Raw genomic sequence first — 277,207 nt, 5'->3', positions numbered from 1 at the left:
GTTCGAGGCCAGCCTGAGACTACATAGTGAATTCCAGGTCAGCCTGGGTTAGATCAAGACCCTAACTCGAAAAAAAACAAAACAAATTACACACACACACACACACACACACACACACACACACACACAATTCATTTATTTGACAGAAAGAAGTAGACTTGGCGGGGAGAAAGAGTGAATATGGACATGCCAGGGCCTCCTGCCACTGCAAACAAACACCATATATATGTGCCACTTTGTGCATCTGACTTGATGTGGGTACTGGGGAATCACACCTGGATTTTGAGGCTTTGCAAGCAAGTTTCCATGATAGCAGGGGAAAGCCAGTATGAGCAGAGGCTGGACATGACATCTGCCACAGCAGGTGGTAAACAGCAGCTGGAGAGTGAGCCAATCTCTAGAAAGGAAGAACTGGTGATAATACCCCAAAGCCCACCCCCAACAACATACCTCCTTCAGTAAGTCTGCACCTCCCAAATTGCCACCAGATAGCCTTCAGAACACATGAGATTATGGAAGACATCTGCTTAAACTCCCCACTGTTACATACTTTTTTTTAATTTTAATCTTTATTATCATTTTCCATGATTACAAAATATATCCCATGGTAATTCCCTCCCTCCCCACCCCCACACTTACATTCTTTTAAAAAATTATTTAAAAGAGGGGTTATTAGAGTAGATTACAGGCCACCCTGAGACTCCATAGTGAATTCCAGGTCAGCCTGGGCTAGAGTGAGACCCTACCTTGAAAAACCAAAAAAGAAAAAAAAAAACCAAAAAAATTTAAATAAAAAAAAATTTAAAAAAAATGAATGAAGGGCTGGAAATGTAGTTAAGTGATAGAGTGCTTTCCTTGTATGCATAAAGCCTCTTAAGTTTCATCCCCAGCACTACACACCAGAAAAGGTATGAGATACTGACACCTGCTATACAACCTTGATGTCCCTAAAACATGATAAAAAGGACTGGAGAGCTGGTTTAGTGGTTAAGGAGCTTACCTGTGAAGCCCAAAGACCCAGGTTTGACTCCCCAGAACCCACGCTATCCAGATGCACATGGTGGCACATGCATCTGGAGTTCCTTTGCATTGGCTAGAGGCCCTGGCAAACATGCTACAAAGAAGTAAGACAAAAAAGACTTCTTGGGCTAGAGCGATTTCTCAGTGGTTAAGGTGCTTGCCTGCAAAACCTAAGGACCTTGGTTTGATTTCCAATTACCCATATAAAGCCAGGTGCACAAGGTGGCACATGCAGCTGGAGTTTGTTTGCAATGGCTAGAGGCCCTGGCGCACCCATTCTATCTTTCTCTCTCTCTCTTAAATAAATAAATAATAAAGACTTCTCATTCTGTTTATATGAGATGTCTACATGACACAGAAAATAGCATAGCAGCTGTGAAGGTAGGCATGGAGTAGAAGGAAAGGGTGATTGCTAATGTGTTTGGGTTTCCTCCTACTTTTTTTGCTTTTTTTTTTTTTTTTTTAATCTAGCTGGCCTGGGGTAGTCTCATACTTGTGGCGGTCCTCATACTTCAGCCTCCTGAGTGTTGAGATTACACATGACTCTGAGCGTGGGTTTCTTTTGGGTGGTTGAAGATGTTTAGAGTTAGATGGTGGTGATGGTTCACAAACTTGTGAATGTACTAAAAACCACTGAAGAAACATCACATGTTCTCTTTCATATGTGGATCCTACTACAAATGATTGGACTTCTATGTGAGTAGGAATAAAACTCAGTAGCAGAGGCCAGTAAGCTAGAAAGAGGATATAAAGGGAATAGAAAGGGAGGGGAGACTTAATAGGATAGTATTGTATATATTTAAGTAGGATAACAGATTAATGGGGTGAAGAGGCCTAAGTGCGGTCAAGGGAAGAAATTGAGTAAAGGAAAGGTAGAGGGAGGGCTAATCAAAATCTAAGAGCATATAAATAAGTCATATGGAAACCTACTTTTTTTTGGTTTCTCACCAGGAATAGATGGTAAGACCTTATTGCTGAAGACTCTACATACTTGGGCTGGAAGGTCACTGAGAAATCCTGCTGGAACTGAGCTGAAAACCTCCTCCATGTAGACCAACTGACAGAAAGTTGGAAAAAGCCATGCTGCATGCAGTTCAATGGGAGAGAAATCACCAGTGAAGATACTCAACAGAGGACACTGCAGGCCTTATATCTGGCCAGCCAGGCCAAGTGAGCCAATGGGTGCAATGGTGGCATGTCTGTTATGGGGGAAACCAGCTGCCCTCTAATTTGACTGGAGGCCCACTCCATGGGAGGGAATACATCCCTGATACTGAAAACCTACATCAGGGGTAGACATGAGCCCTAGGGGTATAACGTCTATGGGTGTCTGGCTAAATGTATATATTGTGTTCACCAAACTGCCCAGTAAGCACTTCTCTTAATGTTCATAGCAATATGGTAATGCTCCTCTCAGTTTTTGTTAACAAACCTTCTCTTTCTCGATGGAAGTGTCCTTGGGATGACTCAGAACGCACCATGGTGCTTCCAAGGGTCAGGGTCCATTGCAGAACAGGTGGCTAACAGAATGTAAGAGCCAAAGGAAGGGTACAACTCCTTACAGTGTGCTCCTCCTCCAGACACAAAATGGCCTGGATATCCATGACCTCACAGCGCCTGACACTATCTACAATACATATAATACCTATAAATATTTTTATTTATTTTGAGAGAGAAACAGAATGAGTATGGGCATATCAGGGCCTCCTCCTGCCAGTGCAAATGAATTCCAGACACAAGCACCACTTTGTGCATCTGGAGTTACATGGGTGCTAGGGAATTTTACCCAGGCCAGCAGACTTTGTAAACAAGCACCTTTAACTGCGGAGCTATCTCTACAGCCCTTCAATTAGTTTTTTAAAAAATATTTAATTTTTATTTATTTGACAGAGAGAGAGAGAGAGAGAGAATGAGTACTCCAGGGCCTCCAGCCACTGCAAATGAACTCCAGATGCATGTGCTCCCTTGTGCAGCTGGCTAACATGGGTCCTGGGGAATTGAACCTGGGTCCTTTGGCTTTGCAGGCAAAGGCCTTAACTGCTAAGTCATCCTTCCAGCCCATCCAATTAGTTTTATTTATTTATTTCAAGGTAGGGTCTTGGTCTAGCCAGGCTGACCTGGAATTCACTGTTTTTCCAGGCTTGCCTTGAACTGACAGTGTTCCTCCTACCTTAGCCTTCTTAGTGCTAGAATTGAAGGTGCCTGGCAGGGAGAGAGAGAATGGGCACTCCAGGGACTCAAGCCACTGCAAACAAACTCCAGATGCATGCGCCACTTTGTACATCTGGCTTTACCTAGGTACTGGGCAATCAAACTCGGTCATTAAGTGCCTTAACTATTAGCCATCTCTCCAGCCCCTATTAGTCTTTAAAACCCTAAGAGACTAAAGAGAAACTGAGGCTTATTGAAATTAAGTGACCATGCTCACTCAACTAGTAAGTGGCAAGGGAACCCATCCAACTGCACTGGATGCCTTCAGCTACTGAACTGTCTCTCCAGCTTTGAGATTGGGTTTTGATATATAGATTAGGCTGGCCTTAAATATGTGGAGATCCTTCTGAGTGCTTGGATTATAGGTGTGTATTACCACACTCAGCTTGGCTCATGCTTCTAAGTGTCATGTTTTGTTTTGTTGTTGTTTTCCCAAGGTTGGATCTCACCTTAGCTCAGGCTAACCTGGAATTCTCTATGTAGTCTCAGGGTAGCCTTGAACTCACAGTGATCCTCCTACCTCTGCCTCCCAAGTGCTGGGATTAAAGGCGTGCACCACCATGCCCAGTTTTTTTTTTTTTTTTGCTTTTGTTTTTTGAGGTAGAGTTTCATGCTAGCTCAGGTTGACCTGAAATTCACTATGTAGTTTCAGGGTGGCCTCAAATTCAAGGCGATCCACCTACTTCTGCCTCCCAAGTGCTGGGAATAAAGGTGTGCACCACCACGCCCAGCTTCTAAGTATTATGTTTTACTGCCTCTAACACTTCGCTCATGGGGGATAGTGGAAAACCTAATGCTAATCCAGATGCTCCTAAGAGCCCATCACTGAAGTAGATTTAAAACACACCCAACATGGCTCAGGCAATTTTGTGGAAGCCACAAGTTGGGACATTATGTCCAGAGGCAGTGCCTCTCCTGACAACTGCTGCTCCTACAATGCATAACCCACAATTCCCATGGGGATACCCTGCATTCCCAACAAGGAGGACCCCTTCAGAAAAGCCGCCCCTGCAGGGGTGAGGAAAAGGGTGGTACCAACATATGTTGTTTACATACTCACTATGTTCATAACTACTAAAAATAAATTTAAAAAAAGAAAAAAAATATTTTATTTGGGCTGGAAAGATGGCTTAGCAGCTAAGGCATTTGCCTTTAAAGCCTAAGGACCCATGTTTGACTCTTCAGGTCCCACGTAAGCCAGACAGATGAACAAGGTGACACAAGAGCAGAAGGTCACACATGCGCACAAGGTGGCACATGCATCTGGAGTTTGATTGCAGCAGCTAGAGGCTCTGGTGTGCCCATTCTCTCTCTCATAAAAAAATGCCAGCCTGTTGGGCTTGCCTCAAAAATATTTTATTATTCATTTGAGAGAGAGAGAATGGTCATGCTAGGGCCTCTAGTCATGGAAACGAACTCTAGGTGCATGTGCCCCCTTGTATATCTGGCTTTATGTGGGTACTGGGCAATCAAACTCAGGTCCTTAGGCTTTGCAGGCAAGTCCCTTATCTACTGAGCCATCTCAAAGCACCCACCATTTGTTTGAGGTAGAGTCTTGCTCTAGCTCAGGTTGACTTGGAATTGGTCTCAGGCTGGCCTCAAACTCACAGCAATCCTCCTACCTCAGCCTCCCAAGTGCTGGGATTAAAGTCATGTGCCACCATGCCTGGCTCCAACCCTATTTTTTAAAATATCTTTTTAAAATTTTATGTATTTGAAAGAGGAAAGAGAGAGAGAGAGAGGGAGTATGGGTGCATCAGGTCTTTCTGTTACTGCAAACAAACTCAAGATGCATGCCCCGCTTAGTGCATCTGGATTTATGTGGGTACTTGGGCTTTGCAGGCAAAAACCTTAACCACTGAGACATCACTTCATCTCACTAATATTTATTTAAGAGAGAGAGAAAATGAATGTTCCATGGCCTTCTGATGCTGCAACCCATCTCCAAATGCATGTACCATTTTGTGATATGGCTTTATGTGAATACTGGGGAGTAAAACCCAGACCATCAGGCTTTGCAAGCAGGTGCCTTTAACTGTCAAGCTGTCTCTCCAGCCCCATTTTCTTCCTTTCTTTCTATTTGGTGTTTTAAAGGTAGTGTCTCACTGTAGCCCAGGCTGACCCAAAATTCACTATGTAGTCTCAGTCTGGCCTCAAACTCATGGTGATCCTCCTACTTCAGCCTCTTTAGTGCTGGGATTAAAGGTGCATCACCACACCTGCATCTTGTTTTTTTTTTTTTTTAATTTGTTTTTGGCTTTAACAAAGGAATTTATAGACACAGTCTTTAGCATTCTCTTTTTAAATTTTTGTTTTGTTTTGTTCATTCTTATTTATTTGAGAGTGACACAGAGAGAGAGAGAGAGAGAGAGAGAGAGAGAGAGAGAATGGGCACGCCAGGGCTTCCAGCCACTGCAAACAAACTCCAGATGGGTGCGCCCCCTTGTACATCTGGCTAATATGGGTCCTGGGAAATCGAGCCTTGAACCGGGGTCTTTAGGCTTCACAGGCAAGCGCTTAACCGCTAAGTCATCTCTCCAGCCTGCATCTTGATTTTTGAAGTAGGGTCTCACTCTAGCCCAGGCTGACCTGGACCTCACTTTGTAGCCCAGGCTGGCCTTGAATTTACAGCAATCCCCCTACCTTAGTTTCCTGAATGCTGGAATTATAGGTAGGAGGTGATATGTGATTCTATTTATTTATTTATTTTAGAGAGAGAATGGGCATACCAGGGCCTCCAGCCACTGCAAATAAACTCTAGTTGCATACACCATATTGTGCATCTGGCTTACATGGGTATTGAAAAATCAAACCTGGGTCCTTCCGGCTTTGCAAGCAAATGTCTTAACTGCAAAGCCATCTCCCCAGCCCCACCTTTTGTTTTTTCAAGGTAGTTTCTCCTTCTAACCGGGCTGACCTGGAATTCACTATATAGTCTCAGGCTGGCCCTGAACTCACAGCAATCCTTTTACCTCTATGTCCTGAGTTCCTGAGTGCTGGGATTAAATGCATGCACCAGTACACGCATCATCTATTTCTTCCAATTTTAGTATATGTGCTGCTGAAGCAAGCACTCTTTGTGTGTGTGGGATGTGTGCATGTGTGTATTCATATGTGTATTTGGAGGAATGTGGAGGCCAGAGGTTGACATCAAATCTTTTCCTCTTTTTTTTTTTTTTTTTTTTTTTTTGGTTTTTTGAGGTAGGGTCTCACTCTGGTACAGGCTGACCTGGAATTAACTACGTAGTCTCAGGGTAGCCTCAAACTCTCGGCGATCCTCCTACCTCTGCCTCCCAAGTGCTGGGATTAAAGGCATGCGCCACCACGCCCAGCCCTCTCTCTTTTTTTTTTTAATCTTACTTACTGAGCCAGAATTTCTGGCTGAATCTAGAACTCACTTGTTTGGCTAGTATAGCTAGGCAGCATGCCCTGGAGATCTTCTGGACTCTACCTCCCCAGTGCTGGGATTACAGGCCTGGGCTGTCAAACCCAACTTTTATGTGGGTGTGGGGAATCTGAATTTAGGTCCTAATGCTTGTGCAACATTGTTTTACTGACTGAGCCATTTTACCCCAGCTTTATGGTTCTTATTTTTTCAATCCCACCCACCAATTATGCAAATTATACAAAGCCTTTTGATGAAATCCAGCTGGTAAACTTTCACCTTTTCTGATGTCAATCACTTGTTCTTGCAAACCAATCAATCAGTAGTTATCACACTTTTGTGGTTCAGATATGTTCAAAACTCAAAAAAAGTTCTACATTTGCAAGACTTTAAAGTAAGTTAGGAGTTTTCATTCCCAAGTTTTTAGTGTACAGACAGATATAGGAGGTTTTCTAGGCATACCATTTATATATCACTTTTCACCACAAAATTGCATAGCAGTGAAAACGCAAGCATTTCCTTTCCAGACTTGCTTTCCACATACTGAGTTTTCTTCCAAGGCAATTACTCCCTTACTCATTGTTAAGATGTCATGTTTTCCTTGGAAAACTGTACTAGGTGTGCTTATTATAATTTTTAAAATGCACTGACTACTGCAGGACATTACTGAAAAGGTCAGTGAGTTTTGTTGTTCCTTTGTGGTGCTGAGGATGTTGAACATGCCAGACAAGTGCTCTACCACTGAGCTAAAACTCCTCAGCCCTGTAGGTTAACTTAAATGAATATCTATGTGTGGAAGATAAGTACAATATTTAGTTTGAAAATTCCCTTAAGCGTTTACTAAATCAAATACTTTAAAGATTATACTCTAGAGACAGGCCTCACAAATGCTCTCCTATAATCCCAGGTATTCAAGAGGACAATACAGGATGATTGCATGTTCAAAGCTAGCATGGTAGTTGTATTTAGGTGTCCCCCATAAACTTAGGTGTTCTGAATGCTAGGTTCCCAGCTGATGGAGATTTGGGAATTAATGCTTCCTGGAGACAGTGTATTGTTGGGGGAAGGTTTATGTGGATATTATAGCCAGTGTCCCCTTGCCAGTGTTTGGCACACTCTCCTGTTGCTTTTGTCCACCTGATGTTGGCCAGGGGGTGATGTCCATCCTCAGCTCATGCCATCATTTTCCCTGCTATCATGGAGTTTCCCCCTAAAGCCTGTAAGCCAAAATAAACCTCTTTCTTCCACAAGTTGCTCTTGGTTGGATGATTTCTACCAGAAATTCAAACCTGATTGCAACAGTAAGTGGTACCAGGAATGGGGTTGCTGATAGACACCTGACTGTGTGGCTTTGGCCTTTTGGAGCTGATTTTCAAGAGGAATGTGGAAGAATTTGAAACCTTGGCCTGAGAGACACCTTGCAGTGCTATAAGTACAGCTTGATGGACTGTTCTGGTCAGAGTTGAAAGACCTGAATGCAGTAAGAGTTATGGATTGTGAGGTTTGGCTTATGAGGGTGAGAAAGAGCTTTGCTTGGACTGGGCTAGAAGCCTTTTGAGAGGCTTGCTGTTGTGGCCATGTCCTGAGAAGTTGTTCAGGGTTGCATTGCATAGAAATGGACTGATGTGTTATATATGTAAGTAGAAGAATAGATTAATGGGGGTGAAAAGGCCCAAATTGAGGTCAAGGGAAGAGATTGACTGAAGGAAAGGTGGAGGGAGGGCTAATCAAAATCTAAGAGGATGCAAATAAATCATATGGAATCCTCCGGTTTTGGACAATGGAACACTCAGGAGCCATAGATCATTGTTAGAAAATTTTCAGTGCCAGGGATGGGATACCTCCAGTGAGTTGTTGGCCAGGGAGGTCCCTGATGCCCCCAAAATATTATAGGCCATTGCTGAGGCCCTTGGTTTCCCACCAGGAACAGATGGTAAGACCCTATTGCTGAAGACTCCACACACGTGGGCTGCAAGGCCACTGAGAAATCCTGCAGAAACTGAGCTGATAACCTCCTCCATGCAGACCAGCTGACAGAAAGCTGGAAGAAGCCATTCTACATGTAGTTCAATGGGAGAAAGAGAAATCACCAGTGAAGACACTCAACAGTGGACACTGCCAGCCTTATAATTGGCCAGGCAGCCCAAATGAGCCAACAGGTGCAATAGTGGCACATCTATCATGATGGAAACCAACTGGCCTCCAATTGGACTGGAGGCCCACTCCTTGGGGGGGAAATACATCCCTGATACTGAAAACTTAAAACAGGGGTAGTCATGAGCCCTAGGGGTGTAACATCTGCTGATATCTGGATAAGTGTATATACTATGCTTATCAAACTGCCCAGTAAGCACTTCTCTTAATATTTATACCCTTATATTAATGCTACTCTCACTTTGGGTAGAGAATCTTCACTTTCAAATGGCAGTGACTTTGGGATGACTCAGAAGGCATCATAGTGCTGGAAAGAAGTGACTGGAGTATTGAGTAACATCTCGATCACACCTGCCAAGGCTCAGGGTCTAATGTGGAAGAGGTGGCAGAAAGAATGTAAGAGCCAAAGGAAAGGTAGGACTCCTTACAACATGCTCCCTCCAGACATAAAATGGCCTGGATATCCGTGACCTCACAGTGCCTGACACTACCTACACAAGACCAGCATAAGAGGAGGAAAAGATCATGACATCAAAATACAAGAGAGACTGATTGAGATGGGGAGGTAATATGATGGAGAATGGAATTTCAAAGGGGAAAGTGGGGGTGAGGAGGGTATTACCATGGGATTTTTTTTATAATCATGGAAAATGTTAATAAAAAATTGAGAAAAGAAAAAAAATGGGATAGGAGAGATAGCAAAACATTTAAGGCATTGGACTGCAAGCCCATTATCCAGGATTGATTATCAACAAACGACGCAAGCCAGAGGAGTAGGGGACGCATTCGCCTAGAGTTCATTTGCAGTGGCTACAGACCCTGGCAAGCCCATTTTCACTCTCGCTCTCTATTTAACTCTCTCTCCTCCCCCTCTCTCCATATTCCTCTGCCTCTTTCCCTCTCTAACCTAAATAAAACCGATATTCATAATAAAAAAATGGGCCGGGTGTGGTGGCACACGCCTTTAATCCCAGCACTCGGGAGGCAGAGGTAGGAGGATCACCATGAGTTCAAGGCCACCCTGAGACTACATAGTGAATTCCAGGTCAGCCTGAGCCAGAGTGAGACCCTACCTCGAAAAACCAAAAAAAAAAAAAAAAAAAAAGGACTGGTGTGAACAGAGGGATATGGCACAGAAAAAAAGAAATCTTTGGGCCTAAACTTCTGCCCCTTCACCTGCAAATTGTTTCAGAGATGAAAACTATTGAGATTGGGCTAGCTGACCTGCACTGGGGCAACAGGAAGAATGTAGACTTTTGAAGGGGCCTGAGTGCTCAAGAAATGTCCTATTCTTCAACATCTGCATTATTCCCCCCTGGATTAACAAGTTGGTACTCCACATGGTATTATGGAGTACAAAAATGCAGGAAAGAAAGGGTCACTGAGTTTGCAATGTGATCTTGTGTTTTGAAAACAGCCATGGGCAGTGTGAAGCAGGTTTGCTGGATGTCTGCATGGAAGCCCAAAGGAGCCATGAAGATGAATCATGGCTTTCAGTGGAGACCCAGAGGGGATGCTGGGACACAAGATGGCTGCTAAGGAGAGCTGCCGGCCCCAAATGAAGTTTTCCAGGACTGTGTGTAGCCTAGCTGGAGGGGCAGAATTGGAACTCCAGAGACTTGTTGCTGGTTCGAATTATTGGACTTGGAGACTTGTCACTGGCTAGAGTTCTTGGACTTGGAGCTAGAGAGTTTTAACGTTTGTCCTGTTTAAATCTTGTATTAGTCAAATATTTCTGTGCTATGCCCAATGCCATCTTTTGCAGTGTGAGTTTTTATTCTGTGCTATTATGGGCTTTTTGGTACTATGGCTAAGTTAAAAGACCTTGGATTACTAGGATGTTTGAGCATCATTAGGATTGATAAAAAATATGGGGACTTGTTGGGCATGGTTCAGGGCCCCAGGCCACTGGAGGTTTCAGCAGGCCTGAGCTATCAGGCATGACTAAAGGCCCCAGGCCCTGGAGGTTGCAGCAGGCCTAGACCCCAATAATCTCACCTTCAGACTGCAGACTCCCTTCCCCTGGAGATTGTAGCAAGCCTAGATCTCTCCTCGAGACCAGCAGGAGTGAGGTCGCTGCCTCCCCCGACCCGAGGCACCTGGTCATCCTGATAAGACTTAAGGTTTCACTTTCCCCAGAGCCTTGTGACCTTTTGCTGCTTGCCTGGAATGTCCCTATATGCTAATGAGGTATCAGCCAGAAGCCTTCTCACAGCCAGTCCCTGTATGACTTGTACCCTGGACCTTTTCCCACCTCTACTTAGACCATGTGACCCTTTCCCGCTCACCCAGAAAGCCCCTACATGTTGATTAGGCATCAGCAGGGCCTTGTATTAACCAATCCCTTTATGACCCGTACTTCTTCCCACTCTTTCCTAAGTGCTTATGAACCCATTCCCCTGACAAATAAATGAGCTGTTTTCTGAAGCTGTCTCCTAGCTGTTTCTTCCTGTTGCACTCACATCCACTCAAGACCCTGCTCCACAGTTGCCTGGATGCTCCTGGGAAACTGATGCACAACAGCCCCAGGGCAGCCTGCAACCACAGGGACTTAAAGTTGGATGAATACATTGCCTTTTACATCATGTATGGATATCAGTTTATGGGAGCCAGGGGCTGAATGTGCTGGTTTGACTCAGGTGTCCCCCATAAACTTAGGTGTTCTGAATGCCAGGTTCCCAGCTGATGGGGATTTGGAAATGAACACCTCTTGGAGGCAGTGTATTGTTGGGGGCGGACTTATGGATATTATAGCCAGTGTCCCCTTGCCAGTGTTTGGCACACTCTCCTGTTGTTCTTGTCCACCTGATGTTGGCCAGGGACTGATGTCCACCCTCTGCTCATGCCATCGTTTTCCCTGCCATCATGGAGCCTCCCTCTAGCCTGTAAACCACAATAAACCTCTTTTTTCCTACAAGCTGCTCTTGGTTGGGTGATTTCTACCAGCAATTCGAACCTGACTGCAACAGCTAGCCTGAGCAACTTAGCTAGACCATGTCTCAAAATAAAATTGAAAAGAAGGGATGGGAGCTAAAGACGTAGCTCAATGGCAGAGCAGTTGCCTATTATGTACAAAGTCTTGGGTTTGATTTCTCAGTTCCACATTTAAAAGGTAGCGAGATGGGGAGAGTGGCTGGGTATGAAGGTCAGTGGTAGAGTGAATACCTAGCACACTTGAGGCCTTGAGTTCCAATCCTAGTACTAAAAAAAGGATAAAGATTTTATTTACATTGAAAGTTTTGCCCTTTTTCTAAATATTTTATTTATTTGAGAGGGAAAGAGAGAATATGGACACAGCAGGGACTTTTGCTGCTGCAAACAAACTTCAGACACATGTGCCACATTGTGCATCTGGCTTTACATGTCTGGGGAATTAAACCTGGGCTGGCAAGTTTTGCAAGCAAGCAACATTAACTTCCGAGCCATCTCCTCAACTCATAATTTGCCCCCTTTAATTTTTTTTTTTAAAATTTTTAGTTCTACAGACTGGACCAGGGTCTTGTGCATGCATAGACAGCCAGTCTACTATTGAGCTATACCACCAGATTTGTTTTTTGTTTTGAGATAGGGTCTTGCTATGTAGGCCACACTGGTCTGGAACTTCCTATGTATCTTAGACTGACCTCAAACTTGTCACCCTCCCACCTTAGACTCCTGAGGGCTGAGATTACAGACATGGACTACTATACTCTGTAGAACTCTCGTTTTTATACCACTAACCATTCTAACAAATCCTATAGCACTTTGCACATTTCAGTTTTCAATATTGTTGCTGGGCTAGAGAGATGGGACCAGGGTTGAATCCCCAATACTCACATAAAAGGCAAGTGTGGGCCAGGCATAATCCCAGCACTCAGGAGGACAAGGTAGGAGGATCACTGGGTTTGAGGCCAACCTGACACTACATAGTGAATTCCAGGTCAGCTGGGGCTAGAGTGAGACTCTTATCTCAAGAAGCCAAAAAAGGGGTTGGGAGAGATGACTTAGTGGTTAAGGCACTTACCTGTGAAGCCTAAGGACCAATGTTTGACTCTCCAGATCCCACATAAGCCAGACACACAAAGGTGAGGCAAGCACAAGGTTGCACATGCCCACTTGGCAGAAGCATCTGGCGTTCCATTACAGCAACTGAAGTCCTGCTGTGCCAATTCTCCCTCTCTCTCAAATGAAAGAAGAAAGAAAGAAAAAGAAAAGGCAGGTGTGGCAGGTCCTGCTTGTAATTCCCTTGCTGGGGAAGCAGAGACAAAAGGATCTCAGGGGTTTGCTAACTAGCTAAACTAGCTGAATCAGTGAGTTGCAGGTTCAGTGAGAGAATCTGAATTAAAATTAAAAAAAAAGAGATGGGAGTCTAGAGTGACAGAAGACTCTGGCATACCCATGTGCCCTTACTCCTCCCCCCTCTCTCTTCCTCCTCTAAATATATAAATAAGTATTTAGAAAAATAAAAAATGGAGCTAGGTGTGATGGCACACACCTTTAATACCAGCACTCAGGAGGCCAAGGTATGATCACTGTGAGTTCAAGTCCAGCCTGAAACTACATAGTGAATTCCAGGTCACCCTGGGCTAGAGTGAGACTACCTCAAGAAAAAAAAGAAAGAAAGAAAGAAAGAAAGAAAGAAAGAAAGAAAGAAAGAAAGAAAGAAAGAAAGAAGAAAAGATTGAGGACTGGGGAAATGGCTCAGGTGTTAAAGATAATTTCCTGCAAAGCCTGCAGGCCCAGGTAAGAAATATCCCCCAGGACTCAAGTAAGACCAGATGCAAAAAGTGGTTGCATGCATTTGGTGTTTGATTGCAGTGAAAAGAGACCCTTAAAAAGATGGAGAGCAGCCAGGCACGCCTTTAATCCTAGACCCAGGAGGCAGAGGTAGGAGGATCACCATGAGTTCGAGGCCACCCTGAGACTACATAGTGAATTCCAGGTCAGCCTGGACTAGAGTGAGACCACCTCAAGGAAAAAAAAAAAAAAAAAAAAAAAGATGGAAAGCGATTGAGGAAGATACCCAACATTCTTTTTGCCTACACACACACCTGCACGGAAATACATATACACACACCATCGGCTTGGGCTACCTAAAAACAACCACCCCATACACACGTCCAAACAAACATATAAAAACCCATGCAAGGGCTGGAGAGATGGCTTAGCGGTTAAGCGCTTGCCTGTGAAGCCTAAGGACCCCGGTTCGAGGCTCAGTTCCCCAGGTCCCACGTTAGCCAGATGCACAAGGGGGCTCACGCATCTGGAGTTCGTTTGCAGAGGCTGGAAGCCCTGGCGCGCCCATTCTCTCTCTCTCCCTCTATCTGTCTTTCTTTCTGTGTCTGTCTCTCTCAAATAAATTAAAAAAAAAAACCATTCAAATGCCATCTTTTTTTTCTCCAACAGCTTCCCAACTCTCTCAGGAGACTACCTTCAAAGCCATACCCTTAAAAAAAATTCCTATAAGGCAATACTTCATTAGTATAAAAATATTCTGTATTTCCAGTTTTCTTTCTTCTCTTCTCCTCCTTCTTCTTTGCCTTCTTCTTTCTTGTTCTGTACTGTCTGTTGAACATAGTACTACATCCCCAGCCCAGGTTTTTTTTTTTTTTTTTTTTTGAGGTAGAGTCTTATTCTAGCCCAGGATGACCTGGAATTCAGTATGTAGTCTCAGACTGGCCTCAAACTTGCAGTGATCCTCCTACCTCTGCTTCCCAAATGCTGGGATTAAAGGTGTGCACCACCACGCCTGGTTCCCAGCCCAGTTTTTTTAAATTATTTATTTATTTATTTTTGCAGTTTGCTGGGCATGATGGCCCAGTTTTTTTTTTAATTTTTATTAGCATTTTCCATGATTATAAAAAAATATCCCATGGTAATTCCCTCCCTCCCCACCCCCACACTTTCCCCTTTGAAGTTCCATTCTCCATCATATTACCTCCCCATCACAATCATTGTACTTACATATATACAATATCAACCTATTAAGTACCCTCCTCCCTTCCTTTCTCTTCCCTTTATGTCTCCTTTTTAACTTACTCGCCTCTGCTACTAACTATTCTCATTCTCACGCAGAAGCCCAATCATCTGTAGCTAGGATCCACATATGAGGGAGAACATGTGGTGCTTGGTTTTCTGGGCCTGGGTTACCTTACTTAGTATAATACTTTCCAGATCCATCCATTTTTCTGTAAATTTCATAACTTCATTTTTCTTTACCGCTGAGTAGAACTCCATTGTATAAATGTGCCACATCTTCATTATCCACTCATCTGTTGAGGGACATCTAGGCTGGTTCCATTTCCCAGCTATGATAAATTGAGTAGCAATAAACATGGTTGAGCACATACTTCTAAGGAAATGAGATGAGTCCTTCGGATATATGCCTAGGAGTGCTATAGCTGGGTCATATGGTAGATCAATCTTTAGCTGTTTTAGGAACCTCCACACTGATATCCACAATGGCTGGACCAGATTGCATTCCCACCAGCAGTGTAGAAAGGTTCCTCTTTTTCCACATCCCCGCCAACATTTATGATCATTTGTTTTCATGATGGTGGCCAATCTGACAGGAGTGATATGGAATCTCAATGTAGTTTTAATCTGCATTTCCCTGATGACTAGTGATGTAGAACATTTTTTTAGATGCTTATATGCCATTCATATTTCTTCCTTTGAGAATGCTCTATTTAGCTCCATAGCCCATTTTTTGATTGGCTTGTTTGATTCCTTATTATTTAACTTTTTGAGTTCTTTGTATATCCTAGATATTAATCCTCTATCAGATATATAGCTGGCGAAGATTTTTTTCCCATTCTGTAGGTTGCCTCTTTGCTTTTTTCACTGTGTCCTTTGCAGTGCAAAATCTTTGTAATTTCCAGTTTTTTAAAAATACACCAATCACTTAGTGATAGTAATATTTCTTTTTTTTTCTAAATTTTTTATTTATTTGAGAGCGACAGACACAGAGAGAAAGACAGACAGAGGGAGAGAGAGAATGGGTGCGCCAGGGCTTCCAGCCTCTGCAAACAAACTCCAGACGTGTGCGCCCCCTTGTGCATCTGGGTAACGTGGGACCTGGAGAACCGAGCCTCGAACCAGAGTCCTTAGGCGTCATAGGCAAGTGCTTAACCGCTACGCCATCTCTCCAGCCCGTAATATTTCTTCATCTTTCATTCTTTTAGTAGCCCACATAAAGGAGTTCTTTAAGGATTTCATCACTTTAATAGACTCTGGCAAGTACAAAACTGATCTGTGGAAAAACATTTTATCTTAACTGCAGATAAAACTTCCTGTTTGATATCATTTACTATAATACTGATTATTCAAATATATCAGTGTTTTTCAGATGCCTATCAACAGTATTTTCTGACAATGGCATGCATTTTAGTTTGTTTCATATTGAGTGTTTTGACTATTTTAACAATAATTTTAAAAAAAGTGGGGACTGGAGGGTTGCTTAGTGGTTAAGGTACTTGCCTGTGAAGCCTGAGCACCCAGGTTCAATTCCTCAGTACCCCCATAAGTCAGATACACAAGTTGGCACATGTGTCTGGAGTTTGTTTGCAGTGGCTGGAGGCCCTAGGGTGTCCATTCTCCCCAACTCTTTTTCTCTCTCATAAGGTAGGGTCTTGCTCTAGCCAAGGCTGACATGGAATTCACTATGTAGTCTCAGGGTGGCCTCAAACTCACAGTGATCCTCCTACCTCTGCCTCCCATGTGCTGGGATTAAAGGTGTGCACCACCACACCCACCTCGCTTGCTTGCTGCCTCTTTCTTTCTTTCTTTCTTTCTTTCTTTCTTTCTTTCTTTCTTTCTTTCTTTCTTTCTTTCCTTTCTTTTTTTCTTTCTTTCTTTCTTTTTATTTCTGTCTCTCTCTCTCTCTCTTTCTTCTTCCTTTCTTTTGACAGGGTGTCCTGTAACTCAGGGTGGCCTAGAACTCAATATGTAGCCAATGCTGGCCTTGAACTGCTGATCCTTTAGTCTTTACCTCCCAAGCACTGGATTACAGGCATATGCCATGCTTGGCTGATTTATTTCTTTTTAAAAATATTTTATTTTTATTTAGATATTTGAAAGAGAGAGAGAGAGAGAGAGAATGAATAGGTGTGCCAGGGCCTCCAGCCCTTGGAAACAAATTCCAAACACCTGTCCCACATGGCAGATCTGGCTTACGTGGGTCCTGGAGGATTAAACCTGGGTCCTTTGGTTTGCAGGCAAGTATCTTAATCACTAAGCAAACCCTCCAGCCCAGATTTATTTATTTATTTTTGTTGTTCATTTTTTCTTTCTCTTTTTTTGTTTTTATTTTCTTTTTTCAGATTTATTTATTCCTTCCTTCCTTCCTTCCTTCCTTCCTTCCTTCCTTCCTTCCTTCCTTTCTTTTTTTGAGGTAGGGTCTCGCTCTAGTCAAAGCTGACCTGGAATTCACTATGTAGTCTCAGGGTGGCCTTGAACTCACCGCGATCCACCTACCTCTGCCTCCCGAGTGCTAGGATTAAAGGCGTGCGCCACAGATTTATTTCTTTACTAAGAGATTAAACCCAGGTTTTCTAGGCAAGCACTTCTATCACTGAGTCACACTCTCAGCCCTCACATGGTGACAGGGGAAATCATGGCACCAGCAGAGGCTGCACATCACCTTTGCCACAGAAAGTGGAAAAGAACAGCAAGACAGTAAGCCAAGTTCTGGCAAGAGCGAACTGGCTACTAACACCCCCAAGCCCAACCCTGAAGCACACCTCCTCCAGTAAGGCTCCACCACCCACATTGACACCTGCTGTGGACCAAACATTCTAAACACATGAGTTTATAGGGGTCATCTGATTCAAATGACCATATGGACTTTGCCAACCTTTGTGGTCCCTTCCTTATCATCATCATCCCTGGAGTTCCTATCACAGTGAAATGAATCTTTACTAAACTTTTTGTTGTTTTGAGACCTAACTTCAAGGGAAAGAGACATAGACTCCACCTCTCAAGAAGAGTGTCAAGAACGTGTAGGCATATTTCACAAATGCAATAAAAGTAGCCATGTTGCTATCTACCATTGGTAAATTATTAAGCATCCATTTACGGGTGCTTAGATTTTAAATATTTTACTTATCCTAATGGTATTGTTTTGTTATTGGCTAATATCTCCTAGTAAAATGCACCCATAAAGTGAGTTTATTAACAGTGGTGAATGTGAATGATATCTCTTTAATATTTTATTTTTTATTTATTTGACAGAAAGAGGGAGAAAGAGAGAAAATGGGCATTCCAGGGTCTCTACCCTCTGAAAACGAACTCCTGACAATGTGTCATCTTGTGCATCTGGCTTACATGGGTCCTGGGGAATCAAACCTAGATCCGTTATCAAACCTAGATCCATTGGTTTTGTAGGCAAGCCAATTAACCACTAAGCCATCCCTCCAGCCTTGAATTATATATTTTTGTTTTGTTTTGATTTTCAAGGTAGGGTCTCCCTCTAGCCCAGGCTGACCTGGAATTCACTCTGTAGTCTCAGGATGGCCTTGAACTCATAGCAGTCTTCCTACCTATGCCTCTCAAGTGCTAGGATTAAAGGCATGCACCACAACGCCTGGCCCTGAATTTTGTGTGTGTGTGTATATATATATATATAATTTTTTATTAATTAGTTTTGTATTCAGCAAATACAGTCAGTTTGGTACCATTATTAGGCTCATCTGTGACCTTCCCGCTCCTCTTGGCCCCTCCTTGTTGAGGTATATGGGTCATGCATTGTGGAGTTAGCCCACAGTTATGGGTAGGATAAATGTCTGCATATCATGACCCAACATGTGGTCCTGACATTCTTTCTGCCCCCTCTTTGGCAAAATATCCCTGAGCCATGTTGGGTTCATTTTTGGTCTGCTTCAGTGATGAGGTGTTGGGGGCCTCTGAGTCTCTGGCTCTCTGATTTGGTAGGAGTTGATTTTTCTGTGTTGATCTCCTTCCCCCTTGTGCTGGTATCCGGTTCACCAGGAAAACAGCACCCTTGCTTGTTTTGCCAGTTTTTCTTAGTCCTGAATTATATTTTTAACAGCTTTCTTGCATCTGTTCATCCATCCTTCCTTCCTTCCTTCCAGGACCTGGCTCTGTGGCTCAGACTGGCCTTGAATTTGTGGTGATCCTCCTGCCTCAACCTCTCAAATGCTGTGATTAGAGACTCAAGTCACCATACCCAACTGGATTTCTTTACCCACATAAAAGCAGATGCACAAAGTGGCACATGCATCTGGAGTTTGTTTGCAGCAGTTGGAGGCCCTGGCACACCTATTCTCTCTGTCTAGCTCTCTTCTCTCTATTTCTCTCTACTTGCAAATGAAAGCATTTAAAAAATAATTACTTGCCTGGAGAGATGGCTTAGCGGTTAAATGTTTGCCTATGAAGCCTAAGGACCCTGGAGGAATTGAGGCTTGATTCCCCAGGACCCATGTAAGCCAGATGCACAAGGTGGTGCGTGCATCTGGAGTTCGTTTGCAGTGGCTGGAGGCTCTGGCACATCCATTCTCTCTCTGTTGCTCTCAAATAAATACAAAAAATTAAAATATTAAAAAATATATTTAAAAATAATAAGAATTTATTTATTTGGAGGGAGTGTTTGTGTGTGTGTTCATGTGTATTAGTACAGGTAGTCCTCACTTCCACTTCATTTGAGGCAGGGTCTGTTGTTGTTCCTTGCTGTGTTTGTGAGCTTCTGAGAAACTCTGTCTCTGCCTCCCTTCTCACCTAAGCACTGGGTTGCAGAAGCCCGCCATAGCTTCCAGAATTTTGCATGGGGTCTGGGGATCTGAACTCCAGTACTCAGAGCTGCACAGCATGTGATTTATCATTGAGCCATCTCTCAAGCCCATGGATTTCTTATTACAACCAGTTATTCCATTGTCTTTCTTTTGTAATGAGGCTGCTGAAGCACTCAGAGGAGAAATGGTAGATGTATCTTTTCTGCCATTTTCCTATTGCCCACTTTTACATGCATTCTTCATATTATCTTCATTTAGGCTGTGGTTTCCTTGTAGGAATCCTTTAAAGCCACTTTTCCATGCGGGGAGGTTTGGTTTAGTTAAAACCAGATGATGTAATTTGTAAAATCACAACCCAGTAAAGAAATTGCTAAACTTTGGAACAGACTAAATATATACATGTATGTTTATGGAGAGATAGAGAGAGACCACCAGGTGGCGCTTCTGCTCCTTTTTCAGTGCCCATCAATGACCCTCTTACAACTGGACTGAATGAGGGTGCCATTGTCAATCCATATATCGGGTATATTGCAATTGAATTATATACATATACATATACATATACATATACATATACATATACATATACATACATACATACACACACACACACACACATATGTATATATATATATATATATATATATAATATTTATTTATTTATTGAAAGAAAGAGGCAGAGACACAGACAGAATGGGCATACTAGGGCCTCTAGCCAGAACTCCAGATGCATATGTCACCTTGTGCATCTGGCTTACGTGGGTACTGGGTAGTTGATCTTGGGTCCTTTGCAGGCAAGCACCTTAACCACTAAGCAATCTCTCCAGCCCTCTTTTATTTATATTTTTGCCAAATTCATTTAAATAGACATTCTAAAATTTTCTCCCTTTGCTTCAATAAATTATTTTTCCCATACCATTTTTAAACATTTCATTTTAATTTATTTATTTATTTGACAGAGAGAAAGAGGGATAAAGAGAGGGAGAGAGAAAGAGAATGGGCACGCCAAGGCTTCAGCCACTGCAAACGAACTCCAGACGTGTGTGCCCCCTTGTGCATCTGGCTTATGTGGGTCCTGGGGAATCAAACCTGTGTCCTTTGGCTTTGCAGACAAACACCTTAACTGCTAAGCCATTCCTCCAGTCCTTTCCCATACCATTTTAAAAATATATATATATTTTTATTTTTCCTTTATTTATTTATTTTTTTTTTTTTGATTTTTCGAGGTAGGGTCTCACTCTAGCCCAGGCTGACCTGGAATTCACTATGGAGTCTCAGGGTGGCCTTGAACTCAGTGATCCTCCTACCTCCACCTCCCAAGTGCTGGGATTAAAGGCGTGCGCCACCACGCCCGGCCTATTTTTTTTTTATTTCTGAGAGAAAGTATGGCTGTGCCATGGCTTCCTGCTGCTGCAAATTAACTCTATTTATTTATTTTTACTTGAGACAGAAAGGAACAGAGAGAGAATGGGAATGCCAGGGCCTCTAGCCACTGCAAATGAACTCCAGACACATGTGCCACCTTGTGCATCTGACTTATGTGGGTTCTTAACTGTTAAGCCATCTCTCCAGCCCCTGCAAATCAACTCTAGACACATCAGTCACTTTGTGCATCTGGATTTTAGTTAGTACTGGAGAATTGAACTTAGGCTGTAAGGCTTTACAAGCCAGCACCTTTAACAGCTAAGCCATCTCTCCAGCTCCTGATACCGTTTTTTGAGGCAGGGTCTCACTCTAGCCCTGGCTGAGCTTGGACTCACTCTGCAGCCCAGGTTGGTCTTGAATTTATAGTAATCCTCCTAACTCAGCCTATTGAGTGCTGGGATTAAAGACGTGAATCACCGTGCCTAGTTTCACATACCATTTATTAAGATAACTGGCTTCATACATTGGTTCCATTTTATAAATAATCTGGACATGGTAGCCCATGCTTATAATCCCAGAAATTGAAATATTTTTAAAAATATTTTTTATTTATTTGCAAGCACACAGAAAGAAAGAAAGGAAGGAAGGAAGGAAGGAAGGAAGGAAGGAAGGAAGGAAGGAAGGAAGGAAGGAAGGAAGAAAGAAAGTAAGTGAATGGGTGCGCCAGGCCCTCCAGCCACTACAAACAAATTCTAGATGCATGCATCTGGCTTATATGGGTACTGGGGAATATGAACCTGGGTCCTTAAGCTTTGAAGGCAAGCACCTTAACCACTAAGCTATCTCTCCAGCCCAGAAATTGAAATCTTGAGTTCAAGGTTAGCCTGGGTCTCATAGTGAATTCCAGGCCAGCCTGAGATGCGGAGCCACAGCCTGTCTCAAACAACAAAACAAGAACGCACGCTATAACTGGGTACTGAGGTAAGGAACCAGCCAGGCAAGTGTACTATCATGTAACAGAGCGGGTATTCAAACAGGTCTGTTTGACCTCAGTGCTTCTGCTCTTCCTATGACACTAGAAGATTCATGTCTGATTCAGTAACATGTTTCTGATTTTCAACACCAGAATAGAGGAAAATTGCTTAATCATATTGTCAAATTTGGGGGCTACCTTTCTTTCCCTCTAGGTGGTGTATGGCAGAGTAGAAGTTAGGGTTGTAGTAAAGAAATGGGCACAGTCGGACTCTAAGTACTGGCCACAGAGCCTTTAGTGTATGTGTGACACAGTGCTAAGCATTGGATCTCCTCATGGCCCTATAACATTGGTAGTAGTGCAGCCACTGGGAAGTAGCTTATCCAAAATTACCCAGGTAGTAGGTGGCCTCATTGGCATTGCAACCCAAAAATGGAATGACTCCTAAACTGGGGCCCTTAGCCAATACATCTGCCCTGGAGGGAGTATTGCTATAGGAAGAATTAGCCATGGGCCAGTCACTACGCTGACTTCCTTGTTAGTGTCTCACTGAATTCTCACAACAGCTTCTAGAAGGATACTATCAGTCAGATATCATCCTCATTTTGTAGGCGCAGAAATGGAGATTCAGAGAGATTAGCTTAACTGGTCCAAGGCCTCATGACTGCTATCAAGAGACAGGTCTTCTATGGGTTTGGGAGCCTTCTACCACTGCGTTGAATACAGAAATTGATGGAATAGCGTCTTTGAATTTACAATGTTAAAAAAAGTGTTTTTTCCGGCTCCAGCTCCTAACAGACAAAGAGTGTGTTTGTGATGCAGGATTTTGGAGTTCTGGAGGGGTGTCCCAGACTTGTGAACCCCATTTTTTGGGGTTGTTATACTATGTGATAGCTAAGGTGTTGTCAACTTGATCTGTTTGGTAATTCACAGAAATCTCTTTTGGGTGGATCTCCAAGGTTGCTTCCAGGAAGGATTCACTGAAGGAGGAAGTCCTTCCCCCAGAGTGAGCCCTTCCCCCACAGCGGGTGGCCCCTCTCAGAGGGGGACTTTATATAAGGAAGCTGTGGGTGAAGAGACCCCTTCCTTCCTTCCACCTGGCTGCCGGGGCTGCTTGCTGCCTTCCAGCGTGGATTGAAGACCAGCGCGGACTGAACACCAGTGTCAACTGAAGACCCACGTGGGTAGAAACCCAGTGGCTCCTCGGGAAGCCTCCAGGCCTTCAGTCCTGGATTGGGACTGCTGAGACATCTGGCCATGTGAACTGAGCAGCTACCAGGTTCGTTGATTCTCAAGCCTGCAATTGCTATTGGACTGCTGTAAAATAATCCAATAAATTCCCTTTATAATATAATCCATTCTAGCGGTTCTGTTTCTCTAGAGAACCCTGACTAATACATACTTTTTTGTTTTTTCGAGCTAAGGTATCACTTTGGCTCAGGCTGACCTGGAATTCATTATGTAGTGTCAAGGTGGCCTGGAACTCACAAGGATCCTCCTACCGGTGCCTCCCAAGTGCTGGGATTAAAGACGTGCACCACCATGGCCAGCGCACTATTATACTATTTTTAATAAAGAACTGATATAGTTGGACTCAAGAAAGATAAATTAAGAATTAATGTGTTTAGGCTGGAGAGATGGCTTAGCAGTTAAGCACTTGCCTGTGAAGCCTAAGGACCCCGGTTCGAGGCTCAATTCTCCAGGTCCCACGTTAGCCAGATGCACAAGGGGGCGCACGCATCTGGAGTTCATTTGCAGTGGCTGGAAGCCCTGGCGTGCCCGTTCTCTCTATCTGCCTCTTTCTCTGTTACTCTCAAATAAATAAAAATGAACAAAAAAATTAAAAAAAAGAATTAATGTGTTTATGGAGAAATCATAATTGGTGAGGTTTATTTAGGGGGAATTGGTATCTAGGAAAGGTTTGGAACATTTCTACATGCACATGGAAGACAGGATCTAGAGTCCCATGCAAAAAGATTTAGAAGGAGCATGCACTTGTGTGGGAGGCAAAGCATGAAAACACCCACCCTGAACCTCCACATGGAAGAAGGTTAAAAAATTAAGATGGCTGAAGGAAGAGTAGCAGAGGGAAAGTATAAAGCAGAGTATGGGAAATTCAAATGCAAAATGAATAGTAAAGAGAGTCAAGCGAGTTATTAAATACACACATGGTAGATTCAGAGGTCAGAGAAGAATCATACATATAATCAAAGTGAGAAGATACCCTAAAGCATGACGCTAATAGAAGGCAGGCAGAATATATACCCAGTCCAAGAGAGGTGCTCTCCTACCTGGCAGGGAGAAGCCAAACTTACTTGTATATTCAGGGAGGGAAGATCAGAGGGCAGAGATCAGCATGGACAAGCCTTTATAGTCAATACAAAATGGATTTTATGGGCTGGAGAGATGTCTTAGTGGTTAAGTCACTTGGCTGTGAAGCCAAAGGTCCCATGTTCAACTCTCCAAATCCCATGTAAGCAGACACACAAAGTTGAGGCCAGCACAAGGTCTCACATGCCCACTAGGTGGCACAAATGTCTCAAGTTCAATTTCAGTGGCTGAGGCCCTGGCGTGCCAATTCTCTCCGTCTCTCTTCCCTCATTCCCTCTTTCTCTCTCTCTCTAAAATAAAATAAACAAATTGATTTTGCCAGGTGTGATGGCATCCCATTTAATCCCAGCACTTGAGAGGCAGAGGTAGAACTGTTGTGAGTTCCAGGCCAGCCTGGGACTACAGAGTGAGCTCCAGGTCAGCCTGGGCTAGAGAGAGATCCTGCCTCATAAAAAAAAAAAAGACATAATGGGCTGGAGAGATGGCTTAGTGGTTAAGCGCTTGCCTGTGAAGGTGAAGGACCCTGGTTCGAGGCTCGGTTCCCCAGGTCCCACGTTAGCCAGATGCACAAGGCGGCGCACGCGTCTGGAGTTCGTTTGCAGAGGCTGGAAGCCCTGGCGCGCCCATTCTCTCTCTCCCTCTATCTGTCTTTCTCTCTGTGTCTGTCGCTCTCAAATAAATAAATAAAAAATTTAAAAAAAAAATTTTAAAAAAAAGGAATAGAGTGGTTTGTTGTTGTTGTTGTTGTTTTAAGATTTTGTCATCAGGCTCAGGTATGTAAGGGGAAGTCCTTACTGGTTTGAGTATTGAAGCCTAGCCTACTTAGGTAGTGTGCCTACAGCCATGTGGATGAAACTGTATCAGTCATGAGTGGGGTGACATCTTCTGGTTCTCTCTATGGGCTCCTGTTCCTAACTGAAACTGCCTAAAAGAAGCTAGCTTCCTCATGAGTCCCCTTCACATGGAGTGGAGATAGTCCACACACAGAATTCCTGGCCCTGGCACCAGGAGAAAAGCTTAACTCCAAATTCCTAACTGGAGTACACAGCTACATCTACATGGACATAGTTCCTGGTTTTGTTTGATCCTTTCCTTCTATAAATTGTGACACTCCTTTTTTTATTGTTTTAAGTTTATTTTATTTTTTTAAAATATTTATTTATTTATTATTTATTTATTTGAGAGCTACAGACACAGAAAGACAGATAGAGGAAGAGAGAGAGTGGGCGCGCCAGGGCTTCCAGCCTCTGCAAACGAACTCCAGACGCGTGCGCCCCCTTGTGCATCTGGCTAACGTTGGACCTGGGGAACCGAGCCTCGAACCGAGGTCCTTTGGCTTCACAGGCAAGCGCTTAACCGCTAAGCCATCTCTCCAGACCTTAAATTTATTTTATTTATTTTTTTTTTATTTTGAATGAGAGAGAGAAAAGAATGGGCACACTAGGGTCCAACATAAATCAACTTTCAGCCACCTTGAATCAACTCCAGATGTGTGCGTCCCCTTGTGGCGCACGTGCAACATTGCATGCTTGCATCACTGCTGCATGGGACCTGGAGATTCGAACATGCACTCTTAGGCTTCACAAGCAAGTGCCTTAAGCACTAAAACATCTCTCCAGTGGACACTCCTTTTTTTTTTTTTTTTTTGGTTTTTCGAGGTAGGGTCTCATTCTGGCTCAGGCTGACCTGGAATTAAATTAACTATGTAGTCTCCGGGGGGCCTCGAACTCACAGCAATCCTCCTACCTCTGCCTCCTGAGTGCTGGGATTAAAGGCGTGCGCCACCACGCCCGGCAACACTCCTTTTTAAAATCTTTTGTTTATTTATTTATTTGGGAGAGACTGAGAATGGACACAACAGGGCCTCTAGCCACTGCAAATGAACTCCAGATGCATGTGCTACCTTGTGCATCGGGCTTACATGGGGTTCTGAGGAATGGAATCTGGGTGAGACTACCCACGCAAGCACCTTAACCACTAAGCTCCTAACTGCATTTTTCTCACAGTACCTGGTACTCTGAACACCCAGCCTCACACTTTATCTTTTACTACTCTAAATGGTCTCAAAGCATTTATGTTTCAATTCTTCATCCAGGTTAAAGATCCTCACAGGGGGAAAGCAAATGTTTAGCAATGGAAACTGAGGCATGACTGGGCGGATAGGGGGCTGAGCCTCAGTGGTAAAGAGACTGCCCAGCCATTAGAACTAGGGCCTTAGGTCGTGAACAGCTAGCAGTATGAGTGTTGTGAGGCAGAGAGGCAGAGTGCTAGAATGGAGCTGCTGCAAGCCTTCTGGCTTAGAGCCTGAGACCATGTAGATGGAGGAGGAACAGTCTGCCTAGGAAACACACAATACTTTCTATGTGTGTGTGTGTGTGTGTACACAGTATGTGTGTAGTGTGCAATACATGTATGTGTATGTGCTAATGTGGCCACCACAGGAAAATGTTATCAGGTCTCCCCCTCCATCACACACCTGTTTTTTAAAAAAAATATTTTTAGGTCTGGAGAGATGGCTTAGCGGTTAAGCACTTGCCTGTGAAGCCTAAGGACCCCGGTTCGAGGCTCGGTTCCCCAGGACCCACGTTAGCCAGATGCACAAGGCGGCGCACGCGTCTGGAGTTCGTTTGCAGAGGCTGGAAGCCCTGGCGCGCCCATTCTCTCTCTCCCTCTATCTGTCTTTCTCTCTGTGTCTGTCGCTCTCAAATTAAAAAAAAAAATTTAAAAATAAATAAATATATATATTTAATATTTATTTATTTGACAAAGAAAGAGGGATGGAGGGATTGAGGGAGGGAGAGAGAGAGAGAGGGAATGAGCATGCCAAGGCCTCCAGCCACTGCCAATGAACCCCAAATGTGTGCGCCCCCTTGTGCATCTGGCTAACGTGGGTCCTGGGGAATCGAACCTGGGTCCTTTGGCTTTGCAGGCAAATGCCTTAACGCCTAAGCCATCCCTCCAGCCCTCACCTGTTTTATTTTAACATTTTATTGACAACTTCTATAAATACAGCTAATATACCATGATCATGATCCCCTCCCACCACTCCCCTTTCTCCCTCTCACATCTCCCCTCCACCAAACCCCTTCCTTCTAACCGGTCTCTCTTCTATTTTGATGTCATTGTTTTCTTCCTATTATGCAGGTCTTGTGTAGGCAGTGTCAGCCACTATGACATCATGAATATCAAGGCCACTCTCCCCTTCCTTTGGCTCTTACTGCCTGTTATGTTTTGTTTTGTTTTGTTTTCCCTTGCAACAGAGTCTCTTAGTGATTCTGGGGATTGCAGTTTGCAAGTCCCAGCGGTTCTCTGCTCTTGGTTCCTACCCTAGGACTGATAGTACAGATGTGAGTGGCCATGCCCAGCTGTTTACTGGGATTCTAGAGAGTCACATCTGAGTGGTCACAGGCCCTCTCAGGATTTCATGCTTGCTCATCCCTCTAGCCCCGCCTTCCGAATGTGTGTGAGTGTGAATACAGGCCAAAGGACAACCTCAAGTATCATCCCAGGTATACCAACCCACCTCATTTTTTTGGGGGTGGGAGGGTTCGAGGTAGGGTCTCACTCTAGCCCAGGCTGACCTGGAATTCACTATGTAGTCTCAGGGTGGCCTCAAACTCACAGCAATCCTCCTACCTCTGCCTCCCAGAGTGCTGGGATTAAAGGCGTGTGCCACCACGCCCAGCGCCAATCCACCTCTTTTTGAGACAGGGTCTCTCATTGGCCTGGAGCTCACCAATAGCTCCGGACTAGCTGGCCAGTGACCTTCAGAGATCTGCCCATCTCTGCCTCCCCAGCAGTTGGATTTCAGGCACATACCACCACATCCAGCATATTACATGGGTACTAGGGATAGAACTCAGGTACTCATGCTTGCAAGGTAAACAATTTGCCAACTGAGCTATCTCCCCAACCCATGAAATACCTTTCTTAACCTAATCATTCAAAGCCCCATCATACTGATAAGTGCTAACAGCTGCGGGGCTGAGAGACAGCTTGGCAGTTAAAATGTTTGCTTGCAAAGTCCGATGGTCCAGGTTTGATTTCCAGTAGACACATAAAGCAAAATGCACAAAGTGACGCATACGTTTGCAGTTCTCCCCCCTTCACTTGCAAATAAATAAAAATAAAAACATTCAGAAGCTGGACAACTGATGATGTGCCAGTCACTGCTCCAAGTTTATTTGTGTCCATGCATTAAATCCATAAAATAACCTTACCAGTAGGTTTCATTAGTACCCCCATTTTCCATTGTACTGTTGTGAAGATCCGGTGAGAGGCAGCCTGTAAAAGACTGCTTGAAGTGTGTAAAACACTTGCCAATTGATGTTACTAGGAGTCTCAGAATACAGAGCCTAGTCCAGGGAATGAACTTAACAGGGATGCATATTTGGGTCAGCACTGTTAAGAAGATCGACCTACAGATTGGCCACCATCATGAAAACAAATGATCATAAATGTTGGTGGGGATGTAGAAAAAGAGGAACCCTTCTACACTGCTGGTGGGAATGCAATCTGGTCCAGCCATTGTGGAAAACAGTGTGGAGGTTCCTAAAACAGCTAAAGATTGATCTTCCATATGACCCAGCTATAGTACTCCTAGGCATATATCCTAAGGACTCATCTCATTTCCTTAGAAGTACGTGCTCAACCATGTTTATTGCTGCTCAATTTATAATAGCCGGGAAATGGAACAGCCTAGATGTCCCTCAACAGATGAGTGGATAATGAAGATGTGGCACATTTATACAATGGAGTTCTACTCAGCAGTAAAGAAAAATGAAGTTATGAAATTTGCAGAAAAATGGATGGACCTGGAAAGTATTATACTAAGTCAGGTAACCCAGGCCCAGAAAGCCAAGCGCCACATGTTCTCTCTCATATGTGGATCCTAGCTACAGATGACTGGGCTTCTGCGTGAGAATGAAAATACTTAGTAGCAGAGGCCAGTAAGTTGAAAAGGAGACATAAAGGGTGGAGAAAGGAAGGGAGGAGGATACTTAATAGGTTGATATTGTATATATGTAATTACAATGATTGTAATGGGGAGGTAATATGATTGAGAATGGAATTTCAAACGGGAAAGTGTGGGGGTGGGGAGGGAGGGAATTACCATGGGATATATTTTATAATCATGGAAAATGTTAATAAAAATTAAAAAAAAAAAAAAAAAAAAAAAAAAGAAAAATGAAGTTATGAAATTTGCAGAAAAATGGATGGACCTGGAAAGTATTATACTAAGTCAGGTAACCCAGGCCCAGAAAGCCAAGCGCCACATGTTCTCTCTCATATGTGGATCCTAGCTACAGATGACTGGGCTTCTGCGTGAGAATGAAAATACTTAGTAGCAGAGGCCAGTAAGTTGAAAAGGAGACATAAAGGGTGGAGAAAGGAAGGGAGGAGGATACTTAATAGGTTGATATTGTATATATGTAATTACAATGATTGTAATGGGGAGGTAATATGATGGAGAATGGAATTTCAAATGGGAAAGTGTGGGGGTGGGGAGGGAGGGAATTACCATGGGATATATTTTATAATCATGGAAAATGTTAATAAAAATTAAAAAAAAAAAGAAGATCGACCTAGGGGGCTGGGGAGATAGCCTAGATGGCCTAAAGGTGCTTGACTGCAAAGCCTGCATAAAGCATACACACACAAAAAGCTATCTAACCCTGACAATAAAGGAGAATAGGAGAAAGCTAGGTTTTTAAGGCAATTTTAGAGATTAAGGCCCAAATAGAGAACCAGGAGACACCATCCACATGCCATCTCACTCTGACACAAGAATGAACTTTTAAAAAAAATTGTTTAAATTTTATTTATTTGAGAGAGAAAGAATGGGCATGCCAGGGCCTTCAGCCACTGCAAACAAACTCCAGATGCATATGCTACCGTGTGCATCTGGCTTACATGGGTCCTGGGGAATCAAACCTGGGTCCTTTGGCTTTGCAGGCAATCACCTGAACCACTAAGCCATCTCTCCAGCCCAAGAATGAATTCGTGGCAGCAATGGAACTCATGTCTGATAGAGATCGATCTACACTGACTCCTGCCGCCCACAATCTAGCAGGCTACCTAGACAGAAGGCCCAGGTGGGCTCGATCTGGGACCTGTCCTCCAAACCTACCTACCAATCAGGTCTTCCCCTTGCCTATAAATGCTCCTGTCTTTTTTCCTGTCACTGACTCTACTCCACTGCACCTAGCTCCAGACAGCTCAGCTTTGCTTTTGTGGCTCTGATCAGCATGCCAGTCTCTCTTCTCTTATCCACTGGATGACTCTAGCTTCCCTCTTACCCAGCCTGGGTGGGTGAGGAGCAGAGAGTACAAAACTGTCTATTGGTCTGGAACAACTCTTCTGCTTGCCTCTGCTTTATAGTATGAGATAACTTCTCACTTTGATTACATGCATGAGTTTCCTGTGGTCTCCTAATCTACCACGTGTGTATTTTCCTGACACTCCAGACCTACCGCATGGGTGCTTCCACTAACTCTACGTCTGCTATCTGTGTAATTTCCTTAAACTCGGGGCAACTACAAGTGTAACTTTCTTCATTATTCATTTCTCCTCTGAGTCTCCTGGTCTCTGCTTTGATATTTTCTCTTGAGGCTAACCCTTTGCCCTCTTAACTTCTCTAAGAATGCATGACAGATGCTCCTAGATTCTACTTTCCATGGACCAGCAACTTCAGTCTCCCTCTAAAGGCCTCAATTTCCCTTAAATGTACCTTATAAACTATGCAGTTTCCACATGACAGCGTGTTTCCTACTTCCCACATGTTTATGACTGTTGTAGCTATGTCTCCCTTAAATAAACCCCACAATTTGTGATTTCTCCCTAAATAAACTATATATATACATACATACATACATACATATATATATATATATATATATATATCCATAATTCATATTCTGTCCTTCTTGTGTCCATCATTATCGATTTTTTTTTTTTTTTGGTTTTTCAAGGTAGGATCTCACTCTAGCTCAGGTTGACCTGGAATTAACTGTGTTTTCAGGGTGGCCTCGAACTCACTGCAATCCTCCTACCTCTGCCTCCCAAGTGCTGGGATTAAAGGCGTGTGCCACCACACCTGGCTTCAATTACTTTATTTTTGGTTTATTTTTATTTACTTATTTGAGAGCAATAGACAGACACAGAGAGAAAGAGGCAGACAGAGAGAGAGAGAGAAAGAATGGATGCATCAGTGCCTCCAGCCACTGAAAATGAACTCCAGATGCATGTACCACTTGTGCATCTGGCTTACATGGGCACTGAGGAATCAAGCCTTGAACCGGGGTCCTTAGGCTTCACAGGCAAGTGCTTAACCACTAGGCCATCTCTCCAGCCCCTTCAATTATTTTTTTTAATTAATTAATTTATTTTTATTTATTTATTTGAGAGTGACACACAGACAGAGAGAGAAAGAGGCAGAGAGAGAGAGAGAGAGAGAGAATGGATGCGCCAGGGCCTCCAGCCACTGCAAACGAACTCCAGACGCGTGCATCACCTTATGCATCTGGCTTACGTGGGTCCTGGGGAATCGAGCCTCGAACCAGGGTCCTTAGGCTTCACAGGCAAGCACTTAACCGCTAAGCCACCTCTCCAGCCCCCCTTCAATTATTTTTTAAGGTAGGACAGAATCCAAACTTGGAGGTCCCCTACTGAACCCCCAAATCCTGTATCAATAGGGGTTATGTTAGGGTTTTTTTTTTTTTTTTTTGCCTTTGTAATAAACTAACTGACAGACAACTTAAAGGAGAATCCATTCACTTGATCATAGTTTCAGAGATTTCAGTGGATGATCCTTTAGCCCCATTGCCTTGGGACTTATATATCATGGTGGCAAGAAGTCATGATGGAGCAAAGCTCCTACCTTCTTGGTAGCCAGAAATCAGAGAAAGTCACACAAGAAGAGGTCAAAACCAAGATATACCCTTCAAAGAAAAGTCCCTAGTGACCTTTTTTTTTTTTTTTCTCCAATCAGGCCTCACCTTCTAATAGCCTATTCAGCTATGAACTCATGAATATATTAATTTATTGATGTCATTAGCATTCTCATGATCTATTCACCTCTCAATGGCACCACGAACTGGGGACCAACCCTTTAACATATGTTCAGTGGTGCCAGTTTGTATCCAAACTGTAGCAGAAGTCTTCTGAAGCAAGTGGCTGCTTTGGAAAGGTGAGTTCAAGTTACTGGAGATTTTCAAGCAGAGGATGGACCAGCATTTTCTAGAAGGGTGCATGGGAGAACTGCCCACAGAAGATGGGAGCATATCACTTTTTTTTAAAACATTTTTTTTAAATTTTTTATTTATTTATTTGAGAGCGACAGACACAGAGAGAAAGACAGATAGAGGGAGAGAGAGAGAATGGGCGCGCCAGGGCTTCCAGCCTCTGCAAACGAACTCCAGACGCGTGCGCCCCCTTGTGCATCTGGATAACGTGGGACCTGGGGAACCGAGCCTCGAACCGGGGTCCTTAGACATCACAGGCAAGCGCTTAACCGCTACGCCATCTCTCCAGCCCAAGGGAGCATATCACTTTTAAGGGCCTTTCCAATCTTTAAGGTTGAATATTCTATAATGGGTTTCTGTAAAATGCTGTAACTATTAGTGATACATTCTCCATTTCTGCTTTTGATTCTACCGATCTCCACCTACACAAAGAAGATCACTGATATTTTATTTTTAGTCTGTCCACTTTTGGTTTCCCTTCCTTCCTTCCTTCCTTCCTTCCTTTCTTTCTTTCTTTCTTTCTTTCTTTCTTTCTTTCTTTCTTTCTTTCTTTCTTTCTTTCTTTCTTTTTTTTGTGTGTTTTTGAGGTAGGGTCTCACTCTAGTCCAGACTGACCTGGAACTCACTCTGTAATCCCAGAGTGGCCTTGAACTCACAATGATCCTCCTACCTCTGACTCCCCAGTGCTAGGCTAAAAGGTGTTGCCACCATGCCTGGCCACATTTTTATTGATAACTTTAACACATATAGTAATTTAATCATGTTCCTACCCCTTTATCCTTCTTTGGTCCCCTCTCCCACATTCTCATCTCCTGAGAACTCTCCTCTTTCATGGCATTCCCTTCTCAGGCCTGTTGTCTTGTGGTTTTTTTCCTCCTCCATCCTCCATGTCAAAATGTTGATGAGCTCAGAATCTTGCTGATCTTGTGGGGGTGTCAGTAACCACTGTGGAATCCTGAGTGCATCAACCAGTTCCTGTCTAGAGGACAGCTCCTCAAAGGATGGTCATATACCCTGTGGCTCTTTTATTCTTTCCAACCTCACTTCCCCAATACTCCTTGAGCCTTAGAGGACATGGTAGAAATCTCCTTTACTGGATTTTTTTTTTTTTGAGGCAGGGTCTCACTGTAGCTGAGTCTGAACTAGATGGAACTAACTCTGTAGTCTAGGCTGGCCGATAACTCATGACCATCATCTACTTCAGCCTCCTGAGTGCTAGGATTATGGACATGAGCCGCCATGCCCAGCTTGTTTGTTAGTTTGTTTATTTATTTATGAGAATGAATGAAAGAGAGGGAGAATGAATGGGCATGCCAGGACCTCCGGCCACTGCAAACCAACTCCAGAAGCATGTGCCACCATGTGCATCTGGCTTAAGTGGGTACTGGGGAATCGAATCTGGGTCCTTAGGCTTCACAGGCAAGCACCTTAACTGCAAAGCCATTTCTCTGTCCTTTGTTTTTATTTTATTAAAAAAATTATAATAGTGTCTCACTCTGTAGCCCAGATTGGCCTCAACCCCACACTTGGCTCCTCCTGCCTCAGCCTTCTCAATGCTAGGATTGTAGACATGAACCGTCATGCCCAGATTGCTCTAGCAGTGATCCTCTGACATGCTTTGACTATTTCCCCCTTCAGACTCATGTGGTGAAAATTACAAGTGTAATAATATTAAGAAGTGGGCCCTTTAGAAGGTGATTAAATCATGAAGGAAGAGTCTTTATGAATGGGGTTAAAGACCTTATAAAAGAGATTGAAGGAAACACTCCAGCCCCTCTGATTCTCTCGCATGTGATGACACTTAAAAGGTGTCATTCATGAGGAACAGACCCTCACCAGACACAGAATCTGCCAGTGCCTTGATACTGGATTTCCCTACCTGCAGGTGTGAGAAATCACTTTCTGTTATTTGTAAATTATCCGCTCTGTGCTGTTTTCCAGGGGGAGAGAAGGAGTTGAGACAGGGTCTTACCATGTAGCTCAGTCTGGCTCAAACTGTAGATCCTCCTGCCTCAGCCTCTTGAGTGATATCCACAGACATTCACCACTAGGCCTGGCTGGCTGCAGTACTTTCTAGCAGCTTGAACAAACCAAGACATCCCCTCTATCCTCCATCATCATTTTTTTCCTGTTAGCACATGAATATGCTATTTCTTCCCTAACTGAAGAAAAGGAAAAATGGTTTTCTCCAGTTACTGCCCCATCTCTCTCATTCCCTTTTCCTAAACTGTTCAAAAAGTTCGCTGTACTTGCTGGCTCTTGCCTTTCCCTTCTAGCCTCCACCTCTTTGGTTTGGTTTTGGTTTTGGTTTATTGAGACAGGGTCTAATGTAGCAGAGGATGATCTTGATATATATATATATATATATATATATATATATATATATATATATATTTATTTATTTATATATATCTATATCTATGTATGGGCTTTTCAAGATTGGGTCTCGCTCTAACCCAGGATGGCCTGGAATTCACTATGTAGTCTCAGAATGGCCTTGAACTCACAGTGATCCTCCTACCTCTGCCTCCCAAGCTCTGGGAAAAAGGTGTGCGCCAGCACACCTGGCTGATCATGAATTTCTGATCCTCCTCCTCCCAAGTGCCAGGCTGTCAGATATGCATAACCATATTCAGCTTATTTTTAAATGTTTTATATTTTATTTTTATTTATTTATTTGACAGAGAAAGAGGGAGGGAGAGAGAAAAAATGGGCATGCCAGGACTTACAGCCACTGCAAACAAACTCCAGACGCGGGCTGGAGAGATAGCTTAGTGGTTAAGCACTTGCATGTGAAGCCTAAGGATACTGGTTCGAGGCTGGATTCCCCAGAACCCACGTTAGCCAGATGCACAAGGGGCGCACACATTTGGAGTTCATTTGCAGAGGCGGGAGGCCCTGGCGCACCCATTGTCTCTCTCTATCTGCCTATTTCTCTCTGTGTCTATAGCTGTCAAATAAATAAATAAATGAACAAAAACATTAAAAAAAAACTCCAAACATGTGTGCCCCCTTGTACATCTGGCTAACATGGGTCCTGGGGAATTGAACCTGGGTCCTTTGCTTTGCAGGCAAACGCCTTAACCGCTAAGCCATCTCTCCAGCCCTCAGCTTATTTTTGAATAAAGTTTTACTATGTAGTTTGGGCTAACTCCAAACTCATGTGAATTTTCCTTTCTTTCCTTCCTTCCTTCCTTCCTTCCTTCCTTCCTTCCTTCCTTCCTTCCTTCCTTCCTTCCTTCCTTCCTTCCTTCTTTCTTTCTTTCTTTCTTTCTTTCTTTCTTTCTTTCTTTCTTTCTTTCCTTTCTTCCCTGTGACTGCTAGGTTAATGGGCTTCCAACTATCTCTTTTACACATTCCAGGCAGGCTTTTGTCCCCCACACCACTGAAGTTGTTTTGCTAAAAAGCATTTCTCTGCCTGACTCACTGTCCCAAAGTGTAGGTTCATGCACCAATTCCTCTCCATCCTGGCTCGCAAGTCCTGCCGCTCAGCCCAGTTTGTCTCTTCTCAATCTGCCACCCCGTTGCAGCCTCAAGTACAGATAGCTGCTGCCCCTGGCCCACCCTCACCTTCCCCTTCTATCCCCCTTGCCCAGATGCCAGGGGCAGTCCTGGCCCGTGGCTTCTTTTTCTCTCAACACAACTGTCCTCAGGGCAGAAGCATGCAGCCTGACCTCGTTGACTCATGTCCTTGCAGAGTCCTTCAAAAAATTTGTGGCTCTGACTGGAGCCTATCTATGATGGTACATGGCTGTCAGCTGGCGAATTCCACTTCTGACCCTAGGGAAGGAGTCCTGCCAAGGACTGGCCTAGTCCGCTGGTGCCGAAGCATATCCTTGCTCCCTGGGGGAGATAACCATTTCCACACTCCTGAGTGGATGTGCCTCAGGACTTTGCAGCTCCTTGCTTTGGATGTTAAAAGTGGGCTAGAATGGGAAGCTAGGGAGGGGGATCTTTTGGTTGGAGTCTAGGTCTGCAGATCACTGGCTGTGGAGCTTTGGGCAATCACTCCATCTCTCTGAGCCTCCAATTTCCCATCTAAAAACTGAACATGATGGGACTGGAGAGATGGCTTAGCAGTTAAGGTTTCTTGCCTGTGAAGCCTAAGGACCCAGGTGTAATTTCCCAGGACCCACGTAAGCCAGATGCACAGGGTGGCACATGCATCTGGAGTTTATTTGCAGTGGCTGGAGGCCCTGGCGTGCCCTTCTCCCTCTCTCTCTGTGTGTCTCTCTGTCTCTCTCTCTCCCTCTCTCTTTCTAATAAAAAGTAAATAAAATATTTTTTAAAACTAGACATGAAAAGGATGCCTGTCTTGCTTCTTATGAGGATCAAGTGAGATATTGGTGAACAGTCTTGGTGAGCATATTAGTGACAAGGATACATAGGGATGAAGTATTTCCACTAAGACTCAAGGCACTGATTTATTTTTATGGAAGATTGTATATTTGTTAGTGATTCTCCTCTAATGTACTCATGGAGTTCCTCCTGTCCTGCATCTTCTATCCCACCTTTCCTCCTTCCCACAGAATTCCCCCCCACACCTGTCTGCTGGGAATAATCAAATCCAGGACTTCCCACATATAAGGTAAGAACAGGACTGCTGAACTCTATCTGGCCCTGTTTCCACTCATTAAGAACAATGCCCATGCTGGGTGTGGAGTGCATGTTACAATTTCAGCACTTGGAGGTCAAGGCATTTAAAACCAGTATTGACTATATAGTAAGCTTGAGACCAATTTGGGCTAGAGACCTTGTCTCAAAAACAAAACAAGAGCTGGGCTTGGTGGCGCATACCTTTAATTCCAGCACTCAAGAGGCAGAGGTAGGAGGATCACCAAGAGTTCGAGGCCACCCTGAGACTACAGAGTGAATTCCAGGTCAGCCTGGACCAGAGTGAGACCCTACCTCAAAACCGCCCCCCCCAAAAAAAAATCAAAAACAAAACAGAAAACCCAAACAACCAAAAAAAACCCCAAATCAACAACAAAAAAAACCCAAATGACTGTGACAGTACACACTTGTTTTGTTTGTTTTAAAACTTTATTTTTATTTATTTATTTGAGAGGGAGAGAGAGAGAAAGAAGCAGAGAGGGAGAGAGAGAATGGGCGCATCAGGGCCTCCAGGCATTGCAAATGAACTGCAGATGCATGCGCCCCATTGTGCATCTGGCTTATATGGGCCCTAGGGAATTGAACCGAGGTCCTTTGGCTTTGCAGGCAAACGCCTTAACCGCTAAGCCATCTGTCCAGCTCACCATACACACTTGTAATCACAGCCCTCAGGAGAGTCAGTTTGAAGGCAGCCTGGGCTCATAGAAAGTCTGTTTCCAAAAAAAAAAAAAAAAAAAAAAAAAAAAAAAAAAAAAAAACAACAAGCAACAAAATCCAAATGTTCCTTGAACTGGAGTTGAAGCTTGTTAGTAAAGGGCTTGCCTACCTCGTACTAGGCCATGCATTCCCCAGCGCTGGGGGAAAAAAAAAAAAAAAAAAAAAAAAACTCCAAGTACAGCCAAAAAATCAAATGATGACAAAATGAAACCCAAACCAAAAATTTATGATGCCTATAATTCCCCCTAGACTCCACATCAAACCCACCGACTCCTCAATCTGTGTTCTCCTTTGTTGCAAGACTTCCTGGAGGTCAAGCTGTCTGGCAGCCTCCACTTCGACACCCCCAGTTGTCTCTTGAACACATTCCAATCAAGGGCACACCCCGCTATGCCTCACATCCACACTGGGCACGGCAGGGCCAACTGCATAATTTGCAGAGCCCATGGGAAGCAAAAATGTAAGGGGCCTGTACAAAAGAAATCATTCCCTAAAGTTCTTGTTACAAATCACCAACAACTATGGACCTTAAATCCACAGAAATTTATTCTTTTACAGTTCTAGATTTCAGAAAGCCAAAATTCAGGCTGGAGAGATGGCTTAGTGGTTTAGGTGTTTGCCCCCAAAGCCAAAGTACCCAGACTCCATTCCCCAGTGCCATAAAGCCAGATGCACAAAGTGGTGCATGTGTCTGGAGTTCATTTGCAGGGGCTAAAGGCCCTGGCATGCTCATTCTCTCTGTCTCTGTCTTTCTCTTCCAAATAAATAAAATATTTATTTTTAAAAAAGAAATCCAGCCGGGCGTGGTGGCGCGTGCCTTTAATTCCAGTACTCGGGAGGCAGAGGTAGGAGGATCGCCATGAGTTCGAGGCCACCCTGAAGCTCCATAGTGAATTCCAGGTCAGCCTGGGCTAGAGTGAGACCCTACCTTGAAAAAACAAAAACAAACAAACAAAAAAAAAGAAAAGAAAAGAAAAGAAATCCAAAAATCAAGTTATCAGGAAGGTAGGCTCCTTCTTATACCCACCTCTCTCCAGCTTCTTACTGCTGCAGACAATGCTCAGGGGCCCTTGAGTTGTAGACTAATAACTTCAACCTCTGCCTTCATCTCTCATGTCACCTTCTCTGTATGTCAGTTCTGTCTCCTCCTCTCCCCTGATTAGGACATCGGTCATTGAATTTAGGCCTACCCTAATCCAATTTGATATAATCTCAAGATCTCTCCCTTTTTATTTTTTTTTGCTTGTGTGTATGGTGTGTGTGTGTGTGTGTGTGTGTGTGTGTGTGTGTATTTATGTTTTTGTGTGTGCACATATATGCTTATGTATGTGGAGATCAGAGATTGACTGTGGGTGCCTAGGATTCAAACCTAGGTCCTCCTGCTTGTATAGCAAACACTTGGCCAAATGAGCCATCTCCCCAACCCCAAATTCAATGAGGGTAACTGAGGCCTCATCTCTCCAGATGGCCACTCCAGCACTGGCCACTGTAGGCCTGAACTCTACCAACTCTGCTACATCTCTACTTTGTAATGCTATTTATTTATTATTTATTTTTTGTCTTTTTGAGGTAGGATCTCATTCCAGTCTCAGGGTGGCCTCAAACTCACATAGATCCTCCTACCTATGCCTCCAGAGTGCTGGGATTAAAGGTGTGCGCCACCGCACCCAGCTTATTTTTACCTTTATTATTTTATTATATATTTTTCAAGGTTGAGTTCCAGTGTAGACCAGGCCGACCTGAAACTCACCCTGTAGACCCCTGAGAGCCCTGAATTCACACTCATCCTTCTACCTCTGTCTCCAGGTTTCTGGGATTAAAGGCATGCACCACCACATCCTGCTCTTTACTTTTATTGTCGTTTTAAAATATTTTTGTTATTTATTTGCAAGGAGAGGGAGAGAGAATGGGCACTAGGTGCATCAGGGCCTTCTGCCACTGCAAACGAACTCCAGACACATGTGCCACTTTGTATATCTGATTTTACATGGATACTGGGAAATTGAACCCAGACGGGTAGACTTTGCAAGCAAGTACCTTTAACCACTGAGCAATCTTCCCAGCCCTATTTTTACTTTAATTTATTATTCGTGTTTGTGATATGTGTCTATTTTTTCTTATTTTTTATTATTATTATTTTTTTATTAACAACTTCCATGATTGTAAACAATATCCCATGGTAATGCCCTCACCCCCACTGTCCCCTTTGAAACTCCACTCTCCCCTCCCCCTCTCAATCAGTCTCTTTTTTTATGTCATGATCTTTTCCTCCTCTTATGATGGTCTTGTGTAGGTAGCATCAGGCACTGTGAGGTCATGGATCTCCAGGCCATTTTGTGTCTGGAGGAGCACGTTGTAAGGAGTCCTACCCTTCCTTTGGCTCTTACATTCTTTCCACCACCTCTTCCACAATGGACCCTGAGCCTTGGAAGGTGTGATAGAGATATTGCAGTGCTGAGCACTCCTGTCACTTCTTTCCAGCACCATGATGCCTTCTGAGTCATCCCAAGGTCATTGCCATCTGAAAAGAGAAGATTCTCTACCAAAAGTGAGAGTAGAATATAGAATATAGGTATGAGCATTAAGAGAAGTGCTTACTGGGCAGTTTGATGAGCATAGTATATATATTTAGCCAGACAGCAGCAGATGTTACACCCCTAGGGCTCATGACTACCCCTCTTTTAAGTTTTCAGTCTCAGGGATGTATTCCCTCCCATGGAATGGGCCTCCAGTCCAATTAGAGGGTAGTGGGTTTCCACCACGACAGACATGCCACTATTGCACCCATTGGCTCATTTGGCCTGGCTAGCCAAATATAAGGCTTACAGTGTCCACTGTTGAGTGTCTTCACTGGTGATTTCTCTCTCTCCCATTGAATTGCATGCAGAATGGCTTCTTCAAGCTTTCTGTCAGCTGGTCTACATGGAGGAGGTTTTCAGCTCAGTTCCAGCAGGATTTCTCAGTGGCCTCGCAGCCCAAGTATGTGTCTATTTCTTGGCATGCACATGTCACTTGTTGACTTGTTGTCAGAGGACAACACTGGGATATTGGTCCTCTCTTTGTGCCTTGTTTGAGACCGAGTCTCTCTAGTTGTTTTGCTACTGTGAAGGCCAGACTAGATGGCTCATGAGCTTTGGGATTCTCTTGGCTCTACCTCCCATTGCCTTAAAATTGGGATTACATTCAAGGGACACTTTGCATTTGGCTTTATGTGGGTGTTGGGGATCAACTCTAGTTGACAGGCTTGCAGAACAAGTGCTTTTAAGTGCAGAGCCATCTCTCCAGCCGCAACTTTCCTTTCCTTTTTTTTTTTTTTTTTTTGGAGACATGATTTCATACTTTAGCCTAGTCTGGCCTCAAACTCATGGCAATTCTCCTACCTCAGCCTCCAGAGTGCTGAGACACACACACACACGCACGCACGCACGCACGCACGCACGCATACACACAGAGGTGGGGGGGAATATGGGCACACCAGGACCTCCTGCCAGTGCAAATGAACTCCAGATGTGTGCACCTCTTTCTGCATCTGAATTTACATGGGTTCTGGGGAATCAAACATGAGACATTTTATATGCAAGTGTATTTAACCACTGTGCAATCTGTTTTATCTTTTTGGGGCAGAACCTCAACTCTAAGGTGGAACATACTATGTATCCCAGGCTGGCCTTGAACTTAAGGTAATCCTCTTCCCTCAGGTCCCCAAGCACTTGTGTGTGCCACCATGCTTGGCTTGAGCTTTATTTGTAATTTTTTTTTTTCATTTGTTGAGGTAGGATCTCGCTATAGCCCCAAGCTGACCTGGAATCTGCTAAGTAGTCTCAGGGTGACTTTGAATTCATGACGTTCATCCTACCTTTGCCTCCTGAGTGCTGGGATTAAAGGCATGTGCCACCATACCCAACTTGTTTTTGGTTTTTCGAGACAAGGTTTCACCCTAGCCCAGGCTAATCTGGAACTCACTCTGTAGTCCCAGGCTAGCTCCCGACTCAGTGATCTTCCTGCCTGTGTTTCCTGAGTGCTGGGATCAAAGGTGTGCACCACACTGGCTGGTGCACACCTTTCTTTTCTAAAAAAATATTTTATTTTTAATTATTTATGAGAGAGAAAAAGAAAGAAAGAATGGGCACACCAGGGTCTCTAGCTACTGCAAATGAACTCTAGATGCATGTGCCATCACGTGCATCTGGCTTACATGGGTCCTGGGAAATCAAACCTGGGTTCTTAGGCTTCGCAGGCAAGTGCCTTAACCACTAAGCCACCTCTCCATCCCTCAAACTTTATATTATTTTGGTTACAAATTTTACAAATACAAATTTAATACATGTACATAATAAATTTGATCATCATCTCCTCCTCTTTTACTCTCCCTCTTCATCCCCCTTCCACTGTATTAGGGACTTTTTTTTTCTGCTGATGTCATTCCCTCCACTTAGCACAGCACAGGACATATCAGCGTTGAATGTAAGAATGAAGTGACCTAGTCTTGAGGCTCTCCTACCTTCAAATCATTGTGCAACAGGAAGACTTCAAGTTTCAGGCCAGCCTGAATCACACTGTCTCACATCTCACAGTGAGAGCTGGGAAGAGGGCTATATAATTACAGGCACTTGATTACAAAGCCTGCTGGTCTGGGTTCAATTTCCAAGCCACCCACATAAGCTGAGCACACCAAGTATCTGGTGTCCATTTGTAGTGGCAAGAAATCTTGGCATGTCCATCTCTCCATTCACAAATACACATGTGCAAATAAAAATAAATATAAAAATTGGGGCTTGGAGGTTGCTAGGCGGTTAAAGGCACTTGCTTGCTAACCCAGGTTGGGTGGGGGAGTCAGAGTAGGCAGTTAGATTAATGAGGCAGGATCAGGACAGCCCTTAAAGGGAGGGACCTTAGGATGTCACCCTCACACCCTGCCGATCCCAGCTGGCCATGCCTATCTCCGCTTTTCCCACCTGTGCCAGTCTAGAGATTTTAGTGTTTGTCTATCTCAGCCAATTAGGTCTCTCTCAAGTCCCTGCCAGGTATGCATGGATTTCACCTCTGAGCCCAGGTCTATTGTCTGGGGCACCCGGTGTAGGTGGATAACACCAGGTGTGTGTATGTGTGCAATATCCAGGTGGGATGTTGCAAATTCTATATCCCCCTGGGTCCACTGGGAGAGTGGGCCATTTTGTCCTCTCTTTCCAGAGCTGTCAGCAATGAGTTTTGGGTCCTCAGATGGGTAAGAGCTCACTGCTGGGGTGGGAGACACTTTTTTTTTCCTTTTATTACTGTCTTCACTTTTGATCTTCCTTGGAAGCACACATTTTTTTAAAATTTTGTTTATTTTTATTTGAGAGTGACAGAGAGAGAGAGAGAGAGAGAGAGAGAGAGAGAGAGAGAGACAGAATGGGCGCGCCAGGGCCTCCAGCCACTGCAAACGAACTCCAGATGTGTGCACCCCCTTGTGCATCTCTGGCTAACGTGGGTCCTGGGGAATGAAGCCTCGAACCGGGGTCCTTAGGCTTCACAGGCAAGTGCTTAACCGCTAAGCCATCTCTCCAGCCCGGAAGCCCACATTTTTTAAAATCCCCACTTGGGCTAGAGAGATGGCTTAGCAGTTAAAGCACTTTCTTTTTTTTTTTTTTTTTTTTTTGGAAGCAGGATTTGTTTTATTTATTTTGTTATTTTACTTTGGTCATTTTTACCCTGTTTTGTCCTTACTATGTCCATCACTTAAAACACTGCTACACATTGAAAGAATTCTGTGGCAGGGAGTGAAGGAAGTCCCTGGAGGCAGTAAAAGTTTACAAGGTTTGAATGAAAAAGTACTTGTAGTACTCCATTGAATAAATAATACAGTCCATTATTTTTTTTTAACCTATCAGAGTATATTTGGAAGACAATTCCAATTTGGCATTTTTATAAATGAAGTTAATATGAGCATTTCTGTATAGGTATTTGTACAGACATCTGCTCTTAGTAGGTGAATGATCAATAGAGAGTATTTGTGTTTGTTTTTTGGGAGGGCATTGTTTTTTGAGGTAGGGTCTTACTCTGGTCCAGGCTGACCTGGAACTAACTATGTAGTCTCAGATTAGCCTCGAACTCACCACGATCCTCTTACCTCTGCCTCCTGAGTGCTGGGATTAAAGGCATGCACCACCACGCCCGGTAAAGCACTTTCTTGTGAAGCCTAAGGACTCATGTTCAAATCTCCAGATCCCACGCAAGCCAGATGCACAATGGTGAGGCAAGGTCACAGAGTCCACTAGGTGGTGGAAGCATCTAGAGTTGATTTTCAGTGGCTGAAGCCCTGGCATGCCCATTCTCTCTCTTTCTCTCTCTGTCTCTCTCAAATAAAAAAAAAATAATTAAAGACATTAAAATCCCTTCTCATGTTTTTTTTCTTTTTTAAATTTTTTTGTTTATTTTTATTTATTTATTTGGGAGTGACAGGAATAGAGAGAAAGCAGCAGATAGAGAGAGAGAGAGAGAGAGAGAGAATGGGCGCGCCAGGGCCTCCAGCCTCTGCAAACAAACTCCAGACACATGCGCCCCCTTGTGCATCTGGCTAACATGGGACCTGGGGAACCGAGCCTCAAACCGGGGTCCTTAGGCTTCACAGGCAAGCGCTTAACCGCTAAGCCATCTCTCCAGCCCATCATGTTTTTTTCTTAAGATCCATGTTCGGCTACTTGGCCTCCTGGCTACACGTGGCCTACATGGGCTTTTGGGCTCCATGTGGTATACTTCTCTTCTCCCCATTTTATCTCCCCTATCTCCCAGTTTTCTCCCTTCCCACTCCTTTGTAAGATCTGAATAAAATGTGGCAATTTAAAAATCATTCTCTTGAATTTGGAATTATTTGGTTAGATTGCAGATATGAACTCAGGGCTTGGGGTTCCAGAACCCCAATTCCACCATTACAAGGATGGCCTAGGTACCACCCACATAACTCAGAAAAAGACCTGGTCCCCCCCCCCCTCTCTCTCTCTCATACACACACACACACAATTTTTTTTTTGTTTTTTTGCAGTAGGGTTTCACTGTAGCCCAGGCTAACCTAAAATTCACTCTGTAATCTCAGGGTGGTCTCGAACTCATGGCAATCCTCCTACCTCTGCCTCCTGAGTGCTAGGATTAAAGGTGTGTGCCACCACACCTGGCAATTTTTTTTTGAATTAAAAACATCATCATACCATCATATCTTTCTGCCTCTAACTCTGATATTCCCATGGCCTGGAATGTTCTTCTTCTACCTTCTTTGCCTACAGAGCTCTCCCTATCCCTCAGGATCCACTACTATCAGCTTCATCAAGCCCCAAGTTGGGGCTGGAGAGATGGTTTAGCCATTAAGCACTTGCCTGTGAAGCCTAAGGACCCAGATTCAATTTCCCACTACCCACATAAGGCAGATTCACAAGGTGGCATATGTGTCTGGAGTTTGATTGCAGTGGCTAGAGGCCCTGGCACACCCATTCCCTCTCTTAATATGCCTCTCTCTCTGTCACAAATAAATACAGCAGTATGGTGGTACATACCTTTAATCCCAGCACTCTGGAGGCAGAGGTAGGAGGATCACCATGAGTTCAAGGCCACCCTGAGACTACATAGTTAATTCCAGGTCAGCATGGACCAGAGTGAGACCCTGCCTCGAAAAACCAAAAAAAAAAAAAAAAAAAAAAAGTGGGCTGGAGAGATGGCTTAGAGGTTAAGTGCTTGCCTGTGAAGCCTAAGGACCTCGGTTTGAGGCTCGGTTCCCCAGGTCCCACGTTGGCCAGATGCACAAGGGGGTGCACGCGTCTGGAGTTCATTTGCAGAGGATGGAAGCCCTGGCGCGCCCATTCTCTCTCTCTCCCCCTATCTGTCTTTCTCTCTGTTCTGTGTCTGTCACTCTCAAATAAATAAATAAAAATTTTAAAAAAGTGATTTATTTATATTGGGTGTGGGCCACATGCCTGGCTTAAAAAAACTTTTAAAATGGTTTTTTTGAGGTAGGGTCTCACTCTAGCCCAGACTGACCTGGAGCTCACTATGTTGTCTCGAGGTGGCCTCAAACTCACGGCGATCCTCCTACCTCTGCCTCTCAAGTGCTCAGGATTAAAGTAGTGCACCACCATGCCCAGCTTTTTTTTTTTTTTTGAAGTGAATGGGAATCTGAAGTAGGAACGTGAATGGACCACAAAGGGGCAGCAAAGCACTTCTATTCAGAAGAAGGCTAGGAGGGTTCTTTTGTTTTGTTTTGTTTTTAATATTTTTTTTCTCAATTTTTATTAACATATTCCATGATTATAAAAAATATCCCATGGTGGCCGGGCGTGGTGGCGAATGCCTTTAATCCCAGCACTCGGGAGGCAGAGGTAGGAGGATCGCTGTGCGTTTGAGGCCACCCTGAGACTACATAGTGAATTCCAGGTCAGCCTGGACCAGAGTGAGACCCTACCTCAAAAAACCAAACAAAAACAAAACAAAACCAAAACAAAACAAAACAAAAATCCCATGGTAATACCCTCCCGCCCCCCCCCCTTTCCCCTTTGAAATTCCATCCTCCATCATATCCCCTCCCCATCTCAATCATTCTACTTACATATATACAATACCAACCTGTTAAGTACCTTCCTCCCTTCCTTTCTCTTCCCTTTATATCTCCTTTTTAACTTACTGGCCTCTGCTACTGAGTTTTTTCCTTCTCACGCAGAAGCCCAATCATCTGTAGCTAGGATCCACATATGAGGGAGAACATGTGGCGCTTGGTTTTCTGGGCCTGGGTTACCTGACTTAGTATAATCCTTTCCAGGTCCATCCATTTTTCTGCAAATTTCATAACTTCATTTTTCTTTACCACTGAGTAGAACTCCATTGTATAAATGTGCCACATCTTCATTATCCACTCATCAGTTGAGGGGCATCTAGGCTGGTTCCATTTCCCAGCTATTATAAATTGAGCAGCAATAAACATGGTTGAGCATGTACTTCTAAGGAAACGAGATGAGTCCTTAGGATATATGCCTAGGAGTGCTATAGCTGGGTCATATGGTAGATCAATCTCTAGCTTTCTGTTTTTGTTGTTGTTGCTGCTGGTTTGAGACAAGGCTTCTCTGTGCTGCCCAGGCTGACCTGGATCTCTTCATCCTCCAGCCTCAGCTGTGAGTGCTGGGATTTCAGGCATGCATCAGGACATCTTGCTTTCCTTGGAATTTAATGGATACACTGGTCTCATATAGTAGAGAAAGAGTCTGAGAGAGAAAGAGACAGAGAATATGAGTGTGCCAGGCCTTCCTGCCACTATAAATGAACTTCAGACAAATGGGCTTTATGTGGTTACTGGGGAACTGAACCCAGGCCACCAGGCTTTGCAAGCAAGCACCTTTAACCACTGAGCAATTTCTCTAGCCTTCTTTTTGTTTGTCTTTTGAGACAAAAACCTTATTATGTAGCACAGGTTGGCCTCACACAACATAGTCCAGTCTGGCCTTGGATTCAAAATCTTCCTCTTTAGCCTCCTGAGTAGCTAGGATTATGACCACATCCCCTAAACACAATTTTAGGAATGATTCAAGCCTAGGTCATCAGAGGTAGGGGCCTCTGAAGGATGAACTTTCAAAGGTGAAGGCACAATTTGAGCAAAGGTACACAAACAGGAAACCACGCAAGTATGGAGCTGCTGCAAGGGGTTCTCCTTTGCTGGGCAAAGTTGGCCTTGCCGGAAGACAAAGCTGGAGGGTTAAGTCACGGGCCCGTCATCCACTGGCTTGGGCGATGAGAAGTACTTACTGCAGGGCTTTTTCCCAGGCAAGTGACACGTTTGTAACTTGGAAAGGTCCTTCAAATGCTGTTATTGAGTAAAGGTTGGGGCTAGACCCATATGGGGCGGAATGCAATTCAGTCAGGCACTGGGAGTAAGCACAGTTCAGAAGGAAGCAATTTGGGAAGCGGTCGCATATCTGGGAGATGTTTGCCCTGGCGACAAACTACTATCACCTACTCAGCCAACAAGACCTACACTGATTTAGCAGATCAACAGTGGACTTCTCAAAACCGCCACAGTATGTGCAGCTGTTTCTCAGTTATAGTGATGAAGACTCAGGCCTCACCTGTTCAAGGAGTATTCATACCCATCTGTCACAGAGATGCCCACGGGAGGGAAGTTACCAGAAGGTAATTACTCGGTTAAAATTATGACTTTCATTTATCATTTTTAGTTTACAGAGAAGCTGTAAGGTTTCTAAGGAGATGCTCTGTTTACCAATTCTAGCCCTAACTGAGCATGTCAGATGCCTTTATCTTTGAGCCCTCATGGATCCTGAGCAGTCAAGGTAACACACTAAGTCAAGTAGGTAGGAGCCAGTCCCAGGTGATCTGGAAGGCAACAACACAAAGATATTGGACTTGACCAGGGCAGGAGGTGCTGCCCAGGGCTGAGGGTGCCAGAAATTCACTGCATGCCTCAGCAAGAGAGGCAGTGTCTTACCTGATCCACTCAAGCTGTCTGTTTTTGCTGTTGTTGTTGCTGGTTTGAGACAAGGCCTCTCTGTGCTGCCCAGGCTGACCTGGATCTCTTCATCCTCCAGCCTCAGCTGTGAGTGCTGAGATTACAGGCATGCATCTTGCTTTCCTTGGAATTTAATGGATACACTGGTCTCAGCAGGAAATCAAGCCAGAGTCTCCTCTCAGATGGAGGTGGGGTATAGGGAGGTGTTCTGTGTCCTCTAGAGGACTCAGCATCTGTCAGATAAAATAGGGGGTGGAGAGATGGCTCAGTGGTTAAAGGCCCTTGCTTGCAAAGTCTGACCGCCCAGGTTCAATTCCCCAGTGCCCACATAGAGCCAGATGCAAAAAGTGGCATATGCATTTGGAGTTTATTTGCAGAGGTTAGAGGCTCTGACGTGCCCTTCCTCACTCTCTTTCTGTCTGCCTTTTTCTCTGTCTGTCAAATAAATATTAAAAAGAAATAAAAGGACTCCCTGCAGAAAAGAGATTTTTTTCCCTCTGGGACAGAGAAAAGAGAGCAACAGTTTTCAGACCCTGTGGTAGTTCTGCAAATTTGAAGTGGGGACATGCCGAGGAAGGAACCCAGGACCTAGTGCATTTGAGACAAACCCTGGACTACTGAGCCACATCTCTAGCCTCTAGAAATATTTCTGAAGGTGAACCATACTGAGAAATTTCGTTCTTCATTACGACTACTGAGTGACTTCCAGGTCATCCTGGGCTAGAGTAAGACCCTACCTCAAAGACCCAAAAATATATACACATATTTATTAGGGAGGGTGGAGAGATGGCTTAGTGGTTAAGGCACTTGTCTGCAAAGCCTAAGGACCCATGTTTGATTCTTCAGATTCCACATAAGCCAGACACTAAGGTGAGGCAAGCACAAGGTCGCACATGTCCACTAGGTGGCGGAAGCGTCTGGTGTTCAATTGCAATGGCTGAGGCCCTGGCATGCCAATTCTCTCTCCCCCTTTCTCTCTAAAATAAAATTAAATTAAAAATATGTTAGGGGGGCTGGAGAGATGGCTTAGCAGTTAAGCGCTTGCCTGTGAAGCCTAAGGACCCCGGTTCGAGGCTCGGTTCCCCAGGTCCCACGTTAGCCAGATGCACAAGGGGGCGCACGCATCTGGAGTTCGTTTGCAGAGGCTGGAAGCCCTGGCGCGCCCATTCTCTCTCTCTCCCTCTATCTGTCTTTCTCTCTGTGTCTGTCGCTCTCAAATAAATAAATAAAATTAAAAAAAATATGCTAGGGGCTGGATAGATGACTCAGTGATTAAAGGTGCTTGCTTGCAAAGCCTAATGGACCAGGTTTGATTCCCTAGTATCCACATAAAGCCAGTACCACAAAGTGGTGCATGCATCTGAAGTTTATTTGCAGTGGCCAGAGGCTCGGACACACCTATTCCCTCACTCATTTTCTCTTTCATCCTCTCTTTCTCTCTGCTTGCAAATAATTAAATAAAATTATTTAAAAATAAAAATACATTAGAAGCACACCTTTAATTCTAGCACTTAGGAGGCTGAAGCAGGTGGATCACCATGCATTTAAGCCATCCTGGGAATACATAGAGAATTCTAGGTCAGCCAGGTCTAGAGAGCGAGACCCTACCTCACCCCCCCCCACCACAAATATTAAAAATACATTAGGAACAAAATATTTTCCAGGCTCAAAGCAGAAATAAGAAATTGATTGCAGCTTAGCTGGTGGCACAGGTCTGTAATTCCAGCTATTTGGCAGGGTGAGGCAGGAGGATCATAAGTTCAAAACTTTCCTGGGCTAGATTAAGTTTAAAGCCAGCCTGGAAAATGTAGTGAGATACTGTCTCAAACTAAAAAGTAAGAAGAAGTCTGGAGATATAGCTTAGTGTCAAGGCCATTCCATAGCATGTGAGGTCCTAAAGCCAATCCCCAATACCCAACACAAAGACAAACTTGCAAGCTATGAGCTAGAGAAAGAATGCATCCGTCTGAAGAATGGCAATCATTATGAGAAACAGAGAAGCAGGAAATCAAGAGAAAAAGAATTATAAGGGTCCAAGGGCTTCAGTTGCCTTATTGAAATGTCTGAAATTACTCTTTCAGGTGTATATTTGAATTCCCACCCAGGAATGGGACAAGGAAAGTAGATATTGGGGTTCCATAGCTAGAGATTAGCAAGATGAGTCAAGAATTGAGTCTAAGCCAGATTTTGTCAGGAAGAGGTTGTATGTTAAGCCTCAGGGGGACCAAGGGCAAATGCTGAAACAGACGCCAGAGCACACATGGTTTTGGAGCAGAGGGTTTATTATTAGCCAGAGATATGGTTAGATGCAGACAGCTTATACAACTGAGGCCACAGGGTTGTTCAGGGCAATAACATCAAACAAGATTAGGGTGGATTCCTGGAGGCATTAGATGTTTTGAGCTGTTTGAAAGGCTGTATTTAGGCTGGCGATGTAGCTCATCATGTAGAATACTTGTCTACTTGAAGCCCGGGATTCCATCTACAAGACAATCATAACAACAGTAATGATAGTAATGAATAAAATTAAATAAAACAAAGGCTACATTTTATTACTGTAGTGGAGAGGATGTATCAGGTTCTCATTGCTTGCTGTCTTCAGATATTAGAGACATCCAGCCAAGCTCCGTGCTCTGCTTTGTGGTCACCAAGCAACCTCTTTTTTTTTTTATTATTATTGTTAGTTTTCTATTCAGCAAACACAGGCAGTTTGGTACCACTATTAGGCTCATCCATGACCTACCTCCTCCCCATTGGCCCCTCCTTGTTGAGGTATATGGGTCGTGCATTGTGGAGTTAGCCCACAGTTATTGGTACGATAAATGCCTCTGCATATCCTGACCCAACATGTGACTCTGACATTCTTTCCGCCCCCTCTTCCGCAAAATTTCCCTGAGCCATGTTGGGTTCATTTTTGGTCTGCTTCAGGGATGAGGTGTTGGGGGCCTCTGGGGCTCTGGCTCTCTGATTTGGTAGGAGTTGATTTTTCTCTGCGTTGGTCTCCTTCCCCCTTGTGCTGGTATCTGGTTCATCAGGAAAACAGCACCTTTGCTTGTTTTGCCAATTTTCCTTAGTTTCAGTTGGGGCCTTTTTGAGGTATGATGGGGTGGCTCTCTCTTTAGGATCTGCATCTATCTGAAAAAGAGAAGCAGATTCTCCAACGTAGAGTAAATTAGCACCAGGACAAATGAGATAACCCTTATTTTTTTTTAATTTTGTTAATTTTTATTTATTTATTTGAGAGTGACAGAGAGAGAGAGAGAGAGAGAGAGAGAGAGAGAGAGAGAGAGAGAGAGAGAGAGGCAGATAGACAGAGAGAATGGGCACGCCAGGGCTTCCAGCCACTGCAAACAAATTCCAGATGCATGCACCCCCTTGTGCATCTGGCTAACGTGGGTCCTGGGGAATCGAGCCTCGAACCGGGGTCCTTCAGCTTCACAAGCAAGCGCTTAACCACCAAGCCATCTCTCCAGGCCGACCCTTATTTTTTTATAGAGAGTTTAATAGGTGTAGGCCCTCTTGTACCCCATGATTGATGGTAGCTTGATATTGGAGAGTGGGCTTATGTTTGGATATGGTTCGGACTTGTTTCCCAGCTCCAGCTATGGGTCCCGCACCACTGAGGGGATCAGTTAGCCAAATCAAGAGCAGTTGGTTCCCCACCATGGCTGTGCGCCACTATTGCACTTGTGTGGGCATCACAACAGGTTATTTGCTGCTAAGTAGGTTAGATCATGAGTTGACCAAGCAACCTCTTGACTAGCTGTGCGCCCCTCATGGGTCTTCCTGCCAGGACATAATGCGCTGGCTACGTAGCATGAGTAGTTATTCTCTCTTGACCTTTATTTTTCACTATAATGCTTTATCAAAGTGAACTATATTTGAGAGTTCTCTTATTACAAAATTAATATATGCTACTTATGGGGCTGTAAAGATAGGTTAGCAGTTAAGGCATTCGCCTCTGAAGTCTAATTACCCAGGTTCAATTCCCCAGTGCCCAAGTATACCAGATGCATATGATGGCACATGTATCTGGAGTTCATTTGCAGTGGCTAGAGGCCCTCACCTCCCATGTTTGTTTTTTTTTCTCTCTCTCTCTGCTTCTTTCTATCTCTCTCAAATAACTAATTTTTTTTTTCAAGGTAAGGTTTCATTCTAGCCCAGGCTGACCTGGAATTCCTTAGATAGTCTCAGGGTGGCCTTGAACTCATGGTGATCCTCCTACCTCTGCCTCCCAAGTGCTGGGATTAATGGCATGTGCTGCTGTACCCTGGCTCAAATAAAAATATTTTTAAAAACATATGCTAATTATAGAAAAGTAGACAAACAAACAGAAAATAAAGATCACCTATAATCCTACAACCAGAACGATTACTGCTGAGATTTTCATATGATTTCAGATCTTTATGAGGATATGTTTCTACAGCTTTTGCATGGGCATATGCATGTTTATCTTTGATAGTCAACCCTTGTTTTTCTACATGTTTAGAATGTCTTCAATTACAGAAGTGAGGCATAAATACATTTCCTTCTCTTTTGTGCAAGTGCTGGGGAGTGAACCTTGCATTAGTTACTTTTTTCATTGCTGTGATCCAATACCTGACAAGGAGCAACCTAAGGGAGGAAGTGTTTAGTTTGGCTCACAGTTCAAGAGGATACAGTCCATCACATTGGGGAAGACATGGTGGCAAGATCAGGAGTGGCTGGTCACATTACATCCATAGTCAAGAAACAGGGAGCAATACATGCTGGGACTCAGCTCACTTTCTCCTTTTTATTCACTCCAGGACCCTAGCCCATGGATTGATGCTCCCCACAGATAGGGTGGATATTCCCACTTCAATTAACCTAATCTATAGTATCCCTTACAGACAGGCCCAGAGATTTGTCTCATAGGTTATTCTAGATCCCATCAAGTTGACATTTAAGATTAACCAACACAAACTTCTTTTTTTCTTTTCTTTTTAAGATAAGAGTCTTGCTGTGTAGCTCAGGTTGGCCTCAAATTCACTAGTAGCCCAGGCTGACCTGGAATTCATGGTGGTACTCCTGACTTGTCTCCTGAGTGGTAAGAGTACAGTGTTCACCACCCTACCTGGCTTCATAAGGTATTTTAACACAATATTGAATTATATAGAGTAAAATGTGACAGACCCAAGAAATAACTCATAGAAAGTAGCTTCCTATTTATCCTTGAATTGTTTCCTTTTTGAGGTAGGGTCTCACGCTAATGCTAACCCAGACTGACCTTGAATTCACTATGTAGTCTCAGAATGGCCTTGAACTCACAGTGATCCTCCATTTTAGCATCCTGAGTGCTATGATTAAAGGCGTGTGCCACCATGCCATGCCTGGCTTGTGTTTGTTTGTTTGTTTGTTTTTGTTGTTGTTCTTTTTTTTTTTTTTCTAAGTAGGGTCTCACTGTAGCCCAGGCTGACCTGCAATTCACTATGTAGTCTCAGGGTGGCCTTGAACTCACGGTGATCCTCCCACCTCCCAAGTGCTGGGATTAAAGGCATGTGCCACCATGCCCGGCTATGTTTTTGAGACAATTCCAAGGAGTCCAGGCTAGTGTCAGAACTCAGTATGAAACCTAGGCTGGTTGTGAACTTCTTGCCTCTTATCTCTTGAGTACTGTGATTACAGTTACATGTCATCATGTCTGGCTTTGCATTTCTTGTACTAAGCATGCAGAAAGTAGTATATTCCATACTATTAAAACAGAAAACCTAGGATCCTTACTGCATCTGGTAGTACCTTTCTGTGTGGTGTTTGTCTGTGGTGTATGCACATGTATGTGCAGATGTGCCACCCCATGCATGGGCCTGTGGAGACCAAAAAAGCATATTAGGTGCCTTCCTCCATTGTCTGCCTTTCCTTGGAATGGAGTCTCTTTGTTATCGCAGAGTTTGCCATTCTTCTGTGGTCTCTTTTCCACAAGGACTGAGGATACACACAAGCATGCCCACACCCAGCTGTTTACATGGTTTTGGGGGAGCTGGCAGTCTCGGGTCCCCTCAGGCCCTCATGCTTATGCTGAGCTATCTCTCCAATCCACTTTTTTTTTTTTCTTTTGGGTTTTTGAAGTAGGGTCTCACTCTAGCCCAGGCTGACCTGGAATTCACTATGGAGTCTCAGGGTGGCCTCGAACTCATGGCAATCCTCCTACCTCTGCCTTCCGAGTGCTGGGATTAAAGGCGTGCGCCACTATGCCCGGCCCAATATACTTTTAGTACATATTTTTACTCAAAATTCTATCATGAATAACATTGATATCAATGAACACAATTTACATTACCATTTATTTCTTATTGTTTTGACGTGTGTGTGCATGTTTATGTATGTGAACATAAATGTACACATCATGGTTCGCATGTGAATGGAAAAGAACATGTGTCAGCTGTTGGTCTTTGCCTTCCACTTCTCATTGTAAACTGATGCATTTTCCAGGCCAGCTTGCTGGAAATTTTCCTATCTCTGCTTCTCATCTTGCTGTCAGCATGCTGGGATTACAGAAGACTTCTATGGCTTCTTTTTTCTTGAACTTTATTTTTACTTATTTATCGAGAGTGAGACAAATAAAAAGAATGAATAGGCACACCAGGACCTCTAGCCACTGCAAACGAACTCCAGATGCATGAGTCACCATGTGCATCTGGCTTACGTGGGTTCTGGGGAGTTGAACCTGGGTCCTTAGTCTTTGCAGGCAAGTGCCTTAACTGCTAAGCCATCTCTCTAGCCCCAGTTTTGTTTTTTTGTTTTTCCCGAGGTAGGGTCTCACTCTAGTCCAGGCTGACCTGGAATGCACAATGTCATCTCAGGGTAGCCTTAGACTCACAGTGATCCTTCTACTTCTGCCTCCCAAGAGCTGGGATTAAAGGCATGTGCCACCACACCTGGCTTCCAGCCCTAGTTAAATATATATATATATATATATATATATATATTTACTTATTTGCAAGCAGAGACAGAACAAGAGAGAGAATGAGAATGTACTGTCAGGTCCTCTAGCCACTGCAAACAAACTTTAGGTTCATGTGCCACTGTGCACCTGGCTTTACATGGGTACTGGGGAATCAAATCTGGGCCATCATGCATTGCAAGCAAGTGCCCTAGCTACTGAGCTATCTCTCCAACTCCCACTTTGTCTTATTTAAGTAATATCTTATTGTTGGACATTTAGGTTGTTTTAAATCTTCTATTACAAATAATGCTTCAGTCAGAATCCTCCTGGGTATACCATTAGGCATGTGAATGATCATTCTTTTAGAATAAATTCTCGGGGGTATAATTGTGGGGTTAAACAGTGTGAGCATTTGAAGGTCCAATCGGCCTCCACAAAAGAGGCATCAATCTGCACACCCACCTACTGGAATACAAGAGTGCTCGTTTTCGTCAATCCTTGTCCTTGCTGGGTATTTTCAATCTTTTTAATCTTTGCCAATCTGTGGGCACAATGATAGGTTATTTTTGCTTTAATTAGCCTTTAAAGTTGTTCATGAGGTTTGCTCATTTATTTAACAAATATAATTTAGAACCTATGGTGTGCCAAACCCTGTATTAGACATTGGAGATACGCTGAGGAACACAAATGGTCACAGATGTTGATCTTAGAGGTTTACAATCTAATGAAAGAGACAGACAATAATGAAACATTGCCATCAAAGAAGATAAAACTGAGCCCATGATAAAGGCCATGAAGGGCAAGTACAAAGAGCTCTGACAGCTGGGCGTGGTGGCGCACGCCTTTAATCCCAGCACTCCGGAAGCAGAGGTAGGAGGATCACCATGAGTTCAAGGCCACCCTGAGACTACATAGTGAATTCCAGGTCAGCCTGGGCTAGAGGGAGACCCTAGCTCGGAAAAAAAAAAAAAAAGCTCTGTCAGCATAAAATAGGACACCCACGCTATCAGGGAAGACTTCCCTGGGGCAGTGATGAGGAAATTGGTAAGCGAAGAAAACAGAGTGAGCATGAACAGGAGACTTAGGGAAGGAAACGGTCTAGAGGGGGAGCAGCATATGCAAAGACCCTGTGGCAGGAGGGAGAGTGGTGAAGCACTTGAAAGCAAACCAGCACTGTACTTAACACAGTGATTGGAAGATAATTCAGGGACAACAGGCAGGAGCCAGAACTTTAAGGGCAAGTGAAGTGGTTAAGGACTTTGGTCCATGTCTAAATATCAAATGAAATAATGTAAGAGTTTAAAGCAGGTAATATCAGGATCAGACTTGCATTATGAAATAATCACTGTGTATCCAGCGTAGAAAACAGATGAGGAGGAACATAAGCAGATACAGGAAGAACACCCAAGTGGGCAGTAGGTAAGGCGGGAGGTGATGGGGCTTGCACTACTGGGTGGTCTTGCAAATGGAGATCAATGCATGGATGCAGACTCTGGCAGTATCAGGATGGATACCGTGGAAGTAGGATTCACATACAAAAACTAACTGTATGGGCTGGAGACATGGCTCAGTGTTGAAGGTGCTTGCTTGCAAAGCCTGCCGGCCTAGGTTCAATTCCCCAGTACCCACGTAAAGCCATATGCTCAAAGTGATGCATCCATCTGTAGTTTGTTTGCAATGGCAGGTGGCCCTGGTATGTCCATCCCCCTTTCTCTTTGTCTTGCAAATAACTAAAAAAAATTAATCTTAAAAAAAAACAACTGGGCTGGAGAGATGGCTTAGCGGTTAAGCGCTTGCCTGTGAAGCCTAAGGACCCCGGTTCGAGGCTCGGTTCCCCAGGTCCCACGTTGGCCAGATGCACAAGGGGGCGCACGCGTCTGGAGTTCGTTTGCAGAGGCTGGAGGCCCTGGCGCGCCCATTCTCTCTCTCCCTCTGTCTGTCTTTCTCTCTGTGTCTGTCGCTCTCAAATAAATAAATAAAAATTAAAAAAAAAAACAACAAAAAAAACCAACTAATTGTCAGTCTTGTTTTGTTACACACTGGTAATCCTCAGTACTTGGGAAGCTGAGGCAGGAGAATCTTAAGTTTTATATCAATCTGGACTACATAGTGAAGTACTGTTTCACCCACTCCCAAATCCCTGAATGGTCAGCAAGGCTTTACCTCACCTATCTCCATTCTGAATCTCTCTTGAATCTAGCCCATGGATCTCATTCCAGAGCAGGCTCTCTCTTCACTTGGGGTCATGAAGGCCTCGATTAGTCTCTGTGGGGGAGGGAGGACCATACCTTAGAGTATCCTGCTCACTCTGTGGCTCTTACTATCTTTCTGCCCCCTCTTCCTCAAGGTTCTCTGAGCCATGGCAAGCCTGTTAGCAGCATGATTTAGAATCGAGTTCTCTGTAACCTCTGGATATCTGCTTTGATGGGCTTTGATTGACCATAGTGTCTGTCACCATCACCCTGCAGCTGCTTGTCTCAGCCTATTTTTCAGAATACTAAAAATTATTTTATTGATTGAAAAGAAGGTGCATTGCAGTTACCTTTTTGTTGCTGGGACAAACACCCATCCAGAAGCAGTTTATCGGAAGAAAGGGTTTATTTAAAGCTTACAGATTCCAGAAGAAGGTAGAGGAAGCTGGCTCCCTTCTTCATACATCCATATCAGAGAGACGGAATGAGCAGCTCAGAACAAACATCAGGGCTGGACTCAAGATACCTCAGTGACACTCTCCTTCCAGCAGGGCTCTACCTGCTAGAGACTTAAGTAGGAAGCTTAATTTAATCAAAGTACCTGAAGTTATGGGGAGCATTTACAATCAAACCACCACAAGGTGGGGATGTAGCTCATATGTTAGAGTGATTTCCTAGCATGCATGAAACCCTAGGTTCCATCCCCAGCACTACATAAACTGGGTATGGTGGTACACACATGTAATCCCAGCACTCATGCTATGGAGATAGGAAGATCAGAAGTTGAAGGTCATCCTTGGCAACCTAGTGAGTTCCAGACCATCTTAGACAATGTGAAACTTTGTCTCAGAAAATAAGACCTGTCATAGTCAATCCACATTGCTGGGATGACCATCCAAACCAGACACAAGTTAGGTAAAGAAGGAATTTATTTCAGCTTAGAAATCCGGGAGAAGTTCCATCAATGGCAGAATAAATTGGCTTCATTGCATAGATCCAAGCAGAGAGAAAAACTGCAGCAAGCAAACAAAACATCAACACCACCACACACAAACCTGACAGAGCACAAACCTACATTTTGTTGTTGTTGTTTTTTAAGGTAGGGTCTCACTTTAGCTCAGGCTGACCTGGAATTCACTAGATAGTCTCAGGTTAGCCTTGAACTCACAGTTATCCTCTAACCTCTGCTTTCCGAGTGCTGAAATTAAAGGTGTACACTGCCATGCCCAGCTCTTTTTTTTTTTCTTTTTTTTTTCTTTAGAGAGAGTGACAGAGAGAGAGAGAGAAATACAGGGAGAGAGAATTGGCACACCAGGGCCTCAGCCACTGAAATTGAACTCCAGACACTTGTGCCACCTAGGGGGCATGTGTGACCTTGTACTTGCCTCACCTTTGTGTGTCTGGCTTATGTAGGATCTGGAGAGAGAGCAAACATGGGTCCTTAGGCCTCATAGGCAAGCACCCTAATCACTAAACCCTCTCTCCAGCCCTACAAACCTACTCTTTTTTTTTAATTTTTTTGTTTATTTTATTTATTTATTTGAGAGCTACAGGCAGAGAAAGAGAGAGAGAGAGGAAGAATGCGCGCACCAGGGCTTCCAGCCACTGCAAATGAACTCCAGACGCTTGCGCTCACTTATGCATCTGGCTAACGTGGGTCCTGGGGAATCGAGCCTCAAACCAGGGTCCTTAGGCTTCACAGGCAAGCGCTTAACCACTAAGCCATCTCTCCAGCCCACAAACCTACTTTTTACACACCTTTGGACTGGAATCAGATATGCCCCCCAAACATGCCCTTGGGTTGGACCCCAAGATTCACCACCAGTGAAATCTCTAGCCAGGCAGCTGGAGAACCACTTTACAAACTTAATAAAACACCTAAGTCAGCTGGCCATGGTGGCAAACGTCTTTAATCCCAGCACTCTGGAGGCAGAGGTAGGAGTATCTCTGTGAGTTGGAGGCCAACCTAGAACTTCAGAGTGAGTTCCAGCCAAGCTGGGCTACAGTGAGACCCTACATTAAAAAAAAAAAGAACAATGCCGGGCGTGGTGGCGCACACCTTTAATCCCAGCACTCGGGAGGCAGAGGTAGGAGGATTGCCATGAGTTCAAGGCCACCCTGAGACTCCATAGTGAATTCCAGGTCAGCCTGGGCTAGAGTGAGACCCTACCTCGAAAAACCAAAAAAAAAAAAAAAAAAAAAAAAAGAACCTGAGTCAGCCAGGCATGATGGTGCACGCCTTTAATCCCAGCACTAGGGAGGCAGAGGTAGGAGGATCACTATTAGTTCAAGGCCACCCTGAGACTACGCAGTGAATTCCAGGTCAGCCTGGACTAGAATGAGACCCTACCTTGAAACCAAAAAAAAAAAACAAAAAAAAAAAACACCCTGAGTCTATGGGGGCCATGCATTCACATTCAGACCACCACAGGACCCTAGAGCCTCCACCAAGCCAAAGGAAGAATGTCAAGAATGTCACAGGTAACATCGGAGGCTTACAGCAGAGACTTCCCCACCTACCTAATGTTTTCCCACCAATATATTTTTAAATACCTTGATTTATAAGTCTCCTTGTTCTGTTACTATAAAAAAATAAATAAATCAGTTACTATATTAAAACATGATATTTTGGGTTATGGGTAGTCTGAATCTTGTTTCTAGCCCATGGTCACTTATATTTGGGTCCAGAATAAACTTTTTGTTGGGGGGGGGGAATTCCAGGTAAGGTCTCACTCTAGTCCAAGCTGACCTGGAATTTCCTATGTAATCTCAGGGTGGCCTTGAACTCATGGTGATCCTCCTACCTCTGCCTTCTGAGTGCTGGAATTAAAGGTATGTGTCACCACACCCAGTACAGAGTAAACGTTTTTTTAAAAGTATCTCATTTTTATTTGTGTACTTGAGAGAAGGAAAGATAGAAAGAGAGAAATAATGAATGGGTATGTCAGAGTCTCTAGCCACTGTAAACAAATGCCAGATTCATGTGTCACCATGTGCATCTGGCTTACCTGGGTCCTTAGGCTTCACAGGCAAGTGACTTAACCACTAAGCCATCTCTCCAGCCCCAGAATAAACTTTTTATTCCCCGTAAAAGAGTGAAGCTGGGCATGGTGGTGCATGCCTTTGATCCCAGCACTCAGGAGACAGAGGTGGGAGGATTGCCATGAGTTCTGGGCCACTCAGAGACTACATAGTGAATTCTAGGTCAGCCTGGGTTAGAGTGAGACTTAAAAAAATTTTTTTTAATTAAAAGAAGGTAGGGAAAATATACACACATAGAACAGCTATAACATGTAGAAAATAAATAGCTTTGAGTCAAGCATTGTCATATTCACAGTAAATGGAACTAAAAGACAAACCTTGTCAGAGTGAATAAAAAGACATGCCCCGGGCTGGAGAGATGGCGTAGCGGTTAAGCACTTGCCTGTGAAGCCTAAGGACCCCGGTTCGAGGCTCAGTTCCCCAGGTCCCACGTTAGCCAGATGCACAAGGGGGTGCACGCGTCTGGAGTTCGTTTGCAGAGGCTGGAAGCCCTGGCGCGCCCATTCTCTCTCTCTCCCTCTATCTGTCTTTCTCCCTGTGTCTGTCGCTCTCAAATAAATAAATAAAAAATTTAAAAAGAAAGACATGCCCCAAGAGACCTATAACATGTAACTTGTATTAATACATTATAGAGACACGAGTTTAAAGTAAAAGGATAGGTTGACCATGGTGGCGCACACCCTTCTTAGTCCTAGAACGCAGTAGGCTGAGGCAGAAGGATCTCTGTGAGTTTAAGGCCAGCCTGAGACTACACAGTGAATTCCAGGTTAGCCTGGGCTATAGCAAGACCCTACCTCAAAAAAAAAAAAAACAGTAAAAAGATGGGGAGAAATGCTGATTACAAGAAAGCTATTATGGCTATGTGATAAATGTCAAAACAAAGAGTAATAATAGAGCCAAAGGAGAATATTGAACAATAAGGAAAAAGATAATTCATTGAAAACTGAAAATTTAAATACATGTATATATGATACATTGAAGTACATGAAGCAAACCTGAAAGGAGGGGCTGGGGAATCGTGCTCCGTGGTTAAAGGTGCTTGCTCGCAAAGCCTGCTGACCAGATTTGGATTCCCCAACACCCACACAAAGCTGAATGCAAAGTATTGCATGTAGCTGCAATCCCCATGCGCCACAATGGGAGGCAGAGCCAGGAGTTCATTTTTATTTATTTATTTGAGAGCGACAGACCAAGAGAGAAAGAAGGAGAGAGAGGGAGAGAATGGGCTTGCCAGGGTCTCCAGCCACTGCAAACGAACTCAGATGCGTGTGCCCCCTTGTGCATCTGGCTAACGTGGGTCCTGGGGAATTGAGCCTCAAACCTCAGTCGTTAGGCTGCACAGGCAAGCGCTTAACCGCTAAGCCATCTCTCCATCCCTAAACCGACATTTAAAAAGAAATATTTTATTTTTATTTATTTATTGGAGAGAGAGAAGGAGGGAGAGGAAGAGAGAGAGAGAGAAAGAATGGGCAAGCCAGCAAATGAACTCCAGATGCATGTGCCACCTTGTGCATCTGGCTTACTTGGGTACTGAGAAATCGAACCTGGGTCCTTTGGCTTTGCAGGCAAGCACCTTAACCGCTAAGCCATATCTCCAGCCCAAAACTGCCATTTATTTGCAGGGACACAGAGAGAGAAAGAGAGACAGCGCATACCAGGTCCTCCAGCACCTACCTGGATGCACTGCTCTGTGCATCTGGCTTATGTGGGCACTGGGAAATTGAACTCAGTTGTTAGGTTTAGCAGGCAAGCCTCTTAACTGCTGATCCCTCTCTCCAGCCCTAAACTGGCATTTATTTGCAACAGCAAGATACCCTGTCTCCAAGAAGGTATAAGATACAGATGCCTTGAGGTTGCCCTCTGACCTTCATGCAAGCATGTTCCCATGCACGTACACACACTGTAGCACATGCACACCCCACCATGCAAACAAATAAATAAACTGATAGGAGTTAAAGGAAAAAATACACAAATCTAAGTCTGATTTTTTTTTTTTGTTGTTCAAGGTAGGGTCTCACTGTAGCTCAGGCTGACCTGGAAATCACTATGGAGTCTCAGGATGGCCTCGAACTCACGGTGATCCTCCTACCTCTGCCTCCCGAGTGCTGGGATTAAAAGCATGTGCAGCCGGGCGTGGTGGCGCACGCCTTTAATCCCAGCACTCGGGAGGCAGAGGTAGGAGGATCACCGTGAATTCGAGGCCACCCTGAAACTACATAGTGAACTCCAGGTCAGACTAACCTAGAGTGAGACACTACCTCGAAAAACCAAAAAAAAAAAAGCATGTGCCACCATGCCCAGCTAAGTCTGATTTTTGAGTGTTAAATAAACCTTACATTCCTGGGAAAAGTCTCACATAGCAATATATTATTTTTGCTATATAGTTTAATGTACTACTGTGTTGTTGAAAAACATTTTTAAGGAAGCGGGTAGCCAACGTCCTGCAGAGCAACATGCCCAAGGTTTACTGTGACTACTGCGACACATACCTCACCCAGGACTCTCCATCTGTGAGAAAGACACACTGCATGGCAGGAAACACAAAGAGAATGTCAAAGACTACTACCAGAAGTGGAAGGGAGAGCAGGTGCAGAGCCTGATTGACAAGACAACGGCTGCATTTCAGCAAGGAAACATCCCTCCAGCTCCATTCTCTGCCCCGCCTGCTGCAGGGGCCACGATCCCACCTCCTCCCAGTCTCCCGGGTCCTCCTCCACCTGGAATGATGCCAGCACCCCACATGGGAGACCCTCCTATGATGCCAATGATGGGTCCTCCTCCTGGAATGATGCCCGTGGGTCCTGCTCCTGGAATGAGACCTCCAATGGGAGGCCACATGCCAATGATGCCCAGGCCACCAATGATGAGACCTCCTGCTCGCCCCATGATGGTGCCCACTGGGCCTGGAATGACTCGACCAGACAGATAAGGATGGAAGGAGGCTTATGTCTCAGCTCTGTGTTATTTTCTTTTCTGTGTAGATCGTGATGCTTGACTGTTTTCCAGCAGCATGGTGAGCAAGGCCTGCACCCCTTCATAGCAGAGAATAGTTTTGGAGGGAGAAATGGGACAAAAAAGTACAGTTATTATTTGTATTGTGAAAAGTGAAAATAAAATTGTCAGCTCTCTTAGTTATTTTTTAAAATATTTATTTATTTAAAAGTAGAGAGAGAGAGAGAGAGAGAGAGTGTGTGTGTGTGTGTGTGTGTGTGTGTGTGTGTGTGTGTGTGTGAATGAGAATGGGCAGCATGTCAAGCCCTCTTGCCACGGCAAACAAACCCAAGACACATGTGCCACTTTGTGCATCTGGCTTGCATGGTGTTGCAGTCCGGTTCGCATTGCTGGTAGAAATCACCCAACCAAGAGCAGCTTCTGGGAAAAAGAGATTTATTTTGGCTTACAGGCTCGAGGGGAAGCTCCAAGATGGCAGGGGAAAACGATGGCATGAGCAGAGAGGGTGGACATCACCCCCTGGCCAACATAAGGTGGACCACAGCAACAGGAGGGTGTGCCAAACACTGGCAAGGGGAAACTGGCTATAACACCCATAAGCCGGCCCCCAACAATACACTCCCTCCAGGAGGCGTTAATTCCCAAATCTCCATCAGCTGGGAACCTAGCATTCAGAACACCTAAGCTTATGGGGGACACCTGAATCAAACCACCACACATGGGTACTGGGGAATCAAGCCAAAGCCATCAGGCTATGTAAGCAAGCATCTTGAACTGCTGAGTCATCTCTTCATTTCCCCCCCCCCAACATATTTTTCCTGCTTGTTTTTGGTGTCATATCTTAGAAACCATTGGCTAATACATGGTTATGAAAATTTACTTTTATTTCCTAAGAGCTTTGTGATTTTGTTTTTTGGTGTGTGTAATGTTTGTGTGTGTGTGTGTGTAGTATATTCATGTATGCCCACATATCCACGGGTCAGAGAAGGATGTCTGTTTTCCTCCTGTATCACTTTCTCACCTTGTTTCCCTGATATGGGGGTCTTTCCATACCTGGAGCTTTTGCTGGGTGAGTTGTTTTGTTTTCTTCTGTTTTTCAGTTAGACTGGATGACCAGCAAGCCCCAGCAATCCTGCTGTCTCTACTCACACTTTTCACTGGATTTACAAGCATATGCTGCTGTCCCCCCTTTTTTTAATTTTTAAATTTTTATTAACATTTTCCATGATTATAAAAAAAGTCCCATGGTAATTCCCTCCCACCCCACCCCCACACGTTCCCCTTTGAAATTCCATTCTCCATCATATTACCTCCCCATCACAATCATTGTACTTACATATATACAATATCAACCTATTAAGTACCCTCCTCCCTTCCTTTCTCTTCCCTTTATTTCTCCTTTTTAACTTACTGGCCTCTGCTACTAAGTATTTTCATTCTCACGCAGAAGCCCAATCATCTGTAGCTAGGATCCACATATGAGAGAGAGCATGTGGCGCTTGGCTTTCTGTGTCCCCCTTTTTTTAAACAAGTGCTGGAGAATTGAACTCAGGTCCTCATGTTTGTGCAACAAGCACTCTTACTCCCGGAGCTATCTCCCCAGTCTCAGTTTTATAATTTTAATACTTACTTTCACCCAGGTGGCTTTGAACTCACATCAATATTCGGCCTCAGCCTTGTGAATTCTGGGACCTCATACCTGGCTTAATTGTTTTAAATATGGTATACAATGACCCCCAATTCCCATGGGGTTGACCTGCATTCCCAACGAGGAAGGCATCTTCAGAAAAGGGGCAGGGAGGAGGAAAAGGACTGTACCAACATGTGATGTTTACATACAAAATACGTCCATATCTAATAATAAACAGTAAAATTAAATAAATATGAAAGTAGTAAAAATGTTTGAAGAAACAAGGACAGTTATTATTAAATGTTCAAGAAATCCATGTATTTGTAAGATCCGTAATTTTTTTTCTTTGTTTGTTTGTTTTTGAGGTAGGGTATCACTCTAGCTCAGGCTGACCTGGGATTCACTATGTAGCCTCAGGGTGGCCTCGAACTCACAGTGATCCTCCTACCTCTGCCTCCTGAGTGCTTGGATTAAAGGCATGCGCCACCACACCCGGCTAAGGTCCATACTTTTAATCGGATTCCTATCTTCTATATATTTCAAACTTTTCAAAATTTCTTTGTTAATTTCTTGTTATTTTAGTCTGTACACACACAAATATACATAGATGACTAATCCATCCACATTTACTGTGACGATGTATATTTTGGTATTAACTTTCATCTCATTTTATGTTGCAGGTTACCCTCTTTCATGCCATTTATTGACTTGTGATTAAAGTGATTTACTTTAGCTCAAAAAGAAAGTGTGCAATAGGATTCCAACTATCCTTTTGTATATGGATACCCAATCATTCTAGCATCATTTAGCTGAAAGATTTTTTAAGCATTGAATTCTATACTTGCCAATGTCTGAATGCATGTGTCTCCACCTTAAATATATATGCTAAAATTCTAACCACAAGATGATGATATTAGGAAGTGAGGCCTTTGGCAATTTGGTCCCTTTATAAAGGAAGTCTGAGAAAGCTAGAGCCCCTTTCATTGTGTGAGGACATAGTGACAAGGTGCTATCTATGAGCCACAAAGTGAGTCATTATGAGAAAATGAATCTGCCAGCACCTTGTTTGTGGATTTCCCAGCCTCTTGAATGGTAATATATATTTCTGTTGTTTATAAGCTACTCGGTGTATGATAGTTTGTCAATAGCAACCTGAATAGACAAGACAATACTCTTGTTGAAAATCAATGGACTATAAAGCAGAGGATTTATTTTTGTACTCAAATCTATTCAGTTGATCTATATGTCTATTCTTAGGCTTGGACCTCACTGTCTTGATTATTGCAGATTTGGGATGAGATTTTTGGTGTATGTTTGTTTTGTGACAGGGTCTCCACATAGCCTAGGCTGGCCTCAAACACACATTCTTCTTGCCTTAGCTATGAAAAGCTTCTCCATGCCCCCCCACCAAAGATAGGGTCTTAATTTAATCCAGACTGTCTTGGACCTGACTATGTAGCCTCAGATTGGCAAGAACCTTGACTGTTAAACCATCTATTGAGCCCATTACTGCCTTAAAAATTATTTATTTATTTATTTATTTATTTATTTATTTATTTATTTATTTATTTGAGACAGAGAGATGGGGGGAGAGAGAGAGTGAGAATGGGTGCGCCAGGGCCATTAGCACTGCAAATTAACTCCAGACGCTTGCACCACCATGTGCATCTGGCTTATGTGGGACGGGGAGAATCAAACCTGGGTCCTTAGGCTTCACAGGCAAGCACCTTAACCGCTAAGCCATTTCTCCAGCCCATTACTGCCTTTTTTGAGATAGGGTCTTACTCTAGCCCAGGCTGATCTGCAACTCTCTCTGTAGTTTCAGGCTGTCCTTGAACTCCCAGGGATCTTCCTACCTCAGCATATAAGTGCTGGGATTAAAGGCATGCACCACCACGCCTGGCATCATCATATTTTTTTTTTTAAGTTTATCTTGCCATTTCTTGTTTGGCCCATTGTTGTGAGTGACTATATTGAAAACCTGCTTCCAGTTTGCAGACTTCATGCTTCTTTTCACTATATATATGATAGGTTATGGCTTTGTATTCTCTCACCCCCTGGTGCCCATTTCCCTGAGGGCCCACCTCAGTAGGTTCCTTGGTGTTCACTGTGGGGTAATTATGGCCTGTGTTAGTTTTGGGGCAGGGGCTATACCTAAGGATATTTCTACCCACCCTGTGGCTCTTAAAATCTTCCCCCACCTCTTCCACAGCAATCCCTGAACCTTGGGTGTGTTAGCAGATTGTTTTTGGTGTTGAGTTCTCTGATGTGTTTCAATTTATCTCTGTGTTTGTTGCTATTTCCCCAGAGGAGGTCATCAGGCTGGATTGGGAGCAATACTTATGTTGCTAATTCCTGTGCAGTTTCTTCTGGTCTGAGTAAATGTGGTTCAGGTGGCACATCTCCTGGTGAGCAGTCAGCTGTCTTTTTTATGTTGTGGAATTAGTGGATCTTGGATCTCCCCAGTATTTTCTGCCATCTCCTTTCTCCCCTGAAGTTCTAATGTAATTATGAGTCTGCCATCTTGACTAGAAGCCTCTGGTCTGTTCTTATAAGTACACTAGTCCTCTTCATAAAGGCTCTACCTAGTTACTTCCCAGATGTCCCACCTCCAAATATCACATTGAGGATTAGATTTCAGCATATTAATTTGGGGGTGATACAAACATTCCGTGCTTAGCAATAACTCATTAATTTACTTAATAATTAGCATAGCTAGGGTTGGGGATATGGCTCAGTTGGTAGGTGAATGCCTAGCATGCATGAAGCTCTGGGTTTGATCTCTAGCCCCACATAAAGCAGGCGTGGTGGCATATTCCTGTAATTTCAGCACTTGGGAGGTGGAGGCAGGAGGATCAGAAGTTTAAGGTTATCCTCAATTACAAAGTGAGTTCAAGATCTTTTCCAGATCAGCCTAGGCTACATAAGACCCTGTCCTCCCCCCCAAAAAAATGAATAATTAGTACAGCTCCTATTATGTGCCAGGATTATTTTAAATATTTACATATTTCACCATATTTAATTTTCCTGACAGCAATATAGCATAGGAACTTTTCTTATCCTTAGCTAATTGTATGGGGAAAGAAATTGAGGAACAAAGAGGTGAAGTATTTTGCCAAAGATCATATTAGCTAGCAAGAGGCACAATGAGGTTAAATCTAATGCCAAACCACATGAATTATTAAGTTCCCACCAGCTCAAAAAATAAAAGGATTTTTAAAAGTTCTAAACATGGAAATGTTCACTTGTTATGTGTGGGGCTTTGTATTTTAAAAGGCCAGCAAGAGTTTTTTTTTTTAATTTTTCTATTTAGTTATTTATTTACTTAAGAGAATGAGAGAGAGAGAGAGAGAGAGAGAGAGAGAGAATGGGCACCGCAGGGCCTCCAGCCACTGCAAACAAACTCCAGACGCATGCGCCCTCTTGTGCATCTGGCATACATGGGTCCTGGAGAATCGAACCAAGGTCCTTTGGCTTTGCTGCCAAATGCCTTAACAGCTAAGCCATCTCTCCAGCCCAAGATTTTTTTTTTTTGAGACTGGGTCTCATGTAGCCCAGGCTGGCTTCAAATTTGCTATGTAACCAGAGCTGGCCTAGAACTCTCCAGAGCCTCTTGCCTCAGCCTTGTAAGTGATAGAAATACATATGTGAGCCATCATACCAAGCCCAAACAAGATTTAAACAATGTAATTAAGCCAAGTGAAATTTGGTGAGCCCAGCTGCCACCGCTTTATGCCATGAACTTTGCCAAGCCTATTTACCCTGTGACACAATGGAGAAAGCAAAAATGAACATGAGCCTTAACCATGGCCTTCAAGGGCTGTTCAGAAGAGATTGAACCTGGGTATGGAGATATACTGAGCTACTGCTTCTAGTGAAGGACTTTTCATATTGTTTTGTTCTTTTCTTAATTTATTTTATTTTTTTGATTTTTTGAGGTAGGGTTTCACTCTATCCCAGGCTGACCTGGAATTCACTCTGTAGTCTCAGGGTGGCCTTGAACTCACAGTGATCCTCCTACCTCTGCCACCCGAGTGCTGGGATTAAAGGCGTGCGCCACCACGCCCGGCTATTTGTTTATTTTTTGAGGTAGGGTCTCACTCTAGCCCAGGCTGACTTGGAATTCACTATGTAGTCTATGGGTGGCCTTGAACTCATGGCGATCCTCCTACCTCTGCCTCCTGAGTGCTGGGATTAAAGGCGTGCGCCACCACGCCACCATGCCCGGCTTGAGAATTTTTAATCTAAAAAATCTCTGACTACTGGGGCGTGGTGACGCACGCCTTTAATCCCAGCACTCAGGAGTCCAAGGTAGGAGGATCACCATGATTTTGAGGCCACCCTGAGAATACAAATTTAATCCCAGGTCAGCCTGGGCGATAACAAGACCCTACCATGAACCTCACCACCCCCCCCAAAAAAAACACAAGATTCCTCAAGTCCAAATTTTTAGACCCCTAGCGATTCACAAGATTGTATTTTCTTTGGAAGTGACATCTGAACACATTGAACTTGAAACTGGCAGGGGACAAACAAAAACTCTGTTGATTTGTTCAAGGAAATGCACACTCCATCTGGACATGTGGATTAGGCAGATGGTGACTAGAAGCCTCTCCTTTCCCTTTGCCGAGCTGACTTGTGTCCAATGCATTCACGGATTTGGAAGAATGCCGCACTATATTTGGTGGAAAATAAGTCACGATTTCATGAGGATTCCCTTCTCCACATGCACTGGGGGACGGTTGTAGAGGAGAGCTTAGACCTCAGGACCAGAGGAAGAAAGTTATTGACCTTAGTAAGCTAGATGGCAGAGCCAGAAACCCACAAGCCATTAAGACCATAGTAACAGGGGCGACAGAACCAACCCCAGCGTGGTCCATGCTTGACAGAGGCGTGGCACATTGATTGTCATGCTTTCATGTAGCAACCGTGGTAGGGTACAGAAGGGTACAGAGACACAAATAAGTATAAGTCACAGTGGTGAGATAGTCAGAAGAGGTTAACCGATTTTTTTCTTCTTTTTCCTTTTTTTCAAATATTTTCAAGGGGAGAGAGAGAAAGAATGCCAGGGCCTCTGGCCACTGCAGACAAACTCCAGATATGTGTGCCACTTTGTGCACTTGGCTTTATGTGGGTACTGGGGAATCAAACCCAGGCTGCATCTTTAACTTCTGAGACATCTCTCCAGTCCTTTTTCTTTTTTGTCTTTTTTTTTTTTTTTTTTTTTTTTGGTTTTTTTGAGGTAGGGTCTCGCTCTGGCCCAGGCTGACCTGGAATTCACTATGCAATCTCAGGCTGGCCTCGAACTCATGGCAATCCTCCTACCTCTGCCTCCCAAGTGCTGAGATTAAAGGCGTGCACCACCACGCCCCTTTTTTGTCTTTTAATAGAACCTCATTTATTGAGATGTAATTCACATATAACATGAGTTACCTTGACCATAGATTTTTGTTTGTTCTGAGGTACTGAGGATCAAATAGGTCTGAGTGCATGCAAGGCAAGGCTACACCACTGAGCTACATCCACAACCTCTAGTCTTCTGAGCCAGAGATGCTCCATGTAGACCAGGTTGGTCTCAAACTTGCAACAATCTTTCTGTCTCTGTTTCTGCCTCCTGAGTGCTGGAATTACGGGTATCTACCACCATGCTTGGCTTTCTTCATGGGTTTTGCTGCATGTAAACAATTCTTTTTTTTTTTGAGGTAGGGTCTCACTCTGGTCCAGGCTGACCTGGAATTAACTCTGTAGTCTCAGGGTGGCCTTGAACTCATGGCGATCCTCCTACCTCTGCCTCCCGAGTGCTGGGATTAAAGGCGTGCGCCACCATGCCCGGCTGTTTTTTTTTTTTTTTGAAAGTGTGTGTTTACGGGCACACCAGGGGCTCCTGCCACTGCAAACAAATTCAAGATACATGTGCCATTTTGTGCTCCTGGCTTTACGGGGGTAATGGAGAATAGAACCCAGGCCATCAGGCTTTGCCAGCAAGTGCCTTTAACCACTGAACCATCTTTCTAGCCCCATAAAAACAATTCTTTGACAAAATGGATTTTAAAATTTTATTTATTTATTTGAGAGAGAGAGGCAGAGACAGAAGGAGAGAATAGGTGCATCAGGGCTTCTAGCAACTGCAAACAAACTCCAGATCCATGCAGCACCTTGTGCATCTGGCTTACATGGGTACTGGAGAATCGAACCTAGGTCCTTCATCTTCACATGCAAGTGCCTTAACCATTAAGCAATCTCTCCAGCCCCACAAAATGGAGGGTTTTTTTAAATTTTTATTAACATTTTCCATGATTACAAAATATATCCCATGGTAATTCCCTCCCTCCCCACCCCCACACTTTCCCATTTGAAATTCCATTCTCCATCATATTGCCTCCCCATTACAATCATTGTAATTACATATATACAATATCAACCTATTAAGTATCCTCCTCCCTTCCTTTCTCTTGAGGGTTTTTTTTTTTTTTTAATGCTGTGTGTGTGTGTGTTCATGTGTGTGTGTGCAGGTCTCTGTGTGTGCCACAGGGCATGTGTAGAAAGCAGAAGACAATTTCAAATATAGGTCCTTACCTTTCATTTTGTTTGAGGTAGGGTTACTTTTTTCTTTTTTCTTTTTTTTTCGAGCTAGGGTCTCACTCTAGCCCAGGCTGACCTGGAATTCACTATGTAGTCTCAGGGTGGCCTCAAACTCACGGCGATCCTCCTACCCCTGCCTCCCAAGTGCTGGGATTAAAGGCGTGCACCACCACGCCCAGCAAGGGTTACTTTTTTCATTTGTTGAGACAGGGTCTTGCTATGTATCCTTGGCTAGCCTGGAATTCATTATGTAGACAAAACTGGTCTTGGACTTGTGATAATTCTCCTTCCTTTGCCTCCTGAGTGGTGGTGGTGCAGATATGCACCATTATACCTGGCCTTTATGTGAAAAGTTAGTAGTGGGGGTATGTGTATTATATTATAATAACATAATCCAGGAATTATATCCAGGATTTTGTGCATATGAAGCAAGCACACATAACTATATGTCCAATGCTCTGTTTCTTGAAATTATCAAAACTGGCACAAGCTTCAAGAACTACTATTTTCTTTCTTTTGCTTGCTGAAGGCTAATGCATTCCTTTTGGAAACCAGGACAGGAGGTGGTTTATAGGTGTTCGGTTATGAGTCTTGAAAACCTTGACCTCTAGCATCATCTGAATGAAGCATCACGGGGCTTTTCATGGAGGTTAGCTGTGAAACCACTTGTAGCAAAGCCTAGATCTTCTTCAGGGTGCAGCATTGGCTGTTTGCCAAAGCATGAGGGCACCTAGCCTCCAAATTCGATACTCTGGAGCATAGCATCATTGGGTCACTTATGTGGTTGTAGGCAAATATCCATGTTCTGCAGCAGCACAAGGCCACCTGAGGACCCCTTTCAAGGGCATGGAGTAGTGCCTATTGTATGGAAGCAAACTTAGACAAGGGGTGTTTACCTTAACTGACAAGATCCCATCTAGGGCTGGAGAGATGGCTTAGTGGTTAAGCGCTTGCCTGTGAAGCCTAAGGACCCTGGTTCAAGGCTTGATTCCCCAGGACCCACGTTGGCCAGATGCACAAGGGGGCGCACACGTCTGGAGTTTGTTTGCAGTGGCTGGAGGCCCTGGCACACCCATCTCTCTCTCTCTGTCTCTGTCTCTGTCTCTCTCTGCCTCTTTCTCTGTCTGTCACTTTCAAATAAACAAATAAAAATAGACAAAAAATTAAAAAAAAAAAAAGATCCCATCTGTACTTGAGACAAGGTGGTTTTGCTCTGCATACTTTAAGGAACTTTTCAAAGTGATCTCCCTTCCCCATATCTCTGCAACATTCTTATTTTATAAACCTACCCACATATAAACTCACGCTCACCCTTGATGTTGGACTCCAGTTCAAGATAATGGACTCATACCACTGGAATCCTGTGGCTTAAAAAAAAAAAAATTGTCACTTCTTAGCCAATGTCCGGTTGCTAGTGTTTATTCGTAGACCTCATCCCTATAACTCAATAGTTTCCTTTGCCTGTTTTTTAAAGTTATTTATTTATTTGACAGAGAGAAAGAAAAAAGAAAGAAACATATAGAGAGAATAGAAGCACCTGCAAATGAACTCCAGACACATGTGCTACCTTGCGTATCTGGCTTATGTGGGTACTGGGGAGTTGAACCTGGGTCATTAGGCTTCACAGGCAAGCACCTTAACCACTAAGCCATCTCTCCAGCCCCCTTTTTACCTAACCACCATCTCCTGCCCTCCAAGTCTCAACTTAGCTATTATCACATTGGAAAATCTTTATTCCAATTGTCTGAGTCTGAATTAGGTACATAGTCCCAAAGTCCCCAGGAAATATTTTCTTCATTGCTCTATACTATAACAGCCCATGAGTCTTTCTATCCCCCTTCTACCCAGATTGTAAGTTCCATAGCAACACTTGTTCATGGTTGAGACCCCAATGTCAAGTACAGTGCTCAGCATATAGGAGGTGCTCTGTAAACCTTTATCAGTTAAATCATAAGTGAATTAATTCCACTGGCTATCCATCCCTTTGGATCCTGACTGTATATGTGACTTGTTCCCTCAGCTGGAAATCAACACTACAGACTGGCTGATTTTAAGTGGCATGACTTTCCCATGAGTCGGCTTGGTTGAATTAGCTGCAAGTCAATATGCCCCCCAGGTGATGGAACCTACTTTATAAAGTTATTTAATATTGACCAATTGAGTTACAGAAAATACATGCCTAAGTCAACGGTTACAATTTTATCTTAATTACTTCTAATAGGAGCAAAATACCACAGCTGATTATCTTTTGAGGCCCTTCCTGATAAGGTAATGTTTAAACCATGCCATAGCTTACTCAAGGTACCTAAATTGTATTTGCCATTGCAGAGGTAATTATCTGACCAGGTAATGGAAACATACATTCAAATCACTGGAGTCCAAGTTTGAAAATAAGGGGGAAACTGTGTAGAAATGTTTTCTGCCTACTGTGATGTCTGAAATAATTAATTGAGGGACTGGAGGTGTATCTTGTTTGGTAGAGTGCTTGCTTAGCATGAACAAAGCCCTACGTTCAATCCCCAGCAGTTTATAAAACCAGTTATGATAGCACAGGCATGTAATGCCAGCACTTAGGAGTAAAGGTAAGAGAATTGGAAGTTCGAGGTCATCCTCTGCTTTACAGGGAGTTTGAGGTCAGCATAGAATACATAAAAGCATGTCTCAAAAAATAAGATGGCTGAGGGATGGGGAGACGGCTTAACAGTTAAGCGCTTGCCTGTGAAGCCTAAGGACCCCGGTTCGAGGCTCGGTTCCCCAGGACCCACGTTAGCCAGATGCACAAGGGGGAGCACACGTCTGGAGTTCGTTTGCAGTGGCTGGAGGCCCTGGCGCGCCCACTCTCTCTCTCTGCCTGTTTCTCTCTGTCTTTTGCTCTCAATAAATAAATAAAAAGAAAATTAAAAAAAAAAAAGAGGACTGGGCTGGAGAGATTGCTAAGTGGTTAAAGTGCTTGCGTGCTAAGCCAAAGGACCTAGGTTTGATTCCCCAGAACCCATGTAAGCCAGATGTACTAGGTAATGTGTGCATGTGGAGTTCATTTGCAGTGGCTGGAGGCCCTGGCATGCCCATTCTCTCTCTATCTGTCCCCCTCTCAAATAAATAAAATAAAATAACTTTTAAAAAGCAGGTGGCTTAGGAGGTAAGAGCACTTGCTGTAAGCATAAAGGCCTGAGAGGGCCTAAGACCTAGAATTCAATTCCCCAGGGCCCACATAAACAACTGAGTTCTAGCTACCTTCCAGTTGCTGAAACAAAATACTCCACCAAAAGCAGCTGATGGGCAGAAAGGGTTTATTTTGGCTGACGGTCTTGAGGGAAAGCTTCAGAATGGCAGGGAAAAAACAACAACAACAACAAAAAAGATAGGGCAGAGTCTGGACGTTGCTTTGGTGAAAGAAAGTAGGAAGAGAGTGAGCTGAGCTCTGGAAAGGGGGAGCTGGCTATAACACCCCTAAGGTGGCCCTCAGGAACACACATTCTCCAGCACAGCTCCACCTCCGAAATTATTCCAGCTAGGAACCAAGCATTCAAAGCACGAGGTTGTGGGGGACATTGGATTCAAACTACCACATGTGTATGGCCATGCATGTCCGTAACCCCTATTCTGTGGAATGTAGAAATTCTATTTATTTATTTATTTATTTATTTCTAGCATTTATTTATTTATTTATTCGCTTATTTATTTATTTATTTCTAGCGTTTGCAAAAACTGCAGCTCCCAATTTATAATAGCTGGGAAATGGAACCAGCCTAGATGTCCCTCAACTGATGAGTGGACAATGAAGATGTGGTACATTTATACAATGGAGTTCTACTCAGCAGTAAAGAAAAATGAAGTTATGAAATTTGCAGAAAAATGGATGGACCTGGAAAGGATTATACTAAGTGAGGTAACCCAGGCCCAGAAAGCCAAACGCCACATGTTCTCTCTCATATGTGGATCCTAGCTACAGATGACTGGGCTTATGTGTGAGAATGAAAATACTTGGTAGCAGAGGCCAGTAAGTTAAAAAGGAGATATAAAGGGAAGAGAAAGGAAGGGAGGAGGGTACTTAATAGGTTGATATTGTATATATGTAAGTACCGTGATTGTGATGGGGAAGGTAATATGATGGAGAATGGAATTTCAAAGGGGAAAGTGTGGGGGGGAGGGAGGGAATTAACACGGGATTTTTTTATAATCATGGAAAATGCTAATAAAAATTTAAAAAAAAAAGATGTGGGAAGAGCAGCAGAAAGGGGGTGGGCGGGACACTGCCAGGTCCAGCAGGTGCACAGAAGTTTTACTGAAAAAGAGGGGCATAGCAGGAAGTTGGCCAGAAAACAGACTAAAGGGAAAAAGTGCATGGGGAGTCACAGATTAAAAAAACAATCTCTTGGCTGGAGAGATCCTTAGCAGTTAAAGCACTTGCCTGCAAAAAGCCAAAGGACCCAGGTTCAATTCCCCAGGACCCATGTAAGCCAGCTGCACAAGGTAGCACGTGCATCTAAAGTTCGTTTGCAGTGGCTGGAGGCCATGGCGCACCTATTCTCTATCTGCGTCTTTCTGTCTCTCTCTCTCAAATAAGTAAATAAAATATTTTTTTAAATCTCTAAAAAAAAAAAAAAAAAACTACAGCTCCACCTTCCAAGAGAGACTTCATCTCCAGGAAACGTGAATGAGTGATCGAGGGAGGATGCACAACGTTCTGCTCCGGCCTCTGTACTCCAGTGCATCTTCATACACCCATGCAGACGCCACATGCACACAACCACAACACATACTATTATACATGCAGAAATACTGAAACAAAAAGAAAACCTGAAATAATTAGTTGAAAACATGAGGTTAGAGATATTAGCTGATCAACAGACCTCATGAGGGGGCTGGAGAGACGGCTTAGCAGTTAAGGCCCTTGCCAGCAAAGGCTTATGTCCTGAGTTCTATATCCCAATACCCACATAAAAGCAGATGTGGAAAGTGGTGCATACCTCTGGAGTTTGTTTGCAACGGCTGAATGCCCTGGCACACTCATTCTGTGTGTGTGTGTGTGTGTGTGTGTGTGTGTGTGTGTGTGTGTGAGTCTGCCTATCTGTCTTCTATCTCTGTCTGCTTGCAAATAAATAAATAAAAATTAAAAAGAGAAAAAAAATAAAAAAAATAAAAAAAAAATTAAAAAGAGACCTCAGGAGATGTTACCATCTTGATGCGCTTACTAAGAGCAACAGTCAATTCTTCACCTTTGAAACTTAAAACACTTCAAGCAGAATGCCAGTTTGGTTATTTACAATAAAATGCAGAACACCAAGGGCAAGCATCATTAAGGGAAATATTGGTAGACTTGAGCACATAAATATTTGAAATCTCCACACTTGATATAAGCTAAAAGGATGAAAAGTGATAAATATTTTAAATCTCTTTACACAAAATTTACAATAAATAAAATTAATGACAAAGGCTCACTATCCATATGGAAAGATCTCAGATGAAGTAAGAAGAGAAAGATAAGTGTTTCAATCTAGAAGTGGGCAAAGGACATTACAGGAAACTCAAGAAAGGAAAAATACAGTCGGCCAATAACTGAACATTTCAAACTGTTCTGCTATAGTGGTGGGCTACAGCCTGCTTGCCAGGCTCAAGATGTCATATTGATAACGTGAAATCAGTCATGGTGAGAGTATTTACACCATGGAAATCAGCAAGTGATGCTGGCAAGCTTGTTGTTTGTTTCTTGAAGTCCTGGTTGTTAAACATTAACAGGCACACTGCTGTGTGGATTCAGTCACTGCCTCTCACTTGGACCTTTTCCAAGTACATTGAAACATACTCAAGTTTTCTTGGTGTCTTTAAAAGAAACTCTGACCCCTACATACTTCTTTTTTCCTTCGACGTCAAACTCCCTCAAATAACTGGCTGTATATACAGAATCTATTTATTCATTTTCCAGTCATTCTTCATCATATTTAAGTCATTTTTGGCCACCATCACTTTCATGAAACAGATTTTGTTGAGTTAAATTAACTCCAAAAAGCCAAAACTGTATTGTTTACCTTTTTTGTTGTTGTTTTTTTCAAAGTAGGGTTTTGCCTTGCTGTTGTTCAGGCTGACCTGGAATTTACTATGTAGTTTCAGGCTGGCCTCGAACTCATGGCGATCCTCCTACCACTGCCTCTTGACTGCTAGGATTAAGGGCATGCACCACCATGCCCAGCTTCTTTTGATTTAGGGTCTTACTTAGCCAAGGCTGATCTGGAACTCATTCTGTAGCTCAAGTTTGGCCTTGAACTCACAGCAATCCTCCAACCTCTGCCTTCTGAATGCTGGGATTAAAGACATGCATCACCATCTGACCATTTTTATCTCTTTTTTTTAAAAAAAATTATTTATTTATTTATTTATTTGAGAGCGACAGACACAGAGAGAAAGACAGATAGAGAGAGAGAGAGAGAATGGGCGCGCCAGGGCTTCCAGCCTCTGCAAACGAACTCCAGACGCGTGCGCCCCCTTGTGCATCTGGCTAACGTGGGACCTGGGGAACCGAGCCTCGAACCGGGGTCCTTAGACATCACAGGCAAGCGCTTAACCGCTAAGCCATCTCTCCAGCCCTTATCTTTCTTTTTTAAAAAAATTTTTTTGGTTCATTTTTTTATTTAGTTGAGAGCAACAGACAGAGCAAGAAAGGCAGAGAGAAACAGAGATAGAGAGAGAGAGAATGGGTGCACCAGGGCCTCCAGCCACTGCAAATGAACTTCAGACGCGTGCGCCCCCTTGTGCCTCTGGCTAACGTGGGTCCTGAGGAATTGAGCCTCGAACCAGTGTCCTTAGGCTTCACAGGCAAATGCTTAACTGCTAAGCCATCTCTCCAGCCCCCCTCCTTTCAATCTTTCTTAACTTCTCTTTGTGTGTATTTCTGAGAATGGAACCCCAGGCCCCACGTGTGCTAGGCTAAGCCCACCGCAGCCCTCCCTCCCCCTCTTCCCAGTGTGCAGCTTTGTTGACCCTTCTTTTTGAAATTCCCTTGTTCCTTGAACTTCAGTGGCACATTGTCTTGGTTGTCTTTCAACCTCTTATCTTTTCCTTTACACATTCTTCCTCCCATTTCCTCTTCTATTTCCCTTATTTATTTTGTGGTGCTGGGGATCAAACCCAGAGCTCATGCATGCAAGCCAAGTACTCTATCAACTGAGCTGTAAACTCAGTCCCCACTTCTCAATGTTGATATTTTCCAGGGATTAGACATGACTATTCATCTTATCTCTACTCTCTCTCTGTAGGTAATTTAATCTATCCTATAGATTTAAGTATCACACAGGCCCCACTGATTTCTATGTCTATATCCCTCCTGTGAGCTGTCTGACATTGTCTCCTCCAATGTTGCAAAAGCATCTCAAATGCAATCCTCAGTGTTGCAGTCAGCTTCATGTTGCTAGGACAAACACCCAACCAGAAACACTTTATGGTATGAAAGGGGTTTATTTCACGCTTACAAATTCCAGGGGAATACCATCAATGGTGGAAGAAGCTGGCTCACTTGCATAGGTCCAAGAAGAGTACCACAAACCTCTCTCCACACACCTTAGGGCTGGACTTCAACATCTGACTGCCAGTGACACGCCCCCTAGAGCAGGGATCTGCCTGATCTGAGCTCAATTTTAATAAAGCACCTGAGTCTGTGGGGCCATACGTTCAAACTATCACATTCAAACTACCATACTCAGTATATTCCAACTGGAAGTTGGAATTCCAAATTCCAAAACTTTCTCCCTCCCCCAAATCCGAGGCTGTCCAGTGTTTTCTGTCTCCATCAAATCATATCCCAGCCAGAATCCCAGGACTCATGCTGGTACCTCTGTCTACTTCCCCCTCCACATCACCAAGTCTGGATTGATTTCACCTTCTAAATTTCTCCTACCCCTCCATCTCTACTTCCAGCATGCTAGTTCCGGTTTTCACCGCTGCTCAGCTGGACTGTTGCCTATACATGTCTTCCCTTTATTCTACTCCACACTACAGCCAGAGGTTTGCAAAACATGACTCTCAACACATCACACTCCTATTTCAACCCCCTCAGTAAGTTTCCTTTTGCTTTTCAGAGGCCTCTGTTTGTTTGTTTGTTTGTTTGTTTTTTTCTTTAGTACTGAGGATTGAGCCCAGGGCCTCATGTATGCTTAATAAGCACTCTATGACAGAGCTATATATCCCCAGCCCCTGTTGTTTTCAAGGCTTGGGTATTGCATGATCTTGCTCTGTGCCCACTTCCATTCCCGATGCATGCCACACCAGCATTCTGTCAGCACTACACCAGTAAATCCCAGTTCTAGCCCTTTCTGTTTTGTGAAACAAGACCTCCCTTTGCCTGGAATGTTCTTGTTTCCTTACACTGAACTTTTCAGACTCCTGCTTCATCTTCAGATCTCAACTCAAACTTCATTTCCTCCATAGAGCCTCCCAAACCACCACAATGAATTGCTAGGTGAAGTCAAATCTGTCTGCACCCTTTCCATTGTCATTAGAAACTTTCAGGGCATCATTAATACCTCTTTTTGTTAGTCTAGGGTTTTGCTTTTGGTTTCTGGGGGTAGGGGGATTGAGGTAAATTCTCACTATAGCCCAGGCTGACCTAGAACAGACTATGTAGTCTCAAGCTAGCCTCAAACTCACATCAGTTCTCCCACCTCTACCTCCCAGGTGCTGGGATTAAAGGTGTACACCACTATGCTTAGCTGTCATTGTTTTGAGACAGGATCTCATATAACCCAAGTTGGTCTTGAACTCCTAATCATCCTGCTTCCACCTCCCTAGTGCTAAGTTTATAGGCATGCGCTACCACACGCAGTTTAAACATCTACTTAATTGCCGGGTGTGGTGGCACACACCTTTAATCCCAGCACTTGGAAGGCAAAGGTAGGAGGATAACCATGAGTTTGAGGCCACCCTGAGACTACATAATGAATTTCAGGTCAGACTGGGCTAGACTGAGTGAGACCCTACCTTGAAAAAAAGAAAGAAAGAAAGTGAAAAAAATCTATTTCATGATCATATTGTAATTTCATTTTTGAAATTATTTCTGTGGTTATTTGACTGCTGTCTGTCTTTTCTACTAGACTATGAGCTCCCATGAGTCAGGGACTCAGTCTGATTTTGCTCATTAACTATGTCCAGTACCAAGACTTGAGATACTGTAGGTACTCAATAAATACCTGTGGGGCTAATGGACTTCATAGTAACCTTTGTGCATAGGAAATATATAAAACTATGTCAAGTAGTATTTCTCCTTTTACTGTGGCTTTCAGAAAGGTAAGAACCATATTTAAAGTTGATTTCCTGAAAAAATTTTTTATTTATTTATTTTCAAGGGGGGAGGGAGAGGGGAGAGAGAATGCCAGGGCCTCCTGCTACTGCAAATGAACTTCGGATACATGTGCCACTCTGTGCAGCTGGCTTTACTCGGGCACTAGGGAATCAAACCTGGGGCCTTTAGGCTTTGCAACTAAATGCCTAAACCACTGAGCTATCTCTCAAGCTCTTAAGTTGATTTTTTTAAAAAGTTTTTGAGATATGGTCTTGCTCTAGCCCAGGATGACCTGGAATTCACTCTGTAGTCTCAAGGTGGCCTCAAGCTCTTGGCGATCCTCCTGTCTCTGCCTCCCGAGTGCTGGGATTAAAGGCGTGCAATACCACGCCCAAGTTTAAGCTGATTTTTATATTTATTTATTTACATATTTGAGACAGAGAGAGGAGGACAGAGAGAGGAAGAGGCAGATATATAGAGAGAATGGGTGTCCTAAGACCTATAGCCATTGCAAACAAACTCCAGATGCATGAGCCACCTTGTGTATCTGGCTTATGTGGGTACTGGGGAATCAAACCTGGGTCCTTAGGCCTTGGAGGCAAGTGCCTTAACCTCTAAGCCATCCCTTCAGCCCTCCAAAGTTGATTTTTGAAATATTTATTTAGCTATACTGAAGATGAAACCCAGACAGCCCTCACACATGCTAGGCAATTTTTCTACCACTGTGAGCTGTACTCCCAGTCCAAGATTGTTAATTTTAGGTTTTGTGTGTTGTTTTTATAGATAGGGTCTCATAGTATAGCGTTGGCTGTCTAGAACTCACTATGTAGCCCAGGTTTGCCTTTAACTCAAAGCAATCTTCCTGCCTCTGCCTCCTATGTGCTAGAATTGCAGGCATATGCTACCACACCTAGCTACAAGAAGGTCAATGTTAGGTGTCACTTTGACTGAGCCAATGAATGGCCAGAAAAAGAGTATGTCTGTGTGGATGCTTCTGAGATTAGTATTTGGATTAGTAGATTGAGTAAAATAGATGGCCCTCATTAGTGAGAGCACCATCCTGGTTGAGAGCTTAAGCAGAACAGAAGGGAATCAGCTCTCTCCCTGGCTGCTGAGTGGAGATGTGGGTCTTCTACTCTTGAATTGGGACTTACATCACTAGCTTTCTTAGGCTTTTGAACTTAGACTAGAATTTTACACTAGTGTGAGTTTGAGGCCTCCCTGAGAATAAAGAGTGAATTCCAGGTCAGCCTGGGCTAGAGCAAAACCCTACCTCAATAAAACAAACAGGCCGGGTGTGGTGGCGCACCCCTTCAATCCCAGCACTTGGGAGGCAGAGGTAGGAGGATTACCGTGAGTGCCAGGCCACCCTGAGTCTCCATAGGGAATTCCAGGTCAGCCTGGGCCAGAGTGAGACCCTATCTTGTAAAACCAAAAAAATAAAAAATAAAAATAAATAAATAAAATAAAAAATTTGGGCTGGAGAGATGGCGTAGTGGTTAAGCGCTTGCCTGTGAAGCCTAAGGACCCCGGTTCGAGGCTCGGTTCCCCAGGTCCCACGTTAGCCAGATGCACAAGGGGGCACACGTGTCTGGAGTTCGTTTGCAGAGGCTGGAAGCCCTGGCGCGCCCATTCTCTCTCTCTCCCTCTATCTGTCTTTCTCCCTATGTCTGTCGCTCTCAAATAAATAAATAAAAAAATGAACAACAAAAAAAAATAAAAAATAAAATAAAAAAATAAAATAAAAACTAAAAAATTTACATTAGTGAATTTCCTGGGACTCCAGTTTTCAGATGGTAGATCATGAGATTTCTGAGCCTCCATTATTCTACAAGCCAATTCCTTATAATAAATCTCATTTATTATGATCTCACATTTACATATAAAATCATTCATCAATAAATGATTGAGATGGCCAAGCATGGTGGTGCATGCCTTTAATCCCAGCACTCAGGAGGCAGAGGTAGGAGGATAGGATTGCTGTGAGTTCGAGGCCACCCTAAGACTACATAGTGAATTTCAGGTCATCCTAGGCTAGAGCAAGACCCTACCTTGAAAATAAACAAATAGGGCTGGAGAGATGGCTTAGTGGTTAAGCGCTTGCCTGTGAAGCCTAAGGACCCCGGTTTGAGGCTCGGTTCCCCAGGTCCCACGTTAGCCAGATGCACAAGGGGGCGCACGCGTCTGGAGTTCGTTTGCAGAGGCTGGAAGCCCTGGCGTGCCCATTCTCTCTCTCTCCCTCTATCTGTCTTTCTCTCTGTGTCTGTCGCTCTCAAATAAATAAATAAAAAATTTAAAAAAAAAAGAATTGGAATAAGCTGGTAACCTTGTTAAAAAAAAAGAAAATAAACAAACAAACAAACAAAATGACAGGGATGCATTCTCAGAAATTCATTCTTAGGTGATTTTGTCATTATACAATTATAGAATATACTTACTCAAACCTAGATAGTATAGCTTCTTACACACCTAGAGTATATGATGCATATCATATGTATGTGCACACACACACACACACACACACACACACACATATGAGCAAAGCAACATAAGATTATATCAAGCACAAGAGAACACAAAACAATCAAGAAATGTGGTCTGGGGAAATGGCTCCCAGTTAAAGGTGCTTGCTTGCAAGGCCTGATGGCCTAGGTTCAATTCTCCAGTACCTATGTAAATACAGATGCGCATCTGGAGTATTTTTGCAGGGCCAGGAGTGACTGGTGTGCCCATACAGACACATTCACTCTCTCCCTCCCTCCCAAATAAATCAATAAATGAAAACAAGGATTTTGGAGCTTTACTCCCTCCTGCCTTCTTATATGCATTAGCTCTTCATACTAACTCCACTTTCCTTTCCTTTTCTTTTAAAAAATTTGTTTATTTTTATTTATTTGAGAGCAAGAGAGAGAGCGAGGCACACCAAGGCCTCCAGCCACTGTAAACAAATTCCATATGCATGCATCATTTTGTGCATCTGGCTTACATGGGTACTGGGGAATTGAACCAGGGTCCTTAGGCTTCACAAGCAAGCACTTAACTGCTAAGCCATCTCTCCAGCCCCCACTTTCCTTTTCTTAAACTAATAAACTCTAAATTTAAAGAGAGAGAGAGAGAGAGAGAGAGAGAGGAGAGATGGCTTAGCAGTTAAGGTGTTTGCCCGCAAAGCCAAAGGATCCCGGTTCGATTCTCCAGGACCCTTGTAAGCCAGATGCACAAGGGGGCGCATGCATCAGGAGATCATTTGCAGTGGCTAGAGGCCCTAGCATGCCTTCTCTCTCTCCCTCTTTCTTTCTCTCAAATAAATAAAAAATATTTTGAGAGAGAGAGATGTAGTAGTTTGCCTTGGTAGCATGCATCGTTAATCTGAAGACTGAAGCAGAAAGATCACTAGTTCTAGGACAGCCTGGGCTACATAACAAGACCCTCTCTCAAAAACAAAAGAAAATAAAGAAGAAACCAGGTATGGTCGTGTATAACTGTAACCCCAGCCCTTAAAGGACAGAGGCAAGAGGATCATATGTTCAAGGACATCCTTGGCTACATAGCAAGTTTGAGACCAGCTTGGCTAGATGAGATACTGTTTTTTTTAAAAAAAGAGGGAAAACAAAGAGAGATTATAAACATGAGACATAGAAGCCTGTGGCTTACAATATGGAAGACTGAATTGCAGTAAACTGTTCTTTTTGCAGTGCTGGGAATAGAACCCATGGCCTCATGCATGCTAGCAAGTACTCTACTCCTGAACATAGACCAGTAATGTTTTATAAGTAGAAGTACACTCTAAAGAAATGATAAAATCTATAGCAAAGTATATGCAAGCCATTAACAGTTTATTATCCTTATCAGGTGTTACCTATCATACACAATTGTATTACTAGACTTTCATGCAACTGGTAGTACGATAGATTTGGTTACAGCACTATCAGCACAAACATATGAGTAATGTGTTGAGCTTTCAGGTTATAATGTTAATGATGTCACTGATAGGAATTGTTCAGCTTCATTATAATCTGATGGGATCACCATTGTATCTGTAGCCCACCATTTATCAAATGTCATTATGGTGTGTGTGTGTGCGCGCGCGCGCATGTGCATGCGCATGGTGTACTTGTGTGGTTGTGTGTGGGTACAAAGATAAATAAGAACATTAATGCAAAGTATGGAGAACGATACAAGCAGAAGCCTCATGGTACTCAATGATTAGTGAAACTGAGGTAAATCAGTATCTCACCAAGGTGTCAGTACCATCTTTTGCATCTCTGTACCTGTTATTTCAACCCCCTCACAGTCCTTGTGATTCACTTGTGGTGGACATTAAGGCCACTGAGTACTGACCTTGATTCTGTGCCATGTCTATGGGTTGCTGATTTAATGTCACTCAGTGCACAGAACTCACTGGTAACCTTTCTTCTTTTGAAATATAATGTACCTCCTAAGGCATAAACACACAGCGGCAATTAATGTTTTCAACATATATGCTTATGTAACTACCACAAAGTCAAGAAGGAGACCACTGGTATTTACTGCTGTGGTGGTTAATATTTTTTTTTGTTTTTACTATTTGTTTATGAGAAAGAGAGAAAATAAGAGAGATTGGGTGTGCCAGGGCCTCCTGCCACTACAAAGGAACTCTAGACACATGTGTTAAATTTGTGCATCTGGCTTTACATGGGTACTGGGGAATTGAACCCAGGCCAGCAGCTTTGCAAGCAAGCACCTTTAACTACTGAGCCATCTCTTCAGCCCATGTTGGGGAAGTTTAAATGTAAGATGTCCACCATAGCTTCAAATGTTTGTGATTAAGTCTTATACTGAATTCCCAGCTGGTGGAGCCTTTGGGAGGTGAAGCCTTACTGGAGATCTATCACAGAGCCTTGAGGTTTATTAGTCTATACCACTGGGTATTCAGAGCCAGCTTGCTGTAGCTGCTCTTTCTCCACTGCTCATGTATGAAGAGATGAGTGGGTTGCCATGCTTTCTCCACCATGATGAAACTACCCCTGACAACTATAAGCCCAACTAAACTGTTTTCTCCCATCAGTTTCTGGTTGAGTGTTTGTCCCAGGTTACAAGAAGGTAACTGATACAGCTGTCAATACTGCATCATGGATACTACTTTATGATAGATTTGTATTTGACTTTTTTATATATATATAATTTACATATATGTAAACCATACCTTACATATCCCACAGTACCTAGAATAGTGCTTAGATATATATGAACAAAATAATATTTGTAAGATGTACTCTATGACTCTGGGAAGACTGCTGTTGACTAACTCAGGCAAATAAGAAGTATTTGAGGACATACAAAAGTATATCATTTCGTGTTATCGTTTGAATATGAAATGTGCTTCACAGACTCATGTGTTGAAGGCTTATCCTCAGCTGGTGATGCTATTTTGGGAGATGCTGGAAACTTTAGGATGTGAAGCCTAGTTGAAGGAAGTAGGTCACTGGGGGGTGTCTGTAGGAGTTATGCCTTGTCTTTGACCCCCTCTTGTCTCACTTTTTGCTTTTCTGGCAACAATGATGTTAGCAGCTCGGTTTTGTCATACCTTCCCTATCGTAAGTCTTCCTTGCCTCAGGCACCAAAGCAATGGAGCTGGCCAAGCATGGGCTGAAGCCTCTGAAACTATGACCCAAACAAGATCCTTCTTCCCTTATTTTTTTTCCCCCTCAGGTATTTTGTCACAATGACAAAAAGTCTAACTAGGACTTCCAGATAAGATGGTGGTATCGTAGCTATGCCAAAGCAGCCTAGGGGGAGAAATAAGCAGAAAAAGAGCAAAATGCCCTCTTCTACTGAAAAGTGAAGGTGTACAAAGAATTATCAACCTCAGCGGAAAAGCAGGAGAGACCCAGAGTGTCTAGCAAGCAGACAACCATCCAGAATCGGCTCCCACCGGGCACTGGATCCACACAGCTATTTGGCTCTGTTTGAGCCACAGAAGCCAGGTGAAGGGATTTTCCGCTCACACCAGCCTCCTTGCAAAGTCAAGAAGCCTGAATGGGAAGACAACAGGGACCAGCTCAGGAGTGGCTCAAACACAAATGGGAGGAGCTGAGCAGCACCATTGCAACTCCAGGTACCCTGTGCAGCCTCCCTCTCCCCAGCACCAGTGCTGTGAACCACAGGAGAACCACGCCCCCAGCCACACAGCACAGCCAATCAGAACACCAGATCCAGATCCACAACCCAAGCAGCCTAACCTAGTCCACAGCACAGCAGAGGGAGCAAGGTGGGCACTCAGCATAGGTGAGATTGGAAGCCACCCCAAAAGGTTAACAGAACCTACTTACACAAAGCCAGATACATAGGCCTACACTGGAAGTGCTAATCTCTCTTTCCATATCAGGGCAGGTTATGTGTTAGATTTAATTGTATTTTTGGCCGGCCTTAACATTCTCAAGTAAACTGTATTTTGGTGTTGACTATTGTTGCCTTTGATGTTTCCGGATTTATAGGGCCTTTGTCTTTTTCTTCTGTCATTATTAGGGGCAGGGTCTCACTCGGCCACAGACTGACCTGGAACTCATTTCAAACCAGAAATCTTAGCCTGCCAGTTGACAGGATTAAGGGTTTGGGGCAACACACACCCTTAGGGTCTTTGATTTATTAAACTGTTTGTTTTAATCCCCACTCTTGCATAAAAAAAACTCCCTGCTGGAGCCAGGTGGTTGCGCATGCCTTTAATCCCAGCACTCAGGAGGCAGGAATAGGAGGATCGCCATGAGTTCGAGGCCACCCTAAGACTCCATCGTGAATCCCAGGTCAGCCTGGGCCAGAATAAGACCCTACCTTGAAAAAAAAGAAAAAAGCTCCCTGCTGGTTTTGATTGAATGTGAATATTGCTCAGTTGCATTTTAGAATTTGCCAGTAGTTTGCCCCACCTAGTCTACTAGAATACTTGCATAACAGGCAAACCCAACACCTAGGGTCACTTCTAGTGTTACTCTGAGAGTAATATAAGAGCCACACCTGGAACCTTAAGCTCCTACCCTGAAGATATATGAAATTAGATTTACACATCTAAGAATACTGCAGATAATTAGAAAATACAAGCAACAAATTAACTCAAGATGGAAAAAAATCTCTACATTATAATACAGGAAACACAAAAAATCAAGACAATAGACTTCCACCAAAAATTATAAATCCATCCAGTGAGACTGATTTAGGAGAAATGCCTGACAAAGAATTCAGAAAAATTAGTCTATCTATATTCAAAAAAATCAATGAAAAAAAGCAAAGGAATCAAAGAAGAATACAGACTCCTGAAGGAGTCCCATGAGAACACAGGAAACCAACTTAAGGAAATAAGGAGGTCAGTACAAGACATGAGTAAGGAAATAGAAATAATGAAAAAAAAAAGTAATCAGAAATACTAGAAAAGTGGGGTAGGGAAGGGAATTATCATGGTTTATTGCCTATAATTGTGGAAGTTGTCAAAAAAAGTTTAAAAAATAGTCTAACTAAATCAATGTGGACAAGCCATGTCTAAGGCAACCTAGTAGATCATGATGTAAATGGAAACCTCAAATTTCTCCTGAGTCCTGGTTCTTGCCCAATGTATAAACATCCTCACCGGTCTCAGTGCCTCTAAACTTTTTTTGAGGGGAGGGAGGGGGGTCGCATTCTGTAGCCCAGGTGGTCCTGAACTCACTATATAATCCATATTGGCCTTGAACTCATAATGATCTGCCTGCCTCAGTCTTCCAAGGCCTGGTATTAAAAATGTGAACCACCAGGTCCGGCTCGCTGCCTCTAGTCCTGGCATCACTCAATCACGCCTCCCTGTGCTGACTCAGGTGACTTGCATAGATGTTAATCTCACTGTGTAGTGCTTTTCCAGCTTTCATGTGCTTCCGATCCACCCAGCAAGATTGTTACACACCGACAATTCTCCCCGCAAAAGATTCTGATTTAGAGGCTGGGGAGAGGGCTCATCCGTTAAAGGCACTTGTTTGCAAAGCCTGCCAGCCCTGATTCAATTCCCCAGTACCCACATACATGCAGAAGCAAAAAGTGGTACATGCATCTGAAGTTAGTTTGCAGTGGCAAAAGTTCCTAACACAGTCATACGCTCTCTTTCCCTCTTAAATAAAAATTTAAAAAGTCATTCTGATCTGAGGTCTGTGTGTGCATCTGTAAGTAGTTCCATGGGCACTTTAAACTGACATATAAAACAAAAATTGTACATAGGACAACTTTCTATCACTGTACCAAATACCTGAGATACTCAATTTATGAATAGAAAATGCCTATTTAGGCTCAGTTTTGGAATTACAGTCTGTGATTACTTGGCCCGATTAATTTTGGGCCTGTACTGAGGTAGCACATCATAGTCAGAATGTGTGGTGATGCAAAATTTGTCACCACACAAGGTGCCAAGGAACCAATTGAGAAAGAAAACACTGGGTTTGCATAATCCCCTTTGAGAGCATTACCCTAATGACCTATTTGGCTCTGCTTCTTAAAATTTTTACTTCCTCCCAATAGTGCTGAATTGATGACCAAGCCTTTAACATATAAACCTTTGGAGGACACTTAAGATTTAAATTATATCAGTGGGGTGCCATGTGATACTGTGAGATATATATATATATATATATATATATGATAAATCATGGTAGACATATATCTCCTCAAATAGTTATCATTTTACTAGAGCAAAAAACATCCCAAACCATTTATTCTATCTTTTTTTTTAAATTTTTATTTATTTATTTATTTGAGAGTGACAGACACAGAGAGAAAGACAGATAGAGGGAGAGAGAGAGAATGGGCGCGCCAGGGCTTCCAGCCTCTGCAAACGAACTCCAGACGCGGCGCCCCCTTGTGCATCTGGCTAACGTGGGACCTGGGGAACCGAGCATCGAACCGGGGTCCTTAGGCTTCACAGGCAAGCGCTTAACCGCTAAGCCATCTCTCCAGCCCTATTCTATCTTTTTGAAATACACAATGATTATTGTTACGTGGAGTAATTCAACTTTGTCCTCGCACATCAGCAATTCTTTTGGAGTAGCTGGGCATGGTGGCGCACGCCTTTAATCCCATGACTCGGAAGGCAGAGGTAGGAGGATCACTGTGAGTTTGAGGCCATAGTGAATTCCTGGTCAGCCTGAGGTAGAGTGAAACCCTACCTTAAAAAAAAAAAAAAAAAGGAAAGAAAAGAAATTCTTTGGCTGGGATGAGGAGCCAGCCCAGGGCCCGTGTGCATGCTATGCAAGAACTCTCCCACTGAGATGGACCCTTGCTGTAGAACATTTTGTTCTTTGTAGAATTTCTGAGTTTTTGGTTCGTTTATGCTTTTAGACAGGGTCTTGTGTAGATCAGGTTGACCTCTAATTTGGTACATAGTTGAGGATGACTGTGAACTAACTCTTGATCTTCCTGTCATTATCTACCAAGTGCTGGGATTACAGGCATGCCTACCATGCCTGGATTTAGAACTTCTTCTAACTGTTACAATACTCAAGTAGATTGGCTTTTCCCACTCCCTCCACCCCCTTCTAATGCACATTAAGTATCACCCATTAAGAAGCATGGATAGAGATGGGTTAGGGGTTAAGCGCTTGCCTGTGAAGCCTAAGGAACTTGGTTCAAGGCTCAGTTCTCCCAGGACCCACGTTAGCCAGATGCACAAGGGGGTGCACGCGTCTGGAGTTCGTTTGCACTGACTGGAGGCCCTGGCATGTTTATTCTCTCTCTATGTCTTTCTCTCTCTCTCTCTCTCTGTCACTCTCAAATAAATAAATAAAAATAAGCAACAAAAAAATTTTTAAAAAGAATCATGGATAAAGCCAGGTGTGGTGAAGGACTCAGGAACCAGATGGACGCCATGACAGGCTTCAGAGTCCTCAGTAGGCCTAAGTTTCAGCTTAAACAAAGGAACAAAGGGGAAGCTGCTCTGCCCCTGCCCAGGACACCTGAGACTTGCCAAAGACTTGTCCCTCCTACCTCCCTGCCCCAGCCAATTAAGAGATTTATCCCTCCTACCTCCCTGTCTCAGCCAATCAAAATACATACAAATGTTATTGCTGCTTGTTTAGCCAATCACAACAGAGGTTGCTCAATTACCTAGCTTCTGCCTGCCAACCTTGCCGCCAATGTCCTAAGAAATCAACCAATCATGTACCCATTCCCTACTTCTTTGTTCAAATCCCTATATATAAAAAAAAACTTGCCCCCTTGCTCCTTGGGGCTCTTGTATGGATCTACTGAGTTGGTGAATCAAGAGACCCAAGCTTAAGCCAGAAGTAAAGCTCCTTGCCCTTGCATATGTGTTTGGTTCTCCTTGGTGGTCAGTGGGGATGCTGAGACCTGGGCATAACAGTGGTGTATATGCCTTTACTCCCAGCACTTGGGAGGCAGAGGTAGGAGTATTTCAGTGAGTTCAAGGCCACCTTGAGACTACATAGTGAATTCCAGGTCAGCCTGAGCTAGAGTGAGACCCTACCTCAAAAACCAAAAGTAAATAAATAAATAAAAAGAAGCAGCAGCATGGATAGAAATAAAAGACAAAAGAAACATGGGTAAGGCTTGGGAGATGGCTAAGCAGTTGAAGGTGCTTGCTTGCAAAGCCTGCTGGCCTAGATTCAATTTTCCAGCACCAAGGTAAACCCCAATACAAAGTGGTACAATTATCTGGGATCACAATTGTACCTATGACAATGGGCAGAGGGGCCAAGCGAATCCAAAGCTCATGGGCCAGCTAGTCTGACATTCCTTTGTAGCATGGCAGCTCAGCTCATTTAGAGTGGCAAGAGACCTGTCTCAAAGAGGACAGAGGGCTGAAGAGACTGCTCAGTGGTTAATGTGTTTGCCTGCAAAGCCTAAGGACCTGAGTTTGATTCCCCAGTACCCATATAAAGCCAGACGCACAAAGTGGTGCATGCATCTGGAGTTTATTTGCAGTGGCTAGAGACCCTAGCACACCCATTCTATCTGCCTCTTTTTCACTCGCTCTCTAAAAAAATAAAATTAAAAAAATGAAAATAAGGGCTGGAGAGATAGCTTAGAGGTTAAACGCTTGCCTGTGAAGCCTAAGGACCCTGGTTCGAGGCTCGGTTCCCCAGGACCCACGTTAGCCAGACACTCAAGGGGGCGCACACATCTGGAGTTCGTTTGCAATGGCTGGAAGCCCTAGCGAGTCCATTCGCTTTCTCTCTCTCTGTCTCTCTCAAATAAATAAAAATGAACAAAAAAATAATAAAAAAATAAAAATAAAAAGAGAGAGAAAGATCCAAACACACATACATGTTCCATGTCTCTCATGGTGTGATATTCCTCACTACCTCAAACCTCTGCCAGCAAGAAGGCTATCATAAGGCTCTCAGATGTTGTTCTTCTTGAACTATAAGCCAAAATCAAAGTCCCTTTTTTTGTAACTTACCCAATATGTAGTATTTTGTTATTAGTGACAGAAAATGAACTAAGACAGTGTTGTAGCAGTTAGACAAAAGTTATAATAACATTGACAAAGGAATAGAGGGAATAGAGTCACTATTAAAAGGGACTACCCCAGAAGGACCTTGTGAGCCATGCCATGAATGCTGTTGTTTTGACCTGCAGGGAGTAAAAAGACCTTGAAATCACGTTTCTTCTTTTTTTTTCTCTCTCTCTCTTTGTGACAGGATCTTGCTATGTAGGTAGCCCAAGATGGTCTCGAACTTCCCATCCTTCTTCCTCAGCCTCTTGACTGCTGGGGTGACATGCATGCAGCACTTTAACCAGCTACTAAAGCTTTGCTTCTGTTATTATCTTTATGATTATTTAACATAATATAACAGATTTCATTATGGGGAGATGGCTCAGCAACTAAATACACTTGCTTGCAAAGCCTGCTGCTGAAGTTCACTTCCCCAGTACTCATGTCAAGCCAGATGCATAAAGTGGCACATGTGTCTGGAGTCTGCAGTGGGGCTCATTCTCTCTCTTTCACATCAATCAATCAATCAAATAAATTTTTATTCATTTATGTGTGTGTGCAGGCAAGCGCCTTACAGCTAAGCAGCTCTTCAGCCCCCCACCAAAATATTTTTTAAAGCCCTGGATTTGATCCACACTCTCACATAAACTAGGTATGGTGATACACTCCTGTAAGCCCAGTACAAGGAAGTGTAGAAGCAAGAGGATCAGAAGTTCAAAGTCATTCTTAGCTACATAGCCAGTTTGAAGTCAGCCTGGGAGACATAAGACCCTGTCTCAAAAAAATAAACAAATACTTGCATAACAATGACATCAAAATAGAAGAGAATCTAATTGGAAAGAAGGGGTTCTGTGGAGGTGGGATTTGAGAGGGGGTAAATAAGGTCATGGGAGGGGATTATGATCATGGTATATTGTCCATACTTATAGAAGTTTTAAATAACAAATTTAAAATAAGCTGGAAGCCGGGCGTGGTGGCGCACGTCTTTAATCGTAGCACTCGGGAGGCAGGGGTACGAGGATCGCCGTGAATTCAAGGCCACCCTGAGACTCCATAGTGAATTCCAGGTCAGCCTGGGCTAGAGTGAGACCCTACCTCAAAAAACCAAAAAAAAAAAAAAAAAAAAAAAACGAGCTGGGTGTGGAGGTGCACACTTTTGATGCCAGCACTTAGGAAGATGGCTAGGAGTTCCAGGTCAGACTCAAGGTGAGGCCTTGCTTCAAAACAAAAACAAACAACAAAAAAACATAATCCAATCATGAAATTGGAATCATGAAGCCACTACAATGACGACTTCATTTATTCCTAATCACCTACCCAGGGCTCCACCTCTAAACATCATAACATCTAAACATCATAGGATTACATTTCTATCCCAATGTCTCACAATGGGAATTACATTCCAGCATAAATTTTTGGAGGGGACCAACCATAACAAATAGGTCCTGCATATAATCCCACTACTTGGAAGTAAAATTACTTTAATCACAATCTCCTCTAATTCTGTTAAAATCACAGGTAGGCTCGTTAGTCTCCCTCTTGAAGCTCTTCAACAACTCCTTACCATGTAAGGGACAGTTTCTCCAAAAATGGTTCACGTAGCATGGCATCTGGATATCATGGTTCTCTTGCAAGAATGCCATGAAAAAATAGATATATTAAATTGTACCATATGAAATAAAACACTGTTAAAAAGAACACTTCTCTTAGCAGAAAATATGTCTACATTATGTGTATGCAATAGAAAATCATAGCCATAAGCACAGATATCTGTGAAAAAATAAACTGTTGAATTAAGTGTGATCAGTACTGGAATTGTCTGCTTAATATCTATTTGCTATTTGTTCATTCGTTTTGTTGCTTGCTAGCGGATAAGCAGGAGCATCTGTCAAAGATTTAGGAAAAATTTATGGTAAAAAGTTAAAATACAGAAAAGTCTACCCATTAACTGATCCTTTTTTTTTTCACTTTGAGCACTCCATTTGCACAAGGCACCATTCCAGGCACTGAGTGAGTAGGCACTGTCCCTGGAGAGCACAGCTTGGGAACCTCTACTCTAGAGCAAAAAAACCAAACAATTTGTTACCCCGAAGATGACCTTTCCAGATCTGGCCTCATTTATAGATGCTGTCTCCTCATCATCATCCTCTTCCTCCCTTCCCCAAGATTTACAATCTCCTAAATGTTCTTTTCCTCTCTTTTTCCCTTTGCAGTGCTGAAGACCAAACCCAAGGCCTCCTACATAGAATACTCTTAAGTTATACCCCATCCTGATCCTTTCTTTCATGCTGCTCGCTTGCTCTCATTTTTTTTTAAATTTTTTTGTTACTTTTATTTATTTGAGAGCGACAGACAGAGTGAGAAAGAGGCAGAGAGAGAGAGAGAGAGACAGAGAGAGAAGGAGAGAGAGAATGGGTGCGCCAGGGCTTCAGCCCTGCAAACGAACTCCAGATGCGTGCGCCCCCTTGTGCATCTGGATAACGTGGGTCCTGGGGAATTGAGCCTCGAACCGTGGTCCTTTGGCTTCACAGGCAAGCACTTAACTGCTAAGCCATCTCTCCAGCCCTGCTCTCATTTTTTTGAGGTAGGGACTCACTCTAGCCCAGGCTGACCAGGAACTCACGCTATAGCTGCAGGGAGCCTCAAACTCATGGTAATCATCCTGCCACATCCTCTTGAGTGCTGGAATTAAAGGCATGCACCACCATGCTTTTTTTTTAAGTTGTTCAAGGTAGGATCTTACTCTAGTTCAGGCTGACCTGGAATTCACTATGTAGTCTCAGGCTGGCCTCGAACTCATACCTCTGTATTCTGAGTGCTGGGATTAAAGACATGCATCTCCACATCGGGCTTCTCTCATTTTTCAGACAGGATTTCATGCAGCCCAGGCCAGCCTTGAACTTGCTATGGTAGCTGAGGAGAATCCTGAACTTCTGATCCTTCTGCCTCCACCTCTGAAGGGCTGGAATTACAGGCATGCTCCACCATGTACAGCTTCTTCTCTCCTCTTCGCTCTCCTCTTCTTCTTCCTCCTCCTCTTTTTCCTTTTTGAGGCAGTCTCATTTTAGCCCAGGTCGACAAGGGTGGCCTTGAACTCACGGTATCCTCCTACCTCAGTCTCCCTAGTACTAGGATTAAAGGTATTTACCACCACTACTGGCTCTTCTTTTTTGAGGTAGGATGTCGCTCTAGCCCAGGCCTCCAATTCACAGTGATCCTCCTACCTCAGCCTCCCTATTGCTAGGATTAAAGGTGTTTGCCACCACTATTGGCTTTTCTCTCTTCTTAATAAACCACTGTACTTTCTTCAAGATTCAATGTGCTTTGAGATACTGTCTCTCACCTCTATGAGTGCTTTTCCTCCCCATGGTCTTGCTTCTGATTATACCACTAATCACATGATTGGTTACTTTAAGAACTATGCGAACCCGATCCAGGAGCTCTTTAAATCTTGGTAAGGATCTTATTCCTTTTTTTTTTTTTTTTTTTTTTTAGATCTCTGGAAAAGAGATAAACTAACTTACTTTCTTTCTCTCTTTCTTTCTTTTTGGTGTTTTGAGATAGGGTTTCACTCTAGCTCAGGCTGACCTGGAATTCACTATGTAGTCTCAGGGTGGCCTCGAACTCACAACGATCCTCCTACTTCTGCCTTCCAAGTGCTGGGATTAAAGGCGTGTGCCACTACGCCCAGCCAGAAATAAATTTTCATAATCCCTTCAGCTCTATAACAGAGGTCTCCCCTACTATTTTTTAAAATATTTTATTTTTATGTATTTATTTGAGAGAAAGAGGGAGAGAGAGACTGGGCACATCAGGGCTTCCAGCCACTGCAAACGAACTCCAGATGCATGCACCACCTTGTGCATCTGGCTTACGTGGGTCTTGGGGAATTGAACCGAGGTCCTTTGGCTTTGCAGGCAAACCCCTTAACTGCTAAGCCATCTCTCCAGCCCTCCCTACTATTTTTGTCACCCCTTCCCCAACCCTAAACATTCCATACCTTCACGACACCCATTGCTGCCATTGTGGAGATCCACCACGTTCTGCCATTATTTGCAGTGGCCCAGACTTCAACTTTTCCGCCTCGAAAACTTCCTATCCCACTAGAGCTAGGTTTTTAGACAAATAGTAATTCTCAAACTTTAGAATAAATCAACATTCCCTTAACGACTGGTTAAAGTACAGCTTCCTGAGTCCCAGAGATTCTGATCAATAGTTATGGGTAGGGAGGTTAAGAATTTCTTTCTCTCCCTCTGTGGGTGTGTGTGTGTGTGTGTGTGTGTATGAGCACACACATGCATGTGCATGCAGTCATGCAGATGTGCATTCCCTATTTGTATGTATGCAGAGACCAAAGAAAAATCTTGGGTGTCTTCTCTTGCTCTTTCAAGATACTTCCTTTAGATGGGGTCTCTCAGGCTGGAGAGATTGGTGGTTAAGGCACTTAACTGTGAAGCCTAAGGACCCAGGTTCAATTCCTTAGTGCCCATGTAAGCCAGATGCACAAGGTAGCACATACATCTGGAGTTTGTTTGTAGTGGCTGGAGGACCTGGTGAACCCATTCTCTCTGTCTGTCTGTCTGCCTGTTTCTTTTTCTATCTCAAGTAAATAATAAATTATTTAAAAAAAATAGATGGGGTCTCCCACTGAAACTGGTACTGCCTTTTTTTTTAGTCTGGGAGTCCCAGAGATCCTCCTATTTCTATCCCTGTCAGTACTGGCGTTACAGGCGTTTGTGACCATGCCCAGCTTTTTACATCGGTGTTGGAGAATGAACTCAGGTCCTCATGTTTATACAGTAATCCCTCTTACCTGCTCAGCCATCTCCCCAGCCCCCAGAATTGAATTTCCTGTATCTTCCCAGATGACACTGAGACTGCTGGACAAAGACCTTATTTTTAGAATCACTGGACTAAGCTAATGTGAAACCAAACGAGGCGCAGCAGGTGTAATGTACAAAAAAAAAAATCCTTAGCTTGTTTGCACTCAACCCCTTTACTGTGTCTCTGATGCAGCTGAAGTCTGGGTTTCGTGTCTAATCTTCCTCCTTCAACTTTCTTCTTAGGTTGTTCTCCAGGCTGGGCTTCTGCACTTTACTTAAGACCAACTGTTCTTCTATTTCTCCTTTCATAAAGCCTCAGTTTCAGAACAAAGGCTTTTCCTGAATTTTTGGCTGCATTTCACTGCTGTGCCCCTCCCTTGTTCTGTCTAACATTAGCCACCCCCACCTTAGCAGTTACAGTGGCCTCCCGAAAGTTTGGCTGTAAATGTTGGCTCCAATTAGAGTTCTCTCTTATCTAATAGTGGAGCCATTTCCCCTCTCAGGGGAGGACTCTGGCTCCACAAACAACATTAGCATGATAATGACAGTCACCTGCTGACCCTAGGGAAGTTGTGGCTTGCTCCAGCTTCCTTGAGAACTGTGGAAATTCTGAAAGTATCTCCTGTACATACTGCTGCATTTTCTTCGCTCCACCGACAGTGACTGAGCACCTGCCAGACACTGCGCTGGGCCTTGGTGGCCCAGACGCCACCAGGACACATCAAACATGTACACGTGTTCATGGTAGTACCTAAGACTCTAAAATTTTCTCTCCATAAAGGGGACTGTTTCTTGGATTTCTTTTTTTTTGTTGTTAATGAAAGACAATGGAAGAGAAGTGATGCACCAGGGTCTCCAGCCACTGCAATGGAACTCCAGATGTATGCACCTTGTGCACACGTGCAACCTTGTGCGTCTGGTTTACGTGGAATCTGGAGATTCCAACATGGGCCCTTAGGCTTCACAGGCAAGCACCTTAAGTGCTAAGCCATCTCACCAGCCCAGGGATTTTTTTTTTTTGTCCTATAAAGCGACAGTCAAGGAACAAAACCCACTAACTGACCACTTACATGAGATCTCTTTTCAGTCCTTCTGTCTCCCCTGTACATGAGAAGGTGACCAGGTCCAAAGACTGGAAGACAAGAGACTAAAGAAATTTCTAAACCTCTGTTGACATGAGCATTCTAATTGACATCTCTGTGGGTCATTGTTTCATTGTTGACACACTCACTGGATTGAGCAGTGTAAGGTAAGATATGTAAAAGTTCAGAACACAGCAGGATAAAGCCTCTCTACATTCACACACATACTGACACACATCAACATATATAACAATGAGGCATTGTGGCTCATACCTGTAATCCCAGCACTCAGGAGGCTGAGGCAGGAGAATTGTGAGTTTGAGGCCAGCCTGGAGATGTATGTATGTATGTATGTGTGTGTGTGTGTATATATATATATGTGTGTGTGTGTGTGTGTGTGTGTGTGTGTGTGTGTACACACATATATATGTATGTATGTATGTATATGCATGTGTGTATGTATACATATACATATACATACATACATATATATATGTATATATATATATATATCACTAGACCCTGTCACCTGCCCCTGTAGAGGTATTGGCAGGCACACACCAAATACACACATATAGGAATAATTACATGTCAACATAAACCCATTGACACAGATGTACACACAGGCACACACTGACAAAACATACCAATGCATAAAGTGACACATCAAATACACAATCACCTATCAACTCCTACATACACAGTGCTCCACATTCCCATGGAAATCGGGAGGCCTCAGGCCCCTGGAGCCATTTGTAGCAGAAGAAAGCAGGTTGGTATGAAAGAAACCAATCTGCTACAAGAGACTTGATTGATGCATTTGGTCCCAGACTGGCAGGTCCAGTGTTGTGAAAGAAGAGGCCTTGTTGAGCTTCTGATAGCCTCCTAGGGACAGATGGCTGAGTGGGACACGTGGGCAGGACTCCAAAGAGTCCATGCTAAAGTGCCCCTAGCACTATGAGGCAATGTGTGGGGTGTGTGGGGTGGGGGAAGAGACAGACAGGATTCCTAGGGAGCCCCAGAACTCCACTACAGCCTCCAGCTACGCCCTCCCAGTTCTCTGCCTCCTCCCAACCCAAACTCAATGCCCAGATCAAAGCTTAGCCTAGAGCATTTTTCTCATCCACCACACCTCAGCCTTTGCCAGGGAAGACCAGCTCCCTCCTGGAGGGCTAGCCTAGAAGTAGCTAGTCACTTCTAACGCCCGCCTTCAGCCAGCTGGGGCCCAAGCCTTATAGCAGTTCCTCAAATTTAGCCCTTGTCTCAGGTGGTGCTGCCATACCAAGACGGGGCCTAACAGTTTCCCAGAGTTCCAGAAGATCTGCCCTTCTTCCTTGCCACTAGTTATCTCTGTGGGCCTGAACACGTTCCTGACTGTGCTAGGCTCTTTTCTTTAGACCACTCTTGGGTCGCTAGAGCAGTGATGAAGACACAATGGGTTCCTTTGGAATACTGAGTTCTTTATGACTGTCCCTGCTGCTCCCTTTTCTTCGTGTCACTTTTTTCTTCTGTTTAAGATCACCTAGTGGAGTACCTTAAAGTTTCTAGGTCTCCCTGGGGCTACATCTCAGAGACCCTGCTGTCGCAATGCATAGATTACATAAAGATCTGCTGGAGAGAGAGTGAGAAGCACAGCCAGGTGGAATCAGGTGCCAGGGAAGCTTTTCCTGTAGTCACTGTTTCCTTGCCCTGAGAGATTCTTTTCTCATTCCCTCTCCTTGATTCCCCTTACCTCCTCTCAGCTTCTCCTGCCTTGGGCATCTGTGAGGTCATTTCCCAAGCCGCAGTGCCCTTACAGTCAGGATTTCCCCCATACCACCCCCACCCCCGTACCCCATCCCTCATTCCTTTCTGAAAGAGAACAAGGATCCTACCCTTTTGAAGAGTGGAGAAGAGAGTCCTCATTTGCTGGGGCCTGGGACATGACAAATCTGCCCGGGAAGCCAATTCCATACCAGAGAGGTGGATTCAAGGGCTGGAGAGATGGCAGAACAGGGAAGCCCCCCCCCCACCCCGCAGGAGCAGTAGTACAGGAGAAAAATAGGAGAGTAGGCAGGTCAGCCACAAGACAAGGTTAATTAGGATTAAGGGGGGGGGGTGAGGGTAGGACAGAACGCCTGTCCCTCTAGTGCTTCCATTTAGCTCAACAGACCTGAAGACCTTGGGTCCCTCTAAGACTCCTGCCACCTCAGATCTTACAACTGGGGATACTCTGCGCCTCTGCTTATGCAGGAGTGGGGGGGGGTTGAGGACTATTTATATTAAGTACAGTAGTGAAGAGCTCGGCTTGGGAACCCCAGGACAGTTAGGGATGTATCTGGACCCCTGGCCTCGTATTGCACAAGTCATAGCTCAGTTGTAGGGCTGCAGTGTGGCTCCCTTCCTAAGCTCCAATGTGGAGCTGCAGGTGCCGCAGCCACCCCCCCCCCCACCAGCCTCAGGAACGTTCTTGGGTCAGGGAGAAGGGTGGACGACAGAGGAACACTGACCCTTCAGAGGCCAGCGCTCTCAGCCAGGCACCCTGGGCTCTCGAGGGGGAGTGGGAGGGGGTGCAGGGGACCTGAAAGAGGGAGAGGACTGCAGAGAGCCTCGGAGCAGAGAGCAAACGGAGGGAGGAGCGGAGGCTCCCTTCCAGCCTCCAGGGTCGGAGGACTCAGGGATGTAGGGGAGAGCAGGGGGGTGTGACAATTCAGGTCGGGACGTACCACGGAGCCCAGTAGCGGGGGGGGCCAGAGGACGTGGTCACTGAGGAGAGCCCCCACCCCCGTTCGTAGAGGCCTAAGGCTAGGGTTGCCGAGAGAACTGGAATTGGACTCTCCCTAGCGGGAGGAGACGCCTTAAACCGGTCCCCTCCCCATCCTCTACTCGGAGGGGGTGGGCGGTAGAGGGGAGGCCGGGGCCCCTCCCTTGCACCTCCCCCACCAGACTTGGTCGCGCCCGAAGTGTAACACTTTCTCTTTGTCGGAGGAGCTCCTCTGTTTCCTGTGCAGTAGCTCCCGTTGCGGCGGCGCCGGTTGCAACCCTGGCGGACGAAGGAGCGATGGCAGCGGCCGATATAGCTCGCCAGGTGGTGAGTGTGGGGCTCGGGTGGCAGCGCCTTGGCCGGAGGGTGAGGAGGGGGACTAGGGAGGACCGAAGGCACTTGGCCACGGCCACTGCGTGGAGGGCAGCCGACAATATTCAGGAGCTGAGACAGGGCGGGACTTTTGCTCCCAGGCTCTATGGCTTAGTCCCTCAGCCTGTCCTGGAGCCCGGTGGCGGCCGGCGGGCGGGCGGGGGGCGCTTGGCACAGCCCGCGGGCGGGCAGCTGAACTTGCATCACGGGAGAGAGCTGCAGCCAGCGCCTCCGCCTCCCTCGCTGCAGCTGCGGCCCCGCCGCTGGGGCGTTGCCGAATGAATGGCCGGCGCGAGCCGCCGAACCCTCCGGGGTTCCGGCCCCCCAGCCTGGCCTCGCCCCTGTGAACCGCTGCCCGCCGGGACCGAGACTGGCTCGGCAAGAGGGGCGCAGGGCTGGGGTTTATCCTGGGGCGGAAAGCCCCGAGCCGCGAGGGGGCGGGGAGGTGACTGGCTGGAGTAGGGTTTCTCCATATGCATTACATACGTGACTGCGTCTCTGTGGGTTCGGCGTGTGCGCATATATGTATGTGCACGCGCGCTCCCTCGTGCCTTCCCGGGTTGGCGGCAGTGGCGCTCGGGTTTCTGACCGTGACCCGAGATGAGTCGGCCTGTTTTCTCCAAGGGTGCTCACCTCCGTGGTGTGTATCCACATGCCTCGGTCCGTGTCTGTTTGTGCCGGGTCCTATTTGTGCATCTTGGTTGGGGGTGCGGTTCGCTGGACTGTAGCTCTTTGGCTGGATATTTTGGCATGTTTCTCGGCGAGCCTCTGGAAATCTGTCTCGGATGTGTGTTCAGTGTACCTGGGTTTGTGTGCCAAAACCTGTGGAGCTAGCTTCTTTCTATGGAGAAACAAGAAAATAAGTGTGAGATTTGCAAAAACAGTTTTCTTTCTCTGTGTTGGCAATCAACTCTGGATTTTTTTTTTTTTCATTTTAAAAACTGAAGTTTTCCAGCCTGCGCTGTGCAGAGAAATCATACTAAATTGACCTGAGACTCCATGTTTGTTTTTTTAGGTCAGAAGTTTGGTTGCAAAGGAAAGGGTTGATTCCATTTGAGGAGATCATCTTTCTGTTCCATAAGCACACTAGCACCCTAAGTTGTGACAGAAAAGTGAGGTAAAGGTAGGGCAAATCCCATTTCCCCAAGTACTACTTGATGAAAATCTCTGAGCTACACAAAGATGTTAGACCTTACTGCTTACTTATGTAAATAGTTCATGCAATGTAATTCCAGTGCAAAAAAATAGATAGCCTGTAGGTATTTGTAATCGAAATTGATTTGTTTTCAAAATCTGAATACAGAATCGGATAGTGTTTTCTCTACATGATAGAAAAATGTATTCCATCTCCTCTCCCAGTTTGGAAGCTCAGGAACATTTCTTTGGAACCTCCCCCAACCCCTTGTACACCTCAGCACTGAGCTCTTTATGCAGTCATGGTGTGGAAGGAAGATGAGTAGATGAGAGACATTTCTCTGTGATGATGGCACGAGAGATTTCTCTTTTCGCGATTTTGGCATGTAATTTGATTACTTTAGTGTTTTCAGGGCAATTGGAGTGCTTTTTTGATCCTTGTTCCCTACATTTGAGAGATGGCATAGTTTAGGTAGATGAATTCAGTTTCCTGGATTACACTTGGTCTACCCTTGGTGACCAGAAATGACGCTAGTGATATATATATATATTGTAATTTGGATCGACCTGTCCATACACTCAGCAGCCTCTCTGGCCTGGAAAAGGATTGAAGACTAGATGTTGTGAAGGGGAACATTCTAGAAGGTCATTTCACCTTAGGTACAACTCAGGCAATCCAGAGACTTTTTTCTGCAGATGGGGGCTAAGGGTAAGGGGTGGCTTAGGGCTTTGCATTGCTCCAGTTTGCTCTGGATCACCTTACCATATTGGATGCTAAAAGACATGATTTGTTTTCATATTTATTTATTTATTTTATAAGAGAGAGGGGCCTATACAGAGAAAATGGGTGTGCCAAGGGCTTCCAGCCACTGCAAATAAACTCCAGATGCATGCACCACTTGTACATCTGGCTTACGTGGGTACTAGGGAATTGAATCTGCGTCCTTATGCTTTGCAGGCAAGTGTCTTGATTGCTAAGCCATGTCTCCAGCCCCTATTTAAAAAAATTTTTTTTGGGCTGGAGAGATGGCTTAGCGGTTAAGCGCTTGCCTGTGAAGCCTAAGGACCCCGGTTCGAGGCTCGGTTCCCCAGGTCCCACGTTAGCCAGATGCACAAGGGGGCGCATGCGTCTGGAGTTCGTTTGCAGTGGCTGGTAGCCCTGGCGCGCCCATTCTCTCCCTCTCTCTCTCTCTCTCTCTCTCTCTCTCTCTCTCTCTCTGCCTCGTTCTCTGTCTGTTGCTCTCAAATAAATAAATAAAAATAAACCAAAAAAATTAAAAAAAATTGTTTTTGAATTTATTTGTGTGTATGTGTGTGTGTGTGTGTGAGAGAGAGAGAGAGAGAGAGAGAGAGAGGTAGCGCGAGAGAGAGCACAGGTGCGCTGGAGAGATGGTGTAGTGGTTAAGCACTTGCCTGTGAAGCCTAAGGACCCCAGTCCGAGGCTCAATTCCCCAGGACCCACATAAGCCAGATACACAAGTTGGCACATGTGTCTGGCTGGAGGCCCTGGTGCGCCCATTCTCTCTCTCTCTCTCTCTCTCTCTCTCTCTCTCTCTCTCTCTCTCTCCCCCCCCCTCTTTCTTTGTCTGTTGCTCTCAAATAAAATAAATCTAAAAAGAGAGAGAGAGATAGAAAGAGACAGACAGAAACAGAGACACCAGGGCTACAAATGACCTCTAGATGCATGTACCAGCCACTTTTGTGCATCTGGTTTTACATGGGTGCTGGGGAATTGAACCCAGGCCAGTAAGTTTTATAAGCAAGCACCTTTAACCACTGATCCTTTTCCCCAGCCCCTGAGGAACACAATTGTATACCAGATTCTGGAGCCAAAAGAGCAGCCCAAGCACTTGAGACCTTGTAAATGTGATAAATGGGTTTCTGAGGAAACTGACATCACTCGTCAGGATTCCCTCCCTCAATTCACTGAGGCTCTTATTTATGTGTCATTGGTCTCTGTTTTCCTTTATGTCTGCAAGAAGTTATATTTCACCAGGGGAAGCTGGAATTAACTCAAGAGACCTTGGGTGGCTGGTTGCTGCTGTTTTCTTGCAAGGAACACATTTCTAGGGTTTAGGGAGAGAAGATTAGAAAGTCGGGCTACGTATGGCTAGCTTAGGAGTTGTTGGTAAGCTCTGAAACATGGTGTCATGTAAATAGTGCCTTGATGTATGTGTTTTGAGTGTCTTTTCCATAGTCACTTGATTACTGTGGCCGAATAGCCTTAGTGGTTAAACATGCCTGAGAGTTATTGGGTAGGGGCTATATTGGGTACATATGCACCTTGGTAGTTCAGTCCTTGTGCGTAATTCAATTCCATCTTGTCTAAGTGAACGTCACAAAGGGTTTTGTATAACAGTGCTGTTTCTGTGACTGTGTGTATTCGTTTGACTGTTGAGAACACAGCACAATAGCTTCCCCTTATCAACCAGACCAAGAACAGTAGCAGACATAATTCATATGTTTAAGTTTCTAATTGGAGAGACAAATTTGGGCACTGTGAGATGATTAGAGAACTAATAAAAGATCCTTGGGGGCCCAATCCCCACTTCCTGCCTGTGAGGTAACTTTGGGTGCTATCACTGTGTGTATATTGGAGAGGTTCCATGACTCATCTAGGGTGATCTAGCAAGGCACAGTGTGATCTGCAAAAACTACTTCTTCTGGCTCTTACACTGAGCTTTCTTTTACGGTTGCATTTTCAGATCATATTGTTAAGAGTTGGCCTTCAAAAAACACAGTATGGTTGATTCTGGCCTGAACAAATCTCACATGGGCAATGCTGATTTTTTTTTTAACCATACACATAAAGTTCATTGTCCCTAATTAAGAGACATGCAGGGGCTAACTTTGCCATACAATGTTAGCCAGGATTGGCCTACGGCAGCTGTCCCTAAGCTACCACCTGCCATTGTCATTATCCCCCCTTCCCTTCTTAAAAAATATGTTATTTATTTATGAGAGAGAGGGAGAGAGAGAGAGAAAGAGAGTAAGAATAGGAATAGGAGCACCAGGGCCTCCAGCCACTGCAAACGAACTCCAGACACATGTGCCACCTTGTGCATCAGGTTTTATGTGGGTCCCGGGGAATCGAATCTGAATCCTTTGGTTTTGCCTTTGCCTGCAAGAGCCTTAATCACTTAGCCATCTCTCCTGCCTCCCTTCCTTTTTTTTTTTTTGAGAATGCGAGAGAGAGAGAGAGAGAGAGAGAGAGAGAGAGAGAGACAGAGACAGACAGAGAGACAGACAGAGAGACAGACAGAGAGGAGAGACAAAGAATTGGCACACCAGGGCCTCAGCCACTGCAATCAAACTCCAGACGCCTGCACCACCTAGTGGGCAAGCGTGACCTTGCCCTTGCTTCACCTTTGTGCATCTGGTTAACATGGCATCTGGAGAGTAGAGCGTGGGTCCTTAAGCTTTGCAGGCAAGCGCCTTAACCACTAAACCATCTCTCCACCCCTCCCTTCCTTTTTTGATGGGTATGTGCAGTATGTAGAGTGTGTGTATGTGAGTGTGTGCAGATATGCACCCCCTGTGTGTGTGTGTGTGTGTGTGTGTGCGTGCGCGCGCGCGCGCGTGCAGAGGCCAAAGAAGGAGATCAGGTGTTCCCAACCCCCACCCCATGGCTCTCCCAACTTCTTTCAATGGGACAAAGTTATTGATGCTGGGGGTCAAACTCAGGCCTGCATCTTTACAGCAAGCATTGTTACCTCTGAGCCATATTCTCAACCCTTTTTTAAAATTTTTTTTGTTCATTTTTATTTATTTCTTTTAGAGTGACAGAGAGAGAAAGAGGCAGATATATATAGAGAGAATGAGCGTGCCAGGGCTTCTAGCCACTGCAAATGAACTCCAGATGCATGCACCCCCTTGTGCATCTGGCTAACGTGGGTCCTGGAGAATCGAGCCTCGAACCAGGGTCCTTAGGCTTCATAGGCAAGTGCTTAACTGCTAAGCCATCTCTCCAGCCCCTTTTCTGAGACAGGATCTCACCATGTAGCCCAAGGCTGGCCTGGAACTTCTGCCTCTGTTTGAGTGCTGGAATTACAGGCTTCTGCCATCAGTGTAGATAACAGCTGTTCTGTGGTTGCCCTTGAGGTTCCTTACTTGAGCCATCTCTCCTTACTAAAAGTAATATTATACTCCACAAATGGGAAAACAACTTCAATATTTCCCTATAGCTCTACTGGGGATATAGTAATGAAGAAAGATTACATGGCCCCAAATATTAAAAAAAAATATATTGACTACAAATCAAAGGAATGTGAGCAGTCATACAATTTTCCATCTTTTCTATGCATTTAAGATTTGACAAGAATGTGGAGAGGAGTATTCTGTTGACCCTTAAATGCAAATGGCCCCTTCTCAAGTAGGTTATAATCTAGTGTTACAGCCAGGCATAAATCCCTATTGAATTATTGTACTAAATGCTGAAGAGGCGACCTACTGCCTGCCACGAGAAGTCATGACCAAGAGACCAAACCCAGCCATGGATGGAGGTGGTGGGTAACGCGAAAGGCTTCCTGAAGACTTCCAGTTGGAAATGGGTAGGTGTGAAGATGGGTGTGATGTCACTTCTGCTGCCAGATTAGGAACAGTTCATTTGTGAATTCATCCACTGTTATTTTCACTCATTCCTTCAAAATGTATTTATTGGGCACTGACTTTGTCAGACCCTGTGCCAGGTTCTGGGGATATAGCGGTGGTCAGGCATGCAGGAACTCTGCCCTCTCAGAGCTTCCAGATGAGAGCCAGAAATAAGCCCTGCTTCCTCTTGACAATCTAAATCCAGGAAATGTGAGCACTAGTGGCATGTTTATTACAAAACTTCATTACAGCAGACTAATTTGTCTGCATAGTATAATGAAGTTTTGATTTGTAGTCATGTGCATTGTATTTGCTTTGTGGAGAGAGTCTGATGTCAAATTTCTAGTCATTGTTGGTTTTGCTATTCAGTATGACCCCTCACTTTGTCTGCCATAGGGGGAAAACCTATTGATTTCGTTTGAGCAACATTAATTAGGAAGATTTGTCCCCTGGAAAAACATATTCCCAAACTAAAGTACTGATTTCCGGGCTTGCCTGGGCTGCTGGGTTGTCAAAACCATGGTGTGTGTTTGCATGAACAGTTGAGAAGTGCTTTTAGTTGCCTGCACATTCAAGATAGGTGGAAAGAAGGAAGGAGGGAAGAAAGGAAGATAAGGAAGGTAGGAAAGGAGGAAGAAAGAAAACCATGGATAGATGTAACATGTTTAACCATTTCACAGTGCTTCCATCTGCATGTTTTTTGTTTTTCCCAATAGCTTCCTGGAGGAGGGTCATTGTTGTTATTGTTCTCTTCATTTTATACATTCAGGGAGACTAAAAGACCTAGTCCGTCCAAAATGTGATTACTAGTCAGTGGGTTAAATGATGAAATAGCTACCAGATGACACAAATTCTCTTTTTTAAAATGCTGGCCTTTCTAAGGTGTTTCTAAGAAATTAAAATTCTGCCATGTCCCCGCTTACCCCTCTTTTCCCTGTATCTGCCAGCATGCTCAAATCAGTTGGAAAAGAGTATAGTTGGGTGATTTGGAGATTCTTTGATGTTAAAAAGATTCTCAGCTTCAATCCAAGATAGCACAATCACGGGTTGTGTGGGTTTTCTTTTCTCTCCCTCTCTCTCTCCATATTGCTTTAAATAAAAATCTTGGAGCCACCAGTCATGTAATGATGGATTATTTTAAGTAACAACTGGAGGGGGGACAGAATAAATTAGAAACACAGACCCTTCCTCCTCAGTTTGGCAAGAGGTGGCTTCTGCCGCCGGGATTTGAAACCGTGGGTTTCTCGGCTGCCTGCACAGAGGAAGGAGGCCACATGCTCAGGAGGGTGAGAAATAATGTTATCCTCCACTCCAATGTCTTCTCATTAGAGACAGCCATCTGCTGAATTCTGCAGCAGGCTCTCAGCTGGCCCTGGAGTTGGGTCATTGCTGTGGCTGGGGGAAATATTTGCAAACCTTCTTAGGGACAAGCTTTGGGGTTCTGGTTCTCCCTGCCAGGGTCCTCTCTGACCCTCAAGGAGGATGCTGAGGTAACAGGAGCAGAGCTCTGCTTTCAGGATCCTGATGAAGTGTGAGGTGGTGTTAGGTTTCTTTTCACTGCAGAGGCCCCCAGTCCTGAACACTGTTTTTTTTCAGATCCCCATTAAATGAGACCAGATGGAGGCAGAGGCAAATTCAGGCTCCCCAGAGGACAGTTGGGCATTCACCCAGAAGTCTATGGGTAAACCTTTCCTTTCTTCCTCCTTCCTCCCTCCCCCCCCTTTTTTTTAACATTCTGGAGGTAACAATGGTCAAAATACCTAGAAAACTTTTCAGACTGCCTGACTTGAAGGAAATGTATATGGTTTTTGTGAGAAGGTTGACCTACTCTGAGCAGGGGTCACCTCTGGCCTGAGGTAGAGATATTTTACCTAGACAATGGCTTGTTGAGTTAGGTAGACTCATTAGCCCTGGGGCTTTTGAGTGGAGCTGGGCAGTTGGCCAAGCTGAGGCTTAGGCAGGAGTCAGAAGAGAGGAAAAAGAGAGAAGTGGGGGAAACAGTTGAGAGGAGGAGCACAGATCTTAGGAACATTGGCTGCTTCGGTTGCCTTCTGCTGGCCAAGACCATGTTGCTGAGCCCACGGGCTCTTGGGTCAGGTTCCTTCACCTTTCTTACTCTTACCAGCATCAAGCCAGACGCTCCGTGGCTTGGAATTTTAGTCAGAAAGAAATACATCTGCCACTTAAGTGAGCTTTCCCATCTGAGAATGGCAGTGGGCTTGACAAGAGCCTGGATCCTGGCACCACTCTGACTGGGACAAGTGGAGTCTGTTTCCCCCTTTGCAAAAAGAGCTCTTTGCGGGCTGGAGAGATGGCTTAGCGGTTAAGCTCTTGCCTGTGAAGCCTAAGGACCCCGGTTCGAGGCTCGGTTCCCCAGGTCCCACGTTAGCCAGATGCACAAGGGGGCGCACGCGTCTGGAGTTCGTTTGCAGAGGCTGGAAGCCCTGGCGCGCCCATTCTCTTTCTCTCCCTCTATCTGTCTTTCTCTCTGTGTCTGTCGCTCTCAAATAAATAAATAAATTAATTAATTAAAAAAAGAGCTCTTTGGGTTGGGTTAGCTGATGATCTTTAAAGGAGTTTTCAGCTCTGAAGTTTCATGGTTCTTATTGTTTCCTTGTTGTCCAACCCAATTCTGTTAGGTCCTTGCCTCCCTCTGCTCCCTAGGGAGATGGCAAACTGAGTACCACCCTTTTCCTGCTTTAACTCCTTGAGCTGGGTACGGAGAGAATTGTGGAGAAGGCAAGTCTATGCTTTTAGCTGACCAGGGTCATTATAAGTGAACTAGAAACAACTAGTTGGATATTGCCTGTCTGGAGATAGATATATATATATATCATGACATCTACATGTTTGGCTATGGAATCCCACTTTATTTTTTAATGTTATCTTTAGATTTATTAAATGTTTCATAAAATGTTAAATGCTACTTGTTTGGATAAGGTAATATCTATTGTCTTAAGACAGAGGTTTCCTCAGGCTATAGAGGTTAGCATTGCATCCATAGATTTTGATGATAACTTCATTCCAAAATAGGGATTTTTTTTTTATTAGTTTTATACTCAGTGAATACAGTCAAGTTGGTACCATTGTTAGCCTCCTCCCTGTCCTCTCTCCTCCACCAGGACCCTCCTAGTTGGGGAATATGGGTTGTGTATTGTGGGGTTAGCCATCAGTTATGGGTATGAGGCAATGTCTCTGTGTATCATGACCCAATGAGTGGCTCTGACATTCTTTCTACCCTCTCTTAGGCAAATTTCCCTGAGCCATGTTGGGTTCATTTTAGGTCTGCTTCAGTGATGAGGTCTTGGGAGCCTCTGTGTCTCTGGATCTCTGGTTTGGTAGGAGTTGAGTGTTCTCTGTGTGTATCTCCTTCACCCTTGTGCTGGTACCACGTTCCACGAAAACAGCATTCTTGCTTGTTTCCCCACTTGGAATCCCACTTTAAATGCACTTAGGAGAGCTAGCTATTAGAATCCTGGTGTGAATCCTCTTGTGGAATGAAAGCCACTTTGGAATTTATTTTATGTATTAAAATCAGTTTCATCTGTTGGCTTTGCCAAAGAGGTGCCTTAAGGATGATCTACATAGGGCTTCCTCAGGGTCCTCTAAGCTACTCCCCAACTGAAGGTCATTTTGCATGTCCCTTGGGAGTACTGACAGCTTTTTATTTCTGCTTAGAATGGCCTTCAAATTTCTCTACCAGCCCAGAGTATTCCATCTACTCTGTTTTCTCTTAGCTTCACTTTATTAGTCCAAGAAAAATTCTGATATTTTCATTGGTTGACTGAAATGGTGGTTTTTCCTTTTTTTAATTTTTTAAATATTTTGGAACTTACTGGTACTTAGGTGGTTCCTAAGTCCCCTTCCATTCCCTTGACTGCAGTGCAGCAGCCAATATGGTTGTCAGCCACTTCGTTGTTTTATCAGAACTTCCTTTTAAAGATTTATTTTAATTTAATTTATTTATTTATTAATTAGAGACAGAGAGGGAGAGAGATAATGGGCACACCAGGGCCTCTAGCCACTGCAGACAAACTCCACCTTGTGCATCTGGATATGTGGGACCTGGAGAATCGAACCTGGATCCTTGGGCCTCACAGGCAAACTTGCCTTAACCGCTAAGCCATCTCTCTAGCCCAAGAACTTTTATACTACATGTTTTAGGTCATATGATTTGTCTTCTAATTTATGTGAGTCTTTATAATAATAGGTTGTACTGTGTAATAGTAGGCTATATATTACATGTAGTAATAAGTTATAATAAGAAGGATAATCGGAATTTTTATATTATTGGTAAAAAATAAATGTTTTATATATAATAAAGTGGCCCAGAAGCTAACTAAACTTTCTTTTTTTGTTGTTTTTGTTTTTTCAAGGTAGGTTCTCGCTCTAGCCCAGGCTGACCTGGAATTCACTATGTAGTCTCTGAGTGGCCCCAAACTCACAGAGATCCTCCTGCCTCTGCCTCCTGAGTGCTGGGATTAAAGGTGTGCGCCACCAAGATGGGCTTAACTAAACTTTCTTTTTTGTTGTTTTTTCAAGGTAGGGTCTTGCTCTAGCCTAGGCTGACCTGGAATTCACTCTGTAGTCTCAAGATGACTTTGAATTTTTGATGATCCTCCTACCTCTGCCTCCTAAGTGCTGGGATTAAAGGTGTGTGCTACCATCCTCGGCAACTTTCTTGTTATCACAGTCTTTAAAAACAAAACAAAATGTTTTTTTTTCAGATTACAAACCTAAACTTTGGGCTGGAGAGATGGCTTGGTGGTTAAGCGCTTGCCTGCAAAGCGTAAGGACCCCCGGTTCAAGGCTTGATTCCCAGGACCCATGTTAGCCAGATGCACAAGGTGGTGCATGCATCTGGAGTTCATTTGCAATGGCTGGGGGCCCTGGCGCGCCCATTCTGCCTCTCTCTCTGCCTCTTTAAAAATAAAAATAAACAAATAAACCTAAAGTTTGCCTTTTAAAAAAAAATTTTCGAGGTAGGGTCTTACTGTGGCTCAGGCTGACCTGGAATTCACTATGGAGTCTCAGGGTGGCCCCCAACTCTCAGCGATCCTCCTACCTCTGCCTCCTGAGTGCTGGGATTAAAGGCATGCGCCATCATGCCTGCCTGGCTAAAGTTTGCCTATTTATGAAAATTTGGAAAACAGATAAACATCATCATTGTGGTGGTTTGAATAGATGACCCCCATTGTATTCAGTTTTTTATTGTTTGTAGTTTGCATCTGCAGCCACCTGGCTGGAGATAGTGTCACTGGGTGGATCTTAAGGTGTGGTGGTGGGTTTCAAATTTCAATCTAAAGATATATAATGTGTGCCTAGCAGAAGTTCCTGAAGTGTGCTGTGTGGCTTTTGGCTTTTAGGCTTTTGCTTCTCTCTCTCTGTGATTGATCCTGTGAAAGCAGGCCAGTTTCCTCTGCCATTATGAACTTCCCTTCGATCTGTAAGCTTCAATAAATATCCCTTCCTCCATAACTGTGCCTGGTCTGGAAGTTCATCCCAGCAAACCTGAAGCTGTCTGCTACAATCATCTACAAGCCTTCTGCCCCAAAGTAACTACTGTCATACTGATTTTTCTCCCACCCCTGGATGCTCCTTTGCATGTAATGTTTTTTTTTTTCTCTTTTTACCTTTGCTTTGCATAATAGTAATTGGTAAGCATTCTTAGAATATATGTTCATTAGTCACTTAATCTCCCATCATGAGTCATTGAAGATATGAATTGGTTTTAAAAGTGTAGCAGATTCCCAGGGTCTCTCAGAGATCAGTATTCAGGGCCAGGATGGTGATGGAGCAAAGGAAGGTGTGAGGGATTGGGTCTACCATGACGTGGTCAGTGAGGCTGCTGAAGAGAATTCCACTCCAGTCTTTCTGTCCTTTCCTAGCATTTGGATAAACAGGAAAAGCCTAGTTATTGGTCATGAGTTCCAAACGTTTTCCTCTCATCCTTCAGGCCTATAGTTGGTAATTTAGCCACCTTGGGTTTGGACGGAGGCAGGATGCTGTCTTGACAAAGAGGGACCATCAGTTCCCAGAGGCCTCAGAAACCACTTGCTTGTTCTACCAGGGAAGAGGAAAGATACACAGTGGCAGTAGAAGATGGCAGTTGCCCATCAGGTGCTTCTGGGACTCTTTATTTTCCAACTAACAGTAATGGGAGAAAGATACTCAGCTGGAAGTATCAAAACTCATTCTTCTTAGTGGAAGCCTTATGAATATCCAATTACAAATGAAATTGGTGTATCCTCAGGGGAGGAGGTGGAAGAGAGCAAGAACAGTGTTTTTGCTTATGATATGAAATGTGGTATAATGTATTTCAAAACCACAGGTGACGGAAGATGAGAAACAAACAGGAAACAGAACTGAGGAGCACCTTTTCATTCTGCCTTCCTTTTAGCTCCTCAGACTCTACATTCTAATTACCCTTGCTGCAAAGTCAAGTGAGCAAGTACTCTCCTTTCTTATATTAAAATGTCTGTAAATTATACACGTAATGTGCATTCATGCTATAAAAGAACCAAAATGACAAAAGCATGCTGATTAACCCCCTGATTAGTCCTTTATTTCCATTTCCCGTCCTCTGAGGTAGTCATTGGTCTTGGTTTGTCAGGTATGTTTTCAGTTCTGTCTAGGCATTCTCATATTTATGAGCGTATATACTCACAGGGTTTTTGTGCATACATGGGCTTATACTGTTCTTATTGTTCTACAACTTCTGGTTTCTACCTTATAATATGTCTCAGAGATATCCACATTAATACATATGAAACTGCTGCATTCTGGCCAAAGAATGTTCCAGAATATACATGGACCATAATTTAAGTAATTTTCTATCATCTGGCACTTAAGAGTTTTCTATTTCTTCAGCAGTATTTTTTTTTTGTTGTTGTTGTTTTTGGTTTTTCGAGGTAGGGTCTCACTCTGGCCCAGGCTGGCCTGGAATTAACTATGTATTCTCAGGGTGACCTTGAACTCATGGCAATCCTCCCCCTCTGCCTCCCGAGTGCTGGGATTAAAGGTGTGCGCCACCATGCCTGGCAAGCAGTTTTTTTTTTATTATTATTAATTAGTTTTGCACTCAGTGAATACAGTCAAGTTGGTGCCATTGTTAGGCTCATCCATGTCCTACCCCCTCACCCTGGTCCCTCGTTGAGGTATATGGGTCATGCATTGTGGGGTTAGCCAAGTTGCCAACATACCCAGCAAGCATCTCAAGGACCAGGCAATAGGGAGGGAGGGGAGGGCAAGGGAGAGGGTGGGGGCCACAAATCTGGACCCAAGCAGTATTTGTTTCGTTTTTTTTTATTAACATTTTCCATGATTATAAAATATATCCCATGGTAATTCCCTCCCTCCCCACCCCCACACTTTCCCATTTGAAATTCCATTCTCCATCATATTACTTCCCCATTACAATCATTGTAATTACATATATACAATATCAACCTATTAAGTACCCTCCTCCCTTCCTTTCTCTTCCCTTTATGTCTCCTTTTTAACTTACTGGCCTCTGCTACTAAGTATTTTCATTCTCATGCAGAAGCCCAGTCATCTGTAGTTAGGATCCACATATGAGAGAGAACATGTGGCGCTTGGCTTTCTGGGCCTGGGTCGTTTTGTTTTTTGAGGTATGGTCTTGCTCTAGCCTAGGCTGTCCTTGAACTCATATCGATCCTCCTACCTACCTCAGCCTCCCAAGTGCTGGGATTAAAGGCATGCTCTACCACACCTGGATTTTTAAATTGTATTTTATTTTTATTTATTTATTCGAGAGAGAGACCGAAGGTGGCAGAGACAGAGAGAGTGAGTATGGGTGCGTCAATGCCTTCTGCCACTGTAAATGAACTCCAGACATATTAGGCACTTTATACATCTGGATTTATGTGGGCGCCTGGGCTGTCAGGCTTGCAAGCAAGTGCCTTTAACAGCTGAGCCATCTCTCCAGCCCATTTTTCAGCATTATTAACAGTGTTGTAATGAACCTCCTTATATGTATAGACTTTTGTACAGCCGTGAGGATCTGCAGAATAGATTCTACGAGGTGGTGCAGGGTTATGGGAGACATACAATTTACAATTTTGATGATTGTGGCCTTTTTGACATCTCAGCTCAAGACTCGACTATGGCACCCCCTGATACACAACTTAAGGTTTTAGTGTCAGAAGTGTTGGGCCAAGTTGTGGCTCCATCTCTGCGTGTGCGTGGTATAGTTAAGGGAATTGCCAATTAACTGCAATCAAAGTAATCAAGACCTCAATTAATCGGACCACCTTAAAAGGAGAAAAGGGAAAAAGAAAAGGCATTACAAGTTGTGAGAGAGGAGGAAAGAAACGTCTAGGGGCTGCTGCCTCGGAGTCAGTCAGTGTACGTTCACCCCAGTGTCCTGTTTACTTTTTTTTTTTTTTTTTTTACTTCTACACATCTAGCTCTGAACAAGGAGAATTGATATTTATAATGATGACCTTGACATAGGATTCATCAAAGCAGGAGCCTAGAGAGGATTTTCTAAGGCAGGAACTATACAAATACATTTTTTGCAGCTTTCTTTACTATAGAGATTGAGATAAATAGTTAGCTGCTTAAATCTCAAGCACCAAGAAAACCACCTTATCCCATGTCCCCAGTCCCCAAGTTCTTTAGTTAGTGTAGGTATATTGGACACTGGATAATAGATACAGAAGATTCAAAAACTTACCAGTGCAAAATCCAAATCAATGGCTCTTTCTCTGTAATTCTTCTTCACTTTCCTCTTTGCTTCAGATGACAGAAAACTCTTTTCTGATCATTTCCTCCTCTCAACAGAATCCTCTTATCTTCTCATTCCTTATTTGTGCCTGTTTCCTACATTTCATTCTTTAGCTCTTTTCTCCATTTACTATCTCTCAGAGAGCACATTTAGGTTCATATTTTTCACCTGTAAATTTATATCTCAGTCCTGAATTCTCTCAGCCTAAAATCTCACATTACTACTTATTGGATTTCTTCTCTTGGGTATCTCACCATAAAATCAATCTTATTTTCCTTGATATGTAGCATGCTTTTCAAATTGAAAAGAAAAACATTTTTTTAAAAAATCATTACTATGTTCTGTCCTGGAGAGATGGCTTGGCAATTAAGGTGGTTGCCAGCAAGTCATTATTATGTTTTGTGGTATATGTAAGTGGGATGCTCATGTGTGCATGTGCATATGGAGGCCATAGGTCAGTGTTGGATGTCTAACTGTATAGATCTCCACCTTGCTTTTTTTTTTTTAAATTGTTTATTTATTTATTTGAGAGCAACAGACACAGAGAGAAAGACAGATAGAGGGAGAGAGAGAGAGAATGGGTGCGCCAGGGCTTCCAGCCTCTGCTAACGAACTCCAGACGCGTGTGCCCCCTTGTGCATCTGGCTAACGTGGGACCTGGGGAACCGAGCCTCGAACCGGGGTCCTTAGGCTTCACAGGCAAGCGCTTAACCGCCAAGCCATCTCTCCAGCCCTCCACCTTGCTTTTTGAGACAGGGTCTCTGACTGAACCCAAAACTCACAGGCTTGGATAAACAAATTACTCAGCAAGTTCTGGGGATCCTCCTGTCTCTGCCTCCCTAATGCTAGGATTATGGGTGTGCATTGCTGCACCTGGCATTTTATGTGGGTGCTGGGTATTCTCTTTTTTATTTATTTTAGAAAGCCAGGGCCTTCAGACAAACGAATTCCAGGCACGTGCACCCCCTTGTGTGCATGTGCAACATTGAGTGCTTGTGTCACTTTGCATCTGAATTACATGGGACCTGGAAATTCGAACATGGGTTCTTAGACTTTGCAGGCAAGCACCTTAACCACTAAGCCATCTCTCTAGCCTGAGTCCTCCTCATTATTATTATTATTATTTTTTGATTTTTTGTGGTGATGTCTCACTCTATCTCAGGCTGACCTGGAATTCACTGTGTAGTCTCAGGGTGGTCTTGAACTCACACAGTCCTCCTATCTCTGCCTTCCGAGTGGCATGTGCCCCAAGTGAAGAAAACAAATGGGTAAATTCAGTCTATTTCCTGGATCCTCCATTTTTTTTTTTTAATTTGAGAGCGATAGAGAGAGAGAGAATGGGCGCGCCAGGGCCTCCAGCCACTGCAAACGAACTCCAGACACGTGGGTCCCCTTGTGCATCTGGCTAACGTGGGTCCTGGGGAATCGAGCCCCCAACCAGGATCCTTAGACTTTGCAGGCAAGCACTTAACCGCTGAGCCATCTCTTCAGTCCCTAATAACTATTTTTAAATGAGCAAAACATGACTAAGTAATTCACATACACATTCTCAATACATATGCACAGTTAGTAGTTTTAAAAAGTTTGTCTTCGGGCTGGAGAGATGGCTTAGCAGTTAAGCACTTGCCTGTGAAGCCTAAGGACCCCGGTTCGAGGCTTGGTTCCCCAGGTCCCACGTTAGCCAGATGCACAAGGGGACGCACACGTCTGGAGTTCGTTTGCAGAGGCTGGAAGCCCTGGCGCACCCATTCTCTCTCTCTCCCTCTACCTGTCTTTCTCTCTGTGTCTGTCGCTCTCAAATAAATAAATAAATAAATATATATATATTTAAAAAAAAAGTTTGTCTTCATTAATAAAACACATTTAACAACATGATGCTATTTTCAGTGATTCAAATCAGTGGATTAAAAAGCCCATGGAACTGTGTTTATGGAGAAACAGACACATAATAGTTATGGAAACATTAATTTGTACTATCCTCTGTTAAATGATAGTCTGTATCAATGTCTTTAAAATTGTTATTTTTAAATAAATAAAATATTTTTTTAAAAAAAATGGTGGCTGGAGAGATGGTGTAGTGGTTAAGGCGCTTGCCTGCAAAGCCCAAGGACCCAGGTTTGATTCCCCAGGAACTACATAAGCCAGATGCACAAGGTGGTGTATGCATCTGGTGTTTGAAGTTGCTGGAGGCCCTGACATGCCAATTCTCTCTCTATGTCTGCTTCTTTCTCTCTCTTTCTCATAAATAAGCAAAATGTTAAAATGGGTGTATTCCTTGGTTCAATGGGCTGAAATTTTAGGAAATAATCAGATATATATGTAACTCCATAAGAACAGGAAATGTTTTTCATGTTAAAAACTTGGGGACACACTAAATGCCCAATAGCAGAAGATGAGTTAAGAAAATCTGGCAGATTTTTGCATGTAGAGTTAATAAAAATAATGATTAGGGTCTGAGGAGATGTTCAGTGGTTAAAAGCACTTGTTTGTAAAGCTGGTTGGCTCATGTTCAATTCTCCAGTTACCCATGTAAAGCCAGACACAAAGTTCGTGTATCTGGCACTTATTTGTAGTGGCAAGAGACCCTGCTGCACCCATACACACACACACACACACACACACACACACACACACACACACACAAATGAATAAACTTTAAAAATGATTTAGGGAGCTGGAGAGCTGGCCCAGCACTTAAGGTATTAGCCTGAAAAGCTGAAGGACCCAAGTTCAATTCCTCAGAACCTATGTAAGCGCCAGATGCACATGGTGGTACATGCATGTGGAGTTCATTTGCAGTAGCTGGAGGCCCTAGTGTGTCCATTCTCTCTCCCTCTTTCTCATAAATAAAATGAAATAAATGATTTAGGGGCCAGGAAGATGTCTCAGTGGTTAAAGGCACTTTCTTGCAAAGCTTGCTGACTCAAGTTCAATTCCCCAACACCCACTTAAAGCTAAACACAAACTGGTACATAGGTGTAGCATTCATTTACAATAGAAGAGACCTTGGTGCACCCATACACACATATGCAAATAAATAAATAACTTAAAATGATTTAGAAGTATATCTACACAAGTAAACATCTATACTCATGTAGCCTGGGCTACATGAAAGTATTTCAAAAAAAAATGAGGGGGCTAAGGAGCTGGCTCTGTAGGTAAGAGCACTTGTTGCACAAGCATGGAGGCCTGAAAGGGTCTAATTTGCCTTGATTTTGATTCCTCAGCATCCACTTAAGCAGCTGGGCATGATGCATGTCTGTGACTCCAGTCCTGTGGGAGCGGAGACCAGTGAATGAATCACTGGGCCAGCAGACAGACTGAAAAATGGCAGTTCTAGGTTCAGTGAGAAACTGTCTCAGGGAAGCAAGTTGGATGAGTGATGGAGAAAAGATACCCAACATTCACTTCTAATCTTTGTGCACACATTCCTCCTCACACATAGTAAGCATAGTCAGACATGTGCACAAACAAAAGGAAATTAAACAAAAAAAAATTTCTAGGCTGAGGAGATAGTTCAGGTTTTATTCCTCAGTACCACATAAAGCCAAGTGCACACAGTGTACATTTAATTGGACTTTGTTCACAGCATCAAGATGCCCTGGTGTGCCCATATTTGCTATCTCTTTGGCAAATAAATAAGTAATATTTTTAAAAGAATGTCTCAAAAAATAAAATAAAAATTTATTAAAAAATAAAATTTCTCTGGGCCGGGAAAATGGCTTAGCGGTTAAGGCATTTGCCTGCGAAGCCTAAGGACCCTTGTTCAATTCCCAAGGACCCACATAAGCCAGCTGCACAAGGGGGCACATGTGTGTGGAGGTCATTTGTAGTGGCTAGAGGCCCTGGCATGCCTATTCTCTTTTTCTCTCTGCCTCTTACTCTCTCTGTCTCTCAAATAAATAAATAAATATGATATAAAAATAAGATTTCTGAAGTGAACATTGATTACTTTAAAAAATATAAAACTTGAGCCGGGCGTGGTGGCGCATGCCTTTAATCCCAGCACTTGGGAGGCAGAGGTAGGAGGATCGCCGAGAGTTCGAGGCCACCCTGAGACTACATAGTGAATTCCAGGTCAGCCTGGACCAGAGTGAGACCCTACCTCGAAAAAAAAAAAAAAAAAAAAAAAAAAAATATATATATATATATATATATATATATATATATATATATATATATATATAAAACTTGCCGGGCGTGGTGGTGCCTTTAATCCCAGCACTCGGGAGGCAGAGGTAGGAGGATCGCCGAGAGTTCGAGGCCACCCTGAGACTACATAGTGAATTCCAGGTCAGCCTGGACCAGAGTGAGACCCTACCTCGAAAAACCAAACCAAAACAAAACAAAACAAAATATATAAAACTTGATAATGTGATGTGTTGAGTAACAGCTTATTTAAAACCAAATTCTTTGACATCTCCAGTAGACAAGTGCATTCTCTCTCTCTCAGTGGTGGCTTGCTATATATAGCCCAGGCTGGCCTTCGACTCAAGCAATCCTGCCTCAGCCTCCTAAGTGCTGTGATTACAACTGTGAACTGCCACCCCCAGCCTCCTGGCTTCCGTCTTTCTATCTATGGTGCTATCAATCCAAGTTCCCAGGCTTGGGCATTTCAGTCACCTTTGATTGCTTCTCATTCCTTCTGCTCCGTCATTCACTGAGTCTCATCCCTTGTTGGGCCCTCTCCTACCCTCTCCCTCTCGGTGCTGAGGACGGAGCCCATGGCTTCACATGCGCTGAGCACATTCTGTACTACATGGAGCTTCACTGCCAGCCAAGTTCCGTCCTGTTGAGTCTCAAGCGAGTCCGGTTAGTTCACTTTAACCAGAGTTTATTGTCACAGTGTGTGGATATCACCCTTTCAGCTCAGCACTATTGGAGCCATCTCCTAATATATCTTCCCGCTTCTAGACGCTTATTCTTCCAATCAGTCTCAGCCCCCGTGACTGAAATGATCTATCAAAAATATGGCATGTTGGGCTGGAGAGATGGCTTAGCAGTTAAGCGCTTGCCTGTGAAGCCTAAGGACCCCGGTTCAAGGCTCGGTTCCCCAGGTCCCACGTTAGCCAGATGCACAAGGGGGCGCACGCGTCTGGAGTTCGTTTGCAGAGGCTGGAGGCCCTGGCGCACCCATTCTCTCTCTCTCTCCCTCTATCTGTCTTTCTCTCTGTGTCTGTCGCTCTCAAGTAAATAAATAAAAAAAATTAAAAAAAAATTTTAAAATATGGCATGTTGGGGCTGGAGAGATGGCTTAGCAGTTAAGGCACATGCCTATGAAGCCTAAGGACTCTGGCTCGATTCTCTAGGTCCCATGTAAGCCGGATGTACGTGTCTGGAGTTCATTTGCATTGTGGCTGGAGGCCCGGGCATACCCATTCTGTCTCTCTCTCTCTCCCTTTCTCTGTCTGTAATAAATAAATAGATATTTTTTTTAAATGGTGTGGTGGCACATGCCTTTAATCCCAGCACTTGGGAGGCAGAGGTAGGAGGATCACCGTGAGTTCAAGGCCACTCTGAGACTACAGAGTGAATTCCAGGTCAGCCCAGGCTAGAGTGAGACCCTACCTTGAAAAAAAAATATATTACATGTATCATGGTCCTCTGTGCACAAGACCCTCAAAAATCCCCAGGCTGCATAGCCTAAGATATATGGTCTGTTTGTTCATTGCTGTGATAAAATACCAGATAAAAGCAATGTAAGAAAAGAAGGGTTTATTTTTTAATTTAATTTTGTATTTGTATAACTTATAACAGTTTATACTCTTTTATCCCCTCGCCATAGCTCCCATTACGGGGGGGGGGGGTTGCTCCTCAGTGGGGTTATGGTATTCACTGTGGGGTGTGCACACCTCAGTCGGAAAGAAGGGTTTATTTTGGTTTACAGTCCATCATAGTAGGAAGATGTGGTGGCAGGAGCTGAAAGTGGCTGATCATATTACATTCGCAGTCAAGTAGCAGAGTGAGGTGCATATTAATGCTTTTTTCCTTTTTATCCTTTTTATTCCATGGAGAACTTTGGTCCATGGAATGGTGCTGCCCACATTTACTGTGAGTCTTCCCACATCACTTAATTCAATCTAGAAAATTCCTCATAAGCATGCTGAGAGGCTTATTTGCTAGGTGATTCTAGATCCTATCAAGTTGACAATCAACATTAACCACCACAAGGATCATCGTTCTTTTGCTATTCAGTGCTCTTTACAGTGGTGTGGGTAGATAATGATGGGTATATGGCAGGATTTTGGTAATTTTTAAAATTTATTTATTTATTTGAAAGCAACAGACAGAGAGAGATAAAGAGGCAGGTAGAGAGAGAGAGGAAGAATGGGCGCGCCAGGGCCTCCAGCCACTGCAAATGAACTCCAGATGCATGCGCCCCCTTGTGCATCTGGCTAATGTGGGTCCTGGGGAATGGAGCCTTGAACCAGGGTGCTTAGGCTTCACAGGCAAGCGCTTAACCGCTAAGCCATCTCTCCGGCCCGGATTTTGGTAATTTTTTTTTTTTTTTGGTTTTACGAGGTAGGGTCTCACTCTGGTCCAGGCTGACCTGGAATTAACTCTGTCATCTCAGGGTGGCCTCGAGCTCACGGTGATCCTCTACCTCTGCCTCCCGAGTGCTGGGATTAAAGGCGTGCGCCACCACGCCCGGCAATTTTGGTAATTTTTGACAATGATAGAAATATTTAAGGTGAGGAGCTCTCTTCATTGCCCTCCATTGTCTTTACTCTGAGAATTACTCTGTCTTTGGAGCCCTTGAAGTTTCATAGTGCTGAATTTGGAGACAGGAAGAGGCGATAAAATATGGCTAAAGAAACCTCAACTCAGTCTGTCCCAATTTCTGAGGCCTGCTACGTAGGAGGCTCCCCAGAGGGACCATATTGTCTCTTAAGTTTCTTCTCTGCAGTGTTGAGAGCTAAGAACCAACAGTGGGAAGCTTACATCTTACAGTTTGATTTAAGAAAGAAGGGGAGATGGGGAAAGGGGTGAATGTAGAAAAAGCCCTGAGTGATGTGGGCCCCTCAGGAAAGTCAGGTATCTTTATGCACACACAAAAGACACCATTGGGGCTGGAGTGATGGCTAAATGGTTAAGGCACTTGCCTGCAGAACCAAAGGACCCAGGTTCAATTCTCCAGGACCCACATAAAGCCAGATGCACAAGGTGGTGCATGCATCTGGAGTTTGTTGGCAATGGCTGGAAGCCCTGGTTAGCCCATTCTGTCTGTCTTTCTCTCCCTCTCATAAATAAATAAATAAATTTAAAAACAAGACATCATACTGACTGAACAATGGCACTTGGCCATCTGATGGGTATGCTCTTCTAGGAGTGTGTGTGGAGAGTAGGACCCTTCCAGCTGGGTGAAGGGGCTGTCAGGAGCCAGTTTTGACTACGTGGGTGGCTCCTCCACCGTCACAGCTTATCCATTTCAGAGTGACACCTAAGTCCAACAGCAGGTCCAGTCAGCATAAGAGCTGCCCACTAGCACAATCTGGGGTGCTGGTGCATGCTTCCTGGTACTAACCAATGCCATCTTGGATTACTCTTTCTCTTTGCATCTTTCTGGTTATGGAAAGTTTGGTGTGGCCTCACCCAGCAGAAGTTCTGCCTCCTTCCATAGCCCACTATTCCTGTGGAGCTCAGCCACCCCCAGCTTCCCTTTCCCTTCTTTCTCACCCTACCCCACCCTCTGCTGTGACCGTTGGCAGTTGGCATGTTTCTTGAGTACACGCAGGCCCTTTTTGTCCTTCCCCTGGTTCCTTGGAAGCCTGCCTGGGTTTGAGGCTCTCCTGGTTTTGTAAAACCATTAACTATAAGAAGCTTTGGGCCTCGTGGGCAAAGCAAAGGCTCTCTGCTTTCCAGGGCTGGGAGTGGCTTGGCTGACTCCTGTGGAGTCAAGGGACCTGCAGGAAGCCTGGAGGCAACTCACTTCTGCTAGAGGGAGAGCCACAAGGGTTCCATGGCATGATGGGTCATCCCCGGGTCCAAGGATCACCTCACAGTATACAGATAAGGGAGGCTACTGCTTGAATGCTTGCCACATGCCAGGCACTATGGCACATGCTTGAGGAGAATTGCCCTATAAAATATGCACACTAAACTAGCTCTTGATTTTATGATGGGGAAACCGACATTAAGTAACTTGTCAGAGGTCACCCAGCTAGAGGGTGCTAGAGGTGAGGCTATGACTCAGACCTGCCTGATTTCAAAGTCTACACTCTGAACCCTTCTGCTCTGCCGCCTTTGTAGATCCCCAAGGTGTCCTACAAAGGTGATTTGCTGCCTTTTAAGGGCTTCAGAATACTTATTGAACATGTGCACATGTACTGAGCTCATTCCAAGTATGAATGGACAGATTTGAATCTTCCAGTCACTTCCAAGATAATGCCGTACTATCTCATATGATGGATGAGAGAAGGAAATTGAGTCTCGGAGAGGTTCCACAACCGCTGAGCGATAGATGCCATCCATGTTTGGAACATGCAGCACCAGCCCTGATAAGCTTCCTCTGTGTTTTGCTCTCTCTGAAACTATAGTGATACTCATTACTTAAGGCTACAGAATGCCTGTGCCCAAGAATCCATGATTTCGAAATTGACTGACCATTTTGCTTTCAATCAATGGAGGGGGTTGGCTGACAGAGGAGATGGCACACTGGGCCTGGGCAGGTGTTACTTCTGGCACAGGGAGCATGTGGATAGAGAATGGAGGTCCCAGATAACTTTTATGCACATTGTCATTTTTCTCTCCTCTCCCAAATTAGGGCGAAGGTTGTCGAACTGTCCCCCTGGCCGGACATGTGGGGTTTGACAGCTTGCCTGACCAGCTGGTGAATAAGTCAGTCAGCCAGGGCTTCTGCTTCAACATCCTGTGTGTGGGTGAGTATTTCCATAGCAGGAAATTCTATTACAGAATATGGATCCTTAATGGCTGGATGTGGCTTTGCAGGTAATTAGGTTAAATAATGTGGCATTCTGATCTCGTGGCAGAAGTGTTTTGCTCTCTCCTTCTCTGATCCCTCTGTTTATTTTTTCAAAGCATTCAGCTGCAATTACTTTTTCCCTTGCTCAGACTAGAATCAGGGCCGTATTTTTGGGCAAATCGAGCTTTGTGAGAGACCTGATGGAAATTTTTGTAAACGGGGTTGGCTGGCTCTGGTACGGCTGCTAGGTTCAGTTTGACTGCAGAAGAAGGGACTTGGCTGAGAGATGATGGTTGAGAAAAGAAAGATTCCTGCCCCTCACTCTGGGCAGTGGGCTAGGTCTGTTGGTTTTCTCTGTATCTTCACTATGTTTGGTACAGTTTGTGCTCAGGTAGGGTTACACAGCTGAGTGCAAAGGTCTTCTCTACTACTTATCTGTATCCCTGCATAGCGTTTTCTTTTGAATTTCATTTTTTCACAATTTCATACCTGCATATCATGTGTTTTGATCCTATTCACCCCTTGACCCCTTGTTACCCTCTGTTATTTCCTTCCCCCTCCTGCTAAACTTACCCTTCTTCTACCTAACTAGTCCTCTTCCTACCTTCATGCCATTTTTTGTGACCCACTAAGTTAAATTAGGGGTGCTTGCCTGAAAATAAGTGGGGTTTATTTACTGGAGCATGACAATTTACCAGTGGCTGCACTACTGAAGAATATGACTCCACCTGCTTAAACGGTTTTTAACACACACACACACGGAGCAAGGAGTGGAGAAGAGCAAGAGCAGCCCAGGGCCTCTTACTGTTGCAAACAAACTCCAGATGCATGCACCATTTTGTGCATCTGGATTTACATGGGTACTAGAGAATCAAACCCAGGCTGCAGGCTTTGCAAGCAAGCACCTTAACTGCCGGGCCATCTCTCCAGCCCCCTGCTTTTATTTTTGAGACAGTGTCTTACTGTGTGGCCTAGGCTGGCCTAGAATTCTCTAGGTAGCCCAGGGTGACCTCTAACTTTTTATTTATTCATTTGTAAGGAGAGAGGGAAATGGGGGAGATAAATAATGGGTGTTCTGGGGTCTCTTGTTGCTGCAAATGAACTCCAGATGCATGTCCCTCTTTGTGCATCTGGCTTTACATGGGTACTGGGGAATCATACCAAAACTATTAGGCTTTACAAGCAAGCACCTTAAGTGCTGAGCCATCTCTCCAGCCCATGACCTCTAGCTTTTTTAAAAGTTTATTTATTTGAGAAAGGGAGAGAGAAAGAAAGGCAGATATATATATATATAGAGAGAGAGAATAAGTACACCAGGGCCTTCAGCCACTGCAAATGAACTTCATACATATGTGCCACCTTGTGCATCTGGCTTATGTGGGTCCTGGGGGATTAAACCTGGATCCTTTGGCTTTGCAGGCAAGCACCTTAACTGCTAAGCCATCTTCCCAGCCCAACTTCTAACTTAAAAAAAAGATTTTATTTTTATTCATTTATTTATTTATTTATTAGAGAGAGAGAGAGAGAGAGAATGATTGTGCCAGGGACTCTAGCCACTGCAGAGGAACTCCAGACGCATGTGCCACTATGTGCATCTGGCTTTTGTGGGACCTGGAGAATCAAATCTGGGTCCTTAGACTTGCAGGCAAGTGCCTGAACTGCTAAGCCATCTCTTCAGCCCCCAACTTCTAACTTTTTATGTTCTTGCCTTAGCTTCCCAAGTACTGGGATAGGATCATGGGCAAGCACCACCACACTTAGATGGAGCAGCACCTTTTGATCCTCTTTATGTGCTAATCACAGCACCCAGTAAGTTCAGTAATACTTCTGAAGTGAATGGAGTTAAGCCCATAGGAGTCACTCATTTTATTTTTCAATGGTTTCTCACTTTTTTTTTTTTTGCTTCAAAGTAAGCACAGGGAGTAGTATCCTTATGGAATGCAAGGAGACCTAGAGACTTGGGAGAGTGGAGTGAGGGATAAGGCCTTTACCTGTGGTAACACGGAAAAAGTAGCAGAGCCAGAATGAGGATGCAGGCCTGGCTGACCCTTGTTCTTCCCACTGCCTCAAACTGCTGCCAGCAATATCTCCTGAGAACATGAAAAGCACTTTGGAAAGCTTGGAGCACCAATCAAACAAACAAAGGACAATAGAACCTTGACATTGTTAAAGAATGTCTTAAACCTTAAAAATCTCAAATTTACAAACATGATTGGTAGCATGTAATTTTCACTCCACAGTATAGGAAAGCATACCTGCATATTTTCAGTGGCCTCCTTCTGAACCTTAATGGTTGTATAAGTACTATAATAAACTCAGTTTCACACTGGCTAGAACACTTAAACACTTCTGCTAATTGCCTGTTCTTATTTTTGTATAGAGTATACTGGGAACTCATTCACGTTGTAGGCTTGATCCAGCACTGAACTGGACATTTTACTGTTTAATGTAGTCAAGAATTCATAAGCCAAATTAACTTACAAAATAATAGTGCCATTGGTTTAATGCTTCAATATAGGTTTTATTATCAGCTGGTATATATGTGTCCAAAGAAATGACTCAATTCTTACAGCTGGTGAATTAGGAATTGTTTCTGTCGCTCTTTTTGTGTTAGATCAGGTGCAAGGTTTGTAAAAATATTTTTTTAATTTTGTTTATTTGTATTTATTTATTTGAGAGTGACAGACACATATAGAGAAAGAGGCAGATAGAGAGAGAATGGGCACGCCAGGGCCTCCAGCCACTGTAAACAAACTCCAGATGTGTGCACCCCCTTGTGCATCTGGCTAACGTGGGTCCTGGGGAATCGAGCCTCGAACCAGGGTCTTTAGGCTTCACAGGCAAGCGCTTAACCACTAAGCCATCTCTACAGACCAAAAATATTTTATTTATTTGGAGGTGGAGAGAGAGAATGAGCATGCCAGGACCTCTAGCTGCTGCAAATGAACTCCAGATGCATGCACCACCATGTGTATCTGGCTTACGTGGGTACTGGGGAATTGAACCTGGGTCCTTAGGCTTCCCAGACAAGTGCCTTAACCGCTAAGCCATCTCTCCAGCCCAGGTTTTTTTGTTTGTTTGTTTGTTTGTTTGTATTTTTGTTTTTCGAGGTAGGATCCCACTCTAGCCCAGGCTGACCTGGAATTCACTGTGGAGTTTCAGGCTAACCTCGAACTCACAGTGATCCTCCTACCTCTGCCTCCTGAGTGCTGGGATTAAAGGCGTGCGCCACCACGCCCAGCCAGCCCAGGTTTTTAACTAGTCAATGTGTGTATCACAACTGGAGACTTAGATATCATTACCATTTGAAACTACAATGTTTAGAACTTAAGGCTAAGTTAATTTGGGTTTGTGATTTGATTCCCACCAAATTTTTCTTTTGTTCAAAGTATGTACTGTAGGCATAATGATTTAAAAGCCCTACTATTTGTGAAGAATCATCCTTTTTGGTCCCTTTCAGGAATGAGAGGCACTACTTAATTTATGGATAGCAAGTTAGTGTTTTGCCTTGTTGCTGAATGTAGCAAAATAAAGCAGACAAAGCTTTAAAAAATATAAGGGAGAGTTTTTAAAAAATATTATTTATTTATGCATTTATGGGAGGTGGGGAGAAAAAGAGGTAACTAGAAGGCATGGCAGGGCCTCCAGCCACTGCAAACGAACTCCCAACACAGGTGCCTCCTTGTGCATCTGACTTACATGGGTTCTGGGAAAATTGAACCTGGGTCCTTAGGCTTCACAGGCAAGTGCCTTAGCCACTAAGCCATCTCTCCAGCCCTAAAAAAAAAAAAAAAAAAAACCTCTTTTCTTCCAGATATAGCGGCACAGGCCTCTAATCCCAGTGCTTGAGTGACTCAGAATGGTGTTAGGGGCTAGCCTGGGCTACATAATGAGATACTGTTTCTAATTAATTCAACGAATTAATACCTTCTTTGAAAAATATTTTTCTCAGGACTGGAGTGATGGCTTAGTGGTTAAAGCGCTTGCCTGTGAAGCCTAAGGACCCATGTTCAATTTCTCTTCAGATCCCACATAAGCCAGACACACAGGAGGGTGAGGCAAGAGCAAAGTCACACATGCCCACTAGGTTGCATAAGGGTCTGGAATTTGATGGCAGTGGCTGAGGCCCTGGTGTGCCGGTTCTCTCTCTCTCTCTCTCTCTCTCTCTCTGTGTGTGTGTGTGTTGCTCTCTTTAAAAAAAAAATTAAAAAAGAAAATGTTTTTCTCATTAAGTCATTTATTTTTTTGAGCTCTTTATTTTGTCCCTTCTCTACCTACAATACTTTTTTCCAAGTCATTTTCTGTAAGAGAATCATTGTATACACAAGGACAAGTAGAGAACAATGAAGCCACTTCTAAATATGGCTGACAGGCAGTCAGCTAGGCTCACTCACTAACTAAATGACTCATTCCCATGTATCAGCTTTGGAACCTATGAGGCAAAAACATGCACTTCATAGAATTACACATTGGGGGCCTTAGAGTTCAGATCAAGGCTGCCAAGTCTTTGAATGCTGAAAGCCTAACTCACAGTCATGTCTAGGTGCTATTAGGACAGGGACACAAAATAAATAGAGAAGGCAGAGTGATTGACATCAAGAGCAAATACCATTGCATCCAATATTAGCACGACCAAATCTCTGTTTAACAAGATCAATCTTTGCCTAATGGCCAACTTATTTCACACAATATTTGATTACTGAAATATTCCAGCACACACATATCGGATTCCCTTGGCCTTCTTCCCAGAGTCCTGTATGACCTGTGCTGAAGTGGAGATTAAAAAGTGAAATGGCAAACCCACCCTAAGCAACCTTTCAACCAAGTACAATTGAATAGGCTAGTAAAGCTTTAGAAGAGGGCCTTGTGGATCCGAGTGACCCTCTGCTGCCAAAATGCAGTGAGATTTGACATGTGGGTCACTGATTTCCCCGGGGCCTGGAGGATGAGATAGCCAAGATTAAGACAAAGTAAGTGACTGGAAGAAACAGCCAACCCTTGTCCTCTACTTTCCCAGCCAGGCATTGCTTACCTATAGCTGTGTCTGCATGCACATGCTGGAGTAGAGTCGAGGATGGGCCTGGGATAGTCTTTCCAAGAGGGGAGGGGAAGGGAAGGAAAGAGACCCTTTCCCTCCTAAGGAATCACATTTTCTCTTCCTCTCTCTACTTGTCAAGTATCAGGAAATAACTCCCTGCCTATTCCTGCAAGTGGGACTATTAGAGGATCAGTCTGGGTTAATTTCATTTCTGGATCTGAAAATGCATACAGTTCCTGCATCCTATTTTCTTGCTGTTTGCATAACCCTGCCATTGCCCAGAGGACCCTCAGCTTGAGTCAAGGTCACAAGCAGTTTAGAGTGACTCTGAGGCTGGAATCTTAGCCTAGCTATAGTGCTGTATCCTGTCACTGACTTGGCAAACTGTCCACAGCTTGGCTGCTGAAGGTGATATTTCCTCCTGCAAGAGTTTTAGGGATTGTTTTCATGCCTATTACCTGTGCATGACTATTAAGTTTTACTTCTTTAATGACTGCTATAAAAAGTTCTGTTTGTCCTTAGAAATTGTTCCCTCAAAGCATTTTTAATGTAAAATAATGGTGAAGTAGTTCAGGTTAAATTATTAACTGAAACATAGCATATTTTTCACATTACTGTTTATCTTGGCACTAAGCTGCTGATCTTAGGCCCATGCCCAGCAAAGTATAATTCTGCATATATGTACATATATGCCCATGTGTGTTCATTGACATTGAGAGAGGGAGAAAATTTGTTAGGAACCCAGAGCCTAATGTATAGCCAGGATATCAATAAATAGTATCTATGATTATTATTTTTTGTTAGCTAAGCTCATGGGCACAAGCATATTATGGTTCCTATACAACAGATTCTCTAAGGTTGATGATAATTCCCAATTAAGGTAAGGTTCCCTTCCCCTCCATCAAAGACCATATACTAAGAAGCCAGGCATGGTAGCTCATACCTTTAATCCCAGAACTTGGGGCATTGAGGTAGGAGGATCATCATAAATATGAGGCAGGCCTGGACTACACAGTAAGTTCCAAATCAGCTTGGGCTAGAGTGATAACCATACCTCAAACCAAAAAATTGGTCTGGAAAGATTAGACACTAGTCCCTTAGCTTTGGAAATTTTGAAGATCCCATTGATATAGACTTTATGTAGAATGCTGTAAAGGAGCCACCTGAGCGAGCAGTATAAAAGTTCTGGGGCCCATTGCTGTGCATTGCTGAGAAAGAGCCCCCAAAGTCAACCATCCACCCAAAAGTGCCAGTCGTGCTCATGGCTGTGGGGAGCACAAAGGCTCATAATGATAATATTTACTTTGAAGCTGCTCAGAATTCCAGGCTCAACCGGGCTGTGTTGAACTTGGAAAAAACACTCAGGAGAAGCAGAATTGAGGCTTTCTGAGGGAGGGAGGAAAGGGCAGCTAACTTGCTATCAAGGCAGAGGCCAATTGTTTTCATCCCTCTCACTGGGAAAGGCAGTTGCTCACCTAAGGCTGCCAGCAGTGGTCAACCTCTAACAAGGCATCACGGGAGAAAACTGACCGGAGTTTAAAGCACCCACTGATTTCTGTGGTGTCATGCTTCCCGCCCATAGCTGATTTTAAGCTACCAACCTACATCACTAGAGGTACAGGAAGCTGCATGAACCGTTCAGTGCCTCCCACAGTCTGCCAAGCCTCTGCAAGATCAGGAAGGAGAAAGAGCAAGGTCACACAGCCAGGCCTGACCTTGTCCCTGTCCATAGGCTCCCTTGTCCAACTGGAGTTCCTGGAGCATTTCCTTTTGGACACCTCCCTATTGAACTCAGAGACATTTCTCTTGGCTTATTCCAGCATTCGGAGCTCAACGAGACTTTTTAGCTCCATGAAAATGGGAACTGTGACTGTCTTGCTCATTGTTTTATCAGCCTTTATAACGGTGTCTGGCTTCTATTATAGGCTTTGTAAATCCTCGTTAAATGAGCTCATATTATGGCTAGAGCCTATTTGGTAAAAACATGGACTCCAGCATTTGTCTGCCTGGATGCAGATGCTGCCTCTCCCACGTACTGGTTTGAAACCTTGGATCTTACTTCCTCCATATTGTGTAGATGAGGAAAATAGGTGTTGAGAGACTGAGGAAGTATGCAGATTCACACAGCTAGCGAGTGACCTGGTAAGCCTGACTAAATTGAAGGCAAATTTTAGTATCTAGGGGATGATTGGGTATAACTCAGATATAGAGCTCTTACATAACCTGCTGAAAGTTGTGGATTTCATCTCCAGCACTGCAGTCAAATAATGTATTTACCTTATAGGCTTGTTAAGAGTAATGCATAGAAAAATATTTGGAGCTGAAAATAGAGCTCAATGGTTGGGCATTTGAGCACTTGTCGTACATGTGTGAGGCCCTGAGTTCTATCCCTAGCATTACAAATTTAAAAAAAAAAGATTATATATAAATATTGACAGTAGTACCTGGCACAGAGTATATCAATGCATAATCAGTTATTGCCATCAGTGTTCATGTCTAGTCCCAGCACTTGAGGAATGGGGATAGGAGAATTATGAGTTTGAATGTAGCCTAGCCTATATAGTAAATTTGAGGCCAGCCTAGACTATATAGTGAAACCTTGTCTCAAAATCAAAAACAAAACAAAACAATTGTTATTATCACTGTAACCATCTTATCTCCTTTTTTTGAGAAAAGAGACTGGGACTCAGAAAGGGGAAAAGGCTCAGCATATGTCACACAGTAATGTAGTAGTAACCTGTCTTGAACTTGACATTTCATATCTTGCAAGCATATTTAATTGCTGAAGGTGCCAGAGGTGCAGATATTGACAACAGCTAATAAAAGGGGGTAAACGTTTCTTTATTATGGTGCTTTGTTTAAAAAAAAAACAAAACAACTCAAGGTAGAGAGGTTAATTGTTCCAGGGAACATAGTTTGAGTAAAAGCATTCAGGTTTTTGTTGTATTTATTTGGAGAAAAGGTCTCACTGTAGTTCAGGTGGACCTAAAACTCATTTTGTAGCCCAGGCTGGCCTTGAACTCACTGCGTTTCTTTTACCTCAGCCTCCCAAGTGCATTAAAGATGTGAGTCACCATGCAGAGCGAAAAAAACATTTTTCGTTTAACATGCTTCAAATTGAAATTATTCTTAGAGGTTGAAGAGATAGCTCAGTTGGTAAAGTGCTTGCCTTGCAACCATAAGGACCTGAGTTCTATCCTGAGCACCCACATAAACATGTGTAAAATTGCCGAATAGAGTGATGCGTGCTCAGCACCAAGGGGGAGGCAGAGACAGGCAGATACCCGGGGCTTCCTAGCCAGCCAGTCCAATCTACCTGGCAAACCCCAGGCCAATGAGAGGACTTTGTCTGGAAAAAAAAAAAAAGAAATAATAATAAAAACTCAGAGCTGGAAAAATGGCTTAGTGGTTAAGGCATTTGCCTACAAAGCCTAAGGACCCTGGTTTGATTCCCTGGGACCCACATAAGCCAGATGCACAAGGGGGCACATGCCTCTGAAGTTCGTTTGCAATGGCTGGAGGCCCTGGTAGATCCATTCTCTTTCTCTCTGCCTCTTCCTCTCTCTCTCTCTTTCTCAAATAAATAAATAAATAAAATACTTAAAAAGGTGGATGACATTCCTGATGAATGATACCCAATATCGTTCTCTGGCTTCCACACACATGTATGCATCTGTGTATACACGTGGATATACATATACAAGCACACAAAAAAGTTAAGTGATATTTTTTTCCAAACACCATTGAAATTAAGCAAAATGAGAAGGTGGAACATGAGCATACAAAGGTTAAGAAACCCTACTGTCAGCTGGGCGTGGTGGCACACACCTTTAATCCCAGCACTCAGGAGACAGAGGTAAGAGGATCACCGAGAGTTCGAGGCCACCCTGAGACTCCATAGTGAATTCCAGGTCAGCCTGAGCTAGAGTGAGATCCTACCTTTAAAAAACTAAAGAAAAAGAAAAAGAAACCCTACCGCCCGCTGTAACATGCTCTGGAATGGCTGGGGAAGAAAGAAAAGGAAATTGACCCCCTGGGACTTCTCAGGTTTCCTGATGGAATCCAATTGCCAAGTTCCCACCTTCCTACTGGGGTGTGGTGGAATCTGCTGACCTGATCCTGTGTTAGGCCACATGTCATATCTCCACACACATTCTGTATTGGACCCAGAGTAGTCATGGGAGAGGACAACATCCTCGCCTCAGGCTGGGTCTGTGCCAGCCATTGAAAGAGGGCCTCCTTCCGTCCTCAGGTTGCCCAATGATGGCAATTGGAGAGTTGGAACACTCGATTAGCCATAGGAGATGCTGGCTTGCTTTTCTGCCCTCTTCTCGTTGTATTTATTGCAATTCCCTAGACACCAGGAGCTCTTTTTTCCACGCTTTCATTATTTAACATCTAATTGCCACAGCCTTTCTGGGCTGGTAGGCATCTGGGTGGTCATTTTCCTGCCTTTCCTCCCTGCTGCTTGCCCTGCCCTACCCAGCCCCCATTTCTCCAGCTGTGCAAACAGGGTGGGTCCATGGACTTGCAAGGGCTGCTCCTGAGCCCTTATGTGTGAGGCCTTCTCACTAGGCACTGCCAGACATACCCATGATTCTCTGGGCGACAGTGAGCCCATTCTGGGTGCTGGGAGGATTTGAGCCCACCCACCTCTACAAGCTGCAGGGTTGTACAGTAAAGAACTCAAGGGAAGCTGGGCATGGTGGCGCATGCCTTTAATACCAGCACTCGGGAGGCAGAGGTAGAAGGATTGCCATGAGTTCGAGGCCACCCTGAGACTCTAGTGAATTCCAGGTCAGCCTGGGCTACAGTGAGACCCTACCTCCAAAAACCAAAAACCAAAAAAAAGAACTCAAGGGAGGGCTGGAGGGATGGCTTAGCAGTTAAGGCATTTGTCTGCACAGCCAAAGGCCCCAGGTTCAATTCCCCAGGACCCATGTTAGCCAGATGCACATGTATCTGGAGTTTGTCTGCAGTGGTTGGAGGCCCTGGCATGCCCATTCTCTCTCTCTTCCTCTTTCTCTGTCAAATAAATAAAAATAAATTATTTTAAAAAAGAACTCAAGGGACAAAGAAGGTGAGGTGGGGTGTGCATGGAAAATACATTAGATATACAAAAAATACTGGCTAACATGTCATGCAGTGTCCAGAGAGGAGGGGAGTTAAAGGCAGCAATCCTGATATTTTTGCTTCAGATTCTGGCCTCAATTGCAGTTGAATTCCATCCCTACCTTGAGTGAGGTGGTAAAAGATATATTTTGTTTCTTGCCCAATTCCATAACCTCCTTATGTGAAAAAAAATGCCACCTCACCAATTTTTTCTTGGGTCCCAAATATTTTCTTTTAGGAGAGGACAAAAAGGCCTCAGTTTGGGCAATCTGTGCTGTTAATGGATATAGCAGAACCCAGCTATATGAGGAGCCATTTTTAATACCCTGGCAGTCCACCATATTAGTCAAACCTAGTTATGAAATTGTGCTGGTAACTTTGGTAACCAGGCTAAATTGAAAATCTCTCCCCCCCTTCCTTCCTTTCTCACTCCCTCCCTTCCTTCTCCCTCCCCCTCCCTAACTATATATAACTCTCTGCCCCTCTGTGCCTCTCTTCCTACCCCTGTCTGTCCATAAAGCTCTCATACTTTAAAAGTAACTCATACATTCATAGCTTAATAGGATAAAAAAGCTTAAAAGAGGCCAGGCGTGGTGGCACATGACTTTAATCCCAGCACTCGGGAGACAGATGTAGAAGGATCACTGTGAGTTCGAGACTACTCTGAGACTACATAGTGAATTCCACATCAGCCTGGGCTAGAGTGAGACCCTAGCTCGAAAAACCACATTGTGGAAATCAGTGTGGAGGCTCCTAAGACAGCTAAAAATTGACCTACCATATGACCCAGCACTAGCACTCCTAGGCATATATCCTAAGGACTCATCTTGCTCAACCATGTTTATTTTTGCTCAATTCTAAAAACCCAAAAAAAAAAAAAAAAAAGCTTAGAAGAGAATTGGGAAGGTTGCTCAGTGGGTAAAGTGGTTGCCATTGCCATTCAAGCCTGAGGACCTAAATTTGGATCCCCAGTGGATCCCCAGTACTCATAAAATGCCAGGTATAGTGGCCTGTAATCTCAGTACTGGGAACACAGAGACTGTAGGATCCTTAGGGCTGGTTGACTAGCTTGTCTAATCTAATTGGTGAGCTCCAGGTTCAGTGAGAGACCCTGTCTCAAAATAAAATGGAAGGCAATAGAGGAAGACATCTGACATTGACTTCCGCCTCCACTGGCACATGCACACACATTTCTTCACACACATATACGTGTATGTGTGCACTCCACATATATCCATATTCAACATATAGGAGAAGAAGCTTGTAAGGTGCAAAGCTACCCACACCCAGAGGGTGAAGAGAAATGGAGTATTTTTGGTTTCCTATCATGAAGCTTTAACCCAAGCCCTGAACATGTGTAAATATGTGCTATTAGTCTCGGAGGAGATTTGTCAGGCTAGGATTTGCCTAGTGCAGCCCCTCTCTCAACAGTAAAGAGAAGTCAGAGGGCTGGAGAGACGGCTTAGCGGTTAAGCGCTTGCCTGTGAAGCCTAAGGACCCTGGTTCGAGGCTCGGTTCCCCAGGTCCCACGTTAGCCAGATGCACAAGGGGGCGCACGCGTCTGGAGTTCATTTGCAGAGGCTGGAAGCCCTGGAGCACCCATTATCTCTCTCTCCCTCTATCTGTCTTTCTCTCTGTGTCTGTCGCTCTCAAATAAATAAATTAAAAAAAAAAAGAGAGAGAAGTCAGATCTCCCAACTGCTCTTGGTTAGGGAGGGCATAGGAAGAAGAGTGAAGAAGTAGATAGTCTTAGGTGTTCAAAGGGCTGTCAAAGGTCAATCACTACTGACTTTTTTTTTTTTTTTTTTTGGATGTAGGGTCTTGCTCTCACCCAGGCTGACCTGGAATTCAGCTAGACTATGTAGTCTCAGGGTGGCCTCAAACTCACCACAATCCTCCTATCTCTGGGGTTAAAGGTATGCGCCACCATACCCAGATCACTCCTGACTTTTATTCCTATTGTTTCTGAATAGCTTGGAATGAGATGGGTAGGGGGAAAATACAGCCTGGACCCATGGAGGTTATGAGTGGTTTTGGTGTCTTGCCCCGCTGTGGCTTCCTATCTGATTCTTGCCTGACTCACATATCGCCAGTTTCCCTTCCAGTCGTGACTTGTGATGTCTCATTCCCTAAAGGCTCCTTGGCTCCAGGCAGTAGTTTGGTATCCTCTGGTCTCCTAGGAATAACCTCTCTAAACTTTCTCTAGTTCATCACCTCCCTTTCTTCAATCAGCCCCCTACTGTGACATTCCAGTGGTTGAAGTTATTAGTGACCCATAACCTGTTAGTTAAACAAACAAATGAATGGGTTGTTTGAAGTTTAAGAAGAATAATTTGTAGCCTGTTAAATTTCCTCCCCATTAGCTAAAAATGGTCTCATTGAAAACTCACCTGAGCTGGGAGGAGAAGCCAAGGGTGGACACAGTCTCTCCACTGAGACACACATATGGGATGTCTGTGGAGTGGAGAGCTGTCTTGGCTGAGAGGGTTATTTTTTTCTTTTTTTATCAAGGGATCACTAATTCACTTTTTTTCCTGGTGCTGAGGATTGAACCCAGGGCCTTGTGTTTGGTTGGCAAATGCTCTTCCACTGAACTAAATAAGCCAGCTATCGTGGCACAAGGCTATAATACTAACACTTGTGAGGTAGAGGCAGGAGGATCAGGAGCTCACATCCAGCCTCAGCTGCATAGCAAGCTTGAGGTCATCTTTGATTGCATGAGATTCTGTCTCAAAAATAGCAAGAGAAAACTGGGGATATGGCTGAGTAAGTTTGAGCACTTGCTGTGCAAGCATGAAGACCTGAGTTTGAACAACAGCACCCATATAAAAAACACTCAGCATGCCTATATAACCCCAGTCTGTAGAGAACAGAGACAAGAGGATCACTGGGGTTCCCTGGTCAGCCAGACTAGTTGAAAAAAAAATGTGAAGCTCTAAGTTCAGTGAGAGACTGCCTCAGGGAAATAAAATAGACACTCTCCTCTGGCTGCCACACTTTCACATATGGGGCATTTGCATCTGTACACACTTGTAGATGCCATGCACAAACCACATACACTACATCTAATAAGAAAACAATGAAATCATAGGCGGGTGTGGTGGTGCACGCCTTTAATCCCAGCACTCGGGAGGTAGAGGTAGGAGGATCGCCGTGAGTTCGAGGCCACCCTAATATTACATAGTGAATTACAGGTCAGCCTGGGCTAGACTGAGACCCTACCTAGAAAAACCAAAAAAAAAAAAAAGGCAACAAAATCATAATAGTCCTTTAATTTTTTATTAATAAGATCCACTCAGAATACTTGGGAAATGCGAAGAAGCATAAAGAAAGAAATGAAAAAACATGATCCTACCACCCAGAGATAAGTATCAGCACACGTGTATTTCCCTTCAGTCTTTTTCTGGGCACAATAATTATACTCTTTTTTTTTTAATAAATGTGGTTTTTTAAATTTATTTATTTATTTATTTATTTGAGAGCGACAGACACAGAGAGAAAGACAGATAGAGGGAGAGAGAGATAATGGGTGCTCCAGGGCTTCCAGCCTCTGCAAATGAACTCCAGACGTGTGCGCCCCCTTGTGCATCTGGCTAACGTGGGACCTGGGGAACCGAGCCTTGAACCGGGGTCCTTAGGCTTCACAGGCAAGCGCTTAACCGCTAAGCCATCTCTCCAGCCCAATACTCTTAATATCTCTGTCTATAACATTTCTTTTTTTGTTTGTTTGTTTTTCGAGGTAGGGTCTCACTGTGGCCCAGGCTGACCTGGAATTCACTATGTATTCTCAGGGTGGCCTCGAACTCATGGTGATCCTCCTACCTCTGCCTCCCAAGTGCTGGGATTAAAGGCGTACTCCACCACGCCTGGCTATAACATTTCTTTTTCGATCTCTAAAAGCTATACATATTCACAGTCAAGGTATTTATTGGGTGTCAGAATGGCTAGGTGGTCTTAAGACACCAGACTCAAGGTAAACTTTCAAACAGAAAAAGTAGGAAGAATAAAATGGAAAATACCCCAATTCCAGCATTGTAAGATGACTGCTATTGTTATGTTGGTGTGTTCCTTTGTGTCTTTGTTGTATAACAGACCACACAGTTCATGTACTTATGTATGCTTTTCACTTAGTGGCCTGCTGTATACATTTCCTCCTGTACACACATACATGAAACATGCAGTGGGTGCATAGGTACTATATGAATGGACCCCAATGTATCCTTTTGCTTTTCAGGGGAGACAGGTTTGGGCAAGTCCACCCTGATGGATACCCTATTCAATACCAAGTTCGAGGGGGAGCCAGCCACCCACACGCAGCCAGGTGTCCAGCTCCGGTCCAATACCTATGACCTCCAGGAGAGCAACGTGGGCCTGAAGCTCACAATTGTTAGCACCGTGGGCTTTGGGGACCAGATCAACAAGGAGGACAGGTAAGAAAGCCAGTGTGATGGTAAGGTGTGTGGGTGGGGGGACCAGACAGGAGTTCCACCACGGTGATGTTAGAGAGAAACTAGATGCTGGGGCCTGGCCTGTCTCTCGCTCCCTCAAGTGGAACTCCATACAATTTGTCAAAAGAACATCTTGGGCTGGAGGGATGGCTTAGCCATTAAGGCGCTTGCCTGCAAAACCAAAGGACTAAGGTTCAGTTCCCCAGTACTCACATAAGCCAGATGTACAAGAGGGTGCATGCATCTGGAGTTCATTTGCAGTGGCTAGAGGCCCTGGAGCACCGCCCATTCTCTCTCTGTCTATCACTTTCTCTCTCTTTCTCTCTCTATTTGCAAATAGCCGGGCGTGGTGGCGCACACCTTTAATCCCAGCACTTGGGAGGCAGAGGTAGGAGGATCACCGTGAGTTCAAGGGCACCCTGGACTACATAGTGAATTCCAGGTCAGCCTGGGCCAGAGTGAGACCCTACCTCAAAAAAACATATATATAGAACATCTTTTTCCAATACACATGAGTAGGGTCTGTGTTCCACTCAGCAAACACTTGTGCCCTACCTTGTACAGGCCCTCTTGTGCTCTGACAATCTCAAAAAGAATGACTTAGTCTCTGCCCTTGAGACACTCATGGGCAAGACTTGTTAATAAGCAAATAATTTCCATAGAGAGTGGTATGTTCTCTCAAGGACAGTGTACAAAGAGGTAAAGGACAAGTTGTAACGAAACCACAAGGGTAAGAACAGTCAGTTTTGTGCAGAGAGCTCAGGGACGCTTTCACAGAAGACAAGTCCTGAAAACCACCTCTTGAAGGATGAGCTTCTTTTCCAGACAGACAAGGGACCACAGAGAAAGGAATACAGGAAGAGTTGTCTGCCTCTAGGAAGGCAAGTGGATGCAAAGAACTCTTATGTTCTAGAGAACTACCACTTACTGTGTTTAGGTAGATAGGCAGAGTCACTGGGAAATTAATGAAGCTTAACCTTCAAGGACCTCAAATGTAGGCCCCTTCTAAGTTCCTGTTGCTAAGTTTTCATCAGAATGTAGTATTTCTCTTGGGGGTCCTGTGATTGTGTAAGTATAACATCTTCCATTAAACCTCGAACTATCCTTGGCCTAGCAATTGAAGTGAGCCTAGGGGAAGGTAAGGGAAGATAAATGGGAGCCAGCCAGATCATAGAGAGGTTTATAGAACTGAAGGTAATGGAATTATTCAAAGGGTTGTGTTTCTTTTTTTTTTGCAATTTTTTGAGATAGAGAGGGAGAGAATTGGTGTGCCAGAGCCTCCAGCCATTGCACTAGACCTCTAGATGTGTGCCCCACCTTGTATGTGTAAGAAACCTTGCACATTTGAGTCACCTTGTACATCTGGCTTACGTGAGACCTGGAGAATCAAACATGGGTCCTTAAGCTTTGCAGGCAAGTGCCTTAACCAATAACCCATCTCTCCAGATCTCAAATGTTTTTTTAAAAAAACATTAGTCTGATCAGAGTTTGAGGAAAACTCTTTGGACTAATATGGAGATTATTTTGGATAAGTAAAGAGACCAACCAGGAGACCACTGGACCAGTGAGATTGAGAAGGATAAATAGGTGTTGAGATAAGAAAAAGAGACAGATTTGAGAAATATTGGGTAGGTAAAATCAACAGGACTTGGTAGAATCTTGATAAGGGGTTGTAAAGGAAAAAGAAGAATTTAGAAAGGGGCCTAATTCTGACTTTGGAGAGTAGATAAATAGTGATGATCTTCCAATGAGAAAGAATACAAGAGAACTAGGTTTAAAATACCAAGCCCTGTTTAGGACATACAGAATTTGAGCTGTCTGTGGAATATGGAGATACATGGTCACCTTCGGTGGTAGACAATTGACTATGCAGAGCTGAAAGTCTAAAGAGGATATAGGCTTATTTTATCCAGCTGTAGGTGATATGTTCCAACTTGTACACATGTAAGATCTCCCAGAACTCAGAGTGGGATGAACAGTGGGCTAAAGCTAGAAAACACAGGAGGTCAATGAAGTTGTCAGAGGGAAGAAAAGATCCTGAGAAGGAATTGAGCAGGACTAAGCAGAGAGGAAAGAGGAGAGACAGATGAGGCAGTGGGGGTTGAGGATGTCTGTGAGGAATGAGTGAGGCTTAGAAATGAGGATATAAAGAAGGCTGGGGTCGGGCTGGAGAGATGGCTTAGTGGTTAAGCGCTTGCCTGTGAAGCCTAAGGACCCCGGTTCGAGGCTCGGCTCCCCAGGTCCCACGTTAGCCAGATGCACAAGGGGGCGCATGCGTCTGGAGTTTGTTTGCAGAGGCTGGAAGCCCTGGCGTGCCCATTCTCTCTCTCTCCTTCTATCTGTCTTTCTCTCTATGTCTGTCGCTCTCAAATAAATAAATAAATAAATTTAAGAAGGCTGGGGTCAAGCAGGGGATGTTGGTTAAGCCTTGGCTACATTTAGCAAGAAGTCACATGGTTATCACACATGCTCCTCTCAGAAAAGGCCATTCAGCTTGTTTGTTTTGTATGTGGTGTGTGCGTGCAGGTGTGTATGTATGTTTGTATGGATGTTGGTGCAGTTGTGTATAAGTATGCATGTGGAGGTCAGAGGTTGAAGTTGGGGGTTTTTCCTCAATTGCTCTCTACTTTATTTACTGAATCAAGGTCTCTCACTTGTACCTAGAGCTCACCAATTCAGCTAGTTTAGACAACCAGCTTGTCCACAAGATCCTCTGTCTCCATCTCCCAAGTATTTGGATTACAGACGGGCCACCATGCCAACCCTGCATTTTTAAAATTTTTAAAATTTATTATTGTTTTTTATTAATTAGTTTTGTGCTCAGTGAATACAGGCAGTTTGGTACCATTGTTAGGCTCATCCATGTCCTACCCCCTCCCCCTGGCTCCTCCTTGTTGAGGTATATGGGTCATGCATTGTGGAGTTAGCCCACAGTTATGGGTAGGAGAAATGTCTCTACATATCATGACCCAGCATGTGGCTCTGACATTTGTTCCGCCCAACCCTGCATTTACATATGTGCTGGGAATCTGAAACTCTGGTCCTCGGGCTCTCAAGGCAAGTTTTTTAAAAATCAAACCATTAAACCAGTCCAAGTTTTGTTTAATCGAGACAAAATCTCACTGCGTAGTCCTGACTAGCCTGGAGCTCAAAATACAGTCCAGGCTGGCCTTGAATTTTCAATGATCCTCTCCCCTCTCACTCCTAGGTGCAAGAATTACGGGGGTGCACTGCCACACCCAGACCCCATTCATCTTTTTTTTGGTGTGTTTTTCGAAGTAGGGTCTCTCTATGTCTTCTCAGGGTGGCCTCGAACTCATAGTGATTCTCCTAATTATGCCTACCAAGTGCTGGGATTAAAGGCATGCGCCTCCATGCCTGGCTCTCCATTTGACATTTTGAGCAGAGTGTATTCTCATTCTTTGACAGTTCTCTTGCTTCGTAGATGAACTATATCTCAAAATTTCTAATTTCTCCCATTAAGCTGCAATAGCCATACTCCTGTCCTTGTAATGAATGTATATAGCTTCTTCAGAAGTGCACCGAGTTCTGTTTTCCATTTGAGATTCTAAAAGGAAGGCACCCCTCTTCATTTATAGCTTGCTTACTGTGCTAATTTTGTTTAGTTGAAAATAAATTAGACCTTTCCTACCAGCCATTGTATAGTAGGGCAGTATCTGAAAGCTTAACCTCAGATGTAGATTTTTCAGGATTCTTCACTTAAAGTTCTTGCAATTCTTTCAAATACATGCATTCAATATAACTAATGTTGGACAATGTCTTAACATTGATAACATAGAAGCCAGGTGTGGTGGTGCACGCCTTTAATCCCAGCACTCAGGAGGCAGAGGTCGGAGGATCACCTTGAGTTCAAGGCCACCCTGAGACTCCATAGTGAATTCCAGGTCAGCCTGAGCTAGAGTGAGACCCTACCTCAAAACAAACAAACAAACAAAAAAAAAAAAACCCACATTGGTAACATAGGAAAATTAAATGGATACTACTCCTTAGATGCAAATCTACTTCCATTATATTAAAAAAATTAGTGCTTTTTTAATACTTTATTTTTATTTATTTATTTGAGAGAGGGAAAGAGAGAGAGACAGAATGGGTACACCAAGGCTTCCAGCCACTGCAACTGATCTCCAGATGTATGTGCCATGTTGTGCATCTGGCTTACGTGGGTCCTGGGGAATTGAACTGAGGTCCTTTGGCTTTGAAGACAAGCGCCTTAACTACTAAGTCTTTTCTCCAGCCCAGTGCTTTTTATTATTATTATTACAAATATGATATTTAGGTGTGGCGCTTGTAATCCCAGCACTTGGGCAACTGAGGCAAGAAGATTAAGAGCTCTGGCCATAGGCTGGAGAGATGGCTTAGCAGTTAAGGCATTTACTTGCAAAGCCTAAGGACCAGGTTTGATTCCCCAGAACCCATGTAAGCCAGATGCACATGGTGGCGCATGTTTCTGGAGTTTGTTTGCAGTGGCTGGAGGACGTGGTACACCCATTCTATCTTTCTGTCTCTCTCATAAGTAAATAAATAAAATAAGATTTTTTAATTAAAAAAGGAGGTCTAGGCCAGTATGGGCAACATAGAGAGACTATCTCATTTAAAAAAAAAAGCACAGAAAACAATAGGGGCTAGCATGATAGCTCAGTTGGTACAGCATTTGCATCATTCATAAATGTGAGAGCCTGAGTTGAGATACCTTTTACTCATATAAATGCTTGGAATGCACAGAGAGATGGCTTTTGGGACAAGCTGGCTAGCTAGACTAGCTGAATTGATAGGCTCTACATTCAGTGAGAAACCCTATCTCAATAAATAAGGTGGAGAGCTACTGAGGAAGATACCTGATATTGACCTCTGGCCTCCATACATATGCATGCACATCCACACACATATAAACACATGTATACTCCACACATGTACAAAAGAACCAAACACAAATAAGTAAATAAAAAGTAGATGCTATTCATCATTTAAGAAAATCAAAATACATAAATTCAAATAGGTGGAAATGAAAAGCTCTCCTAAAATTAGAGTAAGATTCAAGGGTGAAGTAAGCTTGCAGGCAACTATAATAAAAAGCCATGGTTACCCCCTTTCCCTTTTGCAGTACAGGGGATTGAACCTAAGACCTTGCACATGCTAGACAATACACCACTGTGCTATATTCTCAGCCCTTTTTCTACTTTTCTTTTTTTAAGACAGGGTCTCACCAAGTTTCCCAGGCTGGCTTTCAGTTTGTGGTTCTCTCTTCTTCTGATTCTTCTGCCTCTAGCTCTCCAATAGCTGGGATTACAGTTATGCTACCAGGCCCAATGAAAGCAATGTCCTTTCTCTGCCCCTTGGGCCATCTTAGCACAGATATATCAATGCCATGTACTGAAACAGGGCTGTATGCAGGCCTCATGATTAAACAGGGAAGAGTAACAATCAAGGCTGGACCTCATGGAAAGCTATCATGTAAAGAAAGCTGAGGGCAGGGTGAGTGTGGTGGTACATTCATGTGATTTCAAAACTCGTTTTAAGCTGGGCGTGGTGGCGCATGCCTTTAATCCCAGCACTCGGGAGGCAGGCAGAGGTAGGAGGATCGCCATGAGTTTGAGTCTACCCTGAGACTCCATAGTGAATTCCAGGTCAGCCTGGGCTAGAGTGAGACCCTACCTCAAAAAACAAAAAACAAACAACAACAACAAAAAAAAAACTCGTTTTAATTCCAGCACTTAGGAGGCTGAGGCAGGAGGATCTAGCTAGAATGTGAGTCCAGCCTAGGTATATAGTGAGACCCCGAGTCAACAATACCAAAATAGGGCTGGAGAAATGGCTCAGCAGTTAAGGCGCTCGCCTATGAAGCCTAATGACCTGAGTTTGATCCTCAGCACCCAAGTAAAGCCGGATGCACTAAGTGGCACATGCATCTGGAATCCATTTACAGGGGCTAAAGGCCCTGGCACGCCCATTCTTTCTCTCTCTTCCTTTTCTCTTTGCTTGCAAATAAATAAATAAAAAACATTTACAAAAATGACATAATAATGAGGAAGGAAGGGAGAGACAGTCAGAGGGAGGGAGAAGGAGAGGGAAAGGAAGGAAGGAAGGAAGGAAGGAAGGAAGGAAGGAAGGAAGGAAGGAAGGAAGGAAGGAAGGAAGGAAGGAAGGAAGGAAAGAAGGAAAGAAGGAAGGAAGATAAATGCTGGAGAAAAAGAAACCCAAGGGTGAGATTACAAAGGACTAGTTGGAGAGGAGAGTGCCTGAGAATTGAGGCTTTGGTCTCAGACAGGCCTGTGTTCAGGTTTCATACTGTCATTCACTAGACCACAGACTATAGGAAAGATAGTTCAATTATCTAGAACTCAGTCTTCAAATCACTTGAAAATTGGGTATGACAGTCATAATAATCCTTGCCCTCGCAGGCTGTGGTGAAGTGTACTTGATGTATGTGGCATAAGAAATGTTGAAATAAGCTGAGCATAGTGGCATGCACCTCTTAATTCTAGCACTCGGGAGGCAGAGGTAGGAGTCTTGCCATGAATTCAAGGCCACCTTGAGATTACATGGTGAAATCCAGATCAGCCTGGACTAGAGCAAGACTCTACTTCATAGTAAAGCAGAAAGAAAAAAAAAATGTTGAAATATGGGGCTGGGGAGATAGTTTAGTAGTTAAAGGCATTTGATTGCAAAGCCTGACAGCCTGGGTTCAGTTCCCTAGTACCCACACAGGGTCCGATGCACAAGGTGGCACATGCATCTGGAGTTTGTTTGCAGGGAGGGGTAGGAAGCCCTGGCACACCCACACTCATTCTTTGCCTGTCTCTCTCTCTTCCTGTCTCTTTCTAAATAAAATAAATAAATAAATATGTTTTTTTAAGAAGAAGCTGACACAGTGCCTGGCATAGAGTAACTACCTAATAAATGGAAAGTAGCATTATGATCATGATTTTTCTTGATAAGACTTAAAGGAGAGTTGTAGTTTATAGTATATGGGAGGAAATGATAAATGGTGTCTAGGAAAATAAGAACCAAAAAAGAAATCCACTGGGTTTGGCAGCGTGAACGTCATCAATATATTTAGGCTTAATCATTCCTAGAGGAATTTGTATAGACACTAGATTGCCCTTCTTACTCAGTGAATGGAAGGCAGGAACATAAAGATACCAGAATAGAAAAAAACGCAGTAGAACAGAAGAGTGAGTCCCCAGATCAATTCACGTTTGCATGGAAATTCAGCACCTGTAAGTCAGCAGGGAAAGAATGGACTATTCAAAAAATGATGCTGGGAAACTAGGCCATCCATGTAGGAAAAATAAAATGAAACCCTCTCACACAAACACCATTCACAAAAATAGATTCCCATTGGACTAAAAACAAATTCTAAAAATATAAAGAGAAAATGTCTAAGAATATTTTTATAATTTTGGGGGTAGAGAAGGCCTTTTGAATTGTGAAACAAAATCCCAAAGCCACAGAAGAAAGGAGTGATAGATTTAAATCATTAAAATAAACATATGTTTAGGTCTCATAAGTTGCCATAAAGAAAATAAAAAATATTTTCAAACTATAAGATAGAGAAATTTTAGATGTGAAAAGAAGCCAGGTATGGTGGCAAACGCCTTTAATACCAGCACTTGGGAGGCAGAGGTAGGAAGATTGCTGTGAGTTTGAGGGAAGCCTGGACTGCTGAGGTCAGCCTAGGCTACAGTGAGACCCTACCTCAGAAAAAATGATAAAAGGTAAAAGATGGGGCTGGAGAGATAGTTTAGCAGTTAAGGCAATTGCAGATAAGCATAAGGGTCCAGGTTTGATTCTCCAGGACCTATATAATGCCAGATGCACAAGGTTGCATATGCATCTGGAGTTCGTGTGCAATGGCTAGAGGCCCTGGTGTACCCATTCTCTCCCGCCTCATGTAAATAGATAAATAATTTAAAAATGTAAAAGATGATATAATATCCACTAACACAAAGTAATTTCATTCATCTCGGTGGGAGTATAACTTGATACAGATTTTTTGGAGGAAAAGTTGGCAGCATCTGTTAAGATTTTGAATGTGAATTTATGATTCAACAGTTCTACTTTTTTAAAGCACATAACTTAGAAAACAAATGAACTTTTTTTTTTTCTGAGGTAGGGTCTCACTCTAGCCTAGACTGACCACTATGTAGTCTCAAGGTGTCCTTGAACTTGAGGGCTGGGATTAAAGGCGTGTGCCACCACACCCCAGGGAAATGCACATGTTCATGCAAAGCAGCGTATAGAAGGGTATTCATTGCCACATTGGTTATTGAATTTAAAAACCTTAAAGAGTCTACATGGTCACTGGCAGAGTAATTAAATGACTACATTTGGAGGTTTTAAAGAAAGCAGTAGATTCAGTTTATTCACATGGGTATGGTACCAGGTCATGTTGTTACATGGAGAAGTTGCAGGATGATAAACAGCTCTTGATGCCATATGTGTAAATCTCCTATCCAAAAAAAGAGAAAAGAATTCTATTTCTGTGCATAAATAACTTAGGAAAGGTCTGGAAGGATAATCAACAGACTGAAAATAGTGATTATGTCTACGGCAGGGAGAATGTGTACATAGATTACTGGTATAATTAAGAAGAAATTAAAAGGATGAAGTCTTGAAAAAGGAAGTAAAGTAGGTGCAGACTGCTGATTTCAAAAGCTTTTCTGAGCTGGGGCAAACAGATAAGGCCATGTGTTAAGAGAGACAAAGAAGGCAAAAGCAACCCCCGGATTATAGAGATGATGGGGGCTTAAAGAGGAGCAGAAACTTCTCGAATGGAGACGAGGACAAATTAGAGACAAAATCCATAAGATTTACTAACCCAGTGAGTAAGAGGAATATACTTCACTTCATCAACTGTTAAATGTCTACTCTGGGCCAGGCACAGTGTGAAAAGTCAGAGATATATTTTTCTATAAAATTATCTATCTATCTATCTATTTATTTACTCACTAGAAAGAGGGGTGGAGAATGGGCATACCAGGGCCTCTAGCCACTGCAAACGAATTCCAGATGCAAGCTCCACCTTGTGCATCTGGCTTACGTGGGTCCAGGGGAATCAATCCATCCTGGGTCCTTAGGCCTCACAGACAGGTGCCTTAATCGCTAAACTATCTCTCCAGCCAGGGCCAGAGATAATTTATTTAAGCACAGTCTTTAGTTAAGGAGCTTGCAGTGCACTGGGGGAGGGAGGTTGGTGAATGTGCATCTTCTACTATGTGGTAAGCAATATGTTGGTACAGGGAAAACTCAGCAATTGGGTGATGAATGTCCAAGGTAAAGGTTGCTAAGAGGTGTGAACAGGTGTCAGGAAAGACGGAACTAAGTCTTGGAGTCTTGTAGAATGAGCACAGAGTTACCAACCAGGATATAGTATGTATTCCATATGCATTGTTGATGGGACAGAGGAAAGGAGAAAGGAAAGAAAATATACCTTGGTGGGAAAAATAAAGTAAAATAAATACCTTTAAGTCTTCATTATTCAATAACCACAAGTATGTACAAGATATATTAACTATGATGTTGGTGTGGGGTTGAAGACAATCTAGAGTGAATTGAAGAATGAATTAGACATTAAATAATAGATTTTTTCTTTCAGGAAATTTCTGTCTGAAGCCAGGCATGGTGGCACACATCTGTAGTCCCAGCACTTGGGTGGAGGCAGGAGGTTCATGGTTAACCTTGGCTACATAGCAAGTTCAAGACAAGCTTGGCATAAATGAGACTCTGTCTAGAGAGAAGAGGGAAGGGAGGGAGTAAGGGAAGGAAGGAAGGAAAGAAAGAAGGAAGGAATATACATGCCCACTTTACTTGCTCTTAAGGTGCATGGATTGTGGGAGAAAGAAAACATATACTGGAGATGACTGTTAGGTCATGTTGTCCCCAAGAGAAGCTTAGGTGAAGAGGCAGCTGACATGTGCCAGTACTTCTTTTACTTGACCTGTATCCAAGTTGCCGAGGCTCTTGATAAGATGTAGGCTCTGATCCTATAGATCTTCTGGATTGGGAACCAGAGATCCTATACTTCTAACCAGGTCTGAGGTGATGCAGGGCTGCTGGATCACAGACCTCACTCTGAATGGCAAAGATACAGAGACATTTGTGTTGATCATACACTCATGCACAGGGCTTTCAGAAGGCACGGTGGAAATGGTTTGGAAGGTGAACTCCAGGAAGAGGCTCAGACAGACAGAAGAGAATAGGTTTATATGCACAGGAAGGAAGAAGGCCTAGAAGAGAGGTGAAAGGTTAAATTGCCAGTGCCACTTTCAACATTGTTCCACTAGACCTGACTTTATGGTATCTTGGCTTTGGTACCCAAGGCAGCTGTGTTCAAGTACAGTGTCTGTTATTGGGCCTTGTAGGTTTCCAGTTGTGGAGTCTGTTTGCCAAGCAGCTTGGAAGAGAAAAACCACTAAGGTGGCTTCTAGGTGTCTAGGAAATATAAGATGGCAGTGACTGCTGGATGGGATATCACCCAGGGACAATGTGCATGGCATGCATAGAACAACAACAGAAGATGGTCCAGATGGAACTTTAGAAACAGACTAAGGAATTACCTAAAGTAAGTTAGAAACAAGAGGCATTAGAGGTCAGAGACCATGTCAGTGAAGTCAGGGAGGCAATGTTTTAAGGTGACAATTGAAAAATGCTGATTGTTAGGCAAAATTATTATTTTTCTATAATGTTACATTAGCCAGCTTCTTGTCACTGTGACAAAATACCCGAGGAAATCAACTTGCAAGGAGAAAAAGGTTATTTGGGCTCCATTTCAGGCCATGGTCTGTTGGCTGTGTTGCTTTGGGGCTTGTGGTGAGGCATGACCATGGAAGGAGCATGTGATGGAGTAAAGTTACTCATATTATGCTGGTGTGGAAGGGTGGGAAGGAGGGAGGACGGAAAAAATAAAGGAAGGAGAGGGATTAAAGGATCCTTAGGACCTAGTATCTCTTTCAAGCGCATTCCTCCATAACTCCTTTCCCTATGTAGCCTCCACTCTCAAAGTTTCCACTTCCTCCTCCTAGCACCACAGGCTGTAGACAAGCCTTCAGCATATGGAGCTTTGAGGGTATTTAAGATCCAAACCAAGCCAAATGTCGTATTCCATGTCTATGATCCCAACACTTGGATGGAGGTCAGAAAGATCATGAATTCTAGGCTAGTATGGTCTATACAGTGAGGCCTAGCTCAATAAATCAAGGTTTGAGGATGAAAAATTAAGGCCAGTGTAGAGTACTTGCCTAGTATGCACAGTGCCCTGGGTTCCTTCCCCAGTAATGCAAATATGTGTGTGTATATATATATATATATATATATATATATATATATATATATATATATATATATATATATACACACACACACATACATACACACACACACATATATATATGGCCAAACCCAAACAGATAATATTTAGGGGATTGAATAGAGTTAGTTAGCTGAAAAACAGTTCTGATGATAAAGGGCTGGGGAAGGTAGCCAATTTCAAAATAAGTATCCATAGAGCTGTAGACAAATCAACAGTGACTCATTAGAAAGAAAAATGGGACAAAAGACTCCATGCACCATGAAAAATCCCCCAAAACTCATCGATTCGATCCACAAGACCCTACGGAATCTGACCGCTGTTCCCTTTTCATCTCTTACTCTTTTTTTTTTTTTTTTTCTTGGTAGTGAGGTGAAAATCACATTTAAAAATTACCTTTTATTTTATTTTTTTGAGACTTAGTCTAACCATGTAGCCCTGGCTGGCCTGGAACTCTCTGAGTAGAATAGGCTGGCTTTGAACTTGCTGTGATCTTTCTGCTTCTGCCCTCTGAGTGCTGTGATTATAGGCATGTGCCCACACACCTGGAAAAGTTAACTATTTTAAGGTGAATGATCCAGTGACATTTACTACATCAACCACTCTCTGATTCCAAAATGTTTTCCTCACCTCCAAAGGAATTGATAAACAATTCCCCATGCCCCTCTCACCTCAGTCCCTGGAAACTACTGTTTTCCGACTCTGTGAATTTCACTATTCTAGGCATCTCACGTAATTGAAATCCTACAGTATTTGTCTATGCCTATCTCCCTTTCTCCTTCCCTCCCTTCCTCCTTTTATCTCTCCCTCTTTTGTGGTGCTGGATATTGAACTCAGGGCCTTACATGTCAGGCAGGTACTTTGCCGCTGAGCTCCATCTCCAGCCCTGTGTTGGGTTTATTTTACTTACGATGATGTCTTCAAGGCTCATCTATGTGGTGAAATGCATCGGAAGATCTTTTTATGCCCAAGACACTCCATTTTGTGGATAAACCATATTTTCTTTTTTTTTTCATGGCCAAACATAACTTTATTAGTTTTTTTTCTTATAAACATTCAGTTTCTTCCTTAAAAAAAAACTAGAATTTAAATACTTCCCATCACATACAAGTCTGTATACATTATTTACATATTTCAAATAAAACATTACAGATTTTCTAACATTCAGTAACCCCTTGAAAATAATAATGATGAAACAAAACTGATCAAAAACAGTACAACTTGCATGATCTTGGCACAATTTACAATACGGCACCCGTGTTCATATTTTCTTTATCCAGTCATCAGTTGGAGAACATGTGAGTTGTTTCCATCATGTGGCTATTATGAATAGTTATTAGTCCTCCTTCATTCACTGAATCTTAGTTCCCTAGTCTTCTTCCTATTATGCAAACTTGTCAAAGTGGTTTCTGTTTTAGGATCAGAATTATATTTGTCATTCCCAGTGTTTAGAATGCCTGTCCTCAAAACAAATGAAGAAATAAGAGTCTGGAGAGATTGCTCAGTGGTTAAAGGTGCTTGCTTGCAAAGCCTGATGACCCAGGTTCAGTTCCCCAGTACCCACCATAAAGTCAGATATGCAAAGTGGTACATGAGTCTGGAGTTCATTTGCAGCAGCAAGAGGTCTTGGCATGACCATACTACTCTCCTCTCTCTCATAAATAAGTAAATAAATAAATAGGCAAGTGCTTTAGTTGCTAAACCATCTCTTCAGCCCAGAAAAATAAATAAATATTTTTAAACATGAAGAAATATTTAGATCAGAGATAGTTTTGTCCCATTGTTACTTTTAGTATTCTCCCATGGCCTATGGGCTCATTCTCAAAGTAAGTTTTGAATGCTAAAATGTACCAATTAAGCCAGGTGTGATAGTACATGCCTTTAATCCTAGCACTTGGGAGGCAGAGGTAGGAGGATTGCTGTGCATTTGAGGCCAGCCTGAGAGTGTATAGGGAATTCCAAGTCAGCCTGGGCTAGTGTGAGACCCTACCTTGAGGGGGAAAAAAAGGTACCAGTTATACTTAAAAATACAGTTACCAGAGCCAGGCATGGTGGCATGTGCCTTTAATTTCAGCACTTGGAAGCCAGAGGTAGGAGAATCACAGTGAATTCGAGGCCACGCTGAGACTATAGAGTGAATTCCAGGTCAGTCTGAGCTAGAGTAAGACCCTACCTCCAAAAACAAACACAAAAAAATACAGTTACCAAAGTATTTTAAAGTCATGATTTAACTCATATGTTTTTCTGTTAATCCCTGAAATAACAATCTATGTTTACAGTCTTAATCATCAAAATGTAGAGATTATGCTGAACATAAATGGTATTTTGAGATGTTTATAATCACTGGAATAGGAAAAAGAAATATCAGTCATTTCTAATGGGTAGAAAAATCACAAGTGCTACAAACAGCACTATATATAGATTGTTACCTGAGTTTATAACTGCTAAACTTCACTTAGAGATACATGACAAAGTTGTATTTTTTTCCTATGCAAGTTCATGATTATCTGAACTTTTTTTTTTTTTTTTTTTGAGACAGAGCCTCACTCTTGCCCAGGTTGACCTGGAACTCACTCTGTAGCCCAGGATGGCTTCAAACTCACAGTGCTCTTCCTACCTCAGTCTCCTGAGTGCTAGAAGGCTTGAGCCACCACACCCAGCTGGATTCTCTGAATTCTTTCTATAGGCTCCTTGGAGGTCCATGGACTTCAGGTTAAGAATTATATAGATAGTTTCAATGGGAATATGGCTCAGTGGTTGAGGTGCTTGCCTGTACATAATGACAGCCCAAGTTCAATTCCCCAATGCCCTTGTAAAGCCAGATGCACAAAGTGGATCATGCATCTGGTGGAGTTCCTTTGCAGTGGCTGGAGGCCCTAGCCCATTCTCTCCCTCCCTCCCTCCCTCCCTCCTTCCCCCCCCCTCCTTGCAAATATTTCTTTAAAAAGCATTATATAGTGGCTGGAGAGATGGCTTAATGGTTAAGGTACTTGCCTGCAAAGCTAAAGGACCCAGATTCGATTCCCCAGGACCCATGTAAGCCAGATAGATGTACAAGGTGGCACACACATCTACAGTTTGTTTGCAGTGGCTGGAGGCCCTGGTGCACCCATTATCTCCCTCCCTCTCTCTCTATCTCTGACGTGCTCTCTCAAATAAATATTTTTTTAAAGTATTATATAGATAGTCTATAAAAGTCTCAAGCTTTCTGCCTCAGAAGGGAAAATATTACCTGTAGTGAGGACTAGGGGGACGTAGAGCCTACCAGAGAAGAGCATATCTTCTGCAGTCCTCCATGGAACTAGGGTGTGGAATATGTAGAAACATCTACCTGAGATGGACATTGGAAAAACAGCACATGAAGGACAATCAAATATCACCCACAGGAAGGAAGCAGTTGGTGAGGGGGCTGCCTGTGCAAGTAAGGATTTTAGTTTGCCATGAAATGGAGTCTTGTGAGCACACCCAAGTGTAAGACAGAAATGGCCACTGGTGGGAAGATCAGCCATGGGGGCAGGGGTGAGGGAGCACTGAGCAGTAGGTGAAACTCTTAGCATATTCCAGACAGCAGTCCAGACACTGGCGATACAAGGCTGACTGACTCAAAGATGAGTCACACATTTTGATTCTTCTAAATCAGATCCTGGTGGCTGATTCACTGGTCTAATCCATAAACCTCTTCAGAGACTCAAAGCCAGGGTCAATGGCAGTAAGATGGACAGGAGGGTATCACCTAGAGATTCAAGGGGAAGAACACTAAGAAAAAATCTACTTGCTTTCTTCCTTTATTCCTTTGCAAAGAAAAAAAAAAAACATGAAGTTAAAAATGTTATGTAATAGAGGGAAAAAACCAAAGCCATGCCATGATAAGATAATTTAAATTAGCCAAATCATGCAAAAATTTGATGTCAAAGGGATGCACTCTGAACAGCATCAGATGATCACTTGCCACCAAATGATCCTTTGATGCTATTTGCCTTTTAGAAGAGTGTTGACTCAGAGGGATCAAAGAAAGACTGGACTGTATTTTTAGATTTTTCTTTGGGGTGCCAGAGATACGCTTCACCTGAGTCTCTTCCTGTATGCAGCTCTTAAAATGTAGGATTCTGTGATTCTTTTTGAAGTGCTGCTTTCCTTCTCTCTCCGAGGGGGCTCTTTGACAAAGGCTCGGGTTGGGAGCTGTTTGAGGTGGGAGGTGTTTGTTGGGCCCAGTTTTCCTTTTGATTATCTTCTTGCTTGGCACTGAAATCTGAAAACTCCCTGCCCTGGGCCCAAGGAATGAACCTCCTCTTCCCTGATGGGGGGTGACCCCTCCAATGGAGAAGCAGTCTGCACACTGCAGAGATGAAAACAGCAGTGGGGCTGAAGCTGAGCTGACCTACTTAGAACAGAGAGAGGATGTCAGGGAAACGGAGATGGACTCCAGGGTGAGAGGTGGGCAAGGTCAGGAAGAGAGGCAAGTTAGTTTCCTAAGGAAACTCAGGACAGGGTGGAAGAGAAGACTAGCTATTGTTTAAAGAAGCTTTGATGAGTCAGGTATGTGGGTATATGCTGAGAGGCTGAGGCAGGAGGATCATGTTTGAGACCTGCCTTGACTACATAGCAAGGCACTATCTCAAAATTTAAAAAAAGGCTGGCTAAGTTTTGGAGGTCACCTAAGAGAGCTGTGCATGGAGAATCACTGAGCTGGGGCGCTTGTGTACATGTATTATTACCAAATTTTATCGGAATATGCACACTCCAAGGTCCAACTTGGAGGAAATGAGAACTGAAAAATATGTGGGTCAGGGGAGCAGAGTGGGGCACTCCATCCAACTTAGCAAGAATGAGCAAAAAGGGCTGGAAAGATGGCTTAGTGGTAAAGCGCTTGCCTGTGAAGCCTAAGGACCCCGGTTCGAGGCTTGATTCCCCAGGACCCACATTAGCCAGATGCACAAGGGGGCGCACACATCTGGCGTTTGTTTGCAGTGGCTGGAGGCCCTGGCACGCCCATACTCTCTCTATATCTGCCTCTTTCTCTCCCTCTGTCTCTTGTCACTCTCAAATAAATAAATAAAAATGAACAAAAAAATTTAAAAAAAAAAAAGAATGAGCAAAAAGCCCACAGCATTCTGATAAAATTCCTCATGGTGAGTTGCGGAGAGGTAGTGTGTATCCTGCACCCATCCTCAACATGGTGTGTAGAGAGATAAATGAAGCAGCCAAGGGCCTAATATGGAGGAAAATCAACCCGAGCACAGATCCATCCAGAGGGCTCCATATTACCTCAAAGCCTGCTAGGGGATAGGGAAGTTTCCTTCACAGGCCTTATTCTTTAGGAGGACACAGCAGATTTGAAAAAGTCATTGTGAAGCAACAGTAAGCGCATGCGCACACACACACATAATATGATTTTTCATTAGCATACATTAATTATACATAATGAATTTCATTATGACATTTTTCTACATGTAACTAACATAATTAGGTCATATTCATTCCCTTCTGCACCCCTGTTAACCCCTCTTTTCCCCTTCCACTTCTGCTGATCCCTTCCTTTTCCCAACTAGTCCCTCTTCTACTTTCATCAGTCTCTTTCTCTCTCTTTCTCTCTCTCTCTCTCTCGCTCTCGCTCTCGCTCTCTGTCTTGCGTGACACAATGTGTTTAACTAGAGTTACTAGCTCAAAGGAGCATTTGAGAGGAGCTGTTTACAGGAGTATGGGCACCTTACCAGTGGTTATACTACTGAAGAAAAGTACCCCACTCCCTATCAGTCATTACCTGCAGACGGATCCTCGGGGAGGGGGAGGGCCTTGGGAGTTATCATTCCCTCTTTGACAGGATGTTGATAGGCCCAATCTCGTACATAAATTATGCCAGTAATCTCAGCTCCTGTGAGTTCAAGTGCAATGATCACCTCATTTTTTAATCTTCCTAGGACACAAAGAGTTTTTGGCATAAGTAGGGAAGGCCTGGAGGAAGGTGTGGAAGGGCAGGATTGGGATGAGGAGGGAGAAATGGGCATTCCATAGTTGAAGGCATAAGTTGGTCTCAGGTGAGGGCCAGGAAGATGGCCACGGCTAACAGGATGTGAGCCCACTGAGAGGAGATGGAGTCATTTCTCCAATTACAGAGAGCACTACATTTCTAACCAGGACTGTTTCAAAAGCCAACTGTTTCCCTTCTTTCCCCTCTAGCTACAAGCCTATTGTGGAATTCATTGATGCCCAATTTGAGGCCTACCTGCAGGAGGAGCTGAAGATCCGGAGGGTGCTGCACAACTACCATGACTCCCGAATCCATGTCTGCTTGTACTTCATTGCCCCCACAGGGCATTCGCTGAAGTCTCTAGACCTAGTGACCATGAAGAAGCTGGACAGTAAGGTATAGACTCAGGATCAGGGACTAGGAAAGCTGGGCTCTCACATACTGATCTAATACACAGTAGCCATTGGGTTTTGGCAGAGGTTTTGTGACATCTTCATCTTCTCCCTCGTTTCTTGTCCCTCTGTAATGTTGGTATTGCCAGGCATGGTGGTGCACACCTTTAAGCTCAGCACTTGGGAGGCAGAGGTAGGAGGATCCCTGTGAATTTGAGGCCAGCCTGAGAGAGACTCCATAGTGAATTCCAGGTCAGCCTGGGCTAGAGCAAGACCCTACCTCAAAAAAAAACAAACAAGAAAATAAAAGAAAGAAAGAAAGTTGGTGACCATAAGGTTGGTGTTATTGATCTAGCACCAGAATTATATGCTTTGTCATCCGGATTTCATAGTGATAGGTTTGCCTTAAGCTGATTTTCCACTCTCATCCTTATTGGAAATAAGGATGGCCATGAGCAATATGATTGTCCAAGTATAGGGGTACAGGATTTGGTAAAGGAAAGGATTTTTCCTTTTTTTTCGTGAGGTAGGGTCTCATTAGACCAGGCTGACCTAGAACTCACTCTGTAGTCTTAGGTTGACTTGGAACTCAATGGCAGTCCTCCTACCTCTGCCTCCTGAGTGCTGGGATTAAAGGGATGTGCCACCACATCTGGCTGAAAGGTGTTTTTCTTTGCCCCAGTATCTGGCCTGTTCTAGAATCAAATATGCAAACCTGATTTTGAAAGTTATTATTGGTCTTTTTTATATAATAAAGAATAACATCGGGGGCTGGAAAGATTGCTTAGTGGTTAAGGCACTTGCCTGCAAAGCCAAAGAACCCAGGTTTGATTCCCCAGGGCCCACATAAGCCAGATGCACAAGGTGGTGCATGCATCTGGAATTCGTTTGCAGTGGCTAGAGGCCCTGACACACTGATTTTCTCTTTCTGTCTGCCTTTTTTGCTCTCCCTCAAATTAATAAAACTATTTTCTAAAAAAGATATTTGTTAAATCCCCATTGTGTACCACTGCTGAGGTAAGGACCTTACTACAGCTGAATCCTCACAACCTTATGAAGCGAATTCTGTTGTCATCCACATTTTACAGAAGGGAAAAGAGGTTCTGAGAAGATAAGTTACTTGCCTGTAGTCATTGAGCTAACTACTGGTAGAGTCATGATTTGAACCCAAACCTGTAGTAGCATGTTTTATTGTCTCCATGCCTGAGAAAGATGGTTGTGGGAATCAGGCTTTTCTAGATTTTGCAAAAAGTAAAATTATGTACTATTTATAAATTAGAAAGTGGCTCTTCATGGGGGGGGGGGTGGAGGAAGCACCTGCATCTTAGTGCATGTGTGGCAGTCAGAGATCAACTTTGTGTGTCTATCCTTACCTTCCACCTTATTTCAGACAGGATCTCTCACTGCTCACCTCTGTAAATGCTCAGCTAGCTAGCTAGCCTCTGAACTTCTAGGAGACCCTCTTGTCCTTTCTTGTCTTAGGTGTGCTGGGATTACAGACAGTATTATTATAGCATCAGGATTTATGTGGATATAGGAGATTCGAACTCAAATACTCACACTTGTATAGCAAGTCCTTTTAGACACTGAGCCATCTTCCCAGCCACGAAAATGATTCTTTATGTCAAAGTATTATTTGCAATAGGAACTAATTACAGGCTGGGAATATAGCTTCATGGGAGTGCGCTTGTGTGGCTTGTGTGAAGCCCCAGGTTCAATTCCCAGCATCACAGAAACAAAATAAACAAAATCACCATGGGATTCTTTTTTTTTATTTATTTTTTTTGTTCATTTTTATTTATTTATTTGAGAGTGACAGGTAGAGAAAGAGGCAGATAGAGAGAGAGAAAGAATGGGCACGCCAGGGCTTCCAGCCACTGCAAATGAACTCCAGATGCATGCACCCTCTTGTGCATCTGGCTAATGTGGGTCCTGGAGAATCAAGCCTCGAACCGGGGTCCTTTGGCTTCACAGGCAAGCGCTTAACCGCTAAGCCATCTCTCCAGCCCCACCATGGGATTCTTTAAAAAGCCTAATTGCTGTTATCCTTCCTCCTATCATTTAGTGTATGCCAGACAGACACTGTGATGAGTACTTATATATGTTGATATAACTTATGTTCCTAATAATTCAGCGTGGTGGGTACTCCTGTGATTTCTAGTTTACCTATGAGATACCCGAGCACAGAGAAACACATAGTTTGCTCAAGGTCAGACGATTTATAATAGATCTAGGATTTGGAACTAGCTCTCTAACTGCATGATATTTTATTATACAAAATTCTAATTTACATGCAGTCATTTGGTAGCATATCTACTATAAAAACCAAATGTTAGCTATAATCAGAATAGGAGCAATTTTTCCATTTTTGCAGCAATGAGCTCACTGTTCATGAATAATAGGCTGCTCTTGAAATGTCACCATGCCCAGCATGCCCCTGTATAGGGCAGCAGTGAGCCATGTGGCTGCAGCCTGGTGGGTGGGCTGCATTAAATAAGTAGCTTGTGACATATGTTTATTCTGTATGGATGGAGACTTGGCAGCAAGGAGAATTGGCTCTGCCTGCTGTTCCATCTTGGCAAAGAATCTGACCCCCCCTCTGCCCCCATAAACTTCAAGGCAGGTATCTGCAAGGTCCAGTCTTTGACCGGGACCCAAGGCCCTGTGTAGTATGAACATTTAGAGGATGCCTAAGCTAAAGTGCACAGGAGACAGGGCTTCAAGTCTAGAGCTCTAAGACCCTGTTTCAGAGCTCAGGAACTGAGCACCATTCATGCTACCCCATTGGTGTTTGCTGGCAAGAATGACCATGCTCTCCATGGAAGCCCAAGCTTAGGTGTACTCAGTCTCCAAAAGTCATGAACATGTTGAATTTCTTTGCTTTCTGGCAGTAAAAGCCTTGTCCTTTCTTAAAAGGCCATCAAGGATCAGGGTTCAGGCAGATTAAAGTTTGGGATGACACCAAGCATTTATCCTGCTGTCTGAAATTGATCATGTACACCTGATTTTTTTAACCAAGAAATAAATCATGGAGTCCAAACTGTTTTTGTTTTTGTTTTTTGTTTTTTTTTTTTTGTTTTTTTTTTTTTTTTTTTGAGGTAGGGTCTCGCTCTAGCTCAGGCTGACCTAGAATTCACTATGTAGTTTCAGGATGGCCTTGAACTCATGGTGATTCTCCTACCTCTGCCTCCCGAGTGTGCCACCATGCCCGCCTGTTTTTGGTTTTTTAAGGCTGGGTCTCACTCCAGCCCAGGCTGACCTGGAACACACTCTGCAGTCCTGGTTAGCCTTGAACTCATGATGGTCATTCTATCTCTGCCACCTGAATGTTAGGATTGTAGGTATGAGCCATAAAGGCTGGCTCTTTATAACTGTTTTAGGGGAGTGGTGAGATGTTAATACAGGGTCTCATGTAGTCCAGGTTAGCTTTGACCTTGTATGCAGCTGAGAATGACCCTGAGCTCCTGATCTTGGAAACCTCCCAAATACTGGGATTAAAGGTGTGTGCACCCACCACATGCAGTTTATGTTGTTGTGAGGATCAAACCAAGGGTTGCAAACGTGCTAGGCAAGCAATCTCCCAGCTGAGCTACATTTTCAGGCCCAGTGTAACTCTTTTGCATGTCTCAGGTCACATTGATAACAGGAGATCTTCTACAACTTACCAAGCTGCTACCAGCAAGAGAGCCAGGTGTGCATCCTCACTGAATTCGGACCCAGCCTTCCCCTGACATCTCCCACGTGGGGCCATATCTCGACTGGCCAGGGCTAGCCTTGTCTGAATGGACTGTAACAGCTTAGTATTAGCAAGGAGTGGCTACCTTTCCCCTTGTCAACCCATGGATTCCCAGCTACCATCTTTGTGCTTTGAATCACCCCAACAGTGACCTTGATTTCAGGGTATCACAAAACTCACCAACCTAGATCTGAACTGGTAAACAACTCACGGTTAAAACTATGGACGTAGCATGAGGCTAACTTTGATCTGAACTCCAGTTCTGTCATTTAGGTGCCCTGTGGTCTTGGATAAGTTACTTAACTTCTGTGTGTTCAATCTCTCTTTGGTAAAATTTCTGAGAAGATTATTGCTAGCATTAGTTACATTAATCCTTATGGAGTACATAGTTCCATGTCCAGTACATAGTAAATATTCATTGCTTATTATATTGTTGTTTGACTGAGAGGTGAACAATGCTAGACTAATGAGTTGAGCTGTTCCTCTCACAGATGGTGGGAGTCCTGGGTCATACTATTGTCACTTTTCCGTCACCAACAATGATCTCACTTTCTCCTCTCTTCCCTAGGTGAACATCATCCCCATCATTGCCAAATCAGATGCTATTTCTAAGAGTGAACTAGCAAAGTTCAAGATCAAAATCACCAGTGAACTTGTCAACAACGGAGTCCAGATCTATCAGTTCCCCACAGATGATGAATCGGTAGCAGAGATCAATGGAACCATGAATGTAAGTGGGAACACAAGGTTTGACTTTCTGATCACATGCTCTATGTCTTTTACAAAGTAGCAGTAAAGTGCCTTCACGAGCCATCCTATTGTGGTCCTGAATCGCAGGTATCAGTGATGGAGAATCCAGAACCAAAACAATTCCTGTCTCTAGTGATGGCTGCTGCGAAGTCTTGGAGGCATAGAGATTAAGCAGCCCGGAGTTTAGGCAAAGGGAAAGGCTGACTCCAAGTGGAGTGTGGAGCAAAGAATTTAGCCCTCTCCTTCCACCCACCTTCTTCATGCTGCTTGGATCTAGTCCAGGCAGCCGCCCACAGAACTGCAGGAAAGGTAAACAGTCTGTTTCTGACCCCAACAATGGCCAGACAATAGATGCAGCGAAAGACAGAGAGGCTAAAAATGTTGGCTGTTTTCAGAGACTCAGGGATGGGCTGGAATCAGATAATGAAGCCCTTTGGCCCTGGGACGAACAATGACAAATAATCTCCTGTTTTGCTGGTGATTAGAGAGATGTTATTTTTAAGTATCAGTGTTATGCTTTCCTTTATTAAGTGTGAATGAATAAAAAAAGAGTCCTCTTTTCTCTCCTCCCCCACCTCCCCCTACTAGAGGAGTGAGTAATAAAGAAAGCAGAGAGTCAACCGCTCCTCAGGCTTCTTTACAATGTGTTGCTGCTGTTGCTGTGAGAGCTTCAATGTTGTGATTTCCAGGAGACAGCTAATAGCTTTCAGAAAGCCTCTGCTTGGGGAACAGATTTCTTTTTCTCTATTGAGAGGCATCAGTTTTTCCTAATGACATAATGCCCAGGGACAGCCAAACTCAGGAAAGCCTTGTAATAAAAGCCATTTTTAGAAAACCTTTCCTGCTGCTGGTGCCCTCTAAGTTATCATTAGATCATCAGCTGCCACCTCCTATGCAGTGGCCAACAAATTAGCATAGCAGGGCAGCAAGTAACTCTCTCGCCTGACTTCCTGCCCACCCATACACCTGCCCAAATCAGGTTTGTCATTAGCAAGCTCTCATCATCGTTGACAAGTCTGGTTCAAGGGTAAGGCTGTATGGGTTCTGGTAAATGGAGCTATGGTTTCAGTGACCTGCTGTGAGCATGGACAGAGATGAAAAAGATTAGTGTCCTGTCCATCAGTCAAGGCATTTTGATGGAAGTGCCATTCTGTTACCATGAGAAAATCAGAAATGGTGACCAGCCTGCAAAAAAAAAAAAAAAAGGGAGCCTGAAGGGGAATGCTCTCTGGGTGTCAGACTGTTGAAACTGTTGTCTGGAAGCATGTAGTCACCTCAGGATGTTGGTGCCCATAGATGTCTTCCAAACTCGGATTCCCTGAGTCACCAGGCAGCTTGCAGCTTTGTGGTTTGCTTTGCTAAGAACAAATAGGGATTCCTTTTTTTTTTTTTTTTGTTTCAGCCATCTCAACGTGTCCCACAAAACTTTGTCACTACATTGTGGATTAGGAGTGACAGCCATCCTTGCTGTGTTCTCAGCCAAGCTCTAGCCTCCTGTTTGAGCCTAGGCAAAGTTCAGCCTTAGCGTTGGAGACTTCCCACTCTCCACTAGAGATTTTCATGGGTATCTATGAGAGGCCTTTTCTGTGGTTTTTGGCTGGCTTGGGAACATCTCATTTCAGATTGAGGAGGAAGGAGAAGAGAAAGAGAGAGATCTTGCTGCATGCCACTTTCAGCCGATGCTTTGATCTCTGTCAAGGTTGACTTTTCCTCTGTGTGCGTGTGTGTGTGTATGTGTGTGTGTGTGTTTGTCTGCATATTCATCTGTGTGTACTTGCATGTGCAGGTACATGTGCGTGCATGTGGATGCGGAGGCCAGAGGTTAACATTGGGTATCTTCTTGAGTCACTCTCCAGCATATTTTTTTGAGACAGCGTTTTTCACTGAACACGGAGCTCACTGATTCAACTAGACTAGCTAGGCAGTGAGCTCTAGAGATCCTCCTTTGTCCACCTTCCCCAACTGAGATCATGAGTGCATGCCACCATGCTTGGCATTTTACATGGGTGCCAGGGTTCCAACTTGGATCCTTGTGTTTGCAAAACAAGCAGTTTACCGACTGAACCATCTCCCCAGCCCTGACTTTAATTTTCAAAGTTGTCACATTGCTTGAACCATTCACAGAACAACCTTTTGATGTTATTGTTTGATTTTATGTGACAGGGCCTTTGTGGTAGTTGAATGTATGTCCCCCATAGATTCAGGAGTTTTATCTTTTTAAAAATATTTTACTTTTATTTATATTTGAGAGAGCAAGTACAGGAGAGAGAGAGAGAGAAAGAGAGAGAGGAGACAGATATATAGAGAGAAAGGCACACTGGGGCCTTCAGCCACTGCAAATGAATACCAGAAGTATGTGCCACAGTGTGCATCTGGCTTATGTGGGTCCTGGGGAATCAAACCTGGGTCTCTCAGCTATGCAGGTTAGTGCTTTAACCGCTAAGCCATCCCTCTAGCCCTCAGGTGCTTTATTAAAGCTTCTAATTTGGGTCTCCAGCCACCTGGCTGGAGGAGGTGTCGCTGGGGATGGTTCCGGGGGTCCAGCCCAAAGCTTTGTTTGGGGGCAGATCAGATTCCAGTCCAAAGGTATGTAGAGAGGTGTGAGCTCTAGGGGTCCTGCTTGCTGTAAGTGCCCTGCTGTTGCTTTTTTTGCTGGCTGTTTGGTGGTTGTTTCTTTCTGTTTGGGTGTATGGGAAAAGCTTCTTCTGCCACTGATGGAACTTCCTTGGTATCTGTAAGCTTGAAATAAATCCCCTCCTCCTCTAAACTGTGCCTGCTTTGGATATTCATCCCAGCAATGTGAAGCTGTCTGCAATAGCCTTGAACTCACTATGAAACTCAGGATGACCCTGAACACTCCTGATCTTCCCAACTCTACCTCTCAAAGTGCTAGGATTACAGGTATATACCAGCATGTCCAAAACTAACAACATTAAATTAAACCATGTATTGGGGGCTGAGGAGATAACTCAATTGATAAAGTGCCTGCCTCATAAGCATGAGGACCTGAGTTCAATCCCAAGTACCTACATAAATGTCAGATAAGGTGGTGCATACCTGCAATCCCAGTGCTGAGGAGGCAAAGACAGATCCCTGGAGCCCAATAGCCAGCCAGATTAGCTTAATTAGCGAGCTCCTGGTCAATAAGAAACTCTATCTCAAAAGAAAAAGGGGTGGATAGTGTACCTGAGGATGACACTCAATGTCATTCTCTGGCCTACACACACACACATGCACACGAACACACAGACAGGCACACACACACAAATATGCATACACACCACACATGCAAAATCGAAACAACAATGTGTGTAGTGTTGTGGCTCACTCCTGTAATGCCAGTACCAGGGAGGCCAAGGCAGGAGGATACTGAGTTCAAGGCCAGCCTGGCCTACATAGCAAGCCCTTGTCTCAAAAAATAAATAAATCATTGTATTTTTCTCCCTGCCCTGTCTCTGGGTTTTTTGTTGGTTGGTTGGTTGGTTGGTTTTTTGGTTTTAGTTTTGGTTTTGGGTTGTTTTTTGTTTTGTTTTGTTTTTTTTGAAGTAGGGGCTCACTCTAGGCCAGGCTGACCTGGAATTCACTACATAGTCTCAGGCTGGCCTCTAACTCACAGCGATCCTCCTACCTCTGCCTCCCAAGTGCTGGGGATTAAAGGCGTGCGCCACCACGCCCGGCTCCCGTTTCTGTTCTCTATAACCAGCCTCAAGCATTTTGCTGTGGTGGCACAAAAAGGACTGACAGGGAATCTGCAGCCAGACAACCAAGGAGAGGGTGAGGGTATCTGTTGTAGAAGTGCTCTGTGCCTGGGAGATCTGATATCTGACAGCTCCTCATCAGCAGTCCAGATCTCCCCTTAGCAGCCTTCCCAGTTTGTGTTAGAAGTGGTACTTGCAAGCTATCAGAGTCTCCTCTCTGGGGCCACACACAAAATCTCACCTGTCCGCCGTGCGCAGAGACCTGAAAACGGTGAGGAGAAAACCTGGCCTCGGATTTGAGTATCAACCGGTGGGACCTGGGCGTGTGGTTGGGGAATTGTCTCCTCCTTGCCTTGCTTGACTCCACTCTGGTTGTCACAGACATGTGTTTCTCAAGACCAGCAGGAGAGAGTCAGAACCTGTGATTTCCTGCCTGTTAACTGGCTTCTAGCAGATGCTGTTTAGCCAAGAGGCAAAACACAGACCATTCTAAGTGGCAGAGGGAAGACTGAGGCATGGGAGTTCGGGACATGCTTGACTCGTCTGAGCTCTGTGTATCCCACTTCTCTCCTATCACAAATGAGGCTTATATTCATGGCTGTATAAGGCCACTGTAAGAATCAAATGAAATGGGAGCCCTTGGAAATGATCTGCTTGCATATACTTTCCAGAACCGTCTCTCACACCAGCTGCAATGGAGTATGCTGTGGCAAGTCTTGGAATTCAGTTTGGTGAAGGCTGTGTGTTTGAAAGCTGGGTGGGAGCCGGAGGAATCAAATGTCAGCAGTTTGAGGGGAAGCAAGTGACCCTCTCATTCTGACTTTCAATGTCCCTTGATGATAAAAATAACAGGTCCAAAGGAAGACTGACATTTCCTATGCTTTTATTTTGTTCTTGTGGGTTTTTTTTTTTCCTCCTTCCTTCTTGAGACCAGAGAAGTGCCTCCCACTTCGCATGCCTTCCTCTTCCATCATTTACAGCTGAGAGTCCAGGATGTGAGTGGATGACACAATACAGTTCTCTTTCTCACCTCCTCCCTCAGTCTAGCCCTCAACATTTGCTGCCCCTCATCTCTCCTGCAAGCACCCAGCTAGCTCATGCTTCTGTTTGCATTTTTCCTCTTTTCCTTTTCCCTCTTCCCTGCTCCCCATAGCTCCACCACTGCTATTTAAGGGGTATTTGTTAAGCATGACTATTTGTCCATGGTCACATATTTTCTGATAGGATTTCGGGTATGTAATTTAGACTTCCCCAACCAGACTGCAAGCTCTCAAATGGCAAAGGAGTGTGTCTTCTACTTCTCTGAGCTCCTGTGGCACTTAACATTGAAGCTAGCACTTTTATGGGCTTATGGGTAAAAACTTGGTGACTTGCCCTCTAGACTCCAGGGGTCAGTGTGAGCTCTTAATCTAGACTAGGATGAGAGTAATGATAGCCCAGTTTAATAGTGCCGGGACCCGATCTCATACTCCGAGATGGGGAACAGTGATGCTAGCCCCCTCGGGCCTCCCTGATCTTCTCTATCTACACCCAACCCTCTTGGACCCTGCTTTCCAACCTCCCAGAAACCATGACTAGCAAGTGTAGCTTGCTAATCCATTCATGTGCTTGTTTCTCTGCTTCTTCTCTTGCTCTGTCTATTCCCTGTGTGTTCAGTTTACTGTTGTTAATTCCAGAGTAGCAAAGGGTAGGACTAGGCCTCTGCCCCCTGCGTGGTTCTGGTCTGCTCCAAAGCTTACTCAGTGTGTCTCAGTGTCCATGGCAGGGAGTGACATTTCAGAGGGAGGGCTCCAAGCCCTAGAGCTGAGCAGCAGTTGCATTGTGGGAGGCGCAGTGTCTTTCTTCTGGAGTTCTGAGTGCTTGTTTGTTTCTGTTCCAGGCCCACCTGCCATTTGCCGTGGTCGGCAGCACAGAGGAAGTGAAGATAGGCAACAAGATGATGAGGGCACGGCAGTATCCTTGGGGGACGGTGCAGGGTGAGTTTCCCACAGTCAGCTGCACTCAGCAAACGTCTTTCTGTCTGTCTCTGCGTGAAGCCCAGCCACAACATGACAAGTCCCTAGCCTCTGCTCAATGCAGTTTGGTTCTCAAACAGCCTAGGGGTTTCTGGCAGGCAAACTCTGGCCCCATGCCAGCAAGCTTCCTTTTCTCTGATGGAGAAACACTCCTTTGTACCTAGAAGAAGAAAGACAAGTGGACTTGGAACAAAATAGAAAGGACTGTGCAAGCAATCATGTATAGTTGCCCAAAGGTGTCAGGAAATGTACAGGAACATGCACAGTAGTGTTATGCATAAATACAAAGAATTAGAATGAGATATCTATAAAATAGACTGGATAAATTGCAAAATATCCATATAATGAAATTTCATATAGCTATAAAAATGATCTATGTTACATCTTCATGAATGAATCTTAGGAACTGAATGCTGACCTAAATAAATCACAGAAGAATGATTATTTTTTTCTGTTTATTATTTATTTATTTATTTTTAATTTTCACAATTTTTATTAACATTTTCCATAATTATAAAAAATATCCATGATAATACCTCCCCTCCTGCACTTTCCCCTTTGAAATTCCATTCTTTATCATATTACCTCCCCTTCACAATCATTGTACTTACATATATACAATACCAACCTATTAAGTACCCTCCTCCCTTCCTTTCTCTTCCCTTTATATCTCCTTTTAAACTTACTGGCCTCTGCTACTAAGTATTTTCCTTCTCACACAGAAGCCCGCTCATCTGTAGCTCGGATCCACATATGAGGGAGAACATGTGGTGCTTGGCTTTCTGGGCCTGGGTTTCCTCACTTAAATAATCCTTTCCAGATCCATCCATTTTTCTGCAAATTTCATAACTTTATTTTCCTTTACCGCTGAGTAGAACTCCATTGTATAAATGTACCACATCTTCATTATCCACTCATCGGTTGAGGGACATCTAGGCTGGTTCCATTTCCCAGCTATTATAAATTGAGCAGCAGTAAACATGGTTGAGCACGTACTTCTAAGAAATGAGATGAGTCCTTAGGATATATGCCTAGGAGTGCTATAGCTGGGTCATATGGAAGATCAATCTCTAGCTGTTTTAGGAATCTCCACACTGTTTTCCACAATGGCTGGACCAGATTGCATTCCCACCAGCAGTGTACAAGGGTTCCTCTTTTTCCACATCCCCGCCAACATTTATGATCATTTGTTTTCATGATGGTGGCCAATCTGACAGGAGTGAGATGGAATCTCAATGTAGTTTTAATCTTCATTTCCCTGATGACTAGTGACGTAGAACATCGTTTTAGATGCTTATATGCCATTTGTATTTCTTCCTTTGAGAATGCTCTATTTAGCTCCATAGCCCATTTTTTTGATTGGCTTGTTTGATTCCTTATTAGTTAACTTTTTGAGTTCTTTGTATATCCCAGATATTAATCCTCTATCAGATATATAGCTGGTGAAGATTTTTTCCCATTCTGTAGGTTGCCTCTTTGCTTTTTTCACTGTGTCCTTTGTGGTGCAAAATTTTTGTAATTTCATGAGGTCCCAGTGATTAATCTGTGGTTTTATTGCCTGAGCAATTGGGGTTGTATTCAGAAAGTCTTTGCCAAGACCAATATGTTGAAGGGTTTCCCCTACTTTTTCCTCTAGCAGTTTCAGAGTTTCAGGTCTGATGTTAAGGTCTTTAATCCATTTGGACTTAATTCTTGTGCATGGTGAGAGAGAAGAATCTATTTTCATCCTTCTACAGATATATATCCAGTTTTCCCAACACCATTTGCTGAAGAGGCTGTCTTTTCTCCAATGAGTATTTTTGGCACTTTTATCGAATATCAGGTGGCTATAGCTACCTGGACTTACATCTGGGTCCTCTATTCTGTTCCACTGATCTATATGTCTGTTTTTGTGCCAGTACCATGCTGTTTTTGTTACTATGGCTCTGTAGTACAGCTTAAAATCGGGTATGGTGATACCACCAGCCCAAAAGACTGATTATTGTAGGATTCTATTTGTATGAATTCCAAAAGAAGCAATAACAAAATATGCATTTTTAGAAATTCACACATGAAGAGTAAAACCATAGAAGAAAATTAATGAATGATAGTAGTTAAGTTTCATTGATAAAGGAAGTAAGAGATGGAGAAAGGAATATGCCATCAGAAAGGGGACAGCAAGGGCTTTCAGGGTACTGGTAATATTTAATCTGGGTTGCAGACACAGTGTTCATTTCTTTAAAAGTTTTTTAAGTTGTACATATACAGTTCATGTCCTCTTTTGTATGAAGAATTACTTCAAATCATGGAAGTTGTTAATAAAAAATTGAAAAGAAAAAAGAATTATTTCATAATTTTAAAATAGTCACATATGTTACATGTACACCACAAAAGTTCCTGTGGGGCCAGGCGTGGTGGTGCATGCCTTGAATCCCAGTTCTTGGGAGGCAGAGGTAGGAGGATAGCCGTGAGTTCAAGGCCACCCTGAGACTACATAGTCAATTCCAGGTCAGCCTGAGCTAGTGAGACCCCACCTTGGAAAACCAAAAAAAGTTCCTGTGGGGTTTGCCTGACACATGTATGCTTAAGGTTCATTCGTTCAGTAGTTAAGAGAAGGCCTAGGACGCTGTGGTGGGCAGAAGTCTCAGGTCCTCAGTCTACAGTTCTCAACTGGGACACTGCATGAGAGGCTGGTAGGTTCTCAGTCCTGGGCAAACAGATGAGAGCGGGCAGCCAAGCGTGGGGATGCACACCCGTAATCCCATCACTGAGGGAACTGAGGAAGGAGAATCGTGAACTCAGTTGTAACCTGGGTGATACAGGCAGATTCTGTCTCGATGCAAACAAAACTGAGAGTGGACGTGAGTTGTGCACGTTACACACAAAGGTTGACATGATTCAGGGCAGAGCAGAGACCTACTGATGATAACTGGAATTTTCTCCTCCCCCTCCCCTTCCTCTTCCTCCTTCCTTTTGCTCTGTGGTGCTGGGAATGGAATGCAGGGCCTCATGTATGTTAAGCAAGTGTTCTTCCATTGAGCAATACCCCCTGACCCCCCTTTTGTGTAGTGCTAGACACTAAACCCAGGTCCTCCTGCATGCTAAGCGAACACTACTACTGAGCCGCACCCCAGGCCCAGACGTTTCATAGGTAGGACATAACCGGTTGTCAGAGCTGTGATAAGTTTAGCTCTTCTCTGTCAGCTGGAGCCAGGGTTGCTAGACTAGCAACATTGGTAAATGGCTTCTGCCCAGTAGTCCCATCTCTGGAATGAGTTTGTCACCCTAGAGACAGGAAGCTGTGGTGAGGAGACAAGCCTGCAGATGTAGTTCCAATGACTTACTTCTTCCAACTTTGCCTTCCCTGCACCTAACCCAACTGGGGGTTTGAGTTTTTCTTATACTTATTCTCTTTGAATTAGAAGACAGGTAAACATAGCTTGGGCAGCCTGTAAAAGCGTTAGAATTCTTCCTTCTGTCTGACAAAGAAATATTTACTTATTTGCATGTATGGGCATGCCAGGGCCTCTTGCTGCTAATGAACACCAGATGCTTGTGCCACTTTTGGTGTCTGGCTTACATGGGTGGCTTGGTAGTTGAGCCCTGGGCTGTCAGGCTTCGTAAGTAAGTGTCGTTAATGGCTGAGCCATCATCCCAGCACCCCTCTTTTTTGAGATAGAATTACATGTAGCCAAGGCTAGCCTTGAACTCACTATGTACCCAAGGATGGCCTTGAATGACTGATCCACCTGCCTCTACCTCCCAAGTTCTGGGATTACAAGTTGCTGATTCTAGAATTATTCCTTCTGACTAACCACCAAGGTTCACTCTCCAGATTTGGACAGTGGTAGATGGTATGTGGCATGGTCCTAAGGCCTTACCTTACTGATGTAATTTTTAATACTAGCTTATGCTCTATCAACAGTGGGGGGTTCATTCATCCTAAATGCATTGGGACTTATGTAGTAGGGGTATGTGGATCATTATGGGCTTTGAAAAATACCTCTAATGACCACATCTAACCATCTCTGTGATGTCACTATGGCCAACCCTGTCATCCCAAATGCCCCCCCACACACCTGCCACCCCAGTCCTCTCCAAGTCCCTGTGAGACAGAAAATGAAATGACTGATCTGTTCATCATTTCAGATACCACCATCCCTACGTGGTCAGGCTGAACACCCCTAACCAGTATGTAACCAGGCCTGGATACACCTTGACAGAGTCCTCCTCACAACTCTCTGTTCCAGACAGAAATCCACTTTGCAGTGATTTGGTGTATCTCTCTCCATTCTTGCCTACTACTCAAAATGAAAACCTTTACCACACTCTTTTGTAGCTAGAAAAGGGTCCACTCTCCTGGTTACCATTGCCGCTGGCAGTCCATTATGCACCTTCTGAAAAACACCTCTTTAGCTTCTTCCGTCTACATGGACCACACCTGAGGTCCACCCCTCCTTATCTCCATCATGCATTGCTATCCTGGTTCTTTCCTTTTGTTCTTTGGGGACTTGGTCCCCTGGTCATAGCCCTTGCCTCTCCCCTACATTATCCCAGCTTGGATCTTAGCTGCAACTTGTGAGCTATAAAACCTTGCGTAGCCTCCTAAAAACCTTACAAAGATTATGTTCCCTTGTCTGCCTGATAAATTCTATTCTTCCAGAATAATCTGAGTTGTCTCTTTAGGGAAGCCTACACTCTCCCAGGAGTTTGTAGATCCCCTTCTTGTGAACTTCTGTTGCACCTCAACCATACCTCCTTTTTTGTAATTTGGCATTCTGTTATATGGTTCTGTTTACACCTGTTCTTCCAGTAACCCTTAAGTTCCTAAAGGCAAGCCTTCAAGGCTTTGTTTCTGGATTCCCTGGGCCCCATACAGTCCTGGCAACAGACACAGCACAAATAATATGTCGGGTGAATGGACGGATATGTCTGTGCTTTCATCCACAGCAAACATTTCTGTGAGGGTCCATTTGGTGAATAAATGCTACTGAAAGTCCTTAGATATTTTTATGCTATTACAGTTTTTATTACTGCCATTTGTAATGTTTCATTGACATTTTCAGTAGAAAATGAATTAGGAAGTAAATTCATTGGCTCGGTATACACACTGCCAGGCGATGTCATTGTTAAGACATTTTGCCTCTCACTTCGTCCATTTCTGCTTCTGGTGGCCATCCTTTCAATCTACGTTCACTACCCCAACCCCTCCCCTGCCATGCAGTTGAAAACGAGGCCCACTGCGACTTTGTGAAGCTGCGGGAGATGCTGATTCGGGTCAACATGGAGGATCTGCGGGAGCAGACCCACACCCGGCACTATGAGCTGTACCGCCGCTGTAAGCTGGAGGAGATGGGCTTCAAGGACACCGACCCTGACAGCAAACCCTTCAGGTACCTCTCCCGCCAGGCCAGGCTTGCCCAGCCCACCTTAGCTCAGGCAGCCTTGCCCTAGAGAATCGGCAGGGGAGGCAGGGCACAAGGACTGGCTAGAGGGCTGGAGGAAACACCATTTCTGCTTGGCTGTTCCCTCTATGCTCCTGCGCACCTTTCAGGAGAGCTGTCATGCTTCTTAGATGAGCAGAGAAGGGAGGGATCCAGAGAAGCAGCTCCGCTGATCTCTTACTGCCTTCTGCCCCCTTCCACAACAGCCCCCCAGTTAACTGTTCTGACCCTGAGCTGGGGCTTTGTTCCACAGGGTGGCATTGGAAAGTGTCTGCTGCCTTCACTTTCTTCATCAGGCTCCTATTGCTCAGGCAGGGTTCTGGTCTGTCCTTTTTCTTTTTCCTCCTTCCCATTTTCAGAACCAGATAGGAAAAACTGGGCATGGTGACACACGACTATAATGTCAGCATCTTGGAGGCTGAGGCAGGAGGAGTACCACAACTTGTGAGCTCAGCCTGGGCTACATTGCAAAACCTTGTCAAGAAAGAAAGAAAGAAAGAAAAAGAAGAGACAGAAGTGGCGGGGAGGAAGGAGATGGAGAAAAGACAAGACAAAACTGCAATAGAAGGACTGGGGTTGTGTGACTCAGTGGTAAAGCGATTGCCTATTATATGCGCAGGCTCTGTAGTTGCTATGCAGCACAGGTTTGGCTCTTAGCACCAAAAGGACAAAAAGTAGTTTAAAAAAAAAATAAAACAGAACCAGAGGCTGGGGAGATAGCTCTGTGAATAAAGCACTGTGCAAGCATGGAGATCAGAGTTAGTATCCTCAACCACTGTGTAAATGCTCACCTAAAGGCTGGACAGGTGTCTGCAGTACTAGCACTTAATAGGATGCTTGAGGCTACCTGGCAAGCTAGCCAAGCCCAATTGGCCAGGTCAGGGTTCCTTAATAAAGTAGTGAGTGATCAAGGGAGACACTCAGTGTAAACCTCTGTCCCCCTCACGCATGCACGCACAAGCACACACATGCATATGAGCACACACGCCACACATACATACAAATTAAAAATCAAATTTAAAAACAGGACCAGGAAGCCGTCATTTTGCCTGGGTTGGTAAATTACAAATGCTCTTTTAAAATATTTTTTTTTAATTTATTTTCAAGCAGAAAGTAATAGAGAGACGAGAAACAAAGAAAATGGGCATGCTGGGGCTTCCAGTTACATGTGCCACTTTGTTCATCTGGCTTTTCAGTACAAGTTTTGTTTTGATCATAAGAAACAACTGATCATTGGCATATTCCTGCCAGATGCATAAGAGGGCACATGCATCTGGAGTTCACTTGCAGTGGCCACAGGCCCTGCTGTGCCCATTATTTCTCTCTAGATATCTGCCTCTTTCTCTCTATCTCTAATAAATAAATAATTTTTAATTTATTTATTTTCAAGTAAAGGGGCCTCTAGCCATTGCAAATGATGTGCCTCTGGTGCATCTGGCTTACGTGGGTCCTGGGGAATCGAACCTGGGTCCTTTGGCTTCCACTAAGCCATTTTTCCAGCCCGTAGATAAAATGTTTAAAAATCTGAAATAAGCCAGGCATGGTGGCACATGTCTTTAATCCCAGCTCTCTCTCGGGAAGCAGGAGGATCACTGTGAATTCAAGGCCAGCCTGGAACTACAAGATCAGCCTGGTCTAGAGTAAGACCCTACCTCAAAAAAATAAAATAAGCCAGGCATGGTGGCACATGCCTTTAATCCCAGCACTCGGGAGGCAGAGGTAGGAGGATTGCCATGAGTTCGAGGCTACTCTGAGACCACATAGTTGATTCCAGGTCAGCGTGAGCCAGAGTGAGACCCTACCTCGAAAACCCCAAAATAAATAAATAAATAAAATCTAAGATACTTAAAAAAAATACTTGAGAGAGAGAGAGGAAGAGGCAGGTAGAGAGAATAGGCGCACCAGGGACTCCATCCACTGCAAACAAACTCCAGATGCATGTGCAAAGATGTGCATCTGGCTTGCATGGGACCTGGAGAATCGAACCTGGGTCCTTGGGCTTCACAGGCATGAGCCTTAACCGCTAAGCCATCTCTCCAGCCCCCAAAATGCATTTTTACTATGCAGATGGGAGTGATCAACCAAGTAGAAGCATCTGATCTACATTCACATCTGTAGCATGGGCCCCACATTTTAAACTACCATGTGGTGCCCTTTATTGTGGATCAGGCATCAGTGAGCAAGGGAGGGGATGTTTGTGGGAGAAGGCCTTCAGCTGACCTCTAGGGCACCACACAGGCAGACCTTTGAGAATGGCTATTCAAGAAAGACACCCTCCCACCACTGCACAGATAGACAGGTCAGGGCCCCTGAGCTCCTGGGCTTGGGGAAGGTGAAGTTGTCTCTAATGGAAGCTCTTTTAGCTATTTCTCCACAGCTTTCATTTGCACAATGGAGGAGGAAGTGTGGCTTTATCTGGCCATTCACTTCCCATCTTTCTCCTCAGATTCATCCCGAATTCCTGCCTGCACGCCCTTCATTCCTCCTCCACTGGCCCTTGTACTCCTTTGCCTGTAAATATTCCCTCCTTCTAAAGAAAAAAAACTCTCTTATTCCTACTCTTTCTGGCCAGCTTTTCCCATCAGGGCATTTGTCTCTGACAGGAAGGAAAGAGTTCTGTATTTGCAGTTCCGCTTCCTTCTCTTTCACTTATTTCCTTAACTCAGTGCAATCTGGTTTCTGCACCCAACCCTGTCCACAGGAAAGCCTCTCTCCCAGGCCAGCAGTTAGGGGCTGGTGGCCAACTTCATTGCGGCCCTTCATTGCCATCGTCTTTGATCTCAATGCAAACCACTAGTCTCCCTTGAGATACCCCCCTCTGCCTTTGGCTTTATCCCTCTTTGTTTTCATTGGTCCTTCTTGGCCTCACTTGAAGGTTCATTTTCATCAGTTTTCTCCTTTAAGTGTTGTTCTTCCCTTAGGACTCCTTCCCAGGGCCTTTGCTCTTTCACTGTATCTTGTGTTGGTTCTTTCTACACTCACAGCCCTAATTACCACCTATAGATGACTCCCAAACTAAAATATGACTTTGAAGGTCTTGAACCCATTGATCTAACTACATACGAAACATTTCCACGCTGACATCACATGGAGGTACTATCTGAAACTCCAGCTCTCCACTATCTAGTTCTTTTTCTTCCCTCTTAAACATGATCCTTCTCAGCATTCCCTGTCACTATTCATGGTATCCCCATTCACCTGGTTGTTCAAACAAAAAACCAGAATCAGCTTTGACTCCTCCCAAAACCCTGGAGGTCCTTTTCGGTTTTTTGGTTGGTTTGTTTGTTTTTGAGCCTCTAGATCCTCCATTCCGTACCAGCCCTTAACATGATCCTACCATTTCATACTTGGGTTGTCAGAAAGGATCCTTCACAAAACAGTCCAAGTGATCTTTCTCCTTTTCTGATTGGATCAAGTCAGTCCTTCTGTTGAAAACCAGTCAGTGAATACATGTCCGTTACTTTAATGTGGCAGCCAAAGCCTGTCCTTTCCTTCTAGACTCGGGAACTTCACCTGCCACTCCTCCACAGTTTACAATGATAACCTCTTGCCGTGTTGAGCTGTGGCCACCTCCCCAGGCTCACCACCTCTCTCTATGTGTATCTTGCCAGCACACCGCTCTTGTTGCAGTATAGTCCTCCTCTTCTTCACCAGGCTAATAATTCCCACTTCTTTAAAAATAAGTGCAGGCCAGGGACAGGGGGCTTAGCCCAGAGTTCTCTCATTAGACCCTAAGTTTCCTTAGTATGTCTGTGTGCTCTAGATACTGAGTGACCTGGCTTCATGTCAGTTTCCACGGTGTCTCACAAATAATAGTCAAATCTCAGCAAGTATTTGTCAGAGTGGCGAATCAGTGTGGTCAGTTTCAGAGCCAGGGCCTGGAAACACAGTGCAATGGGAGGGAGGACCTAAAGGAAGAGACATGAGACTCAGCTTCTGGTCCCAGATCTGCCTCTCTCTCTATATATATATATTTTGATTTTTCAAGGTAGGGTCTCACTCTGGTCCAGGCTGACCTGGAATTAACTCTGTAGTCTCAGGGTGGCCTCGAACTCTCGGTGATCCTCCTACCTCTGCCTCCCGAGTGCTGGGATTAAAGGCGTGTGCCACCACACCCGGCTCAGATCTGCCTCTAACTAGGTATGTGACCTTCAGGGAGTTGCTTCACCTTTCTGTTCTCCAGTTTCCTCATCTGTAAAGCAAGGGTCTAGAACTAGGTTTTCTACAGGTATCCAATTCACCGGAGCTCTTCCATACTCCTCCAGTATCCCTGTGATACTGCTATTGTGTGCCAAGCCAGATATCTACTGCTTTGTGGTTCTGTTTGTTCATCTCTCTGTCAGGACTGGGGAAGGGAGGAGGAGGCAGCTCAGTGAGGGTGCTGTGGCCACTTTGCACCAACAGGGAGCCATTCTGAAGGCAGAAGAATTAACCTGACCATGTTTTCAGTTTACAGGAAACATATGAGGCTAAAAGGAATGAATTCCTAGGGGAGCTGCAGAAAAAAGAAGAGGAGATGAGACAGATGTTTGTCCAGAGAGTCAAAGAGAAAGAAGCTGAGCTTAAGGAGGCTGAGAAAGAGGTAAATTGTAAGCCCGGTGACCAAGAAGGCAGAGAGGGGAGGCTGGGTGTGGCCGACAAGGGGCCTTGGACTTGGTAGATTATCCATGGGGGTGAAGGGAAGAGCCTTGCAGTCTTCAGAAAAATTGGGGTACAGCTTGGCTAGGCAGAGGGGCCCATGAAATCTGTCTTTTTACCTTCATCCCCTAAGACCAGGACATTTTTTCTCTTTCTGTTACTTAACCTTCTAGAGCTTTTGCCACCCAACAAGGTGGCCACTAAGTTACATGTGGCTATTGTTTTTTGAAGAATTTTAAACTAAATTCTTAACATTTTATTTACTTACTTACTTATTTATTTATTATTTACTGGAGAAAGAAAGAGACAGTTAGAGAATGGGCACAGCAGGGTCTCCAGGCACTGCAAACAAAATCCACATGCATGTGCCACCATGTGCCTCTGGCTTTACATGGGTACTGGGGAGTCAAACCTGGGTCATTAGGCCTTGTGGACAAGTGCTTTAACAGCTGAGCCATCACTCCACCCTGCTTTTTGAAATTTTGAATTTATTTAGATTTTGAACAAACGTCTTGTTATTTATCCCTGGCTGGCCCTGAACTTTAGATTGTCTTACAACAGCCTCATGAATGCTTAAATTACAGACATGCATCATCATGCCCAGAGAAATTGTATTAACTGTCAAATAAGAAATATATATAGTACAGTGTGATGTTTTGATAGGCATTTACATTGTGGAATTATTAAATCAGGCTAATGAAGAAATCTATTCATATTTTTTACCATTTTTTTGTTGAAAACATCTAAAATCTAAGCCAGGCCTACAGCTTAGGGAAAGGCTGAGGCAGAAGAACCACAAGCTGAAGGCCTATCTGGGCTGCAGAGTAAGTTCAAGGCCACCCAGGGGAACTTAATGAGATCTTGTCTGAAGATAAGAAAAGTTGAAAAGGGGCTGAGGATGTAGCTTCATGGTAGAGTTCTTACCTATCATATTTAAGACCCTAGGTTCAAATCCCCAATACTGCAGTGGGGGTGGGGGGGAAGCAAGAGAAGACATTTGTTTTTTTAATGTTTTATTTGTTTACTTATGAGACACAGAGAGAACGGGTGTGCCAGGGCCTCTAGCCACTGCAGACAAACCCCAGACACATGGGCCACCATGTGCCATCTGGCTTATGTGGGTTCTGGGGAATCAAAGCTGGGTCCTTAGGTTTCACAGTCAAGTATCTTAACCACTAAGCAATCTCTTCAGCCCTGGTTTCGTTTTTTTGAGGTAGGATCTCACTCTAGCCCAAGCTGACTTAAAATTCCCTATATAGTCTCAGGCTGGCCGTCAACTCACAATGATCCTCCTACCTCTTTCTCTCCAGTGCTGGGATTAAAGGTGTGTGTCACCATGCCTAGCAAAAGAAGGCATTTCAAATCCACACTCTTAGCCATTCTGAAACATACAGTAAGCTCAATTCCTTTCATTAGCTATATTTGAAATGCTCATACCACTAGTGACTACTGTACTCAACAGCACAGGTACAGACCCTTTCCAGTATTATAGGAAGGTCTCTCGGACAGTAGAGCTCTTGCAGCCAAGTGAGGACTTCATTCTTTCCCCTCTTCTTGGAAGTTTGGAGCTCTGTGAGGACAACTGATTACCTTCATGGCTGACCTTTACTATCCTATCCATCTGGTGACTATGAGGAAAGGTGGTCCTAGACTATCTTGGCTATCTTACTGACACCTAAAATTATAACAGTGGCTATTTCTCTGTTCACTTAGAGTCTACATTGATTTATTTATTAAATTTGTAGTGCTGGAAGTAGAATTTAGACCTTGAACATTCTAGGTAAGTATTTTACCACTGAACTACAGCCTTAGCCCCCTCCATTTTATTTTAGAAGTAAACACTGTGCAGGCCTAGCAAGGTTTTTTGTTGTTGTTGTTGTTTTGGTTTGGATTTTTGTTTGTTTTTCGAGGTAGGGTCTTGCTCTAGCCAAGGCTGACATGGAATTCGCTCTCTAGTCTCAGGGTGGCCTTGAACTCACGGCAGTCCTCCTACCTCTGTCTCCCAGGTGCTGGGAATAAAGGCATGTGCCACCACGCCCGGCAAGTGCTAGCATTTTGAGTACTCTCCTGAATCCTCAAGAGAAGAAATTTTGTAATTATGCTTGGTCTATTATTTAGGGAAGTTTATACATGCTAGTCATGTGACTGCCTATGTCTTGGACTCTGATCCACTTATCACAATGACATGTCCGAATATGCTTGCTGTTCTTTGGGTCTGCGATTCCATCCATGATTAATTAAACCTCACCTCTGGTTAAGACCAAGGTCTCCACAGTCATCCATTTTATAAAGTCTTTTTTTTTTTTCTCCTTTCATGTCCAAGGCCAAGTATTACCTTTGGTTAACTTTGCTGTGGCTCAAGTTTTCACTATGATCCATGATGATCTTTCCTGATTTCAGGGAATAAAAAAAAAGAAGGCAGCCTTTACATATGGGAGATCCCATTGTATAATCCTTCAGAGTTTGATGTGCATGGGCAAAGGCTTTCATTTGTCCGACCCTCAAAATGAGTGTAGGAGAACCTACCTCAGCAGTGAGCAAAGCTGAGCATGGTTCCATATACCTGTAATCCAAACGTTTAGGAAGCTGAAGCAAGAGAATCATGAGTTTGAGGCCAGTCACTGAATTTTATAAATATATATATAGGTAGATATGAAACAGTTATAAATTTTAGTAGTTGCTCTATAATAAATGATAGATGATATACTTTTTTTGCTTGTGTTTCTTTTTTTGACTTTTAACGTTTTTTAAAGGAGACCAGCGTTAATCTATGGGCATAAACACAAGTATTTAGAGGGCAATTTGATGGGCACAACATATCCATTTAGCCAAAGGACAGGTGTAGCTTCCCCCTCAGGGCCTGTGACTTCACAGCCACAGGCTTTTCACTGAGTTTTCAGTATCAGTCATGAACTCCCTCCCATGGAGTGGGCCTCATATTCAATATGAGAGCATTTGTTTACCCACATAACAGAAATGCCATTCTTAGCCAGGCATGGTGGTACACGCCTTTAATCCCAGCACTGGAAAGGCAGAGGTAGGACTATTGCTGTGATTTTGAGGGCACCCTGAGACTACCTAGTAAATTCCAGGTCAGCCTGGGCTAGAAGTGAGACCCTACCTCGAAAAACAACAAAAACAGTGTGGTGGCACACGCATTTAATCTCAGAACTTGGGAGACAGAGGTAGGAGGATCACTGTGAGTGTGAGGCCACCCTGAGACTACATAATGAATTCCTGGTCATCCTGGGCTACAGTGAGACCCTACTTCACAAAACAAAACAAAAGTTTGATTAAGCAGAATGCGCTGTTCATTTCACCATCACACAGGTAGAGATTCTGAGATCAAATGGCAGGAGAAGAGAACTATCCACAGCATGGCACCCTTTGGTTTCATCATGGCATCCCCTGGCAGAAATGTCTGCCAACACACTGGGATCCTGCAGGGTTGCAGGCACCCCAGTCCCTCCCCACCCTGGGTTTGGCCGGGCTGGCTGCTGCTCACTCCCCATAAAGGAGCCTCTCTAATGCCATCCTCCCTGTGCTTCCCCGCCAGCTGCATGAGAAGTTCGACCGTCTGAAGAAACTGCACCAGGAGGAGAAGAAGAAGCTAGAGGATAAGAAAAAGTCCCTGGATGATGAAGTGAATGCTTTCAAACAGAGAAAGACAGCGGCCGAGCTGCTCCAGTCTCAGGGTTCCCAGGCCGGGGGCTCACAGACTCTGAAAAGGGACAAAGAGAAGAAGAAGTAAGTAGCCTGCGGTTGAGAAGTGGGTGGCTTCTTTCTCCCACTCATCCCCTCCCAACACTGGGCAGGACCTGGAGGCTGAGAGGGAAGGAGGTAGTGACCGAGTGTGAACTATGGGCTGGCTCTTCGACAAACTTGGTGTTCACTGTCCCTTTTGCACCTTTGAGTTCCCTGAGTTTGGGGAGCTAGAGAAGAGGAGGGAATAGTCCCAGAAACTCAGCTCTTCCTTTTGGCCCACTTGAGAAAGCTGCAAACGCAAGGCAAATGCTAGGGGAAGAAAAAGCAGAAGGGTGGAAGCAGTTTGAGGTTCAGTGTAATAACTAGAGGAACCAAAGGAAAGGCAAATAGGTCTTGTGGAAGAAAGAGAATACCTTCTAACAGAAGCCTCTGGGTTGGACCTCACGTGGCTTACAGGCCCGCTTGCTGGTCCCATATCTGAGGGGCCTATGGTATAACTCATCCTCAGTTCTCACTAGCTGTAGCCCATGGAAGGCAATTTCTACCACTGATTGCTGCAGCCCAGCTCGGGCTACTGAGAACTTAGTGGGGAACCTTCAGATGCCAGTGTCCTCTGTGTGGTCCATCCTCAAGCTGAGGGAGTGATTCTAAAACCATTCTGTTTTTCCTGCTCTTTGGTAAGGTTCCTGGTCAGCAGGTAAGTCAGTAGTCCTGACCCTACCCCAGTCTCTGTTTGCTGAAGTTACCCAGTTCCTCATCTCAGAGCCAGAGAAGAGGAAAGCATTTCTGGCGAGAACCATACACCACCGAGAAAACACCAAGGATCCCTTCCGCTCAGTAGTTGTTCATTACAGTGCCACTCAAACAGCTCTCAGATGAAGTGTGTAACAATGTCCTTACTAATGGATCCTTAAGATCCCAAAGATGACCATGGTCATTACCTTCTATTTTTAGCCACTAGTTTCTGGAGTCAACTGTTGGATACTTGCCAGAAGGAAGACACATCTTCCTTTCCTCTGTGTCAGGCTTGTCACTTAAGAATAACACCATGCCAGGTGTGGTGGCGCATGCCTTTAATCCCAGCATTTGGGAGGCCGAGGTAGGAGGATTGCTGAGACCCCGAGGCCACCCTGAGACTACAGAGTGAATTCCAGGTCAGCCTGGGCTACAGCAAGACCCTACCTTGGAAAACAAACAAAAAGGAATAACACCATGACTGTAAAATATTTTATATTTCAAGTCATTCAGTTTTACAATCTGATTATTTACCTTTGCCAAATGAATATATAATTTGAACATGTTCACTAACAAGTCCAGGGATTTATTTTTTCAGGACTGAATCATAAAGCTATATGTCAAATTTTCTGATTAATTAATTTTTTTCAGTATTACCTGATAGATAAAGTTCTATTAGCCAGATGACAAATCTCTTTGGACACACTCCATATCAATTTACTAGTCATGGTGTATTAGTTGTATTGTTATAAAGCAGGAATAGATTCCTGTCTCTTTTTGTTTCTTTGTCACCGTTTTTTACAGTGGTAGGGATGGAACCCAGGATTGTGCACATGTTAATAAGCAAATGCTCTACCACTGAGCTATATCTAACCCAGCCCCAGATTCTTAAACTTAAAATCAGAAATTTTGAAACTTTTCTTTCAGCTCTGACCTGCTGTTTTCATAGCCTTGTGGTTTTTATTAACAAGGTCACTGGAATTGCAGAATTTGGGAGACTAACCTAATTTTTTTTTTCTAGACTGCAATGTTGCCACTAAAATATTCCCTATTCAAGATGGACAGTGAAGGCTCTTAGACTAGGCTTCCCTTTGTTGCTTAACATTCACCCAAGACAGAAGACCCTACATAAGGAAGCAACTCTCTCCATCTCCATAAATACTTGGTTTGGTGGCAGTACTCTTTTCCAGATCTGAGATGGGTGAAAACCTGCCTGGAACCTGGCACCACATGCTGGCAATAAGGGCCTAACCCAACAGCCTGGCGTGTGCCATCTTTCCAAGGGTATAAGTGACTCCAGGTCTGAACTTTGGATGGACTTCCATGAACAACTGATGAACTTCTGTAAGAAATGCTGTTAGGTCTGTCACTTTCCTTCCCTAATGCTGCTGCTACTGCTGGTGGCTGGTTTTGAAGATAGAATGGTGCGAGCAGCATTTCTCCTTGACAGCTGGTGGTTGGATCTGATCAAGTCACATATTCAGCATTTCCTCTGCCTGGCCTTAAAGAGATTATGGAAATGCTTTAGGGGTCTCTACAGAGCCACCCTTCCCCCTCCTGCTATTCCTAATCTCTTTTGACCTCTAACACTTCAATATTTATATCAACTCATAATAAGTGATTGCTCCTCACACTCCATCTTCATCAGCTCTTACTGTTTTACAGTTAACTCTGCTGTTTGCTGCATGCTGCATGAGACCCAGGGTCCTGGTAAGCTTTATTAACTCTAAATAGAACTGGCAGTGATTTCTGGAATTTATCTCCTCAAATTTCACACATACCCCCAACACATATCTAACCATAAAAGAAATTGCTTTGTTGGGCTAGCTGGTTTCCTCCTGTGACTCACAGTATGAAGAAGTAGCCTGGTGTGGTTTTACGTGTACAGGGTGCCTGTGGAATGCCTGCCTGCCTGATTAAAGGCAGGATGTTCACAACCCTTTGCTGTTAGAACAGCTGGAAAGCATAGGAAAATGTGTAGTACCATTGTGATTTTGCTTTTTTTTTTTTCTGTTTTGTTTTTTTGAGGTAGGATCTCACTGTAGCCCAGGCTGACCTGGAATACACTATGGACTCTCGGGGTGGCCTCAAACTCAATGGCGATCCTCCTACCTCTGCCTCCCAGGTGCTGGGATTAAAGGTATGCGCCACCATCCCCAGCCTTGCTTTCTTTTTAATTATTCATTTATTTGCAAGGGGAGAGAGAAGAGAGAGACAGAGATAATGGGCACGCCAGGGCATCTCGCCACTACAAATGAACTCCAGATGCATGTGTCTCTTGTGCATCTGGTTTATGTGGGTCCTGGGGAATTGAACCTGGGTCCTTTGGCTTCTCAGGCAAACGCCTTAACCACTAAGCAATTTCTCTAGAGCCCTGCTTCTGCTTTTTTGTTGTTGTTGATATATATATATATATCCATCTTTATTACACCCAAATTGGCCCACTCAGATTCTGAATGGCATAGTTTTTTTTTTGGGGGGGGAACAGAATCATTTGAATCTCTACTGTTTAAAAAAAACTCATTTCACATAATAATCCCCAACAAGCTTATAAAATAAAAGACTAAGCCGGGCGTGGTAGTGCACACCTTTAATCCCAGTATTCAGGAGGCAGAGGGCTAGAGTGAAATCCTACCTCAAAAAACCAAAAAGAACAAAACAAAAGACTTACATTGGTTTACTTGCATATCATTCCTGAAAAAGAAACCCATTGCAGGGCTGGAGAGATGGCTTAGTGGCTAAGTGCTTGCCTGTGAAGCCTAAGGACCCTGGTTCAAGGCTCAACTCCCCAGTACCCACATAAGCCAGATGCACAAGGTGGCTCATGCATCCATCTGGAGTTCATTTGCAGTGATTGGAGGCCCTGGTGCACCCATTTCCCCCCCTCTCTCTCTTGCTCTCAAATAAATAATAAACAATTTTTTTAAGTCTTAAAAAAGAAACCCATTGTAATCAATCTAGTTCAAGAACCTTTATTGTATATTAGAGGTATTTAATATTTTTATTAGCTATGACCATTGAAAATTTAAATACAATTATTATAAACCCTGTTTTGGAAGGAAATCATCAAAATTTATGCATCTAATATTAACCTTTAGATTTACTCCATGCTTCATGAAATCTTAAATGTTACTTGTTAGGTGATTCATTAGAGTCTTAGATGAGAAATTGCTACGCCACCCCCCTGCCTCTGGTGGCTACTTCTCATCTGACGGGTTTAAGCTCTCCAATTTCTCTCGGCTTTACACCTCCCAAAACTATAATCAAAGTGGAAGAAAATGAAAAGACCTCAGATCCTATAAAGAAATTCTGATATTTAATTCTACAACTATGAGCTTCATGAAATCATCAGCTAAGCAGGTACTGTGAGTCAGGATTAGTGAGGCCTATGGCTTGTGTCTACAAAAGAAAATGAGGCAGTCTGGCATCACATAGCTTTTAAGGGCGAGAGAAAACAGTTATGGGAGGCTATATGTAGTGATTAGGTGTCTTCTGTCTGCTAGAGTTAGGTTGTGGAAGGAAATGGAATATAAATATTTTTAAAAATGGATTTTTTTTAATTTATTTATTTATTTATTTATTTGAGAGCGATAGACACAGAGAGAAAGACAGATAGAGGGGGAGAGAGAGAATGGGCGTGCCAGGGCTTCCAGCCACTGCAAACGAACTCCAGACACGTGCGTCCCCTTGTGCATCTGGCTAACGTGGGACCTGGGGAACCGAGCCTCGAACCAGGGTCCTTAGGCTTCACAGGCAAGTGCTTAACCGCTAAGCCATCTCTTCAGCCCATAAATATTTTTAATAACACAATTAGATTTATTCATTAGTTTTAATTTTTTAAATTTTGTTCATTTTTTTTGTTTTTGTTTTTGTTTTTTGTTTTTTTCAAGGTAGGGTCTCACTCTGGCTCAGGCTGACCTGGAATTCACTATGTAGTCTCAGGGTGGCCTTGAACTCACGGCGATCCTCCTACCTCTGCCTCCCGAGTGCTGGGATTAAAGGCGTGCGCCACCACGCCCGGCTCAATTTTGTTCATTTTTTATTTATTTATTTATTTGAGAGCAACAGACACAGAGAGAAAGGCAGATAGAGAGAGAGAAAGAATGGGCGCACCAGGGCTTTAGCCACTGCAAATGAACTCTGGACGCGTGTGTCCCCTTGTGCATCTGGCTAACGTGGGACCTGGGGAATTGAGCCTCGAACTAGGGTCCTTAGGCCTCACAGGCAGGCGCTTAACCGCTAAGCCATCTCTCCAGCCCTATTCATTAGTTTTGAAGCTTAACCATGGGAGCTTTCAAATGTGTGTAAGAGAAGAAGATGGTGTAAAGCAGCCCTATGGCCCTAGCTACCAAATAACCATCAATGTATGGTTAGTCCTATTTCCCCAATCACCTCAGATACGGTGGATTAGTGTAAGGCAAAAGCCATATCATTTCATCTATAAATGCCCTGGTATGTATTTCTAAAAGATAATGACCCTTAAAGAAACCATACAATCTCCATGATCACACCTATAAAACTAATCATTATTTGCTAACCTAAAATGTCTAGTTTGTGTTCAAAATACATCAGTGGCCTCATAAATGCCCTTTTACTTTGAGTCTGTTTGAATTGAGGACTATGAAATATTGAGAAGACATCTCCCCACTCAGCCATGTAGTTCATGATTTAGGTAGAGAGCTTGCTGTTAGTCACCAAACTGATGGCCATGGCTGTTGCACTGAGGACCTTGTGCAGCTGGCAAAACAGTCTCCTTTCAAGCAGATCCTGAAGAGGAAGTCCATCGAGGCTTCTGAAACATAAAGCCCAGGAAATTGAGCCAAACAAATGCATCCTAAAAAAAAAAATGAAATGATTTATTGCCTGGCTTTGAAGCAAGTCCTAGAACCCCTGTTAATGCACTGGCATCAAACAGCAGCTCTCTCCATTTCGGAAGACTGTAAATTCCTAGAGTGTCTGTCCACTACTGTAGAGCCAGTGCCTAGCCAAGTGTCTGGCATGCAGTCGGAGCCCAGTTCCTACAGAGTTGTTTTGTTCCACCATTTTCAGTGAGGAGGTCAGGGAAAATGTAGTATGATGAATTAGATTTCAGTTCATTCAGATTTCATTGCATGTGGCTAGACCTGATTTCATTTAAGTCTCCCTAAGTACATTATTGTTAGTTGCCATCCCTAAATTGAATTCTGGAAAAACTATAATTAAAGCTATAGTTGACAAATGAGAGGCAATTGATAAACAGCCAACCCCAGCCACTAGTACGTTGGCTTTTCCTGGCAAGCTTCTCCATAGTAAAGCATGAAAGCACTCCTAGATCAGCTAGTGTGGGAGGGCTTTAGCTCCCTAGAATCTGAACGCAGCAAGGGCACCATGCCTCCTTCCCAGAGTCCTCACTAGGAAGGCTGATTACAAAAGCCATCTAGAATACAGGCCAGAAAGAAAGAGGCTTGCTATGCCTCCTTATCTTTGACATAGTGTCAAAGAGACATATTAACACTTGAAGCTGTCTGATTGTTTTTGTTTTTTTTTTAACTGCTTTGTGACCTGTACCAAGCTGTAGATAGTAAGCCTGCATGGTTATTGGTCCTTGGTAGGACAGTATATGAACAATGTGCCCATATCAAAACTTCCAGTTCCTGGTATGTTATTATTTGCCTGACTGGAGAGATGGCTCAGTTGTTAAAGCACTTGCATGCAACGCCTAATGATCTGAGTTTGATTCCTCAATACTGAAAAGCCAGGTGCACAAGGTAGTGCATGTGTCTGGAGTTTGCAGTCGCTAGAGGCCCTGGCATGCCCATCTCTCTTTCTCTCAAATCTATAAACAAACAATTTTTTTTAATATTTTCTTTTTTTTTGTTCTTTATTTGAGAGTGACAGAGAGAGAAAGAGTGAGAGAGACAGAGAGAGAGAGAAAACGGGCACGCCAGGGCTTCAGTCACTGCAAACGAACTCCAGACAACTGCGCCCCCTTGTACATCTGTCTAACGTGGGTCCTGGGGAATCAAGCCTTGAACCGTGGTCCTTAGGCTTCACAGGCAAGCGCTTAATCGCTAAGCCATCTCTCCAGCCCTATATTTTCTTTTTAAAAATATTTTATTTTTAAGGGAGGGAATTACCATGGGATATATTTTATAATCATGGAAAATGTTAATAAAAATTTAAAAAATATTTTATTTTTATTCATTTGACAGAGAAAAAAGAGAGGGAAAGAGAAAGAATGGGCGCACCAGGGCTCCAGCCACTGCAAATGAACTCCACACATGTGCACCCCCTTGTGCATCTGGCTTACATGGGTCCTGGGGAATCGAACCTGGGTCCTTTAGCTTTGCAGGCAAACACCTTAACTACTAAGCCATCCCTTCAGCCCAAATAAAATATTTTTTTAATTTTTTTAATTTACTTTTATTCATTTATTTGAAAGCAACAGACAGACACAGAGAGAAAGAGGCATAGAGAGATTGGGAGAGAGAGAGAGAGAGAATGGGTGCATCAGGGCCTCCAGCCAATGCAAACGAACTCCAGATGCATGAGCCACCTTGTACATCTGACTTACGTGGATACTGGGTAATTGAGCCTCGCACCAGGGTCCTTAGGCTTCACAGGCAAGTGCTTAACTGCTAAGCCATCCCTCCAGTCCCAGATAAAATTGTTTTTAATTTTTTGTTTATTTATTATTTATTTATTTATGTGAGAGTAACAGAAAGACAGAGGGAGAGAGAATGGGCGCGCCAGGGCCTCCAGCCACGGCAAATGAACTCCAGATGCTTGTGCCCCCTTGTGCATCTGGCTAACGTGGGTCCTGGGGAACCGAGCCTCGAACCGGGGCCCTTAGGCTTCACAGGCAAGCGCTTGACTGCTAAGCCATCTCTCCAGCCAAATAAAATATTTTTAAAAACATATTTACTTCCTACAAAGCCCAGAACATAGACCTTTTATGGTACTCTTAAGGTTATTCTTCCCCTAGGAAATAGACAAAGAATGAAATAAGAGGCTTAGCATTTACTGATTGTCATCGTGTTTTCCCATAAGATATCTCATCGCCAACAATTCTGAGAGGTAGAGAAGGAAGAAAGGCTTTGAGGGACCAGCAAAGATCACACAGTATGTTAATGACAAAACTGGAACACAGAACTTCTTGTTCCTGGCATGTTGTCATTTACCTGAGGAGCATGTGTGTTTATCTCCAAAGTGGCTTTATGTATGTATGTGGGGGAGTAGGAGATCTATTCATTTTGAGGAATTAGTGGCACATTCTCATAGATGCATATGCTCCTAACTATACCTGTTGCAGTAGCTTTGCATTGATGGCAGAAAGCACCCAACCAAGAGCAGCTTGTGGGAGGAAAGGGTTTATTTTTGGCTTACAGACTTAAGGGGGAGTTCCATGATAGCATGGGAAAACATGGCATGAGCAGAGCCTGGCCATCACTTCCCAGCAAACATCAAGTGGACAAGAGCAGCAGGAGTGTTTGCTAAACACTAGCAAGAGGAAGCTGGCTATAACACCCATAAGCCCACCCCCCCAACAGTACATCACTTTCAGGAGGCTCCAGTTCCCAAATTGCCACCAGCTGGGGACCTAGCATTCAGGACACATAAGTTTATGGGGGAATGCCTGAATCAAACCACTACAATACTCCACCCCCAAAATCAAATAGACCTTAATTAATGGCATAAACATTGTGTTAGTTTTTCTGTCACTGTGACAAATCCTAATAAAATCAACTTAAGGGAGGAAAAATTTATTATTTTTGCTCACACATTCAGGGGTTTCAGTCCACGGTCACTTGGTTTCATCAGTGTAGGCCTAACATGAGGCAGACATGGACAGAATGGAGATAGCAGAGATGATCCCATCATGGTGCAACCAGTAAACAGAAAGGAGGAGCAAGGGCAAGGAGTATCTTTCTAAGGCATGACCCCATGACCTACTTCCTTTACTTAGGTCCACCTCCCAATAATGCACTTAGATTATGAGTCCATCAAAGCATTAATCTGCTGATTAGATCAGAGTCCTCAAAGACCATTAGCTGGCAGCCAAGCCTCCAGCACATGAACCTTTTAGGAGACATGTCCTAACCAAGCCATACAAAGTGTATTCAGGTAATAAACAGTTAAGACTTTCATTGAGGTAGAATCTTAAACAGATTTGATCCTGAATATGATGCTACCTTCTTTGTGACCACAGACAAGTCAGTTTCTCAGTCTCTTTATATGTGACCCGGGGACCAAGTTGAGTTGAACTATTTATGTCATAGGAATGAAATTCAAATGTGAGAAAGGTCAAAATCTTATGTGAACATAAACCAGTAATGGCCTTCCATCGTCCGGGTTTTTGGGTCACTATGGTCTGGACCCATCCTCACACACTTGGCTAACAGGTCTTGCCCCAGGGTACCAGTTAGCTGACTAGCTTTGCTCCAAAGGATACCCAAGTTGAAAGCTCAGCTTCCTTTGTCTTCTCTATGGAACAAGGGGCCAAGAACCTAGAACTCTTATCTGCTGCCTGAGACTACCAGAGATGGAGTGAATATATTTATATACAAGGTTATTTTGGTGGTGGTGGTAGTGGTGTGTCATTGATTAGGACCAGACTTGAAAAAATGTGTGGATTTTGATCATTATTTTGCTTTCTAATACCACTACTGCTGCCATTTAGAGGTTTGTGTATGAAAGAAAGCATGTTCCCAGAGCCAATGCAGTTAGGTTTAAAGACTATTTACCATAGCTGTATTCTAATTTATCTGTTAGTAGAGGCAGTATGCTATTAGATCATCTAACATAGCTATATCCTAATTTACCTATTAGTGATCATGGCTTAATTTTCTTCTGACTTTGATTTTGGTATATTAATCCATCCATTTATTAACCCACCTTCTCTTTTCATTTTCAGTTTGGGCTTCCTGTAGACGCACCCTTTCCTGTGCAACAGAGCTGGGCCTCCCTTTCTCTAATTCCCCATTAACATGCCTGGAGGTCAAACAATCCATGCCTTCCCCTCTCTTCCTTCGAATGTTTATAGACACCCAAGAGTCAGAGGATGATGTCTGGTCTCTGAGCAAGAAGCCAGAAATCACGTGGTTTGGAGATGAAACCCACATCCCAGTCCCTCACCTAGTACCTCCAGCCGTCTGTGCCCAACTTCTCCCATCCCCATCCTTGGCAAACTGTGACATATTCAGAGGTCCCTGTCTGTTACCTTTTATCATCAGCTTCCTTGTTTGAAATCTGACCACTGTTGGTTTCCCGGAAGTATTTCCATCCACCATGACTGGGCAAATGCCAGCTGGCAAGCACAATGGTTCCCTTAAGTCTCCTGCATCCCAGTCACTGGTCTTCCCTGCCTTTTCTCTAGCTCCAGGAGCTATAGACCCCTCTCAGAGGCTCCAAAGGAAGATCCTGTGGTACCTTTTCTTTCCAGCCTCTTAGCCCAGCCCTTTCCCGTTTTGGTTCATCTGTGTTGTTCAGCTGTGTTGTAAGTCAGCCACAAGTTTATTTACACCAAGCCCTTCCTATGAAATACAATTGCTAGAGCACCCCCCACACACATACACACACACTGAGTAACCCATAGATGCAGAAAGGAAAATAAATCTGAATTTTGTTACCAGCATAGAGTCTTGAATGATAGACTGACAAAATTCTTCTGAGGGGTTTTAGCATCTCCTTGGTCATTTCCCAGAGGGCCCCCTGCCAGCCCAATAAGATGGAGCCAATAGCAGGAACAATAATTAATCCCATTTTGTAAACTGACTGGTTAAGAGCTTGGGATTTGCTTGGATGAGTCTTCTACTTGGTGAATATGAAAATGGTTTGAATTTCCATTTTGCACACATCCCCACTAAGAATAGACGAGACTGCCAGGACTGGTGGTTTACTCCTTTAATCCCAGGCCAAGGAAAGAGGATCTCTGGGTTCAAGGCCAGCCTGTGGCTACATAGTGAATTCCAGATAAGCCTGGGCTACAGTGAAACCCTACCTTGGGGAAACAACAACAAAAAGAATAGGTGAGACCATCACCGGGAAGAAAAGAGGTGCTGTCCCTTTGAAGGTCCTTAACTTTATCTCTAGTGTAAGGATTTGATGTTTTGTTGTTTTTTTTTTTTAAATACCCTAGCTGTACATGTTATAATGGGTCCTGCCTGATAGTGGCTTTGGGAATCTCTTTAAAGTATGGAGCCCTCCATTGCCAGAGCTAAGAGGCAGTGTGGCCTTTGGTATTTGCACAGTGACAGTGACAGCTGGAGGCGACCCGGCAATGATCTGTGGCTAATATGGCATCTCTCTGCCCTTCCTTTGCAGTAATCCATGGCTGTGTACTGAATAGTATGCCCCGCTACAGCTGGACTGGACTCCACTTAGCCTTTTAAGCGAAGGTTCCTATTTTAACTGACAACTTTTTTTTGTGTTGTCAGGCAGCCGGGCCCCCCACCCCTGCTGTGTGCTTCAAGCCTCACCTCTTTTTGAGTTCTGCAACATGCTCCTGCCTCCCAGGCTCACTGGCACAGACCATGACCTTCTTCTTTTTCATTTTTAAAGGTGTCTTTCTGATCACTTCCTTTAAAACACACCAAGGTGATACCAAATTCCTAGAGTTTTCAGAAGTGTTGAGGAAGGAGAAGGGGTTATTGTCTACAACTATAGATAATACTAAGAAGCAAAGGCACAAAAGTAGGATTAGTTTAAAAGCAAGCAGGTAACCTCTGTTCTTGTTGGCAAATCAAGAAGGGAATTTTGGTATGTATTGGTTAATGGCCAGAAGTAATGCTGTAAAACCAAACTAGTTTCTTGGGAAAATTCATATTGAACATTTTAGGAGACCTTATGCCTGGAAATAAAACCAAACGAACCACTACCACCAAGAACCAAAACCCCAAAACAAAATCCCTAAAGCCTCTCAGATACTCAGCCAGTAAGTGAGAATCAGCCTGCTGAGTGAAGGGTGCAGCCTCTTTGAGAAAGGATCCTTACCTAAAGATTTGGGGTTTTTAAATCCACCTTCCCAGACTCCCAACCAATATTCACCATCCTCCCTGCAGACGTGTTCACATTATAAATATAGGAGGCCTTTCATTTGCATTGGTATATAGATTCACTACTTGAGGCTTGAAGATCTCACAATACTTCCTAAGTATTTGAGCCATACAACTTTCTGAAACCAAGCAGGAATTTTTATAAAAGAGAGGGCTATGGGTCATCATGACTGGTATAACCCTCTATTCTGATTCTAATGGAGGCCCAATGAAACTTACCCAAGGTTCCACTGCTGTTTCTTGGCAAAGAAAGGCCAAGCTAAATTCATATCTCCAGGTTCCTAATCTGTCTCACCATGGGACCCGATCTATATATATGTTCCTGGAGACAAGGTCTTTTGATGTTCTGTTAGAAGACCCTGAAGGGTTTTCACGTAGAAAAGAACCACCAGGATTGGGCAGGTAGAGGCAGTCCAGGAGAAGGCCCAGCTGTTACAGTACCCATTAGACAGTGAACTTTCCTGAAAGCCTGAACCAGACAAAGGTACATTTAACTGGTGTCCTGTGTTATCCTTATAATTGGGAAAGTTTGGTGAACAAAAGTCGGGCCTATGAACAAAAGATAAACTTACTTAAACAATTCATATGCTTAGTTTACTGAGTAGCTTTTCTCTCTGTAGAAAGGTTTTGTTTTAAAACTACTTTTTTAATAGTACAGTTATTCCTGTTTTTTTTTTTTTTTCTTTCCTAAATACCCTAATTCTCTTGTTTACTCCTGGTGAAACAAAACCAGTCATTAGAAGTGGTCTGTGCTTTTATATCCCCAGACTGGAATGGAATGGCTTTCCTAAAACACATACCCAAACACACACCCTTTATTTCTCTTAAGGCAAAAAGTCTGTTTTCCCACCTGCAGTTCTGGAATTTTTTTTATTTTTATTTTTGTTTTTAATTATTTGGCATTCACATGTGGCTGTTAAATGTGTTTTTTTTTTAATTAAAACAAGAAAGCTTTAAACTGGTGTGTGGTGTTCTTCCAAACTTCTCTGCAGATTTCCCCACAGTGATGGCCCATCCATGACCTTACCTGTCTTCTCCACATGTAATCTCTGCTACCTTATGCTGCCCATTCCCCTCCCATCTTATCTTAAATGTCCTTTCTCTGGCTAATTTCATGTTTTCTTTCTCTTTCTCTCTCCCTCTCCAGCTTTTTTTAACCTTGTCTTCAGCAGCTGCACTAAGTGTAAAAGGAGAAGACTGCCATTATAGAAGAGTTAGGGTTCCATATTGTCTCAAACCAGAAACCAACCAGTCCCCTCCCCAACTACGCACACATACACCACACTCAACAAGTGTACATGTGTCCCTGTGTCCGTTCAGGCAAGAAGCTCTCTTCTGACTTACATGGTATTTTAAGTGGAAGTGTCTTGTCTTAAGCTAACAAGGCAGGCAAAGAATCATCAGAGCTGGAAAAATGGACGAAATGTAACCTCAGAGAGACAACTACAGAACCACTCACCCAAGTGTTAAGTGACTGGGGCAGGAGACCTCAGCTATGGGTGTGAAAATGCTGTTTACAAGGTTTTGAGTTTTGTTTTTCTTTTTAACAATTCTCTGGTTCAATGGGTTGACTGACTTCGGCCACTATTAAACCATTTCTGAATTGGAAGAGAAAATTGAGTGACATTTGCATCTTCTTCGGCATTCGCAGATCTTCAGTCCAGCAAGGGGACAAATGGATTCACTAACGTTCAGGTGGAGAAAGATGTGAGGGGGGTTAAGCTTAGTGAGAGCAAAATTACTCCAATCTTCCACGAGCATTTGGGGTTTTGCGAGAGGTCTCTGCTCTACTTGGGATCTGGAGGGAGAGCTTCAATGGTGGTAAATCTGCCTTGAATTCATTGGCGTTACTTCCATCAGAATACCATGTGAGTGTGCTCATTCTCATACCTCCCTCCCACCACCACCGCCATTCTGCTGTCCGGTGTCTCTTGAGAGAGCCTCTTTGCATGTTTTTTCAGAATCTGTGTTTGTTTTTCCTTTCTTCTTTGTTCTTTTTGCTCAAAGGTGTGACCAGTCATTGCCCCTCTGGGGCTCTCATTTTCCACAAGAAATATCCCAGAACCAGCACTGTTTAGCTCGTTATCTTTCTAATGTCCATGTCAATTTTCAATAAAATTCAAAGAAATGCTAAATGGCTCTGTATTCTGATCCTGTCATTAGGTGGTGCAGTTCACCATGGTTTGCTTTAGCAGTGGGTGGCTGCCTGCTCTGCGGATCATTTCAGAGGCTCGAGGAGGTGCTATGAGCCCAGAAAATCTTCCTCCTGTCATGCCCCTCCTTTCCTTAAATGCCCACTGGGGGCAGGGTGTGTGTGAGCAGGATGTTCTCCACTTTTCCTTTATTAGCATGGGTCAAACTAGTCAGTTGAGCTCATCATGTGAGGAAGAGGCGTGCCATATCCTACAGAACAAGACTCAGGCAAGTTTTAATTCTGGAAGTGAAAGAACCTCACCACTTTTATCATTTAAAGTCCTAAAACACCAAGTAGTCTAGGACTAACAGAGTAGAGCCTGCCGACCTCGTAACAGCTAAAGTGGGCGAGACAAAGGGCCGGTTTGCAGAATTGTGGTTCCAAAGGAGGTGAGTCTTCTCGGGAGTTTAACTTCCCTGATGGCCAGATGCTAAAGACGGGACCTTCTCTGTATGGAAGCCTCGAGGCCTCTGCAGGGATCCAAAGGAAACGCCACTGGCCTGCCTCTACGCAGCTCATACACTAGGGGGCAGCCGAGGTAAACTAATCTTTTAGGACATCGGGAAGCAGTGGCGGTTCCCGAAGCGTGGAAAAATACTGAGTCCTTAGGCTGACTGGCGGAAATGTTGGCCTCCGAACTCCAAAGCCATGCACGAGACTCTGGGTTTAGTTTCCAGTACGAAAAGCTACCACGAAATCCATACGCGAGCCAGGCATGGTGGTGCATGCCTTTAATCCCAGAACTCAGGAGGCAAGAGGTAGGAGGATCGCCTTGAGTTTGAAACCAACCTGAGACTCCATAGTGAATTTCAGGTCAGCCAGTGCTAAGAGTGAGACCCTACCTTAAAAAGCCATACACACACACAAAAAAAAATCATAAACATCAAGTGGGGTGGGAGAATGGTGAAATACCAGCATTCCTGAGGGCCTGTGTCTGAGGCTAGCCTGGTGTACATAGTGAGTTCAAAGCCAGCCTGGGCTACATAGAGACTGTCAATAAATAGAAAAAAAGCGACCTCTTGAAAAGGAGAACATGAGTGCTTCCTTTCCAGAGCCATTGGCAAAGGCTACCTGAAATAATGTGAGTTAAAGACATGGACAGTCAGTAAATCCCTTATCAAGAATTGAGCTTTTGGGCTGGAGAGATGGCTTAGTAGTTAAGGAGCTTGCGTGTAAAGCTTAGGAACCAGGTTCAATTCCCCAGTACCCAGTAAGCCAGATGCACAAGGTGGCACATGCATCTGGAGTTCATTTGCAGTGGCTAGAGGCTCTGGCATGACCATTCTCTCTGTCGGTCTCTTTCTTTCTCAAATAAATAAAATATTTAAAAATCTGGGGAAGAAAAAGGAATGGAGCTTTCCTTGTACTGGAAAACTTATTCATTCTTTCAATACATGAGTTTTCAACCTCAGCACCATGGGTATTTGGGGTAAGGGGGGGTGCTGTTCTGGGCATTGTAGACAGCATCCCTGGACTCTCTCCACAAGATCTTGGCTACAAACCTCCAACCTCCACAGTTGTGACAAAAACATTTCCAAAATGTCTGAATGTTCCCTGGAAGGCTGAGAACCATTAGACTAGCCCAAGAGTCAGCAAACTTTTTCTATTTTTTTTTTTTACTTACTTCTATATAGAAAGAGAGTATGTGAGCAGGGCGTGGTGGCACAAGCCATTAATCCCAGCCCTCGGGAGGCAGAGGTAGGAGGATTGCCAAGAGTTTGAGGCCATCCTGAGACTATATTCCAGGTCAGCCTGAGCTGCAGTGAAACTCTACCTTCAAAACAAACAAACAAAAAAAAAAGAGTATGTGTGTGCCAGGCCTCTTGCCACTGCATACGAACTCCAGACACTAGGTCCACTTTGCATCTGGCTTTATGTGAGTGCTGGTAATTGAACTGGAACAGGCAGGTTTTGCAAGGAAGTGCCTTTAATCACTGAGCCATCTTCCCAGGCCCAAGTCAGCAAACTTTTTTTGGTAAAGGGTCAGTTAGTAAATAGTTTAGGGTGCATAAGCCACATTAGCTCTACAACATTCACCTACAACACAAAAAATATCCATAGATAATATGTAAGGATGTGTCTATGTTCAAGTACCACTTTAGAAATACAAATTACACATATCATTCATATATCTTCAATTATTATTTTGATTGTTTTCAATCCTTAAAAGAGATTTACAGCCTGGAGAGATGACTCAGAGGTTAAAGGTACTTGCTTGCAAAGCCTGATGGCCTGGGTTCAATTGCCCAGTGCCTCCATAAAGCCAGATTACAAAGTGGCACATGTGTCTGGAGTTTATTTGCAATGGCAAGAGGCTCAAGCATGCCCATTCTCTCTCTCTCCCTCCCTCCCTCCCTCCCTCTCTTTTCTCTGTCTCTCTCAAATAAATAAAAACATTTATTTAAAAAAAAACAGATTTGTAAGACTAGAGAGATGGTTTAGCAATTAAGGCACTAGCCTGCAAAGCCAAAGGACCTAGGTTCAATTCACCAGTACCCATGTCAAGCTAGATGCACAAGGTGGTGCATGCATCTGGATTTTGTTTGCAGTGGCTAGAGGCCCTGGTACACCATTCTCTCTCCCCCCCTATAAGTAAGTAATTTTTTTTTTGTTTTTTCGAGGTAGGGTCTTACTCTAGCTCAGGCTGACCTGGAATTCACTATGTAGTCTTAGGGTGGCCTCAAACTCATGGCAATCTTCCTATCTCTGCCTCCTGAGTACTGGGATTAAATGCATGTGCCACCATGCCCAGCTTAAGTAATTTTTTTTCTTTTGGTTTTTCGAGGTAGAGTCTCACACTAGTCCAAGCTGACCTGGAACTCACTAAGTCGTCTCAGGATGGCCTCGAACTCACGACGATCCACCAACCTCTGCCTCCCTACTGTGATTAAAGGCGTGCGCTACCATGCCCGGCCTTTCAATTTTTTTTTTTTATTAACAACTTCCATGATTATAAAAAATATCCCCTGGTGATGCCCTCCCTCCCCCCACTTTCCCCTTTGAAACTCCATTCTCCATCATATCCCCTCCCCCTCTCAATCAGTCTCTCTTTTATTTTAATGTCATGATCTTTTCCTCCTATTAGATGGTCTTGTGTAGGTAGTGTCAGGCACTGTGAGGTCATGTATATCCAGGCCATTTTGTGTCTGGGGGGAGCACATTGTAGGGAGTCCTACCCTTCCTTTGGCTCTTCCATTCTTTCTTCCACCTCTTCCACAATAGACTCTGAGCCTTGGAAGGTATGATAGAAATATTGCAGTACTGAGCACTCCTGTCACTTCTTTCCAGCACCATGATGCCTTCTGATCATCCCAAGGTCAATGCCATTTGAAAAGAGAAGGTTCTCTACCAAAAGTTAGAGTAGCATTAATATAAGGGTATGAACATTAAGAGAAGTGCTTACTGGGCAGTTTGATAAGCATAGAATATACATTTAGGCAGACTGCAGCAGACATTACAACCCTAGGGCTCATGACTACCCCTGTTGTAGGTTTTCAGTATCAGGGTTGTATTCCCTCCCATGGAGTGGGTCTCCAGTCCAATTAAAGGGCAGTTGGTTTCCACCATGACAGACATGCCACTATTGCACCCATTGGCTCATTTGTCCTGGCTGGCAAAATATAAGGCTTGCAGTGTCCACTGTTGAGTATCTTCCCTGGTGATTTCTCTTTCTCCCATTGAATTGCATGCAGATTGGCTTCTTCCAGCTTTCTGTCAGCTGGTCTACATGGAGGAGGTTATCAGCTCAGTTCCATCAGGATTTCTCAGTGGCCTTGCAGCCCAAGTATGTGGAGTCTTCAGCAATAGGGTCTTACCATCTATTCCTGGTGGGAAACCAAGGGCCTTGGCAATGGCCTATAATGTTTTGGGGAATCAGGGACCTCCCTGGCCAACAACTCACTGGAATGTATCCCATCCCTGGCACTGAAAATTTTCTAGCAACAAAAGGTCCAAAGTGAGGTTAGGGGAAGAAATTGAGTAAAGGAAAGGTGGAGGGAGGGCTAATCAAAATCTAAATGGATATAAATAAATCATATGGAAACCTACATTTTGGACAATGGAACACTCAGTAAAGTATTTTTTTAATTTTTTGTTTATTCTTATTTATTTATTTGAAAGCAACAGAGAGAGAGAGAGAGAGAGAGAGAGAATGAGTGCTCCAGGGCCTTTGGCCACTGTAAACGGACTCCAGACGCATGTGCCCCCTTGTACATCTGGCTAACGTGGGTCCTGGGGAATTGAACCTCAAACCAGGGTCCTTAAGCTTCACAAGCAAGCGCTTAACTGCTAAGCCATCTCTCCAGCCCAGCAAAGTATTTTTTTTTTAATCAAAAAGAACAGATTTTCATGAGGGGCGTACAAAGGTAAGCAAGAGAGGGCCAAATGTGAGCCATGGGCTCTGTTGTGCTGTCTCCACCTACAATTAATGTTAATGCTGTGTTGATGTACCTAGAACCTAAAAACTATAAGCAAACTGAGCCACCTGTAATCCCAGCACTTGGGAGACTAAAGGTCATTCTCAGCTACATAGTGAGTTCAGTGCCAGCCTGGGCTACGTGAGACCCTGTCTCCACCCCACCCCAAAAGTTTTTAAAAGCAACTAGCCTCTTAAAAGAAATCAGAGGGCTAGAGAGATAGTTTACCAATTAAGGGACTTGCTGTGAAGCCTAAGGACCCAGGTTGGACTCCCCAGAACCCACATCATCCAGATACACACGCAACTGGAGTTCATTAAAAAAAAAAAAAGAGTCAGAAGAGGAGCACTCAGCAATGAAGTATCTTTATCACATCTTCCAAGGCTCAAGGTCCATTGCGGAAGAGGCAATGGAAAGAATGTAAGAGCCAAAAGAAGGTTGGGACTCCTTACAACATGCTCCTGCAGACACAAAATGGCCTGGATATCTGTGACCTCACAGTGCCTGACACTACCTACACAAGACCATCATAATAGGAGGAAAAGATGATGACATCAAAATAAAAGAGAGACTGATTGAGAGGAGGAGGGGATATGATGGAGAGTGGAGTTTCAACAAGGAAAGTGGGAGAAGGGAGGGAATTACCATAGATTATTGTCTATAATTATGGAAGTTGTCAATAAAAATTAATTAAATTTAAAAAAAGAAGCCTGAAATAAAGACAAATAGCTGGAGTTTAAATACAAGTTAGTAGAGAAAATAGGTTTAAACTTATTAAAATTGTCATGAAGTTTTGCTAGAGCATAGATGTAGGGCTTGGATCTGCTGTCAAGACCAAAGCCTGGTCTTGTGTTTAGGGGTGCAAAATGCTGCTGAGCTGAGAATATCATGGCCTTCTTTTTTTGTTTCTTTTGTTTTGTTTTTCAAGGTAGGATTTCACTCTAGCCCAGGCTGACCTGGAATTCACTATGGAGTCTCAGGGTGGCCTCGAACTCACAGTGATCCTCCTACCTCTGCCTCCCAGTGCTGGGATTAAAGATGTGTGCCACCACGCCCGGCTCTATCATGAGCTTCTTGGAAGATAGCTAGGCATTGATATCTCCTCAAGTCAACCAACCTGAGCTCCAGTTTATTTTAATTAATTAATTTAGTTTCAAGGAGAAAGAGAGAAATGGGCATACCAGGGCCTCCAGCTGCTGCAAAAGCTACAGATGCATGTACCACTTAGTATACCTGGCTCTACATGGGCACTGGGGAATCAAACACAGGTCATTAGGCTTTGCAAGCAAGTGCCTTAACTGTTGAGCCATCTTCCCAGGCCCGGTTTTAAGCACTGGAAATGTCCCCACTTAGATTCATCCTTGGCTAACCGCGTAGCTTTTCTATCAAGGCTAGCCTTTTTTAAATGCAAGCATAGGGCTGGGGCAATGGCTCAATGGATGAAAGCGCTTCCCACACAACCCTGAGTACCTCAGTTCAGATTTCCAGACCCCATGTAGAAACCAGAAGATGTGATAGGCTGTGGTGGGCTTCTATAATCCCAATGCACCTAGGGCAACAGGGGAGGTGGAAGCAGGGCAATTTCACAGAAATGTGTACAGTGGCATATGTGCCTGCAGCCATACACTCACCCACCAGAGTAGAAGGGCGGTAGTATTTCAGAGTGCTGTGCCACTTCCGTTGGGAGCCATTCAAATCTTGTACTGTCACATAAAACCTTTTTTTTTTTTCTTGGTTTTTCAAAGTAGGGTCTCGCTCTAGCCCAGGCTGACCTGGAATTCACTATGGAATCTCAGGGTGACCTGGAACTCATGGCAGCCCTCCTACCTCTGCCTCCTGAAAGAAAGGAAGAAAGAAAGAAAGAAAAATGTTTTATTTTTCTTTATTTAGTTGAGAGAGAGGGAGAGAATGGGTATGCCAGGGCCTCCAGCCGCTGCAAACGAACTCCAGATGCATGTGCCCCCTTGTGCATCTGGCTTACATGGGTCCTGGAGAATTGAACCTGGGTCCTTTGGCTTTGCAGGCAAGTGCCCTAACCACTAAGTCATTTCTCCAGCCCCACATAAAACATTTTTTTCTTTTTTAAAATTTTTTATTTATTTATTTGAGAGCGACAGACACAGAGAGAAAGACAGATAGAGGGAGAGAGGGAGAGAGAATGGACACACCAGGGCCTCCAGCCTCTGCAAACGAACTCCAGACGCGTGCGCCCCCTTGTGCATCTGGCTAACGTGGGTCCTGGGGAATTGAGCCTCGAACCGGGGTCCTTAGGCTTCACAGGCAAGCGCTTAACCGCTAAGCCATCTCTCCAGCCCACATTAAACATTTTTAAAGAGATACCAGGAAAGGTCTATTCACCCAAGCTAGGGCACTGGCAACAGACCAGAGAAACTGTTCCAATCAAGTCAGTTTATTAATTCTGTGAGTTTGTTGGGGTTACTTATAGGAATACGGGTGAGGGGTCAAAAGCATGGGTGACTAGAAGATAGCTGTATCACTACAAAGTCACATCCCTTCCTCGAAGGTGGCCTCATGGTATCTGTGTCTTTGGCACTCACTGCATACCTGGCTGGTCAAGAGTCATTCCCAGTAGTTTCTCACTGGTTCTCTAACCTTAGGGTGGAGTCTTGTGATCTTGTAGATTTCAGGAACTTCCTGACACTTGGGAGGTCCTCAGTCTTAATGAGCTTCTGAACTTCCTGACTCTTTTTAAAATATTTTATTTATTTGCAAGGAGAGAGAGAATCGGTACATCAGGGCCTCTAGGCACTGCAAACAAACTTCAGATGTATACTCCACTTTCTGCATCTGGCTTCACATGGGCACTGGGGATTTAAACCCTGGTCATTAGGCCTTGCAGGCAAGCACCTTAACAACTGAGCCATCTCTCCAACCCTGAACCTCCTGAATCTTAATGAGCTCCCCTTCAGGATGAAATGTTTCCTTTCAGAGGAAATTGCTATACAGACCTTGCCTTGCTTAATGTGGGCTTTAGGAAGTCTAGGAGGCTAGGGATGTAGCTTAATTTGCAGAATGTTTGCCTAGCATTCACAAGGTCCTGGGTTCACTGTACCACATAAACCAGGCATTGGACATGCCTATAATCCCAGCACTCAGGAGGTGGATGCAGGAGGATCAGGAGTTTAAGGTCAGCCGTGGCTATATAGCCAGTTTGAGGTCAGCCTGAGCAACATGACAGACTGTCTCAAAAAAAAAAAAAATGCTGGCATAGGGACTCACACCTGTAATCTCAGCACATGGGAAGCTAAATCAAATTCAAGGACTGGGCAACATAGTGAGTTCTAATCCAGTATGAGCTACAGAGTAAAACCATGTCTCAAATAAGAACAATGAAGAAAGGTCCAGCCCCTAGGTCCCAAACTATAAAAATAAATATTACATATAGAACTCGAGACAAACTCCTTTGGGGTTGGGTTTGGGCCTGAAGCAAATCTTTTGTATGGTACCTAGTTATTAGACACTAAACCTTGAAGAACTTACAGACTGATTGCATCATATCTATTCAACAATGCATTTTAAACTTTTTATTGACAACCTCCATACATATAGACAATATATCATGATCATAATCCCCTCTCCCCACTCCTGAATACCCCTTCCACTGAATCCCTTCTTTTGAACTAGTCCCTCTTCTATGTTGATGTCATCCATTTCTCCCCCCTGTTACGCAGGTCTTGCGTAAGTAGCCTCAGCCATGGTGAGGTCATGAATACCATGGCCACTTTGTCTCTGGAAGATAGTATCACAAAGCGCTCCTCTCCTTCCTTTGGCTCTTAGATTCTTTCCAACCACCTCCTCTGCAATGGTCCCTTACCCTTGGAGGGTGTGATAGACATGTCTCACTTCATGCTAAACACTCCACTGACCCTTCCCCTCAACACTTTGATGAGTTTTGAGTCTCCCCAGTGGTTACCACCATCTAAAAAGAAAAGCTTTGGCTGGGCGTGGTGGCGCACGCCTTTAATCCCAGCACTTGGGAGGCAGAGGTAGGAAGATCGCCATGAGTTGGAGGCCACCCTGAGAATACAGAGTGAATTCCAGGTCAGCATGGGCTAGAGTGAGATCCTACCTCGAAAAAAAAAAAAAGAAAATAAGAAAGAAAGAAAATCCCAAGTGCTGGGATTAAAGGCATGCACTACCACGCCTGGCTCAGGTCAGCCGTTTTTAAAAATAAATATTTTTAGCCAAGCGTGGTGGCGCATGTCTTTAATCCCAGCACTTGGGAGGCAGAGGTAGGAGGATAGCTATGAGTTTGAGGCCACCCTGAGGCTACATAGTGAATTCCAGGTCAGCTTGAGCTAGAGTGAGACCCTACCTTGAAAAAACAAATAATAATAATAATATTTTTTATTTATTGTGTATGTGCAGTCTCTTGCCTGAAAATTAATGCCAGATGTGCATCTGGCTCTATGTGACTGCTAAGGAATTGAATTTGGGCTTGCAGGCTTTGCAAACAAGCACCTTTAACAATTGAACCATCTCCCCAGCCCTTCTCAACCATATATTCTAATATTTCCTAAGACTTATTCTCCATTCCAGTCCATTAAGGCTTTGCACAAGTCTATCCATATTACACAATCTGTTGTCCCTGCCTGAAATGTCTCCTGCTGATTTAAATCCTATTTTCAAGGCTCCCTATATCTCTTCCCTCCCTCCTTCTTTCCATCCTTCTCTTCCTTCCTTCTTTCCTCCATTTCTTTTTGTCCGAGGTAGGGTTTCACTCTAGCCCAGACCTGGAATTCACTATGTAGTCTCAGAGTGGCCTTGAACTCATGGTAATCCTCCTACCTCTGCCTCCTGAGTGCTGGGATTAAAGGTGTGCATCACCATGCCCGGCTCCCATTTCTTTTTTTTTTTTTTTTGACAGGACCTCATGTAAACCAGGCTGACTTCGAACTTGCTATGTAGCTCAGGCTAGACTTGAACTCTTTTTTTTATGTTTTTTGTTTTTCAAGGTGGGTGTTTCACTCTAGCCCAGGCTGATCTGGAATTCACTATTTAGTCTCAGGCTGACCACAAACTCACAGTGATCCTCCTACCTCTGCCTCCTGAGTGCTGGGATTAAAGGTGTGCACCACCACACCCTGCTAGATTTGGACTCTTGAGACTTCTTTCTTCACCTCTGTTGCAGTCAGGTTCACATTGCTGGTAGAAATCACCCAACCAAGAACAGCTTCTGGGAAAGAGATTAATTTTGGTTTACAGGCTCAAGGGGAAGCTCCACAATGACAAGGGAAAACGATGGAATGAGCAGAGGGTGGACATCACCCCCTGGCCCACATAAGGTGGACAATCGCAACAGGAGAGTGTGCCCAACACTGGCATGGGGAAACTGGCTATAACACCCACAGGCCTGCCCCCAACAATATACTCCCTCCAGGAGGCAATATTTCCCAAATCTCCATCAGCTGGGAACCTACCATTCAGGACACCTAAATTTATAGGGGACACCTGAATCAAACCACCACAGCCTCCCAAGTGAAGCTGGGATTACAGGCATGCACACCACTATGCCTGGCTGCACCCACCCTTCCTTGATCTCATCCACCTATCTTGGTCACGTCTCTATTTTTAAACTTTCTAGTTGAACTTTTTTCCCATAAATACTAAGTTGGCCTCAAACTTATTATGCAACTAAGGATGACCTTGAACTCCTGATTCTCCTACCTCCACAGCCCAAGTAGGATTACAGGTGTGGGCAATCACATGCAATTTCTTGATGACCTTATACTTTCTGCCTATCATTGGAGGGGCTTTCTCGGTGGTGTTAAGAGTAAGGCCATCAGTTAGTGCCCTCTTCAAGGTCCCAGTAAAGTGCTGGACACACAGTAATAAGTGATTAACAGGTAGCTAGATTGGGGAGTGGAGTGAGGAGTAGCAACAAGAACAAACCCTGGCCAGGCATGGTAGCACAGCCTTTAATCCCAGCACTGGGAGGCAGAGATAAAAGGATTGCCATGCGTTGGAGACCACCATAAAATTACATAGTGAATTTCAGATCAGCCTAGGTAGAGCAGAAACCCTACCTTGAAAAACAAAAATAAAACAATCAAAAAAACAAACCCTGCATGAAAATACCATTATTAAATCCATTACTGGGCTGGTGAGATGGCTTAGAGGTTAAGGCCCTTGCCTGTGAAGCCTAAGGATCCAGGTTCAATTCCCCAGTACACACATAAGCCAGATGCAGAATGTGGTGCTTGCATCTGGAGTTTGTTTACTGTGTCTGGAGGCCCTGGTGCAACCATTCTCCCTCTGTCTGTCTTTCTGTCACTCTCAAATAAATAAGGAGTTGTGAAGGGGAAAGTGAGGGGGTGAGGGAATTATTACAGTTTGTTGTCTATAATTATGGAAGTTGTCAATAATAAAAAATTAAAAATAAATAAATAAAACATTTAAACCCATTACTCTGTGTGCTAATTTTAAAAACTAATAATAAAATAAAATTATGCACTTGGGATCCTGAAAAGAAAGGGTAGCTAGATTTATATTCACTAATACAAAGAGCTACTTCATACTGCAAATGATTTTGAAATTAAGTTTAGCCACATGCTCCACCCAAACTCACCAATGATTAACATTTTTCTGTGATTGCTTTATTCTTTGTTCATGTCTACTCCTCCCACATACAGATAAGGATATTCTCTTCCAATAGCCACAGTAATCAACTTTGGTAAGTTTCACATTGTTATACAATTTTCATCTACTAATAATATCCTGTATAGCATTTAGTCTCAGTTTGGAACAGACATCCTTTGTCTTTTATCACACTGGGTTTTTTTTTGTTTTTTGTTTTTTTTTTTTTTTTGAGGTAGGGTCTTGCTCTAGCACAGGCTGACCTGGAATTCACTATGTAGTCTCAGGGTGGCCTCGAACTCATGGTGATCCTCCTACCTTTGCCCCTCAAGTGCTGGAATAAAAGGTGTGTGCCCCCATACCTGCCCCTGTTTGCTTGTTTTTTTGAGGTAGGGTCTCGCTGTAGCCCAGGATGACCTGGAATTCACCATGTAGTCTCAGGGTGGCCTCAAACTCATGGCAATCCTCCTATCTCTGCCTCCCAAGTGCTGGAATTAAAGGCATGCACCACCATGCCTGGTTTGTCACACTGATCTTTTTGATGTCCATTTTTTTTCCCCAAGACAGGGTCTCACTCTAGCCCAGGCTAACCTGTAACTCACTCTGTAGTCCCATGCTGGTCTCAAAGTCACAGTGATCCTCCTACCTCTGTCTCCCAAGTACTGGGATTAAAGATGTACACCACCACACCAAGGATTTATGTACAATTTATTTTTATTTTTATTTATTTGACAGAGAAAGAGGGAGAGAGTGAATGGGCATGCCAGGGGCCTCCAGCCACTGCAAAGGAACTTCAGATGCGTGTGGCCCCTGTGCATCTGCTTAACGAGGGTCCTGGGGAATCAAACCTGGGTCTTTTGGCTTTGCAGGCAAACGCCTTAACTACTAAGTCATCTCTCCAGCCCTATATCCAATTTTTTTTAAAAAGAATGTTTTATTTTGGGTCAAGATGTTGGTCAATTTCTGTACTATATAATTACTAGGCTGATCACCCCACTCACCTATCCCATGCCTAAAAGCAAAAAAATCTACAAGGAAAATCTTAAGTCTCTTCAAACATCTTTCTCTCCATCAAAATTCCTCCCCAGAGGATCCATGAGATCCCAGACCTCCCAGATTAACTAATGATAGCTAATGGTTGCTAGGAAAGGGGGAGTCAGGTTCATCAGTGGTGTAGCCACCACTGGTAATTTGCCCATTCCACAGTAAATAACCTTCTACCCATGATCATGCAAGCAACTCTAACTTATCTCCGTGAGTTAAAGAAAAAGGCATGAAAGGCAGGTGTGGTGGCACAGGCCTTTAATCCCAGCACTTGGGAGGCAGAGGTAGAAGGATCAACATGAGTTCGAGGCCACCCTGAGTCTACGTAGTGAATTCCAGGTCAGCCTGGGTTAGAGTGAGACCCTGCCTCTAACCCCCCCCCCCAAAAAAAAAAACAAAAGGCATGAAAGTAAAATGAAGATTAGGGGAAGAAGAAGGGTGTTAGCGAGAGGGGGAGGAGATAAGAAAAGTAACTGGAGGAAGAATAAGGTAGAAATACATTATGTGCATATTATATACATGTATAAAAATGTCAAAATGCAAAAAATAAAAAGTAAAAATAAATCTCCCTAGATTTAGCATCTATGGAGCACTCTTTAAAAAAAATCTGATTTAGGGCTGGAGAGATGGCTTAGCGGTTAAGTGCTTGCTTGTGAAGCCTAAGGACCCCGGTTCAAGGCTCGGTTCCCCAGGTCCCACGTTAGCCAGATGCACAAGGGGGCACACGCGTCTGGAGTTCGTTTGCAGAGGCTGGAAGCCCTGGCGCGCCCATTCTCTCTCTCCCTCTATCTGTCTTTGTGTCTGTCACTCTCAAATAAATAAATAAAATTAAAAAAATTAAAAAAAAAATCTGATTTAGCCGGGCGTGGTGGCGCACGCCTTTAATCCCAGCACTCAGGAGGCAGAGGTATGAGACCACCGTCAGTTCAAGGCCACCGTGAGACTACATAGTGAATTCCAAGTCAGCCTGAGCTAGAGCGAGACCCTACCTCAGAAAACCCCTCAAAAAAGGGGGTGGGTGGGGCTGGAGAGATTGCTTAGTGGTTAAGGCCTTTGCCTGCAAAGCCAAAGGACCCAGGTTCAATTCCCCAGGACCCACATTAGCCAGATGTATAAGGGAGCACACACATCTGGAGTTCGTTTGCATCTAGTTTTATGTAGGTACTAGAGAACTGAATCCAGGTTGGCAAGCTTTGCAAGCAAGCACCTTTAACCATTGAGACATCTCTGCAGCTCAGATTACAATTATTTCTTTCTATATGATAGATAAGTGTTTTTAAAATTTTTTTTGTTTATTATTTATTTATTTGAGAGTGACTGACAGAGAGGAGAGAGAGAGAATGAGAATGGGCGCGCCAGGGCTTCCAGCCACTGCAAATGAACTCCAGACACATGCGCCCCCTTGTGCATCTGGCTAACGTGGGTCCTGGGGAATTGAGCCTCGCACAGGGGTCCTTTGGCTTCACAGGCAAGTGCTTAACCATTAAGCCATCTCTCCAGCCCAGATAAGTTTTTTTTTATGTATGTTTTTTCTTTTCCTTTGGTTTTTTGAGGTAGGGTCTCACTCTAGCCCACGCTGACCTGAATTTCACCATGTAGTCTCAGGGTGGCCTCGAGCTCTCAGCAATCCTCCTACCTCTGTCTCCCCAGTGCTGGGATTAAAGGCGTGTGCCACCACATCCGGCCTTCTTTTTGAGACTGGATCTTGCTAGATTGTTCTGGCTGGCTTGGATCTCATTATATAGCTCATGCTGGCCTCTAACTTGTGACAATACTCCTGCTTCAGCCTCCTGAGTGCTGATATTACAGGTATGAGCCACCATTCCCTGTGATAGACTATTTCCATTCCCACCAGGCATAACAGTGCATACCTTTAATCCCAACACTCAGGAGGATGAGGAAAGAGGAACACTGTGAGTTCTAGGCCAGCCTAAGGCTACAGAGTGAGTTTCAGGTCAGGCTGAGCTAGAGTGAGATTCTACTTTGGATAAAAAGAGAAATGTCAGACAATTTTGTTCCAAAGTAAAAGGACATTTTTATTTTTCTCATACTGTTTTCCAGGAAAGATGTGTTTTAATTGCAATGCTGGCCCTGATGAGGTTTGGTAGCTTGCTATGTATTACTTCATTTGTGATGCTATAACAAAATGCCTGAGGCCATGACTTCTAAAGAACAGAAAATTGGGCTGGAGAGATGGCTTAGTGGTTAAGATGCTTGCCTGCAAAGCCAAAGGACTCGGGTTCAACTCTCCAGGACTCACATAAGCCAAATGCAAAAGGAGGCATAAGCATCTGGAGTTGCTGAAGGACCTGGCATGCCCATTCTTTCTCTCTTTCCCTGCCGATTTCTGTATCTCTCTCTCTCTCAAATAAATAAATATAAAATATTTTAAAAAATAAAAATAAAGAACAGAAATTTATTTCTCAGAGTCTGTAGTCAGAGAAGTCCAAGATCAGGCTGGAGAGATGGCTTACCGGTTAAGCGCTTGCCTGTGAAGCCTAAGGACCCCGGTTCGAGGCTCGGTTCCCCAGGTCCCACGTTAGCCAGATGCACAAGGGGGCGCACACATCTGGAGTTCGTTTGCAGAGGCTGGAAGCCCTGGCGCGCCCATTCTCTCTCTCTCCCTCTATCTGTCTTTCTCTCTCTGTCTGTCGCTCTCAAATTAATTAATTAATTAATTAATTTTAAAAAAGAGAAGTCCAAGATCAAAGCACTGAAAGGTACTAGCAGATTTGGTTGTCTCTGCCTCCAAGATGGTTTTTGTTGCCACATATCATCAGGAACACTGACTGTCCTCATATGGTGGCAGGGCAAGTGACCAAATGCTGTGTGAAGCCTGCTTAAGAGATCTTAATCCCATTCAGGAGGGAGTAGTAGCCCATTCGGCCTAATTACCTGTTAAAGACCATACTTCTTTTATTGTATTTTTGATGTTTCAGGTATTTTTGTTTGTTGGTTTTAAGACAGGGTATCACTTTGTAGTCCAGGCTGGCCTTGAAGTCATTTTGTAGTTAACAGCTACCTTAAGATTCACAGTCCTGGGGCTGGGAAGATGGCTTAGAGGTTAAAGGCATTGCCTACAAAGCCTGTTGGCCCAGGATTCAATTTCAGATCCACTCACATAAACCAGATACACACACAAAAATGGTCCAAGCTCTGGCATTTGTTTGCAGCAGCAAGATGTCCTGGCATGCATCCCCTCTCACACACGTGCAAATAAATAAAATAGACTCAGTCCTCCTGTTTTCATTTTCCCAAGTGCTGGTATTTCAGCACATGCTACTATACCCATACTTTAAGAAAAATGAATGTCTCTGTGTGTATGTGTGGTGCTGGGGAGTTGAACTCGGGGCCTTGTACTTGCTAAGGAAGCACACCTTGATTTTTAAGGGTGCATAACCTTAGCAGGCTGAAATTAATCCAATTATAACAGCTCATCTTAAAATGTAGACACACCAAGAAAATAATTTCAGTAGATTGGTACAATGAGAAAAGCATTCATTCACTTCAACAAATATCTAAGGAATGCAATATCAAAATACCTGAGGCTGGGCTGGAGAGACAGCTCAGTGGTTAAAGGCGATGTTTGCAAGGCCTGTGCATCTGAGTTCAATTCCTCAATATCCATGTAAAGCCAGATGCACAGTATACTGCATGCACCTGGAGTTCGTTTACAGTAGCAAGAGGTCCTGGTGCACCCATTTACTCGCTCCTCCTTTCTGCAAATAAATACATCCAGGGCTGGAGAGATGGCTTAATGGTTAAGGCACATGCTTTTGAAGCCACAGGACCCAGTTTTGATTCCCCATAACTCACGTAAGCCGAATGCACTTGGTGCATACGTCTATAGAGTTGATTTGCAGTGGTTAGAGGCCTTGGCATGCTCATTCTCTAATAAATAAATAAATAAAATATTTTTAAAAGACATACAGCTGGGTGTGGTGGCACAAGCCTTTAATCTGAGTTCTTGGGAGGCAGAGGTAGGATAATGGCTGTGAGTCTGAGGACATCTTGAGACTACATAGTGAATTCCAGGTTAGCCTGGGCTAGAGTGAGACTGTACCCCAATTAACCAAAAAAGAAAAAAATGCATACATGCATACATACCTGAGTCTAGATAACTACAGAAACCAGGTGTGGTTGCTAACAGCAAAACAGGGTAATTCCCTGTTCTTATAAAGCTGACATTCTATATTGAGAAAGAGGGTTAAACCTTTCTTCTTCTTCTTCTTCTTTTTGAGACAGGATTGTTTTGTTGTTGTTGTTTTCTTTTTTTTTTAATTATTTATTTATTTGAGAGCGACAGACACAGAGAGAAAGACAGATCGAGGGAGAGAGAGAGAATGGGCGCGCCAGGGCTTCCAGCCTCTGCAAGCGAACTCCAGACGCGTGCGCCCCCTTGTGCATCTGGCTAACGTGGGACCTGGGGAACCGAGCCTCGAACCGGGGTCCTTAGGCTTCACAGGCAAATGCTTAACCGCTAAGCCATCTCTCCAGCCCTGTTGTTGTTTTCAAGATGAAGTTTTACTAGATAGCCCAAGATGACCTAGAACTCACTCTGTAGCTCAAGGCTGACACTAAGCCTGGTTTCCTTTTCTTTTAAAATGCAAACTGGACCTGTAATCCCACAACTCAGGGAGTGAGGGAATAGGAGCAGGATTGTTAGTTCTGGGCCAGCCTGGGCTCCACAGTGAGGCTTTGTCTTTTAAAAGAAATTATAAAGATATGATGGAGAATGGAATTTCAAAGGGGAAAGTGTGGGGGGGGGGAAGGAATTACCATGGGATTTTTTTTATAATCATAGAAAATGCTAATATCTTTTTTTTTTTTAAAATAAGTTATAGGGCTGGAGAGATGGCTTAGCGGTTAAGCGCTTGCCTGTGAAGCCTAAGGACCCCGGTTCGAGGCTCGGTTCCCCAGGTCCCACGTTAGCCAGATGCACAAGGGGGCGCACGCGTCTGGAGTTCGCTTGCAGAGGCTGGAAGCCCTGGCGCGCCCATTCTCTCTCTCTCCCTCGATCTGTCTTTCTCTCTGTGTCTGTCGCTCTCAAATAAATAAATAATTTAAAAAAAGAAGTTATAAAGGGCTGGAAAGATGGACTAGTGGTTAAGACGCTTGCCTGTAAAGCCAAAGGACACAGGTTCAACTCCCCAGGACCCACATAAGCCAGATGCACAAGGTAGTGCACACATCTCGAATTCATTTGCAGCAGCTGGAGGCCCTGACGTGTCCATTCTCTATCTGTCCTTTTCTCCCTGAGAGAAATAAAAAAAATAAAATATTTAAAGAAGTTATAGAGAATAATGTGTCAAAGCAAACCTCATATAGCAGTCCTGTTGCTGACAGAACACTTCGTCTTATGCAGCATTATTTTCATCACCAGGATTGTAATTTACACAGTGATTTACCCATTTGCTGCATTGCAGCTTTAGCCATCATCTCTGAGAGCTTGGGGGTCACATACCTTTACAGCACTTGGGAGGCAGAGGCAGGAGGATAGGGAGTTCAAGATCATCCTCTTGTATAGCGAGTTGGGAGACCATCCTGGGCTACACGAGACCCTTTCTTAAAAAAATAAATGGACAAAATACAACACAGAATCATTTGCAATAATGATCAGAAGTGTAAAAGTTGGAGTATGAAAGCTAAGAGTTGCCTCAAGCAGTAATCTGAATGATTTTTTTGCAAATGTTTTAATCACGTTTCCACAAAATGTCACAAAGGTGAGGCTACGCAGCGCAGATCTTTCAAGCTAAAACTCTGAAAACAAACAACAACAAAAAAAGAATCTCGGAGGGCTAATGTGAAAAAAAATGCGTCGAGTCCATCGCAAGCCTAAATCCCTTCCAGAGGACGTTTTTAAGACTCAGGGTCGTGCCGCTGGGAAATCTGAGGGAACATGCCGGGTCAGTCTCTGCAGCCAGCAATCACCTGAGGGCACCTTCTGAGGAACAAGTTCTGGAACTGCAGAGAACATTCATAATTTCTTTCTGGATGCCCCGCCCCCGTCTCTGATCACCATAAGGCGTCAAAGGCGTGTAGTCGTCAGAGGAAGGGAAAAAAGTTGGTCTCGCGAGATTCTGCAATGAGATTTCGAAGTTAGGGACCGTCGCTGGCGCCTGCGTACTAGCCTCATAAGCTCGGGGCGGCACGCGGGGAGGTAGGCTAGATCCCTGCAGAGGGGTAGCAGAGCGCGCTGGTGCCTTTTTTTTTTCCCCCTTCCGCTCCTCGCGCAGTGCGTGGGTCTGCGGAACCGAGGCGGTGCTGAGCACCGGGGGACTCCGCTCACGCGTGAGGTGGTCTAAGGAGCCCTTCCGCTCCTCCACGAGTTGGAGGAGTGCAGCCGGCTTGCGTCCCGGCGTCGGCTGGGAGCTCGTGTTTCCCTTTGACGGTAGTCCTCAGGCACACATTTCAGTCCCCTAACCCTGAGTTGGGGTTGCGCCTCCGCGCGCCCCTCCCACCGGTCCCCCCTGTCCCCGCTGCCTAAGTTGCTTGCGGTCCATAGTCTGCTTCGTCCCAAAGGTCCTTGCTTGGAGGCGGAGAAGATGGCTGGAGGACGTCTGCTGTTGGGGGGCGACTTCCTGTCGCCGCCGCCGCTGCCCCCCCTCCCGCCGCCGCCGCTGCCGCCCCTCCCGCCGCCCCCGCCCGAGCCAGTGCTGGAGCAGTGGCGCTATAGCCACGAAAGTGACTGGCAGTGGTCTCTGCGGCGAAGCTTCATCTGTAGGCACCTGCACAGCTATCCTGGCGCTGCCCTCGACCAGCTCCTCGCGCTCTCCGCCGCTTGGACCAACCACGTTTTCCTGGGTTGCAGGTGAGGATGCTGTGGAGTTTGGATTAGAGACGAGGATGAGGCATGGGTGATGGAGGTAGATGAAGGTTCGAGATCGGAGGTTGGGTTAGGGACAGAGATAAGGAAGGAAGGGGGTCAGGGATGGGGATAGGGTCGGGGGCGCGGGATGCAGATAATGGTTTGGAGGCTGGAGGACAGGGGGAAGCTTCACGAGTGGCCCGGGGATGGGGTGGCCGACCGTGGTGGCAGGCAATGACATGACAGTCAAGAGGGTACGTAGATCAGCGGCTCCTCCAGGACCAGGGATGGAGATAAAGCAGCTTCTGGAAGAGGATTATTGAGAGGTAGACATTGTGCTTGGGGTGGCATTGGAGGGCATGGGAAATAATGAGTTACAGAGTATCAAACGTGCGTAAGGTCTTCCAAGAATGCGACATCTGCAGAGAATTTTGGATGAGGCTGCGGTGTTTGTGTGTGGGGGGGCAGTAGCGAACTCTGCAGTTCTAATCCTAGTCTCCTGACTTCTTCCATCTCTATTAGATAAAACACCCTCTTCTCTTAGCGACCCCCCAGCTGGGTCTTACTGTTTTCTCCTGGGGAGCCCGGTATGTATCAGATCTCTGAGCTGCAGTGTCAGGTTTGCTTGTAGATTTGCGCATAATGTGACTGGACTCAAACAAAGAAATGGATATATCTGCTGCAAAAATGGATAACCCTCTTTTAACCTTAAGTGAGATAATACCGATTCATATCTGGCCTCTGTGAGGTTTTAGGGGTGTGTGAGTGTGTTTCCTCCTTCTCTAGAACCTGGTGGCTTCTGAACAGGCCTCCTTGAAAGCTCTTCGCATTCAATGGAGACTGCAGTATGGTGCCAACGCAGTTTTTTTTTTTTTTTTTTTTTTTTTAACAGGACACTTGGGCCTCTTGTTCTTCAAATTGGCCTTAAGCTAATCATTACTTTGATAGTCTGACAGGCTTCTGCTTTTAATTTTTTGATATTCCTTCCAACAATCTTTTTTTTTTTTTTTTTTTAGGAAGGATGGAAAATGATCAGATTCAGTTCAGCAAATTTAGTCCTAGGAATGACTGTAAAAGATGCTGAAATTCACAATTGTCCACTCCTGCCCTTAATTGATAAACATGGTGTCCAGTATGATACTTTACTCTGGACACAGCAATATATTTTTTTCTATATTCTCTAGGTTAGCATAATTTCTACCTCTTAGAGATAATGATTATTTCACTGGAGAAACTGCTTGCTTTTGGAAAGCCTCAGCAATTATTTAAATGGTAGATATATCTAGTTGACCTTCATCTAACAATGTTCTTGCAGTAGAAAGATACCTTTATTATATAATTGTAAGACTTCATAATATTACAAAGATTACAAAAGGCCACAGAAACCCTTGAGTCCTACAAAATTCTTTACTAGGGAAGGCAAATGACCATCTTGTGTGTCAGTAATCAACTTCCTGCCCACCAAAATGCAATCTTTTTTTTTTTTTTAAGGAAAGGGATTTCACTCTGTCATACATTTATATTCATCCTCTGTGACTAGAAGAAATCTGGTGTTATCTTCCACTGAGCATAATAGCTGCTCAGTGACAGTCTGGAGAGTGATGGACATACAGCTTTGTAAAATATACAACATATTTTAAACACTTAAAATCTAACTTAACAACAACCTTGGGAATAATTTTACAGCTAAATCAATGGAGGCCAAAAAAATCAAGTGACTTCTCCAAGATTCCACAGTGAAGGTTGGGACCCAAGCCTTTTGATGTCCAGTCTGATGCCCTTTCCACTGAGACACAGCTGCCATATTTGGGAAGGACAAGCCAAAAATGGAAAGCAAATAATGGACATAAGTCATTGTCATACCTCAGGATTACATCTGAAGAATAGAAGCCTTATACATAACCAGGACATTAAACACTAATCAAGTCAATGGTAGTTGACTTTAAAATTCAAGCATCCAGGATGTTTGGGGGATGCATCTGCGGATCCTATGTGTAGAAGAGTCATTATTATACAGTGGCGCTAAGTCATTTAATTCATTACAAGATTTACTATGAAATCACTATATATAGCTGAACTGAAAAGTAGTATTTGCATTGTGTGTGTTCAGTTAGATATAGGAGAAAGGAAAGGGCCAGAGAAAATCTTGGGAATTAGCCAGGTGTAGTGGCACACACACCAGTAGGAAATTGCTGAAAATCTTGGGAGTTAGAGACCCAGTGCAATCTCCCATTTCAGGTAGCCTTTATGTTAGCTCTCATCTAAAGTGAGTAAAATCATTCTAGCATTGATGTTGACAAGAGTTCTTGTTTTCTGTGACAGGCTACTTTTTTCTCAGACTACAGCAACCCAGTAACATAGCCCTTTGTAAATTTAAATTGTTCATTTCTTGTTCAACACCCATGATTTGATGGACAGAACAGGCTGTGAATAGTAACAAAAAGGAATACTCTGCACTTTGTTCCTTCTGGAAGGATTTATTGTGTTTCATTTGAGGTGAAAGAAAATCCCAATGCAAAGATATTTCAAAATTCTTTTTATCATAAGTCCAGCACAGGAAGAGCTCAAATGTGCCAGGGAGGCAGACTATGTTTCATTCCTTTTGCTGATAGTGACATTTTTTGTTGGACAAGTTTGAATATCTTTTTGACTGTAATCATGGTTCTCACACTTAAGCGTATGTCAAAATCACAGGTTAGGGAAGCCAGGTATGGTGGGACAAGATGAATACTAGCATCAGGAAGCTGAGACAGGTGGGTGGGGAGACTGAGACTAGCCTAGACTATGAAGAGAACTTGTTTAAAAATAAATCAGTTGTGAGATAATCATATAATATCAAATAATATAAATAATATATAACCAATCAGCTGGAGGGATGACTTAGTGGTTAAGGCATTTGCCTGCAAAGCCAAAGGACCCAGGTTCAATTCCCCAGGACCCATGTTAGCCAGATGTACAAGGAGGTGCACACGTCTGGAGTTTGCTTGCAGTGGCTGGAGGCCCTGGTGCTCATTCTCCCTCCCTCCCTCCCTCCCCCTCTCTCCCCCTCTTTCTCTGTCAAGTAAATAAAAGTAAAATAGTTTTAAAAACATAATCAGTTGTGGCCATGGGATCTCCAACTGCACATTGGAGCAACCTGGAGATACTTTGACAACTCAGGTCAGCACAGTACCTGCGGCTGCCACTCACCTTTCATATAATGCATCAGGAAAAAAATCCCCTATTAGGCTATTAAAACACAGGTTCTGGGCTGGAGAGATGGCTTAGCGGTTAAGCGCTTGCCTGTGAAGCCTAAGGACCCCGGTTCGAGGCTCGGTTCCCCAGGTCCCACGTTAGCCAGATGCACAAGGGGGTGCACGAGTCTGGAGTTCGTTTGCAGAGGCTGGAAGCCCTGGTGCGCCCATTCTCTCTCCCTCTATCTGTCTTTCTCTCTGTGTCTGTCGCTCTCAAATAAATAAATAAAAAAAATTAAAAAAAAAAAAACAACAACAAAAAAAAACACAGGTTCCTGTGCCCCACTCCCAGGGTTTCTAATTCACATGGTGTAAGGAAGGGCCTCAAAATTTGGATTTCTTGGGCTGGAGAGATGGCTTAGTGGTTATGGTGCATGCCTGCGAAGCCTAAGGACCCCAGTTCAATTCTCCAGGTCCCACATAAGTCAGATGCACATGGTGGTCCATGTGTCTGGAGTTTGTTTGCAGTAGCTACAAGTCCTGGTGTGTGCACGCGCGCATGCTCTCTCTCTCTCTCTCTCCGTCTCTAATAAATAAATCTTTTTTAAAATTTTGGATTTCTAATGGAATTTCAAATGGGAAAGTGTGGGGGTGGGGAGGGAGGGAATTACCACGGGATATATTTTATAATCATGGAAAATGTTAATAAAAATTTAAAAAATAAAAAAAAATTTGGATTTCTATCAAGTTCCCAAGTGATGCTAATGTTCAGGGACTACACTGGCAAATGCTGCTTAATAGGATAAAATACAGCAAGATTTTCAAATCTACTTTTTTTTTTCTATTGGAGAGAGAGAATTGGCACACCAGGGCCTGCAGCCACTGTAATCAAACTCCAGACACACACTTTTTTGTGCACATGCAGCCTTGCACGCCTGCATCACCTGGTACATCTGGCTTACTATGGGACCTGAAGAATCAAACATAAGTCTTAGGCTTTGTAGGCAAGCACATTAACTGCTAAGCCATCTCTCCACTCTGAATCTACTTTTGTTGTTGTTTTTTGAGGTAAGGTCTCGCTCTAGCCCAGGCTGACCTGGAATTCACTATGTAGTCTCAGGGTGGCCTTGAACTCTTGGTGATCCTCCTGCCTCTGCTTTCCTAGTGCTGGGATTAAAGGCATGCACCACCACACCTGGATGAGTCTACTTTTTTAATTTTTTATTGACGACTTCCATAATTGTAAACAATATCCCATGGTAATCCCCTCCCTCCACTTTCCTCTTTGAAACACCACTCTCCATCATACCCTTTCCCCCCTCTCATTAAGTTTCTCTTTTATTTTGATGTCATGATCTATCCCTCGTATTATGATGGTCTTGTGGATCTACTTTTTAAATCTTTTTTTTTTCTCATTGTCCAATCAACCCAGAAAGTCAACTGAAAATATTTCTCTTCATTTTGTCTATTTTTATAAGTAACCAGAATTTTGCTGGGTGTGATGGCTTATGTCTCTAATTCTTGTGCTTGGAAATCAGAGAGGAGAATTTCTGTGAGTTTTAAGGCCAACCTGAGCTACATAGTGAGTTCTAGTCCAGAGTGGGACTGGAAACTTATAAGATAATGCCTTGTGGCTAGTGAAAAATTAGTATAGCCTTCTAATCAACTGTATGTCCAACACTTAAAAGAAATGTGCATATGAAGGTGTAGGGGTCTATGCTGTTTTTACTCAGATACATTTGTATTGTAGGACTAGGTGTAGAACCCAGGGTTTCATGTATGCTAGGTAACAACTCTTACCACAGAACTCCATCCACAGCCATTTGAGAGAGCAGAATGTTTAGTGTGTAGAATATTCTGTTTATCAGGGTTTCTTGATAAATGGGATTAGAAGCAGAATCCTGGCCTATTTGTCTTTGATGATACAGTAATAGAGCAATTATTATTTCTTAAAATTAAATCAATTTGGCTACCTTGATGAATTCTTTACTTGCCTCATCAGTGCAAGACTAGTGTTTGGAAGGTAGATGCCAGGTGAACTTACTGCAAAACTAGCTTTGGACATGGATGTATAAGTCACTGGCTAAGAAGATATGAGTGGGGACTTTTTAAAGATTTACCTCTGTGCTAGCTTTGGCAGTAAGTATGTACACTACATTTGGAATGATACAAAGATTACCGTGAAAGATTAATTTATAATCTGTAAGTATCTTATTTATGACAGGAGTCTTAAGGAGTTTTGAGTAAATTATTTTATAATTTGAAAGTCTGAATATTGCTTAATTTTTAATTCTTAGCTTTTAAATTTAGATTTAGAAGAGCAGTTTGATATGTTTGTAAATGTCTTACAAGCACCTATTATGGAATACTAAATTTCAGGTGCTATTGTATTTTATAATGGCTTATGTTCCTCTTAAGCTGTTCATATAGATGTATCCGTCTTGTATCCAAGAATGTCATATACATGAAGAAATTTTGCTCATTAGAAATTATCTTTCTGAAGCCAGGTGTGGTATCAGACACCTGTAATCCCAGTACTCGGGAGGCAGGAGGAGGAGGATTGCTGTGAGTTCGAGGCCACCCTGAGAGTACACAGTGAATTCCAGGTTAGCTTGGGCTAGAGTGAGACCCTACCTCAAAAAAAAAAAAAGAAAAATAAATTCTCTTTCTGGAGCTAAGGAGATGGCTGAGCATGTAAGAGCACTTGCTGCATAAGCGTGGGGGCTTGACAGGGCTTGATTCACCCTGGGTTTGATTCCCTAGCACCCATATAAATAGCTGGATGTGGCCATTACCATGCATGCTTGCAACTCCAGTCCTGTGGGGAATGGAGACCAGAGAATCACTGGCCCTTACTGGTCATCCAGTCTGACTGAAAAACTTCAGTTCTGGGCTAAAAGACTCCTGTCTCAAGGAAACAGATGCACAAAGAGAACACCCGCATGAGCATGGGTGGTATGCGTATCTGCGTTCACATGTGCATACACTACACATACATATACCACACGTGTATGTACGTAAATGTTTTTTTGAGGTAGGGTTTCACTGTAGCCCAGGCTGACCTGGAATTCACTATGTAATCTCAGGCTGGCTTTGAACTCACAGCAGTTCTCCTACCTCAGTCTCCTGAGTGCTGGGATTAAAGGTGTGTGCTACCACACCTGACAAAATAATTTTTTGACATGGTGGATCATTTAAATAGTATCTTGACTTCCAAAAGTTTGATACAGTATAAGCTACATTGAAAACCATAAGACCTTTTGAGGTTCTTTATGTTTTCTGCAAACATTTACAACCAACTATGTAATTGAATAGACAAATATATAATATGCATGTATCTTAAAATTACTATTTTAAACTTGCCTTAATGATAATTGCATCATATTCTATAGTATAGAATACTGCATAGCAGGCTGGAGAGACACCTTAGTAGTTAAGGTGATTGCCTGCAAAGCTAAAGGACCCAGGTTTAATTTCCCAGAACCCACCACGTAAGCCATACACACAAGGTGCCATATGCATCTGGAGTTTGTTTGCAGTGGCTACAGGCCCTGGAGTGCCCATTTTCTTGCTGTCTCTATTCTGTCTCTTTCTCTCTCACATAAATAAATAGGTTAAAGTATTTAAGAAAAAAGTACAAAGGAAAGCCAGATGTGCTGACTCATACCTTTCTTTTTTTTTTTTTAATGTAGGGTCTCACTCTAGCTCAGGCAGACCTGGAATTCATTCTGTAGTCTCAGGGTGGCCTCGAACTCAAGGTGATCCTCCTACCTCTGCCTCCTGAGTGTGCCCCATGCCCGGCTACTCACACCTTCTTTATTCCCAGCAGTAGGAGAATCACCATAAGTTAAAGGCCACTCTGAGACTACATAGTGAATTCCAGGACAGCCTGAGCTAAAAGCAAGACCCTACCTTGAAAAACCAAAAAAGAATTTAAAAAGTACAAAGCAAAAACTTTTTCTTAAGTGGATAAAAATTGGGGTTGAGGGCTGGAGAGATGGCTTAGTGGTTAAGGCACTTTCCTGTGAAGCCTAAAGACCCAGATTCAGTTCTCCAGATCCCAGGTATGCCCGATGCACATGGTGACACATGCATCTGGAGTTCATTTGCAGTGGCTAGAGGCCCTGGCATGCCCATTCTCTCTGTCTGTCTGTCTGTCTGTCTGTCTGTCTCTCTCTTTCTCTCTCTCTCTCAACCTCCCTCCCTCTATGTGTCTCAAATAAAAAATAAATCTTAAAAAAGTTTTTTAAATGCAAAAAGAAATTGGGCCTGAGGAGATAGATGGCTCTGTAGTTTGAGTGCATGCCAGCCATGCATAAGGATCTAGGAAGGCCTGAGACAACCTGAAATTGTCTTCCCCAGATCCCACATAAACTGAGCATGGCCATGCACCTCTGTAACCCTAATCTTCCGTGGAGTGGAAACTGGGTTCATGACCAAAAACCTCAGCTTCACGTTGAGGGAGAGACCCTGTCTTAAGGAAGTCATAGATGCATAATAGAAAATGGTGCTCACAAATAATGGCACCACACATAACGTATCTCACCTGCCAAAAAAAATATGTAAATATATAATCTGAGGCTGCGTCTCCCTATCTAGCCTAAACTGCTACCACAGACCAAGTGGCAATTTTTTTTTTGTTTTTTGGTGTTTTGTTTTATTTATTTTTAATTTTATAGGTAGGATCTCACTGTAGTCCAGGCTGACCTAGCATTTACTATGTAGTCTCAGGGTGGCCTCAAACTCGCAGAAATCCGCCTACCTCTGCCTCCTAAGTGCTGGGATTAAAGGTGTGCGCCACCACGTCCAGCTATTATTTTTTTAGGTTTAAAAAGTATAATGACACAAATGATCATCTAGGCCAGGCGTGGTGGCGCACACCTTTAATCCCAGAGGCAGAGGTAGGAGATCGCTGAGTTCAAGGCAAGCCTGAGTCTGCATAGTAAATTCCAGGTGAACCTGAGCTAGAGCAAGACTGCCTACCTTGAAAAAGAAAAACAAAAAAAAAATTAGTGATTGGGGACCATGGAAAATATAATAGAATTTTGAAAACCCTACAAAATTAAAAATATATATATACATATTAAAAGGGCTGGAGAGATGGCTTAGCAGTTAAGCACTTGCCTGTGAATCCTAAGGACCCCGGTTGGAGGCTTGATTACCCAGGACCCATGTTAGCCAGATGCACAAGGGGCACATGCATCTGGAGTTCGTTTGCAGTGACTGGAGGCGCTGGTGCATCCATTCTCTCTCTCTCTGTGCCTGTCACTTTCAAATAAATTTAAAAAGTTAACAAATTTTTAAAAATCTCCTTAAATGGTACTCACATTATCAGTGGTTGAGATATTTATACTTTTCTTGATGGATTTTCTTTCTTGAAAGTGTTGATTTTGAATACATTGTGAAAAACAACTGTAGAAAACTGAATAATGAAAGATTTATTGCCTTGGCTTACTTGTATTTTGTAGAAATGCTTCCTTATCCTTTAATATGTATTTTCTAGATAATTTTAGGAATAGATATTAAATCCTGTTGATCTTATTGAAGACTAGGTTAATGCATAAAATGCATAGCATTGTTTTTTTTCCATTGTTTTTGACTAGTCAAGTGTTAAATCATATGAAGGCCTTTTCCATTCTTGTTTAATCTATACAAGGGTTTGTTTTTGTAGCCTATGGGAAATACTAAATTTTGTGGCAGTTGTGATGAGTAGGAAACAACAATTAGGTCTAAAAATGACTTATTGCTAGAAGAAATGAGAAAAAGTGAATGTGAATGGATTGAGCCCAAATGCATAGTTCACACACAATGGTATCATTTTTAGTCACTACTTGGAATTAGGTTCAGATTGAAGGTCTGAAGAATTTTGACTGCAATTCATAGTGAGTGGCATGGTTGTACCACCAATCTTGGTAGTAATTGTGAGAGTATCAGTTTTTCGTTTGTTTGTTTGTTTTTTGAGGTAGGGTCTTGCTGTAGACCAGGCTGACCTGAACTTTTTACTATGTAGTCTCAGGATGGCCTGGAACTCACGGCAATCCTCCACTCTGCCTCCCAAGTGGAGAGTATCAGTTTTAAGAATTGTAGACTCATGGTGTCTGTTATTGTGGACACACCTTAATCCCAGCACTCGGGAAATTGAGGTAGGAGGATCACCATGAGTTTGAGACCAGCCTGTTGCTACAGAGTGAGTTCCAGGTCAGCTTGGGTACAGTGAGACCCTGCCTCAGGGGGAAAAAAAAAAATTGTAGACTTTGCTTTTTTCATAGACTTCTGTTTTCTTCTGTTGCTTTGGAAACGAGATTGCACATTTGCATGGAAATGAAACAGAATATTTGATTGTTTTTCATATCTTTATTTTATCATTATTATTTCAGCTTTTCAAGGTAAGGCCTCACTCTAGCTCAGGCTGACCTGGATTTCACTATGTAGTCTCAGGGTGGCCTCGAACTCATGGTGATCCCCCTACCTCTGCCTCCTGAGTGCTGGGATTAAAGGTGTGTACCACCATGCCTGGCTGTTTGTTTGTTTGTTTGTTTGTTTATTTATTTATTTATTTGAAAGAGTGAGAGAGGATGGGCACATCAGGGCCTCTAGCCATGCAAACAAACTCCAGATGCTAGCACCACCATGTGCATCTGGCTTATGTGGGTATTGGGGAATCGAACCTGGGTCGTTAGGACTTGCAGACAAGTTCCTTAACCACAAAGCCATCTCTCCAGCCTGAATGTTTATTTATTTAGACTAGACATTCTGCTCTTCAAATATAAGGGAAAAAATAAAATTACTCTTGGTATTTAAACACTGGTGTTAGCTCTGGTAGCCTAGGAAATGCAGGTTATAGCTGATCTAGCTTCCAGTAACTTGTTGATGAAAGCCACTATGTCTTGGCATATGTTATGCAAGGAAAGACATTTGATGTTTATGGAACTGGTTATTCAAGTTCAGAGTGTATTCATGTTAAACTGATAGTTAGTCATTGTTAGAATTTTCTCCCCAAATGCTACCAGGAATCATTTTTAAAAAAATATTTCCAAGCAGAGGAAGAAAGAATGATCTGGCTTTGCAGGCAAGTGCCTATTTAACCACTGAGCTCCAGAAATCTATTTTAGTCATAGGTCAGAAAAGGGGCTGAAAGAGCCATGATAACAACAACAGCAAAAAAAAAAACCTTGATTTGAGCCCATATTTTTTTTTCTACTTTCCTGCAGCAAAAACGATAGTTTTAAAACATCCGATCTAATCTACGTGTGGTGGTGTACACCTTTAATCCCAGTTCTACATAGTGAATTCCAGGTCATCTTGGGCCTTAACCAGGTGAGACCTTACCTTGAAAAAACAAACAAAAAGCAAAACAAAAAACAAACAACAACAACAAAAACCCTAGCTGGGTGTGGTGACACATGCCTTTAATCCCAGTACTTGGGAGGTAGAGGTAAGAGGATTGCTGTGAGTTCGAGGCCACCCTGGGACTTCATAGTGAATTCCAGGTCAACCTGGGCTAGCGTGAGACCCTACCTCAAAAAACAAACAACCAAAAAAAAAAAAAAACCCTAACTGGGTGTGGTGGTGCATGCTTGTAATCCCAAGACTCGGGAAGCTGCGGCAGGAGAATTGTTAAAACTTCTAGTCTCTCCTGGCTACATAGTGAGTTCTAGCAGTAGCAGTTGTGTAGCCTGGAATACAGAGTAAGACCCTGTCTCAAAACACCTAGGGAGAAAGGGAAGGGGAAGCAGGAGAGATAAAGACACAGTGTTGACATTTAGCAAAATGATGATGTACTATCACAACTCTGCTAATGACATTGTCATCATCAATGTATCTTACTCAGATTCCCCCAGTTTTACTAGTATGTGTGTGCATTTAGTATATTCTGTACAAATCGTGTGGGGGATTTTAAAAATTATTTCTGAGAGAGAGAGAATTTGAATGAATGGGTGTGCCAGGGCCTCTAGCCACTGCAGATGAACTCCAGATGCATGCACTACTTTGTGCATCTGGCTTTACTATACTGTACTGTCAACTCTGTATTAGGGAATCGAACTTGGGTCATTAGGCTTTGCAGGCAAGTGCCTTAACGTCTGAGCCATCTCTCCAACCTCATCATGTGTAGTTTTTGTTTTTTGTTTTTTTTTTTTTAATTATGCTGGTGCTTGGGAATAGAACCCAGCATCTTGAGCTTGCTAGCCAACCACTTTTATTACTGAAATACACTCCCCAACCCATGTGTAGATGTTTGTATCTACCACTATAGTCAAGATAAATGTAATATTCCCAGTAGCACAAAGATCCCTCTTTGTCCTTTTAAAATAACCACATCTTCCCACTAGCACTGTTGCCCATGTTGGTGGTTTGTTCCTTTCTGTTACTATATAGTTTTTCTGTGGTGTGTATATATCAGAGTTGAATCATTCATCTCTTGAAACACAGGCTATAAAGCTATTGTGAACATTCATGTATAGGTTTTTGTGGGAATACAAGTTTTCATTTCTCCAGGTAAATGCCCAAGAGTATGGTTGCTGGATCATGGAGTAATTGAGGTTTAACCTTATTAGAAAATACCAAATTGTTTTCTAGAGTGGTTATTTTATATTCCCACCAGCAATGTCTAAGGGATCTAATTTCTTCATATTCTTGTCAGCATTTGGTGGTGTCACTGTTTTGTTTTGTTTTGTTTTGTTTTTTGCCATTCTGATAAATCAATAGTGTTTTTCAATTACATTTCCCTTGTGGCTAATGATGTTGAACATCATTTCATCTGTTTATTTGCAGTCTATCAGTTCTCTTTGGTGACAGATTTTATCAATGCCTTTTGCTCATTTTAAACTTTTTGTTCCTTTTGAGTTTTGAGCTGACTAGTCTTTGCCAAGTATAGTGTGTTTTCTCCTGGTCTGTAGTTTGTCTTTTTACAAAGCCTTTTAAGAACACAAGATTTTAACTCTGATAAGGTCCACTTTATCATTGTTTGCTTCAATGGATCATGAGGTGTCAAGTCTAAGAACTGCTGGACTAGGCCTAGATCCTCAAGATTTTCTCCTGTATTTCTTTATATAAGAGTTGTATAGCTTTACATTTAATGTTGTTTAAAGGTGTGTGGGTTGGGGTGTGGTTTGACTGGTTTTTGCCTACAGTTCCTAATTTGTTGCAAAGGCTTTCTTTTCTCTGTTAGATTCTTTTTACACCTTTTTCAGCCATCAGTTTTAGAATATTTAAGGGGATTTATATCCGGATTACCTCCTGTATATTACTCACTGGGTGGTAGACTTATGCTGAAGTCTTATGGCAGAAGTTTATCATTCCTACAATTTTCTAGCTAGAAATGCTTCTCTAAAAGTGATTTTCTTCACCAACTCTGGTTGCTTTGAGATAGTTTGTATAGAAAATGCAGGTTAAATATTTGCTTTCTTCCTTCAATATTTACTTATTTGCAGAGTAATGACTACATTCCCTCCATCTTCCAAACGTGACCAGTAGTGGGTTTGTAAGTATTATAAATTGATTCTCAAGATATTTTCATTTCAGTTATTGTCCTATTGATATTCAAGTTGGTTCTTGTTGCCAATAGGAGTCTACTCAGATTGGCTTCTGAGTCCATTTGGCACAACTGCTATGACAGCTTCCTTGTTTGTAGGCATGAGATTTTCCAGGCTCATCTTAGATGTTTCCTGCCCCAGACTTGGAAGCAGGCATTTCTCTAAGTACCATAATTTCTTTGCATGAGAAATGATAGTGATCACAATGTGGATGTTAGCAACCCACCAGCTCTTATTAGTACTTCTGTACACAGAGATACATTTGTTTACTTATAATACTTACATGAAAAAGAAGAGCAAGTCATGAGTTTCCATTGGCATTTTCAATTCTTGTTTTGTTTTCTTTTCGAGGTAGGGTCTCACTCAAGTCCAGGATGACCTGGAATTCACTCTGTAGTGTCAGGGTGATCTTGAACTTATGGCAGTCCTCATACCTCTGCCTTCCAAGTGCTGGGATTAAAGTCAGGTGCCACCATGCCCAGCTCAATTCATGTTTTGATAAGGTCTGATCTAGAAATTGTTGATTATACATCTGTATGTCTTTTGCAGAAAAATCTTAATTTCCAATAAGTATTTTAAAGATAAAGCTATCAGGACTGATTCTTTTGTCACTAGCCAAAATATCCTGATAATACATCCTATGGGCTCAATGATAATACTAGTTTTTTGTTTGCTTACTTGTTTTTTTTTTTTCAGGGTGTGTTCTCACTCTAACCCAGGCTGACCTGGAATTTACTATGTAGTCTCAAAGTGACCTCAAACTCACATTGATCCTTCTACCTCTGTCTCCCAAGTTCTGGGATTAAAGACATGTGCCATGCCCAGCTAATACTGGCTTTTAAAAAAACATATTTATTTATTAAAGAGACAGAATATGGGTAAGCCAGGGCCTCCTGCCACTACAAACAAACTCTAGATGCATGCATCTCATGATACTTGGGAGTTGAACCTGGGCCATTAGGTTTTACAAGCAAGTGCCTTTAACCACTGAGCCATCTCTCCAGCCCCAAATACTGGCTTTTTAAAGCATTATTTAAAAATATTTATTTATTTGAGCCGGGCGTGGTGGCGCACCCCTTTAATCCCAGCACTCGGGAGGCAGAGGTAGGAGGATTGCCATAAGTTCGAGGCCACCCTGAGACTCCATAGTGAATTCCAGTTCAGCCTGGGCTAGAGTGAGACCCTACCTCGAAAAACAAAACAAAAAAAAAAAAAAAAAAGAAAAAGAAAAAAAAATTATTTGCAAGCAGAGACAAACAAAGAGAGAATGGGCACATCAGGCCCTCTAGATGTTACAAATGAACTCCAGATTCAAACAATGTATATATCCTTACATTTTTTTTTTAATTTTTGCTTATTCATTTGAGAGTGACAGAGAAAGAGGCAAATAGAGAGAGGGAGAGAGAATGGGTGAGCCAGGGCCTGCCTCCAGCCACTGCAAACGAACTCCAAACACGTGCGTCCCCTTGTACATTTGGCTAACATGGGTCCTGGGTAATTGAGCCTCGAACCGGCGTCCTTAGGCTTCATAGGCAAGCACTTAACTGCTAAGCCATCTCTCCAGTCCCCTTACATGTTTTTGTAAGAATATTTTATTTATCTATTTAAGAGAGAGAGAATGAATATGTCAGGGCCTCTAGCTATTGCAAATGAACTCCAGACACATGTGCCACTTTGTGTATCTGGCTTATGTGGGAACTAGGGAATTGAACCTGGGTCCTTAAGCTTCACAGGCAAGCACCTAACTGCTAAGCCATCTCTCCTGCCCCATGCTTACATGTTTTAACTGTAGATAATATTAACTTAAATAGGTACAGCCCACGCCTGATGGAAAAAATTCTTCAAATGGCTGAAGGTATTGATATTGGGGAAATGCCTTCATACGATCTGATGCTGCCCAAACCTTCCAAAGGCCAGAAGCGTCACCTGTCAACATACGATGGTGAGTATACTAGCTTCTGGAAGGTGGGATTTGAGAATCATGGCTTATGAGTGTGCTATATGGTTTTAAATAACACTGGCTCTTACGTAAAGATAAAAGATTTTTAATTTACTTATGCACAATTTGGGGGGAGGTGTTAAATAGAGCTGAAAAAACTAAATACAGAAGTCCCACTATAATGCTATTCTTGAAGTTTATTCCACTAAATAGAACAGTCATATTTCTGAGATCATTTGAGTATCTAAGTAACCAAATCATCCTAGATAGGTCCAGATGGACAAGTTTTCTACTAAGCAGCACTACTGGGAGGAAGCTCTAATCTCTGGTATAGCTTAAATAGTTCTTCCATAGCTTCAAATATGGTGTCCCCTCAGGTGGTGGTGGTTCTAGAAATAAAACCTAGCAAACAGCCTTCATACATAGGTCAGATAAGGTTTTGGTTAAAATGTTTGGCATCTTTTAATTTTTTTTTTAGTTACAACTATATAAAGCACTATCACGGAGTCACTCATCTCACACAGAAGAGAAGGGTTTAGTAAGCTCTTTCGGTCACCATCTCTGTTGCATTAGAGCCATTTATTCCATTTGCAGTCATTCAGTGAACTCAGCACAGGTGGTGAGACATTGTACTAACATATCTTTCCAGTACATTTCACCTGTGCTTGAGCTAATTCGGTGCAAAATCATCTCCCAGTCATGCATGGAAGTTACCTACATACTTGGTTCAGCAGGGTATTTCCTATCAAGAGTTTTCCCTTACACATGGAAGAAAAGAGGAGCATCCCTCTTTATGGTGGAGTCTTACAGTGGTGAGTCACTTCACCAAAGTGATTTGAAGTTTTTCTGATGTGACATCTATTATACCAACAGCGCCATATATATTATGCCAACCTTTCAGATACTATGGTTAGTACTATTTTCCTGCTTGATTCTTTGAAATATTCCCATTTTAATGAATTGTAAATTTCACTCATTCTATAGGTCAAAATCCTCCTAAAAAGCAAGCCGGTTCCAAATTCCATGCGAGACCTCGTTTTGAGCCTGTACATTTTGTAGCTAGTAGTTCAAAAGATGAAAGACAGGAAGATCCTTATGGCCCTCAAACAAAAGAGGTAAATGAACAAACACATTTTGCCAGCATGCCAAGAAATGTCTACCAAGATTATACTCAAGACTCTTTCAGTGTACAAGATGGGAATTCTCAGTACTGTGATTCGTCAGGATTTATTTTCACGAAAGAACAGCCAGTAACAACCAATACGTATTTTGACAGTGGGAACCCTGTCCCAAACAGCACATCCCAGCAGGCAAACTCTCAGTCAGCTCCACCTCCTGAGCCTTCTCCTTCACAGACATATCCTGAGTCAGTGGTAGCCGAGAAGCAGTATTTTATTGAAAAGTTAACAGCTGCTATCTGGAAGAACCTTTCTAATCCAGAGATGACTTCTGGATCTGATAAAATTAATTATACCTACATGCTAACTCGTTGTATTCAGACATGTAAGACAAATCCTGAGTATATATATGCTCCTTTAAAAGAAATTCCTCCTGCTGATATCCCCAAAAATAAAAAACTTCTCACAGATGGTTATGCTTGTGAAGTGAGATGCCAAAATATCTACTTAACTACAGGTTATGCTGGCAGCAAGAATGGGTCCAGGGATCGAGCTACTGAGCTAGCTGTCAAACTCTTGCAGAAGCGTATTGAGGTTAGAGTTGTCCGGCGGAAATTCAAGCACACCATTGGAGAGGACCTTGTGGTGTGTCAGATTGGCATGATTTCCTATGATTTCCCTCCAGCTCTGAAACCACTAGAAGATCTGGTAGTGCTGGGGAAGGATGCTTCCGGGCAGCCTATCTTTAATAGTTCTGCCAAACATTGGACCAATTTTGTCATTACGGAAAATGCAAACGATGCAATTGGCATCCTTAATAATTCTGCCTCGTTCAACAAAATGTCAGTTGAGTACAAGTATGAGATGATGCCAAATCGCACCTGGCGTTGCCGGGTGTTTCTGCAGGACCACTGCTTAGCTGAAGGCTATGGAACCAAGAAAACAAGCAAACATGCAGCTGCTGATGAAGCTTTGAAAATTCTTCAGAAGACACAACCCACTTACCCATCTGTCAAAAGTTCCCAGTGCCATTCAGGCTCTTCACCCAGAGGATCTGGAAAGAAGAAAGACATAAAGGATCTGGTGGTTTATGAGAATTCTTCTAATCCTGTGTGTACGCTAAATGACACAGCTCAGTTTAACCGAATGACGGTTGAATATGTCTATGAAAGGATGACAGGCCTCCGCTGGAAATGCAAGGTGATTCTAGAGAGTGAAGTCATTGCAGAAGCAGTTGGTGTGAAGAAAAGTGTCAAATATGAAGCTGCTGGGGAAGCTGTGAAAATCCTCAAAAAGACCCAGCCAACTGTCATTAACAACCTGAAGAAAGGAACTGTTGAAGATGTGATTTCCAGAAATGAGATCAGGGGCCGTTCTGCTGAAGAAGCTTACAAACAACAAATCAAAGAAGATAACATAGGGAATCAGCTGCTGAGAAAGATGGGTTGGACAGGTGGTGGATTAGGTAAATCTGGAGAGGGCATACGGGAGCCGATTTCAGTCAAAGAGCAGCATAAACGCGAAGGGCTTGGTCTTGATGTAGAGAGGGTCAATAAAATTGCTAAGAGAGATATCGAGCAGATCATCAGAAACTATGCCCGCTCTGAGAGTCACACCGATTTGACTTTCTCCACCGAGTTGACCAATGACGAACGGAAGCAAATACATCAGATTGCTCAGAAGTATGGTCTGAAGAGTAAGTCTCACGGGGTGGGCCATGATAGGTACCTGGTGGTAGGTAGAAAAAGGCGGAAGGAAGACTTACTAGATCAGCTTAAACAGGAAGGCCAAGTGGGGCATTATGAGCTTGTTATGCCCCAAGCAAATTGAAGTTCTACTCATTTATCTTACAAATGCCTTTAAGGCAGATCTATAAATTAAATGCTACATGTTCTGGTTGCAGAGTATTCATCTTAAGATGTTTCACCTTGTTCATTTCATATAGTGCTTTATTAGGTATTGGAAACAGAAGAATTCTGTTCCCCTGTATTAGCTTAATCCAGCTGATGATATTGTGCAGTTACTGTTTGTTGTCTTTGATATTGCTGTGTCCCTCAGATCTTAGTAGTTTGTACAAGCAAGAACACACATCCAAGTGGAGTTTCACCAAGAAATTCACATTTTAAAGGGCATAGCACAGCAATCTGCAACAATATGTAAAGTCAATATTGACTCATTAAACTAGTTTTAATTCCAGACGTACTGAATATGTCGTCATTTTGTATTTCTATTTTCATCTTTGTGTGAAACCAGTTATAGATTGTTTAACAGTAAATTGTGCTGTACGTGTAAATGTCCTTACCAACTAAATGATGTAAAACTTTCTTAAAGTAATTTTAGTGTTCATTTATTTATAAATATTACCATGTGATTTCCAGAATATTGGAAGTGGTTTACTGTACCTTGTGATATATGATTTTTAACAAATTCTAGTCTTCATGCCGAGAGAGCACTACCTGAGAGAGCAGTTGAAAAAGTTTCAAAAAAACTGATTCACCCGAAGAAAGGAAGCTTGAACTGTTTGTTCTTGGTGCCTTGCAGACTCACAGCAATTCTCCATTGTAGCTTTCACATGGTTTGGATGTGCGGCACATCCAAGGCAACCACAGCTGTGGTAGAACTTGGTTAAAGCCTGAAGATACATTGGTGCTTTGATGAAAGGTCAGTTGGCCGGTCCCTCTCTCAAAAAGCTTATTAAGCCCCAAAGCCAACTTTGTAACATATTTAAAACTGCTATTTTCGCTTATTTCTGGAATGTAAAAAAATGTATAAAAAAAGAATTAGTGTATGCTTCCTGAATAAAAAGGAACCAAAGTTGATCAAAATGGTGGTGTGCTTATTTCTGGAGAGCAGCCTAATAGCAACAATTTGGCTCTTTGAAGAAGGGGAGTTGTCTTTACAGAAAATATTTCATGATTAAACAGGTAGAGTCAGTCACTCATTGCCTTTCCCCCCTTTACACGAACATGCTGGCTTTGGTCAAATCTTAGGCTGTTCACTTTTAATATTTTATATATAAAGAGAGGCAGATAGAATGGACATGCCAGGGCCTCTCGCCACTGCAGACGAACTTCAGACAAATGCACCACCCTGTGCATCTAGCTTTATGTGGGTCCTGGGGAATCAAACCTAGGTTCTTTGGCTTTTCAGGCAAGTGCTTTAACCACTAAACCATCTCTCCAGTTCACTTTTATGTGGTTTTATTGTATCTTAGATAAATCAAGAAAAACCTCACAATGGGACAAATGAATATTAATATTGAAAAACATGCCCAGTGAAATGGCAATGTTTGCTGTATCTGAAAACATTTAGTGCCACATAGGACATACAACTGGCCCAAAATAAACTTAATTTCCATTACCCTTTTTCTATTGTATGTGAAGAAACCACAGTTAAATAAGTGTTTTCAAATATACAGGAATTAGCTTTTATCCCTGGCCCTCTACCTTGTAGGCACTTAAGAGTGACTAACAATGTGGTACCTGCTTTCTCAGAGTGTCTTTTCCCAATTTTGGTAAAAGAGATGTGTAATTTATTTTGGCACAGTACTTTAGCAATGGCAAAACTAGACTAAAATCTCCATAGATTTTACGATTATAATTTCCATTTATGAAGTCCATGCCCACCTTGGGAAGTTGTTTAGTTATATAAACTTGCCTATGGTTCTCTGAGTAAGGATAATTTTGAAGATTACAAGATGTGAAAACTTGATTTGTTTCTTTACATTTCTTCTGTCCAAAATGATCGTTTTGGAGGAAAAATGTAGGAAATTTTACATATAAATTGGTTTTATTTAGATAAGCCTAATGGAACAGATTACAATTAAGTCTCCCAAACCTGGCGTGGTAGTGCACGCCTTTAATCCCAGCACTGGGGAGGCAGAGGTAGGAGGATTGCTGTGAGTTTGAGGCCAGCCGGAGACTACCTAGTGAATTCCAGGTCAGCCTGGGCTAGAGAGAGACCCTAACTCAAAAAAAAAAAAATGAGTCTCCCAGATAATTGGGCCAAGTACATAGGAATTTGCCTCTTGATTTGGACGGTCCATATCATTTCACTTCGTAGATGAGCTTTGATATTAATGCAAAATCAGAATCACTTAACTGCTTGGGAATATGATAATGTTGAGAATTGAGGTTGATTAGAGTGAGCTGACAACCTTGCTTTTCTACTTTTCCCTATATTTGATTCCTGTGTTTTCCTTTACTTTGGAATAGTAGTCATTTTAGTACAATAACCTTGCTATAAAAGCTGCATAGTACATGAACAATTCCTAATTTTATTTGGGTTAAATTAAGTTAAAGCAGTTTAGATAGATATTTTTACTGATCTGTTTGGATTTTAACTTTCCCTTTGATTGCAAAATAAATGGAAATGAGCATTCCACTTTTAAGTAGTGCATTCATTTTGCTATGACTAACACTTGAAACCCGAGACAGGTCCTAAATAAAGGATACTAATTACAACTTCGGTTCTTCAGCTTACCCCCTTACTCACAAGAAGGTATAGAATTGATAAGTTCAGATCTGCCCTTTGAAAAGGGACCTTGCAAGTCTGTTTTACTTTGTTAAAATTAATACATGCAGGCAGCCTGTGATATGTTAAAAATAGCAAAGAAGAAAAAAGGTAATTTGCATTAAAATATACAAATGGGTGTTTAGTGGTAGCTTTGACCATGGCTATGTTTTGGAAGGTGAGCTTGTTGGCTGACATAGTTATAAAAGGATTATATCTCAATAGATTGGGAGTGGCATTTCTAATCATGCCTACAAAATGTTACTATTCTGCCCATTCTCATCATGGAATTTTCAAGTATGACTATCAGCATAGAAGATACTCAGCCATAGCAGGGTATAAAACTTAAATCACAAACCAAGCAAGGCCTAACCTGATGAGATTCAATTTCCAAGCAGAAATGGACTTGAGGGCAAATATGAAACATATTTAAGAACATCACTCCTAAGTGAAACAATGCAATCAATTTTGTGGTTCTTAGTATATAAATTGAACTCCCCCACATTGAAGCTTCTGTAGGTACCCATATTTTACAGAAGGCATCCCCCAAACAATTACGAAGACAGTATTTTACGTGTCATTGTCCTGTTCCCTTAAAATTTCAGAAGAAATAGTTAACATGATGCCAGAGGATCCTCCTAAACTTCATGTAGGATGCAAACCACTATTCTAATAGGTTTGATAGTTTTTTTAAGCTGTGGATTTTTTAAAAGGTACACTGTCAGATTGACATTAGATCTTGATCTTTGAGGACACTATTAAATACATAGGGTTATGCTCACGAATTTCATCCTTAGATCAACCACAATGTATGCTAAAATAATTATTTCTTTTTTGGGGAAAGCTCAATAGACTGGCCTTTTTTTTAAATGCAAGAATTTGGCACGTCAGGGCCTCCAGCCGCTGCAATCGAACTCCAGACACATGCTTCCACCTGTGCGCTTGCTGCATTGTGCATCTGGCTTGCATGGGACCTGGAGAGTCAAGCATGAGTCCTTAGGCTTTGCAGGCAAGTACCTTAACCGCTAAGCCATCTCTTTAGCTCACTTTAATTTTACATTCTGTGATTTTTTTTAAACACTGATTGAAAAGGGAAAAAAAAAAGTTTAACACTATTGTCTTCTATTCCCTGAAATTTTTGTTTTGCTTTTACTGCTGTACCACAGTAGTACTTACATTAAAGGTGGGAAATAAGTTAGGTGGATCTTTAGAAAGAGTTAATAAGTGAAAATTGGAGTTTGGACTAAGCTAAAATATAATTATACCTCAACTACAAAATTTCAAGGTTATTTTTATTTACAACTTTTGAAAATGTACATTTTTTACATGGGTTACTTGTGCAAAGTTAGAAGAGCAATAAATGCATAAAGGTTAACAATAAAATATTAGATCAAACATGTACAAGCTTTGCTCCATTATTGTATATCTAAAGATAATTAAATTGCAGACATGTCTTGAAAGTTCTTGTAACACTGAAAAGGAAGAAACTAAAGCATGCAGCAGTAACTCAGTTTGAATGGAAAATACTTTTCCACAGACAGGTGCCTTTCTTTGAATCAAAACAAAAAAAGACAAGAGGATTTAAAGTTGTTTAGGGTAACATTGCTTTAAAAAAAAAGATTAGAGGCTCTTCAGCGTTCCCTAATTCAAAAACCATGACTGTCTCCATTCCTGTTCCCACCTTCCTTTAAAACACAAAGACCTCTGAAGGCTGTGATTCTGAAACATAACGGGTTCTAGGAATATCTTGCAAGGAGGGGAGATGTCAGTTATTGTAAGTGCTTCACTACTTTGGCTAATCTCCTTGCTACCAATAATGCCATCTTGCCACTGATATTACTCAAATATATAAAGGATTTTTAACTTTCATTCCCCTTTCAAAACTTTACATGGTTGTGTTTCCGTTTCCTACAGGCCATACTCTAAACACATTTGCTTCCAACTCCAACACTAGGGAAGGACCAACCAGGATGAAACGTTGCAGCAAACAATTAAAAATTACATCCTGGTCCACAGGCTATGCTCAGCAGTTCATCCTCAAAAACTTAGTGTAAAGTACAGTAACACATAACTGCTTGGAGGCTGTAGATGAGATAAAACAGAAGATAAAGACTAATAATGTTTGCAAGTAACCCAGGTACAGTACATTGGATTTCAAACAGGGTATCTCTGATGCTCAAAAGGAGGGCAGAAAGGGGAAGAAAAACTTGGCAAGGGAAGACAAAAACAGCACAAAGCTATTTTGCTTTTAATAAAGTAAATGTAATGACATTAGGAATAAGAAGGTGATAGACACATCAATATATATATTTTTTCTTATGGCCAGCCTCTTCTCTTGCTCCACCCTGTCAACAGTCACGCCAGCTTTGTTCTACTATTGCAGAAACACGTTTTTCATACTCTCGCTTGTTCTCTTGGTACAGCTGTGCAGCCTGGCTGTTTGCTGGACTATTGGGATTAGGTTCATCCAATAGAGACTATAGAGAAAAAAATTTACAATGTTAGTTCCTCAGTGCAAAATAACCACATTCAGAACAGCCATTTATTAGCAGGGACAATGTAATTCTTTTAAATAAGAGCTCTTTTTTCTGTGTTTAGCATGCCAATTAAAAAAAAAAGTTAAGGCATTTATTTGCCTGTGAAACTTAAGGAATAAGGTTCAACTCCCCAGAATCCACAGAAGCCAGATGCACATGGTGGCACAGGTGTCTGCAGTTTGTGTGCAGTGGCTGGAGGCCCTGGCATACCCATTTTCATTCTCTCTAAATAAATGAATAAAAATAAAATGTATTGGGCTGGAGAGATGGCTTAGTGGTTAAGGTGATGGTCTGCAAAGTTGAAGGACCCACGTTTGAGTCCCCAAGACCCACAAAAGCCAGATGCACAAGGTGGCACATGCATCTGGAGTTTGTTTGTAGTGGCTAGATGCCCTAGAATACCCATTCTCTTTTTCGCTCCCTGCCTTTTTTCATCTCTCAATTTTTTTAAAGTAACATTAACTGCAAGTAGCTTAGACAAACATGCAAATGCAAACACACTGTTTTTGGACCTGTGTCTTAATGGTTTACTACCTTTTATTTATACAACAAACTTTGATCAAAAATAAAAAGGTCTAAGTTACAACTTTAAAAAACAATGGCTAATGTAAACATATCAAAGGTCATAGTCATATTAAATTAAAAAAATCACCTGTATGGATGTTAAAATGGAAGATACATCATAGGTTGGACTCCAACGATTCTGAAGTATATCCAGACATATACTACCATCAGCATAAACTACAAGCACAGAAGTAGGGAGGTTAAAGACTACTCAAGTTTTAACATAGAAATTGCCCTGTTATGTAAGGAAACTTTTTTTGTTTGTTTGTTTTGAGATAGGGTCTCACTTTAGCCCAGGCTGATCTAGAATTCACTATGTAGTTGTCTCAGGGTGGCCTCAAACCAACAGTAATCCTCTAGCTCTGCCTTTCAAGTGCTGGGATTAAAGGCATGTGCCACCACACCCAGCCCATCCACATTTTCTACCAAGGTCCATATTCATACCATTCTGGGAAATTCATCCTACCCTCCAAACCTGCAAACTATATCTCCTACCTGAAAGAGTAAAAGATAGCTCACAGCTCACAAAGTTTAATTTTTGCATCTAACACCATGAAAAAATACTTTATTAGTTTCCTACTAGAAAGAAAGAAAAAAGCAAAAGTCAAAATCCTGTAGACCTGTAGCACTTTCCCAACAAACTAAGCCTGACCCTTGACTATAGAATCTGATCACTGGTAGGTATAAAGTAGACCACAAAAGCAGTTTTTAACATGTTCCATGGTAATTGATTTGTATCTGAAGTTGAAACTTACTGTTCTAAAAGCTAGTGAAGATAATCACAATACTGAATTACCCCAATATGGCCTAGCAGTAAACTGAACTCCCAAAAGCACTCTTATTTTTGTCTAATATGTTAATGACAAAGATCACCACAACTCCAGGCAAAGGGACAGTACCTTACCTGCTGCAGTTCTAGGACTACAAATCAAAACAACAAAAGACCATAAAGAACAAGTTCAAAATTCCAGAAATAACAAGGTATTTAAAGCAAATACTCAAGTACTCTAAACAAGTAGGACATTTGGAACAGCACTGTACTGAACATTGTAGTACCTCAAAATAGCATATCAAAAATTATACTTGCCATTAGGATGGAACATCTTTGAGACAAATCTAACAGTAGGTGGTTTGTTTGGATATTCCTCAGTGAATTCAATAGTAAGTTTAAATGTTCCTGTAGTCCAAAAAGAAAGGGAAAAGAAGATATAGATCACTTGGTTCAGTAGTACTGTTTTTTAATGCTACATGACTTTTTTCAGGTATTAAATGAAAAATCAAAGATGTAGAGTATAGTATATACAGGAAAACTCCAGACTAGATAAGAAACATGTCTTTATGGATTGCTCTAAAGATGGACAGACAGCCTAAGAACCACTACTCAAAGGTGATTATTTTTTTGCTATTATTCTTCCCCAAACTTAACAGCCGCCAACATAAACTCAAAATTGCTGCTTGTCAGGTGACTTCCACCACTATGCATTTTGAAAATATCCTTCAAATGACAAACTACTGAGCCCCAAACTAAATTTTTCCTTTAAGACTAAAAGACCTTGGAGTTGGTGATATATACCTCACTGGTAGAGCACTTGTCTAGCATGCAAAAGGCCCTATTTTCAATCCCTAGTAACCCAAAAGATCTCAAAAGCCTTTTTTTTTTTTTGATATTTCAAAGTAGGGTCTCACTCCGGTCCAAAACTCTCTAAAAACAAAACTCTCTAAGTTACTTTCATTTATTTATTTAATATTTTTATTTATTTGAGAGAAAGAGAGAATGAGTATGGGCACACCAGGTCTTCCAGCCATTGTAAATGAACTCCAGATGCATGTGCCACTTTGTGTATCTGGCTTTGCACAAAGGGTACTGGGGGATCAAACCCAAGCCTTTAGGCTTTGTAATCAAGGGCCTTTAACTGATGAGCCAGGTCTCCAGCCTTCATATTATTACAATATTTGTTTTTTTGAGGTAGGGTCTCACTCTAGCCCAGGAAGATCTGGAATTCACTATGTAGTCTTAGGCTGGCCTCAAACACACAGTGATCCTCCTACCTCAGCCTCCCAAGTGCTGGGACTAAAGGCATGTACCACCACACCTGGCCCTTTCAAGTTATTTTTAAAATAGAAGGGAATACATATAAAAATATTCACTGGCTTTTTTGTATATAAGTGACTTTAGAATGAAACTTAAATTTCAGCCAGAACAAACTTTACATACATTTCCTCTCAAAAACCTTAAGTATAAAAAAAAACCCTTAAGTATGACTCATAAAGTATTTCACCATAAAATCAACTCAATCATTCACACAAACTGAGGTAATTAATGGCAGTAATAATTTAAAAATCACATTTGGTTTAGATTGCATTCATGACTCCTACAAGTTTATCCTTGGTATTTGTTTAGTCTACTAATATTGTGATAATTTTTCTTGACTATGTGGCAACCTTGAGTAGTAGGAGGCTCTAAAGCTTACTAGGTTATTGACAAACTTGTTTTCATTTAAGAATTGGGGTGAAGCCGGGCATGGTGGTGCACGCCTTTAATCCTAGCACTAAGGAGGCAGAGGTAAGAGGATTGCCATGAGTTTGAGGCCACCCTGAGAATACATAGTGAATTCCAGGTCAGCCTGGGCTAGAGTGAGACCCTGCCTCAAAAAAAAAAAGAAAAGAAAAGAATTGGGGTCGGGACTGGAGAGATGGTCTAGCAGTTAAGGCCCATGCCTGCGAAGCCAAAGGACCCAGGTCCCACATAAGCCCAGGTCCCACATAAGCTAGATGCATATGGTGGTGCATGCGTCTGGAGTTCATTTGCAATGGCTAGAGGCCTGACATGCCCATTCTCCCTCTCTCTCTCTAATAAATAAATAAAAATAAATCTGAAAAAAAAAAGAACTGGGGCTGGAATGATGACTTAGCGGTTAAGGTGCTTGCCTGCAAAGCCAAAGGGCATAGGTTCATTTCTCTATGAACCATGTAAGCCAGATGTACAAGGTGGCACATGCACATGGAGTTCGTTTGCAGTGGCTGGAGGCCCTGGCACACCATTCTCTCTTTGTGCGTCTCTCTCAAATAAATAAAAATTAAAAAAATAAAAATAAAACAGGAGCTGGATGGTGGTGGCACACACCTTTAATCCCAGCACTCAGGAGGCAGAGGTGGGAGGATCACCTTGAGTTCAGGGCCACTCTGAGACTACATAGTGAATTCCAGGTCAGCCTGGACTAGAGACCGTACCTTGAAAGACCAAAAATAAAATAAAATAGGGCTGGAGAGATACTTAGTGATTAAGGTATTTGCCTGCAAAGCCAAAGGACCCAGGTTTGATTCCCCAGAACCCATGTAAGCCAGATGCACAAGGTGGCACATGCATCTGGAATTAGTGTGCAGTGGCTGGATACCCTGGCATGGCTATTCTCTCTCTCTCCCTCCCTCCTCACCTTCTCTCTGCCCCCCCCCCTTTCAAATAAATAAATAAAAATAAAAATTTTAAAAATAAAATAGCCAGGCATAGTAGCACATGCCTTTAATCCTTGCAGGCAGAAGTAGAAGGACTGATGCAATTGAAGGCCACCCTGTGACTACATAGTGAATTCCAGGTCAGCCTGGGCTATAGTTGAGATCCTACCTTAAAAAAAAATACGGCCAGGAGTGGTGACACATGCCTTTACTCCCAGTAATTGGGAGGCAGAGGTAGAAGGGCTGCCATGAGTTCGAGGCCACCGTGAGATGACAGGTAAGCTGAGCTAGAGTGAGAACTTACCTCGAAAACCAGAACAAAAATAATTAAGTAATAAATAATTAAAAGAATTGCAGGATACTGTGATCTAGAGCATGCCATTCAATGAGTTATTTTTGATAATTTTTGCCTATGTGAGTATATTTAATAAGGTGTGTGTATGGTATTTGTGGTATGTGCACATGTATGTGCTCTTGCAGTATTCTACATGCTCACCTGTAGCAGAGTTATAAGTCTGCAGTGACCTGAATAGAACACTGAGTACCCTGCTCCAGTATTTCTATATGGTCTTATTTTTTAAATTATTTGTGAGCAATAGACAGAGAGAGAGAGAGGCACAGAGAAAGAGAGAGAATGGGTGCACCACGGCCTCCAGCCACTGCAAACAAACTCCAGATGTATGCACCCCCTTGTGCGTCTGGCTAATGTGGGTCCTGGGGAATCAAGCCTCGAACCGGGGTCCTTAGGCTTCATAGGTAAGCGCTTAACCACTAAGCCATCTCTCCAGCCCATTACATGGTCTTATTTTTGAGGCAGAGTCTCCTTTTACTGATTCTCAAGCTTGCCGGGTTATCTGTTTTCCTGGGGTTATAGGTGCATGTGGCCATGCCCAGCTGTTGCCCATGGGATCTGAAGATTTAAACTCTGACAGACTCAGGACCCCTCAGGCCTTCATGCTTGCACAGGAAGCACACTTAATCACTAAGCCATCTCTCCAGTCCTCAATGTACCCCCCCCATGCCAGGTAGGGTCTTGCTCTAGCCTAGGCTGCCCTGGAGTTCACTACGTAGTCTTAGACTGACCTTGAACTCACACAGTGATCCTCCTACCTGTGCCTCCTGAGTGCTTAGATTAAAGGTGTACACTACCACAACTAGCCCAATGAGTTATTTTTCAATTGTGTTTGTGATTAAACAAATTCAAGAAAGGAATTGGACATTTTTAAAAGAATCATTAAGGCAGTGTCTCATTCTAGCCCAGGTTGACCTGGAACTCACTTTGTAACCCAGGCTGGCCTCATATTCACTGCAATTCTCTTACCTCAGCCTCCTAATAAACCTCCATGCCTGGCTATGTAATATTTCTTTTTTTTTAAATTTTTTGTTTATTTTTATTTATTTAAAAGCGACAGACAGAGAGAAAGAGGCAGATATATAGAGAGAGACAGAATGGGCACGCCAGGGCCTCCGGCCACTGCAAACGAACTCCAGACGCATGTGCACCCTTGTGCATCTGTCTAACGTGGGTCCTAGAGAATCGAGCCTCAAACCGGGATCCTTAGGCTTCACAGGCAAGCACTTAACCGCTAAGCCATCTCTCCAACCCTAATATTTCTTTTTTTTAGTTAGGTTCTCATTCTAACACAAACTGACCTGGAGTTCACTATGTAGTCTCAGAGTGGCCTTGAACTCAGTGATCCTCCTACCTCTGCCTCCCAAGTGCTGGCATTAAAGGTGTGTGCCACCATGCCTTGCTATGTGTTGGATTTTTTTTTTCCCTTTGGTAGGGCTTTTTTTTTTTTTTTGACTGAATTTTTGTCAAGTAAACCTAGGAATAAGTCATCTGGTTACTATGCATATTCTAGCATACTCCTTTGATCCATTTAATAAATTATGTTATGCAATAAGAAAAGACTTTATATAGACCATAACTTGTTACTAATTCTTTCAGAGTTAGAAATTTATTTCTTTCAGAGTTAGAAGTTTATTTCCTTCTTGCTCCCATTATAGATTTATTACTTTTTTTTTTTTGAGGTAGGGTCTCACTCTAGCCCAGGCTGACCTGGAATTCACTATGTAGTCTCAGGGTGGCCTTGAACTCACAGCGATCCTCCTACCTCTGCCTCCCGAGTGCTGGGATTAAAGGTGTACACCACCACGCCCGGCTGATTTATTACTTATTTTAAAAAGAATACTGTAATCCTTCTACTGGCACATCTGTTACATAACAATATTAATATTTTTATTTTCTAGTACAAGGCTCATAGAGAGAAAACATCCCTTGCTAAAAAAGTTAACCTGTGGGCTTTAATCCTAGCACTTGGGAGGCAGAGGTAGGATTGCAGAGATTTCGAGGCCAACCTGGGACTACATAGTGAATTCCAGGTCAGCCTGAGCTAGAGTGAGACCCTACCTCAAAAAAAAAATATTGCACTTTGGACAAGGAAAAAAAAAAAGCTAATCTTAGTATGAATTTCTACCACAAAGTTCCAGGGTAATTTAAAATGTAATGTGTGAGCCGGGTGTGGTGGCGCACACCTTTAATCCCAGCACTCGGGAGGCAGAGGTAGGAGCATCACCGTGAGTTCGAGGCCACCCTGAGACTACATAGTGAATTCCAGGTCAGCTTGGGCTACAGTGAAACCCTACCTTAAAAACAAAACAAAAAGTAAAATAAGATAAAAAGTAATGTGGGCTAGGGGTGTGGCTGCATGGTACAGTATTTGCCTAGTGTGGCCAGACCATATAGTAGGATGCATCCAGAGCACCACAAAAATATCAACAAAATAAAATGCAACATATGGAGATAGGTTATATTCTTCAAATTACTGCCATGCCATAAAGTACTTTTTCTGAAAGCCAAACCTGAAGCTACTATATAGCTTAGGAAAGGAAATAAAATACTATGGAATGAACAAACTACACCACATCACAGCAAACTTCACTTTTACCACTACCTGGTTATAAAACCTTTCCCTTTTGGGGGAATAAAGTTCTTCCTTTTCAGTATGACTGACACTAGAAAGTGAGAATAGTAGATTTACACTACTTTTTACAAAACTTGTAGCGTGCATATATCTCTGCATATACACACATCTGGATCAGTGCCGAAATCTGATTAAATTATGGATAATTTATCACCAATAATTTGTTCTAAAACTGGGCAGACTTAACAGCACAGAGAGATATCAACTACTTCAAATTAAACCTATGACTAAATAGGGTATCTAAAAGTGGTAAAGTAATAAACAAGGAAAGCACAGGCAAAATCAGTAGAATGGCACAAGCTTTGCAGTCATGCTGGCCTGCACCAAATCCCCGCTTTGTTATGTAGGCATTGTTACTTACTGTGAAATCTTGGGCTAGGTGCTGGACTTGATTAGCTTCAAGTTCTTCATGTGTAAAATGAGGCTAATAATAGTACTCATTGCAATACCATTTTAGGCTTCAATGAGCCAAACGCAGATAGGGCCACAAAGTAATCACTCTGAGCCAATTATTTTAGCTTTAATTCTAAGCCTCCCATCTCTAGACCTGGCTGAAGAAAACAAAAATCAAAACTATGTACTTCACCACTAGTAAAAAAAAAAAAAAAAAAATGAATTCAAGCCGGGCATGGTGGCATACGCCTTTAATCCCAGCACTCGGGGGGGGGGGGGCAGAGGTAGGAGGATTGCCTTGAGTTCAAGACCACCCTGAGACTCCCTAATGAATTCCAGGTTAGCCTGGGCTGGAGTAAGACCCTACCTTGAAAAACCAAAAATAAAAATAAATGAATTCAGATTTTGAATGGCACTTATTTCCCTGCATATAGGATACATGTTTTGAACAAGCATCTAACTATAATTATACTATGGTGCTAGTTCAAATCCCTTGACTTGAACCTTCTGCCTAAGCATGGCTTAGAAGACAAAGAGGCTTACCTAGCCACCAAATAAGTGAATCATGATTTTTTTTTGAGACAGGGGCTCACTCTAGCCCAGGCTGACCTGTAATTCACTATATAGTCTCAGGGTGGCCTTGAACTCACAGCAATACTCCTACCTCTGCCGCCGGTGTGCTGGGATTAAAGGTGTGTACCACCACGCTCACCTGAATCATGATTTTTAAAATCCTTAGTATCTTCAGATGTGAAACAATCTGCTAATGTCTACTTAAATATAAAGACTTACCTAAATTTTATTCAGTGTACACATTAAAAAGGAGGCATTTCATACCTCAGTGCAATTAAAAGGATCTAAACAAATTTTTATATAATTAAAAAGATACAGGATTGGGCTTCTGCGTGGGAAGGAAAAAACTCAGTAGCAGAGGCCAGTAAGTTAAAAAGGAAATATAATGGGGAGAGAAAGGGAGGGAGGAGGGTACTTAATAGGTTGGTATTGTATATATGTAAGTAGAATGATTGAGATGGGGAGGGGATATGATGGAGAATGGAATTTCAAAGGGGAAAGTGCGGAGAGGGGAGGGTATTACCATGGGATATTTTTTATAATCATGGAAAATGTTTAAAAAAAAATTTAAAAACATAGGACTAGGGATGGAGAGATTTTTCAGTGGTTAAGGTGCTTGCCTGCAAAGCCTAACAACTTGTGTTTGACTCCCCGGTACCCACTTAAAGCTAGATGCACAAAGTGGCACATGTGTGTGGGGTTTGTTTGCAGTAGCCAGAGGCCTTAGTATGCCCATTCTTTCTCTCTGCCTCTCTTTGCCAGCAAATAAATATATACATATATATTTTTTAAATCCCAGGATTGCCAGGCATGGTGGCGCATGCCTTTAATCCCAGCACTTGGGAAGCCGAGGCAGGTGGATCACTGTGAGTTCAAGGCCACCCTCTGACTACAAAGTGAGTTCCAGGTCAACCTCGGAAAAAAAAAAAAAAAAAAAAACCCTCCAGGATTGCCAGGCGTGGTGGTGCAGCACACCTTTAATCCCAGCACTTGGGAGGCAGAGATAGGAAAACTGCCATGAGTTCAAGGCCACTCAGACTACACAGTGAACTTTAGGTCAGCCTGGGCTAGAGCAAGACCCTACCTCAAACAACAACAACAACAACAAAATGGTGGCACATGTCTTTAATCCCAGCACTTGGGAGGCAGAGATAGGAGGACCAGCCTGAGACTACATAGTGAATTCCAGGTCAGTCTGGGCTAGAGCGAGATACTACCTCAAAAAAAGAAAAAAATAAAGAGCTTGAGAGATGGCTTAATGGTTAAGGTGCTTTCCAGCAAAGCCAAAGAGCCCAGGTTCGATTCCCCAGGACCCATATAAGCCAGATGCAGAAGATGGTACATGCCAACTGGAGTTTGTCTGCAGTGGCTGGAGGCCATGGTGTGCCCATTATTTCTATCTATCTCTCTCTCAAATAAATAAACATTTTTTTTTGTTGTTGTTTTAAGGTAGGGTCTCACTCTAGCCCAGGCTGACCTGGAATTCACTATGGAGTCTTAGGGTGGCCTCGAACTCATGGTGATCCTCCTACCTCTGCCTCCCAAGTGCTGGGATTAAGGGCGTGTACCACCACGCCCGGCATAAAATAAACAAATTTTTAAAAAACAAAGACAGAAAGAAAAGACTGAGTTAGACAAGTAAAAACCTTGCAAGTGTTGCCTGCCATCTGGCTACTAACTTTTAAACCCTCCAGGAACAACAAAATATATGTACTTTAGAGAATACTGAGCTGGAGAGAGGGCTCAGCTGCTGGGGAGTTTGCCTAAAGAGACTAGTGAACTGAGTTTGATTCCACAGTGCCCACATAAATCTAGTTGCACAGTGACACATATATCTGGAATTTGTGGCAGCTGGAGGCTCTGGTGTGCCCATTCTCTCTCTGTACCTCTCTGTTCTCTTCTATCTCTACTTGCAGATAAATGAATAAAAATGCTTAAAAAAAACACTGATGAAGGCAGGGCATAGTGGCTCATGCCTTTAATCCCACACTTGAGAGGCGGAGGTAGGAGGATCGCTGTGAGCTCAAGGCCATCTTAAGACTACATATTGAATTCCAGGTCAGCCTGGGCTAGAGTGAGATCCGAAAAACAACAACCAAAAACAAACAATTAAAAAGAAAAAAAACTGATGACTTAAAATTCTGATTTTAGAATACATCCCAAACAGTTCATCATAGGATTTAATTAATAATATTCTTAGTGGGGGTTGGAGAGATGGTCCAGTGGTTAAAAGCACTTGCTTTCAAAGCCTGATGGCCTGGGGTTTGATTCCCCAGTATACAAATAAAGCCAGATGCACAAAGTAGTATTTGCATCTGAAGTTCCTTTGCAACAGCAAGAAGCCCTGACATGCCCATTGTCATTCTCTTTCCTTTCTCTCTCCTTGCAAATAAATTAAAAAATAATTTTAAAATAGTCTTAATGGATTTTGAGCTTTCTTTTTTAAAATGATACACACTCAAAATTTTAGGGATACATTATCATAAAAAACTACAATCAGGGCTGGAGGGATGGCTTAGCAGTTAAGGCGTTTGCCTGCAAAGCCAAAGGACCCAGGTTTGATTCCCCAGGACCCACATTAGCCAGATGCACAAGGGGGCACATGTGTTGAGTTCATTTGCAGTGGCTAGAGGCCCTGACACTCCCATTCTCTCTCTCTCCCCCTTTCTCTGTCAAATAAATAAAAATAAAATATTAAAAATAAAATCTACAGGGCTGGAGGGATGGCTTAGCAGTTAAGGCATTTGCCTGTAAAGCCAAAGGACCCAGGTTCCATTTCCCAGAACCCACGTTAGCCAGATGCACATGGGGGTGCAGACGTCTGGAGTTTGTTTGCAGTGGCTGAAGGCCTTGACGTGCCCATTCTATTTCTCTCTCTCCCCCTCTTTCTCTGTCAAATAAAAAAATAAATAAAAATTAAATATTTTTTAAAACCCTATAATTAGCTCACTATGTGTATTAGCAATTTAGATGGTATGATAAAAAATATTATATTGATGGCTTAGTGGGTAAGCTATTGCCTGTGAAGCTTAAGGACCCTTGCTCAAGGCTCAAGGCTCAATTGCCCTGGACCCTTGTTAGCCAGATGCACAAGGAGGCACACACATCTAGAGTTCATTTGAAGTGGCTGGAAGCCCTGGTGTACCCACTTTCTCTCTCTCTCTCTGCCTCTTTCTTTCTCTGTCACTCTCAAACAAATAAACAAAAACAAAAAAATTAACAAAAAAGATTATATTGTATAACATCTATATTCAACACAAAGATATTTTAACTATTTCCCCACAATGTTTTGTTAGCGTAAACTCTCCAGAACATGTTTCTCTTACTTCAAGTGTATGAAGTTAAATCAGCTGTCTTTAGGAATTCCTTTTCTTGGGTGGGGAGATGGGCTGGTTGTTAACAGTGCTTGCTTCCAAAAGCTGCAGCCCGGGTTCAATTCCCTAGTACCCACATAAACCCAGATTCATAATGCGGTGCATGATTCTAGAGTTAGTTCATTTGCAGAGACAAGAGGCCTTGGCATATCCACACATACACTCTCTTCCTCCCTCATTCTTTTCTTTCATACATAAATAAAACTACAGAAGCTTAAGTTTAAAAAAAAAAAAAACAGCCGTGTGCACACCTTTAATCCCAGCACTCGGGAGGCAGAGGTAGGATTGCCGTGAGAATCCATAGTAAATCCCAGTCAGCCTGCGCTAGAGTGAGACACTACCTCGGGGAAAAAAAATAAAAAAAAAAAAGAAAGAAAATAATATTCCAAGTCAGCTTGGACTAAAGAGTGAGACTACCTGAACTGGCTTTTAAGGAAGGAACAGGCTGGGTGTGGTGGTGCATGCCTTTAATTCCAGCACTCCAGAGGCAGAGTTAGAAGGATTTCTGTGAGTTCGAGGCCACCCTGAGACTATACAATTAATTCCTGGTCAGCCTGGGCCAGAGTGAGACGCTACCTTGAAAAACCAAAAAAAAAAAAAAAAAAAAAAAAGGACAAAAGTAATATGAGGACCGGGCATGGTGGCGCATGCCTTTAATCCCAGCACTTGGGAGGCTGAGGAAGGAGGATGGCTGTGAGTTCGAGGCCACCTTGAGACTCCATAATGAATTCCAGGTCAGTCTGGGCTAGAGTGAGATGCTACCTCAAGGAAAAAAAAAAGTAATATGAGGGCTCTTAATTTAGAAGCATAATGGAAATAGTATAATTGTCATTTATTTCTAATCAATCTTTTCTATATTTATAAATTTCCCAATTGTTAACAGGAGTGGTCAAACTTTTTTGTCAGTCAAGTGTTCAAGACACCAGGCGTGGTGGCATATGCCTTTAGTCCTAGCCCTCAGGAGGCTGGGATAGGAAGATCACCACGTGTTCAAGTCTAGCCTGGCATTACACAATGAGTTCCAGATCAGCCTGGGCTACAGTACCTGTCTCAAAACAAAACAAAAAAGAAAGCATTCTATACATATGAGGAAGCGTCCACAGATAGCATTCAAAAATGGCCAAACTTTTTTTTTTTTTGTCAGAGTTCTAGCCTCCTGAGGAAATATCCATTGATAGCAGACTGACACAATCAGAGAAGGGTACAATCACTTAGTCTGGTTCTTTTCAGTAATACCAGACTGGAGATACACATCATCAAAAACAGAGGGGGGGGGGGCTAAGAAGATGGCTCCACAGTTCAAAGAGTGTCGCTGTGTCTGGTGACTTTTTTTGCAATGACAAGAGACCATGGCACACCAACACACACAAATAATTATATAAGTACTTTTTAAATTCATACCACTTTAGGGCTGGAGAGATGGCTGAGCGGTTAAGCGCTTGCCTGTGAAGCCTAAGGACCCCGGATTTGAGGCTCGGTTCCCCAGATCCCACGTTAGCCAGATGCACAAGGGGGCGCACGCGTCTGGAGTTCGTTTGCAGAGGCTGGAAGCCCTGGCGCGCCCATTCTCTCTCTCTCTCTCTCTCTCTCTCTCTCTCTCTCTCTCTCTGTCTTTCTCTCTGTGTCTGTCGCTCTCAAATAAATAAATAAAAATTTAAAAAAATATTCATACCACTTTAAACAAGAGAAGCACCCTTGAAATTTTAAGCAGTCATCCTCCAACAAAAGGATGTGCTATTAGTAAAGCTGTGCCTAGTATAAACCAGTCCTAGCAAAATGAGGAGGGGGAAGCCAATGAAAAAGCCCACCAAAGCTGAAGAAAACAATCTGCACCTAAAACTGAGATATAAAGGACTAGCAGCAATGTAGTAGAGAGAGAAAAAATGAAGCTGGGTGTGGTGGTGTACACCTTTAATCCCAGCACTTGGGAGGCAGATGTAGGAGGATCACTTTGAGTTCAAGGCCACCTTGAGACTACTGCGTATATTACAAGTCAGCCTGGGCTAGAGCAAGACCCTACTTTGAAAACCAAAAACAACAACAACAAAATTAAGTTTAGCTAGCTCTTACATTAACTGCACCAAAGTAGTATGCCCTAGAATTACTCTCTTGTTATTGTCTTTCTTTTTTTTTTTTTTTTTTTTTTTGGTTTTTCGAGGTAGGGTCTCACTCTGGTCCAGGCTGACCTGGAATTAACTCTGTAGTCTCAGGGTGGCCTTGAACTCATGGCAATCCTCCTACCTCTGCCTCCCGAGTGCTGGGATTAAAGGCATGCGCCACCACGCCCGGCTATCTTTCTTTTTCTTTGAGGGAAGGGGTTTTGAGGTAAGGTCTCACTCTAGCCCAAGCAGACCTAGAACTCTCTGTAGCCCAGGCTGGCCTTGAACTCACAGCGATTCTCCTAACTCTGCCTCCCAAATGCTGGGATTTGAAGTGTGTGTCACCACACCTAGCTGTTATTTTCTTTTATTACAGCACTGAAGAGCAGTGACATTTACCCAAGCAAGTGAAATAGAGAAGCTAAAAGTATTTAGGTGACTATCCCCAGTTGCCTAAAACTGAAATCTGAGTATTTGAGACAAATTATAAAATCAGTTCATCTTAACTTACTTCACAGCATTTTGGGGACTAGTAACATCCAAAAGCAATCTCAGCCAGGGATGGTGGCACATGCCTTTAATTCCAGCACTTGGGAGGCAGAGGTAGGAGGATCATAGTGAGTTCAAGGCCACCACTACAAATTGCAGGTCTGCCTGGGCTACAGTGAGACCCTACCTCAAAAAAATTGCAATTTTGCAAAAAAATAAAATAAAATAAAATAAAAAGGGAGAGAGGCAGAGAATGGGCACACCAGAGACTCTAGCCACTGTAAACAAACTCCAGACACATGTGCCACCATGTCCATCTGGTTTATGTGGGTTCTGGGGAATTGAATCTGGGTCCTTGGGGATTACAGGCAAGTACCTTAACCTCTAAACCATCTCTGCAGCCCCCTGGATGTTAACAATTTTTTAAGACATGTCTTATGCCAGGTATGGTGGTACACACTTGTGATCCCAGTACTTGGGAGGCTGAGGCAAAAGGATTGATCTAAGTTCTAGTCTAGCCTAGGACACAGAATGAGATGCTGTCTCAAACAAAAAGTTCCCCAAAAGTCAAGGCACTGTGGCTCACACCTATAATCCCAGCACTCTAGAGACCGAGGCAGGAGGATATGCATAAGTTTGAGGCCAGGTTGGGGTACATAGTAAGTTCAAGGCCAGAATGTTGGGACTATAGATATATGCCCACCACATCCAGTTTTTCTTTTTTTGGCTTTTGGTGGGTACTGGGGAATCTAACCTCAGTCATTATGCTTTGTAGGCAAGGGCCTTAACTGCTGAGCCATCTCTCTAGCCCCTGATTTTCTTTCTTTTTTCGTTTCCTTTTTATCTTTAGTTTTTCAAGGTAGTCTCACTGTAGCCCATGCTGGACCTGGAATTCCTATGTAGTCACAGGTTGGCCTTGAACTCACAGCAATCCTTCAGCCTCCAGAGTGCTAAGATTAATGTTGTACACCACCATAACCAGACTGATTTTCTTTGTGATTTGTATGATATTTACGTATATAATGAATACAATTCTTTTCCTGGTGTAAAAATAACTCAATTCTGGGGCTAGCTCAGCAGTTAAGGTGCCTGCCTGCAAACCTAAGGGCCTGGGTTACATTCCTCAGTATCCACATGAAACTGGATGCATAAGGTGGCATATGCATCTGGAGTTTGTTTGCAGTAGCTAGAGTCCCTGGTGTGCCCATTCTCTGTCTGCCTCTTTCCCTCTCTCTCAAATGAACAAATAAATAAATATTTCTTTTGTTTGTTTGTTTTTTGAGGTAGGGTTTCACTCTAGCCCAGGCTGACCTGGAATTCACTATGTAGTCTCAGGTTGGCCTCAAACTAATGGCCATCCTCCTACTTCTGCCTACTGAGTGCTGGGATTAAAGATGTGTGCCACCCAGCTAAAATATATATATTTTTTATTGGGCTGGAGAGATGGCTTAGCGGTTAAGCGCTTGCCTGTGAAGCCTAAGGACCCCAGTTCGAGGCTCGGTTCCCCAGGTCCCACGTTAGCCAGATACACAAGGGGGCGCACGCATCTGGAGTTCGTTTGCAGAGGCTGAAAGCCCTGGCGTGCCCATTCTCTCTCTCTCCCTCTATCTGTCTTTCTCTCTGTGTCTGTCACTCTCAAATTAAAAAAATATTAAAAAAAAATATATATATGTTTTATAAAAAGCAATCTCAGGCTAGAGAGATGGCTTAGTAGTTAAGACAGTTGCCTGCAAAGCCTAACGACCTGGGATTGATTCCCCAATACCCACATAAAGCCAGATGCACAAAGTGGCACATGCACCTGGAATTTGTTTGCAGTGGTTAGAGGCCCTGGTGCACCCATTCGCTCTGTGTCTGTTTGTCTTCTCTCTCTGCATAGAAATAAATGAATAAATACGGCCAGGCATGGTGGTGCATGCCTTTAATCCCAGCACTCAGGAGGCAGAGAAACCAAAAATAAATAAATAAATTTTTTGTTTTGTTTTGTTTTTCGAGGTAGGGTCTCATTCTAGCTCAGGCTGACCTGGAATTCACTATGTAGCCTCAGGGTGGCCTCAAACTCATGGTGATCCTCCTACCTCTGCCTCTTGAGTACTGGGATTAAAGGCGTGTGCCACCAAGCCTGGCCAAGAAAAACATTTTAATAAAGGCAAACTCACACCAGGGATATTGCTCAGCAGAAGAGGATTTGCCTAGTGTGCACAAAGCCCTGGGTTAAATCCCCAGTACCATTAAAAAACAAATCCCAGCCTTCAATAGGCAGAGGTAGGAGGATTGCTGAGTTCAAGATCACCCTGAAACTACATAGTGAATTCCAGGTCAGCTTGGGCTAGAGTGAAACCCTACCTCAAGAAAACCAAACATAAATAAATAAATAAATCTCACTCAGTAACTTATGTATGAAGTAGTTTGTAGAAATGTGTTTTGCTGTGTGTGGTGGCCCATGCTTTTAATCCCAGCACTTGTGAGGCAGAGGTTAGAGGACTGCTGTGAGTTTGAGGCCACCCTCAGACTACATAGAAATGTTTGTTTCTACCTTTAAACTTAAGGGTGTGTGTACTCATCTGTAATGTATGTTTGTGTGCACAAATAACATGTGTTACTAAAGGAAGATAGGTCATCAAAGAATAAAGTACTAAAGAATTTCATGAGCTCAAATAATTGGGGGGGGGGGGTAGGGTCTTACTCTAGCCCAGGCTGATCTGGAATCACTCTAACTCCAGGCTGGCTTCAAAGTCATGGAGATCTTCCTACCTCAGCCTCCTAAGTGCTGGGACTAAAGATGTGCACCACAGCACCCGGCTTCAAATACTTTTAATTATTTTTTAAATGCATTAAATTTTCAAAAACAACTAACACACATAGACATACAATTGAGTACACATAAAACTAGATCACTGTCAATTTCTAGATTGTGATATTACAGTCATACAAGATATTAACAGGAGGATATATGGGGGTGGGAGTGAGTGGAGGTTTCACAGGATCTCTCTGTATTACTTATTGCAACTGCACATGAGTCTTCAATTACCTCAAAATAGAAAGTCTTCACAGAAAAGTTAACGTGCATTTTTTCTAAATTTTTGTTGTTGTTGTTTATTTTGATTTATTTATTTGAGAGTGACAGAGAGAGAGAGGAGAGTGGGCGCACCAGGGGTGCTTAGACACTGCAAACATACTCCAGACACGTGCACCCCCTTGTGCATCTGGCTAACGTGGGTCCTGGGGAATCGAGCCTTGAACCGGGGTCCTTAGGCTTCACAGGCAAGCGCTTAACCGCTAAGCCACCTCTCCAGCACTAGCGTGCATTTTTAAAAGTTATATACTTCTTGGTACATGGTCAACCTTCAAGTAAGTTGGTCATTGGTCAAGAGGTTACTTTAAGGCAAACCCCAATTCTGAAGCTGCTTTGAGGTAACTGACCATAAAGTCTTAATGAAAGTATATACTGCACATTCCCTTAAAATCAAGAAACAAAATTATGCTCAAATTGGGTATTTAAGAGCTGCTTTGAGTAGTGAGGCTGACCAGCATCCAATGTCAGACTGTAAAAACCAGAGAGCTGTGTGTAAGGGAATTTTACATCTATCTAGCACCCAACACTGTACACACTAGGCACCCAATGAACACAATTCTTGCTCTTAGGATGAAATACTGAACCAGATGGTCTCTGGGGACTGTCAGCAACTGGTTGGTTTCACACTGAGTAACTCCATAGGGGCTGAATTTAGCAGGGTCATAGCTCCAACCTCAACAATCTTTAGCAACAGTGCTATGATGCTCCTTTTAAGTGACTATCCAAAATGCTTTTAAAAGAGGCAAGCAAGAGCAAGGGTACAGTTTGTAGTCAAGCATAGGATTATCCAGACACCCCCTCCCCGCCACATACCGGATCCCAAACTCGAGCCTTTATTAGGCAGAAGCTAGGCAAAGCAGGTCCCTAAGCAGGAGGTGCTTGCTGAGTGACCTGGAACCCCTTCCCCTGGTGACCAGGTCTCCAAAAGGTGAGTAAAGAAACTCTTACCATCCTCAAATGGGGTCCCTTCGGGCCTGCAACAGAGAGAAAACCAGTTAGTTCCCGCTTAAGGAGCTCCCTTCTCCCCAGTGCATCTCAGTAGGCAGCTATTCTGAGGTCTACCATAGCTGCCGGTAGTCAGCCACCGTGGCCCGCATTGCAAAGTACATGTTTTGGGATCAGAAACAGAGCGCAGGCCGCCGCGCCAAATGCCACCACTCCCTACCCCGCCCCCTGGAGCCCCAAACGGTTCCCCAGGCAGCGGGAACTGAGCTAATCGAGGCACAGGCTCCGGGGAGGCGCCTAGGCCCAACCAAAACCCAAACATTTTCCCTTCCACCCTCTGTTTGCACCTGGGGCCTGCCCCGGAGCGCCACCCCGGCCGGCTCGGGTCCCTGATGGCTCGCGAGCACTCTGAACGCAGACTCACCCAAAAATGACCGCGTTCCAAACCATTATATTGTTCTCAGACGGTGCTCCACTCACTCCAGCGGGGGGATCCTCCTGCAACCTTCAGAGACACAAACACGGACGGTCCCCGAGTCCGACTCCGTTCCCCTCGTTCCAACCCACCCGGGCTGCTTCGGGATCCGCCCTGTAGCCCCGGCCGGCAACCCCCAGCCTCCGCACTCCCAGAAGGGATTTACCTCTTGAAGTCCCTCATGAGGCGCCGCCGAGCCGGGGTCGACATGTCTCTAGCGGGGTCAGAGGTGGGGCATACACCAGGATCTGCAGTTCCTGGGGAGGCTGCAGAAACCGAAGGTGAGGAGGAAGCTCCCAGAGGAACAGCACTGCCTCTCCGAAGTCGAGGGTCGGCTAGTCGCCGGCTAAGCACCACCCCGGAGTAGACGGGGGCTGAACCAACCTGAAAGGAAAGCGAGGGGGGGTGGAACGCCTTACGCCGGACAGGCCATACCAAGACGGGGCGGGGGGGGGGCACAAAAGTTGCTTAGGTCACTAAACCCCAGCCTTGAAGACCAGCGGCGAGCGAGAGCAGGCCCGCGTAGTTCCGCGCAGGGGTGGGGGTGGAGGTGGAGGCCAGCCTGGGAACGCACGCAAGCCTGCTGGTGCTCACCGGGATTTAGTAGTTGAACGGCTCTGCCTCCACTTGGCAATTTTAAGAGGAACCCTGAGAAGTTTTCTTTTCTCATTTATTTATTTATTTACGTTTCAACTTTTTTGTTGTTGTTGTTTTTTGGTTTTTCAAGGTAGGGTCTGACTTTAGCCCAGGCTGACCTGGAATTCACTATGTAGCCCAGGCTGGTCTCGAACTTCTTGCCACTCGAGATGCTGGGATTAATAGGCATGCGCCAACCACGCCCAGCTCACTTTTTCACTTTAAAAAAAAACACTTTGGGGCTGGAGAGATGGCTTAGCGGATAAAATAAAATAAAATAAAACACTTTTAAAATTTTATTTAAGCCGGGCGTGGTGGCGCACGTCTTTAATCCCAGCACTCGGGAGGCAGAGGTAGGAGGATCGCCGTGAGTTCAAGGCCGCCCTGAGACTCCATAGTGAATTCCAGGTCAGCTTGAGCCAGAGTGAGACCCTACCTCGAAAAACCAAAAAAAAAAAAATTTTATTTAATTATTTTTTTTTTTTTTTTTTTTTTTTTTTGGTTTTTCGAGGTAGGGTCTCACTCTGGACCAGGCTGACCTGGAATTCACTATGGAGTCTCAGGGTGGCCTCGAACTCACAGGGATCCTCCTACCTCTGCCTCCCGAATGCTGGGATTAAAGGCGTGCCCCACCACTGCCGGCTTTAATTTTTTTTTTGTTTATTTTTATTTATTTATTTGAGAGCGACAGACAGAGAGAGAAAGAGGCAGAGAGAGAGGGAGAGAGAGAGAATGGGCGCGCCAGGGCCTCCAGCCACTGCAAACGAACTGCAGACGCGTGCCCCCCCCCTTGTGCATCTGGCTAACGAGGGTCCTGGGGAACCAAACCTCGAACCTGGGTCCTTAGGTTCCACAGGCAAACGCTTAACTGCTAACCCATCTCTCCAGCCCAATTTTATTTAATTATTATTATTTTTTGAGACTCAATGCCCAAACTGGCATTCACCTCTCTCTGTAACTAAGGATGCTTTTGAACTCCTTCACCTCCCAAGTATTGTGATAACGGGTTATGTGCCACCAAGCCTGGCTTTGTTTATATGTTATACTTTGGTGATTCTCTTTATAACATAGGTTGACCTCAAACTCTCTTTGTAACCCAGAGGCTGTCATTGAACTCACAGCAGTCTTCCTGCCTCAGCCTACTGAGAGCCAAAATTACACGAATGCAACAAGCCAGGCCCCTTTCTTTTTCTTTTTGTTTGTTTTCAAGGTAGAGTCTCAAGCCCATGCTGACCTGTAACTCTGTAGTCCCTGGCTGGCCTCGAACTCACAGCGATCCTCCTACCTATGCCTCTCCAGTGCTGGGATTAAAGGCATGCACCACCATACCTGGCTTCAGATCTTTCATTCTATTGTACTCTATGGCTGGGGTGGAAAAAAGAGGAAAGGGGAAGAGAGGAAGACTGGTAGTTCCAAAGAAGTGTGCAGAGGCAAACCAGTTCTCATAAAACAGCTTTGGACTGGAGAGATGGTTTAGTGGTTAAGGCGCTTGCCTGAAAAGCCAGAGGACCCAGATTCATTTCCCCAGGACCCACGTAAGCCAGATGCACAAGGGGGCACATGCGTTTGGAGTTCATTTGCAGCAGCTAGAGGCCCTGGCGTGCCCATCCTCTCTCTCTTTCTCTCTCTCTCTCTCCCCCCTTTCTCTCTTTCTCTCTGGCAAGTAAAAAAATAAAATAAAATATTTTTTTTAAAAGAAGGAGCTTCAGGGTGCACACCCTTGCAGGGGTAGGAGACTCCTGTGACTAGTTATAAAAAAAACCAAAAACACAGAAAAGCAGAATAAATGGATCTTGACTATGAAAAGGGAGTCTGGGTTTCTTTTCTGTGGGATGAGCGTGCACAAATCAACCCCAAAATTTAGACAGGTGATTCCCCACCAGGCAGAAAAAGATGGTGTTATGGGGAAAAGGGACAGGGCAAGAGCTTCAGGCAAATTAAACTGATTTTTTTTTAAACAGACTTTATCTTTTTTTACTTGCTCTAGACACTCACAATTTGTCTCTGGAACCACATTTCCCTTTGGCTATTCAGGCAGCTAGCTGTGGTTAGAAGCGTCCAAGGGGTGTGATTATCCGATGGCAGAGAATTGGAAGGACAGCAGATCTGAAGGGGAAAGCAATAGTAAGATGCACGTGGAAAAGCTGAAGGTTGCAGGGAAGGGTCGCTGTTAGTATGCAGACCTGCAGAAGCAAGAACAGATGGAAAGAAGAATGTTTAAAGGCAATTCAAAATAACTTAGAAGGCAGGCAAAATACACATTTAAGAATTATAGAAATTATGAGAAAGGCAGGCTCGAATTGTCATGAAGAGTTTTGAATGCCAATTAAGGGTTTCCCTTGGAAGGTAGTTGAGCAAGGAAGTGGTGTATCATTTGAGCTGTGCTAATCAGAGATTGGTCCCAAGAGAGCAGCCATGGAACTCAGGCTACAGAGGCTACAGGAGGTTAGAGATGCTAAACCAGGCAGGTCCATACCCTTCCCTAAGGCTATCAACGTCTTTGTTATGTTACCTATTCTATCTTTAAAGTCAGCAACACGGAATTTCTCCCCCATCAAATCTCTCTCACATTTTAATTATTTTTTTTTCCAGAGAGAGCCCAGTCCACTGTAGCCAATAAAGAAGGGGAGGTGAATGAATAGAACCTGGCAAAATGACTTAATGTGGGGGCCGCAGGGGGAGAAGAAGTCAAAAGTGCCTGATTTTTTTTGGGGGGGGGTTTCGAGGTAGGGTTTCACTTCAGCCCAGGCTGACCTGGAATTCACTATGTAGTCTCAGGGTGGCCTTGAACTCATGGCGATTCTCCTACCTCTGCCTCCAGAGTGCTGGGATTAAAGACGTGTGCCACCACACCCAGCAAGTGCCTGAATTTTTAAGCCTCGAGAAATGGAGATTTGATGGAGCCATTAACAGTATTAGGGTGTAAAGAGTTAAAGACAGGTTTCAGGCAAGTGCCTTAACTGCTGAGCCATTTCTTTAGCCCAAGGGCGGGTTTCAGAAAGGAAAATTTAAGTAGGGTTTCATGAGTTCGTGGGACTGATGAGTCATCCACATGAAGATGTGCAGAAGTTATCAGATATGCAGGAATTTGAATTCATCATGGAAGGTGGGAGGCACTTGACCATGATAATGTATTTAGCTGCTGCTTAACAACAAGCACCTTCATGGCCCACAATTTATGTCTCCCATTAATTCCAATATATTGGTTAATGCAAGTCTCCCTAATAGCATCATATTATGGTTGTGGTGGGAAGAAGGTATAAAAATAAATTTCAGAATACTTTTCATCTCATCTAGGAACTTGTAGTCCATTAATACACATATATGAAGTCAACAAAACTAAGATCTGCAAAAGCAAGTGTATTCACTTTCTATCACTGCTTAACAAATTGTAGGTCAAGTGATGTATTGGTGGTAAAGTGGTGAGCATAGCTGCCTTTCAAATTGTAGCTCCAGTTTAGTTTCTTGTGGTTCTGGATTGGAGGTCCTTACTTCATTACTAGCTATCATCAAATGGGGACCACTTCCACCTCCCAGAGGCCACTCACATTTCTTGCCATGTAACCTACTGCATTTCCAGTATTTCTTTCCCACTAGATCCCTCTCACACTTTTGAGTCTGTGTCTTCAGGTAGAGCACAGTCCATTTTTAAGAGCTTATCTGATTAGGGTGTGTCAGACCTGGAAAAATCCGTATCTTAAAATCATCTGGGCCGGAGAGATGCCTTAACGGTTAAGGCACTTGCCTGCAAAGCCAAATGACCTCGGTTCAATTCCCCAGGACCCACATAAGCCAGATGCACAAGGGGGTACATGCATCTGGAGTTCGTTTGCAGTGGCTGGAGGCCCTGGCGCACCCATTCTCTCTCTCTCTCTCTCTCTCTCTGCCTCTTTCTCTCTCTCACTCAAAAAATAAATACAATATATTTAAAAAATCATCTAATTTGAGACCTTTGTTGAATCTGCTAAATGGTCTAGGGTGTAGCTCAGGAGCTTGGTGGTAGAGTGCAGCTTAGCATGTGTGAGTCCTGTGTCCCATCCCCAGCACCACATTAAATTAAATAAAATCTGTTCAATTACTTCACAGTAAAATCTAGATCAGCGTTTGGTTGAGTAACTGGGCAAATAGGGCTGGAGAGGTGGCTTAGTAAGCGCTTGCCTGTGAAGCCTAAGGACCCCGGTTGGAGGCTCGGTTCCCCAGGTCCCACGTTAGCCAGATGCACAAGGGGGCGCACGCGTCTGGAGTTCATTTGCAGAGGCTGGAAGCCCTGGCGCGCCCATTCTCTCTCTCTCCCTCTATCTGTCTATCTCTCTGTGTCTGTCGCTCTCAAATAAATAAATAATTAATTTAAAAAAAACAAAAACACTTTAAAAAAATAACAGCAAATATATGTGGGTACACTAGGGTCCAGGAGCCTTTGGAGCGGATGACATCTTAGGATTCTGCCTACCATACCAATGGCAGGACATGCAGTTAGTGCATGTGAATCCCCCAGTGCTGAGCAATTGCATAACAGAAGAGGCACCCGTGTGGTGGGGTCAGAACAAGTTGACTTGAAATTAGTCCATTTTATTTTTTCTTTAAGAAGAACCCAAGCAGTTTATGTGAGGAGAACATCATTAACAAGGATGTGGTGCAAAGCTATATTCTGGAGAAGTGGGTAGATTAGCCTGGTTAATGGGGGTGATTCATCTGTTCCTTCTTTATACGTGTGTGGGGTGTGCACATGTATGCATGCGGAAGCTAGAGAACAACCTCTAATGTCATTCATCAGGTACACAGTCCACCTCTTTTTCTTTTCTTTTCTTTTTTCAAGGTAGGATTTCATTCTAGCCTAGACTGACCTGGAACTCACTATGTAGTCTCAGGGTGGCCTCGAAATCACGGTGATCCTCCTACCTCTGCCTCCCGAGTGCTGGGATTAAAGGCATGTGCCACCATGCCTGGCTCTCCACCTCTTTTTGTGACAAGGGCTCTCATTGGCCTGGAACTCCAATTAGGATAGTTTGTATGCCCAATGAGCCCCAGGGATCCATCTGTCTGCCTCCCTATTGCTGAGATTACAAGTGTGTACCACTATGACAGGCATTTTTTAAAAAAAATATTTATTTTTATTTATTTATTTGAGAGCGACAGATAGAAAGAGAGGCAGATAGAGAATGGGCGTGCCAGGGCCTCCAGCCACTGCAAAGGAACTCCAGCTGCGTTCGCCCCCTTATGCACGTGGCTAACGTGGGTCCTTGGGAATAGAACCTCCAACCGGGGTCCTTAGGCTTCACAGGCAAGCGCTTAACCGCTAAGCCATCTCTCCAGCCATATGACAGGCATTTTTAAGTAGATTTTGGGAATCAAACTCTGGTCTTCATCCTTGCAAGCAAACATTTCATTCATTGAGACATCTCTCCAATCCTTTTTGCTGTTGTTGAAACAGGGATTCCCTCAGTAGCCCAGGATGTTCTGAAAATAACTATGGAGCCTGGTATAGTCTTAAACTATACTAGATATAGTTTGGTAATACTTCTGTCTCAGCCGCAAGCGTGCTGAGATTAAAGGCTTGAGCCACTACATCTAGTTTGGGTAAAGAATAATGAGACTCAGCTTGGAAAGGTGAGAACGATGAAGTTGATTAAATGTCCCCAAATGCAAGGAAGGGGAATTCAGGCTTCATAAGGCAGCATTTATGAGAGTTTGAGCATGAGAAACACATATTGCATGTACAGAATTGAGAATCAGCATGTAAGCTGGGCCTGGCGACCGATGCCTCTTATTGCTGCACTGCAGGGGCTGAGGCAAGATCACAAGTTCAAAGCTAGTCTAGTCTATTTAGTGAGAGGGAAGGGGAGAGATAGAGAATATAGGACAGAAGTAAAAATAGGCAAATGGAGGGGGAGAGGGGAGGAAGGAAGGAGGAAGAGAAGGAGAGAGAGAGACAGAGTATTCAAGGAACTGGGCACTTTATGGTCTGGATATGAACACGAAATATATTAGAAGATATTATAGAACATTTAAATTTGTTATGGACATTTTTTAAACGCTTTCGCTTTCTTCCTTGAATCACATTATCAAGACAACTCAAGAACATGAGTCAAGCAGTTTGGAAGTCCCATGACTTCTCAGTCTAGGACTAGCATCCTCGGTTGTAGAATGGAATGGAATTGCAGGAACTGTGTACCCACATTCTTCGTTAGAAGCAGGGCTATCATAGCGAGCAGTAGCACAGAAAATTGCTTTCCAGCAAGACGATTTTCAAGCTAGAACACACTAACTATAGCACAGTTGGCCAAACATTCCTTTTGCCCCTATCTCACTTTGGCGTCTTGAAGAAATACCCTCTTCACAGGCTAGCACTCCACCCTGACTGAGAGCAGGGAGCATTTACTCTCATGGACTGAATTCAGTTCTGAATTTTGTTACAAACAGAAGCTGAGCTCTGGTGCGCCCTACCAGCAGCAGATCTACAGCTTAGCGGTGATCAGGTTGTGGTCAGAAATTTTTCTTATTTTGGTTTTTTGAGGTAGGGTCTCACTCTAACCCAGGCTGACCTCGAACTCACGGTGATCCCCCTACCTCAGCCTCCCGAGTGCTGGGATTAAAGGCGTGCACCACCATGCCCGGTGTGATCAGAACTTTTTAGAGCTCAGGCCAGAGATGAGAATATTTTTTTTTTTTTGAATGAGAAGATTCACCTTCAACACGTTACAAAGCACTAAATGATTTTTGAAAATAGCTTTTGTTATAGACTTGATAACTATTTCTTAATAAATTCAGCCTAAAATTACAGGACAAAAATAGTACTTAGATGTGATGCTTATACTGCTATAAAGTTATTTGATAACAACTAACTTGTTTTAATCACAAACGTCAGGTCACTTAATTGCTTTCTGTCTTACCAAAAGTAAAAACAAAAAGTCAAAGCTCGCATTCCTGTACAAATCTGCAAGGAATGTATTTCCTGAGCTAACTAACATTGCAGTTCCAGCCATGCTTTACAGACCATAATGCAAGTACAAAAGACATTTCTATATTCCAAAATCAATTTGACTGTACAAGTAAGGAGCTTCTATGTAGGCCTCCTTAGAAAATAATTAATCTGCAAAGCAGGGACATTCTAAAAGGCTAATGTCTTTGATTCCCTGCACTGAAATCAGCAAGAGAATAATCTAATGGAATTCTATATATGCCTTCTAACATATGAATATGCTAAATTAAAACCATTTATTTGTGGCTTGATACAGGTATATAGTACTGTGGAAATTTTTCAAAAATCAAATACATAACTCTTTTATTTTTGTTTATTTTTTGAATTTGTATTTCCTTATTTGAGAGAGAAAATGAGGCAGAGGAAGAGAGAGAGATGGAGAGAAAGAATGGGCATACCAGGGCCTCCAGCTACTGCAAATAAATACCAGATGCATGCGCCACCTTGTGCATCTGGCTGATGTGGGTCCTGGGGAATAGAATTTAGGTCCTTTGGCTTTGCAGGCAAGTGCCTTAACCACTAAGCCATCTCTACAGGTCATAACTCTTTAATTTAATTTAATTAATTTATTTATTTTTATTTTCGAGGTAGGGTCTTATTCTAGCCCAGGCTGACCTGAAATTAGTCTCAGCCTGGCCTTGAACTCACAGCAATCCTCCTTCTTCTGCCTCCCCAGTTCTGGGATTAATGGCATACACCACCCTGCCCAGAACTTACTAGTTTTTATGTCTGTCCAGTTTAAGTGGGTCTGGTTTACATTGGCGGTTTACTCACATCACCGTGAGTTCAAGGCCACCTTGAGACTACATAGTAAATTCCTGGTCAGCTTGAGCTAGAGTGAGACCCTACCTGGAAAAACAAAAAACAACCAAAAAAAAAAAAAAAAACACAAAAAAACCCAGATGCTTCTAAACTGTGTGTGGAGGCTCACACGTTTAATCTCAGAATTTGGGAGGCTGAGGTAGGAAAATAGCTGTGATTTCAAGGCCAGCAGGGAACTACAGAGTGAGTTCCAGGTCAGCTTGGGCTAAAGTGAGACTCTGCCTCAAAACAAACAAAACTGCTTTGGCTGATAGTGGTGGTACATGCTTTCAATCTCAGCCCTCAGGAATCAGAGGCAAGAAGATTGTGACTTTCAGGCCAGATTGGGCAACATAATGAAAGAGGGGGGGGGGGAGAGCAGAGAGGCATGGAGAGAAATAAATAGAGCTGAAGATGTAGCACATTGGCAGAGTGCTTCCTAGCACGTGCAGGAAACCTATGTTCAATTCCCAGTACAGGCAGAGGTAGGAGGATCGCGGTGAGTTCGAGGCCACCCTGGGACTCCATAGTGAATTCCAGGTCAGCCTTGGCTAGAATGAGACCCTACCTTGGAAAACCAAACCAAAACAAAACTAAACAACAACAACAACAAAAAACCTACTCCACTAGGTATTCATCCTGAATACCACCAGTAAAGTGAAAATCTTATTTAGAGGCACACCTAAAATCTGGGTTGTGTGTAATTTATAAGGCTTTGTTACAGCAAGTTTTACATATCTGTATATGCATAGAACTTCATGAGCGTATAGACTTATACATAAATAATTTAAATAATATCGATGGCGTCAAAACTAAAGCAGTGCCGACTAACACTAGCCCGAGGAGCTTCTGGCACCAGAGCCGCGCGCCCCCCCTGCATTTTAGCCTGATGGACTCGCCCGGAAGTCAGTAACAGAAGTGCTAACACGTGACCTGCGTGGCTGCTGAGCGAGACGGCGCGCGGGTGTCTGTGACGTCATCTAAGCGCGACTCTCCCTTTGCGTCGAATTTACTAGTTACTCCTCCTGCACTATGCCGAAAGTAGTGTCCCGGTCGGTAGTCTGCTCCGACACTCGAGACCGTGAGGAATATGACGATGGCGAGAAGCCTCTGCACGTCTATTACTGTTTGTGTGGCCAGATGGTCCTGGTCTTGGGTGAGTGGGGGAGAACTGGAGGGAGGCTTCAAGGAGCGAGATGTTGGCCTTCCGTTTTTTTTTTTTTTTGGTTTTTTTTTTTTTTTTTTTTGTACATAGGGTCTCATTAAGTTGCCCAGGTTAACCTTGAACTCACTCTTGTAGCCAAAAATTTGCCGGCGACCTGCCTCCTTCTCTCCCGAGTTGTAGGATGATGTGTGTGCAGCTACTGGGTCGTTCTCAAGATATCTTTTTTGGGGAGGGGGGAGTGGTTTTTTTTTGTTTATTTTTTGAGGTAGGGTCTCAACTCTACCCAGGGTGGCCTCGAACACCTCTGCCTCCCAAGTGCTGGTTTTAAAGATGTGTGCCACCACGCCCAGTTTAAGATATCTTTCAATGATTATAGTGACCTAATCTTTCTCCATTCCTTTAGATTGTCAGTTAGAGAAGTTACCCATGAGGCCCCGGGACCGATCTCGTGTGATTGATGCAGCCAAACATGCCCATAAGTTTTGCAACACAGAAGATGAGGAGACTATGTATCTTCGCCGGTGAGTGAGTGATGTTGTTTAGGATTTCACTGGTATACTGGGGTCTGTTTCTGAAGGTTGTAAATATCCTATCTGAGCCGGGCATGATGGCACATGCCTTTAATGCCAGCACTCGGAAGGCAGAGGTAGGAGGATTGCTGTGAGTTCAAGGCCACCCTGAGACTACGTATTAAATTCCAGGTCAGTCTGAGCTAGAGTGAGACCCTGCCTCGAAAAACCAAAAAAAACTTAAAAAACAAAAAAAGATTTACAGGTTTGAATGAAGTCATACGACCTGTAACCTTTTTGTTGTTGTTTTGTGGGGTTGGGGATGGAATCAAGAGCCTTGGGCTTGCTGAGTCAGTATTCTCCTATAAAGCTACATCACCATCCCCTCAATCTGTGATATTGTGCCAGGCACTGGACTAGGAACTGGATCTGTAGAACCTCATAGCTTAGTGAGGAAACTGGTCATTTATTGTAATGGGAAGAAATACTGATACTGTGAAAAATAGGGGTATGGTAAAACAGTCAGGAGTGGGTTATTTTACCTGTGTTGAGGTTAGGAAATGCATAGTAGAATTTGTAGTTGGCTTGAACTATGACTTCATCAAGTAGGGGAGAGGGATGAGAAACATTCCTGGTAGAGGGACTATGGAACTGTTAAAAGCATGAAAAATTGGAATTGTTTTTTGTGACCAGAGCATAGGTTACTGTTTAATAGGAAGAGGTTCATGCATACTGGGTGTAGACAGTAAAATGATGAAGTAGACAAGTTTGACCTTTATCTGAAGGCAATTAAGAGCTAGTTAATTTTTTTGGTTTTCAAGGTAGGATATTACTCTAGCCAAGGTTGACCTAGAACTCGCTTTGTAGTCTCAGGGTGGTCTTAAACTCACAGCAATCCTCCTAACTCTGCCTCCTGAGTGCTGGGATTAAAGGCGTGCACCACCATGTCTGGCTATCATTTTCAATTTTTATGCAGGAGAGTGACATAGTTATATCTGTTTCAGAGCTGGGCATGGCAGTGCATGCCTTTAATCCCTGAAGTAGGAGTATCTTTGCGAGTTTGAGCCCATCCTGGGCTATAGAGTGAGTTCCAAGTTAACCTGGGCTAGAGTGAGACCCTGCTTCAAAATCAAAAGAAAGAAGCCTGCCTGGCATGATGGAGCATGCCTTTAATCCCAGCACTGGAGAGGCAGATGTAGGAGGATCACTGTGAGTTCGAGGCCAGCATGGGACTACAGATTGAGTTCCAGGTCAGCCTGAGCTAGAGTGAGATCCTATCCTAAAAAAAAAAAAATCAAAAGAAAGAAAGGAAAGAGAGAAAAAGAAAAAAAATACATATGTTTTTAGATTTGATATTTATGGGTAATTGAAACTTGGGAAAGATGAAGTTACATAGAGTATAGAGCAAGGGCTGGGGATTTAGCAGTTGGCAAAATACTTGCCTAACATACAGGAAGCCCTGGGTTTGATCTTCAGCACTATATAAGACCTGGTAAGGTGATGCCTGCCTGTATGTAAACTCAGCATTTGAGAAGGAGATGAAGGCCGGAGGAGCTGAAATTTTGGGTCCATTCTTGGTTACATGAGAATTTGTCTCAAAAGAAAAGTATAAATGAAGAAAAGAAGATTGAAGATTTTAAAAAGTAGAGAAAAGAAGTAGAATAGAAAGAGAACATATCTAGTACTGTTGAGAACATTCAGTGTTTCAAGGTGTGTGTGGAAGACATGTGGGGTCACCACAAGTGCCAAATACGGAGAAATCAGCCATACCGAATTAAGTCCATTCATTTATTCAGTGAATATTTTCTGAGTTCCTGTTGTGTATCAGGTACTGGCTTAGATGTTTGGAATACACTATATTAGCATATTAGAGCTATAAAATTGGGTAGCTTTAAACAACAGAAATTAATGGTCTCATAGGCTAAAAGTCTGAAAGGTGTCAGAAGATCATGTTCACTCTGAAGGTTTTAGGGGAGGATCCTTCTTTGCTCCTTCTAATGTTGTGTGTTTTTTAATACTTTGTGTGTGTGTGCACGTGCATGGGTGTTTATGTGTGTGTATGATTGTATGTGTGAGTGCAGACTTATGTGCCACAGCAGACATATGGGGGTCAGAGGACAACTTTTGGGTAGACCCTCGCCTGTCCACGTCATTTGAAGCATGGCTTCTCACTCTGGATTCTGGGAAATTCTTTTGTCTCTGCTTCCTATCTCCTATCAGTATCAGTGTCAGCATGCTGGAGTTACAGAATCAAGCTATGGCTTCTAGATTTTTACATGATGTATGGTGATCAAACATGGGTACTCTAGTTTGAGAGGTGAATGCTTTTATCTGTTGAGTCATCAACTTCCTACCTGCCTTCTGGTTTTTGTTTGTTTGCTTGTTTGTTTTTTTTTTTTGGCCTTGGTGTTTCTTGGTTTATTAATGCATCAATACAGTATCTGCTTGCATCACTGTTGCGGCATTCTTCTTTGTTTTTTATTTTATTATTTAGTTAGTTTTGTGAAACAAGGACTTATGTAGCCCAGGCTGTGCTTGAACCCACTATGTAGCCAAGAATGGTCTTGAATTTCTGATCCTCCTATCTCCACCTGGAATTACAGAAGCCTGCACAACTTTCAGCTTTTAAGACAGGGTTTCATATAGCTAAGCTGGCCTTGAACTAACCATATACCTGAGGATGACCTTGAACTTCTGATCCTCCTGTCCCCATACCACCACACCCAATTTTTTTTTCTTTTTTCTTCTTTTTTTTTTTTTTTTTGGTTTTTTGAGGTAGGGTCTCACTCTAGCTCAGGCTGACCTAGAATTCACTATGTAGTCTCAGGGTGGCCTCTTACCTCTGCCTCCCAAGTGCTGGGATTAAAGGCATGCACTACAACGCCCAGCTCCCACACCCAATTTTTAAAAAATTTATTTATTTATTTACTTACTTAAGAGAGAGAATGGGTGCCCTGGGGCATCTATCCATTGCAAATGAATTGCAGACACACTCACCACCTAGTGCATCTGGCTTTATGTGGATGCTGTGGAATTGAACCTGGGTCTTTTGGCTTTGCAGGCAAGCACCTTAACCGCTAAGCCATCTTTAGCCCCACACCTAGCTTTATGTGGTGTTAGGAATCAAACCCACGGCTTCATGTACTAGGTAAGCACTCTACCAACTGAGCTATATTCCTAGCACTGGACATGAATTTAAAAAAGAATATTTATTCCTAAGTCTTTTTTTTTTTTTTTTTTTTTTTTTGGTTTGTCTTCTTTTGAGGTTGGGTCTCTCTCTAGCCCAGACTGACCTGGAATTTACTACTCTCAGGGTGGCCTTGATCTTATGGTGATCCTCCTACCTCTGCCTCCCTGTTCTTTTTTTTTTTTCCTTTAAATTTTTATTTATTTATTTGAGAGCAACAGACAGAGAAAGAGGTAAAGAGAGAGAGAGAATGGGCACGCCAGTTCCTCCAGCCACTGCAAACAAACTCCAGACACGTGCGCCCTCTTGTGCATCTGGCTAAGGTGAGTCCTGGGGTATTGAGCCTCGAACTAGGGTCCTTAGGCTTCACAGGCAAGCACTTAACTGCTAAGCCATCTCTCCAGCCCTATACCTTTAAATTTTGATGAGTGTGTGCACACACAAGTGTGGGTGTATTTGCCACAGTGTTGTAAATTTTCATGTCAGTCCTTACTTTCTATCTCATTTGAAGCAGGATTTCTCATTTTTCACTGCTTCAATCATGAGTTTCCAGGAACTTCTGTCTCCCCTTCCCTTCTGCCTGTAGGTACACTGAGACTACAGAAGCCACAGCTTATGGCTTTTATGTGGGACCTGGGGATCCAAACTCAGAATGACTAGTTACAGCGGTACACATCTTAATCCTGTACTTGGGAGGTAAATGCAGGAAACTGCTGTAATTGAGGAATAGTTGAGTCCAGTCCATTAAGGTTGGCCCCCTTCCCTTATGTGGTTTCATTTAGGGGTCATTGTGAAGCATAATTTTTTTTTTAATTCTTATCTTTTATTAGCATTTTCCATGATTATAAAAAAAATCCCATGTTAATTCCCTCCCCCCCCCACTTTCCCCTTTGAAATTCCATTGTGAAGCATAATTTTAAAATTGAGGGTAGCGGCAAGGGATATAGCTACATAATGGCCTAGCATTTGTATATAATCTACTCATATCTGCTTGTATATTATAAATCATCTTTATATTAATAATAATACCTAAACCAGAATTCCAGGACAGCCTGGGCTAGAGGGAGACCCTAACTTGACCCCCCCAAAAAAGTAAACCAATGTAAATACTATGTAAATTGTTTTAGTATTGTGTTGTCAAGGAAATAACGACAAGAGAAAAACTATGCATGTTCTGTGCTGATGCAACTTTTATATAGTATTTTCCATCCTTGGTTAATGGAATCTACAAATGCAGAACCCATGGGTATGGAGGGATCACTATGTAAGTGGCTGCTTCCATTATTGTGGTTGTTATTGTTGTTAAGACAAATCCCTTTCTCTCCTCTGATAGTGGCACCTGACTGCTATTGGATGCTCAATAAAAACTTGTGAATAAGGAAGCAATGCTGGAGTTTTAAGTATAATATGAGTTTAACTTAGCCAGTAGATATCTGAAATGAAAACTATTGAACTTTTAACATGAATTATGACAAATGAAGGGAAGAAATAGTGTGACTGATCAGTTACAAACATTGCTCCTAGCTGTTTTTTTTTTTTTTTTTTAATTTACTTACTTATTTTGGTTTTTCAAGGTAGGGTCTCCCTCTAGCTCACGCTGACCTAGGATTTACTATGTAGTGTTAGGGTGCCCTCAAACTTATGGCAGTCCTCCTACCTGTGCCTCCCAAGTGCCTAGCTGTTTATTTTTAACTTCTGCTTTCTCTGCAGACCTGAAGGCATTGAACGTCAGTACAGGAAAAAGTGTGCAAAGTAAGTATTAACAATGTGGGTTTCTCGAATCATAGGTAAGTTGAAATATGATGTGTAAGGGAAATAATTATTTATATGCAATTCTTGTTGGGTATCAGAGGCCTACAAGCCAAATACTAATATGTTTCTTAAAGAAATTAAAGTTGGGTTGGAGAGGGATGACTTACTGGTTAAAGGCACTTGCTTGCAAAGCCTTGACAGCCTGGGTTCAGTTATTACCCATGCAAATCCAGATGCACAAAGTGGCCCATGTGTCTGGAGTTTGTTTGCAATGGCAGAAGAAGGCCCTGGTGTACCTTTTCTGTTTCTCTTTCTCATAACAAATCCTCCCCCCTCTCTTTCCCTCTCCCTCTCCCAATATATATACTAAGTGAGGTAACCCAGGCCCAGAAAGCCAAGTGCCACATGTTCACCCTCATATGTGGATCCTAGCTACAGATGATTGGGCTTCTGCGGGAGAATGAAAATACTTAGTAGCAGAGGCCAGTAAGTTAAAAAGGAGACATAAAGGGAAGGGAAAGGAAGGGAGGAGGGTACTTAATAGGTTGATATTGTATATATGTAAGTAGAATGATTGAGATGGGGAGGGGATATGATGGAGAATGGAATTTCAAAGCGGAAAGTGGAGGGGGGGAGGGAGGGAATTACCATGGGAATTTTTTTTATAATCATGGAAAATGCTAATAAAAAAAATAAAATGAATTAAATTAAAAAAAAATTTTGTTCATTTTTATTTATTTGAGAGTGACAGAGAGAGAGAGAGAATGGGCGCACCAGGGCTTCCAGCCACTGCAAACGAACTCCAGATGAGTGCGCTCCCTTGTGCATCTGGCTAACATGGGTCCTGGGGAATCGAGCCTCGAACCAGGGTCCGTAGGCTTCACAGGCAAGCGCTTAACCGCTAAGCCATCTCTCCAGCCTGGGTTTCAAGCTTTTGTTTATTTTTATTTATTTATTTGACAGCGACAGACAGAGAGAGGAAGAGGCAGAGAGAGAGAGGGAGGGAGGGGGAGAGAGAGAGAGAGAGAGAGAGAATGGGCGTGCCAGGGCATCCAGCCTCTGCAAATGAACTCCAAACGCATGTGCCCCCTTGTGCACTTGGGTAATGTGAGTCCCGGGGAATCGAGCCTTGAACCGAGGTCCTTAGGCTTCACAGGCAAGCACTTAAACGCTAAGCTATCTCTCCAGCCTGGTTTCAAGCTTTTAATTCTACTAAGTACTAGGATTGCAGGCATGAGCCATTGTGCCAGGCAAAGAATGAGTATTTTTGTTGTTGTTTGTTTTTGGTTCTTTCTTCTTCTTCTTCTTCTTCTTTTTTTTTTTTTTTTTAAGTAGAGTCTCACTGCAGCCCAGGCTGACCTGGAATTCACTCTGTAGTTCCAGATTGGCCTGGAACTCACAGTGATCCTTTTACCTCTGCCTCTGCAATGTTGGGATGAAAGATATGCACCACCATGCCCAGTTTGAAAATGAGTTTTTAATGTGTACAAATTAATTAATTAATTTATTTTTGGAATTAGGGTCTCTCTCTCTCTAGCCTAGGTTGAACTGAAATTCACTCTGTAGTCCCAGTCTTGTCTTGATCACATGGTGATCCTCCTACCTCTGCCTCCTCAGTGCTGGGATTAAAGGCGCGCACCATCACATCTGGCCTGTTTTTCTTCTTCTTCTTTTTTTTTTTTTTTTTCCTTTTTTCGAAGGAGTGTTTCACTCTAGTCCAGACTGTCTTGGAACTCCCTCTGTAGCTACAGGATGGCTTTGAACTCACAATGATCCCCCTACCTTCAGCCTCCCTGTCTTCCTACCTTTAGTCTCCTGAGTGTTGGAATTAAAGGTGTGGACCATCATGCAAGCTAACATTGCAAAGTTTTAAAAATTGAGATGTGATATTCCTGGAATAAAATCTGGCCATATTATTGTTCAGTTTCATAAGTTTTGACAAAAGAATACAGCTATGGGCTGGAAATGTCTCAATGGTTAACAGTACTTGATTGTAAAACTTGATGGCCCAAGTTCGATTTCCCAGTATCTACGTGAAGAAGAGGGCAATGCCCATGCTCTCTCTGTTTCTCTCCTTTTCTCCTCTCTCCCAAGTAAATTAAAAGGAGAGGAACATTGGTACAAAAGCTATTTAAGCTCCAAGTTATACTGGATTGATGAAGTTGGTTTTATATTTTGTAGGTCTATTTTTTTTTAAGTTTTCCTTTTTATTTATTTATTTATTTGAGAGTGACAGACACAGAGAGAAAGACAGATAGAGGGAGAGAGAGGGAATGGGCGCACCAGGGCTTCCAGCCTCTGCAAACGAACTCCAGACGTGTGCGCCCCCTTGTGCATCTGGCTAATGTGGGACCTGGGGAACCGAGCCTCGAACCGGGGTCCTTAGGCTTCACAGGCAAGCGCTTAGACGCTAAGCCATCTCTCCAGCCCTTTTTTCAGTTTTTTGAGGTAGGGTCTCACTCTAGCCCAGGCTGACTTGGAATTCACTGTGTAGTTTCAGGGTGGTCTCAAATTTACAGCAATCCTCCTACCTCTGACTCCCAAGTGCTGGGATTAAACATGTATGCTACCATGCCTGGCTATTACTTTTTCAAGGTTAAAAGCTATAATGACAGCCAGCCAAAGAAAGTGATGATTATTACAGGGTTTGATCTGCCAAATACTGCAGTGTAGCCTTTACAGATTTTCTTGATGCTGCAAAGCAAAACAGGAACAAAAAATAGACAAAATGCCCAAGCCAGTTACCATGGCATATGGGAAGAATAGCAGCAGTTTGTGACCGCAAAGCCATCAGCCCATTAGTAACAACCAGCATTTCCAAACTTGTCCGGTGATAATAGTCTCATGAGATGGTGATTAAAACGGCAGACACTCAGGCCTCACCTGCTACATTTATTACATTAGAATCTTCTGGAAGGGATGTAGGATTCTGACTAGCAATTTCAATAAGTTCCCTGAACGAGTCTTATCAAGCTGTTTGGTATTCCTAGAGCGTAAGTCTACTTTGCAAATCACTCTTATCACTCTTTGGGGATTTGAAATGGAGGCCTTTCGGAGATTCACTTTGCTGCTTGCAGGTGTGGGCTGCCGCTCTTCTACCAGTCCCAGCCGAAGAATGCTCCTGTGACCTTCATTGTGGATGGAGCAGTAGTGAAATTTGGCCAGGGTTTTGGGAAAACAAATATATACACTCAGAAACAAGAGCCTCCTAAAAAGGTAATTATGACTGTAGGACACACAATGCTTGATATAGCTACAGAATTAGTCCCAAATTTGTATTTTATTATTTATTTTGTGGTATGAGGGGCAAGCCCTACTGAGCTGTATCCAGCCTCCAACTTTTTTTTTTCTTTGAGGCAGGGTCTCACTATACCCTACGCTGACCTGAAACTCCCTCTGTAGTCCCAGGCTAGCCTCGAACTCACAGTGACACTTCTACCTCTGCTTCCTGAATGCTGAGATTAAAGGTGTGCGCCACCATGTCCAGCTTAGCCTCCAACTTTTAAAATAAGGCATATTATTTGAGAAACTTCCCCTGTTTTTATTTTTTATTTATTTATTTATTTTTTTAAATTATTTATTTATTTATTTGAGAGTGACAGACACAGAGAGAAAGACAGAGGGAGGGAAAGAGAGAGAATGGGCACGCCAGGGCTTCCAGCCTCTGCAAACGAACTCCAGACGCGTGCGCCCCCTTGTGCATCTGGCTAACGTGGGACCTGGGGAACCGAGCCTCGAACTGGGGTCCTTAGGCTTCACAGGCAAGCGCTTAACCGCTAAGCCATCTCTCCAGCCGTTTATTTTTTTTTTAAGGTAGGGTCTCGCACTATATCAGGCTGACCTGGAATTCACCACACCTGACAAAATAGAAATTTTTTTAATAAAATTTTCATCCACAAAAGGAAGTTTGGCCAGGTGTGGTGGCACATGCCTTTAATCCTAGCACTCGGGAGGCAGAGGTAGGAGGATTGCAGTGAGTTCGAAGCCACCCTGAAACTACATAGTGAATTCCAGGTCAGCCTGAGCTAGTGAGACTATACCTTGAAAAACCAAAAAGAAAAAAAAGCAAAAAAAAATTTCAATTGTGTATATAGATGTTACAAAGCAGAAGCTACAAAATTATGACATTTGTTATTTGTCCTTTTTTTTTTTTTTTTTTCCAAGGTAGGGTCTCTCTCTAGCCCAGGCTGACCTGGGATTCACTATGTGGTCTCAGGGTGGCCTGGAACTCATGGTGATCTTCCTACCTCTGCTTCCCGAGTGCTGGGATTAAAGGTGTGTGGTTTTTTTTTTTTTTTTTTTTTTTTTTTTGGTATAGTTGCCTTGTAAGGTTATAATTTATATGATTTTTCTTTTATTCATTCAAGGTTTTCCTCTTTCTAACTGAAGAATTACACACGGAATGGGTTATGCTGATCTTTAAATATACTTATAAAAAACCTTTGATGGCAAATGTTAAAAAAAAAAACAAACAAACAGTGACACTTAGATAGCTTACCTCAAAGAGGCATGTGTCCCACCCACACCTTCAATCATGCATGCACACAGCTCATGATCCCTCTTGGGGTAAGCTGAGTCTGACTCCTTTTCCTGCTGCTCCAGGTGATGATGACCAAACGAACTAAAGATATGGGCAAGTTCAGCTCTGTTACTGTGTCTACCATTGATGAAGAGGAAGAAGAGATCGAGGCTGTAAGTACTTCTGCTCTCAAGAGAACTGGAACTGAGGGAGGGAAAGAAAAGGGGACTCCTGAGCCATAACCTCCATAGAGCAGAACAGTTAGAGACTTTGCTTTAAGACACTACCCTGATAGTAATAAACTATATGGTTCTGGTCTAGTGCCTGTTTTCCTGGATGTCAGGGACATCTGTAAAATGAGGACAAGGGTTTTGGGCCCCTCTCACCATTATAAAAACTGCTGGACTGAAGCCAGACCTGGTGGTTGGAGGCCTGTAATCCCAGCACTCCAGAGGTTGAGGCAGGAGGCTCACATCCTGTTCATGTCCTGCCTGGGCTCTGTAACCAGACCCTGTCTTTCAAATAAACAATTAATGAACTACTGGACTAAATAATTATAGATCCCTCCAGTCCAGCTCGGATGGTTTGAGTGTGTCTGCAGCAGCAGCAGCGGTTGCCTTTCTGGTACTTCAAAAGAATGCTTGTGGGACAGTGGTATTGATTCTTTTTATAGATGATCACGGTTGAAACCTGAACTCCTGTGGAGTATTAATGAGATGAAGAGTTGAAAGTGTGCAGAGACCTGCCATTTCAGTTTCGATTTCTTGACTTGAAGAGTATCCATTGCTGTAAGGTTTTGCCATATTTCCTGGTGAGAGTGCTGATCTCAGAGTGCTGCTTTTTCTCCTACAGAGGGAAGTTGCTGACTCTTATGCACAGAATGCCAAAGTGATTGAAAAACAACTGGAGCGCAAAGGCATGAGCAAGAGGAGACTGCAAGAGCTGGTGAGTAGTGTGGGAAGAAAGAGCGCAGGATTTCATTGTTTGGATTTCTTGCACTGAACCATCATACAGAGGCAGCGGGATCCTTTAGGAACCTACCTGGTGGGGGTTACTAGTATAGTAAACTGCCAGTTTCTCACTCCTGGCTGTGACTCTTGGTATATCCTGCTCTGCAATAGTGACTGCAGGGTCTAGTGTTTAGGCCCTAAATTATAGCACCTGCTAGATAGGCCTAACTAGGATGGTGTTTCAATCTGCTGCTTGTGGTCCAAGGTCAGAAGTTAAAGGTCAGGGTTTCTGGATGTTCTTCAAGAATGTAATGGTGTACTGAAGTGCTACTGCAATTTTACTTGTATTGGGGCTGGTCATTGCTTCATAAAGCACTGCTGAGTTTCGGCCTTATTCATGGGCTCGGCTTAGAGCACAGCACCTTAGTGTAGGATGGTGTCTATAATTGCGTAATTGCTTGTGATTTTTCATTAGCCTTAGAAACTACTGCATCGATAGGCTGGAGAGATGGCTTAGTGGTTAAGGCACTTGCCTGCAAAGCCAAAGGACCTAGGTTTGATTCCCCAGTACCCACATGAGCCAGATGCACAAAGTGGTGCATGCATCTAGAGTTCGTTTTCAGTGGCTAGAGGCCCTAGCACACCCATTCTTTCTCCCTCTTTCCCTTTCTTTTAAATAAATATATATAAAAGAAATTACTGCATTGATAACCTCAACATAACATATACTGTGGGGCTCTGGAACAGTTCAGTGGTTAAAGGCTCAGTTTGCAAGGCCTGCCAACTGGGGTTCAATTACTCAGCCACCCATGTAAGGTCAGATTAGTATTTATTTGCAACAGAAGGAGACCCTGGTATGTGTACATGCACAAGCATACCCAGAAATATCTTTCTTTTTAACCAGTTTTTTAGATTAGCATGCAAAGTACTGGGTTTTGTTATGGCATTTTTATACATATGTGTTATTACACTTTGTTTATACTTGTTTCCCTCCCCTACTGCCTTCTCCTATTTTAGTATATTTGTTGCCGAAGCAAGCACCTCCCTGCCTTCTCCTGTCCTCCCAGGCTCCTTTCTAGCTGGTTTCCTTCTCCCACATTGTCCTCTGTTTAGTTTTCTTTCCTTTTTCTTCTTTTCTTCCTTCTCTTTCCTTCTTCCCTTCCTTCCCTCTCTCCATCTCTCCCTCTTTACCTCCCTCTCTTTCCCTTCCTTCCTCCTGCCCCCTTCCCTCCCTCTTCTTTCTTTTTCTTTCTTTTTCTATCTTTGGAGGCAGGGTCTCAGTGTAGCCTACGCTATCCTAGAACTCACTCTGTACTTCCAGATTGGCCTCAAACTCATGGTGATACTCCTACCTCTGCCTCATTGAGTGCTGAGATTAAAGGCCACCACACCTAGCTTTTTTGTTTGTTTGATTTTGAAACATGGTCTCATGTAGCAAGCAGGCTGGTTTCACACTCACTATGTAGTTGAGGCTGGCCTTGAGTTCCTGATCTTCCTGTCTCTAGCTCCAAGGTTTTGGGATTACAGGCATTAGTCACAATACCCTGATCTCTATTCTGCTTTGTGTTTTGTTTTGATTTTTTTTTTTTTTGAGGTGAGTCTTGCTCTACCCTAGACTCACCTGAAATTCACTATGTAGTCTAAGGCTGGTCTTGAACTCACAGCAATCCTCCTACCTCTGTTTCCCTAGTTGTTAGATTAAAGGCATACATCACCATGCCTGGCTCTCCACTCTGCTTTTGTGTGTG

At 43.3% G+C, this 277,207-nt stretch overlaps 4 protein-coding genes, 1 non-coding gene and 1 pseudogene across 8 annotated transcripts in view; 5 read left to right on the top strand and 1 right to left on the bottom strand.

Moving 5' to 3' along the window:
* The first annotated feature begins 62,808 nt into the window (after positions 1-62,808).
* On the top strand, positions 62,809-63,284 carry LOC101611458 (annotated as a pseudogene).
* Positions 63,285-100,913: 37,629 nt separating this feature from the next.
* Positions 100,914-194,798, top strand: Septin6 (septin 6). 4 transcript variants are annotated; one of them, XM_004672604.2, is made up of 11 exons: positions 100,914-101,205; positions 124,488-124,602; positions 139,031-139,226; positions 156,748-156,934; positions 161,235-161,396; positions 166,994-167,090; positions 172,333-172,501; positions 177,002-177,134; positions 180,747-180,937; positions 183,296-183,340; positions 190,524-191,243. In XM_004672604.2, the coding sequence occupies exons 1-10, from the start codon at positions 101,176-101,178 to the stop codon at positions 183,297-183,299; spliced, it is 1,284 nt and encodes a 427-aa protein (XP_004672661.1). In that variant the 5' UTR covers positions 100,914-101,175; the 3' UTR covers positions 183,300-183,340; positions 190,524-191,243. The 4 variants fall into 4 exon arrangements, with proteins under 4 accessions (XP_004672661.1, XP_004672657.1, XP_044996059.1 ...); XM_004672600.2 differs by lacking the exons at positions 183,296-183,340; positions 190,524-191,243 and adding an exon at positions 191,933-193,802; XM_045140124.1 differs by lacking the exon at positions 183,296-183,340.
* Positions 194,799-213,105: 18,307 nt separating this feature from the next.
* Positions 213,106-232,301, top strand: Nkrf (NFKB repressing factor). Its single transcript, XM_004672606.2, has 3 exons — positions 213,106-213,724; positions 228,239-228,369; positions 229,351-232,301. The coding sequence occupies exons 1-3, from the start codon at positions 213,459-213,461 to the stop codon at positions 231,312-231,314; spliced, it is 2,361 nt and encodes a 786-aa protein (XP_004672663.2). The 5' UTR covers positions 213,106-213,458; the 3' UTR covers positions 231,315-232,301.
* LOC123456957 lies at positions 216,794-216,923 on the top strand. The gene has a single exon (XR_006634815.1). It is a non-coding gene; the product is annotated as a small nucleolar RNA SNORA44 (small nucleolar RNA).
* Positions 232,302-236,222: 3,921 nt separating the features above from the next.
* Positions 236,223-255,403, bottom strand: Ube2a (ubiquitin conjugating enzyme E2 A). The gene is made up of 6 exons (XM_004672607.2): positions 255,128-255,403; positions 254,911-254,991; positions 254,490-254,515; positions 238,185-238,274; positions 237,186-237,274; positions 236,223-236,473 (listed from the first exon to the last, which is right to left on the bottom strand). Exons 1-6 carry the CDS (start codon positions 255,169-255,171, stop codon positions 236,345-236,347), a joined length of 459 nt encoding a protein of 152 aa, XP_004672664.1. The 5' UTR covers positions 255,172-255,403; the 3' UTR covers positions 236,223-236,344.
* Positions 255,404-264,368: 8,965 nt separating this feature from the next.
* Positions 264,369-277,207, top strand: part of Steep1 (STING1 ER exit protein 1) — a 15,871-nt gene continuing 3,032 nt past the window's right edge. Inside the window, exons 1-6 of the mRNA XM_004672609.3 lie at positions 264,369-264,533; positions 264,946-265,063; positions 269,949-269,990; positions 273,068-273,206; positions 274,593-274,682; positions 275,362-275,454. Coding sequence (XP_004672666.1) covers positions 264,410-264,533; positions 264,946-265,063; positions 269,949-269,990; positions 273,068-273,206; positions 274,593-274,682; positions 275,362-275,454 — 606 coding nt within the window. The 5' untranslated portion in view covers positions 264,369-264,409. The remainder of the gene's footprint in view (positions 264,534-264,945; positions 265,064-269,948; positions 269,991-273,067; positions 273,207-274,592; positions 274,683-275,361; positions 275,455-277,207) is intronic.

Source organism: Jaculus jaculus, chromosome X (genome assembly GCF_020740685.1).
Source record: "Jaculus jaculus isolate mJacJac1 chromosome X, mJacJac1.mat.Y.cur, whole genome shotgun sequence".
NCBI classification, from domain to species: Eukaryota; Metazoa; Chordata; class Mammalia; order Rodentia; family Dipodidae; genus Jaculus; species Jaculus jaculus.
The sequence above is the reverse complement of the archived record's forward strand: the minus strand, read 5'-3'. Positions and strand labels throughout refer to the sequence as shown.

Coding starts and splice junctions, on each gene's coding strand:
- Septin6 (XM_004672600.2), top strand. CDS start 101,176: ATGGCAGCGGCCGATATAGCTCGCCAGGTG. Junction 101,206..124,487: donor CCGATATAGCTCGCCAGGTG/GTGAGTGTGGGG, acceptor CTCCCAAATTAG/GGCGAAGGTTGTCGAACTGT. Junction 167,091..172,332: donor TCCTTGGGGGACGGTGCAGG/GTGAGTTTCCCA, acceptor CCTGCCATGCAG/TTGAAAACGAGGCCCACTGC.
- Ube2a (XM_004672607.2), bottom strand. CDS start 255,171: ATGTCGACCCCGGCTCGGCGGCGCCTCATGAGGGACTTCAAGAG. Junction 254,516..254,910: donor TGGAACGCGGTCATTTTTGG/GTGAGTCTGCGT, acceptor TCTCTGTTGCAG/GCCCGAAGGGACCCCATTTG. Junction 238,275..254,489: donor AGGGACCCCATTTGAGGATG/GTAAGAGTTTCT, acceptor TTTGGACTACAG/GAACATTTAAACTTACTATT.
- Nkrf (XM_004672606.2), top strand. CDS start 213,459: ATGGCTGGAGGACGTCTGCTGTTGGGGGGCGACTTCCTGTCGCCGCCG. Junction 213,725..228,238: donor CACGTTTTCCTGGGTTGCAG/GTGAGGATGCTG, acceptor TAACTTAAATAG/GTACAGCCCACGCCTGATGG. Junction 228,370..229,350: donor TCACCTGTCAACATACGATG/GTGAGTATACTA, acceptor CTCATTCTATAG/GTCAAAATCCTCCTAAAAAG.